General features: G+C 43.5%; 2 protein-coding genes and 1 long non-coding RNA gene across 3 annotated transcripts; 1 reads left to right on the top strand and 2 right to left on the bottom strand.

Annotated features, from left to right (window-relative positions):
• Positions 1-41,523: 41,523 nt before the first annotated feature.
• On the bottom strand, positions 41,524-42,383 carry LOC148774443 (transmembrane protein 60). Its single transcript, XM_088830252.1, has one exon. It carries the CDS (start codon positions 42,136-42,138, stop codon positions 41,737-41,739), a length of 402 nt encoding a protein of 133 aa, XP_088686378.1. The 5' UTR covers positions 42,139-42,383; the 3' UTR covers positions 41,524-41,736.
• Positions 42,384-49,366: 6,983 nt separating this feature from the next.
• Positions 49,367-107,537, top strand: LOC148774442 (uncharacterized). The gene is made up of 3 exons (XR_016035967.1): positions 49,367-49,520; positions 60,865-60,963; positions 107,232-107,537. It is a non-coding gene; the product is annotated as an uncharacterized LOC148774442 (long non-coding RNA).
• Positions 101,331-260,671, bottom strand: ADAMTS18 (ADAM metallopeptidase with thrombospondin type 1 motif 18). Its single transcript, XM_088830827.1, has 23 exons — positions 260,582-260,671; positions 260,398-260,488; positions 257,189-257,505; positions 179,414-179,696; positions 176,674-176,867; positions 176,332-176,415; positions 174,531-174,690; positions 173,837-173,942; positions 171,626-171,763; positions 169,259-169,412; positions 159,449-159,544; positions 156,147-156,295; positions 148,340-148,512; positions 145,258-145,388; positions 144,021-144,144; positions 141,751-141,995; positions 123,824-123,965; positions 121,243-121,369; positions 117,334-117,538; positions 115,591-115,776; positions 111,080-111,292; positions 106,355-106,502; positions 101,331-103,208 (listed from the first exon to the last, which is right to left on the bottom strand). The coding sequence occupies exons 1-23, from the start codon at positions 260,669-260,671 to the stop codon at positions 103,093-103,095; spliced, it is 3,672 nt and encodes a 1,223-aa protein (XP_088686953.1). The 3' UTR covers positions 101,331-103,092.
• Between the last annotated feature and the right edge of the window lie 7,706 nt (positions 260,672-268,377).

Here is a 268,377-nt window from a genome sequence, read left to right as displayed (position 1 = left end):
TGCTCAGGAGGCTGGCCTCAGGGACCCAGTTGCTACTTACCAAGCACGTATGGGTTTAATAAGAATTTGGTGAACATCTGCTTGTGCTCCAGGCACTGCTGTAGGCCCTGGAGTTTAAATAGCAGGTGGGGGAAGATCTCAGTGAGGAAGTGGGCCAGATGAGGGAGGGTGCCCTGGGCAGCAGGGTTGGGTGGGCACAGGCTGAGTGTGTGGGGGGAGTGGGGGAGGGTAGCTGAGTTTGTTTGAGGAGCATCTGGAGGAGGCCAGTGTAGTGAGGCAGAGGGAGGTGAAGAGGGATGGGAATTAATGTCAGAGAATCCCTGGGGAGCCAGTTCAGATGGCTCTTGACTCTCTAGTCTGTTCTGAGCACAACACCTGTCACAGCAAATGTCAGTAAATGCTGGCGATCACTTTTGACAATGATGAGTCATTATATCCCAGTCCACCTATGTCACACAAATGGGGACAGCCTGGGTAGTCCGCTGACATCCCTTTCCTCCTAAGATTCAAATCCTGACTCCCAGTCACTGAGTGACCTCAGGCAAAGTGTTTAATGTCTATGAAACTCAGTTACCATATTTGCAAACTGGTGACACGAAGTGCACAGAACTTATTATAAACCTGGTCAACTCCTCCTTCCAAAATCTCCTCAGAACACTTAGCTAAGTGAAACTGCCCCTCATATGAATACAGTGCGATACAGAAGGAGATGGTTGGCACGTGGGACTTTCTCTCTCAGATTGAACTCTGAAAGTGGAGACTCATTCGACCCAATTGGAGGAAACTCATATCTCAAAAGGCACAGAGAAAAATGCAAGTTCCACCACAAACGGCTTTTGTTTGCTAAGTTCAGAGGTTTTACAAATATCTGCAAGGTTTTTGAGATGAATATGGAATGTTTGCTGCTGATAAGTCGCTTCAGTCGTGTCCGACTCTGTGACCCCATAGATGGCAGTCCACCAGGCTCCTCTGTCCCTGGGATTCTCCAGGCAAGAACACTGGAGTGGGTTGCATTTCCTTCTCCAAAGCATGCATGCATGCTAAGTTGTTTCAGTCGTGTCCGACTCTGTGACCCCATAGACAGCAGCCCACCAGGCTCCTCTGTCCACGGGATTCTCTAGGCAAGGATACTGGGGTGGGTTGCCATTTCCGTCTCCCAGGGAATATTTGGTAAAAAAGAGTAGGTAGGCTTTGAATTGTTTCTGGAGCCACACGTCTGATGTTGTGAAGATTTATAAGAAAAGTACAGTTTTTAATTCCTCAAAGGGTTGGGCCCACCTCTACATTATCCTCAGTGTGCTCCTTTATATCAGGGAGAAGATTTTTAACTACGATGGAAGTCAGAAGATTCCCTTGTCCTAGGTTTAGAGCTATGTGTCTTGGGAATGTTTTAGTAACCCCTTCCACGAAGGCTTGAGAAGGGTTTTCCCTGCTTTGGGTACATGGTTTCATTTTAGCTTAAAGGAGAAAGCCTTGGGGAAAAAACTCACGTCAGGCTCTGAATATCGGCTTCCAACTTGGTCAAATTCTGACCATTCTTTAAAAAGAATTCTCTCAAATACCTTGTCAGGTTTCAGCTGAGACAAAGAGTACAAATTCTTGGCAGTATTGCACAGTTGCTTGGATGTGTAGGCCTGGAAAATTTCCCACCTTCTTCCCTTCTAGGTTCTTTGACTGGCCTAATAATTAAATTGATGTGAGAAAGCAATAGGAGAAACAAATTTATGGAGCCCCATAAAGATATGAAAGCTTAAAAGACAGCCAGGTAACAACATCCTATGTCACACCGGAGCTGAGGAGAGGGGTAGGGGTCTGATGATACAAAGGGGAGGAAGGTAATTCATAGGAAAGCAGAGGAGATGTTGCAGAAACAAAGACTGCCTGGTTAGCACATACGTTTCTTAGGTAAAACTGAAACCACACACCTCAGACGCAGCCAAAACTCTGATTAGGTCTTGAACCGCAGGCTAGGACTCAAACCCACTGTCTTTCCATTGAAACCCCACACCGGTCTTAAGACAAGCTCGGGTTCTTCATGTCTCATCACAGAAAGAATTCAGGGAGAGGCAAAGTGATAGATGAGAAATGAATTTACTTAGATACACATTCCACAGACTGAATGTAGTCTATCTCAAAGGTCGCGAGTGGCCCCGAAATACTTGGTGGTTAGTTTCTGTGGCCTGGTAATTTCATAGGCTTTAATAAGTGGGAGGACTATTCCAACAATCTGGGAGAAGGGATGGGGATTTCCAGGAATTGGGCCACCACTCTGGCTTTGGGACCTGTGGCTGTATCATTCAGCATATGCTAATATTTACAATGAACATATAATGAGATGCAAAGTCCACTCAAAGTCACATCTTCCACCGTCCTCACCAGCTTTGTCATTCTTTTGAAAGTTGTGCCCAGCCCCTTCCCTCCTGTTTCAAAATGCTATCTATGATAATACTTTTCTTTCTGGTACAGGCCTTCTTTCCAGTGTAAATTAGGCAGTTGAAGGGAAGGTAAAGAGCTTTTCCTGAATCTACTGAGTTCTTGGTTGCCTTTAGCTAAAAAAATAATCCTCATGTGTAACTGGCATATTTTGGGGTGGCAAAATCCACTCCCCTTCAGCTGCAAGAGATATTCCTAAGGAGAGTGCAAAAGATACTACCCTCCCAAGAACCAAATCATTCCCAAAACACAGCCAAGAGATAGATATAGATAGTTGCCTTGAAAGCTGGCAACAATCAGTAGAACTTTAGTTGCCACTGGTGTTTCTTTCTGCGTTTCTACCCTGCATTTCTTTCTGGTCACATCTTGGGGCCCCCAGCTTGATTGTTCCAAAGCTAAGGTCTCAGGACACAAAATCAGACAAACAAGAAAAGCAAAAGCTATTCTGGGAGAGAAAGATTCAACAACCAATGGGTACTAACAAAATGAAGAATAAAAATCACGATCATTTCAATAGAGACAGAAAAAGCATTTGACGAATTTCAACATACATTTATGATAATTCTCAATAGAGTGGGTATAGATTGAATGTACCTCAATATAGTAAAGTCCATATATGACAAGACAACAGCTAAAATTATACTCAGTGGTAAAAAGCTGAAACCTTTTCCTTTAGATCAGGAACAAGACAAGAATGCCCACTCTAGGCACTTTTATTCAACACAGTATTGAAAATCTTGGCTAGAACAATTAGTCAGGAAGAAGAAATAAAAAGCAATGAAATTGGAAAGGAAGAGGTAAAACTATTGTGGATAACATGGTTTTGTATATGGAAAACCCTAAAGACTCTACCAGAAAACCGTTAGAACTAATACACATATTTAGTAAAGTTGCAGGGTTAATAAAAATCAATGTACAAAACCTGTTGTGTTCTTAAATACTATCAACACACTATTAGAGAAATCAAGAAAATAATCTTGTTTATAATTGCATCAGAAAGAAGAAAGTGCATAGGAATAGATTTAACCAAGGCAGGTGGCGAAAGATCCATGCACCGAGAACTGTGAGACACTGATGAAAGAAACTGGAGAAGACACAAATGGACTGGGAAAAAATACTGTGAGAATGTCCATGTCACCCAAAACGATCTACAGATTCAATGCGATCCTCGCTGAAATCTCAGTGCATTTTCACAGAAATATTTAGAACACATAATACTAAAATCTGTGTGGAACCACAAAATATCCTGAATATTGAGATATTGAGCCACAGCAGTATTGGGAAAGAGGAACGATGCTGGACGCATCATACTTTCTGATTTCAAACTGTATTACAGAGCTATAGTAATCATGGCACTGGCATAAAAACAGACCCATAGATCAGTGAAACGGAATAAAGAGCTCAGAGATGGACCCAAGCATATATAGTCAATTTATGACAAGAATATACAGTGGGGAAGGGACAGTCTCTTTAGTAAATTGTGTTAGGAAAACTGGACCACTGTTTCTTACCATACAGAAAAGCTAACTCAACATGGATTAGAGATTTGAATGCAATCCCAGAAACAGTGAAGCTCCTAGCAGACAACATGGGCAGTAAGGTGTTTGACATTGCTCTGTGATGTTTTTTGGATCTGACTCCAAAGGCAGTGACAACCAAAACCCCGACAAACATAAATGAATGCAACTTCATTAAGCCAAGGAACTTGTGCACAGTGAAGGAAACCACCTACAAAGTAAAAAGGCAACCTGCTGAATGGGAGGAGACACTCGGAAACTACATATCCAGTAAGGGGTTAGTATCCAAAATAGACAGAGCTCATAGAATGCAATAACAATCCAACTAAAAAACGGACAGAACGTCTGAACAGACATTTTTTTCAAAGCCATTCACATGGCCAACAGCCACATGAAATGACGCTCAACATTACGAATCACTGCTGCTGCTGCTAAGTCGCTTCAGTCGTGTCCAACTCTGTGTCACCCCATAGACAGTAGCCCACCAGGCTCCCCCGTCCCTGGGATTCTCCAGGCAAGAACACTGGAGTGGGTTCCCATTTCCTTCTCCAAGGCATAAAAGTGAAGTCGCTCAGTCATGTCCGACTCACTAGGAATATATAAATCAAAAACACAATGCGCTATGATCTCACAACTGTCAGAATGGCTATCATAAAAGGAAAAGAAGTATTGGTGAGAATGTAAATTTGTGCAGCCACTGTGGAAACAGTATGGAGCGTCGTAAAAAAAAGTTAAAAATAGAACTACCTTATGATCCAGCAACTCCACCTCCGGGTATTTATCTGAAGAAAATGAAACCCTGACTAGAAAGGATATCTGCACCCGTATGTTCACTGCAGTGTTACTCACAATACCCACGATGTGGGAACAACCCGAGTGTCCAGATCATCAGGCATTAGATCCTGGAGGTTGGGGACCCCTACCCTAGAGAAAGAGTGAGCCAAGGACTCACTGTAAAGAGTAGAAGAAAAATTCCTCTTCCTTCTCTCCAGAACCTGCAGAAGGGAACTTGGGAAAATTAGCAGAAGCCACCAAAGGGTGGAAATTGTTACCAGGGTCAGCTTTCCCAGGCCTCTATCTGTGGTGCCTAGGCGAGAGAGGGAGGTAAAATTTTACATTGCCCTTTTCTTTGCAAACTCAGAGTCTTATTAATTTGGTTCTGGGGATCAACTGTGAATGGATAGAAATAAAGTGCACAATAAATGTAATTTGATTGAATCATCCCCAAACCATCCCCCTCCTCCCGCATCAGTGGAAAAACTGTCTTCCACGAAACCAATCCCTGGTGCCAGAAAGATTGGGGACCGCTGCTTTAGGGCATCTTGTAAATGGATAAGCTTACCTAAGTTAAAAAGTTCCCCACTGATTATTGACAGGTTTAACCTGCTATTTCAGCTGTAAAACACAATTGTATTGACCTGAAACCTCAGCCCCACTTTAAGTCAGATCCACTCTGATGCCAGACACTTTCCTTCCTGCTTGTTAGAGCAGGCAGTCTCCAGCAGGTTTCCTGACCCAGAGCAGAAAAAGAAACGCTCAGATGGCCTGGAAGCTCAAGAAGCAAAAGCTGGGGATTCAGGACCAAGTGGACTCGCCCAGCACCTCCAGGGACAGCGAGAGAATAGCAGGTACCCGCCCTGGTTGCTATGGGCTCCTAGCGGCTGTCAGGGGAGTGGAGTCTATTTGGGGCATTGTAAAACCTTTAGAGTTTGAGCAAAAATTGATTTGAATCAGGCAGTATCTAGTCAAGTAGGTGGAAAGACTTGCCTAGAAAATCCCATGGATGGAGGACCGTGGTAGGCTGCAGTCTGTGGGGTTGCTATGGGTCAGACACGACTGAGCGACTTCACTTTCACTTTTCACTTTCACACATTGGAGAAAGAAATGGCAACCCACTCCAGTGTTCTTGCCTGGAGAATCCCAGGGATGGGGGAGCCTGGTGGGCTTCTGTCTGTGGGGTCACACAGAGTCGGACACAACTGAACTGACTTAGCAGCAGCAGCAGCAGCAGCAGGTGGAAAGAAACTCTGAGAAGCTGTACAAAATGAAAGACAGAAGGGAGCGGGAATAGGGAAGTTTCATTAGTCAAAAAAAGCGGTTGGTTATTGCACAATTATTTCCTTTAGGGCAGCGGTCCCCAGCCTTTTTGGCACCGGGAACTGGTTTTGTGGAAGACGGTTTTCCCATGGATGGTGGGGAGGGGCGTTGGTGGTTCAGGCGGTAATGCCAGCAATGGAAAGCTGATCACCTCCCATTGGGTGGCCCAGTTCCTAACAAGACCATGGACTGGTACTGGCCCAGGGGCTGGGGACCCCTGGTTTAGAGGCTAGGGCCAGTCAGGCAGATGCCCTGACTGGTGCTGGTCAGGGGTTTTCTGGTGGATTTACTGAAGATGCCGTCCCTGGGAAAGCTGAAGCAGTCTCGGTTTGGTGACGTGGGACTTAGGATAAGTGACTGTTCTGGGCCTGATGGCTTGTTTTTATCAAAGGCTCGGGGCATTGTTTATATCTTTGTTTGTTGAAAACGTGAGGTGGAGGTGACACTCCGGGCTTTGAAATGGCAGATGCAAGTTTGGTTTCCATGTCCTCTTTGTGTGCGTGGGTTCCTAGTGTTTCTGCAGACCTTGCGAGAAATACAGCTGGTTGGTTTTTGCTTTATGTCTGCACCTGAAGTCAGTTCTTGTTACCCGTCAATACCGAAAATACTGCTTTCAGTTAAAAAGAAGCTCAAAACAACTGTTGTAACTCTTTCTGTTGAAAGAAGCCGCAAAGATTCACATCTTCCTGGGCGCATAAAAGCATCTTGCTAGAAGGCTGGGCTCCACTGCGAGTGAGAGCCTCTCATTTCCTCAGAAAATTTAGGAGTAGCTTCTGAATAAATATGGTGGGCAGCAGATGTATGTCATAAAAATGAATTTTAATTCTCATGTTCTGGCTAAGGCAGCAGTGCCTGGGTGCCAACTCTAGGTGCGAGCTAACTCCCTGTTGCAGAACCCTAGATGGCTTTGTTTTTTATACACTTGCTTAATGTGTTAGTGAAATAAATAGAAGGAAAGAAAAAAAGAGGAAAGGGGAGGGGGAGAAGAAGGAGTAGGGAGAGGGAAGGAAGGATGGAAGACCCTGAGTTCTCGTTTCCTAAGAAAGGATTATTCAGTAACAGTGAACTTGCTAGACAGACCATGAGGCGGTTGTGTATTTCTCACCATCTCAGACCCCATCCTGTGTCTAGGTGTAATGAAGTCTTCAGGGGGACATGGAAGAAGTTACAAAACCAAAGCAGGGTCAGAGAGGGACCTCCATCCTGGATTCTGAGCTAGGAAAGGAGCTGTGTGTTATTAGACACTCAGGTGAATTTGAGGAAGAGCAGAGGTCAGTAAGGATAACTTCAGAACTTCTACCACTTGTAATTTTTTAGAGCACTTCTTAACACTATAGACTTTATAAATATATATATATATATGATCTCATTAAACTCTCAGAGTAATAGTGTAAATAAAAGAGGTACATGTGGCACCCACAGTGAGGTTCCCCTTGTAGTAGGGAGAATTCTAGCCGGAGCCAATGATCCAAGGCTGCATGGAATCCATCCTTCTGATTGGGGCCGGGGCCTGTAACCACAGAGACGCACGTGGGGCAGGGCCTTCTCGGGTGGGGAGGTGTAGAAGGTGGCCCAGATGGTCCCAGGGAGGGTGAGTATCCCTGAGCCTCTCAGCTGAGTGCCTGGAAGGCACTGGGTGCTTCCGGGTGAAAGACGTTCAGATCCTGAGAGGGGTTCAGCATTGTTAGGGTTCACAAGGGGCTCATCAGTTCAGTTCAGTTCAGTCGCTCAGTCGTGTCCGACTCTTTGCAACCCCATGAATCACAGCACGTCAGGCCTCCCTGTCCATCACCAACTCCCGGAGTTCACTCAAACTCATGTCCATCGAGTCGGTGATGCCATCCAGCCATCTCATTCTGTTGTCCCCTTCTCCTTCTGCCCCCAACCCCTCCCAGCATCAGAGTCTTTCCCAGTGAGTCAGCTAAGGGGCTCATAGCTATAGTAACAATATGGCCCATTGTGGCGACCCGACAAACAAGGAATGAAGTCACAGCGGCCACCTGGCCCTGGTGGGCATCCTGTTTCTTCTTTAAGGCGATATCCTGTCTTTCTCTGCTGGTGCCAGTTTCTCGAGACTGTGTGACCACCCGACCGTGAGACCCCTTCGACTGTGTGACCATAAGACCCCAGCTGCGGGCTAAAGATAAACTGAGGCCCCCTCCCTCCGGGGCACAATTCCCCATCGATAGAGTATAAGAAGGGTTGGCTGTAAAAGTAGAGTGCTGGTTTCTCTCTAAAGCCAGTCACTTTCTCTCTTTCTTCCTGTAATAAATCTTTCTCTGGCTGACTGCCTGCCTTGCTCACTTTTTCTCTGCGCTCGCCTTCTGATTCTGGTGCTGAAACCCGGGAGGGAAGACCCACCGCGGCTAGAGGGACTCCTCTCCTGAGCCCAACTTCGGTGGGTCCCTCCCTTGGACCTCCCGAGAAAGAGGGTGGAACCCCAGCGGGACTCTCCAGTTGCCTTGCTGGATTGACGTCCACACACCGGCTCTCATTTCATGGGCTGCTCTCTCGGATCCTCTTTCTCCTCTGCTTTTTGAAGCCCTAGTACTAGGCGGAGGGTACCCTCGGCCCTTGGGCCCTGGTCTCACTTTGAACTAGGGGACGCCCATTTCACGGTGGACCCTGTCGGTGTCCGAGAAGGCCGTGAGAGCAGGGATGCTTTTTCTCTCGGGCCTTTCTCATTTTTTCACTCATCCTTGATTGCCCTCTCTCCCTATTCGACTAGAATGGGAAATTCTCAGTCCCAACCTACGAAATCTACCCTTTTAGGCTGCCGTCTCCAAAACGTAAAAACCTTGGGTTTTCAAGGAGAAATAAGGCCAGAGCAACTCACTCATTACTCTAACACAGTCTGGCCACAACATCGACTGGATATGAGATCCCAGTGGCCAGAAAACAGAGCCCCCGATTAGAGTGCTTTACGCAAGCTCAATAACTCCTGCCGCCACAATGGCGAGGGGTCAGAGGTCCCTTCGGTTCAGGCCTTCTTTGCTCTTGGCTCTCTGGCCCTCTTTCTGTACTTGGTGTTCTATCTCAGATAGTTTCAGCCCATTCTGGGCCACATCCCCCTACTTCTAAGTCTCCTGATGTCTTTTGACCCCTCTGACCACAGTGCACCTCCAATCTCCTCTAATTCTATCCTAGCAGACCCGGACCCACACCTCCACCTTGCATTCCGTCCTGCCTTCCCCCACCAGCTACTAGCTACTACCAAGTCTCAAGTTCTCATCCGACCTCCCTAAACCCCCTCCTCATACCATGCTGCAAACGGCCTTAAAGAAACAGTACCCTGAATCCCTCCCCACTCCCCTCCTTCCCTTAGTGGTGGCTGGTACAGAGGCATTGTTCGGGTACATGTCCCATTCTCCCTCTCCAATTTATTTCAAATCGAAAAACGTCTTGGCTGTCTTTCCTCTGACCCTGACACTTCTTTAAAAGAATTTAAATACCTCACCCAGTCTTATGACTTGACCTGTCATGATATTTACATTATACTCTCCTCTGCCCTCCTCCCAGAAGAAGAAGGAGTCTGGCAAGCCGCTCAGGCTCATGTCGATGAAATACATCAAAATGATGATACTAAGCCTGTAGGCTCGACTGCGTTTCCCAGGGACGACCGTAATTGGGACTACCAGGACGAACAACCCGTAATCACATGGTGACTTGCCTTATTGCAGGCCTCCAGAAAGCAGGACATAAAGCTGTTAACTTTGATAAACTCAGAGAAATAACTCAAAGACCAGACAAAAATCCAGCACAATTTCTAGCTACATTAACAGAAGCCCTACAAAAATATACAAAATTAGATCCAACTTCAACAAAGGGTCCTATTGTCCTTAATACCCATTTTACTTCCCAGTCATCCCCAGACATTCAAAAAAAGCTAAAAAAGGCAGCGGAAGGCCCTCAAACCTCTTAATGAGATCTTTTAAATTTGGCTTTTAAAGTTTTCAATAACCGGGAGGAACAGGCAAAACTAGAAAAGGCTCAGAGAGATAAATATCATCTCTTAGCCACTGCCCTGCACAGCTCCAAACCTCAATCTTCTGGGAGAGAAAAGAAATCATCTAGGCCCTGTTATAAGTGTGGTAAAGAAAGGCACTGGGCCCTTTCGGGTCCATGTCCTTACTGTGGCATAAAGGGACATTGGCAGGTAGACTGCCCTAATCCCCCTCTAGGGATCTGGACATTTCCTCCTGGTCCCGAGGTGGAGTCCTCAGACCCAGCTCTGCCCAGACCCCTCAGACTCGCCGGTGAAGATTGAAGGTGCCCAGGGCCCCAGGCCCCAACTCTCATCACCTCTGTGGAGCCCAGGGTAACTCTCAGAGTGGCAGGTAAGCCGATCTCTTTGCTTATCGACACGGCTACCTATTCTGCCATGCCTGCTTATTCCAGAAAAACTGAGTCTCTCAGATCTCTGTGGTGGGGGTTGATGGTTTGGTGTCTACACCACAAATTACTGAGCCTATGCCTTGCACACTTCAGAAGACCCCATTCTCTCATTCTATCCTCACACTCCCAGGATGCCCCACTCCAATCCTTGGAAGGGAACTGCTCTCCAAATTCAAGGCTTTCCTCTCTATTCCAAATATTTCTCCTGGCCTGGCCTGGCTACTGCTTCTCAAACCTACTATATCCTTGCCGCACCCCCCCCCCCGACCCCGCACCATTACCCTCCTCCTCTGTAAGCTGTATAATCTGGGAAACCAATCACCCCTCTATCGCCTCCCACTATATTGCCATTTATATTCATCTAAAAGACTCAACAAAGTTTCCCAATCAACCTTGATACCCTATTTCCCAGATACATCCACAGGGGTTAAAACCCATCATCTCTAAGCTGCTGCATCAGAGTCTCTTGTGTCCTACTCACTCTCCTTATAATACGCCTATCCTACCTGTTAAAAAGCCAAATGACTCCGACAGCCTGGCTCAAGACTTGAGACTTATTCATGCTGCTGTCGTCCCCATTCACCCAGGAGTCCCCAGTCCCTATACCCTTCTTTTCCCTTCTACTACCTATTTCAGCCTCCTGGACCTCAAGGATGCATCTTTGACCATCCCTTTACACCCAGACTCTCAAGATCTTTTTGCTTTTACCTGGGCAGATTCAGACCCTCATCTCTCCCAACAGTTAACATGTTGTGTCCTTCCCCAAGGATTTCGTGATGGTCCCTATTTCTTTGGCCAAGCCCTGGCCTCAGACTTAACCTCCCTCAATCTTGCCCCAAGCTCTATCCTCCAATATGCAGACGATCTCCTCCTTTGTAGCCCATCACCCTTACACTCGCAGTGACATACAATACAACTCAACTTCCTAGTTGATCAGGGCTACTGAGTATCTCCTATTAAGGTTCACCTTTCCCTTTTTGAGGTCACCTCCAACACCTATGTGTTGGAGTTCTCCTGATACCAACAAAGAGACATATATCTACTGATAGAAAGTCCCTTATCTGCCCTACCACTCCCTATATCAAAAACAGAAATTCTGTCCATTTGGGGCTTGGCTGGGTATCTACCCCTCTGGATCCCCAGTTTTGCCCTCCTGGCACAACTCCTACACCAGGCTACCCAGGGGATTTTTGGAGCCTCTTGAGCCTAAGTCAAACATTCAATCAGCCTTTAATGCTCTAAAACAAGCTATCTTCTTGGCCCCAGCTTTAACACTGCCTGATCTCTCTGGCTCTTTTATACTCTATACTACTGAAAGACATAAAACTGCCCTAGGAGTCTTAGGACAGGTGTGGGACCCTTCCTTTGCTCCCACTGCTTATCTGTCAAAACAACTGGATACCACCACCCAGGGATGGCCAGCCTGCCTGCGTGCTCTGCCCGCAGCTGCGCTTCTCGCTCAAGAAAGCAAAAACCTTACTTTGGAGATACCCAAGGCCATTCGCTCACCACTGACCTTAAGGATTTACTCTCACATGAGACCATGGCTCTTCTGTCACCTTCCTGTATCCAACTAATCCACGTCACCCTCCTAGAATCTCCCGAGTTCTCTTTTGAACGCTGCCCTACTCTTAACCCCGGCACCCTCATCCCTAATTCTTCTGAGCCTCCAGCTCACACTTGTAACGAGACATTAGAAAGACTTGATACCTCATTCCTTCCATATCTCCTCAGACCATTTAAACAGCCCTGATCTTACTTGGTATATTAATGGTAGCTCCTATACAACCCCCAAAGGAGAAAGAGTAGCTGGGTATGCAATTGTGACACTGAGGTTATTAAATCTCAGCCTCTCCCCACGGGAACCTCCTCCCAAAAGGCAGAACTCATTGCACTAACCAGGGCACTTAACCTTGCAGCTAACAAATGAGCAAATATATACACTGACTCTAAATATACCTTTCACACCATACACTCACATGCAGCCATCCAGAAAGAACACGGGCTCCTTTCTACAAAAGGACCCCCCATAACTAAAGCCCAACTTATACTTCAACTCCTAAAGGTAGCCAATATGCCAACCAAAGCCAGCATCATACATTGTTGAGGTCACCAAGTGGCATCAGACCTCATCTCACCGGGTAACAATGCTGCTGATGGGGAGGCAAAGCAAGCCTCACTCCGAACACCTGCCCATCAGCTCACAACAATCCCTAACAAAAATCCCCTTTATCACCCTGAGGAAAAGACAGTTATTACAAGAGGGAGCCCAACTTCAAGGAGACTGGTTGCAAAAGCAAGGCCGCTTTATCCATCCCCAATCCCAGACTATACACATTCTTACATTCATCGCACTTTACATATAGGCCCTAAACCTCTCTACTGCCTTTTAAGACCTCCCATCACTTATCCTAACCTCCCTTCACTCCTACAGCAAATCACTCACTACTGTGTGTTCCTCCTTCTCACCCCAGGGAGTGCTAAGCCCATTCCCACGTTCCCCACACATCAGGCGTGAGGTCACATACCGGGAAAAGACTGGCAAATTAACTTCACTCACATGCCTCCTACACATAAAATAAAACTCATACTAAAGGTATCACTAAAGTGGATACCTTCTGGGGTGGGTTGAAGCTTTTCCTACAAGGTCAGAAACTGCCTCAGAGGTAACACTGTTCTTATTCGAGAAATCATCCCTTGCTTTGGCCTCCCGCTTTCTCTCCAACCTGATAACGACCGGCTTTTGTCTCACAAATCACTCAACAGGTAGCCTAATCTCTTGGCATAACCTGTAAACTACATATTCCTCATAGATTTCAATCCTCAGGAAAGGTAGACAAGGCAAATTCTATTCTCACAATGCAACTGACTGAACTTTCTCTTGAACTACAAAAAACATGGACTGAACAGCTTCCCGTGGCTTTGGCTCACATTAGGGCCACTCCATGGGCTCTGTTTCTTAGTCCTTTTGAGCTCATGTATGGACGCCCTTTTCTCTTAGGTCAATTTCCTACTACAAGTCCCTTAATGGGAGGTTGTCTCCCCTCCCTTAGCCTTATTAGACACCTCATGAGACAACATGCAGATTGCTGTCTCCCAAAGCCTCCTCAAACAAATCCTGCTGACTTGACACTCATACCTGGGGATCGAGTTTTACTTCAGACCTTACATCTTAAAGATTTACAGCCTTGGTGGACCAGCCCCTTTGAGGTCATCTTAACCACACCGGCAGCCCCTAAATTGGCAGGTCATTCTTGGTTTCATATCTCCAGGTTAAGGCAGGCCTCAGGAGACTCTCCATTTCCACCAAAATTACTCCCCACTCGGACGTCTCTCGCTACTCCAGCACCACCCTGGGCCCCACCAGGCTCCAACTGGATCGAATCCCTGAAGAAGCGGAACAGCCAAAAATAACCAATATTGATAAGTAAAAGGGACGATCAGATGTATTGGTTACTGGTTGGACTGGGACTGTTTACTTACCTTGTTTGGAATAGGACTTTATATTGTATCCCCCTTGAGTGGACTCCTGTTAAGAAGTTCCTCTTTTATTCCATTTATTTATTTATGGTTTCCATCCTTTGGGGTCTTCTTTTACTGTAAATTTAAATGAACTCATTGCCTACTTTTCTACATGTAATATTACAAAGCCTCAATTTTTCACAAAATCTCATAATCACTGATCTTTCCACACCTCTTGATTACTGACCTATGGTTACAGGGAGACTTAATAGACTTTACACCTGTCCAAATCTATTTTCACACCTGAGTCCTTATCCTCATTTATTCCCTTTAAATGTGAGCCACCACATCATGGTACTGATCTCATCCTCTTTTCTTCTATACATCCATCATGCCCTACCTAATTCTCACTCTACCCCAGATTTAACTTACCTTTTTGAAACTTAACCTACTGTTTACTCAATACTCAAGCCCAGCCCTGTCTAGAGACTGTTGGATCTGTTTGTCCATCTCCTTGCCTGGTGGATCGATCAGCCCTAACTGTCTCCACAGATCAGTGGAGCCATGTAAACACTTCCCTCTTCCACACCTACAGGGGAGAACCCCTCTTTTTGTCCTATATGTGCTATTTATATTCACGAGATCAGATCAACAATCCTGATATAATGTTGTTCCTTCTTGCTGACCTCAATTCCATCCATATCAAACCGGCTATGGGAGGACCTCCTACTTCTGATGTCTGCTTACAGCGAAAGGCTCCCTTCTGTTTTTCTAGACACAATTAATAACTCACAGCCACATCTAAGCTCTATACCATCATACCTCTGTAATCACACCTCACATCTTTCCTTCGGGTTGCGCTATTTGCTGTGTCTCGGGAGCTATAGGACACTCTATTGCTTCCTCAGGAAGGTTTCCTTCGGCCTCTGAAGACACCAGCCTCCTCGTAGGAGCCACACGACCTGGCTCCTTGTTGGTTTGGGGGTCAGCTAACAAATACCAGAAAGACTCTTATTTGCTATTCATTCTAGTTGCTGCCTCCTTACTCCTGGACTATTTTTCTTATGTGGAACCACCACATACTTATGTCTTCCCACTAACTGGACTGGGACATGCACCCTCGTATATCTAGCCCCAGATATCTCTGTTGCTCCTAACAACCATACCCTCCCTATTGCACAAATCCACAACCCACCCAAATGAGCAATTCAATTCATTCCCTTATTGATAAGCTTAGAAATAGCAGCAGGGATTTGAACAGGGACTGCAGGACTCATGACCTCTTTAAACTACTCTCTGTGGTGCTGGAGAAGACTCTTGAGAGTCCCTTTGACTGCAAGGAGATCCAACCAGTCCATCCTAAAGGAGATCAGTCCTGAATATTCACTGGAAGGACTGATGTTGAAGCTGAAACTCTAACATTTTGGCCACCTGATGCAAAGAGCTAAGACCCTGATCCTGGGAAAGATTTAGGGCAGGAGGAGAAGGGGACGATAGAGGATGAGATGGTTGGATGGCATCACCGACTCAATGGACATGAGTTTGAGTAAACTCTGGGAGTTGGTGATGGACAGGGGAGGCCTGGTGTGCTGCGACTCATGGGGTCTCAAAGAGTCGGACACGACTGAGCAACTGAACTGAACTGAGTCTCTCTAAGGATCTTACTGAAAGCCTAGAAGTAGCTGCCAGCCTTATCACTCTCCAGGGCCAACTAGATTCCCTGGCCGCTGAGGTCCTTCAAAACAGAAGAGGATTAGACCTTCTCACAGCAGAAAAAGGAGCCCTGTGTCTTTTTCTAGAGGAAGCCTGCTGTTTCTACACCAATAAATTGTGTGTTGTAAAGGAGGCAGCAAAGAATCTGACAAATAGGGCCTCAAGAATACGTCAACATCTCAGTAATTCATGGGAAAACTGGTTAAGCAATTGGGATTGGATGCCATGGGTCCTACCTTTACTGGGCTCCCTTCTCATATTAACCCTCATTCTGACTTTCGGCCCCTGTCTAATGCATCTGTTTTCAAAGCTTCTCCAGGATTACCTACGAGTCTTCACCTGTTCATGAGCTACTTCTGACTTGCTCCAATTATCAAAAGCTTTGAGCCCACTCAGACTTCCCTTAACCCACATTCCAGCCTTTGCTTATCTTACCTCATGATATCACCCCAAACTAGCGTGAAGCAGATACAGATGACTGACCTTTGGCCCTTAGCCTATATCAAAAAGGCTGAAATGTTAGGGTTCACGAGGGGCTCATAACTATAGTAAAAATATGGCCCATTGCTACGACCCAACAAACAAGGGATGAAGTCACAGCGGCCACCTGGCCCTGGTGGGCATCCTGTTTCTTCTTTTAGGCGATATCCTGTTTTTCTCTGCTGGTGCCAGTTTCTCAAGACTATGTGACCACCCGATCGTGAGACCCCTTTGACTATGTGACCACAAGACCCCAGCTGCAGGCTAAAGATAAACTGAGGCCCACTCTCTCCAGGGCACAATTCCCCATCAATAGGGTATAAGAAGGGTTGGCTGTAAAAGCAGATGGCTGGTTTCTCTCTAAAGCCAGTCATTTTCTTTCTTCCTGTAATAAATCTTTCTCTGCCTGACTGCCTGCCTTACTCTCTTTTTCTCTGCACTTGCCTTACCAGCACAGTGGGTCGTCTTCATCCCTGGCTTAGAAGCTCAAGGGGCCATGATGACAAGGAAGGAAGCTGCTTCCATACCCTGGGGGTGACAGCCAGTGAGGAGGCCTCTTGGTTTCATTTGCATTGTTAAATGCTTTCCATCAGGTTCAGAAACATTTGCAAAAGTCACACTGGTAAATACTTAAGGCTTTGCAGTCACCTATAGTCTGCCTCTGGCACGTTTTCTTTCTTGCTTTCATGCTTTTGTTCTCCCTCCCTCGTTTCCTTCCTTCCATACTTTAAAATGTAGAAGAAAAAAAAAATCACTCTTAAAGATTGAACCAAAACAGGTTCTGGGTGGTTTGCTAGCTCCTGGTCTTAAATAATCAGTAGAACAATAAGTTTAGGCCTGAATTGGTGTTTGCCATTTTTCCTATCAGGCTTCCCTGATAGCTCAGTTGGTAAAGAATCCGCCTGCAATGCAGGATACCTGGGTTCAATCCCTGGGTTGGGAAGATCCCCTGGAGAAGGGAAAGGATACCCACTCCAGTATTCTGGCCTGGAGAATTCCATGGACTGTATAGTTCATGGGGTCACAAAGAGTCGGACATGACTGAGTGACTTTCACTTTCATGTGTCGTAGTGTTAACAATCCACTGTGGTTGATTTCAAGCTCCGATGTGAATGCTCTTCACTGTCAGAAAGGCCTGCAGAAGCATGAAGAAGGCCTGCAGAAGCATGATGTGTCCCACGCAGAGACACTACGAGTAAATAACCACAAAACAGGGCTGACACTGGCATGTGGTGCTGTAAACAGGAAGGGGGTTTCTGAGCATCTGTTGCCCTTGTCTTTAATGTGATTCGGAATATCTAATTTAATTTTTAACAAAGGCTGGGTTTAACAACCAGCTCCTGTAATTCCTGAGAAGTCGACAACTGGCTCTCCCGGGCTGGTTCTGCCCACCCCCAGCACAGCACTGCTCATGCCCTTGGGGGTGAGAGGTCTGTGTCCCCTCCGGTCACTGGGATGTGACCCCCCAGTGGGATCATGGGCCTCCTTTCACGTGGAGGATGTGGCTGTGTCCTCACTGGTGGGAGATCGAGGCGGAGCCTGAGCTCTGTGACGTGGGTGGGTCAGGCGTGGTGCCTCTGGAGTCTCCCACAGGCACGGGGGAGTCACTCCTCCCTTGCTTGCTCTTCTGTTTAGAGTTCTGTTATGACAGTCGTCTCTGTGTTCTAACTGAATGTAGAATTCCCTGAGTGAGGAAACCGGTGCTCAGATAAAACGACTTCCCTGACATCACAGGGCCGAACATCTCTGACTCAGCATCGAAACCGCATGTTGAACGCCAAGTCCACTGGGGTTTCCATGACATCCTGTTGCAGCTGAAGTCAGTCAGTCACTAGTCTGTTCAGGCCCCCGGCTGGGGATTGAGCAGACCCACGGCTGCTCTGGACGGACTGACTGCAGCCTTGTCTTTGGAAATGCTTCACCAGTGAGAGGTGTGGTCTGGAGAAGGCGCCCGTGAAGGGTGAGAGCAGGGCCCTGCCTGGGCCGTCAGGGGGACGGAGGTGGCCGGGGCGCCTCCTGCATCTGAGACTATTGAGCACAAATGCAGGACTCGTTCCTGCGCTGCAGCTACAGACATTGCAGACCTAGAGAGGGGAAGGGGTCTAGGATCTGATACTTGCAGCCCCACATGGATCAGCTTTGATGTCCACTTATCAGCGTGCTTCAGGACCGCTTCTAATCATGGTCATCTTGCAAGACCCTAGGTGCCCCGGGACCTGATTCATTCACAGCTCAGACTGACGCATAGACATGCTCTGTGAGAAATCATTGTCCTTTTAAAAAGAACACATAATAAAATATTAATGTCAGTATTTTCCTATGCAGTTAAACAGTCAAAAACTTTGTGATTTCTCATTTAGCATGGCTTTTCCTTGAGTAAATGTTCTTTCCCTATTGTGGGACTATGTTTATTCATGAAAGGTAATAGTAATCTTTCCCTTCAAAATAACTTTTCTCAGCCATTAAAAATGTCTTATGTCCTCTTATTTTGTCTTGGACATCTTAAATTAATCCTTAATCTCAGGGCTTCCCAGGTGGTTCAATAGTAAGGAATCCACCTGCCAATGCAGGAGACACAGGAGATGTGTGTTCAGTCCCTGGGTGAGGAAGCTCCCCTGGAGGAGGTAATGGCAACCCACTCCAGTATTCTTGCCTGGGAATTTCCAGGAAAAGAGGAGCCTGGTGGACTACAGTCCATGGGGTCGCAAAGAGTCGGACACAACTGAGCCCCTGTACTAACCTCGGGGTAGATGAATTTAATTTTCACTGTTACTTCTCTAAGCTCACACCAGCTACAGGCAATTGGTTTGAGGATTCCCTTTATTAAGTATTGTGACTGTATTCTGCTTGTATATTGCAGTAGCACACACTCAGGGGCACTGCAGCTTTCTGTTTCCCCTTTTGGAAGAGTTTACTGTCTTCAGGATGTCTTACCGTGTTGTCAGTTTTCCCAGGTTAAACGTGTGTGGGTCACGTTTCTCTTGCCTTCGCTGCGTCTTGGCCCTTGGCTCCTTATTTATGAGAGCGTCCCAACCTTTACCGCCCCCTCCACCCCATGGCCCCGCCCCATCATCTAACAGCATAGGTGCTCTTGTCCTCCTCCTGTCCCTCAGCGTGAGTGCTGGCATCTGGAAGGACCCCCATGTCACCGCTGGTGGAGACACAGAAGTTCCAGCAGCCCCCCTGCCCGCCCCCACAATGGAGCCCCTGAGGCTGATTGCTCCCGTCACTTCTGGGCACGAATGCAGGGCTGTGGTCCAGAGTGTGCCATGTGGCTTCACCTGGGAACGTCTCAAATGCTCGGGGGACCCCAGCTGGCACTGAGGAGTCAGGTCCTACTGGGCCAGACTTGACCAGTGAGACAAGAGATGACTGGGAGCTGGGGGTCCGTGGCCCCTCTTTGTCCTCTGATGCTGGACACAGTCCAGAGGTGGCTGCTGCCTGGGCCACCAGCAGTGTCTCTTTGTGAAGCAGTGGCCTCTGAGTAATTCAAGACTTGCTCTCTGCTTCCAGACATTCCCTGCCTCTCTCCTCCCTCCCCTCACTTTTTCACCCAGGGAATTACATCTCCTTTAATTACATTAAAACCTTAGCTTTATCTTAAATTTTTTTTTTTATTCTTGAGCCTTCGTTTGTGTATTATAAGGCATCTGAGCAAAGACAACAGAGGGTCATTGGCAAATAATCTCTCAGTTTTCCTTGTGAACATGGTACAAATGAAAAATAAGTCCACCCTTGTGTGATTACAGTTCAATTCGTTGCATGTTGGCATTGTTGATAGGTTGGAATGCACATGGAAGAGCAGAAATAACAATTCAGTGGTTCTTGCCAAGGCCTCAGAGACCCTGCCACATACGGTCCCTTGCTACCTCCTGGACTCACTTTTCAGCCTCTCTTCCTCTGTCCACTCAGCTCCAGTTTTCTCCTCAAGGGTGGCAATACTTGTGCCTCAGTGCCTTTGCTCTTGCTCTTCCCACTTCTTTCTTGATGACTAATGACTTCTGTGTCAGCTTTAACCCTTACGTATGTCATATGTTTGGTCTTACTATAAAGAACACTGTTTTTATGTTTAATTTTGATGTCATAGGTATGTGGGTTTATTTCTGGGCTCTGTTCTGTTCATTTAACCTGTGTTTGTGTTTTTACCAGTACTGTACTGTTTTGGTTATTTATAGTATAGTCTAAAAGTCAGGGCACCTGATTCTCCCAGTTCAGTAGTTCTTTTCCCAAGATTGTTTTGTCTATTCAGGCTCTGTTGTGTTTCTTTACACACTTTAAAATTATTCAATCTGTATCTGTGAAAAATGCCCTTGGTATTTTGATAGGGATTGCTTTGAATCTGTAAATTGCCTTAGGTAGTATTGTTAGTTCCTAGAGACAAAGAAATATAACTTATTTCAGTATATTGATATTGTATCAACTTTGCAAACAGTTTTTAGAGATTTTTGTGTGTGTGTATTTTGTAGAATTCTCTATGTAGAGGTGAATTTGAGATAACGTGTATTGTGCTATTTTGGGTGCAATGTTCTATAATTGTCAAAGTGATTGATAATGTTGCTTTTACATTTTTCTGATTTTCTGTGTACTTGCATGCTTGGAGCTGGTGTTGTGGCCAGGGGCAGCGGCTTAGAGGAGCTGCCCGACATCCAAGTGGCGGCGGCTGCGCGGAGGAGGGCCGAGAGGAGCTACTCCACGTTCAAGGTCAGGAGGGGCGGCCGTGAGGAGCTACCCCTCGTCCAAGGTAAGGTGCAGTGGCTGCGCTTTGCTGGAGCAGCCGTGAAGAGATGCCCCACGACCAAGGTAAGAGAAACCAAATAAGATGGTAGGTATTGCAAGAGGGCATCAGAGGGCAGACACACTGAAATCATAATCACAGAAAACTAGTTGATCTGATCACATGGACCACAGCCTTGTCTAACTCAATGAAACTAGGCCATGCCGTGTGAGGCCACCCAAGACAGGCGGGTCATGGTGGAGAGGTCTGACAGAATGTGGTCCACTGGAGAAGGGAATGGCAAACCACTTCAGTATTCTTGCCTTGAGAACCCCATGAACAGTATCAAAAGGCAAAATGATAGGATACTGAATGAGGAATTCCCCAGGTCGGTAGGTGCCCAGTATGCTGCTGGAGATCAGTGGAGAAATAACTCCAGAAAGAATGAAGAGATGGAGCCAAAGCAAAAACAGTATGTGACTGGTGATAGAAGCAAGGTCCGATGCTGTAAAGAGCAATATTGAATAGGAACCTGGAATGTTAGGTCCATGAATCAAGGCAAATTGGAAGTGGTCAAACAGGAGATGGCAAGAGTGAATGTAGACATTCTAGGAATCAGTGAACTAAAATGGACTGGAATGGGTGAATTTAACTCAGATGACTGTTGTATCTACTACTGTGGGCAAAAATTCCTTAGAAGAAATGGAGTAGCCATCATGGTCAACAGAAGAGTCTGAAATGCAGTACTTGGATGCAATCTCAAAAATGACAGAATGATCTCTGTTCGTTTCCAAGGCAAACCATTCAATATTACAGTAATCCAAGTCTATGCCCCAACCGGTAACGCTGAAGAAGCCGAAGGTGAACGGTTCTATGAAGCCCTACAAGACCTTTTAGAACTAACACCCCCCAAAAGATGTCCCTTTCTACTGAGAAAGGATTGTTTAAATATTTGACTATAATTTGAGTTTGTTTCCTTTGTGGTTCTTTTTGTGCATTTTCAAGGTCTTTTATCAAGTGAATAAAGATTTAGGGTTATATACTCTTTGTGAGTTTTTCATTATGACTGCTTTTTGATTACAAAATGACCCTCTTTGTTCCTGGTGTATTGTTTTCTCTAAGACTTACATTGTCTGATATCTTTTTCTGTACTTTTAATTTCAAATTATCTCTGTCTTTATATTTACTGTGAGCTTCTTGTAGGCACCCTACAGGTGAATGTTGATTCTTTGTCCAGTTGCCTAGTCTGTCTTAAATAGCATGTTCAGACTGTCTCCATTTAGTGTGATTATTTTTATGGCTGGGTTTATTTTATTTTTTTTTTAAGGGTGGAAATGTGTTTATTTGAGGCAATGAAGCAGCAGGAGTGTTGGGTGGAGGGAGAGGGTGGGCGGCTGTGGGATCTGGGGCGGGAGCAGATTCCTGGGTCAGTAGCCTAGACCTGAGAACAGGGGAAGCCGTGTCTCCCCAAAGGCCACCCTCTAAGTGAGTGAAATGACATGTGCAGAGATACCAAGGATCGGGGCTCTGTACTGGCGCTTGGGGCTCCAGACATGCTTCTGACCCCCACCCCTCCCCCAAACACACTCACACATGCCTAGCTGGGCGCATGGACCTGTCCACACAGCACATCTTCTGCACTTGGGGGCAGGGAGGGCCTGGGATTAGGAGCCCCTCCCAGCATATCCCTGGGACTCGGTTCTGACTCCCGGACCCTCAGGCTCCTTTCCCAGGTTGTCCCGGCAAGGCTGACCTGGAGGTGAGGGGAGCTGGCAGGGGTGGGTACAGGGGGCCAGGCCTGCCTGTGCTGACCCAGGGCCGAGAAGCTGGGACTAGCAAGGTGAGGAGTCAGAGGCGGCGGCTCTGAGATCTGCTTCGGTCTGGGCTTTCCTTCCTTCCTGAGCTTAGGGAGCCTGGGCTGGGCAGTCAGGGTCCGAACCACAGCAGAGCCGCCAGCAGGCTGAACACGGGGGCACTGGCCCATGGCCCGCTGTGTGCCCCGCTGATGTTGCACAGGAAGCTCTGGCAACAGGACATGTTTCCCTCTTTTTGTAATTTTTCTTCTTGTAATCTCTTTTTGCAATTTCTCTTGGAAATGGCGTATTTCTTTATTCCTGGTTATCTTTATTAGTCACATGGTTTGTTTTGTTATTTTAAGGGTTGTTTAGGGTAAATAATCCTAAACAAATCCTAAAAAATGATGCTGTGAAAGTGCTGCACTCAATATGCTACCAAATTTGGAAAACTCAGCAGTGGCCACAGGACTGGAAAAGATCAGTTTTCATTCCAATCCCTAAGAAAGGCAATGCCAGAGAATGCTCAAACTACTGCACAGTTGCCCTCATCTCACACGCTAGCAAAGTAATGCTCAAAATTCTCCAAGCCAGGCTTCAACAATACGTTAACCGTGAACTTCCAGATGTTCAAGCTGGTTTTAGAAAAAACAGGGGAACCAGAGATTAAATTGCCAACATCTGCTGGATCATCGAAAAAGCAAGAGAGTTCCAGAAAAACATCTATTTCTGCTTTATTGACTATGCCAAAGCCTGTAACTGTGTGGATCACAATAAACTGTGGAAAATTCTGAAAGAGATGGGAACACCAGACCACCTGACCTGCCTCTTGAGAAACCTGTATGCTGGTCAGGAAGCAACAGTTAGAACTGGACATGGAACAACGGACTGTTTCCAAATAGGAAAAGGAGTACATCAAAGCTGTATATTGTCACCCTGCTTATTTAACTTATATGCAGAGTACATCATGAGAAATGCTGGGCTGGATGAAGCACAAGCTGGAATCAAGATTGCTAGGAGAAATGTCAATAACCTCAGATATGCAGATGACACCACCCTTATGGCAGAAAGTGAAGAAGAACTAAAGAGCCTCTTTATGAAAGTGAAAGAGGAGAGTGAAAAAGTTGGCTTAAAGCCCAACATTCAGAAAACTAAGATCATGGCATCTGGTCCCATCACTTCATGGCAAATAGATGGAGAAACAGTGGAAACAGTGGCAGGCTTTATTTTCTTGAGCTCCAAAATCACTGCAGATGGTGACTGCAGCCACAAAATTAAAAGACACTTACTCCTTGGAAGAAAAATTATGACTAACCTAGACAACATGTTAAAAGGCAGAGACGTTACTTTGCCAACAAAGGTCTGTCTAGTCAAGGCTATGGTTTTTCCAGTGGTCATGTATAGATGTGAGAATTGGACTATAAATAAAGCTGAGTGGCGAAGAACTGATGCTTTTGAACTGTGGTGTTGGAGAAGACTCTTGAGAGTCCCTTGGACGGCAAGGAGATCCAACCAGTCCATCCTAAAGGACATCAGTCCTGAATCTTCATTGGAAGGACTGATGCTGAAGCTGAAACTCCAATACTTTGGCTACCTGATGCGAATAACTGACTCACTGGGAAAGACCCTGATGCTGGGAAAGATTGAAGGCAGGAGGAGAAGGGAGAGAGGATGAGATGATTGGATGGCATCACCTACTCAATGGACATGAGTTTGAGTAAACTCTGGGAGTTGCTGATGGACAGGGAGGCCTGGTGTGCTGCAGTCCATGGGGTCGCAAAGAGTTGGACATGACTGAGTGATTGAACTGAACTGGGGTAAATAATAAAGCTTTTCAAGTTATCTCTATCCAAGTGATATTATACTTCTTTGCATAACAGATGGTTATACTGGAGTTCTACCATTTTAGAGATAAAGAAAGCTGAAATTCCAGTGAAGTGATGTGACTTGTCTGTGGCTAGAAACCTCAGTTAGGGACTAAAATAGGAATTCTAGTTTACTGACTTCAGACTCAGTTCAACACTAGGGTAAGTGTCAGTGCATTTTCTTTGGAGAATACCAAGTCACCACAGTTACAAATTATACTTACAAGTACCAATGTGGAAAATTTGGGAATTATTCTTTATTAGGAAAATACATGTTTTAAACATCCAGTAGAAAAGCCCTAACATTTCCCTTCAGACCACTTGGATAGGTGTCGCACAGAACCACTAAGTAAATATTTAGAGATATAATAAGCCAGCTTTTAGTTGAGACCCTGGAGCAGAATTTGGTTCCCTTTGGCTCTTCACATTAGTCACTCTGGGTGAGTGATTCACATCCCATAAGTCATGTCGTGACTGTGACCAGGAGGGTTGTCTGAAATTGTATTTACTCATCTTATTCTCTGTGCCGGGACTGAGGAATATCTGAGACTGTCATCCCGACAGGTACCTCTCTCTAGGCCTGGTTATGTAAAAACTGAATTTCTTGCATTTGTAACATTAGAATTACACAGTTCATCTGTAAATATATTTGATTTGGGAAGATCAGATTTTATGTTCCATTGAGCCTCAAAGGAACAAAGGAAGAGTCTATCAATAATATAAATGAGGCTTCCCTTGTGGCTCAGATGGTTAAGGATCCTCCTACAATGAGGGAAACCTGGGTTTGATCTCTGGGTTGGGAAGATCCCCTGGAGGGGGGGCATGTAACCCATTCCAGTATTCTTGCCTGGAAAATCCTCATGAACAGAGGAGCCTGGCAGGCTATAGTCAGTGGGGTCACAAAGAGTTGGACACGGCTAAGCAACTAAACACCAGCAATAATATGAATATGTTAATGTTACTTTTAAACACAAGTGTGACATAAACAAGAACCAATATTTACTAAAATTCAAAATAAATTTCTGGATTCCCACAATTATCTCAGATATGTTTTCTTTAGTATAATTATATTTATGGGCAGCTTTATTCCAAGTGTTATATACTTACACAAGATTCAAATGAAGTGCTCTTCTGGTATTTAGACACCATTATTTTCTGTTACTATTTATGAGCTCTAAATAGCAGATACTTACTTTTTGAACCTAGAAGACAGGTCATAAATGTAATCAGCTGTTAGAACTAGTCTGATTTCTGCTTTTTCTATGGTTGAAGAAATAAAAAGTAGAATTCTTAGGCTGAAACAAAGTTTATCAGACTAGGAATTTATGTAGGTGTATGTGTGTGAGTTGGTGATGGATAGGGAGACCTGTCGTGCTGTGATTCATCGGGTCGCAAGGAGTCGGACACGACTGAGTGACTGAACTGAACTGAATGTGTGTGTGTGTGCGTATGTACGTACATGTATGTATTAATTCATTTTCCGGAACTTGTTTTTTAAAGAATATCAGTGATGCCAAAATGCCTGGATCTCGTTCATTTAAGAATGTTATTGATATATTTCTTATATATATATGTCTATATGTTTCTTAAAGTAAAACTTTTAGACTAACATTTACATAACCAGAAGAATTCTTAGTCTTAGTAAGGCATTTGACGACCCCCACTCAGCTTCTGCAGAAGTTCACACTGTACTGGAGGCAAGAAAGAGGAATAACCAGGGTCCAGTGGTTTCCCAAGCTCACAGCAGCAGCTGTGTGTGCACAGGCGGGTGATCATCTCAAACATAGGCCTCTGAGGACAACGGACAAAAGGGTTTCTGTGCTGGGGGTGTGAGAGCAGAGAGTGGAGAGGTGAACAGTGAAAATGAGAGGACTGAAAAACAGAAGGCACTTAGCCTGTTCTAGTCACTCATGTACAGCTGTGCCACTTCCAGACCCAATGCAGCTCTTTTCAGGCTTTCCCATATGGTTTAATAAAAACAAGTTTCTCAGCATTCTGCAGTGCAGTCATCTATCGGAAGAGATGTTTAGTTGGCAGTTTCACTCTCTCATTTCTTTAAAAGAGACATGTTCTTAGTTCTCCTTTCATCTCAGTTAGTTTTATTTCCTACTCTCTACCACCCTAGACTCGATGATGGCAGGTTATTGCCCTGAATGTCCACTGCACATGACCATGATGCGTCCCATCCTGGACATGGCTTGACTTCGTCTCCTAAAAGGTGCTTGAGACAGGCTGATCACTGGGGTGAATAATAACACAAAAATTCTGTAAAGCTGAATTAAATGGTTTACTCATGAGAATCAAGACTGTAGGATGAAGTTTTGTAAAGGATTAGGATAAAAAGATTGGGTTTGATTAATGAGATTTTCATTTATTTATTTGGAAATATTTCTGAATGCCCTCCTAGTCCCAGGCACTGTATTATGCTTGGTAAATTGAAAAAAAATAATGACACTGTCCTTGGAACTCAAAATTTAATCTGGGAGGGAATCAGTAAACAAGTGGACAAATAAAAATTTAAATTCTTTAAGAACAGCAAGGAGAGATAAGAAAGACTTCCTCAGTGATCAATGCAAAGAAATAGAGGAAAACAACAGAATAGGAAAAACAAGAGACCTCTTCAAGAAAATTAGAGATTCCAAGGGAACATTTCATGCAAAGATGGGCTCGATAAAGGACAGAAATGGTATGGACCTAACAGAAGCAGAAGATATTAAGAAGAGGTGGCAGGAATACACAGAAGAACTGTACAAAAAAGATGTTCACGACCAAGATAGTCACGATAATGTGATCACTGACCTAGAGCCAGACATCTTGGAATGTGAAGTCAAGTGGGCCTTAGAAAGCGTCACTACGAACAAAGCTAGTGGAGGTGATGGAATTCCAGTTGAGCTATTTCAAATCTTGAAAGATGATGCTGTGAAAGTGCTGCACTCAATATGCCAGCAGATTTGGAAAACTCAGCAGTGGCCACAGGACTGGAAAAGGTCAGTCTTCATTCCAATCCCAAAGAAAGGCAATGCCAAAGAATGCTCAAACTACCACACAATTGCACTCATCTCACACGCTAGTAAAGTCATGCTCAAAATTCTCCAAGCCAGGCTTCAGCAATATGTGAATCGTGAACTCCCAGATGTTCAAGCAGTTTTAGAAAAGGCAGAGGCACCAGAGATCAAATTGCCAACATCCGCTGGATCATGGAGAAAGCAAGAGAGTTTCAGAAAAGCATCTATTTCTGCTTCATTGACTATGACAAAGCCTTTGACTGTGTCGATCACAATAAACTGTGGAACATTCTGAAAGAGATGGGAATTCCAGACCACCTGACCTGCCTCTTGAGAAACCTGTATGCAAGTCACGAAGCAACTGTTAGAACTGGACATGGAACAACAGACTGGTTCCAAATAGGAAAAGGTGTACGTCAAGGTTGTATATTGTCACCTTGCTTATTTACCTTATATGCAGAGTACATCATGAGGAACGCTGGGCTGGAAGAAGCACAAGCTGGAATCAAGATTGCTGGGAGAAATATCAATAACCTCAGATATGCAGATGACACTACCCTTATGGCAGAAAGTGAAGAGGAACTCAAAAGCCTCTTGATGAAAGTGAAAGAGGAGAGTGAAAAGGTTGGCTTGAAGCTCAACATTCAGAAAACAAAGATCATGGCATCTGGTCCCATCACTTCATGGGAAATAGATGGAAAAACAGTGGAAACAGTGTCAGACTTTGTTTTTTTGGGCTCCAAAATCACTGCAGATGGTGATTGCAGCCATGAAATTAAAAGACGCTTGCTCCTTGGAAGGAAAGTTATGACCAACCTTGATAGTATATTAAAAAGCAGAGACATTACTTTGCCAACAAAGGTCCGTCTAGTCAAGGCAATGGTTTTTCCCGTGGTCATGTATGGATGTGAGATTTGGACTGTGAAGAAAGCTGATCGCCGAAGAATCGATGCTTTTGAACTGTGGTGTTGGAGAAGACTCTTGAGAGTCCCTTGGACTGCAAGGAGATCCAACCAGTCCATTCTAAAGGAGATCAATCCTGGATGTTCATTGGAGGGACTGATGCTAAAGCTGAAACTGCAATGCTTTGGGCACCTCATGCGACGAGTTGACTCACTGGAAAAGACTCTGATGCTGGGAAAGGTTGGGGGCGGGAGGAGAAGGGGACGACAGAGAATGAGATGGCTGGATGGCATCGCCGACTCTGTGGACATGAGTTTGAGTGTACTCCGGGAGTTGGTGATGGACAGGGAGGCCTGGCGTGCTGTGATTCATGGGGTCGCGGAGAGTCAGACACGACTGAGCGACTGAACTGAACTGAATACAATTATATTTGACATTTGCTATGACAGAGAATAGTTTGACTCCTATTCAGAAGTCCCTCAAGAATTAGTATTTAAACCAAGACTCAGTGATAGATATCCCTGGTGGTTCAGTGGTAAAGAATCCACCTGCCCATGCAGGAGGTCTAGCTTTGCTCTCTGGGTTGGAAAGATCCCCTGGAGAAGGAAATGGCAGCCCACTCCAGTATTCTTGCCTGGAAAATCCCATGGATAGAGGAGCCTGGCAGTCTACAGTCAATGGGGTCTCAAAGAGTTGGACATGACAGTGACTAAACAACAACAGTTGACCAGTCCACCCTGTGAAATTTGGTGACGTCATTTTGAAGAAATGAAGTAACATGAGCAGAAGTCTGAAGATGGGTAAAACTGAGCATATTTGAGAAAGGGCAAAGGGGGCCAATGTGCTGGGGAGAAGGCAGAACTGAAGTCAGGGAAAATGTACTTGAGTTGACCAATCATTTCATTTGTGTATTGGGTTTTCCATAACGTCTATGGAAAAACCCAAACGAACTTTTTGGCCAATCCAGTAGTTCAGGTTACTTCAGTTCGGTTCAGTTCAGTCGCTCAGTCGTGTCCAACTCTCCACGACCCCATGAATCACAGCATGCCAGGCCTCCCTATCCATCACCAACTCCCGGAGTTCACTCAAACTCATGTCCACAGAGTCGGTGATGCCATCCAGCCATCTCATTCTTGGTCGTCACCTTCTCCTCCCGCCCCCAACCTTTCCCAGCATCAGAGTCTTTTCCAGTGAGTCAACTCGTCGCATGAGATGGCCAAAGTATTGGAGTTTCAGCTTTAGCATCAGTCCTTCCAATGAACACCCAGGATCGATCTCCCTTAGAATGTACTGGTTGGATCTCCTTGCGGTACAAGGGACTCTCAAGAGTCTTCTCCAACACCACGGTTCAAAAGCATCAATTTTTTGGCGATCAGCTTTCTTCACAGTCCAACTCTCACATCCATACATGACCACGGGAAAAACCATAGCCTTGACTAGACGGACCTTTGTTGGCAAAGTAATGTCTCTGCTTTTTCATATATTATCAAGGCTGGTCATAACTTTCCTTCCAAGGAGTAAGCGTCTTTTAATTTCATGGCTGCATTCAGCATCTGCAGTGATTTTGGAGCCCAAAAAAATAAAGTCTGACACTGTTTCCATTGTTTCCCCATCTATTTCCCATGAAGTGATGGGACCAGATGCCATGATCTTTGTTTTCTGAATGTTGAGCTTCAAGCCAACCTTTTCACTCTCCTCTTTCACTTTCATCAAGAGGCTTTTGAGTTCCTCTTCACTTTCTGCCATAAGGGTAGTGTCACTGCATATCCGAGATTATTGATATTTCTCCCAGCAATCTTAAATTCCAGCTTGTGTTTCTTCCAGCCCAGCGTTCCTCATGATGTACTCTGCATATAAGGTAAATAAGCAAGGTGACAATATACAGCCTTGACGTACTCCTTTTCCTATTTGGAACCAGTTGGTTGTCCCATGTACAGTTCTGACTGTTGCTTCCTGACCTGCATACAGGTTTCTCAAGAGGCAGGTCAGGTGGTCTGGGATTCCCATCTCTTTCAGAATGTTCCACAGTTTATTGTGATCCACACAGTCAAAGGCTTTGGCATAGTCAATGAAGCAGAAAGAGATGTTTTTCTGAAACTCTCTTGCTTTCTCCATGATCCAGCGGATGTTGGCAATTTGATCTCTGGTGCCTCTGCCTTTTCTAAAACCTGCTTGAACATCTGGGAGTTCACGATTCACATATTGCTGAAGCCTGGCTTGGAGAATTTTGAGCATGACTTTACTAGCGTGTGAGATGAGTGCAATTGTGTGGTAGTTTGAGCATTCTTTGGCATTGCCTTTCTTTGGGATTGGAATGAAGACTGACCTTTTCCAGTCCTGTGGCCACTGCTGAGTTTTCCAAATTTGCTGGCATATTGAGTGCAGCACTTTCACAGCATCATCTTTCAAGATTTGAAATAGCTCAACTGGAATTCCATCACCTCCACTAGCTTTGTTCGTAGTGATGCTTTCTAAGGTCCACTTGACTTCACATTCCAAGATGTCTGGCTCTAGGTCAGTGATCACGGTATCGTGACTATCTTGCACGTGAAGATCTTTTTTGTACAGTTCTTCTGTGTATTCCTGCCACCTCTTCTTAATATCTTCTGCTTCTGTTAGGTCCCTACCATCTCTGTCCTTTATCGAGCCCATCTTTGCATGAAATGTTCCCTTGGAATCTCTAATTTTCCTGAAGCGCTCTCTTGTTTTTCCTATTCTGTTGTTTCCCTCTATTTCTTTACATTGATCACTGAGGAAGGCTTTCTTATCTCTCCTTGCTATTCTTTGGAACTCGGCCCCGGAGGCGCAGACGTGAGAGACGCCGGCCCTGGCGGCGCAGACGCAAGAGACGCCGGCCCCGGCGCAACTGACCAGGCAAAGACGTGCAGCCAAGAGGAGATACCCCACGCCTGAGGCCAGGGCCAGCGGCCGAGAGGAGTTGTCCCACATCCAACAGGGGGTGGCTGCGCGGGCGCAGGAGGGCCAAGAGGATCTACTCCACATTCAAGGTCAGGAGGGGCGGTCTTGAGGAGATACCCCTCATCCAAGGTAAGGTACAGCGGCTGCACTTTGCTGGAGCGGCTGTGAAGAGATTTTCAACCACCAAGGTAAGAGAAATCCAAATAAGACGGTAGGTACTGGGAGGGGGCATCAGAGGGCAGACACACTGAAATCATAATCACAGGAAACTAGTTGATCTGATCACATGGACCACAGCCGAACGTGGTCCACTGGAGAAGGGAATGGAAAACCACTTCAGTATACTTGCCTTGAGAACCCCATGAACAATATCAAAGGGCAAAATGATAGGATACTGAATGAGGAATTCCCCAGGTCGGTAGGTGCCCAGTATGCTACTGGAGATCAGTGGAGAAGTAACTCTAGAAGGAATAAAGGGATGGAGCAAAAGCAAAACCAATACCCAGTTGTGGATGTGACCGATGATAGAAGCAAGGTCCGGTGCTGTAAAGAGCAATATTGCATAGGAACCTGAAATGTTAGGTCCATGAATCAAGGCAAATTGGAAGTGGTCAAACAGGAGATGGCAAGAGTGAATGTAGACATTCTAGGAATCAGTGAATTAAAATGGACTGGAATGGGTGAATTTAACTCAGATGACCATTATATCTACTACTGTGGGCAGGAATCCCTTAGAAGAAATGGAGTGGCCATCATGGTCAACAGAAGAGTCTGAAATGCAGTACTTGAATGCAATCTTAAAAACAACAGAATGATTTCTGTTCGTTTCCAAGGCAAACCATTCAATATTACAGTAATCCAGGCCTATGCCCCAACCAGTAATGCTGAAGAAGCCGAAGTTGAACGGTTCTATGAAGACCTACAAGACCTTTTAGAACTAACACCCAAAAAAGATGTGCTTTTCATTATAGGGGACTGGAATGCAAAAGTAGGAAGTCAAGAAACACCTGGAGTAACAGGCAAATTTGGCCTTGGAGCACGGAATGAAGCAGGGCAAAGGCTAATAGAGTTTTGTCAAGAGAACGCACTGGTCATAGCAAACACCCTCTTCCAACAACACAAGAGAAGACGCTACACATGGACATCACCAGATGGTCAACACCGAAATCAGATTGATTATATTCTTTGCAGCCAAAGATGGAGAAGCTGTATACAGTTAGCAAAAACAAGACCAGGAGCTGACTGTGGCTCAGATCATGAACTCCTTATTGCCAAATTCAGACTTAAATTGAAGAAAGTAGGGAAAACCACTGGACTATTCAGGTATCACCTAAATCAAATCCCTTATGATTATATAGTGGAAGTGAGGAATAGATTTAAGGGACTAGATCTGATAGATAGAGTGCCTGATGAACTCTGGACGGAGGTTCGTGACATTGTACAGGAGACAGGGACCAAGACCATCCCCATGGAAAAACATGCAAAAAAGCAAAATGGCTGTCTGAGGAGGCCTTACAAATAGCTGTGAAAAGAAGAGAAGCGAAAAGCAAAGGAGAAAAGGAAAGATAAAAGCATCTGAATGCAGAGTTCCAAAGAATAGCAAGGAGAGATAAGAAAGCCTTTCTCAGGTTACTTGCTGCTGCTGCTGCTAAGTCACTTCAGTCGTGTCCAACTCTGTGCGACCCCATAGACGGAAGCCCACCAGGCTCCCCGGTCCCTGGGATTCTCCAGGCAAGAACACTGGAGTGGGTTGCCATTTCCTTCTCCAATGTGTGAAAGTGAAAAGTGAAAGTGAAGCCGCTCAGTCGTGTCCGACCCTTAGCGACCCCACGGACTGCAGCCTACCAGGCTCCTCCATCCATAGGATTTTCTAGGCAATAGTACTGGAGTGGCTTGCCATTGCCTTCTCTGTCTCAGGTTACTTAGGACCTCGTAAATCATATTAAGGTGTTCAGAGTTTAGATAAAAACAGTTCAATATTTTAGTTCCATTTCTTCTTTACTAATTGGTATTCTGTTAATTAGTATAAATTCTTGAACAAACATAAATTATTTAAGAATATATTAACTACTTTATACCTACTTTAATCCTGAAAACAAATGATCTGAGATCATCCAATAGAAAAGTATAGGTATTGGGATAGGCTGACGTGCTGGAAGAAATTATAATGACTTTAAAATGATATAGACATAGACTAAGGATAGGCGGTAGAAGCAGATTTAGAACCCAATTCATGTTTAATCTTTAACACAATTCTCTCAAGCATCAATGGACTGAAAAATGAATCCTGGATGTACTGATGTATCACGATAAAATGTGACAAAATGTGTTATATGACAAAGAGAATTCAGGAATGGATAATGTAATGGAGATGGAACAGTTTTCTAGTTTGGATGTCTATACTTCCTAAAGAAGATGGAAATGAGTGGAAACTTAAAATATCGTAAAGGCTGTAACCCACTTATGTGTCAATACTGTTGAAATTAAGAGCTGGGCCAAAACTCTCTGCCATTATGTGAAGCATCTTCCTTACATCAGTAGTTGGGAAAAGCAGGAAGGACAGGTCAGTCTTGTGTACAGAGCTGTCATCTAAAGCGTTTTTTCTGTAATATTTTGTCTGCCCTACTTTCAACCTCAAAATGTATTTTTTCTGTCTTTGAGTTGCCTTTTCATGTCTTCCAGGCCCTTGGGCCCTCCGGCTTTTGAGTTCTTTGGACAGGGTGCTGTCTAATAAATCCTTCAAACAGTAATTCACCATTAAAAAAATAATTGCTAGAATACCTGCCATGCAGGACATATAATAAGATACTGCTCTTTCTCTCCAAATGATGAAACTGGATCAGTAGAAATATTTACATTAGTAACCAAATGCAGGAAAAGAGTTGTTGGTGCTAGAGAAATTAAAAACATCGGAGGAGGGAATTCAGAAGAGAAAGTGACAACATTTAGTTGGGAGGGAGGATGAATACAATTACGGTTGGGAGGGAGGTTGAATACAATTACGGAGGCGGCAGAAGCTGAAATGATACTTTGAAGAGTGGCGTTACCGCGCAGGTTGGGAAACGGCTCCTGGTGAAAGAGAGGTGCGCGTGCGCAATTCCTGAAACCCGTGTGATGCCGCCAACTGATGTTTTGGTCAAAGGTCTGTGTTTCCCAGCTTGATCACTTACTTTGGCTCATCCTATTGGCTTGGCCAAAAGGTTCATTTGAGTTATCCCATAACATCTTATGGAAACTTACTGGCCAATCCAAAACTTAGTACCAAATGACTATTGGTTACTATCAGAAATAAACCTATCTAGTAAGATAAAAGTATGTATTCAGATAAGGCTCATTTGTGTTCGTTTTACTGTGGGAGTCACAGTAAAACACCCTTGCGTAGTTCACTCCACGTTGCACCAGGGTTGGTCTCCGGGACAAACATGATGCAGAAGAGAGGATGGAAAGCAGCTTCTGAGATGAGGTTATGAGATACTGCTGCTTCTGGCCTGGATGTTTTCTTGCTCCCTCTTGGGTTGCTCACTCAAGGAAAAGCCAGCTGTCGTGTGATGAGTAGCCCTGTGGAGGGGCCTGCTAGTGAGGACTTGAGGCCTCCAGGCAGCAGGCGATGCTGAAACCCCAGGGAAGCCTTGGGAAGAGCAGGGCCTGGTCGCCATCTTGATGGTGACTGCATGGGAGTTAATACATCTGGTGGCTCAGATGGTAAAGAATCCGCCTGTAATGCAGGAAACCTGGGTTCAATCCCTGGGTTAGGAAGATTCCCCTGGAGAAGGCAATGGGAACCCATGCCATTATTCTTGCCCAGAGAATTCCATGGACAGAGGAGCCTGGCTGGCTACAGTCCATGAGGTCCCAAAGAGCTGGACACAACTGAGCGACTCACACTTTCACTTTGTTTCTTTCCATGGGAGACCCTGAGCCAGAGCCAGCTGAAGTGCTTCTGATTCTCAGCTTCAGGAAATGTTAGTGAATGGTGTTAAACTATTAGTGAATGGTTTTAATGACTTCCCTCCTGGCTCAGTCCGTAAAGATTGCGCCTGCAATGCAGAAGACCTGGGTCCCATCCCTGGATCAGGAAATCCTCTCAAGAAGTAATCCGGCTTCCCTGGTGACTCAAATGGTAAAGAATCTTCCTGCAATGCAGGAGACCCGCGTTTGATCCTTGGATTGGGAAGATGCCCTGGAGAAGGGAATGGCTACACATTCCAGTATTCTTGCTGGAGAATTCCATGGACAGAGGAGCCTGGCGGGCTACAGTCCTTGGGCTTGCAGAGTCAGACACTACTGAGCCAGTTCCACTTTACACTTTAAGCAGCTGAGTTTGAAGGTAATTTGGTTAAGCATGAATAGGCAGCTAATAAAATTCCCACCACATAGAATAATATCTAATATATATGAAAGATTTTCAATAAAGGAGACTTAATATATTTATAAATAAATGGAGTGTTACTTACTTTTTATACCAGGGACTTTAAAAATTAAACAAATATATAAGCCTTTATGTAGAACTCAAATTAGGGTTTTTTATGTTTCAGCTGATTTTTAAAATTAATTTTTATTGCTATATGGTTGCATTACAGTGTGTATTAGTTTCTACTGTTAAGCAAATTGAATCAGCTATGCATATTCATATATCTGCTCTTTTTTGGATTTATTTCCCATTTTGGTCACTACAGAGACCTGAGTAGTGTTCTCTGTGCTATAAAGTATGTTCTCCTTTGTTGTCTATTTTCTACATATTTTCAACAGTGTATACATGGCAATCCCAATCTCCCAATTCTTGTCTCCTGTCTGCCTTGATATCCATGTTTATTTTCCATGTTTTTGTCTTTATTTGCAGATAAGTTCATTTATACCATTTTCCTAGAGCCCGCATTTATATGATCTTTGTTTTTTCTGACTCATATCACTCTGTATGACAGTCTCTAGCTCCATCCACAGCTCTGCAGATGACCCAATTTCTTTTTATGGCTGAATAATAATCCATTATATATATGTGCCACATCCTGTTTAGCCATTCCTCTGTTTAGGAATGGTTGCTTCCATGTCCATGTCCTGGCTATTGTTAAGTAATGCTGCAGTGAACATTGGGGTGTATGTGTCTTTTTGAATTCTGGTTTTCTCTTGGTATATGTCCATTAGTGGGGTTGCTAGGTTATATGGTAGTTCTAGTTTTAATTTTTTAAGGCACCTCTATACTGTTCTTCAAAGTAACTGTGTCTATTTACATTCCCACCAACAGTGTAGAAGGGTTCCCTTTTCTCCAAACCCTGTCTGGTATTCCCCACAAACCCTACTCATTTTTTGTAGATTTTTTGATGACAGCCATTCTGGCTGGTGTGAGGTGATGCCTTATTATAGTTTTGATCTGAATTTGTCTAATAGTGATGTTGAGCATCTTTTCATGTGTTTGGCCATCAGTATGTCTTCTTTGAGAAATGCCTATTAATCTTCCACCCATTTTTTTGATTTAATTTTTTTTTTCTTTTTTTTTTTTTGGATATTGAGCTGCATGAGCTGTTTGTTTATTTGGAGTTTTGTCTGTTGCTTCATTTGCAAATATTTTCTCCATTTACAAGGGTTGTCTTTTCATCTTGTTTATGGTTTCTTTTGCTGTGCAGAAGCTTTCAAGTTTAATTAGGTCCCGTTTGTTTATTTTTGTTTTTATTTTCATTACCTGGGTCAGGAAGATCCCCTGAAGTAGGAAGAATTGACAACCCACTCCAGTATTCTTGCCTGGAAAATTCCATGGACAGAGGAACCTGGCAGGCTACAGTCCATGGGGTTGCAAAGAGTAAGACAAGACTGAACATGCATGCACACACAAAAAGATCTTGTTGTGATTTATGTCAGAGTGTCTTTGCCTGTATGTTTTGCTTAAGTTTTATAGTGTCTGATCTTTCATTTAGGTCTTTAATCAGTTTTGAGTTTATTTTTGTGTATGGTGTTAGAGTGTGTTTTTTAATTTTATTCTTTTACTTGTATTTGTCCAGTTTTCCCAGCACCACTTATTGAAGAGACGTTTTTTTCTCCATTGATTGTTCTTGCCTCCGTTGTCATTGATGAGGTGACCATACGTGCTTTGGTTTATCTCTAGGTTTTCTATCCTGTTTCTTTGATCTGTGTTTCTGTTTTTATGCCAATATCATACTGTCTTGTTTATTATAGTTTTGTAGTTTAGCCCGAAGTCAAGGAGCTTGATTGCTCCATTCAGCTCTGTTTTTCTTTCTGAAGATTGCTTTTACTATTCTGGGTCTTTTGTGTTTCCATACAAATAGTATAACGTTTTGTTCAAATTCTGTGAAAAGTGCCATTGGTAATTTGATAGGGATTGCATTGACTCTGTAGATGGCCATGGGTAATGTAGTCATTTTCACAATACTGATTCTTCCCATCCAAGAATATGGTATATCTCTCTGCTTGATTTATCAGTAGTTTATAGTTTTCTGTGTACAAGTTTTTTCCTGCCTTAGATAGATTTATTCGTAGGTATTTTATTCTTTTTGTTGCTATGGTAAATGGGATATTTGTGTACCATTTTGTATCCTGCAGCTTTACTAAATCCATTGATTAGCTACAGCAATTTTCTGGTGGCATCTTTAGGATTTTCTATATATCATAGGAGGTTTAAAGAATTTTAAAATATGAATTTGGCATCATTCACTCATCTCACACACTAGTAAAGTAATGCTCAAAATTCTCCAAGCCTGGCTTCAGCAATACGTGAACCGTGAACTTCCAGATGTTCAAACTGGTTTTAGAAGAAGCAGAGGAACCAGAGATCAAATTGCCAACATCCGCTGGATCATGGAAAAAACAAGAGAGTTCCAGAAAAACATCTATTTCTGCTTTATGGACTAAGCCAAAGCCTTTGACTCTGTGGATCAAATAGACTGTGGAAAATTCTGAAAGAGACGGAAATACCAGACCACCTGACCTGCCTCTTGAGAAACCTGTATGCAGGTCAGGAAGCAACAGTTAGAACTGGATATGGAAAAACAGACTGGTTCCAAATAGGAAAAGGAGTATGTCAAGGCTGTATATTGTCACCCTGCTTATTTAACTTCTGTGCAGAGTACATCATGAGAAACGCTGGGCTGGAAGAAGCACAAGCTGGAATCAAGACTGCCAGGAGAAATATTAATAACCTCAGATATGCAGATGACACCACCCTTATGACAGAAAGTGAAGAGGAACTCAAAAGCCTCTTGATGAAAGTGAAAGAGGAGAGTGAAAAAGTTGGCTTGAAGCTCAACATTCAGAAAACAAAGATCATGGCATCTGGTCCCATCATTTCAGAGGAAGTAGATGGGGAAACAATGGAAACAGTGTCAGACTTTATTTTTCTGGGCTCCAAAATCACTGCAGATGCTGATTGCAGCCATGAAATTAAAAGACGCTTACTCCTTGGAAGGAAAGTTATGACCAACCTAGATAGCATATTATAAAGCAGAGACATTACTTTGCCAACAAAGGTCCGTCTAGTCAAGGCTATGGTTTTTCCCGTGGTCATGTATGGATGTGAGAGTTGGACTGTGAAGAAAGCTGAGCGCTGAAGAATTGATGCTTTTGAACTGTGGTGTTGGAGAAGACTCTTGAGAGTCCCTTGGACTGCAAGAAGATCCAACCAGTCCATTCTAAAGGAGATCAGTCCTGGGTGTTCATTGGAAGGACTGATGCTAAAGCTGAAACTCCAATACTTTGGCTACCTCATGTGAAGAGTTGACTCATTGGAAAAGACTCTGATGTTGGGAGGGATTGGGGGCAGGAGGAGAAGGTGACGACAGGATGAGATGGCTGGATGGTATCACCGACTCGATGCATATGAGTTTGGGTGAACTCTGGGAGTTGGTGATGGACAGGGAGGCCTGGCATACTGCGATTCATGGGGCCCGAAAGAGTCGGGCACGACTGAGCAAGTGAACTGAACTGAGTACACTAGTTACTTACTAGAAGTAAGTCCCTGACATTTAAATATCAATGTTGGCTGCAGGTTAAGATTTCATTTTGGCAGTTGGCTCCATTTTATATAAAGGCTATGATTTTTGTTTGTTTTATTCTCCAGAAACAAACAAATTAGGAAAAACAGGTCACAGGAGTATTGATTTTTTTAAAGCAAAGCTCCTACATAAACATGTAAAAATAGGAAACTTAACTTTTAAAAAGCTCTCTCTAAAGTGTTCTTTATATTCAAAAGCTGCTTGTTATAAGGATATATAGGATTACAGTGGATAAGTATTGAAGAACCCTTTAATTTTTTTAAGGTATTATTTTCTTTTTTTTAATTATTTATTTTAATTGGAGGCTAATTACATTATTGTATTGTTTTTGCCATACCTTGACATGAATCTGCCCCGGGTGTACATGTGTTCCCCATCTTGAACCTCCCTCCCACCTCCCTCCCCATCCCATCCCTCTGGTTCATCACAGTACACCAGCCCCGAGCATCCTGTATCATACATCGAACCTGGACTGGCGATTCATTTCACATATGATAATATACATGTTTCAATGCCATTCTCCCAAATCATCCCACCCTCGCCCTCTCCCACAGAGTCCAAAAGACTGTTTTATACACCTGTGTCTCTTTTGCTGTCTCGTATACAGGGTTATCATTATCATCTTTCTAAATTCCATATATATGCGTTAGTATAGTGTATTGGTGTTTTTCTTTCTGGCTTACTTCACTCTGTATAATAGAGTCCAGTTTCATCCACCTCATTAGAACGGATTCAAACATATTCTTTTTAATTGCTGAGTAATACTCCATTGTGTATATGTACCACAGCTTTCTTATCCATTCGTCTGCAGTTGGACATCTAGGTTGCTTCCATGTCCTGGCTATTATAAAGAGTGCTGCGATGAACATTGGAGTACATGCATCTCTTTCAATTCTGGTTTCCTCGGTGTGTATGCCCAGGAGTGGGATTGCTGGGTCATATGGCAGTTCTAGTTCCAGTTTTCTGAGGAATCTCCACACTGTTCTCCATAGTGGCTGTACTAGTTTGTATTCCCACCAACAGTGTAAGAGGGTTCCCTTTTCCCCACCAGTTCAAGGCTCACAGTGAAGCTGAGGAGAAAATACAGAAATGTCCCATATAACTCCCACCCTCCCTGCATAGCATCCCCCGTAGTCAGCACCCCTCCGAGGATGGCTCATTTGTCATAACTGATGAGCTGCATGACATCATCGTTGTTTAAAGTGTACAGTTTGCGTTAGAGTCCATTCTGGTGTTGTGCATTCTGTGGATTTGGACAAATGTATGAAGATGTGTCCATCACCATGGTAACATGTAGAGTGTTTTCACTGCCCCGAGAATTTTCTGTGCTCTGCCTGTTCATTCTTCCCCAGTGCTCAACCCCTGCCCGTCACTGTTTGTTTTTTTTTTTTTTTTTTTTACAGTTCATAACTTTTATAAATAAAATAAATTAAATGTACAGTGAATAAGTTCTCTGAAATATTTCAATATTTCTGCAGGTTTAGTAACATCGTAAAATACATTTCAACTAAAATTCACAAATCTAAAAACCTGTTAGGCATTTTTAGGCGTTTTAAGATGGAAATGAAGACCAATGTTACATCGTAATATGCCAATTACAAATAGTACTTCAAATAGCAAATACTACAGTTTGTCCCAAACTTTAAAAACTATTCATGAACTCAACACTGAACTATTGATGGCTATGAGAATTGTTTCCTAGCCTTTTTGAAAATTTCAACCCATTTACGTTTAAGGTAATTATTGATAAGTACGATCCCGTAGTCATTTTCTTTATTGCTTTGGGTTCAAGTTTATACACTCTTTCTGTGTATCCTGTCTAGAGAAGATCCTTTAGCATTTGTTGGAGAGCTGGTTTGGTGATGCTGAATTCCCTCAGCTTTTGCTTGTCTGTAAAGCTTTTGATTTCTCCTTCATATTTGAATGAGATCCTTGCTGGGTATAGTAATCTGGGCTGTAGGGTATTTTCTTTCATCACTTTAAGTATCTCTTGCCACTCCCTTCTGGCCTGAAGAGTTTCTGTTGAAAGATCAGCTGTTATCCTTATGGGAATCCCCTTATGTGTTATTTGCTGCTTTTCCCTTGCTGCTTTTAATATTTGTTCTTTGTGTTTGATCTTTGTTAATTTGATTAATATGTGTCTTGGAGTATTTCACCTTGGGTTTATCCTGTTGGGGACTCTCTGGGTTTCTTGGACTTGGGTGATTATTTCTTTTTTTTTTTTTTTTTAAGATCCAAAACAAACTTTATTCATATAGAACAATAAGGGTATTAATAAGTTTTGGGTCAATTAGAAGTCACCAAGACTATTTTAATGGAAGCAGTATAAAATTACATTTGGTACTTTTCTCAGTTCTCTGGCATTCTTCAAGCTTGCAAAGATTCAGTACACTTTAATAGCTTGCTGAACAGCAATAAAATGAGCTGATGTCCTTAGAAGTCAGTCTCTCACAAAAAAGACGTTATATCCAAGCTCTATCAAAGCCCCAGCCAGTAAGGCCCATAAAGGAATGAAGACATAGGACAGATTCATGGTAGTAAACTGTTCCAGTTTAGCACAGAGTGCAAGACAGAAGGCTAATTTAAGTAACATTGCAATGAGGTACCAGGCTTTTTTTTTAATATTGTGTGATCCATGTCGAGGGTCAAAGCCAGACTTACATCGCCCAGCCATTTTCACAATCAGCATGACAAGAAGGATAGTATCAAATATCCAGACTGGAATAAATATGAGGAACCAGTTCCAAGGTGCCTTCTCATCCAGTTTCAACACCAACATGATCAAGAAGAGTAATGTGAAAAGCCAGGTGAGTAGTACTCTCTGAGCCAAGGACATTCTCATTTAAACAATTTAAAGAAGCTGTTGCAGGGTCGGAAAAAGGAAAATATACCCCGGCAGTTCCGCTGTCTGGAGAGCGGAGAGGGGCTCGAAGATCAGGAAATTCGCCAGTTTGGCTCCTTGGCCTTTTCCACACTTCTTCCCCCATTAAATCCAGAAGCCATCACATGACAGTCAAGAAAAACGGACCTCAATTTCGCCTCTTCAAACGACCACAGTACAGGGTCTCTTGGGTCTACCTCAAAGCCGCGCCCACATCCGGGGCCCGGGTGATTATTTCTTTCCCCATTTTAGGGAAGTTTTCAACTATTATCTCCTCAAGTATTCTCTCACGGTCTTTCTTTTTGTCTTCTTCTTCTGGGACTCCTATGATTCGAATGTTGGAGCATTTAACATTGTCCCAGAGGTATTTAATATTGTCCTCATTTCTTTTAATTCGTTTTTCTTTTTTCCTCTCTGTTTCATTTATTTCTACAATTCTATCTTCTAGTTCGCTTATCCTGTCTTCTGCCTCTGTTATTCTACTGTTTGTTCCCTCCAGAGTGTTTCTGATTTCATCTATTGCATTATTCATTGTATATTGACTCTTTTTTATTTCTTCTAAGTCCTTATTAAATCTTTCTTCCATCTTCTCAATCCTTTTCTCCAGGTTATTTATCTGTAACTCCATTTTGCTTTCAAGATTTTGAATCATTTTCACCATCAAAATTTGAAATTCTTTATCAGGTAAATTCCCTATATCTTCTTCTTTTGTTTGTGTTGGTGGGCAATTATCTTGTTCCTTTACTTGCTGGGTATTTCTCTGCCTCTTCATCTTGCTTATATTGCTTTGCTTGGGGTGGCCTTTCCCTCTTCTTGCAGTTTGTGGAGTTCTCTTTATTACGTAGTTTCTTCGCTGTGTGTGGGGTTGGACGGGTGACTTGTCCGGGTTCCCTGGTTAGGGAAGCATGTGTCGGTGTTCTGGTGGGTGGAGCTGGATTTCTTCTCTCTCCTTTAGAAGACAATGGGCTGCTTTTCTGGGAGCCTGATGTCCTCTGCCAGTATTCAGAAGTTGTTTTGTGGACTTTACTCCGCGTTCAAATGTTCTTTTGATGAATTTGTGGGGGAGAAAGTGGTCTTGCCATCTTATCCCTCCGCCATCTTGTTCCTTCCTCCCCAGAACACTGGATTCTTATATTCCACTTGGTCGTGGAGTATCTCTTCCCAGCTGCTCCAGCAAGGTGCAGCCGCTGTACCTTACCTTAGACGAGGGGTGTCTCCTCAAGGCCGCGCCTCCTGCTTTGAATGTGGATCAGCTTCTCTCGGCCCTCCGGTGCCCAAGCAGCCACCGCCTCCTGAACGTGGTACAGCTCCTCTCGGCCACCGCCCTAACCCTGGGCGCGGGGTAGCTCCTCTCAGCCACGATTCTGCACGTGGTCGGTTCCGCCGGAGCCGGGCGTCTCCCGCGTCTGCGCCTGCGCCGCCAGAGCCGGGCGTCGTTCGTCACTGAGTTTTATACCGTCTCCATAGTTGCGCCTTTTCCAGAACGCCATGTAATGGGAATCACATAGTAACTAAGTCTTTTCATATCAGCTTCTTTCACTAAGAAATATGCATTTAAGATTCCTCCATGTCAGATAGATATGAAGAATATCATGTTCAATGAACATGTCAGAAAAGATGAATATTAGTACTGTATAAGATCACTTATATGTGGGATCTAAAAAATAATACAAATGCATCCATATACAAGACAGAAACAGACTCACAGACATGGGAAACAAATTTAAGGTTACCAGAGGGTAGAGGGAGATGAGGAGGGACAAATTAGGACTGTGGGATTAACAGATGGAAACTACTATATATAAAATAAACAATAAGAATCTACTATAGCACAGGGAATTATATCCAATATCTTTAATACCTATAATAGAATGTAATCTGCAAAAAAAATCACTGTGCTGTCTTTACATCTGAAACTAATGCAATACTGTAAATCAGTTATAATTCAATTAGAAAGATTTTTCCATGTCTTTGCATAGCTTGATAGCTCATTTCTTTTTAGTGCTGAATAGTAGTTCATGGAGAAGGAAATGGCAACCCACTCCAGTGTTCTTGCCTGGAGAATCCCAGGGACGGGGGAGCCTGGTGGGCTTCCATCTATGGGGTCACACAGAGTCGGACATGACTGAAGTGACTTAGCAGCAGTAGCAGTAGTTCATTGCTTATTTATCCACTATTAAAGGATGTCTTTTGGGTGGGAGGAGATGGGGACGACAGAGAATGAGATGGCTGGATGGCATCACCGACTCGATGGACATGAGTTTGAGTGAACTCCGGGAGTTGGTGATGGACAGGGAGGCCTGGCGTGCTGTGATTCATGGGGTCGCAAAGAGTCTGACATGACTGAGCGACTGAACTGAACTGAACTGAACTCAAGGATGTCTTAGTTACTTCCAAGTTGATGCAATTATGGATGAAGTTGTTTTAAACATCCATGTGAACAGTTTTGAGTGAACATATGTTTTTACTTCCTTCGGGAAAATATCAAGAAGTGTGATTGTTGGATCATATTTTAAGAGTATGTTTAGTTTTTTATTTAATTTTTATCATATATTGGAATATAGTTGGTTTACAATACTGTATTACTTTTAGGTGTACAGCAAGGTGATTTAGTTATGCATATACATATATCCATTCTTTCAGTTTCTTTTTCCCACATAGGTTATTATTGAATACTGAGTAGAGTTCTCTGTGATATACAGTAGGTCCTGTTGGTTATTTATTTTATATATAGTAATGTATATATGTAAATCCCAAGCTCCTAATTTATCTCTCCTTTCCCCTTTGGTAACCTAGTTTGGTTTCTAAGTCTGTGAGTCTATTTCTGTTTTAAATAAGTTCATTTGTATCAGGTTTTTTTAGAGTCCATATATAAGTGGTATCATATGATATTTGTCTTTCTCTGTATGACTTATTTCACTCAGTATGCCAGTCTCGAGGTTCGTCCATGTTGCTGCAAATGGCATTCTTTGTATGGCTGAGTAATATTCTATTGTATATATCTACCACATCTTCTTTATCCATCCCTCTGTAGATAGATATTTAGGTTGCTTCCACATCTTGGCTACTGTAAATAGTGCTGCAATGTACACTGGAGTGCCTGTATCTTTTTGAAGTATGGTTTTCTCCAGATAAATGCCCAGGAGTGGGATTAATGGATCATTTGGTAGTTCTATGTTTTTTAAAGGAAGTTCCATACTGTCCGTAGTGGTTGTACCAATTTATATTCCCACCAACAGTATAGGAGGGTTCCCTTTTTTCCACATCCTCTTCCTCATTTATTGTTAGTAAACTTTGTTATCTTTCTCCTTTTTTTTGTTAGTAGACTTTTTGATGATGGCATTCTGACTGGTGTTAAGCGGTATCTCACTGTAGTTTTGATTTGCATTTCTCTAATATTTAGTGATGTTGAGCATCTTCTCACGTGCGTCTTGGCCATCTGTATGTCTTCTCTGGAGAAATGTCTAGGTCTTCCCAGTTTTTGACTGTTTTTTTTAGTGTTTTTTTGATATTGAGCTGCTTAAGCTCTTTGTATAGTTTGGAGATTAATTCTCTGTCCACCGCTTTGTTTGCAAATATTTTCTTCCATTCTGAGCGTTGTCTTTCGTTGTTTTTGGTTTCCTTTGCTATGCAAAAGCTTTCAAGTTTAATTAGGTCCCATTTATTTTTGTATTTATTTTCATTATGCTAGGAGGTGTGTTAAAAATGATCTAGCTGTCAAAGAATATTTTTTTAATTTATGTCAAAAAATGTTCTTCCTATGTTTTCCTCTTAAGAATTTTATAGTGTCTTTTGTCTTACATCTAAGACTTTAATCCATTTTGAGTTTATTTCTGTGTATGGTGTTAGAGGGTATGTTGTAACATCATCAGTGCTTTGGTTTCTCTCTGGGTTTTTCACCCCATTCCATTGATCTGTGTTTCTGCTTTTGTGCCAGTATTATACTGTCTTGTTTGTGTAGCTTTGTCGTGCAGCCTGAAGTTGTTGAGCCTGATTCCTCCATATCCATTTTTCTTTCCCAAGATTGCTTCGGCTATTTGAGATCTTTTGTATTTCTATATGAATTGTAAAGTTTTTTGTTCTAATTCTGTGGAAAATGCCACTGGTAAATGGATAAGGACTGCATTGACTCTGTAGATTGCTTTGGGTTGTATGAGTCATTTTTAGGGTACTGATTCCTCCCATCCAAGAACATGGTATATCTTCATCTGTTTGTGTCATCTTTGATTTCTTTCGTTAATGTTTTACAGTTTTCTGAGTACAGATTTTTTGCCTCCTTAGGTTTATTTGTAGTTTGTGTGTTTTTTTTTCAAATGGTAAATGGTCTTTTTTCCTTAATTTCTCTGTGATCTTTTGTTTTTAGTGTGTAGGAATGTAAGAGATTTCTGTGTATTGACTTTGTATCCTACAAGTTTACAAAATTCTGATTAGTTTCTGGTGAAACTAATAAGATTCTAAGTTTCCTGGTGACATCTTTAGGATTTTCTGTGTATAGTATCATGTCATCTTCAAACAGTGACAGTTTCACTTCTTTTCCAATTAGTATTCCTTTGATTTCTTTTTCTTCCCTGAGTGCCATGGCTAGGACTTCCAAAACTTTGTTGATTAATAGTGATGAGAGTGGATATACTTATCTTGTTCCTTATATTAGAGGAAATGCTTTCAGTTTTTTGCCATTGAGAGTGATGGGTTTTTCATATATGGGCTTTATATATTCAACTAGGTTCCTCTCTGCCCACTTTCTGGAGAGTTCTTTTTTGAAATTGTAAAGGGGGTTGAATTTTGTGAAAAGCTTTTTGGCATTACTGAGATGCTATGGTTTTTATTTTTGAATTAGTTAAAATTGTGCATGACATTGACTTTGTAGATATTGAAGAATATTGGTATCCCTGGGATAAATCTGTCTTGATTATGGTGTATGATCCTTTTAATGTGTTGTTGGATTCTAGTTGCTAGTATTTTGCTGAGGATTTTTTGTGTCTATGTTTATCAGTGATATTGGCCTGTAAATTTTTTTTTTTATATCTTTGTCTGGTTTTGGTATCAGGATGATGGTGGCCTCATAGAATGAGTGTGGGAGTGTTTCTCCCTATGCAATTTTTTTGGAAGAGTTTGAAAAGGATGGGTGTTAGTGATTCTCTAAATGTTTGATAGAATTCACATGTGAAACCGTCTGTTCCTTGACCTTTGTTTGTTGGAAGACTTTTAATTACAGCTTCAATTTGATTGTGATTGGCTTGTTTACATTTTCTAATTCTTCCTGATTCAGTCTTGAAAATTATCTTTCTAAGAATTTGTCTCTTTCAGGCTGTCTATTGTCATATATTTGCTTGTAGTAGTCGCTTATGAGCCTTTGTATTTCTGCATTGTCAGCTGTAATTTCTCCTTTTTCACTTCTAATTTTATTGATTTCAGTCATCTCCCTTTTGTTTTTTCCTTAATTATTCTGGCTAAAAGTTTATCAATTCTGTTTATCTTCTCAAAAAAACAACTTTTATTTATCTTTGCTGTTTGCTTCATTTCAGTTTCAATGATTTCTGCTCTGATCTTTATTTCTTTCCTTCAACTAACTTTGTTCCTTTAGTTGGTAGCTTTAGGTGTGAGGTTCAGTTCAGTTTCAGTTCAGTCGCTCAGTCGTGTCCGACTCTTAGCGACCCCATGAACCACAACACAAAAGGCCTCCCTGTCCATCACCAACTCCCGGAGTTCACTCAAACTCATGTCCATCGAGTCAGTGATGCCATCCAGCCATCTCATTCTCTGTCGTCCCCGTCTCCTCCTACCCCCAGTCGCTCCCAGCATCAAAGTCTTTTCCAGTGAGTCAACTCGTCTCATGAGGTGGCCAAAGTATTGGAGTTTCAGCTTTAGCATAAGTCCCTCCAATGAACACCCAGGATTGATCTCCTTTAGAATGGACTGGTTGGATCTCCTTGCAGTCCAAGGGACTCTCAAGGGTCTTCTCCAGCACCACAGTTCAAAAGCATCAATTCTTCGGCGATCAGCTTTCTTCACAGTCCAACTCTCACATCCATACAAGGTGTGAGGTTAGATTTTTAAATCTGTTTTAGATTATTTATTTGGCTGCACTGGGTCTTCGTTGTGGCATACGGAATCCTTGGTCTTTAGTTGTGGCATGAAGGGTCTTTGTGTGTGTGTTTACAGTTTTTTCCCTTTCAGTTTTCTAATCTCATAGCATTGTGGTTGGCAAAGATGCCTGATATGATTTGAATTTTCCTGATTTTTCCAAGGCTTGATTTGTGACCCAAGATGTGATCTCTACTGGAGAATGTTCCATGTGCACTTGAAGAAAGTGTATTGTGCTGCTTTCAGGTGGCATGTCCTCTAAATGTCAATTAAATCTAACTGGTCTATTGTGTCAGTTAAAGCTTGTGTTTTCTTCTTTATTTTCTTTCCAGATGGTCTGTCCATTGGTGGAAGTGAGGCATTAAGTTCCCTATTACTGTGTTACTGTTGATTTCCCCTTTTATGGTTAGCAATTCCCTTATGTATCAGGTGCATAAATATTTATAATTGTTACATCTTCTTCTTGGACTGATCCCTTGATCGTTGTATAGTGTCCATCCTTATCTCTTAATAACAGTTTTTTTAAAGTCTATTTTATCTGATGTGAGTATTTGCTATGCCTTTTTATATTGATATTTATTTATTTACTTATTTGGTTGTGCCAAGTCTCATTTGTGGCATGCAGGATCTTTAGTTGCAACATGTGGGATCTAGTTCCCTGACCAGGGGTTGAACCCAAGCCCCATATATTGGAGTGTGGAGTCTTAGCCACTAGACCAGCAGGAAAGTCCTAGAAAATATTTTTGAAAACAGATAAACAGAAAGCAAATGAAATAGAAATTGTTTTTTAAGAGGAAGAATAAAGACAGAAATACTATGACATAGGAGAATTTTGAGAAAATAATCAGTGAACAAAACATATTTAGGTCCCTGACTTATGCTCTGATGAGATTACAAAGTGTGATGTATTGATGAAGGAAGCATATTGCTTCCCCAGATACCCCATAATGACAGAAGCATGGACTGTGGGCAACAGTGCGAACTGTTGGACCTCATAGAAAGAACAGCCTTTGACAGTGACAAGGTCACATGTTGAGCTTTGATAGGTTAGTATAATGTGTTAGCCACTCTGTCATGTCTCTTTGCAACCTCATGGACTGTAGCCCACCAGGATCCTCTGTTCATGGGATTTTCCAGGCAAGGATACTGGAGTGGGTTGCCATTTCTTCTCCAGGGGATCTTCCCAACCCAGGGATTGAACCTGGATCTCCTGCATTGCAAGCAGATTCTTTACCATTTGAGCCACCAGAGAAGCCCAGGTTAGTATAATAATATCATATATTTTTGACTAGGAGGAGAGTAAGAAAAAAATTCTTCTAGACAGGAAAACTGGATGACCAAGGGTGGGAAAATGAGAACGTATATTGGGGCATATTTCTAGAATTTAAAACATTAAAATAATTGCAGCAGTGAAGGCAGAACAGAGGAGGAAATCTCTGTGCCTTTCTCTCCTCTTGAAGTCAACATCACGACCCTACTCTCCTGAAACCATTTTCATACCAAGTAGGTTCATTTGCTTTAATTGTAGAGATGACTGAATAGCTGAGGTAAGTACACACTTCCTAACTGAGTGAAACCAAATCTGGAAGTTCTTCTCATCCTTCCAGGACATTTTATTTTAGTGAGCTATATGGTTCATCTGGCTGCTAAATATCCAGGTAGGGTTTATATTTGCACTTATCAGAGTGCTTACCATAGACCACTTCAGTTCAGTTCAGTTCAGTTCAGTCGCTCAGTCGTGTCCGACTCTTAGCACAGCAAAAATCTTAGTAAGTAATGTTAAGAGTCCTGGGGCTGAGGTTGTGGGAGGGGATTTAGGAGGAAATGGCTGAATGGGTGGCTCATTCTTAGTGGGAGCAGGATGGGCATTTTGAGCACGACTGGGAAGCACACACAGGAGTCCAGGTTGTGTGTATTTTATCACTTTGTCTCGAGGAGTCACTGGAAGTGCTCTTGAGCAGTGCTGTGGTCATGATTGGAACCACTCTTTGAAAAATTCAGCTGAATAGCTCAATAGGAGATTGAAGGAGAAAAAATATGTTGGAATCTAATCTAATAGTTTAGGAGTAATCAGAGGCCTACCCCAGGCAGCAGGAATAGAAAGAAAGAGATGTCAACAGAACATTAGGGTGTTGCTTCAGGGGCTCCGAAGAGCTTCTGTGCCATAGTCCTTCATGTCTCAGTGCAGAAAGAATTCAATGAGAGGCCAAGTGGTGGATAAGAAGGGATTTATCAGAATAGGACACTTGCGAGGCTTACGAGCAAGCCGGTAAGAAATGCTAGGCCCTGAGCTCTTACTGGGGCTACACTTGTATAATCAAAGGAAAAGTGGAGAGGGGGAGGAGAACCTCTTTGTCTTTCTTGAGTCGATGTCAAGCTTCCATTATAAGCTCCTCCTCCAGGTTGAGCAGGGGAGTTTTCTTGTCCTGACATGGTCCAGCAAGGTCCACAGATTATTGTTTTTTTATATGTGCAGTGAGCATGTCCTAGGGATAATGAACTTACCAAACTCACTGGGCAGGATGTGGGTCTCATGCCACCATTGTTTGGGGACATGTCTTGTGCTTCTGTAGCATGGTTTTGTTGCTAAGCAAGCTTGCTTGGTTTTGTGATTAAGCCAACCTGCTCTCTTGAGTAATCATTAACTTATAGGGGTTTCCCACATTTTTTCTACTTACAGTTTCCTAGTGGGATTAAGTATGTAATCTGCTGCGTCCCATTTGTCTGTCCCTGTCACTGATACTGAGATCTAAAGAACAAGGGGCAGAAGTTCAATTCTAATTCCTCAAGATGCTCTGAAGTATGAAAACCGTCATTCCGTTCCTTTGATGGATTAATTTATTTGGCTGTGTCGGGTCTTAGTTGTGGCATGGGGGAATCTTTCGTTGTGCACAGACTCTAGTTGTGGCACAGGCTCACTAGTTGTACTTAGTTGCTCCTAAGCATGTGGGATCTTAGTTCCCTGGCCAGGGATCATACCCACATCCCCTGCATTGCAAAGCAGACTCTTAACCACTGGACCATAAGGAGATCTCGGTTGTGTTCCTTTGCTTGTTGACTTCCCAAAGTAATGTCTTATTACTCTCTCTGGATGGAAGGCATGTTGAGTTGGTTGTTCGTGTCCTGCCGTTGGTCTGGTGGAGCTTTCCCAGCACCTGATCCCTGTCCATGTTAGGGAGATGGTGGCACACACAGAGGGAGATGTTGAAGTTCTGCTCGGACCACCTGGGCTCAGATCTTTGCCTTCCCACCTGTTCCTGCAAGTTCTTTGCTGACCCTCCCTGCTCCCCACTGATTCGGATGTTAGCAGGACTGTGAGTGCAGTGTGGCCTCTGTGGGGATTAAGGGATTTCCATGATGCACTGAGAACAGTATCTGACCCACAGGAAGTATTAATGCTCACTCACTGGTGTGCAAACTTCTCAAGGCACATGATTCCTAAATGGATCATCACATTTTGTAAACAAACCAAGGTATGTGTGTCCTGCTTGATAGGGTCTGCCCATGTGTATCACATTCTTAAATATTGGGCTCACAGTTATTTTTACAAAGGAACCTATTTAAACTTATTTTCTTAAGAACAAAATTGGTATGCATTGCCCCTTTTCAGTGAACAAAATAGAAGATTCACTTTTGAACTGTCTTTTGAGTAAAAGGAAAATTGCCACACAAAGGAACTATAATTTTAAGTGATAGAATACATTCTGGAATTTACAATAGATGGCAGACATGTTCTTGCTCTTTCTGAAGGTGTGAAATTTGTATTTAATTGCTTTGTTCTCAATTTTAAAGAGCAAAGAGTTCATAAGTAATGTGCTCAAGTGGCAGTTTGCAAAGGCTCTAAATCCTCCCAACATAGTTCATATTGCCAAAGATGTAATTCTTCTGAATATTGATTATTCCCATGAATTTTAAAATGTTTTAAAATACCCTACAGACACTAAACAGATGAAAATGATCTCTGAAATTTCCTTTTTCGGTGAGAAGGCTCCTATCTTTGGCTTCCTATGACATGTGCATCCTTTATCTAGACATATTTTTTTTAAATATAGGGTTTTATAAAGAAATGTAAATTGTGAAATTACTACATCTTAACTGTAAGTAATCAGTACATTTAAAAAATTTTTGGGTTGCACACTATGTGTGTGTGTATATGTTATCATGTATGCATGTGTATACACATTTAAGAGAGAGTATTTTCTTCCTATCTGGCAGCTATTTGTTCATTGGAAATGTCGAGCATTATGTGACAACATGATCTACTTAGCATCTGAAATTCTTCTGGATTACGAATTTCACCAACCATTAAAAAACACTCACATGTGTGTTTAGTACTCTGTTGTCATTCAGGTAATGATCCAATAAACATACACCATTTTGGGCCCCTTCCTATAACTGAAATCCAGCCTCTGTACCAAATTGAATCTTGGAGACAGTTTTTGGTGAAGGAGAAAAGAAGAGCATTGCTTCATTGCCTGACACAAGGGGCCATATTGCGGTCAGTCAGTCAGTTCAGTCGCTCAGTTGTGTCTGATCCCATAGACTGCAGCTTGAGATTCCAGGCTCCTGTCCTTCACCAGTTCCTGGAGCTTGCTCAAACTCATGTCCATCGAGTTGGTGATGCCATCCAACCATCTCATCCTCTGCCGTCCCCTTCTCTTCCCTCAATCTTTCCCAGCATGAGGGTCTTTTCAAAGGAGTCAATCTCTTCACATCAGGTGGCCAAAGTATTGGAGTTTCAGCTTCAGCATCAGTCCTTCCAATGAAATTCAGGACTAATTTCCTTCAGGAAACAGAACTGATTTCCTTTGACTGGTTGGATCTCCTTGCAGTCCAAGGGACTCTCAAGAGTCTTCTCCAACACCACAGTTCAAAAGCATCAATTCTATAACTCTCCATTTGTTATAAACTGGTATATATAATTTAACCAGAACCAAAAGAAAATTAGTATTGTGTGAATTCTGAAGCTCTTTCAACATGTTGCAGGAATAATGTGGACTTAGAGTACATCATGAGGAACGCTGGGCTGGAAGAAGCACAAGCTGGAGTCAAGATTGCTGGGAGAAATATCAATAACCTCAGATATGCAGATGACACTACCCTTATGGCAGAAAGTGAAGAGGAACTCAAAAGCCTCTTGATGAAAGTGAAAGAGGAGAGTGAAAAGGTTGGTTTGAAGCTCAACATTCAGAAAACAAAGATCATGGCATCTGGTCCCATCACTTCATGGGAAATAGATGGAAAAACAGTGGAAACAGTGTCAGACTTTGTTTTTTTGGGCTCCAAAATCACTGCAGATGGTGATTGCAGCCATGAAATTAAAAGACGCTTGCTCCTTGGAAGGAAAGTTATGACCAACCTTGATAGTATATTAAAAAGCAGAGACATTACTTTGCCAACCAAGGTCCGTCTAGTCAAGGCAATGGTTTTTCCCGTGGTCATGTATGGTTGTGAGAGTTGGACTGTGAAGAAGGCTGATCGCCGAAGAATCGATGCTTTTGAACTGTGGTGTTGGAGAAGACTCTTGAGAGTCCCTTATACTGCAGGGAGATCCAACCAGTCCATTCTAAAGGAGATCAATCCTGGATGTTCATTGGAGGGACTGATGCTAAAGCTGAAACTGCAATGCTTTGGCCACCTCATGCGACGAGTTGACTCACTGGAAAAGACTCTGATGCTGGGAAAGGTTGGGGGCGGGAGGAGAAGGGGACGACGGAGAATGAGATGGCTGGATGGCATCACCGACTCTGTGGACATGAGTTTGAGTGAACTCCGGGAGTTGGTGATGGACAGGGAGGCCTGGCGTGCTGTGATTCATGGGGTCGCGGAGAGTCGGACACGACTGAGCGACTGAACTGAACTGAACTGAACTGAATCTTGAGTTTTACACATTCATAGGTAAATGGTCTGTATCTCGTGCCTCTGTTGGTTTTCTGTGAGCTGTAGTTTCTGGGAAGTGAGCAGCTCTCATTCCTGTAACTCTTGTAATCCAGTCATTCGTGTGCCTCCTTCATGAGGATTCAGTGCGACTGTGGTGCTGTTATCCCTCTGATAGGAACTCTAACTCGGTGTAAAGCCCCAAAGGTCTGTTACTTATTTTTATTTTATATTGTACTATATTTCATTTACAGTGTTGTGTTTGTTTCAGGTGTATAGCAAAGTGATACAGTCATATATATATATGTGAATTAACAAAAGCAGTTCCCGTCTTTTGTTGGGGTGCTCATGGTTTATAACATAAATGGCATTAGTTTGAGAGAGGGATAACTTAGGTGTGGCATTGGGTTTTTTTCTTTTTGCAGCCTGAGGCAGTTGTGAAATAACTTAATGGAGCTTTTTACAACTGTGTATTCTGTAGTATTTTTTCATTTGATGAAATTTTGACTGTTAATGTTTTTGGCATTGTGCTTTGTACCATTTATTAAATAAAAATTAGTTAAAAAGCATTAATTCTTTGGTGCTCAGCTTTCTTTTTCATCCAACTCTCACATCCATACATGCCTACTGGAAAAAACATAGCTTTAACTAGATGGACCTTTGTTGGTAAAGTAATGTCGCTGCTTTTTATCATGCTGTCTAGGTTGGTCATAGCTTTTCTTCCAAGGAGCAAGTGTCTTTTAATTTCATGGTTTCAATCACCATCTGCAGTGATTTTGGAACCCAAGAAAATAAAATCTGTCACTGTTTCCATTGTTTCCCCATCTATTTGGCATGAAGTGATGGGACCAGATGCCATGATCTTAGTTTTCTAAATGTTGAGCTTTAAGCCAACTGTTTCACTCTCCTCTTTCATTTTCATAAAGAGGCTCTTTAGTTCTTCTTCACTTTCTGCCATAAGGGTGGTGTCATCTGCATAACGGAGGTTATTGATATTTTTCCCGGCAATCTTGATTCCAACTTGTGCTTCATTCAGCCCGGCATTTTGCATGATGTACTCTGCATATAATTTAAATAAGCAGGGTGACAATATACAGCCTTGATGTACTCCTTTCCCAATTTGAAACCAGTCTGTTGTTCCATGTCTGGTTCTAACTGTTTCTTCTTGACCTGCATACAGATTTCTCAGGAGGCAAGTCAGGCATCTCTTTAAGAATTTTCCACAGTTTGTTGTGGTCCACACAGTCAAAGGCTTTGGCATAGTCAATAAAGTAGAAATAGATGTTTTTGTGGAACTCTTTTGCTTTTTTGATGATCCAATGGATGTTGTCAATTTGATCTCTGGTTCCTCTGCCTTTTCTAAATCCAGCTTGATCATCTGGAAGTTCATGGTTCACATACTGTTGAAGCCTGTCTTGGAGGATTTTGAGCATTACTTTGCTAGCATGTAAGATGAGTGCAATTGTGAGGTAGCTTGAACAGTCTTTGGCATTGCCTTTCTTTGGGATTGGAATGAAAACTGACCTTTTCCAGTCCTGTGGCCACTGCTGAGTTTTCCAAATTTGCTGGCATATTGAGGGAAGCACTTTCACAGCATCATCTTTTAGGATTTGAAATAATTCAACTGGAATTTCATCACCTCCACTAGCTTTGTTTGTAGTGATGCTTTCTAAGGCCCACTTGATTTCACATTCCAGGATGTCTGGCTCTAGGTGAGTGATCACACGATTGTGTTTATCCTGGTCATGAAGATCTTTTTTGTACAGTTCTTCTGTGTATTCTTGCTACCTCTTCTTAATATCTTCTGCTTCTGTTAGGTCCCTACCATTTCTGTCCTTTATTGAGCCCATCTTCACATGAAATGTTCCCTTGGTGTCTCTAATTTTCTTGAAGAGATCTCTAGTCTTTCCCATTCTATTGTTTTCCTCTATTTCTTTGCATTGATCGCTGAGGAAGTCTTTCTTATCTCTCCTTGCTATTCTTTGGAAGTTTGCATTCAAATGGGTATATCTTTTCTTTTCTCCTTTGCCTTTTGCTTCTCTTCTTTTCACAGCTATTTGTGAGGCCTCTTCAAACAGCCATCTTGCTTTTTGCATTTCTTTTTCTTGGGGATGGTCTTGATCACTGCCTCCTGTAAAATGTCACGAACCTCCATCCATAGTTCTTCAGGCACTCTGTGTATCAGATATAAACCCTTGAATCTATTTGTCACTTCCACTGTAAGGGATTTGATTTAGGTCATACCTGAATGGTCTAGTGGTTTTCCCTACTTTCTTATTGGGGTAGCATCCTCAAAACTGTGTGTCCTGCCCTAAAGAGGCTAGTGAGGAGTTTGATAGTAATGGTTGAAGGAGGAGCGTGTGATCAACCTGTGGACATTCTTTTGAGTGGTTGGTGGTGAGGCAGTGGGAGTCAGCATCATCAACCTTCTGGTTCCAGCTGGTCTGCTGTGGGCAGCATATGGTTAACATCTCCCACCTGGTGGGGATTTTAATATCTGCAAAACAGCTCAAAGGTACTGTGATGTATATCCCATCCCTTGAGGGGCAGCCCGTACCTGCCCCAAGGCTGCACTCTTGTTTCTTGACTCTCCTTTGTTTCTGTATTCCCTCTCTTCCTTGATTAGCAACTGTTTGAATCTGACCTTTGGAACTCTGGGAAGGTCAAGGAGGCTGAATCCTTTTATCTGCAAATTAGAACTGGGAGACACAGAAAGGATCTGTACCAGGGAGGGCCCCACAGGGCCTTGCTCCATTTCAGTTCCCTTTATTTAACTTTTAGTAAACCTTGATAGAATGAAAGTATCATATTTAATGCTGAAAATTCTAAACACATGCATGTTTTAATTAAATCAACAAACTTAAACTAGCTTTTATTTACTGAATATCATCCTGGATCATGTGAACTTCTGAAATATTTGGGTTAGTTTTATATTTCTGAGCATATATTTGACTTACACAAACACGTTTTTGTCTTTCAGACAATTAAATTGACCTACTTACAAATTAATTTTAGTAATACCATTCAGAGGTACAAAAATCATACATTTTATAACATACATACAGAAACCAACAGATGAAAACAGATATTTTATAGATTTTGTCTTAAAATTGTAACCATGAGACAGGTACAGTAATGCAAAATCCACTTCTTTATTTTTTAAAAAGTTGATTCTAAATTGGTTCTGGCAAAGAGAATGAGTTAAGGTTATCTGCTCAGATGGCTAAATCTTCTTACTAGTATATGTGGAACAGAAACTTTATTTTTCACTTTCTTAATTTCCAAATAGCCTCCTCCCACTTATTCCTCTTTCTACTTAGAATTACCTTCCTGAAGTTTGCATTTCAAAGAGATGGCCTAGATCAGAATACTTGGAGAAAATTGGTAGACCTTTTCCAACTCTAAGGGGCATGGAGTAGTAATACAATTCTTCAAAGAAGGACTTTTCCTCCCTAAGGCCAGAATTTTTACAATATCTACAAGACTTTGGGGCAGACAGAAGAGCCTGGGGTGCTGCTGTCCATGGGTTCACAAAGAGTTGGACAAGATTTAGGGACTGAACTACAACAACAAGCCTTTGAGATTAATAGGGAGGTTGGCAGATGGTGGCGCTAGTGGTAGAGAACCCACCTGTCAAGGCAGGAGACATAAGAGATGCTGGTTTGATCCCTGAGTTGGGAAGATCCCCCAGGGAATGCCATGGCAACCCGCTCCAGTATTCTTGGCTGGAGAATCCCATGGACAGAGGAGTCTGGAGGGCTACAGTCCATAGGGTCACTAAGAGTTGGTCATGGCTGAAGTGACTTAGCACCACACACACACAACAGGATAGATGGGCATTGAATTGCTTTCAGGGCTGCATTTCTTTTACTTTAAAGACTCAGTCTTTAAGACAAGGACAGTTGTTTTTAATTCCTCAAAGAACATGGAGGACTTCAAAAGCTCCCTCTCCTTCCCATGCTAACTACTTCAAGTTGCTTCTTTATATCAAGCAGAAGATCTTCAACTAAAATGGAAATCAAAAGATTGCCATGTTCTAGATTTAAAGTTTTTTCTTTGAAATGCTTTCCCTCCCCCTTTCATACAGTTAGCTTAGGAGAGAAAACTTGAAAAAATTTCCTATCAGGCTCTCCTGACGATTTTCCCAGGATCATGTCTGCAGGCTCCAGAGTGAGTGGAGTTTAAAGTAGAAGATAACTCTGATATCTTCTAGAATTTGACAAAGTTTTCCATTAATTTTAATTTTAGTTTCCCCTCTGCCAGCAGTTTACCGGAGGATCCCCTGGTGTTCCATCATCTCTGAACAGCCCATATGGAGTTCTCCCGTAAGGGTAGATAGGAGCTTGTCTGTAAGGCCACTAGCTTGGTGGACCTTTTTTAATGTTCTCGTAGTTTCTTCAAAGTGTAAAAGATTTTCAGGGAGAAGATTCATGGACTGAATATTCAGGTAAAGGAGACTAGAGGAGTATAATAGGAGTCCTGTAAATCTGAGTCTTTTGTTTGAAGTACCTCTTCTGTCTTCAGTTTTTTATTGGCATTTGCAATGAACCTTTCAATGAAACTACTTTGGAATATTGAAGGCTTTTGCATGCCAATTAAAATAGGTATCTTATGCTATTTGTTTGATTCAGGAGCCCTTACCTTTCAAGTGCACTTTTAAAATTGTCAACTTAAAAATATTCACAACCTAAAGGAAAGTTACGACCAACCTAGACAGCATATTGAAAAGCAGAGATATTACTTTGTCAACAAAGGTTCGTCTAGTCAAGGCTATGGTTTTCCAGTAGTCATGTATGGATATGAGAGTTGGACTAAAAAGAAAGCTGAGCATTGAAGAATTGATGCTTTTGAACTGTGGTGTTGGAGAAGACTCTTGAGAGCCCCTTGGACAGCAAGGAGATCCAATCAGTCCATCCTAAAGGAAATCAGTCCTGAATATTCACTGGAAGCTGAAAGTCCAATACTTTGGCCACCTGATGTGAAGAGCTGACTCATTTGAAAAGACCCTGATGCTGGGAAAGATTGAAGGCAGGAGGAGAAGGAGACGACAGAGGATGAGATGGCTGGATGGCATCACCGACTCGATGGACATGAGTTTGAGTGAACTCCGGGAGTTGGTGATGGACAGGGAGGCCTGACATGCTGTGATTCATGGGGTCGCAAAGAGTCGGACACGACTGAGCGACTGAACTGAACTGAAGCTTCTAGGGCCACAGTTCTTAGATATAAAAGAAGCAATTTTGCCAGATGATGCCCTGCTCAGTTCTTTGAAACTTGAGGATTCTGTTTCTGTAGCTAAGTCTTAAGTCTCTCCTAAGACAAATCGTTATCCAAGAGGGATGTGCCACTGAGCTGGGGATTGTTTGGTGTTTTACACTGTAACTCATGGCATGGACGTTTTCATGAGGTTGACCAGTAACCAAGTGTCGATCCATCCTAGCCCATGACTGACTTACTCTAGCATGGGAGTCTTAGAGTCTGGTGGCAGGTGCTACAACAGCTTTTACCTGTTCAATCCATGCCCACCAATTTTGTGACTTTGGCTTCCGGGATTTCTGCTAACAATCCATGTGTTATTCCTGCACCTGCTGTGCCCATGAACAGAAATCAAGAGTATAACCAAGGAAATGGCACTGTGGACCCCAGCAGTAGCCAAGGAGATGGCACTGTGGACTGGTCAAGAGAAGGCCTTAGTGCTCACCACCAGTAGTTTCCAAAGTGGGACTATGGACTGAACCAGCAGAACCCAACAAATGGGAGCTGCGGACCAACCAAAGGCAGGGGACTCAGGTTCTGGGCGGAACGGTTTGCTAGCTCAAGCTGCCCCACTGAGCCCTGGACTAGGACGGTGCCCTAACCCAGGGCTAAGGACTTGTGCTGGATTAGAGCCACCTGTCAGTCTAGACTGACCAGTTAACCCTGGACTGGAAAGCCAGGTAGGTCAGGAGCTCAATATGCAGATAGCTGAGCTCATCTCTAAGAGGAACTTACCCTCAGCCCTTGGAGACAGCAAAAATACAGAAAGCTCAGAAGGTTCACTGGTACCAATGCCTGCATTTCTTGTCCTCAAAGCCATCAGAAGTGTCCAGATCCCATCACTGGCACTATACTGTTTTTAAAAAAATCAGCCAAGTACATTTGAAGATTAGCTTTACTCAATGATTCTTGAGTCAGGTAGCATCTGATCTAGCAGACCAAAAGGAACTTCAAGGAGCTATACAGAATAAAAAACTTTCATAGACAGAAGGCAGTGGGAACGAGAAAGTTCCACAAGACAAAAAAGCAGGTTACTGGAGGGTCACTTTCCTTTGGCTCCCTAACTATTGCCTGTCTGTCAGGATGACCCCTAACAGGCTGCTTTAAGAGTCCATTTCTGGGAGAGCCAAAACTGTAATTAAGTCTCAGTTTGGTGCTGTGGGGCTTAGCATAAACAACTGTGTTTGAGCTTGTCTTGTTGTCACAGTCTTGTGGGTAAAGATCACAATCCAGTTGACTTAATTCTTCCAAGTTCAGCGGTTCAGCTTACACTTGTTGAGTCTCTGCCACATCCCTGGCACATTGTGAGTCATTGGGAAAACAACCGAACATGTATTAGTCACAGGTTCTGCTCTCAAGGAACTTACAGACTCACTGGAGGGAGCAAAGACTTATACAGTCAACAGTAGCAAATGTAAAACGGTACACCCCTGTGGGGCAGAATGGGTCATTTTTCCTCTTCCCTTCTAGGTTCTTGGCTGAGACACCCCCTGTAATAAAAGATCAACAGGAGAGAAAGAAGAAGTTTAATAACGTGGATGCCTCCTGTATACATGGGAGATAAATTGAGTAAGTCCTGTAAATGGCCCATCACCACCATAGCATCTCCAACTAAAGACAAAGAAGGAGACAAAGATTTTGTCTCTTACAAACGGATAAGATCTACTCAGTTTTCAGAGCATCTCCTGTTGATGATGAAGCTAGGTCTCTGGGTACTGAATCAAATCTTAGAGTGAAAGTAGAAAATAACAGCTTTATTGCTTTGCCAAGCAGAGGGTGACACAACAGACTTGTGCCCTCATAAACTATGTGTCCCAACCTGGCAGGGGCGACTTGGTGAGGAGTTTTATAGTAATGGTTCAAGGGTGGGGTTGCTGATAAACACCAGGGTGTGTGCAGGGCCTGCACTCCTTTAATCTGGCCTCACGTGGTTTCCTGATGAGCTTCTGTGGTTCTTGAGGTTATCAAACTGTGATTTTCTCTGGAATGAGGAGCAGACAGAAAGCCAATAAACAGTAACTCATCCTCAAATGGCAGGCTAATTCATTTGGTGGTTGGAGTGGCCCTCTGTGTTAGCTAACTGGATTTATCCAAAGGGAAGTCAAGTGACCGTCGGTTGTTTTGGAACAAGGCACCTGCTGAGGTCAGGCTTTAACCTCCTCACAGAAAATGGGAGCTAGGGGTGCTCTCTTCCTAAATGGTGACATTTCAAAGGGATGGTTCCTAGGTTCTTGGGAAAGACATTCCTGGGTCACAGAGGTGGTAAGAGTCTTATTTAGTTTTTAGTAAGATATATATGCATTGCAAAGAAACAGAATGGACAAGTTTTCTAAAGTAGATGCTGAAAGAAGAGGCAAGTGAAGTCTTCTTTCTTATTTTCAACAGGAAGAACTGAGCCTCTTAATTATTTTTTTATAATGACTTTCATGTTTATTGTCTGGAAGGATTAAGAAATAAAAGCAACTATTAAAAATTGGCTTCTGGAGGCTGATGCAGCCCAGAGAAAGCTGCTTGCTCCAACAACGCAGGAAGGCTGTGTTCTCTTCGAGAAGCCCTTGAGTGTTATTGTCGGGAGCGTTTACCGAGAAAGTTTACAGTCCAAGCTGAACTGCGACTGTGACTGGAATTCTGCCCAGACGTTTGCTCTGACACGGCCGGAGCTGCGCATTGACTCATAAGCTGTGGTGTCAACCTAGATTTTTTTAAATTGCAGTCATTCCCGAGTCATATGTCTTCTCCAAGGCAGGAAAGGCCTAGAGGGAATAGTAACCGCATCTGTCTCCACCTTCAAGACTCATACATTATTGACGGTGCCTTCCTGACGGGGAACATCTGGATGAATGTGGACAACTAGGCATCGAGCTAGATTCGCAGGTACTTCCCTGTAGGTCTGACTTTCCTTTAACCGAGTCCTCCATGTGCAGACATATGATTGGCTGTTGTCTTGAGTGACACACCCAGCTTCAGGCTCTCATGTGTGGAGCTGCCAGGTCTCTTTCTATCAGCTCTGTGGGTCACCATGGGCTTAGTTATCTGGGAGATGAGCAAATACCCATCTCTTCTATTAGAGCCTCTGATTTTTAATGCATATTTTCCCTTTCATCAATCACTTCATTTTTGTCCACTTTTTCCTCCAGTGTAGGAAAAAGGGAGGGATACAAATCAGCATCTATAAACCACTTGCCCACCAAGTTTGAGAACTAGTGTATTACCGCAAGGAAGAACTTCTGAATCCTTGTTCTTCATGTTATTTTTGTGCTAGAATTAATCATGATAATAATGATAGTGATATTAATAATGATGGCAACCTTTTAAGGCAGAACATTTCAAGTCCCAACCTGGAATCCTCAAAACTAAAAATGTGACCTAGGAAAAGTTATTTTCCTAATTTCTGATTGCCTCAGCTATAAATTGAGATAGTGGTTTGAATAAAGTTCTTGTAAGGATGAGGTAGTGTCAGTTTACCTCCCTCACTTGTGAAGGGGATCAATATTTCATGCAGGTAGATATGCAGTCTTTGTATTAATGGGAATGATAAGCATTTCCATATTGCAGCTGTGAATGCTAAACACATTGGTTAGAATGTAATACATTTATGTCTTACATTTTGGGTAGCTCTTTTATTTTTGATTTTTAATTGAAGTTTAGTGATGTACAATATTGTGTAAGTTTCAGGTGTATAGCACCTGAATATATATATATATATATATATATATATATATATATATATATATATATTTAAAATATATTTCAGGTTGTTTTCCCTTATAGGTCAGAATATAATATTCTTTATTCATGGCTGAGGTCAGTGTTTCACCAACATGTGGGACTTATATTACCTGTGATCTGTGTGGCCCAGGTGACCCATTTAATAACACTGAATCACAGGATGGGGATGTTATTCCTTGCTTAAAAGTGTTCAGAAGTTAAATACATTTAAAAAAAAAAAACTCTTACTTTGGTTTAAAATGTCCAAAATACATCTCTGAAATGTCTAATGCTCCCCTCTCCTTTGATCAAGCCTTTGAAAGCAACTACATTTTTCTAGAACTTAGTATTTATGTCAGTTCAGTTCAGTCACTCAGTCGTGTCTGACTCTTTGCGACACCATGAATCACAGCACGCCAGGCCTCCCTGTCCATCACCAACTCCTGGAGTTCACTCAAACTCATGTCTATTGAGTCGGTGATGCCATCCAGCCATCTCATTCTCTGTCGTCCCCTTCTCCTCCCACCCCCAACCTTTCCCAGCATCAGAGTCTTATCCAGTGAGTCAACTCGTCGCATGAGGTGCCAAAGTATTGCAGTTTCAGCTTCAGTATCAGTCCTTCCAATGAACACCCAGGATTGATCTCCTTTAGAATGGACTGGTTGGATCTCCTTGCAGTCCAAGGGACTCTCAAGAGTCTTTTCCAACACCACAGTTCAAAAGCATCAATTCTTCGGCGATCAGCTTTCTTCACAGTCCAACTCTCACATCCATACATGACCACTGGAAAAACCATAGCCTTGACTAGATGGACCTTGGTTGGCAAAGTAATGTCTCTGCTTTTTAATATACTATCAAGGTTGGTCATAACTTTCTTTCCAAGTAGTAAGCGTCTTTTAATTTCATGGCTGCAATCAGCATCTGCAGTGATTTTGGAGCCCAAAAAAATAAAGTCCGACACTGTTTCCACTGTTTTTCCATCTATTTCCCATGAAATATTTGTTTAGTTTTCCCCTATTTATTTTTGTATTTGGTTTCTAAGGACAAATAGTGCTAGGTTTTCATTCATGATAGTAATAAAAAAAAAGAGGTTCTTTTAAAGAACGTTTGGGCTTCAAATTATAGTTTGAAGTATATTTAAGATATATACATCAAAGTATATTTAAGTAAAAAAATGAATTTAAAGAAATATTTAAAATAAAATGAGCAGGTGCTACACTCATTTTTATGAGTTATGACCCATGAAGCCATGCCTGAAAATCAATATTTTCCATAATTCAGGGATGGGAAACAGAAACCACAGCCTTAACTTACAATCACAGAGGAAGATGAGTAGATGGGAACTCTGAAAACAGAACCCAGAATCAACCCCATTGTGGCATAATTGTGAATAATTTATATTCTGGCGGAAAGACCAGAGCCAGAATATAGAAAATTCAGTAGAAGTGCCTATGAAAGAGATCTAGATTGCATAATAAAGTTTATTAACCCTTTGAAACCAAACTTTTGCTTCTTGAAACACATTGATACAACTCTGGTGTACAGAAAATGAGATCGTGCTTATGCAGGTTTAGCCCTGCTCAGGGTATTTTCTAAAATTCTGATAAACTCAGTTGGAGATGTTATTAACAAATAGCAAAATTAAGCACATCCAAATAAGAAGAAGAAGTATGATAAAGATTTGAAATCTTTATCATGAGAGTTGAGACTGAAGATCTTAAGAAAATTTACTCTGATGAACATGAAATGGAAATCCTCTTTGTACTTCTCAACACGTGATACATGAAAAAGGAACCAGCTAGGCAAATGAGACCTTGATAACAAATCATGTCCAACAGTGGTAAAGAACCCACTTGTCAATGCAGGAGCTGTAAGAGATGCGGCTTTGATCCCTGGGTTGGGAAGATCCCCTGGAGGAGGGCATGACAAACCACTCCAGTATTCTTGCCTGGAGAATCCCAAGGACAGAGGAGCCTGGCAGCCTACAATCCATAGGGTTGCACAGAGTCAGACACAACTGAGGCAACTTAGCACCACCACACCAGTGTCCAGCAGTAGCATCAGCATACACCTTGGGTAGTGAGAGCTTCGTCCTCAGAGGTAATGAAACAGGTTAGGCAGTAGCAGATGAGTTTGCAGTCACAGATGTGTGCAATTGGGGGATGTTAAGGTAAAATGCCTGTTTGGGATATGTTGTGTTGAGGGTGGGGGTTAGAAAGGGAGTTTTTAAGTGAAAAAGATCAGGTATGTTACAAGTTACCAACCAGTATTTTGGATCACCTGTTTTAGTGTGTGAAGAATGTTTCAAATTTACTTTTACACATGTTCAGTTCAGTTCAGTTCAGTTCAGTCGCTCAGTCGTGTCCGACTCTCCGCGACCCCATGAATCACAGCACGCCAGGCCTCCCTGTCCATCACCAACTCCCGGAGTTCACTCAAACTCATCACAGAGTCTGTGATGCCATCCAGCCATCTCATTCTCCGTCGTCCCCTTCTCCTCCCGCCCCCAGCCTTTCCCAGCATCAGAGTCTTTTCCAGTGAGTCAACTCGTCGCATGAGGTGCCCAAAGTATTGGAGTTTCAGCTTTAGCATCAGTCCCTCCAATGAACATCCAGGATTGATCTCCTTTAGAATGGACTGGTTGGATCTCCTTGCAGTCCAAGGGACTCTCAAGAGTCTTCTCCAACACCACAGTTCAAAAGCATCCATTCTTCGGCGATCAGCTTTCTTCGCAGTCCAACTCTCACATCCATACATGACCACGGGAAAAACCATTGCCTTGACTAGACGGACCTTGGTTGGCAAAGTAACATCTCTGCTTTTTAATATACTATCAAGGTTGGTCATAACTTTCCTTCCAAGGAGCAAGCGTCTTTTAATTTCATGGCTGCAATCAGCATCTGCAGTGATTTTGGAGCCCAAAAAAATAAAGTCTGACACTGTTTCCACTGTTTTTCCATCTATTTCCCATGAAGTGATGGGACCAGATGCCATGATCTTTGTTTTCTGAATGTTGAGCTTCAAGCCAACCTTGTCACTCTCCTCTTTCACTTTCATCAAGAGGCTTTTGAGTTCCTCTTCACTTTCTGCCATAAGGGTAGTGTCATCTGCATATCTGAGGTTATTGATATTTCTCCTGGCAGTCTTGATTCCAGCTTGTGCTTCTTCCAGCCCAGCGTTCCTCATGATGTACTCTGCATATAAGTTAAATAAGCAAGGTGACAATATACAGCCTTGATGTACACCTTTTCCTATTTGGAACCAGTCTGTTGTTCCATGTACAGTTCTAACTGTTGCTTCCTGACCTGCATACAGGTTTCTCAAGAGGCAGGTCAGATGTAGACCCCTTAATTCCCACCCCCAACAGCAACAACAGAATATTCACATAACATCAATGCTTCAGAATCATGCCTCTTATACAGGGCCTTCAAAGATCAGTAGAAAAGCTAAGAGCACCAGCCAGTTTGCAAAGTGAAAGGCCAGAGGTTTGGGAAGGGGTAGGTCAACAAAGGTCCGTCTAGTCAAGGCTATGGTTTTTCCCGTGGTCATGTATGGATGTGCAAGTTGGACTGTGAAGAAAGCTGAGCGCCGAAGAATTGATGCTTTTGAACTGTGGTGCTAGAGAAGGCTCTTGAGAGTCCCTTGGACTGCAAGAAGATCCAACTAGTCCATCCTAAAAGAGATCAGTCCTGAATATTCACTGGAAGGACTGATGCTAGAGCTAAAACTCCAATACTTTGGCCACCTGACGCAAAGAACTGACTCATTGGAAAAGCCCCTGATGCTGGGAAACAGTGAAGGCAGGAGGAGAAGGGGATGACAGAGGATGAGATGGTTGGATGACATCACCAACTCAATGGATATGAGCTTGGGTGAACTCCGGGAGTTGGTGATGGACAGGGAGGCCTGGCTTGCTGTGGTTCATGGGGTCACAAAGAGTCGGACATGACTGAGTGACTGAACTGAACTGAGATGGGCCCAGAGTATGTTTGGAGGTGGTTGTGGGCTCTCAACAGCCAGCTTGCTTTTCCTTTGTGTTTTCATGCCTTCCAAAAGTCGACTTAGGGGCTTGAGACGCAACAGGCCCAGCCCTTGCACTGGTGGCTTCCAGCCTGACTTTGAAAATTCGAGAGTTGCAAAGTGTGATTTTAACCAGCAGATGACAGCATCTGCCTAGAGATGCACTACCCTGCGGTGCCCGCAGGCATTTAAGGAGCACTAGGAGGCGCTGCGTCCTCACCTCTGGTCAGAGACTGGGCTGGTTCAGCGCATCTTCCGCAAGTCTCTACCCGCCTTTCTTTCCCCCCTTACACCTGTTCACAAAGAGGGTTCTGCGGCTGTCTGCTCAGGAGTGACTATCACACACACACAATTTCCAACAGGGCCAGTGAGCTACCAAATCTGATTGTTTGGAGAGAGCTGGCTTGTCTTCTTTTACACTTCGGCAATCACAGGAAGTTCTACATTAAACACCTGTTTCAGTGGTAGGATTTATTAGATTCCAAGGTCAATCAGGAAACCACATGGGCAGGAATTGCACCCCAGTAGGAAATAACAGTGAATAAGGAGCTAGACTCACCAGTGCTGCCATGCTGTGAAGGTGTATACGTCTGAAACGTCATTTAATACCTACAGTTTAATTCTGTGAGAGAAGTAACTATGTCCCCACTGTAAACCTTGGGGAGCTGATTCTCAGTTACTTCTTAATTCTCAGTTGTTTTTTAGTTACTTCTGCATTGTCATAAGCTTCCTAGTGGTGGAAAAGAGATTAAACCCCAAATTTATCTGATGGCAAACACTCTGTTCTTTCTGCAGCCTCTTTCTACTGTTTCCCCCTGAAACACAGGCATGACAAAAAATATTCAGTTCCCTGAAAGGAATTTAGTATCACTTCATTTGTTTTCCCTTTTCCAAATAGAATGCAGGTGAATTAAACAAAGCCTTCTGCCAAGTGCTAAATAGAAACTTTTCTACCAGAGGCATGTTCTTGTTCAATGGAACGTAATATAGAATTCTGCTTCACTTGAATTCACAGGAACGTTGCAAAATATGCAATTTTCTGTGATCATAGTAGCATCTGAAAAGCCCAATTACCAAACAAATGGTAAAACGGGGTTAAATGAAAATTGCTCTACTGGTGTCATCAAATGTTAATCAGTGAAATCAACGCCATGCTTTCAAGTCAAGGTGAGATGTGAATGAACCCTCATCCAAACGTCTTTTTCACACAGGCTGCTGAACATGGCAGAGCTGTGGTAATCTCCCCGGTGCATCCATCCAGTAAATCAGTAGGGGCCTAACCTGGCATTGAGAAAAGAATAAGCATCTAAGGGACTTCCCCGGTGGTCCAGTGATTAGGACACCGCACCTCCACTGCAGGGGGCACAGGTTTGACCCCTGGTGGGGGAATTAACGTCCTGCATACCTTTGAGTGGCATAAGGTTCTAAACAACAGATGTGATTTTCTTCTGTTCTGCCTTGGTCAAACCACTCCTGGTGGCGCTAAGTTCTTGTTGCAACATTTTGGCAAGAGGGAGAAAGTCAAGGGAGGAGAGATGGGGTGGTCAGGTACTACCCTGGCCGAGACCTTTGCAGGGCTCTCAACTGTTTCATAGTCTGTGGGCTGGAGAAAAGATGGTTAAAGAGAGCAGAGAACCCATATTCAAGTATGCACACATGCGGGGGATGTTGGGGGCTCGAGCTCTCAGTGATCACAGGTAAGCCTGTAAACAGCAGACAGACATAGAGGCAGAATGTGTTCCATTTAAAGAAAAACCTTATCACACGGACCACTGTCCTACAGTGGAATGTGTGGCTTCGGTAAACGCCTGATGAGCTGACGAGACACACAAGCAGAAAATCCCACGCTTGGCACGTGCTAAACCAAAGCTGACAGTGCAATAGTGGCTGAGACAGGCTCTGTGCTTGCCTTGTAGAGCCTTTAGTCGGATGGGCAAACAGGCACTGCAGCCTTAGGGTGTGAAATGTACTCAGCAGGATGCCGAGGAGCCCAACAGAGAAGCACCTGACCCCGTCTCAAGGGAGCTGGAAAGAATCCCCACAGAAGTGTTGTCTAATTAGAGACCTGAGTAGCAAATAGGAGTTGGATAAAGAGAGTGGGAGAGAGAAACTTCCTATGGAAGTAACCCACCTTCCCCAAACGAAGTTTCCTGTGACTTACTGTAGGTATGTGAACCTTTCTAAAACACCAAGAAAAAAATATTTTGTTTATTATCTACTGCTGCCTAATAAACTACTGTAAAATGTTGTGTCTTGAAACCATGACTATTTCTTTTTTTTTTCCTTAAACTTTTAATTTTATATTCGGTTTTAGCTGATTAACAATGTTGTGATAGTTTCAGGTGAACAGTAAAGGGACTCAGCCATACAAATACATGTGTCCATTCTCCCCCAAACCCCCTCATCCAGGCTGCCACACAACACTGAGCAGAGTTCCCTGTGCTGTGCAGTAGGACCTGCTGGTTATCCATTTTATATATAGCACTGTGTACATGCCCATCCCAAACTCCCTAACCTTTCCCCCATTCTTCCCACTAGCAACCATAAGCTGGTTCTCAAAGTCTCTTTCTGCTTTGTAAGTTCACTGGTATCATTTCTTTTCAGATTCCACATAAAAGGGATGTCATACGATACTTCTTCTCTGTCTGACTTCCGTTATTCAGTGTGGCACTCTCTAGGTTCATCCATGTTGCTGCGGATGATGTTATTTCATTCTTTCTAATGTATAAGGAATCGTCCCTTGGATATATGTAGCACATCTTCTTCATCCACTTCTCTGTCGAGGGACATTTAGCTTTCTTCCATGTCCTGGCTACTGGAAACAGTGCTGCAATGAATATTGGGGTGCATGCATCTGTTTGGATTGTGTTTTTCTCTGACTATATGTCCAGGGGTGGGCTTGCAGTGTCATATGGTAGCTCTGTTTCTAGTTTTTTAAGGAACCTCCATACTGTTCTCTATAGTGGCTGTACTAATCCGCATTTCCACCAACAGTGCAGGAGGGTTCCCTTCTCTCTACACCCTCTCCAGGATTTGTGGTTTATGGATTTTTTGATGATATCCTTGTGAGGTGATATCTCATTGTCATTTTGATTTGGATTTCCCTAACAATTAGCAACGTTTAAACATCTGGCGGGCTGCCATCTATGGGGTCGCACAGAGTCGGACACGACTGACGTGACTTAGCAGCAGCAGCAGCAGCAAACATCTTTTCATGTGCCTACTGGCCATCTGTATGTCTTCTTTGAATAAATATCTGTGCAGGTCTTCTGCCTCTTTCTTCTGTGGGAAACCCCGAGTATTTGCTCGCTCATGTTTCTGCAGTCTGGGCTGGGCTCAGCTGGGTGGTTCCCCTCGTGTCTTGTCTGGGATCCCTCCTGGGGCTCTGTCACTCGCTGGCTCAGGTGGGGTGGGTGGGCCACATGGTAGTTGATGTTAGCATTCTCTGGGCATACTTTGGATCTCCTCAACATGGATTTACAACTTCCAGTAGGAAAGACTCCTTTTTTTTTTTTTGCTATGGTGAGCTCAGGCCAGCATTTCCAGAGACCAAGAGAGGACATTGCAAGGCATCTTGAGAACTGGGTGGCAGAATTCATACAGCATCACTTCCACCACATCCTATTGTGCAAAGCAAATTTGAGACTAAAGAATGAGGAAATAGAATCCTACTTTTGATGCGAAGCATTGCAAGATACTGTGACCATGCTTTCCCACTGACCACTAACATGCTGGGCAGACCCAAAGTAGAGTCAGTTAAAAGTGAGTCCAGAAAGATGAAGTTTGAGCTCAGTCTTTAAGGATAAGATTCTATTAAGCAGAGCAGAGGTGAGCAGTGCATGGCAGGGAGGGGTTGGAGCGCATGCCTGGACTGTCTGGAGGAGTTCACAGGATGGGGTGCCAGAGTCGGGGGGCCACTGTGGGGAAGGCGCCACAGGAGGGGAGCATCCTCAGGTCTCTGCAATGCCCCACAATGCACTGGGAAGCCTGTGGCATGGTCCATCCATATCCACCCTATTTGGAGAAGCATCAGATCGTGAAGGACTTTGTATGATCCAGTTAGGAGCTCAGCAAGGTAACGTTTTCACTGGGACATTTAGACCATAAGGCTTCTTTGGGTTTCCCTAGTGACTCAGCTGGTGAAGAATATGCCTGCCATGCAGGAAACCCCAGTTCAATTCCCTGGGTTGGGAACATCTCCTGGAGAAGGGATAGGATACACACTCCAGTATTCATGGGTTTTCCTGGTGGTTCAGAAGGTAAAGGGTCTGCCTGCCATGTGGGAGACCTGGGTTCGACCCCTGGGTTGGGAAGATCCCCTGGAGGAGGGCATGGCAACCCACTCTAGTATTTTTGCCTGGAGAATCCCATGGACAGGAGCCTGGCGGGATGCAGTCTATGGGGTCGGATGCAGTGCCGGACACGACTGAGCGACTAAGCCCAAGTGTGAAGCAACCTCAGAATCGTTTCATTCATTTGTTCAGAACCGTAATTACCGGTACTAGCTGTGTCTCCTAGTTCAGTTGTGTCTTTGACTTCTGCTTCCTTGTTTTGGTCATGTTATTTCGCCTAAAGTGGAGGACAGATGCTCTTTTCTTAGCTAGCTGCAAAAGCTCCGTCTGGCCTCCCCATGGATGCTGACTCCGAGGACTGTTTTGAAAGCACATGGACTTTAGCTCATGAAGAGAGAAGCCGTCTAAAGCAACACACACCTACTTGTAGCCGTTTCTCCACAGGATCTGCCCCGCCGCCGCCACTTTTCTTTAATCGTTGGGGAGAAAGCATTGCTGAACGAGCAGCGAGACAGGGAGAACTGACTAGCAAGCAGCCTTTTTAGCAAAGCCAAGAGAGAGGTGACTCAGATCACCGAAGGTCATACGATAGCTAAATGATCTAAACCGCTGGCAGTGGATTGCAAACAATTTTCTCACAGTTTTGGTTGTACTGTGAGCAGGAACAAAAGCATGGTTTAAAATTAAAGCGCAAGCTCTCTGTTTTGAGCGAATCCTTCTGTCATTTGGAGGTGCGCTGGCAACCAGTTAGCCTTTATGCTCAGAAAGTCTTGTGAAAATCAAGCAGCGATACGTTCTAGAAGCAATGGCAGGCACAACAAACGTCTTCCACTTCCTACACATCTGCCTTTGTTCTTTCCAATCTGAAGGTGCATCCTTCGAAACGGAAACCAAGACTCCAGCCTAAACCAGGACTCCAGACTTTCTTAACACTTATCAGTTGGAATTTATGTTGTTCGGTCAACCTTCAGGCTGGCAAAAACTTTTCCTTTGTTTTGCTTTGGGGAGAAACAGAGGCTCTTAGAGGTGGCAGGAATAAAAACTTGATGATTCAAGGCATTTTGTGTTGGATTAGCTAGACTCTATAAAGTAACGTGCCCTGGGCCCCGGGTTGCCTATGTTTTGCTAAGATAGGAAGGATTCCCTCAGGGACAGACAGGCCTGGGGTTAATTATGCTGCAGGGTGAATTCATCCTAAATCTTGTTTTTTCTTTCTTTTTTAACCAACAAAGACAAATTGCCTCATACGTTTTAAAAGGCCCTAAAAAAATTAGGTGAGTAAATCTAACATCCAGCCAACACATGAACCCAGAGTCAGCGCATGGCAGCCTGCCAGCGAGAGTCCTCGGAGTAGGTCTGTGTAGACGGGGGTGAGAAGAGGCAGTCATCGCTGGGCATACCGCTCACGTGAACTTTCACATCCCCGTATCTGCGCTGCAGTCACGCAGAGGGGGGTTGTACGTCACCTCGTGTGTAAGCCATGAAATTGTGGGCATCGGGATCACAGATGCAAAAGGGCTTGGGTCTTGGCAGTAGTAGAGACGCAGACGTAAAGAAGAGACCTGTGGACACACTGCGGGGAAGGAAAGGGCGGGAAATTGAGTAGCTTGGAAACATACACATTACTGTATGTAAAATAGACAGTCAGTGGGAATTACTGTATGATGCAGAAAGTTCAGCCTGGTGCTCTGTGACGACCTAGAGGGCTGGGATGGGGTGGGAGGGAGGCTCAGCAGGGAGGGGACACGTGTAACCTTATGACTGATTCACGCTGATGTGTGGCAGAAACCAATACAACGTTGTAAAGCAATTATCCTCCAGTTAGAAATAAATAAATAAAAAGAGCCTGGGTCTTGCAGTCACACAGCTCCGAGCCCCAGTGCCGTTTCCACCAGTCTTTTGCTGCAAGCTTGACACTGAGCAGATTTTAAAATCTCTCTGATCCTCAGTCTCCTCATCTTTATAACATAATGGAGATAATAATACCGACCTCCCAGGCTTGTGCTAGCAAAACATCATTCACCTTACACACTCAGACACAACACATGCAACTCAAAGGTGTTTCCTCTGTCCAATGGTTGATAAGCAGTGGATCCTGGGATCAAACTGTTTGCATTCAAACTCTAGATCTGCTGTCTACCAAAGGCCATAAATTGAAGAACTGGTTTAACTTTTCTGTGCTACGTTTTCTTATCTGGAAATGTGGGTGATTATAACAGCTGTCCCAGTGGTTTGCTGTGTCGCCTAAAGCCCTTAATGGTAGGGAGAGGCTGTAATCAGCACTTAGGTGATGCAGATGATAGTAGCGATCATCGCTCAGATGATCTGTCCAGGGTCACACAGCGTGTAAGGTCCAGAGCCTGGGTCCAATCGCAGGAATTCTAGCTTTAGCTGCAAGGTTTTGCTAATGTGAGACAGGAGCACAGAATTAAGGGCAAGGAAGGGAAACAATTTGAAATCCCACGGGATGAGGTTTCTGTGGTGGTAGAAAAGACTTGAGCAACTTTCAAGAGACAGTGGAAGTGTGGGAGGGCTGGGCTAATGCCTTCCTTATGGGCAGGATGGGACCTCTCGGGCTTTGATTGGGAGGCTCAGAAATGAGGTCATCCGGCAAGACCTCCGTCACCTCTGTAGTCTGTGCACAAACTGTTGTTGGTCGTGGACTGAGTCGTGGAGCTCTTGGATCTGGGGTGTGATCTTTGGCTCAAGGTTGGGAGAGGGGTCTCTGCAACGGTCAGAGGGAAACCGTCACTGCTTTATTTTTCCTCCCTTTGTCCCTATGACTTCCTCTTGTGGAAAAGTATCTGGGGGTGGTCATTTATAGCTGCAGTGAGAAAGCACCTTACCCTGAGTCACTCAGCCCCTCACTCACTCTCTCTGGGCTGCTACTCATGTGTTAGTCGCTCTTTGCGGCCCCTGGACTGTAGCCCACCAGGCTCCTCTGTCCATGCAATTCTCCCGGTAAAGATGCTGGGTTGCCATTTCCTTCTCCAGGGGACCTTCCCGACCCAGGGATTGAACTCCGGTCGCTTGCTTTGCAAGCAGATTCTTAGCTATTTAAGCCACCAGGGAGCCCTCTGCCTGAAGTCAAATGGCCAATAGAGTATGTTTCAATGTCGTTACCCGTAAAACTGGTAGTAAGAGTACTTACCCTTTAAGACCATGTTCAAGACCATCCATATAAGATAATGTAGATAAAACATTTAGCTCTTATTGATTAGTCGTTGACTTTCTACTAATTTTTAAATATATATATTTATTGGTGTGGATCATTTTAAAAATCTTCATTGAATTAGCTACAAAATTGCTTCTGTTTTGTGTTTTGGTTTTTTGGCCACAAGGCATGTGGGAGCTTAACTCCTCAACCAGGGGCCTGCACCTCCTGCTTTGGAAGGTAAAGTCTTAGCCTCTAGACCACCAGGGAAGTTCCAGCTTACTACTCAGTGAAAACCCTGCTAGAAATGCATTAGGGACACAGCAGCAAGAACAGACTTGGTCTCTCTGGTTATCGTCTGAAAGTTCAGGTTTGAGTCCCGACTCTATCTATGGTTGTTGCTGTTAAGTTGCTAAGTTGTGTCTGACTCTTTGTGACCAAGAACTGTGGCACACCAGGCCTCCCTGTCCTTCACTATCTCCCAGAGTTTACTCAAATTCATATCCATTGAGTCAGTGATGCCATCCAACCATCCTCCGTCATCCCTTTGCCTCCCGCCCTCAATCTTTTTCAGCATCAGGGTCTTTTCCAATGAGTTGACTCTTGGCATCAGGTGGCCAAAGTATTGGAGTTTCAGCTTCAGCATGAGTCCTTCCAATGAATATTCAGAACTTATTTCCTTCAGGATTGACTGGTTGGATCTCCTTGTAGTCCAAGGGATTCTCAAGAGTCTTCTCTGGCACCACAGTTGGAAAGCATCAATTCTTTAGTGCTCAGCCTTCTTTATGGTCTAACTCTCATATCTGTACATGACTACTGGAAAAACCATAGCTTTGACTAGATGGACTTTTGTCAGCAAAGTGATGTGTCTGCTTTTTAATACACTGTCTAGGTTTATCATACAACCTTGATGTACTCCTTTTCCTATTTGGAGCCAGTCTGTTGTTCCATGTACAGTTCTGACTGTTGCTTCCTGACCTGCATACAGGTTTCTCAAGAGGCAGGTCAGGTGGTCTGGTATTCCCATCTCTTTCAGAACTTTCCACAGTTTCTTGTGATCCACACAGTCAAACGCTTTGGCATAGTCAATGAAGCAGAAATAGATGGTTTTCTGGAACTCTCTTGCTTTCTCCATGATCCAGCGGATGTTAGCAATTTGATCTCTGGTGCCTCTGCCTTTTCTAAAACCTGCTTGAACATCTGGGAGTTCACGGTTCACATATTGCTGAAGCCTGGCTTGGAGAATTTTGAGCATGACTTTACTAGCGTGTGAGATGAGTGCAACTGTGCAGTAGTTTGAGCATTCTTTGGCATTGCCTTTCTTAGGGATTGGAATGAAAACTGACCTTTTCCAGTCCTGTGGCCACTGCTGAGTTTTCCAAATTTGCTGGCATATTGAGGGAAGCACTTTCATAGCATCATCTTTCAAGATTTGAAATAGCTCAACTGGAATTCCATCACCTCCACTAGCTTTGTTCGTAGTGATGCTTTCTAAGGCCCACTTGACTTCACATTCCAAGATGTCTGGCTCTAGGTCAAGATGTCTGGTTCCAAATTGGAAAAGGATTATGTCAAGGTTGTATATTGTCACCCTGCTTATTTAACTTATATGCAGAGTACATCATGAGGAACGCTGGGCTGGAAGAAGCACAAGCTGGAATCAAGATTGCCAGGAGAAATATCAATAACCTCAGATATGCAGATGACACCACCCTTATGGCAGAAAGTGAAGAGGAACTCAAAAGTCTCTTGATGAAAGTGAAAGAGGAGAGTGAAAAGGTTGGCTTGAAGCTCAACATTCAGAAAATGAAGATCATGGTATCTGGTCCCATCACTTCATGGGAAATAGAAGGGGAAACAGTGGAAACAGTGCCAGACTTTATTTTTTTGGGCTCCAAAATCACTGCAGATGCTGATTGCAGCCATGAAATTAAAAGACGCTTACTCCTTGGAAGGAAAGTTATGACCAACCTTGATAGTATATTAAAAAGCAGAGACATTACTTTGCCAACCAAGGTCTGTCTAGTCAAGGCTATGGTTTTTCCCGTGGTCATGTATGGATGTGAGAGTTGGATTGTGAAGAAAGCTGAGCGCCGAAGAATTGATGCTTTTTAACTGTGGTGTTGGAGAAGACTCTTGAGAGTCCCTTGGACTGCAAGGAGATCCAACCAGTCTATTCTAAAGGAGATCAGTCCTGGGTGTTCATTGGAAGGACTGATGCTAAAGCTGAAACTGCAATACTTTGGCCACCTCATGCAGCAAGTTGACTCACTGGAAAAGACTCTGATGCTGGGAAAGGTTGGGGGTGGGAGGAGACGGGGACGACAGAGAATGAGATGGCTGGATGACATCACCGACTCGATGGACATTAGTCTGAGTGAACTCCGGGAGTTGGTGATGGACAGGGAGGCCTGGCGTGCTGTGGTTCATGGGGTCGCGGAAAGTTGGACGCGACTGAGCGACTGCACTGAGCTGAGGTTTGTCGTGGCTTTTCTTCCAAGGAGCAAGTATCCTTTAATTTCGTGGCTGCAGTCACTATCCTCATTGATTTTGAAGCCCAAGAAATAAAGTCTGTCGCTGTTTCTGTCTTTCCCCATCTATTTGCTATGAAGTGATGGGATAAGATGCCATGATCTTAGTTTTTAGAATGTTGAGTTTTAAGCCAGCTTTTTCACTCTCCTCTTTCACTTTCATCAAGAGGCTCTTTAGTTCCTCTTTGCTTTCCGCCATCAGAGTTGTATCACCAGCCTCTCTGAGGTTATTGATATTTCTCTCGGCAATCTTGATTCAAGCTTGTGCTTCTGACTAGTGTGCCCTGTTCCAAGTCATTTTTCTTATCTGCTTTTTTTTCTCATCTGTAAAATTAGGATATTGGAAAAGGTCAACATTGAAAGGTTATTTTCTAAGAAACATTAGTCTCATGAGGTTGTCCTTAGAATGAAAAGGGGTTTGGTGGACATATAAGATTGAGGAGGTTTATTTTAAAACTTTTTATTATGTATTGGGGTGTAGCTGATTAACATTGTTATGATAGTTTCAGGTGAACAGTGAAGGGACTCAGCCATTCATATTTATGTATCTTTTCTCCCACATTTGGGGCAGTGTGTACCCCAAATGAAATCATCAGTACACACTGCCATAGTAAAGCCCCTGAAGTGAAGGAGTCCTGTAATAAAGAATCCTGTCAGACTGGAAGTAAACTAAGGTTCCCCCAAGCCACTTGATCACAGGACCCCTCTATATAAAAGCAGATCACTTTCCTGTGGATTATTTTGGGACATACTGAACTGGGTAATGTCCTAAGAGCCTTATCAACTTTGACCATCTCTTCCCTCTGCCAGCATCACCTACATCTGGTGTCTGTTTCTTGAGTTTCAGCATCAGGTACAAGGGTGATGCTCTCCTTGTTGCTAGAGGTCTCATCTGTCAATCCCAAACCATGTGGCATGGATGACTGACAGGTCTATATTCACACACAGCTGCACAGGTAAAATACACACCCATCAGTGCATGTACAAAGACGACGAAAATATGAAAAATCTAAAAATGTGTTTCACAGCGTTCTATTGCTGCCAGAACTGTTTGGTTTTTATTTAAGAAAAAATTCTTTGCACTGTTCCTGGGGCAGTCTTTTCTTTTGAATTGTGTCCAGTTTTCTTACCCACATGGAAGGAAAAGCTGGGACCTGGGAGTCTTTCACTGCTTTCTGAGTAGCTGAGACCAGACCAATGATGGTTTGGAAACCAGAAGGCTCAGATTCCAATTCTACCATGCCATGAACTGGACCTTGCTTTGGAGCAAGTCACCTGTCCAGTCAAAGCTGGCTTCTCTCTGTTTACAAGATGGAGGGACCTGAGCTTGATTGGTCCATGTGTTCTTGCATGAGATGGGGTTTCTTCTAGAGAAATGCCATCTGAAGGGGTCCAGTTTGTCCCGTCTGATCCTGTGTGGATTGCAATAACCTCCCTGCACCAATAAGGAATAGCAGGGAATAGGAGCAGCTCAAGTCCCTCTGGCCCTGCTATTTGTTTTTTATTTTAGAGTTTTTATTGAAGAATAGCTGATTCACAATATTGTGTTAGCTTCAGGTGTACAGCAAGGTGAATCAGTTATAAGGTACATGCTGTGTGCTCTGTCACTCGGTCGTGTCTGACTCTTTGTGACCCCATGGACTGTAGCCCATCAGGCTCCTCGGTCCATGGGATTTTTCTGGCAAGAATACTGAAGTGGGTTGTCATGCCCTCCTCCAGGGGATCTTCCCGACCCAGCTATGGGACCTGCGTCTCCTGTGTCTCCTGCATTGCAGGCAGATTCTTTACCACTGAGCCATCAGGGATGCCCAGTGGATATAGATCCACTTTTTAAAAGATTTTTTTCCCACGTAGGTCATTCCTTCAGCTCTTTGAAAAGGGGCTTTACGTCAGCCGCCTTGTGTCAATGCCGGTGTGATGTCATCTTCATTCTTCGGGAAAATGTCCTTTCTGTTAGGACAGCCTGTGTCCACTAGATCAATGGCCCAGATGGTAGTAGGGTTTTGGGTGGTTCTTCTGCTTTTTTATATTTTAACAAAAGAAATCCTAATGCAAACCCTAATTTAAGTTATGGGAAGGATTTTGTTTAATCCACAAAAGCAATGAGAACCAGACCGGGGCCTGAAGGAGGGCAGACACAAAGGCTTAGGTTAAGGCAGGAGGATCAGCTTCAGTTCTGAGGTTAAAGACTGCTCTCTCTTTTGTGGCTCGGGCAGGCTCTTGACATCACTTAGGCATAATTGACTTGGGGGGAACTGAATCCTGTTAATGTGCACACTGGCTTCTGTTTCCCCTAAACTGTGCTTTCAAACAGTGAGCTCAAATTCTCTGAACTACAGCACCCCAGAAAAGGCCTGAAGTGTTGATTCTGAGGTTGATTGGTTGACACACTGGAAAACAGACCCCGATGCTGGGAAAGATGGAAGGCAGGAGAAGGGGGCAGCAGAGGGTGAGATGGCTGGATGGCATCACCGACTCCATGGACATGAATCTGAGCAAACGCCTGGAAATGGCGGAGGATAGGGGAGCCTGGCGTGCTGCAGTCCATGGGGTCGCAAGGAGCCAGACACGACTGAGCCACTGGACAACAACAACTCTGTCCCTCCTCCTGCACCACTGGCCGTCAGCTAACAAAGCCCTGGGTGGGGCTTGTCTGGATCACCGTAGTAACTTCCAGTTGGGGGGGGGTCTTCATGCACTTGCCGGTGGAGGAACATCAAAGATCTGGGCTGCCTCTGGGTGACTTCACCACCCAGGGACCGTGGACCAGACCCTTAACCCCTCCTGGCCCTGCTCACCGTCCGTACAGAACCCCTGCCGTGAGCCCCCCATGGATGGGACAGCTCTGCTGGGGTCTCCGTCTCCTCCCCCATTGCTCTGTAATACCCGTGGAGCCTCGTGACTTTGTCTCACTCCGCCGTGCTCTCTGGCGTCTGGGAGATGTGGCAAGAACCTCCCCGTCTTCTGACAACATCCTTCCTCTCTTGCTTCCTGAAATGTACTCTTCCTTTCAGGCTCACATCAGGTATTTTTACCCTAGGTAGTTTTTCTTGATGTTCCAGGCTAGATTTCCATTCTCTGTGTCCCCCTTGGACACCCCGTATTTACATCTCTCATAGCACTTAGGAAACCCCAAGTTTCCACCCCCAAGATGCCCACCGGCCCATGATTTTTCTGCAATCATTTCCAGGATTCATTCTCCTTAGGATACTTAATGTTAGTCTATGAAATGGCACCCCACTCCAGTATTCTTGCCTGGAAAATCCCACGGGCAGGGGAGCCTGGCGGGCTACAGTCCATGGGATCGCAAAGAGTTGGACACGACTGAGCTCTCGCATATGCATATTATAGTTGGTGAATGGATGTGAAGAATGCATCTTGTTTTTTATATTTTTATTGTATTTTTTAACCCTAAAAACATTTTGTATTGGGGTAGAGCCGATGAACAATGTTGTGAGAGCTGCAGGGGAACAGTGAAGGGACTCAGTTGTAAAATAAGAATACATCTTCTTTTTATACACCAGTGGTGGAGAAGTTCTTTCTAGTGAGTGAAGGAAAACGTCTTGGTCTCTCACGAGCCAGGATAATTTACATATTCTACTTCATTTCACCTCTTCACTCTGATGATGTATATGGTAATAATGTAATGTTTTGGTTTTATTATTATTGGAGGAGTTGGTGATGGACAGGGAGGCCTGGCATGCTGTGATTCATGGGGTCGCGGAGAGTTGGACACGACTGAGCAACTGAACTGAACTGAACTGAACTGCTTCACAATCTTGTGTTAGTTTCTGCTGTACAACAAGAGAGTCGGCAACATGTGCGCCCATCTCCTTTCCCCACCAGCCCTCCCCGAGAGGTGTCCAGCGAGCACCGAGCTCGGCTCCCTGTGCTGCACTGCAGGCGCCCACCAGCGATCCATTTCACACATGCTGGTGCAGACAGGTCAGACCTGATCTCCCAGCTGTGCAATCTGAAAGAGGGAAAAATGGAGTCCCGGAGAGTTTAGCTGATGCTGTTAGTTGGATCCTTTGGGAAGGAGACACTGAGATGGAATGAGTAGTGCAAGTGGGTTTTTTTTTTTTGTGTGTGTGTTTATGTGTATGGTCTGGGGTGGTGCAGGGGCTTTGACGAAGTATGGGCAAATTCACCAGGGAGCCACAGAGCAATGCCTGCCCGTTAGGGATGTCCCACGTTGAGCAGAAACGGTCCTCCCCCAGCCTCCCCGCCGTGCTCAGAGGCTGATGTGAGGAACGAGGGTCATCCCGCTGAACGTTCTCTCGCATCTGTCTCCCGCTATGTTGAATCCAGATGTCCGAACAAAGCCACAGTCTGAAACTGGGTCATTCTGACTTTAAAGTCCATTTTTTTTTTTTACTACACTATACTTCTGAAATTTAAGGGGCCTCTTATTACATATCCTAAAACAAAGTTTCAAAAATCTATTGGTTGACTAACATCCACACAATACCAGGAACAAACATGACACTCGAGTTTAAGCGCCCGCATAAAACAAGAGACAGGGTGACCTGCTTGTTCACAGTCTTGCTTCCACTGCTTTGTCTCTTCTGTCTTAAAACTGTGTCTTGGCAGGACCTACAGGGATCGTATAATACACTGAGTGGTTAAAAGTTATTAAAACTCCAGATGATTGAACTTACTGGTTGAGCAACTGTGTGGACATCCAAAGCACTTAGCAGGCTTCTATTGGTGGCCAAGTGCTGCAACCCTGGGTGGGAAAGGCAGGGGACTGAACGAAAGCTGGGATGCTTCTCATGCTCCACCCACCAGGGCTTGTCCGAGCCAAGTCCTGATTAACCATGACCTCATCTTCATCACAGGCATCCCGGGACTGCAGCCTTCCCGCTGACTCTTTGCAGGCCCACAAGGGCCACCAGAGTGAGGGGCACTTGAGCCGTTACAACGTGAGCTCTCAGGAGCACTCAGAAAACCACACTTTGATTCAAAGCCTCATCTTTCAATCCAGTGCTTCAAAACAGCTGCAGAGTTAGATGTGGACTTAGAGTGAAATGGGTTCAGCTTTCCCTCAGAGGGTTCTGTTGCTCGGTCTGGGGAAGTCAGGTCTAGAAAGGGTAGGCATGTCAAAGTCCCCATCACTCTGCTTCTCAGACCCCAACCTAGAGTCACTGAGTCTCTCTGGGGTCGGAGGCCATTACTTTTATTACTGATCTGTTTCAACTCATCTCAAGCTTCCCAGGTGGCACTAGTGGTAAAGAACCCACATGCCAATGCAGGAGACATAAGAGATGTGGGTTCCATCCCTGGATCAGGAAGATCCCCTGGAAGAGAGCATGGCAACCCACTCCAGAATGCTTGCCTGGAGAATCCCCAGGGACAGAGGAGCCCAGCAGACTACAGTCCATAGGGTCGCAAAGAGTCAGACATGACTGACTGACTTAGCATGAACACACACAGAAGAACGAGCAGGCTAACGGCAGGTGCTAGAGTCTTGAACACCATCCAAGTCTACCCTGATCTTAAGAGTTCTAGTCCCCAGGACACCAGTTGTTCAGTGGGAGAGACAAGCCTAAATCCCAGCCCAGTAGTCCACTAGAATTGGACTCTTCAAATAGGGAGTCAGAGCTCTTCAAAACAACATGTTGGCAGCTGACTCAACTGGTGGTGAGCTTCCCATCACTGGAGGTAATAAAACAGAAATAAGGAGGTTGTCAACAAAGTAGGCTATAGATAAGAGTTGTGAAGAGGGAAGGAGGTGGGGATCTGTAAGTTCATTTGCAACTCCTCTGGAAGTCAAACTCTCGTAAAGGTAGACACAGACAATCCAGTAGGAAAAAATCATGGCAATAGTTCAAGGCTAATATCATATTTGCTATCACCTTTCTTCAGTTCATGCTCTGGCGCCTAGGCATTTCTTTTTTCTTTTTATCATCTTTTGGTTACACTGCACAGCATGTGGGATCTTAGTTCCTTAACCAGGGATGGAACCCACGTGCCCTGCATTGGAAGTGCAGTCTTTATGGCTCAGTTGGTAAAGAATCTGCCTGCAATGAGGGAGATCTGGGTTCAACCCCTGGGTTGGAAAGATCCCCTGGAGGAGGGCATGGCAACCCACTCCAGTGTTCTTGCTTGGAGAATCCCATGGACAGAGGGGCCTGGCGGGCTGCAGTCCACAGAGTCATAAAGAGTCGGACACGACTGAGCAGGTAAGCAGAATGGTTTCAGGTATACAGAAAAGTGATTCAGTTACGCATACACATATATCCACTCTTCTTAAGATTCTTTTCCCATTACAGAGTATTGAGTAGAGTTCTCTCTGCTATACAGTAGACATTTATTTATTTACTTCCAGCTGTGCTGGGTCTTCACTGCTACACAAACTTTCCTCTAGTTGCGGTGCATGGGCTTCTCATTGCGGTGGCTCTCGTGCTGTGGAACACGGGCTTAGCTGCCTGAGGCATGTAAGATCTTCCCAGAGCAGGGGTCGAACTGCTGTCCCTTGCTTTGCAAGGGTGACTCTTAACCACTGGGCCACCAGGGAAGTCCCTAGGCATTTACTTTCTAACTCACAAATCCAGTTGCATCACTTCATTGCTAAAATCAACAATAGTTCCCTCTTAAATTTCCCTGTGGTCCACCCCAACTATAAAATCTTTCCAATCAGATCATCCCCTTCACTTTTGGACTCCATCCCTCACCATTCCCCATCTTATCTTAGAACATGACATAAACTTGGATACCACCTAAATCAACTATCTATTACAGAGAAGCAAATTCCAAATACAGTGACTCTCAGCAATAAACATGTTCTATCTCATAGGAATTCAGAAGTGGTCAGCAGTGTGGTTCTGGTTTGAGATCTCTCATGAGGTTGCAGGAAAGAGGTCAGGCTGTCTTAGTAATCTGAAGGCTGGGCTGGGGATTCAGCCTCCCAGATGGCTCACTCACATGGTTTGGGTTATTAACAGGAAGCCTCAGTCTCTTCATGGCATCTTCTCTATGGGCTACTTGAGCATCCTTACAACATGGTTACAGACTTCCCTCAGAGTGGGATCTCCAGGAGGGACCAAGAGAGGCGAGACTATATAGTTCACATGGTCTTGGAAACAGGGCTTCCGTGGTGACTCAGCAGCGAAGAACCTGCCTGCTGATTGAGGAGATGGAGGTTTGAACCCAGGGTTGGGAAGATCCCCTGGAGAAGGAAATGGCAACCCACTCTAGTATTCTTGCCTGGAGAACCCCATGGACAGAGGAATCTGGTGATTTACAGTCCATGGGGTTGCAAAAGAGTTGGACGTGACTTAGCCATTAAACAATAACAACAAGCCTTGGAAACACACATCATTTTGGCAATAATTTATATTGCCAAAGACACAGATTGCCTTTTCTCGGTGGAGAGGGAGCTGTAGAAGGCATGAACACCAGGTGGCAGGGCACTGGGGGCTTTGCTGGAGGTGCTTCCGTGCTCAGAGCTCTGAAACACTATCCTTTCAGCTTACTTCCTTTGCCTCCTCTCCACCTATTTCTCTTCCAGCCATCCTTCTGGAAATATCTCAGATCTCATCACCTTCGTGGACTCTCTTCTGAATCAGTTAAACAAAACCCCAAATTTTTCTTCTTTGTTTTCCCATAACTCTTATGAAAAGATGCATTTTATTGTAAAGTATTGTTTTATCTCTCCACCAAGAGATATATAAAAGATAGAGCCAAAAGGTATGTAAAAGAAAGGGCCATTTTTTATCTAGTGCTTCTAATACTGAGTTATATTTTGGCAAGTAATGGATATTTATGGAATATGTCAATGAATTAGTAGTGTTTTCTTCATCTTATCATCTCTAACTTACTTTTGGAGGCCAAAATTAATACTAATGAAGGAAAGTACAAAGTAGCACCTAATACCCAGTAAAAGGCACCAAGTATTGTTTTTAAAATGTAAACCCTAACCCTAAGTGAAAGTCGCTCCATCAAGTCCGACTCTTTGTGACCCCATGAACTACATACTCCATGGAATTCTCCAGGTGAAAATACTGGAGTGGGTAGCCTTTCCCTTCTCAAGGGGATCTTCCCAACCCAGGGATTGAACCCAGGTCTCCCACATTGCAGGCGGATTCTTTACCAGCTGAGCCACAAGGGAAGCCCAAACCTAAGTGTAGTTTTTATAGGAGACAACTTTCTATAGGGAAAAGTTGAGGTAAAATGAAAATTAACTGTTAGAGCCTTCTAAGTTACAGTGTCCAAGTTTGTCCTTTGCATATGGGAAAAGCTGAGGCCAGATTTTTCGTGGCAGGAACTAGAGAAGAGCGTTAACCAACCTTGATAAAAGAGAATTAAATCAGTTGAGTAGATTTGGTTTTTATCCCTTCATTCTTTTCATATCCAAAATCTCTAATTTCATCTCCATGCTGCTGCTGCTGCTAAGTCACTTCAGTCGTGTCCGACTCTGTGCGACCCCACAGACGGCAGCCCATCAGGCTCCCCCATCCCTGGGATTCTCCAGGCAAGAACACTGGAGTGGGTTGCCATTTCCTTCTCCAATGTGTGAAAGTGAAAAGTGAAAGTGAAGTCACTCAGTTGTGTCCGACTCTCAGCGACCCCATGGACTGCAGCCTACCAGGCTCCTCCATTCATGGGATTTTCCAGGCAAGAGTACTGGAGTGGGGTGCCATTGCCTTCTCCATTAATCCCCATAAGTTATCCTTAAAGAAGAGAAACATAGAGTGAATTAAACCGAATAAGTCAAAAGGGACAGGCAAAACAGACATGAACTCCAAAACATTAAGAGAAGCCTGAAGGGTTTGGTGCCCACTTTAGAGAAAAGCCCTTAAAAAAAGAGAGAGAAAAAATCTTGGCGTTGTCCTCATTTGCCTCTCCCTTGAGCCTCAGTGTTCTCTGTTCTCAATGCAAAATCCTAACTTCCAGAGAGGGGTGGTTTTTCTCTGGAGAAAGAAAAATAAGTGCAATGGCAGAGGCTTGCTAAATAAGTACTGAAGATCCGTATTCAACAATATAACTGACTTTTTGAAGTTGGGCATCAAGGGAATTGGAAAGAGGACAGAGAGAGAATATTACCTTCTCAGACTCAATCCTAAATTGAAGCTGTATTTTCCCCCTCATTTATGTCCCTGTCTCATTCCTCTGTGGTGGTCACCATCCAAGAGTGGTTTCAATAGTTCTCATTGTCAAAAGAGTTTTTTGCCAATATTGATGGGAGCTTTCAGATGTTCCCGGGTGAGGAGAAGGGAAGTAGGTATTTGTGGAGCCAGCGAGCTCTAGTGCCCTGTGATATCAAATGGACAAAGGGTGTGTAGGCAGGGCACTTGCTGCTAGCTTCCTAGCCACAGTGACACACCTCGGAAAAGGCTTTGACGTTGCTTTCCAACGAGCTCCCCGGGGACTTCTTTCTCCCATCCTCATTGTGTCTCGCGTCACCACAGCAACTAACTCAGTGCAGATGTTTCCAATCTTTGCTTGTTGAACCCACCCGGGGCAGATAAATAAATTTCTTCACCAGTTGCACTTTCAGGCCACTTACACAATAGGCTGAAGTCATTCTTAGATTTTCAGTGAGAATGGAAACCATTGTAAAATTAGGGAAGATTCAAGGGATTTGAAGAGCCCTTAAATGACTCATCTACAGTGTTGTTGGAATTGGATCAATGGTTCCAAGTCCCACCAAATATAAAAGTAATCTGGGGAACTTGCAGCTCTATCCCAAATCGGTGGAATCAGAATCTCTGGAGGGGAGGCATGGGCATAACCTTTTTTACATTCTCTCCATCTTACTGCAATGTATATCCAGGGTTGGGAATCATAAGAGCTAATGAATCCTGGGTTCCAGAGGGTATGAAAATAAGTTCATGGCAGTTCTATTTCCAGTTTTTTAAGGAATCTCCACTCTGTTCTCCATAGTGGCTGTACTAGTTTGCATTCCCACTAACAGTGTAAGAGGGTTCCCTTTTCTCCACACCCTCTCCAGCATTTATTGCATGTAGACTTTTGGATAGCAGCCATTCTGACTGGTGTGTAATGGTATCTCATTGTGGTTTTGATTTGCATTTCTCTGATTATGAGGGATGTTGAGCATTTTTTCATGTGTTTGTTAGCCATCTGTATGTCTTCTTTGGAGAAATGTCTGTTTAGTTCTTTGGCCTATTTTTTGATTGGGTCATTTATTTTTCTGGAATTGAGCTGTAGGAGCTGCTTGTATATTTGTTTTGTTTTTTTATTGGAGGTTAGTTACTTTACAATAATATATTGGTTGGTTTTGCCATACATTGACATGAATCCGCCCCGGGTGTACATGTGGGATTCCTTAAAAAACTGGAAACAGAACTGCCATACGACCCAGCAATCACACTCCTGGGTATATACACCGAGGAAACCAGAATTGAAAGAAGCACATGTACTCCAATGTTCATTGCAACACTGTTTATAACAGTGAGGACATGGAAGCAACCTAGATGTCCATCTGCAGACGAATGGATAAGAAAGCTTTGGTACACATACACAATGGAGTATTATTCAGCCATCAAAAAGAATGCATTTGAATCAGTTCTAATGAGGTGGATGAAACTGGAGCCTATTATACAGAGAGAAGTAAGCCAGAAAGAAAAACACCAATACAGTATACTAACGCATATATATGGAATTTAGAAATATGATAACGATAACTCTGTATACGAGACAGCAAAAGAGACACAGCTGTATAGAACAGTCTTTTGGACTCTGTGGGAGAGGGTGAGGGTGGGATGGTTTGGGAGAATGGCATTGAAACATGTATATTATCATATGTGAAATGAATCGCCAGTCCAGGTTCGATGCATGAGACAGGATGCTTGGGGCTGGTGCACTGGGATGAACCAGAGGGATGGGATGGGGAGGGAGGTGAGAGGGGGGTTCAAGATGGGGAACACATCTATACCTGGGGCAGATTCATGTCAGTGTATGACAAAACCAACCAATATAATATTATAATTAGCCTCCAATAAAAAAATTTAAAAAAATAAAAAAATAAAGCACATTAAAAAAAAAAAGAAAAGAAGTTCATGGAGAGAATTAATGCAGAGTAAAATCTAAACCCTAGACTTTCTGGCTTCCAATGTGGTCTTCCTTTCAATGCACTATTGTAATATACTTAGTAATTAATGCATTTGTTAATGTCTGTTTAATTCAGGGAATTGAGACAGTAAATATTAACTCTTTCTTAAAGTAGTGAAACTCAGGGCTTCAGAATCCTCAGTCACTAGAATATTGGATTTCATTACTTATAGTTGAGAATTGGGCTGAATTTATCATTTTTTCAGAGTCAGCAGAGCACTTAGGAAGCATGTTGGACTGCAAGTCAGGTAAACCAGTTTCTAGTGTTGGTCTCGCTATTCTCTGGTTGTTCAGTGACAATTGCTCCATGTGTAGATGTATTTTTGATGTTTTTGTGTGGGGAGGTGAACTCTGTGTCCACCAACTTTGCCACCTTTGTCTCTTTTCACCAGGTCAAATTTGTTGTGTTTCTCTACTGTCAACAAACTATCTGAAAAAGAAATTTTAAAAAGCAATTCTATTCACAATACTATCAAAAGCAATAAAATACTTCAGTCAGGTCAGTTCAGTTCTATCTGAACTCTTTGCAACCCCATGGAGTGCAGCACCCCAGGCCTTTCTGTCCATCACCAACTCCAAGAGCTTATCCAAACTCTTGTCCATTGAGTTGGTGATGCCATCCAGCCGTCTCATGCTCTTTTGTCCCCTTCGCTTCCTGCCTTCAGTCTTTCCCAGCATCAGGGTCTTTTCTAATGACTCAGTTCTTCACATCAGGTGGCCAAAGTATCGGAGCTTCAGCTTCAATATCAGTCCTTCCAATGAACACCCAGGACTGATCTCCTTTAGGATGGATTGGTTGGATCTCCCTGCAGTCCAAGGGACTCTCAAGAGCCTTCTCCAACACCACAGTTCAAAAGAATCAATTCTTCAGCATTCAGCTTTCCTTATAGCGCAACTCTCACACCCATACATGACCACTGGAAAAACCATAGCTTTGACTAGATGGACCTTTTTTGGCAAAGCAATGTCTCTTTAATGGCTTTTTAATATGCTGTCTAGGTTGGTCATAACTTTTCTTCCAAGGAGCAAGTGCCTTTTAATCATGGCTGCAGTCACCATCTGCAGTGATTTTGGAGCCCCCTAAAATGAAGTCTGTCACTGTTTCCACTGTTTCCCCATCTATTGCTATGAAGTGATGGGACTAGATGCCACGATCTTAGTTTTCCGAATGCTGAGTTTTAAGCCAACTTTTTCACTCTCCTCTTTCACCTTCATCAAGAGGCTTTTTAGTTCTTCACTTTCTGCCATAAGGGTGGTGTCATCTGCATATCTGAGGTTATTGATATTTCTCCTGGGAATCTTTATTCCAGCTTGTGCTTCATCCAGTCCAGCATTTCTCATGATGTACTCTGCATATAAGTTAAATAAGCAGGGTGACATACTTCTTTCACAATTTGGAACCAGTCTGTTGTTCCATGTCCAGTTCTAACTGTTGCTTCTTGCCCTGCATACAGTGATCAAGACTATCCCCAAGAAAAAGAAATGCAAAAAGGCAAAATGGTTGTCTGAGGAGGTCTTACAAATATCTGTGAAAAGAAGAGAAGCAACAGGCAAAGCAGAAAAGGAAAGATATACCCATTTGAAGGCAGAGTTCCAAAGAATACCAAGGAATGATAAGAAAGCCTTCCTCAGTGATCAATGCAAAGAAATAGAGGAAAACAATAGAATGGGAAAGACTAGAAGATCTCTTCAAGAAAATTAGAGATACCAAGGGAACTTTTCATGCAAAGATGGGCTCGATAAAGGACAGAAATGGTATGGACCTAACAGAAGCAGAAGATATTAAGAAGAGGTGGGAAGAATACACAGAAGAACTGTACAAAAAAGATCTTTACAGCCCAGATAATCACAATGGTGTGATCACCATCCTAAAGCCAGACATCCTGGAATGTGAAGTCAAGTGGGCCTTAGGAAGCATCACTATGAACAAAGCCAGTGGAGGTGAATAAAATACTTAGGAATAAATTAAACCAAGGATGTAAAAGACCTGTGTATTGAAAACTATAAGACATTGATCAAAGAAATTGAAGATACAAATAGAAAGATATCCCATGTTCATGGATTAGAAGAACTGATATTGTTAAACATGTTTATGCTACACAGAGTAATCTATGGATTCATTGCAATCCCTATTCAAACTCCAATGGCATGCTTTCCCCTACAGAAATAGAAAAAAAATTTAATATTCATATGGAACCAAAACCCCCCAAAGAGTCAAACCAATCTTGAGAAAAAAAGCACAAAGCTGGAGTCATCAGTTTCTGACTTTAAAGTATATCACAAACTATAGTCATCTCAATTGGTTCATGTTCAAGTTTGTTGCTTCTTCCTTTTGCATTCTCAGATTTGCTCAAAGCCCCCCTAGTAAATTGCTTTTCGTTTTGGTTAATGGACTTTTAAAATTCCAGAATTTGATTCTTTTTTGGTAATTTCTATATCTTTATTGACATTCTTTATTTGGAAATTGTTCTCTAAACCATCACTCTTATGGTTTTCTTTAGTTCTTTAGGCATAATCTTCTTTGATTTTTAATAATATTTGAAATAGCCAATTTAAAGCTTCTGTTTACTAAAGTGAATATCTGAGTTTCTTCACAGAAGGGAAAGAAAGGAAAAGAAAAGAAACTTAATCCTTTGCTATTAGCTTCTTCGTGCTTGTCTCTCCTTGACAATGTGCCTGTTTATGTTTACTCTCAAGATTATCAGGCAATTGATTTTCCTATTTCATCCAAAATTTGTCTGATTGAGAGTTAGTCTTGAGGAGACATATCATCATCTTATAAGTGGAAACCATAGGCCAATTTTGAAACAAATCTTATTATTTGCTTGTTGTTTTTCTTTTTAAAAAAAAAACACTCCTCTCTTTTCTTCCCAGGTGGCGCTAGTGGTAAAGAGCCCACCTGCCAGTGGTCGAGACATGAGAAGCAGGTTCGATCCCTGGGTCAGGAAGATCCCCTGGAGGAGGGCATGGCAACCCACTCCAGTATCCTTGCCTGCAGAATCCCATGGACAGAGGAGCCTGGCGGGCTACAGTCCATGGGGTCGCAAGGAGTCAGACACGACTGAAGTGATTTAGCACACATGCACCTCTCTTTCCTAAGTGGAAAGATTTGTATTACCTGAGACAGACTTGTATTCTAAACCCAAGTAATATCATGTTTTGCTCTGTGACCTTAAGAGAATTATTTACCTTTATCGAACCTCAATTTCCTCATCCTTAAAAGGGAGGAAGTGATAATAAGGGATTTGCTCTGAGAATTAAAGGAGAGAATGCAGATACAGAGCCTAGGACAATATCTGGCACATGGTTGGGGCTTGGTAATTATCAACCCACTTTTCCCTGTGCAGCAGTAAAGGCTTTGGAAAGGAACTGAGCTGGTTGGTGATGATTATCTGGCTACTGCATTTGAAGGCTGTAAAACCAACATCTGAATTATCTGAGTTGATAAGATTAACTCGATCACTGCTAAATCTCCCTGCCACTTGGTACCAGGGAAACTGAGACACCTAACTCCTGAACACCATCTTCCAAAAAGCAGGTTTTCACAGGGTAACTCTGAGAGATGCTTTGTGCTTGGAAACAATACCCAGAGTGTGCCTTCCAGACCGACAGTACGGTAAAGGAACACATTAATCTGCCCCCAAATCCTATTTCATGTCTTCCGGACCTTGCAGAGGGGAGATGGGTGGAAACAATTGATCCATTGAGAATCGCAGGCTCACTTCCAACTCAGCTCTCTACCTGGGTGAGTGGATTTGGATGGGGAACAAGTGCTTTGGCCTCAGCCAAAGGTGGTTTCCTGCTCCTTGGCTAAGGCTAGCCACGGTTCAGTGACAAGATCTCGTTAGCAAGGCTGCCGCTGGAAAAGACGTTAGCAGTGCCCACCCGGTCAGGATTTAATTAATAATCACACAGGAACCAACGTCCTCCCACTCTGGGAGAAGGAGGAGTTGGGCAGCCGGCCATCCGCGGGCTGCCAGCTCACAGCATGTGAGGGCCTCAGCTGTGCAATTGTGCCAGGAGGAGGGCAGCTGAGGGTCAAACGACCCTGGGCCTCATGGAATCTCAGTCATGAATAAACGTGGTTCTCAGGTTGTTGCCTGGAGAGCTTCAAAAACCATAAACTTGTCTTTACCCTTCAAATCTCCTTTGCTCTGGCGAGAGCATCTGTTGCCTTCTTTATACTGATTGTCTTCTTTTTTTAAAAATTTTACTGAAATATAGTTGATTTATAATGTGTTAATTTCTGCTGTAAAGCAAAGTGATTCAGATACATACATATATATACTATTCTTTTTAAAAATACTCCTTTCCATAATGGTTTATCACAGAATACTGAATATAGTTCCCTGTGCTATACAGTTGCTGTTTAGTCGCTAAGTCATGTCTGATTCTTTGCGACCCCATGGACTGCATAGCCAGCTCGGCTCCTCTGTCCATGGGGTCCTCCTGGCAAGGATACTGGAGTGGGTTGCCATGTCTTCTTTTTCTTGATTGTCATTGGTTTAGGTACCAACTTGTTGAGTATTATGGTCCAGGCACTCCCATTTGTACTGCGGGAGTATTGAGGGCACAATACTTAACTGAGCATTCAAACAATTTTCATTGCTATAGTTACTCCTGATTAGGTCTGTCACCAATGAATGAATGACATATGGGTTGAGAGTCTGTGCAGGGTTGAATTGGGGAGTAAATTTCCAGTGGTTTTCTGTACTTGCAGGAAAGGTGAGTGCAGGTTGTGAGAGCATGATCTTAAAAGCAAGAATGCAGGTGCTGGCTCTGGGAATAAAATCCCACCACAGACTGGTGTGGAAGAAACAACTCAGGATCTCAAGCACATGGCTAGAACACCATGTAGTCCCTGCTGCAGCTCTATGCCTCTTTTGCTGAGCACTCATCCTGGCTGTAATTTTTTGGGTTGGTCTGTGGGATGCCTTGGTTAATAGCTGTCCTCATCCACGAATATAAACCTAAAGAGAGCAGAACTCTGTTTCTCTTCAACCTTGCAGGATCCAGCGCAAGTGGTGCCGACTTTCATTGAATACATGATTCAATGCCTATTCCTAGATATTAAAGTGAAGGCACAAAAGAAATCAAGTGATGTTTCCAGTAAGCAGATGGGTACTCAGAGGGAATTTAAGGTTTGAATTTTAGGTGTGTGTGAATGCAACTTCTTCGCTCTTAGTCAACATAAGGGTGTCCTTGTGAATATAATGCCTTTGTACAAAATCTCTGTGAGCCTTGGTTCTTATGAAAAACTAGAAGAGTTAATAACAATTATCTTACATTGTTGTTTTAAGATTCAGATAACTATAGAAATTGAGATTAATATATGGAAAATACCGAGCACACCCCTTGTATGTAGCAGCTGTGCATTAATGTTAGTTATCATCATCATCACCGCTTCATCGTTGCCTCTCCCTGCTGTTCCCACTTGATCATCTTATTACATTGTTGTTTTTGGTTTTCCAAGTAGGTCCTAGGAAAATTTTATGAAAATAAGCAAAACATTTCCCTTTCATCAATCACTCTTAACACATTATGGATCACAGACGTATTATGGTTACAGGCATTAACCTCTGCAAAAATCTTCCAGTCAGTAATGTGTTAAAACATTTTAAAAGATCTGTTTCATGGAAAGCACGATATGAAAGAATATTGTGTCCATAATACCCTCCCTCGGGTATACCACTTTTTCTCTTTTAATGTGTGGGATAGAAGGGAGTAACATTAAATTCTTTTTTTTTCTTCCTTCCACTCTCTCCAACTCCAGCCATATCATAATTTCGGGGGGAATGGCTAGCAGTGCCAGATGCAGCCATGCCGGCCAGACTCTTAAAGATTGAATGAGTGAGGCAAAATGCCATGGGCAGTTTCCATTTCCCTGTTTCTACAACCAGACTTCAGAACCTTAAAAAAAATATTTACTTATTTGGCTGCACCGGGTCTTAGTTGCTGCATGTGGGATCTAGTTCCCTGACCAGGGATTGAACCCAGGCCCCTGCATTCGGAGCATGGAGTCTCAGCCAGGGGACCACCAGGGAAGTCCCAGATTTCAGAACTTCAACAATGCTTCCCATCTTACTTTTGTCCAGTAGAAACAGGCTAGCTCCTGACAGGTCCTTATCCTTGAGTGACATCCCAATAAAAATGAAGGGCTGACTTCCAGTCTACTTAATTTCCTCCCACAATCCAAGCAGGGACAGGGGGGTTTAACTATGGTTACTTCAGTTCCATGTTTATCAACAGGTCAAACACTCTTTCAGCATATATGTCCATTTTAAACATACTGATTCATGATATTTCTTGGGTCCAAACATGCTTATGATCTGTGTTCTAAATATTGATACTGTGAATGTTTCTCCTTTTGGAAAGAGTATAGGGAATCCATTTAGAAAATGTTTAAAATAAACATTAACATTGAGCTTATCCTTTTATCTCAGTCATCAAGGTAAACAATCACAAAAAAAAAACCCTTTAGAAACAATCTGATTTAGTTCTCTTTTTCTGGCTCCACAGAGTTCTCAGTCATAGATTATTTCAATTCTATAGTAAAAGTCCTATTGAATTTTCTGAATCCCTAAAAAAAAAAAAAAAAGTACAAACCTAGACTACAAGGGTGAAGAAGCAAGAGACTATGTCTGTCCTGTTCCCCCATATATTATCCACTCAAGGAATGGTAGGTAAAGACAATACCACATAAACAAGACAGAAAAATCCCCTACCCTCATGGACCTTCCATTCTAACTGTATCTTCAGTACCAAGGACAGTGGCTGAAAATTCCTGTTCTCTGGTTGAGTGAAATAGCAGATGCGTGAATGAAGTTGCCCCTTGTGTAAACAAAATTTGTTTGGGGCACTCTTGAACCAGGTAAATGGGGGTGTGAACAGTATAGGAACAGTTAGTGCTACATCGCAAAATTCCTAGGTGATCATAAGTGTAACCAAAGACAGTCCTCAATTCAAGAATATCATTATTCAGATTTTTATATCTCAACGAAGAGGTATAATCTATATACCATAAAATCCACCCATTTAAAGTGTCCTATATATTTTAGTGTATTTATAATACAAAGTTTTGTCACCTTCATCACCCTTCCTAATTTATGGCTCAAAGCAAAGTCCCTGAAGATAGCAGCCTTTGGGAAGGAAAGGGGTCAGATATTTTGAAGAACTGGATCTTTCATGAGGTTAGCTTTGCCCTGTGTAGAGAAAGTATGACAGCATTTTTATGCTTCTTATGGCCCCAGAGTATTTCTTGTGAGGAAGGGGAACTTAAGTTAATATCATATGAACTTGGCAGTGCTTCTTGTTAGGTTTCTATTTGAAACACTACTCATTAGAATTACTTCTTCCCAGGTGGCGCAAATGGTAAAGAACCCACCTGCCAATGCAAGCAACATAAGCGACGCGGGTTCCATCCCCAAGTGGGGAAGATCCCCTGGAGGAGGGCCTGGCAACCCACTCCATTATTTTTGCCTGGAGAATCCCCTGGACAGAGGAGCCTGGTGGGCTACAGTCCATGGGGTCACAGAGATTCAGACACAGCTGAAGCGACTTATCACAGCAGAGCACTCATTAAAATTCTCTGATGTTTCCAGAGCAATTTTCGATAAAAGCATTTGCTTATCAAGTGAAAAATCAAATATAATATCTGACTTTACACTTGGACTTGCCACTAACTCACTGGGTAATTTTAGGAAAGGCCCTGAACTATTTGGGCCTCAGTCTCTACATTTGTGAGGGAGAGAGAATGAAATGATAACTACCTTCTCTTCCAGGTCATAACTTTTATACATTTATTTGAAAGCAGAGTACTCTGCTTAATTATAATTGGGGGATTTTATTATTTTAGAAGGATCCCCCCCCGCCACATTCACATGATCCTGATTTGCATTATGTGATACTGGCAACAATACAGGGAAAACAAGCATTTTCAAAGGTTGAGTGGGGTGAATGTAAATGTGAAGAAGTTTTTTAAAAAATCTTAGGACTCTGACTTTGGACTATCGCCCGATTGTTTCATGAATGAACGTCTCATGTTTTTTAAGAATCAGTGCCTTTGGGTAAAGAACAGGATCTGTTCCCATGCTCAGACCTTGAAATACAGTAAATGTTCAATAAATGCTTGTTGAAGAATGAATATATTTTAGATAACAAAGATGCAGGAAATAATGTTAGTTTAGGCAGAGCAAACTATATAAGAGGGTCCATATGATTGTATGTTAGAGACAGTGTGACCACAAATGCTAACTCCCACGACAGTGTCGAAAGTTTACCTCCTCACCAGACTTCTCTGCTTGTAATAAAAGCTCTGCATCATGTGGGCATAACAAAGGTATTTACTCAATACAATTATTCTTTACCTGCTTTAAAAAATGCCGATATATAAACAGACATTCATTTTAAATATCTGGAACTAATTTTAAAAACCCTTAATAAAATTAGTCATTCAACCAGAGAAATCAGAGGCGCAGAACAGCACAAACCATGGAATTAACCTGCTTATTCTCTAGCATAGCCCCAAAGCATCTTCTGGCAGGTCTTCCCTATATTACAAAAAATGTTTCTTTTGTCTTCTGTTGGACAAAGCTGAAGCTTCTCCTATTTTCACTCAGTTGAGTCAGCCAGTGGATTTCTGGCAAACTATCAGGAAGTGACAGTTGGCCTAATTCATAAAAATGATTGATTTACCTTCTGGTACCTAATGACCGGGCAGGAAATAGGAGGGAAGGCTTTCTTCTGCCTTGACTCTGGCTCTCAGGAGTGCCACTGTCTCCACGCACTGTGCATTTCTTCACTCACACACAAGAAGCAGCCCTGGGAGTGATTGCCAAAAGACACTTTCCATTGGGGATTCAATGGCTTCTCTCTTTCAGGCACCCTCCCACCCATTTTTGAGAAAATAAACGACAGTACCCTAGCTCTTGCATAATGGGTGCTTGGCTGATAGAAATGGCCGATTTCCCTCAATCCTCTTGTTCCATTGCCCTCTGAACCCCTCTGTAGCCTACTGACATGCTCGGGAACGGGAAGAGAGAAGAGGTGAGTGAGGACCTTGTCCCTTCCTGTAAATCCTTTTCTTTCTTTCTTCCTTTTTCTCTTTCTCTGTGCTGGGTCTTAGTCGAGTCATATGAACTCTTACTTGTGGCATGCTAACTCTGAGTTGTGGGCTTCCCTGGTGGCTCAGATGGTAAAGATTCTGCCTGCAGTGCAGAAGACCTGGGATCAATCCTGGGTTGGGAAGATCCCCTGCAGAAGGGAACAGCTACCCACTCCAGTATTCTGGCCTGGAGAATTCCATGAACAGAGGAGACTGGTGGGCTACAATCCATGAGGTCGCAGAGTTGGACACGACTGAGTGACACACACACACACACAACACTCATGTCAGATCTAGTTCCCTGACCAGGGATCGAACCCGTGGCCCCTGGATTGGGAGTGCAGAGTCTTAGCTACTGCATCATCAGGGAAGTCCCCCAAGGTATCTTTTCTTGACCCAGCATTTACCAACACAAGAGTTTCCCAGTTGAAACATACACTCTGAGAATACACCAGAGCCCTTCATTCTCAGCTGATTGTGGGCCACACACTGCAGAGTTGCAGTGGAGGGTGTGGTGCCAGGGGCCTCCTTTGCCTGCACGGGGCAGATGGACCCAGGGCACCTCTTTATTTGCCAAGACTTAAACTAGCTCTTCCTTGAAGAAACTTGAATGCCTTTAAAAATGTAAATTTCCAGGTCTTACCCCAGGTTACTTAAATTTCTGGAAAGAGGCCTGGGAAGTTTCTGTGTAAAACACATCCTTAATTGACGGTAACATAGCTAATTATTTAGAAATTCTTGTCCTGAGACTCACTTCTAGACACAACTTGACTTTCAAAGGAAGTGAGGCAGGGGAGAGTGGACCCTCTTTCCAAGAAGTAGGAGACACTAGGCCCTGTGGTATATGAAATGGAAGTCTGCAAGAATGGGAGGCTTCCTAGACCTTCTGCCAAGCGCTGGGGGTTGGGCTGCTCCATCCTTCCTCTGCTCCAGCCACATGAAAGGATAGGAGGGGTCAGACAGAGAAACGTGTCTGGGCCTTGTCTCCACCGGAACAGCTCCTGGCCCCGGTTCATCTTCAAAGGCCATCTCCCCCAGGGCTCTGATCAGTAACAGAGAAAGGGCCACTCTTTGTTCTGCATACCACGTTTAGCAAGTCTGCTAGCCGAGAGGATGGAGGAGTCGGAGTACCAGGTGTTTAGAGGAGTGCTTTCCGACCCGGGGTATGGGCGCTGCAGTGCTAACACTTGGTAATGTCAGCTGATGTCCTAACCTGTTTGGGGCAGAGGGAGCCTAAATCGGGAGGCCAAGCTGACAGAAGAAAAGAGAACTGGAAATAAACCGGGCTGCTGGGGAGAAATGAACTACAGGATTTCCTTTTCCTAGACCTTGATGCCTCTTTCTCATCCCAGTTAGCGTGCTGGGAACAATTCTTGAACATCATTCATTTGTTCCACCAATCAACAATTGCATAAATTACTAATTATGAACTCAACTGTCCCTTATGAAACAGAGATTAGGAAAACAGAAATACTTTGCAAGTATCTCATCATAATGTTCAAAGAGGATGCTGGTTTTGTGCACGGTATTTTTTTGGGCACCAGAATCACGGGATTGGGGGCAGGAGGGGACGGAGACGACAGAGAATGAGATGGCTGGATGGCATCACCGACTCGATGGACATGAGTTTGAGTGAACTCCAGGAGTTGGTGATGGACAGGGAGGCCTGGCGTGCTGTGATTCATGGGGTCGCAAAGAGTCGGACACGACTGAGCGACTGAACTGAACTGAAGGCCTTTACTGTTGCTTTGCAGAAACTAATAACTGGATACATTTAGAAAAATGCATTCTGGATATTGCTACTGATGGTCTCTCTGGGCATAAAAACTTGTTGAACAATTCTAAATGTCTATCACATAGGTACAATCAAATGGGTATAATTTGTCTTTTCTATGTACAAATATGAATTGGTATTCAAGGCCAAAATAATCTTTTTGACACAGAATTTTATCTTAAGCTTAGTGATGCTAAACCGAATATTCCGGAGGAATTAGTTGCAGTTCACTTACTGAGAAATGTTTCTTAGCTATGAATTCTGTGAAGCAGTTATAGTGACTATATTTTATTTTTAATTAAAATTAAATGTGAATGCTATTAAGTGGGCTTTTATTTGCCTTCTATTTATGGGAAATAATATAGATTTTCCATTTACAGGAATTATAAAAAGTTTACTTTTTAAACTGTATTTTCTTTAATTCACATCATTTTAAGTTAAGTAGATAGAGTTAAATTAAAAAAATAATTTAGTAGAGGTGTTTTGGGTTTCCAGGGAAATTCAGGATTATAGTAAATGGATGACAGTAGTTCAAGAATCAATTTATTCTTGGTCCCTTCTGGAGGGGGAAGGTACAGCCACCCAGGTTGTACTGATGACGTCACTTCAGATGTTCCGAGCCTCAGCATCAGTGGTGACCACTGAGGACTTAAGATCTTACTTCAGGAAAGGTAAGGTGAGGCAGATGAAACATGGAATCTGCATACAGATTTTTACAGGTTCTAAAATAAACCCATGTGGGACATAAGTAAGTGGCCTCTCCTTCATCGCATTTAGCATTCATGGGTTCTGTGCTGTTAATTCTATAAACTGTCTCCTGCGTGATACACACTGCTGTGAGATCAGCCTTCCCACGGCTGACATACAGAATCCACACCCAGACCACCGTTCCTCTCTCTCTCCATCCTAACAGACTTCGCGTTGCAGGCTTCCATTCTCAGGTCCTGTGCCCAGGAAACACTACCGCCCCACAGAGAAATGGTTATTAGAGAAGAACAGCGATCATCTTTGTGTGTCCTTTATTGAGAAGGCAGGCTAGAGGGGGCGTATTGCTTCCATCCTCAACTCCCCACCTCGGGTCATCCCCACTCTGCCCAGAATTCTTCTGCCCAGAATTGCTGGATCATTTTTTGTCACACCCTCTTCATGTGTGTCTTCATGTGGGGTCATAATAATATTCTAAGGCTCAGATGGCCTTCTCTGTCTTTAACGAATCGCCAGTCCAGGTTCGATGCATGATACAGGATGCTCGGGGCTGGTGCACTCGGATGACCCAGAGGGATGGGATGGGGAGGGAGGTGAGAGGGGGGTTCAAGATGGGGAACACATGTACACCCAGGGCAGATTCATGTCAATGTATGGCAAAACCAATACAATATTGTAAAGTAATTAACCTCCAATTAAAATTAAAAAAAATAAAAATAAAAAATATAAAGGACACCATCCTGTGGTTGTTCCTGACTCCTTCCACTCCTGATGTGGGGATTAAATGAGATAACATGGCTGCTTTTATTAATAATATGACCAAAAGGAAGAAAGTAGGAAGGTACCTTTTTTGCCATCTATTCTACTTTTCATTATTAACAATAATTTTTATGTTTGCAAAATAGCGATCATTCACTTTAAAATCCTCTTAAATATATTTTTAAAATATGCATGCATTATATATATATAAAATCTCAGATATGCAGGAAAAAATAGTTAATTCAGGTCATTTGGACTTACTTTGCCGAGAGAGTTTTTTATTTCCCTCTGATCTGAAGATTTGAAATTTAGAAAACTTGAATAACTTACTTTTTAATTTATTAGGTTTTTTCCCTTTCTTTGCTCTTTTCCGTCCCCCTTTCTTTCTGCAAAAAGATTTTCAAGTAGGGGGAGAAAAGATAGAAAACCCACTACGTTTATGGTTTATCTAACTTGGATGATTTCCATAAATAAATGATTACATGACTAGTAAGAGTAGAAAAAAATAATTTAGTCTTTCCATGAGATGGTAAATGCCATGTGTTTCATCCCAGTGTTTAACGGTTTCTAATTTCCTCAAGCACAAACAAGAAAAATGATTAAAGTCTTCCCTCAGACCTTTCCTCAGCTTTTTGAGAAATTATTGAGATTCTTAATCAACATTTATACACCTAGATCACCTTGGTAATGACCAGCTTCTTGCTAACTTATTCAAGAACAAGTTTCAAAGGCAAAGAAACAGAACACTTTATTATAAAACTTATAAAATAATTAAATATTACACATATATTTTGACTTTTCTCTATAACCCATGTTTATTTATTCAACACTTTTCCTCAGAATTAATTCACTTCCTCAAAGAAGCAAGTGAGAACACATAAGAATAGGCTATTAATAAATTAATTTTCCATAAAATAATAAAATGATAATTATATAAAGAAACAAGTTGACGTTTTTTTCAGAGGGCAAGAGGGTAGTGATATGGAGCCCTATGTTTATTTTTACGATAAAATGGCCACTATTCTAGGCCAAGTCCAGGAGACAGAATATTCTAATCATTATTTCTCTGAGATTTGAGAATGTATGATTTTAATTAGAATGGAATAAAGGAGGCTCTAAATTTAACAAACCACTGTCTGGTTGGTTATGCTGAGCGGGCAAATCCGTTTGAACTGAGACTTTTAAAAGCAGTAAAATAGGGTTTCATTCATCAAAGACGTTGAGAAACAGAGTAGAATTATATAAATATGCCCTTTATAACCACATCTCAAAACATTACAGAAGGACACCGTCTTGTCAGTTACTTTAGTTTTGGCAAAATGGTGTGGTGTTTCCTATGGAGGACAATTTTAAGCTCATTAGTGCCTACCAACAGCTGGCTTCTGAAGACTGAAAATATCATCTGAAAGATTATGAAGCACTCTCGTTCGTTAAAGTTCTTAGAATATTATGATTAATATTCACATAGCGAGAAGATGGATGGATTTCTCAATTGCCACTGTGACTTTTCCCTTGTTAACCAAATCCTAGGGCAAATTTAAACATGTCAGTTGCTAGCCACCCACAAGTGGCTTCTAATTTTCCAAGCACCTTTGATAATGCACGGGGAGCATCATGAATGACTTTTTCCCGTCCTTCCAAACAGGACTATTTTGCTCTTTGTCCCCTCTTAGGTTTCTGCCAGAAATGCACATGCTGATTCCCAAAGAGCAGACCTGAGGCTCTCGAGTACTTGTTTGGCTAGCACCAAAAATGATGAGGTTGACAGGTGTAGGGCAACAAGGTTTTGTGGTTAGTTTTTTTCTTTTTCTTTTTTTCCAGAGTGTGAATTCCAATTAAGTGGAGATCTTAAGTTGTCCACGTTGCCCTGTTTTCAGAATATTCCTCAGAATACTTTTCAAGTTGTGAATTTTAGTCTTGGAGACTCTCTATATAAGCAGAATATACTTTAAACGAAATAAGAAACACCACCACACACACACACACACACACACACACGCACACCAGAGAAACAGGACATGAAGCTTGCTAGTCCAGCAGCAAGCACCATCGTGAGCACCATTCGGCGTTTGTACAACTCCTGGTCCAGGGTGTCCACAGTTCCGGTCAAACTCTGAGCAACAGTTAGGCAGCGTGTCCCATCCACATCGGATTACTCCAAGTCTCAGTCTGTGACTTGAAGTCTGAAAGAACATTTCCAAAACCCACCCTCTGAGGTTCCCTGGGGTGGGGTCTGTCCCCAGAGTTCACAAGCATCTCACTAGGTCAAAATTCAAACCTGTTCTCTCTCATGGTAAGCCATCACCTCCTTCCTGTAACAGCGCAAAGCAAAGCCGGTCTGTTTTTGTTCTATGCTTTCGTGAGTCCAATTTGTCATCGCTTCCCATTTTCAAGTGCTTCCGAGTACCGTATGCATTAGGGAAATGAATAAGAAGGCTGTTCTCAAGCAGCCCCTCCAACACAGCGGTCGGCTTACACCGGGTTTGCAGTGTTCAGCTTTCGATGGAAAGGGGGCAGGTCTCTCCAGAGGTTGCGAGGTAAGACCCTGGCCCTGCCAGGAGGGGAGGGTGTTGAGATCAGCTCTTCCTGGTACATGACTTGCAGCACTGCTTGCCGTAGAATTTGTGGTTGCAGACGCCGTGCTGAGGAACAAGATGACACCAGCCAAAAAAGTCTACACAGGATGGATCCTCTAAGGTGAGAAGAAACGTTCAGCACATTAGGACAGGTTCTTAGCCTTTTCCTTACGGTGAGGGCCTACAGACAGAGACTTGGGGTCGACTTGCCTATGGCCCCGCGGGGTTCTTACACGAGACATGAGGACTTTGTGGGGGAAAAAGCAGGATGAAGGCACCCAGAGGCACCGTGAAAGTGGAAGTGTTACTCGCTGAGCAGGGTCTGACTCTGCGAGCCCATGGACTGTAGCCCCCGGGGCTCCTAAGGCACTGTAGCCACTAACAAAATGTAAACAGGTGAGGGTTACTGGATTGCAAGTGGATGTTTAAAAAAAAGAAAAAAGTCATCTCCAGCCTGAGCTTAACGTCTGATCCTCCTAAATAAGCTGGAAACTTCTGTTGTGCCTCCAAGGCATGTCCCCTAAAAACGACCTCCCCGAGGATGTTGTTAAACCCCCGGTTCTGTTTCACAAGGTCTGGGGTGAGGACTCAGATTTTTTTTTTATTGCTAACAAACACCCCAGGGTTGCTGCCACTACTCTAGGCTCGTTACTTTGGGGAGCAACGAACCTGATATAGTGGGGGCTCTACACCTAGGTTGAAGGCCCAGCTGCGATATTCTGCGCAGGTTTAAACCAAATCTCATGGCCAGTTTGTGAAAACATGAACTGAAGTCAGCACCAGTCATTTTAGACTTCCTTCCTTGTGCAGGATAACAGGTGTGGTTATCTACTGGAAGCAGAACACGGGGCATCAGAGGCTTTTACCCCAAAGGCCCTTAGGAGTTATAGAACTCACACGGAGTTGTACACGCAATTTTCTTTCTGTAAGCATAAATGTGTGTTTTAGGAGTTAGGGCTCAGTCCTTTGACTGGATTTGCAAGGATTTTTTTTGACTTTAGAACTATTTAGGGTCCAGCCCTATACAGGAGTAAATGCTGTCATTCAGAGCTGGAATTTCCTCCTCTATGCAGCCTTAAAGTCACCCTCAAGTCCCTGCAAACCGCACACCACCCTCGGGCACCCAGTCACATCCCTCCTGAATCCACCCTTCACGACTCGCCTCTGAGCCTCCGGACATGGCTTGCAAGGCTCTTCCTTTTCTGCTGCTCCCAATTTGTATCTGATCTTCCTATGAACTGCTGACGGCTCCTTCCTTAAGCCTTGGTTCTTCCTCCTAAAGCTCCCTTTCACACACACACTTCACTCCTCCCACCCCCAGGGGAGCCTCGTAATCCTTCTGAGACTGGCGCTCACCCCTGGCACATCCCTGCCCCTAACCCTCCCCCTGGATCCTGTTCACCTGGAGTCAGAGGTACGGTCTCTACAGTGACTCCCAGGGATCCGGTCCCCTGCCTCATCCTTTCGTTTCCCTGAAGCCTCTGCTCAGAGGTGCCAGCTCGGTTCTGCCTTCTCTGACCTCCCTATGAGAACGGCAAGCCCCGTGGCCCCCAGGAAGGACTGCCTCCCCCTGCTTTGCTTCCCTATGTCCGATTTACTGGCATTTATCACGTCACATGTTTACCTAAGCCCCGCCTCCTCTCCAGAGCGCGGCAGCCTCGAGCAGACATTTGACTGACTTTCACTGCTCTGTTGCCAACACCTGCCACAGAGTGGCTGCTTAAGAAGTACTTGTTGAAAAAAATAAATTCCCTCCACCTCATGGCCAAAACAACCAGTTCAAGCCACACTGAGTCTCCTCTTGGGTAGAAGGATGAGATGGAGTTGTTCTTTTCTTTCCTACTAGTAAGTCCTGGTTATATTCTGAAGGTGGAGTCTAGAGGATTAGCTGACAGGTGGGTAAAGAGTGTGAGAGAAAAAGGAGAATCAAGCATGACTACGGGATTTTGACCTGGGCATCTAGAAGAGCGGGGTCGTGTTTACTGAGATGGGGGCGGGGTGGAGGTAGGCACCAGGAGACTGGTTCAGGATGTATCAACAGAGATACAAGCGTGACACGAGAGGAAGACTTTGCCTATGTGTCTATATGGATATAATCTTCAAGTTATTTTTCAATATAGTGTCTTATACCCCAGTCTATTAGCATGTACCCTAATCAGTTAGAATGTACATCTGGATCAGCTTCTATTTAGATTGTAGAGATGATCCTATTGATGCAGTGGGAATACTGGAGGATACAAAACATGGGCCTAACGGCACTATTGCCACTTACCCCTCCTGAGATAAGCGTGGAATTTCAATATCTAGCTTCTGCTGGAAGTGAGATGTAAGTCAGGAATCAGACGTGAGGTGTCATAGGATGCTATCAGAGTAAGTATGGCATTGGGTTATAGTTGTAATAATGGTTACTAATAGCTGATTATTGAGTGTAATAGAGGATGAGGTGGCTGGATGGCATCACCGACTCGATGGCCGTGAGTTTGAGTGGACTCCGGGAGTTGGTGATGGATAGGGAGGCCTGGCGTGCTACAGTCCATGGGGTCGCAAAGAGTCAGACACGACTGAGTGACTGAACTGAATAGTTGATTATTTGAGCTTCTGTTATGAGTCTGGTATTTTGTTTACACTATTAAGGACAACCCCAGAGCAAGCTTCACATCCTACATGCAAACAATTGACAAGTATCATTGGCTGGATCTCACCATATACATCCAGCGGCTCCCACCACCACCCCCTCGTGGGACATCGTCCCCTCACTGGGTGCGGGACCTGCCTCCTGCAGACAGGAGACAAGCCCCCATTCTGTTCTAGGCCCCCTCCTCAGTGTGACTTCCGGGGATCCTCCTGTGCCCTGGGGGTGGGAGAACCGGGAGGAAGCCCCACCTGAGTAAAATGAGAGACCCCGTGTTTGGCCAGGAAGAAACGCCTGGGCTTGTGCCCTGCATGTCTGCCTTCTTATTTTACTCCTCCTGATACGAGGAGACCTGCCTCAGGCAGGAGGCCTGCGACAAGGCCCTCTTGTGGGAAGCCCTCCCCAGAGCCTCCCTCGCACCAGTCCTGCACACCAGCTAGGGCTCACCACCATCAGGGGCTGCCCTGGATGTGTGTGCCTTGCACACCTCTCAGGAGGGCTCCTCACGTCAACTCATGTGAGTGGCACCCCCTAGAGTTTGGGCAGGAGCTGCAGAACGGAATACAGCAGGTGCTGGACAATTACTCCAGAGAGGAGGAAAACCGACTTGCGCGTGGCAGGGTCCTTTACCTGTCTTGGCGGGAGCTGGACAGAAGTTGGTGTTACAGGCCCGCAGCACTGGAGGCTTCTGCCGCAGCAGACAACTCGAGGAAGGCCGGCCCTGCTGGACACAGTGGACAGAGCGCGTCTGCAGCCCTCCGCCACAGGTCACAGTGCACTGCAGGAGAGGGAGGCAGGAAACGGTCAGGAACGGGCCCTTCCCGATGTCACCGACAGCAGAGAAAGAAATCTCCATGCCTCGTGACATTGCCAAGGTGCCTGTCGATGAATCAGGGACTGTCCAGAGCTGGGCACATGAATCCACTCTCCTAACATGTTTTGGGAGCTGTTTGATCTGATTAGAAGGCTCTGAAGCAAATGCCATCTGCTTCCCCCAAGACCCTGTGTCTCCCAGTCAAGTAACTCAGGAAGAAGAGAGGTTCCAGGCATACAGAAGCTGCCACAGGAATGCAGAAGCGAATACAGACACATCCAGCCAGGTCATCATAGTATTTAAAGAATTCCAGGCAACCTCTGCAGATGCAAGAGTGGAGGGGATGGTTCAGAACTTGGACAGCCAAAGAAATATAACGTTCTGAGACAGCTTAGGAATTATGTCCTCCCTGCCCAGCCAAATTCTGAGATAGCGTGGTGGAAATTGTGTTTTGGAGAAGTCAATTATCTCACTGTCCAACTGAAAGTAAAAAAAAAAAAAAAGACTAAAAAGGACTGTCCAGTAATTTTTTTCCAGGCATACACACAAAGATATTTCCTAACAAAAGAGCAAATAAGAAAATATTATCAGAGAAAAGATAGCCCTTTAAATTAATCTTTACATGTATTTTGCTGTAAAAAAAAGTTCACTACCAGTTCATTATCCTTATTATTTTTTCCTATTTTATTGTAGATAGGTGAGGACAAGCTTGGGACACGTGGGACAAGCATCACTATGCAGAGTGGCTTCTGAGAGGAAAAACTACGCTGCGGTAAGAAGAGTGTGAGGTTTGGATTTGGCCCTAAATTCAAAGACAGCGGCGTCCCTGTTACCAAATCGTCTCAGTCAGAAGACGGCTATTTCTGTGAAGAACAAGACAGTAACTATTTTGTTAACTGAGGTATCGTTGATGTACAATATTATGTTAGTTTCAGGTATACAATAGTGATTCAAAATTTGTACAGATTATATTCCATTTATGGTTATTATAAAATATTGGCTAATCCCTTGTTTTTGTAGCTTATTATATATATATATATATACATATACACATATATAATCATATATACTAATTTGTACCTCTTAATGCCTCTCCCCCTCCAGTAATCCGTGGTTTGTTGGCTACATTTTTTCTATTCCACGCAAGTGATAAACAGTATTTTATTTTCTCTGACTAATTTCACTAGGCGTAATACCCTCCTGGTCCACTGATGTTGTTGCAAATGACAAAATTTCATTCTTTCTTATGGTTGAGTTCTTCATCCACTCATCTGTTGATGGGCACTTAGTCTGCTTCCGTATCTTGGTTATTGTAAACAATGCTGCTATGAACGTTGGGGTGCGTGTGTCTTTTTTAATTAGTGCTTTCATTTTCTCTGGATACATAACACCTAGGAGTCGAACCACTGGGTCATAAGGTTGTTTCAGTTTTAGATTTTTGGGGAACGTCCATACTGTTTTGCACAGAGTACCAGTTTACACCCTCACCAACAGTATACAGAGGTTGGCTTTTCTCCACATCCTCACCAACATTTGTTCTTTGTGTTCTTTGTGACGATAACCATACTGAGCAGTGTCAGGTGATATTTCCCTGTGGTTGTGATTTGCATTTCTCTGATGATTAGCAAGGCTGAGCATCTTTTTGTGTACTTTTTGGCCATCTGCATCTCATTGGAAAAAATGCTTATTCAATTCTTCTGCCCGTCTCCCTTTTGATTGGGTTGTTTTGTTTTTTGACATTGAGTTGTTTATATGTTTTGGATATTATCCCCTTATTTTTCACAAACATTTGCAAATATTTTCTCCTAGTCAGTAGGTTGTCATTTCACTTTGTCCATTTGCTGTGAACAAGTCTTTAAGTTTAGTTAGACACCCTTTATTTAGTTTTGCTCTAGTTTCTCTTGCCAGAGGAGGCAGATCCAAAGAAAATATTGCTCCACTTTATGTCCACGGATGTTCTATGTTTTCTTCTAGGAGTTTTATCGTTTCTGGTCTGACAGTTCAGTCTTTAATCCATTTTGAGTTTATATGGTATGAGAAAATGCACTCATTTCTTTCCTTTACGTGCTGTGGTACGGCTTCCCCAGTGCCACTAACCGCAGATACTATTTTCTCCACTGTATACTTCTGCCTCCTCTGTGGGAGATTAATCGTCCCTAAGTGCATGGCTTTAATTGTGGTGGGGTCAGGGTCAAGGAGATGTCGCCTCCTGATGCACACAGCCAGGTCCAGGAGTGAGTGCCAGCCCTGGGGCAGGCAAGGCAGGGTTCTGGGGTCTGGCAGCAGAGCCCAGAGTGGGTGGCTGGCCCTGGAGGTGGCGGTCAGGGGGCTGTTTTCTGACACAGCCACTGCAGGGTCCAGCATGTCTCGGAGCTTATGTGGGGCTGGATCCCTGGGCGGCAGGCAGCCAAGGTGCCCCAGAACTGCTGTGGGCTGCTGGTGGGGCCGTGGTTGTCCTGAGGCTGGGGTCCATCTGCTGGTAGGCAGGCTGGGTCCTGCTGTGGAAGGCTGGGGTCCCTCCGCTGGTGGGAGAGGCTGGGTCTGTGGCTACAGCATGCTCACTGGGAGGCTGGGCTTGGCCTGGGGACTCCGGGCTAACAAGCTGGAGCGGGGATTACAGAATGGTGCTTGCAGCACCAGTGTCCTTGCGGTAGGACTGTCCCCCAGAGAGTCTGATGCCACTGTTTCTGCCCCAGGGTGTGTTTCCAGCTGACGTCTTCTCCAGAAGACTCTGCAGGATCGGCAGTAGGTCTGCCCCAGGCACCTTTCTCAGCGTTGCTTTGCCCGAGAGCTCAAAGCACATCCTGTAAGAGCGGTGTGTCTGTTTCCCACAGCGCTCTAGGACGCCTGAACATGAGCTCCACTGGCCTGCAAGCCCAAACCTTCTGAGGGCTTGTCTTCCTCGTGCAGACCCCCTGCTCCTGGGGGACAAGCTCTGCACATGTGATTTTTCTCTGAAATGTGCCCTGCAACTTTGTCTCTCCCACCCATCTCATCGTGGTTCCTTCTTATATCTTTAGTTGTAGAAGCGCTTTTCTGGTGAATGTGTTAGTCACTCAGTCACGTCTGACTCTTTGCAAGCCCACAGACTGTAGCCTGCCAGGCTCCCCTGTCCATGGGATTCTCCAGGCAAGAGTACTGGAGTGGGCGCCACGCCCTCCTCCAGGGGCCTTGTGTCTCCCGCGTGGCGGGCAGAGTCTTTACCGTCTGAGCCGCCAGGGCAGGTTCTGGTCGTCGTCGTCGACTGCTGTTCTGTAAACAGCCATTATTTCAGTGTGCCGCAAACCCTACTCTGCTGTGTGGGCAACTCTCTTCTCACAACAGTAAGTATTTTCGGCTTTATGGGCTGTATGACCTTTGTTGTAATTACTCACCTCTGCACTAAAGCAGCCATGGACAACACACACAAATGAGGATGGCTGTTGTCTAATGAAAGTTTATCCACAAAAACAGGCAGCAGTAGGGGGAGAAGATTTGCCACTGGTAATTATTTGCTTACACCTGATCTAAATAATGCTGCACGAATCAATTTCCAAGTCTGTTAAATGAGTAAAATAATGGTAGAAAATTTAAAAAGAAATCCAATTTCATGGTGAGGCTGGCAGTACCTCTCAAGCCACATTTGTTTTTTCCGAAGAGCTATGTAACACCTGTTAGCTATAACAATGCAAGGACCAACCAAACCATAGCTTTGGATTCCTGAGGACATGTGGTTCTCTCAGACTCAGCATCACAAACCAATCCCAGTTCATAAGCATCAAACCGACGCATCTAAAGCTTCTTCCAATCTTCTGAGGAAAAGGACACCTGCAACATCTGAATTTAAAAGTCGTGTGTCCTTGGCTGATCTTGGCCTCGGAGCTTCACCAGCCACATCCACAAAACAAGGACAATTATACCCACAAATAAGGCCACTTCCCCAGTGGCTCAGCTGCCAAGAATCCGCCTGCAGTCCGTGAGACACAAGAGACGCGTGTTCCATCCCCAGGTCAAAAAGATCCCCTGGAGAAGGAAATGGCAAACCCACTCCAGTATTCTTGCCTGAAAAAGCCCTTGAACAGAGGAGCCTGGTGGGCTACAGTTCATGGGGTCATAGAGCACGACTGAGCGACTAAGCACACAACATCACCTCCAGGATGAAGGGAGGAGATAAGACATGTGGACAGTATGTAACACAGGGCACAGAAATGGTTTGACCAATGCTAGCCATTATTGATATTACTCAGAAACACGAGAACCCGGTGAGTCAAGACTCTTGAGCAGCATTTCTAAAACACAGAAGACTCTAGTGGTGGTTTTAATAGCAGCAACATTAGCAGTACCTTGGGACTCACTGCTTTGTATTATTCACTGAAAAAAAAAAAAAGAAAAAGCCTAACTCTGCACAATATTATCATCTCAGTTTTGCAGATGTGAAAATGGAAGCTCACCAATGCTGGAACCTGCCCAGGGACTCAGGTTGTTCAGACAGGTCCCTAACAGCAGCAGTTGTAAACGGAATCTTGCTTAACTTTAACAACCCCCAATCTCTGCGTGCTCACCTGTTGCCATGGTGACGAATACCACCCAGCAGCCAGACTGTACACTGGACGGGCTGGACACGCCCCCCGGTTGCAGGTTTCCTCCAAGTCCAGGTTTGGTTTCTTAATATTGCGGCACCTTCGCTCAGGGAAAGTTATCAGCTTGCCTTGGAAGGCCTTCTCGCTGCATTTCATCTCCCTCTTCCTCACTCCCAGACCACAGCTCACAGAACACTGGGGGCCAAGAAAGGAGGCGTCAGGGTGCGGGCTCCACCGTCCACATGTTATCAGAGGGACGGGACTCGGCAGGTAGGCCACAGCCCACCAGGCTCCTGAAGGCAGGGCCTCAAGTCCTGCATGCTACAGAGGCCAGAGGATTGGAGTCACTTTCCCAAGGTCACAGCATGGCTCAGCACCACAAAATAAAGTCAGGCCCTGCCATGACACGGCACACAAGGTGAGCGAGACAGAGCCCCAGAGAAAGACGAGACCGGCAGAGGAGGAGGTCAGGGTCACTGTGTGGTGGTCAGATGTCCAGGGCAGGAGGCAGGGCACAGGGATTGGGCTTAAGGCAGTTCAGGGGAAGAACCACAGATAACAAGAAACTGTCCTTCATCTTTACCTGCCTCTCTCTTCAGCTCGGATATACACTGAAGCTGCGTTATGGCAGGAAAAACAAAAAGAGGATGGAGGCTGATGAGATAGGTCTGAGAAAACCTGTTTTGTTTTTTTTTATGTGACTGAATGCTACTGAAATATTTCCCTACTTCCACTATACAGATTTTCCTTTTCAAAAACTTTTAACTTTGTATTGGGGTACAGCTGATAAACAATGTTGTGACAGTTTCAGGTGAACAGCAAAGGAACTCAGCCATATGAATACACGTATCCATATGTATACATGTATCCCAAACTCCGCTCCCATCCAGGCTGCCCCGTAACACCGAGCAGAGTTCCCTGCGCTCTACAGTAGTAGGTCCTTGTTGGTCATCCATTCGCAGTACAGCAGTGTGTACAGGTCGGTCCCAAACCCCCTCACTATCACTTCTCCCTAGGAACCCCTAAGGTCATTCTCTAAGTCCGTGAGTCTATTTCGTAAGTTCATTTGTCTTTAGATTCCACATAGAAGGGATGTCACAGGATATTCTTCTCTGACTTACTTCACTCATCACGACAGTCTCTAGGTTCATCCATGTGGCTGCAAATGGCATTAGAGAAAACCCATTTTTAACTATTTTAAATGGTATTATGGGATACTGTACAGGGCTTTGATGAACTGCATAAAGCAGTAAGAAATGACATCAGCATAACCATCATCAGTCATGAAGGCTAGGGATCAGATCAAGATGGCAGGACGTGGTGCTCCCCTTCTCTCCCGAAGACATCAAAACTAGAGTTACATGGAGAACGAGTTCACAGAGCATCTAGCAAATGCTGGCAGAAGACCTCAGACCTCCGAAAGGGTAAGAAAATCTGCACAAAACCAGGTAGGACAAAAGGGGAAGAAAAAAAAGAGGAACTGGGCCAGGACCTGGGGAGGGCGCTGCGAAAGGGGAAGCTTTCTGTACCCCGGGAAGCCCCCCACCGGCAGGGAGGTCACCCAGGACCCAGGCGCACTCTGAAGGAGGGGGCAGCACACAGGGTGTAGAGGGCAGAGCGGAGAGAGACCACCCGGCACTGCCGGCCTCAGACGCTCCCCTGCGGGGCTGGGCAGGCCCTGAGGCTCGGCTCCCGAGGCAAACCTGGGGGAGGGCCAGGGCTGGTGGTGGGCTGATGGGTAAGTGGACCGCAACCAAGGGAGGATGGAAGAAGTGTGCCTCACCGCCTGCCTTCCACCGGAGAGGCGAGGCACCACCGCGGCCAGGCGCAGAAGGCTGCCATCAGACCATCCTTCCCTGCCCCTGTGTTCTCAGGCCACAAAGTCCTAGGATCCTCTACCCACAAGGCTACCATTTCAAATGGAAGGAGATAAAGAATTTCTCAGACAAGCAAAAGCTAAAAGGATACAGCAATACTAACCCTCTCATAAAGGAAATTCTGAAAGGTCTTCTCTAAACAGAAAAGCAGTAAGAAGATACAGGAAAGAGGAAATCACAAACGGAAAGTAAATCCACCTGAATTAGCCAGTATACAGAACAAAAGGAAAAAACTATCTGTGAGATCAGCAACACACACAACGAGCAACAAAGGATACACAAGAAAATGGAAAACAAGGGACATCAAAATCATAAAAGGTGGAAAGGAGAGGAAGAAGATGATTTTTTTTTTATGTGTTTGAGCCTCTATGACTACCTGTCTAAAGCAAGCAGATACAGGGAGGGGTTAACATACTTGAAAAACAGGGCAACCACAAATCAAAACCATAGTATAATTCACAGAAACCAAAAAGAACACAAGCGTAAACTAAAAGGAAATCATTAAACCACCAGACAAAGGAAAGGAAGAAAGAATGGATAAAGCAGATGTGGTCCATCTATATAATGGAATACAACCCAGCCATAAAAAAGAATGAAATCATGCCACTGGTGGCAACATGGATGAACACAGAGATCACCCTACTAAGTGAAGTTAGTCAGAAAGACAGAAGCAACCACCATACATTATCATTTATATGTGAGATCTAAAATATGGCACAAAAGAATTCTACGAAACAGAAACTGACTCACAGACACAGACTTGTGGTTGCCAAAAGGAAGGGGGAGGAAGAGGGATGGACTGAGAGTTTGGGGTTCACAGATGCAACCTATTACATTTAGAATGGATAAACAAGGGCCTACTGTATACAGCACAGAAAACTAGATCCAGTCTCCCAGGATAAACATAATGGAGAACATAGAAAAGAGTGTGTACGTGTTTATAACTGAGTCACTGCACTGTACAGCAGAACTTAGCGCACCATTGTAAATTAACTATACTTCAATAAGAATAAAGAAAGAAGGATAACACCGAGCTTCGTACTTGCAGCAGCTCTGTGAGGGAGCTGCAAGTGTTGGCCCCACCGTGCAGACGAGGAAAGGGAGGTTTAGCCCGAGGTCGGATCTGGAGTCATCACTGAAGGCTGCCTGTGAGTGGGCTGCCTCTGACTCAAGCCCAAGCCTTGAGCCATTTGGTTATAACGTTTCTTAAAGAAACTGAGTGGGGAGGGGAGAGACAGGCGCCCTGCTCTGCACCAAGCCACACGGAAGGGAAGCTGCTGGGACAGCGGCCCCTCCTCCACCGGACCCCGCCCCCAGTCCCCACCGTGACCTTTTTCTTCCTCGGCCTCTGTCCTGCTCACTAGACTGTGGACTCCTTAAGAGCAGAGACCTCGCCTTAGGGGTTACTGATGCCTACTTCCAGTTTGATCTCTGCTCAGTTTCCTCTGCCTGAGAACTCAAGTAAGTGTCCCAAGCTAGGAGTCTAGGAGGCATCTTCAAGACTTCCCTCTCCCTGCCCAACAGATGCCTGAAGGTGCCCACCGGCCTCTTTAAGAACTCTCAGCAAAGACAAACACTGTATATTAACGCATATATATGGAATCTAGAAAGATGGTACTGACCATCCTACGTGCAGGGCAGCAAAGGAGACACAGACGTAAAGAACAGACTTTTGGACTCGGTGGGAGGAGAGGGTGGGATGATTTGAGAGAACAGCACTGAAATGTAAATATCACCACATGTAAAAAAGATGACCAGTGCGAGTTCGACGGATGACACAGGGTACCCAAAGCTGGTGCTGTGACAACCTGGAGGCATAGGGTGGGCAGGGAGGCGGAAAGGGGTTTCAGGATGGAAGTGACACATGTAACCGATGGCAAATTCATACTGATGTATGGCAAAAACCATCACAATACTGTAATTATCCTCCAAAGAAGGAAAGAAAGAAAGAAAGGCTCTCGAGGACGCTGCTTTCCTCCATCCCTGAAACATTTCATCTTTCGTTTGCATCCCTGCAATATCCATGTGGGAGCCTTTCCTGGCTCTGGGCTTGGGATCCTCTCTCTGAAATGAAACCCTGATTGTTCCACTGCTTTATTTAAATTTTTAATTAGCTCCCCCAATGTTAACAGGATATATTTCTAGTCTGCCACCCCACAGGACCACGATCTGTGCCTGAGAAGCTTCCAGCATCTACCCATCCCAATTCATTCCTCCTGTGTCCTACTCTCCCAGCTCTGCCCATACAGGGGGCACCCTCTGTCTGAACAGCCCCAACTCCATCTTTGCCGGATTTCTGCTCATCCCTCAGGCTCACACTCCCTGGGAAATCTCTTCTGCCAAGCTTAAGCTCTCTGAGGCAATCACAGACCCCATCACAGCACTCCGCTCGCCATACCTGTATTTTTATACACACTCTTTCTGCAGTTTAGTACCTCAACCGACCAGGCATTGCCTCATCACTGAGATGCGTGTTTTACAATCGGGATTTCATGGAGAAATCAGTAGGGAGGGATGAACAGTAAGTAGCTACCTGGTATATGTGTGCAAGCCTCCGGATGCTGGTAGATGAGCTGAGCATTTCAGAAACCCCCAGGAGTGCATCTGACCTCCTACCTCACTCCACGAAGAGATGAGCCACTGGAGCCGGCTGTTCTTGGGACAGCGTCCGAGCACGCAGCCCTCCTGCGAGTCCGGCCTCGGGGCGCCGGCGCACGCGCTCTCGGGCACGGCCTCTGCCCCCGCAGCGCGTCTACACGCGACTTCTCGCTTCCGCACTCCTCGCCCACAGGTCTTAGAACACTCGAGATTAAAAATGAAAAAGCCATTAGATGCCTGTCTCCAGTGACCGTGTTGCAGGTGAATGCTTGGAAAAGCATTGATGCAGGGTTTACAAAGCTATTTTTAAGCACCAGGACCAAACGGCCAGTAAAATTCCTGTAGTCAGCAGAAGAAATCTTTCCTCCATCCAGAGACTCTGAGTCCAGATTAGCATCTCCTTCAACAATCTGAACACTCAGGGGCTGCTGTGTTGTCCCAGGTCTGAAGACAGGTTTTAGTCTTCATGGAGAAGAGAGGGTTTCTGTGTATAGCACACATGATAACAACCTGGAAAACGGTCCAAGGCCTATTTGTTGGGACTGTGTCTCTCTCTGGCACAAAGCAGAGTCGGTCTGGGCATTTGGCTAAAGAGGATTTTCAGTGATTCAGACAAGGGCAATCATAGAAGTATAATATGTCTGACAGCGACGGCCACAGACTATGGCGCTCATAAACTGGGTTGGGGGTGTCCAGCCCTTGCTCTACTGTCTGTCTTGTCCTCTGCTGTCTCTAGGCTGGGCACTGTGCTAACTCTCAGGGAAAATTAAGTCAACACTCAGCAAATGTTTGGGAATAACTTTGCATGGCCAGCTAATGCTCTTCTATTCCTACCATCTTGACCTTCATAAGACCTGTGAAATAAGGAAGGCAGCAAATTATTCCCTGGTTTTCAGATTTGTGGTTCAAAAGTCTTCTAAGTGATCTCAACAGCTTTTGAACCACAGCTCTGAAAGCCAGGACAGAAGTGATCTCATGGGGTGGTTAGAGGGTCATGTGATAAAGGCTCTGGTATATACTCAAGTGTATCATCATGCTGCTGCTGCTGCTGCTGCTAAGTCGCATCAGTCCAGTCATGTCTGACTCTGTGTGACCCCATAGACGGCAGCCCAGCAGGCTGCTCTGTCCCTGGGATTCTCCAGGCAAGAATACTGCAGAAGGCATTAAATGAATGTTCTCTGTTGTGGTTGGCCAAGTCTGATAATGTCAGCATCCTGTCTCCCTCTCCCTTACAAATATGAAGGATGAGACTTCCCAGTGGTCCTCTTGCTATTATCCCATTTTAAAGGGAAGGCGTCTGAGAGTCATGTGATAAGTCAGCCACCTGTCAAGTTGCAGAGATGAGCAAATATGTCTGATGTCAGACGATGGCTCTGCACCACGGAACGTCACTCATTCATGGTGCTAACATCTAGGTGGTTAATTCTTATTCAATAGAATTCTTTTTTATATTTGTGACTTTCTTTTTCCAGAATGGTAAAATTTTTCATCTGCTTCTGAAATGGTTTCAAGGGCCATGGTCTCTAATGGCAGGTGGGTCCTTTACCACTAGCACCACCTATCTGGTAGCATGACCATCACCAAAAAGGCTAAAAATCACAAAAAATGCTAATTAAAATGCCCATTCACATGACTGGGTGTGATTCCCATGAAGGTGCAAACAGCTGAGATCCTCTGGGGAAAGCAGAGACACCACCTGTATTTTCATCACCTTGTTTTTCCACGAGGAATGGGACTCACGACTCCAGTAATACCGCTTACCTGAGACCAGGGCCCAGGGCTCCATTCTGGAGGGCAGGCATGGCTGTTGCAGGTTTGAACCTGAGTGGGCGTGCTCACTGGGCAGAGAGAGTGCAGGACCGCCTCCTCCTTCTGGAAGGGCTTCTTCTGGACGCATTGCACCTTCCGGCTCTGCTGGCCTCCCGCACATGACCTGCTGCAGGCGCTCCACTCGCCCGGCTTCCAGCTTTCAGGGAGAGACGGGATTACTTCCAGGGAAGCTAAGACGCTGCATCATCTATGTCAAAGCAGTTACTGTGAGAGATTAGCCACCTGCTGGAAGCCTTTGCTCCACTGCAGAACCAACAACCAATAACTGATTCTTCTTCTATAGATTTGCAAGCCTACAAGGTCTATTACCCCATAGTTCTGGGGAAAAATACATTCCTGCCATCTACAGGTGAAGAAGTGCATGCTGTTTGGAACTCTGAGTGATTCAGTATAATTTACTGGGATCTTAAACCCTGTGCCAGAGACTCTCCCATGCATTAGGGTTGGAAAAAATGAATGAAGCAGGCTCTTCCCATGAAATTGCCTGTGGAAGTGGTGGCTGTGTGAACACATCAAGGCAATACTTTCTGATCATTTCTACAATAGCAGTTAATACAAGTATAATAACGAGACTATTGACACAATCGATGAAGAAGGGAGAGGCGCGTGTGTGTGCGTGCGTGCTCACACATGCAAAAGAGAGACACATTGAGAGAGGGTCTCTCAAAGAATGTTTCTAAGTAGGCCGTTCCCCCAACCTCTTTTTCTGGTTAGTCTTAAACTCTACAGTTGGGTTGGAGGTATAACCTCAAGTTCCTTATTTCAAGATTTTGAGCTCACTTTTTTCACAGCTGTTGTATCTGAGACTTGGTATACACTAAAGAGTGATCATCTGAAACCGTGAATCCTTTTCAACAACCACCTTGGATTTGTCTGATTCGAAGGCCTAGCATTAAAAAGATCCACCAGATGGTGACACATTTCAAAGCAGCAGAGACCAAAAACTGTTCACAAATGTTCTACGTATTATTTGAAGACATAAAACATCACGAAGATCAAATATGTTTTTGTTATACCTCTGCATTACTGCATTTGCCTAGTCCTGCGATTTTTGCTCTGGCTCCCCCACCCCCAAGCCTGAGTTGTGGGGTTAAACACCTTTCTGTTGGTCTAGAGAAGTTCCCATACAAGTTCTAGGATTACAAGTATTCTAAAACATTGTATAATCCATGTTATCTAATTTAGTGAAAGAAAGGTGATAACAAATGGTTCCTTATATTTGTACAACATTATATCTTCCAGTAAGAGGCAAAGAAATCTATTATCATGAGATTATTGGTTTTAACATTTGCCTATATGGGGGGTCCATCTAGTCAAGGCTATGGTTTTTCCCATGGTCATGTATGGATGTGAGAGTTGGACTGTGAAGAAAGCTGATCGCCGAAGAATTGATGCTTTTGAACTGTGGTGCTGGAGAAGACTCTTGAGAGTCCCTTGGACTGCAAGGAAATCCAACCAGTCCATTGTAAAGGAGATCAATCCTGGGTGTTCATTGGAGGGACTGATGCTAAAGCTGAAACTCCAATACTTTGGGCACCACATGCGACAAGTTGACTCACTGGAAAAGAGTCTGATGTTGGGAGGGATTGGGGGCGGGAGGAGACGGGGATGACAGAGAATGAGATGGCTGGATGGCATCACTGACTCGATGGACATGAGTTTGAGTGAACTTCGGGAGTTGGTGATGGACAGGGAGGTCTGGCGTGCTGTGGTTCATGGGGTCGCAAAGAGTCGGACACGACTGAGTGACTGAACTGACTGACTGACTGATACGGGTGGCATTTTTGTCTGCCAAATTCAAGTTTCTTTCCTTACGTGGCAAATATGATGAATTTGGAAAAGAACCAGAAAGAGCACAGCACACTTTTTTGTGGCCCGCTTGGTTCTCCACATCGGGCCCCAGGCTCACTCTCCATTTCAGGATCTTAGTTTCCCCAGCCAGGGATCAAACTGTGATGCCTGCTGCCGTGGGAGCATGGAGTCCTGACCCCTGGGCCACCAGCAGTGTTTTTTACCACTTTTTTCACACGTGTCGTTCTTAGAGTCTGTATCTCACGGCATCTCAGTCATCTGTTTGCACATCCACCTCTTCCAGTAGGTGGTGGGCTCACTGACGGGGGAACGACTAATACTCATCTCCGTCTTCCAGTCCTGGACTGAGGACCTGGCCTGCTCTCAGGGCATATCGCATGGTTGTTACAGGGAAAATAATGGGCTTAGATCAGATGGACGCCTCTGTCCCTAGAATTCTAATGGTCTCAGGCCTGATACTTAGTATGTCCCTGCTGAAGAACAGTCCCTAAAAGATCCCATTACTCAACAGGAAATAAGTAAGAGGTGGCAAAAAGGGAAACACAGTGAAAGAGCTTGTCCATTCCACCACTCCAGCTCTGTAGTCACTGCAGGGGAAGCTCTGCTTTCAAATAGCCAGAGAACTTTGTCACTGCACAGAATACTGTTTCAGTTAGTACATGGGGTCATCAGGGAAGTTCTAGGAGTTAAGCATGACCAATGCTCTCTCCCTCTTCATGGATGTACGTACGAACGGGGTCCCTGTCTTTGCCTGGGCTTCCCTTGTGGCTCAGCTGGTAAAGAATCCACCTGCAATGCGGGAGACCTGGGTTCGATCCCTGGGTTGGGAAGATCCCCTGGAGAAGGGAACAGCTACCCACTACAGTATTCTGGCCTGGAGAATTCCATGGACTGTATAGTCCATGGGGCTGGTCAACAATGGTGGAAAGGAGGCTTTAAATAAGAAGACAGCAGCTTGCCATTCAAGTGTTTTGACAATCCCTACATGTATGTAAACATACACAAACCCATCTAAAGGACAGACTATTCCACAAGGGTCGATAACACTGGTTATTAGGGCCACTGGATATGTTTAGAGCCAGACATTTCTTGGCGAAAGAGATAAATCCACAGAAGCCCCTCAAATTTCTTTCTCCTTTTTGTGTTCAGGATACAGCTGGTTCCAAATTCCAAGAGAAAACCCGAGTTGACAGTTGGGCATAGGGTATTGGTGGGTAGCTGAAGCCCCAAACAATTATGACATACACTCTTTACAAGGAAAAATAGATTGCACGATATAATTGCATCACCACAAAGCAAACACTGCTTATTAAGATGATCAGAAAGATCAGTGAGTGCAGCACTGCTTTAAAGGAAGCTCTGTCAACTCTATATAAATACATTTGGCAGAAGATAAATCAAACCAGAAGAGACTCCATTTGGCTTGGGGACATTACTTAAAATTAGTGTTCAAACAATAACGTGGCTAAAATCAATCCCATTGCAAACCCACTGAGATCCCCACAGAGTGTCTGCATCAAAAACGGGGTTACCACTCGGTCTGCAGTCCTGTCTTCTGACTTTCTGTCTTGCTACTGTGTAATTTGGATGTGAGGTTTCACGGGTTGCACAGTAATATGATTTTTAAATTCTTGGACGACTCTCTAAAAGTTGAGTGCACAACCGCAGGGAAATTTAGCTACTATAGGTTTCTGTGTTATTTAAATATCTGTTTGATTTAGTTCAGAGAAGAGGGGTCTCTAAAGGTTAAAAAAGATGCTTTTATGCCTTTTTTTTTTTTTAACCCCAGGATTACACTGGCATAGACAGGGTCTGAGCGTCTAAAGTAAATTTGTGTTTTTCAAGTTACATATTTTAATGCCAACTATCATCTCTTTCTTCTGTTGACTTTTTAGGGGGTGAGGGTTATTCTTTCTATCTTTGAATCACTTTTGATCAGAGGCATTGACAGTGGCTTCAGTCATCTCATATCAACAATAAAGCACACACGTACAAGTGCAACCAGAGAGACATTCCCAGATGACTTACTAGGCAGGGCAGGAGAAGGCATTGCACATTTTGGGTTCAGTTGCTGGCCTGGCTCTTGCATTGCAGAATGAGGAATTGACTTGAGTGTTTTGATCTCGTAAGCAAACGGCCTTGACACTTATGTAACCTAGTAAGACATCAAAAGTTACCAAGCGAAAACTACAGATAACCAATGCCATTTAGTTTCCAAGTTTAGCTTCCCATGTACCAGGGTTCTGATGTTTTACTGAAGACAGAATCCAAATATTGTGTGAAAACACTTTATTTGAAAACATCTACAACACATGCGAATCCCACTTCTATCTCCACCTCCCCCAAAATAACTGCTTACATAGTTTAATATTTTTAACATGCAGCTTCTTAGTTTTCAAGACCACCATGGATTCTAGAATCATACTGTGATAAAAACGACCTTTTGAAAACAGGGCAGCTGTATAGGGAAATGTCACACAAGCTTTAATTTACATTGCACATATCTAATGAAAAATGCTCTTCAAAGAACAATCATGGGTGAATTAACTGTGGAAACTCTAAGATTCTGCATTTTCATGAAGCACTTTTACTTCCATAAGACTGTTGTGCATATATAAATGGAAACTTGCACTCACTGACTATGTATTCATACCTGTTCATTACGACTCTGTTTTTTGTTTTCTGTCTGTTCACCCTACTGCCTGGCTTTCAATGTTCGTTTTAGGACCTCTCATCGGAGGTGTACAGTTTTCGATGAGTAACTGTATTTGACAGCTCCCCATAAAGGGAGCCTGCTTCCTCTTTTAATTGTTTTTATTCACATGGACTTTTCTTTAAAATGGAATCTGAGCAACAATGAAAAGCCACTCTTGCTAGAATGATTAGGTTGAAGTGGGTTTATATTCAGGAAAAGGAAAGTGAAGTCGCTCAGTCATGTCCAACTCTTTCCAACCCCATGGACTGTAACCTACCAGGCTCTTCTGTCCAAGGGATTTTCCAGGCAGGAGCACTGGAGTGGGTTGCCATTTCCTACTCCATTATGTTCCGGAGGAACTGATCAAAACATCTGGACTCTCTACAGTTAAGAGTTTGCTTCTGGAGAATATTCATTTGGACTCCTCTTACGCCTTAGACACACCATGGCCTGTGAGTCACATGAAGGGGCTGCTAATTCAAGGCAAGGGAGAATCCCACAATGCATTTGTCCAACGTCATCCCTTTGGTTGTATTTATTCCCTGTAAATGGAATATGGACTCTCTCTACTTTCCAAGAAAGTCTGCATTCCCTGGATACCACAAAATTACTGAAAATGATCTTAAAGACCATTCAGTGTATGAACAACTGATTACGCTCAAACACTACAAGAAAAAGAGCATAGACATGGCTAAAGCAGGGTTTCTGTTCCTTAAAAAAAGATCAAGTGATATGTGTGGTGTGTGTCTGAGTATATAAAATACATGCATTTTTTACATTGGCTTGAGAAAAAGAATAGAATGATATAGACCCAAATACTGACGTTGGCTACTGCTGATTAAAGGATCATGGGAGATTATTTCCTTCTTTATAGCATATTGCTTTAAAATGTGTATTAATAAAAAATATTCCTGTTTATTACTAATTACTAAAATATTAATCATTTATATATTAAATATATTTATATAATATGCATATGAAAATATATTTATAAATGTAATAAATATATAAAATTATTCTATCTTTTTTAAAAAAGAAGTATTCCTCCTATTTTGTTAACTAGCATGGGCAGCTAAAGACCAGACCTCAGAGACAAGAATTTCTTAATTTTCTCCACTTCTGCTCTCTCTGGTCCCAAGATGCCCCGCTTTGCCCAGCAGAAAGGACATGGTAGGAACCCCTGCTGTCACCAGGCGCTCTGAGCATGAGAAAGTAAGGGACCAATCTTCACGCTTTGGTTTCATGTCAGGACTTATTCACGGACTTTCACCTTCTTCCCAAAGGGGCAAGCGTGACAGAGACTGACTTACCAACAAATAGGTGATACTCTGAGGTCGAAATAGGACGCCTCCCTTCTGCTCACTGAGGGGATGGCTGGGACTCCTCCCTCCTTACAAAGGTCATTTCTCACACTGAACCCACTTGCCTGCAGAGATTCTGTTGACATCACCCCTGGGGGGATAGACTATACTGCCTTCATGTGTTAGCTCGCGGCCTTAAGCCTGCCTGGCGTGTGTTCTCACTGTCTATCGCCTACCTTCTCTAAATCCCCCTGGAAAGTTGACAACAACAGAAACAACAGAAAGAAAGAAAACTGTTGGCAGATACCAATCCTCATATTTATAATAAAGGGACACTATTTTTTATATTTTTCTCCCCTGGAAGTTTCAGATGCATCATTTTCGAGTCCTGGTTATAGTTGACTTGAGATTTGCTTGAGTTGATTCCTTTCTATTAATACATAGGAAAATCCCCAAAGACTACAAATAATATTTGATTTTTTCCCTCTAAATAGTGACAGTTCTTATAAAGATAGCTCTTTTGTTGCTTATTTCAACCAGACAATTGAAAGAGGTCTGGAGTGGGAGAGCCTGTTTTAAGAGAAGACGTGGAAGACGGAATTGGGAAACCTACCTCCCCCACAGGAGACAGAGCAATCTGTCTGCACTGTGCTCCAGGCGTAGCTGTGTCTTTTTGAGGCTGGCAGAGTTCCATTCGTGATCTTGGGAAGTGCATACTTCCAAGCTATTCCTGGGTTTTTGCCTTGCATGAGAATCTGGACAGTATAAGATACAAATCAGAGATCAAGACGCAGGTCAGACCCTGGAATTCCAGAAAACTCAGTGAACGTTTTAAAGATATTTCTACAACATTTTGGAATCAAGATTGCTGGGAGAAATATTAATAACGTCAGATAAGCAGATGACACCACCCTTAGGGCAGAAAGCAAAGAAGAACTAAAGAGCCTCTTGATGAAAGTGAAAGAGGAAAGTGAAAAAGTTGGCTTAAAACTCAACATTCAGAAAACTAAGATCATGACATCTGGTCCCATCACTTCATGGCAAGTAGATGGGGAAACAATGGAAACAGTGACAGACTTTATTTTTGGGGGCTCCAAAATCACTGCAGATGGTGACTGCAGCCATGAAATTAAAAGAATCTTGCTCCTTGGAAGAAAAGCTATGACCAACCTAGACAGCATATTAAAAAGCAGAGACATTACTTTGCCAACAGAGGTCCGTCTAGTCAAAGCTATGGTTTTTCCAGTAGTCATGTATGGATGTGAGAGTTGGACAATAAAGAAAGCTGAACATCGAATAATTGATGGTTTTGAACTGTGGTGTTGGAGAAGACTCTTGAGAGTCTCTTGGACTGCAAGGAGATCCAACCAGTCCATTCTAAAGGAAATCAGTCCTGAATAGTCATTGGAAGGACTGATGCTGAAGCTGAAACTCCAATGCTTTGACCACCTGATGCAAAGAACTGACTCATTGGAAAAGACCCTGATGCTGGGAAAGATTGAAGGTGGGAGGAGAAGGGGACAACAGAGGATAAGATGGTTGGATGACATCACTGACTCGATGGACATGAGTTTGAGTAAGCTCTGGGAGTTGGTGATGGACAGGGAGGCCTGGCATGCTGCAGTCTATGGGGTCACAGAGTTGGACATGAACTGAACTGAACGACATTTTGATCTCAGAGCTGGTTTGTGTCATTGTTCCCAAGTACATTTTATGCTGATTGGAAGTCTGCCCGTGACACTTTAAAACGTGTAGCTCCAGATAGTCAAAGCTGTGATGTGGAAAGCTAGTAGGGGAACAATACATTTGCTATAAGCCCATGACCCAGGTTTGATCATTGATCTGGATAAACCCGATTAAGACAGCAAGAAAATAGATCTTCACATTATGTTGAAGGGAGGTCAGACTATGAAGTTTTAATCTTCACATTAAACTTGAAAGCCTAGCATGGTTCTCACACACACTGGTACCCCACAAATAATCAAAGTGTTATTCGTTCAGTCATGTCTGACTCTTTGAGACCGCATGGACTGTAAGCCCACCAGGCTCCTCTGTCCATGGGGTTTTCCAGGCAAGAATACTAGAGTGGGTAACCAACCCTTTCTCCAGGGTATCTTCCCAGCCCAGGGATTGAACCTGGGTTTCCTGCACTGCAGGTAGATTCTTTATCATCTGAGCCACCAGGGGTTGAAACTCAATCTACATATATAAGTTTTTATGATTTATTCCATCCCACAACTTATAACGCATCTCCAGGATACCAGCAGCTGTTAGGCACAAAAGAGGAACACATGAAACCTTAGAATAAATACCCCACTTAGAATCACCTATCACCAACTCCAGAATCCAGGCAGATTTCCAATAGGACTTCCAAAGAGAATTTGCCCAAGAGTATATGTCTGTTAACTGTACTAGATGAGCAGATAAGACAGAAAGAAACATGATCAGAAGTAGGGGTTGGTACTGGAATGGATTTGACCTCAAAGGGGCAAGGAGCTTGGATAAATCTGATCCTAACAGGTGTGGCCACTAAAAAAGCCATCATTATAGGCACTTTGTCAGACACTCGGTTGGGCTTTTGTGCTGCATTCTCTCAAAAGAGTCCTCTAACAACTCTGGAATGTAGCTAATTTTTCACAGGAAAAATAAAAAAAAATACCCTGAGAAGAAAGAAGTTGTACAAGATCACACAACTGGTGACTGGCAAATGAGCTTAAAATAGAACTTAGACACTCCAACAAAATGTGCCTACAGACTGCAAGATATCACCTTGTTTTGTATTTACTTTTCATTGACGTATAGTAGAGTTACAATGTTGTATTAGTTTCAGATGGACAGCAAAGTGATTTAGCCATACACACACAATACACACACACACACATACAGATCTATAACTCTCTCTGTATATATATATATATATATATATATATATATATATACATATTCTTTTTCAGATTCTTTTCCATTATAGGTTATTATAAGATACTGGATACAGTTTCTGGTGCCATAAGTAGGTCCTTTTTATTTATTTTATATATAGTAGTGTGTATCTATTAATCCCAAACTCTCAACTTATCCCTCCCCCCTTTCCCTTTGGTAACCATAAATTTGTTCTCGGTGTCTGGAGATCACTTCCTTTTTGGTGTGGGCAAACACATTATTGGCCTCCTTTGCTGACTCTCTCTTTTCCTAACTATGTCTCTTTTTTTCCTTCAAATTCAAAGCATGGGTAAAAATAGCTGGTTCTCTCCCATCCCATGAATCTTGCGGAAAATCTGTTACCACCAGAGCTGGGCATTCATGCCCCCAAAGCAAAGCAGATTTCCAGTTAAAAATAGGAACCCCTGGCTCTATCTCTGTCTGGTGGGATCCAACCTCAATTAAAGCTGGGTGAGTGGCAGCGGTTCAAGGACCTCCATTGTGCCAGACCACTCCTTGGGCTGCTACGACATGGCTTCCACTTTACTATCAGCTTAAATGTCTCCAGAAGTATCATGGCTTACTCTGATCATTCTATGGTGTAGTCATCCTTTGTCAGCCAACAAAACAAAATCTTGGTGCCTCCCAGAAGAAAACAAACAGTTAATAGATGGGTCTTTGTTTCCTTCACCCCAATCCAAAGTAGAAACCAAACAAAACACAACAGGTAATACCATTAAAATTGACAAATGCCAAATTCTCATTAGTCACCAAGGAAAACCTTCTCAAAATCAAGGTCTTAGGAGGATGCCAGCAGGTGTTAGGCACAAAAGAAGCACACATAAAACCTTAGAATAAATACCCCACTTAGAATCACCTATCACTAATTCCAGAACCCAATACAGTGGAGTTGCATCACACACACATCTCAGACAGACATTTCAAGTCCAGGTGCTCTAGGTAGAGAAATCCGCTCACTTATCTCCACTTTCTAGGACCACCCATTCCCTGCCGCATTCAAACTGGTTCCTGGCTTCCACTCCCATAGGGGAAAGGGATCCCCAATAGAAATGCAAAGAAAATGAAAAATAACAAATGTATTACTATTACAGTTTTATAGCCAATGGCCTATAGGACATACAGTTTATATTTTGTTGGTTGGACATGTTAATACATTCATTGAATGCACAAATGAATATGATACTCAACTTTAAAACAAACAAATCAGGAACTTCCCTGGTGGTCGAGTGGTTAAGAATCTGCCTTGCAATACAAGGAACACAGGTTCGATTCGTGGTTGGGGAACTAAAATCCCACATGCCTCAGAGCAACCCAGTCCTCACGCCACAACTTCTAAAGGCCACACATCCCAACTAGAGTCCCTGTGCTGCACGAAAGGTCCCGGGTGCCACAACCAAGACCCGAGGCAGCCAACTAAATAGATAAATATTAAAAAAAACAAAACAAAACACCCCAAATCCAGTGGCTCACAGCATCATTATAATGTCTGTGCATCTGGAAGGTCAGGCTTCCCGGGCATAGTGGTAAAGAATCTGCCTGCCAAGCAGGAGACTCGGGTTCCATCTCTCACTGGGGAAGATCCTCCCTTAGAGAAGGAAATGGTAATCCACTCCATCTCATGGACAGAAGAGCCTGACGGGCTACAGTCCATAGGGTTGCAAAGAGTCAGACATGACTGAGCGACTAAACAACAATCTGGAAAGTCACAGGAGAACTGTATGTATAATCACGTAGGCTAAAAGACAATATTTGTATAAACCAGCAGAAAGCTGACTGTAGATTTTAACATCAGCTCATAAAGGCTTCTTAAAGTAATTATTTAAACAAATAAATGCCCAGATTAAATACATAAAAGATGAGTATTTGCCACTCACATTATTTGCTTCTTAATGATAATTAAAGCATTCTCTGCCCTTTTCTTTATCCTGTATGAGGAACAGAGTAACCAAGAATGAAATACACAGCAGTCATCTTACCTTTTACTGTCTTATGCCTGTACCAGCCAGTCCTTTAGAATCAGACTATCTGTCTGGCTAAAACAATCTCTGTTAGTCTGTCCTTCACCCCGTTCTAAAAAAAAACTAGACTTTGTTTTTAAAAAGTCAATTCCACCCTCAGGAATGGCTACATAATTTGTGTGTGTGTATGTGTGTGTGTGTCGGGGGGGTGCCTAGGGCAAAATGGAAATGAAAGGCCCCTTGTTTAAAAAAGTGATTAGGGATTTCAGGTTGGTGACAACAGAGCATTAAACCAATCACAGGGCAATTCTGAGCCCAAGGTCCCCAGTAACTCTGCGGGGTCCACATTCACGAAGCCACCTCAGCCCAACCTTAAGGTTGAGGTTTTCTCACCTGCATCAGTTTAAGACACAATTAAAAAGGTTCCAAGTTCTAAATGACCCCGTGGTCTGATGCCAGCTTTGACCACTCTTCTCAGATGGAGAATGAATTTGGCAGGTCTGTCTACACCTGAGTGACCACGACCATCACCGTGACCACAGACAGCCTGTCCCACCTGAGGCTCGGAAGCAAAGGGGCCTCGGGACAACGTGCGATAACCACACAGCCCAGATTCTAAGCACCTCTGAAACAGCACGTCATCTGGAAATGCTCATCCCCGTCACTGACATCTATTTTAAAGTATTTTCAGCAGTCCTGTCAAGCGCTGTAAGTAACTTTCTTCAGCACTAGTGGAGAACATGGAGACCCCCCAGGTCCTGCGGACGCCACTCCCCAACACCGCTGCCCGTTCCCCCCCCCCCTCACCAACGGCAGCATCACGGCACACCATCCCAACGTGGCCCAAAGAGCCATGTGGCCTGGCTGTGAAGTGCACACATTTGGAAAGATCGCCAGCAATTCAGTCTACTTAACTGGACTCAGGCCAGAGAATTTTCCAGCCAACTGGCATTGAGTCTCTTAATTTATAGCTGGCAAGCAACCTCCTTAAATGCTTCCAGGTCCACAGTAGAACTATTTAATGTCTACCTTGAACACACGAACCACCTGACTTCAGACACAACACTCCAGCAGCTCTGACCACAGGGTGCGGAGTGATAAAATTTACAGTTTAAGCTGGAAAACCACAGACAGGGCTGGACTCGACCAGTTCCCCTCTGAAGGAGGGCATGCGGGTTCTGCTTGGGGTGCTCACGGGTTAAAATAAAGGACACACTGAGTAATCTTGGGTAAATGGCTCGCTTGTACTCCCACTTTTATTTTTTAATATGCAAACTATAAAATGCCTTCAACCAGCTTCATCTTTGTTTCATTATTGAAGGCCTATGTTTTTCTTTTAAAGAAGTTGTCCTAATCCTATGAAATTAAAAGATGCTTGCTCCTTGGAAGAAAAGCTGTGACAAACCTAGACAACATATTAAAAAGCAGAGACATCACTTTGCTGACAAAGGTCCATCTAGTCAAAGCTATGGTTTTTCCAGTAGTCATGTATGGATGTGAGAGTTGGATCATCAAGAAGGCTGAGTGCCTAAGAATTGATGCTTTCAAACCATGGTGCTGGAGAAGACTGTTGAGAGACACTTGTACTGCAAGGAGATCCAACCCATCAATTCTAAAGGAAATAAATTCTGAATATTCATTGGAAGGACTGATGCTGAAGCTGAAGCTCCATTACTTTGGCCACCTGATGGAAAGAGCCGACTCACTGGAAAAGACCCCAATGCTGGGAAATATCGAGGGCAGGAGGAGAAGGGGACGACAGAGGATGAGATGGTTGGATGGCATCACCGACTTGATGGACATGAGAGTTTGAGAAAACTCCAGGAGACAGTGAAACTCCTGGTGTGCTACAGTCCATGGGGTCGCAAACAGTTGGACATGACTTAGTGACTGAACAACAAACCCTCCCATGGAAACTAAAGAGCTACAGTTAGGTTCTAAAGACCAGTTTTTTATTTAGTACAGGCTTGGAAGCTTGTTTCTCATCTTCAATAATGTAATAATGTACCTGATAGCTTTAAAAAATAATAATAGCCATACTTACGGTGTTTATGCCAGGCAAAGCATTGTACAGCATTATCTCTTTTACAGTTAATAATGACATCATGAGGAAGGCACAGTGCTATTAATACCCTAGTCTTGTAGATGAACGCAGCTAGTAAGTAGAAATCGGAGGAGGCAATGGCACCCCACTCCAGAACTCTTTCCTGGAAAATCCCACGGATGGAGGAGCCTGGTGGGCTGTAGTCCATGGGGTCACACAGTCAGACACGACTGAAGTGACTTAGCAGCAGCAGCAGCAGTAAGTAGCAACACGGGGAATTCAAGTTCCTGATAACTGCATGACTCACAAACTTGACCTCTTAACTTTCAGAACACTGCACCTCCAGCTCTGAAATGTCATGTCTAGGATTCTAATTTAAAATTCTCAAGACTGGAGGAACCCTGAAAAGATATCGTCACTGGGATCCAATAACATGCTCTAACATATACATTGTGCTATCGGTTCCAATCTGAAAATGTCCCTTCTTGAACATGCTAATACCTGATTTAAGGATTTGTGATTTTTAATCTCCTCAATCCATTTGCCCCTTCATTTACAGAAATGTTTGTTTTAAATACCGTTTTAACGGTTGAAATTCAACCCACTTTACAGATCGACCCCTTCCAACAAAGGCTGGATTTCGCAGTACCTTACATGTTGACCAAGTCAGAGGAGGAATCGTTTTTGTGGTGTGAGTTCATGATTCTGTTTGATCCTGTGATTTTCTGGGAAGCCTCATGATGTGAAAAATCAGCCAGTTGTCCCCAGCTTCTTGTTTGCTTCAAAGCCTGAAGACATGAGCAGGTATCATGTCTGGGACTGGGTGTGAGTGAGTCGGATTTGACAGGATGCAGCACCGCAAAGACCCGACTGGGGCCTTGGAAGTCCATCTACAAGGCGGCTTCAAAGGTGTGGGCTGACACATTGAACCTCGACTACCATTCTAATTCAACTCATCCACATTCCTAGCAGTTTAGGGGAGAGAAAGAGAATGCTCCGACCTGTCACAGAAGTATTTGCCGTGAATTAACTGGAGGCCCACACTTCAAACAGCAAACGGCAACCTGGAGAGAAGTGATGCGGCATCTCGGGAGCACATCTGACTCGTCCTCCGGAGCCTGGGGTTCCGCGTCATCTGGTCTCAATTAGTCCTCCGCAGGTTCTCTTCTGTGAGCCGTGTCTTCACTCCATCCCTGCTCCTTGGCTAATCTCTCTCCCTGACACTGATTCTATCCTGAGGCACATCTTTGCTCATCTCAGGCCCTGCCCCGTGGGGGAAGGGATGCAGACAGCAGGGTCATGAGGATGGGGCTAGATGAGAAGGGACGTCCCTGACTGTGATGCTACCACACCATCAACTCAGTGATCAATGTGCCCGTCCACCTGGTCTCCCCCCAACCCACCCATCATCGCCTTTGGCCAAAGAGTGGAGGAAGTTGTTTATGATAGTAATTTTCTTAAGACGTCTTTTTCTGCCTTGAAACTGGCCTGTGGTTAACCTATTTCTCACTTGCTGTCGTTACAAACGCTGCTGTAGGGGTCAGCGGCACTCTCCCTTGGTACATGATTAATTGGGAATGGGCTTTCAAAGAGTTAAACACTGCCTTCTGGTGTCTTAACAGAGAGGGGAATAAAAAACCCTTAACGTGAAGGAGAGCTTTTATTTTCAAGCCTTTTTTTTTTCCTAAAAAAAATGGAATGCTGTAAAAACACAGATGATCATATTTCAGTCTTAGACTAGTAACCTGTGTTATCATGTCAGCCTAAATCACTGTTTATCAGACGGGGATGAAGTTACTTTATAATGAAACACTCATGGTGAATTTCCTCAGCTACCCTCCAACTTCACGACAGCTTGATGGAGAATATGACTCATTCGCTGCTGTGTGTACTTGTGTGTGACTGCACGTGAGAGGGAAACAGAGACAGAGAAACAGAATAAAGGGGAGGAAGAAACAAAGGGAGAGGCAGCTAGGAGGGCAGAGAGAGGGCAGAGGGGAGGCAGCGGCAGGGTTGGGGGAGAGGGCTCACACGCAACAGCTAACAAACAGCTGATCTCAGTCACTTCTACAGAACGTCATCATCTCTAAGTAGACACCTTCACTAATCATAAAAAAAAAAGAGAAATTTTGTTTTTAATTCTCATTGCCCTTTAAAATTATATACTAAATGGACCTCTTGCAATGTACTTAAACAAAGGACAAAATTACTGACTTTATGTTACCTATATCTCAATCTCAAAGTGGAAAAACATTAAGTTGTCAGCCATACTCCAAACGCCCAGCACATATATATATATATAATATATACATACATACACACAGATATATATACACACATATATACATATATATATGTATATATATAATTTGTGTACATATGTATATATGGGCTTCCCTAGTGACTCAGATGGTAAAGAATCTGCCTGCAATGCAGGAGATCTGGGTTCAATCACTGAGTCAAGAAGATCCCCTGGAGAAGGGAATGGCAACCCACTCCACTATTCTTGCCTAGAGAATCCCATGGACAGAGGAGCCTGGTGGGCTACAGTCTGAGGGGTTGCAAAGAGTCAGACATGACTAAGCAACTAACACTTTCACTTTTCACATATATATGTATACACATACACACACACTTCAGAGTAAATGATTATTTTTCAACAAAGGGAGGTGTAAATTCCAACTCTGAACTTCGGTTTTCACATTTCTACCATGTCAGAAATGGTAAGGACCTAACAGAAGCAGAAGATATTAAGAAGAGGTAGCAAGAATATGGGGTCACACAGAGTCGGACACGACTGAAGTGACTTAGCAGCAGCAGCAGCAAGAATACACAGGAGAACTATACAAAAAAGATCTTCATGACCCAGATAATCACGATGGTGTGATCACTCACTTAGAGCTAGACATCCTGGAATGTGAAGTCAAGTGGGCCTTAGAAAGCATCACTATGAACAAAGCTAGTGGAGGTGATGGAATTCTAGGTGAGCTACTTCAAATCCTGAAAGATGATGCTGTGAAAGTGCTGCACTCAATATGCCAGCAAATTTGGAAAACAGCAGTGGCCACAGGACTGGGAAAGGTCAGTTTTCATTCCAATCCCAAAGAAAGGCAATGCCAAAGAATGCTCAAACTACCTCACAACTGCACTCATCTTACATGCTAGCAAAGTAATGCTCAAAATTCTCCAAGCCAGGCTTCAACAGTATGTGAACTGTGAACTTCCAGATATTCAAGCTGGATTTAGAAAAGGCAGAGAAACCAGGGATCAAATTGCCAACATCTGTTGGATCATCGAAAAAGCAAGAGACTGTGTGGATCACAACAAACTGTGGAAAATTCTTAAAGAGATGGGAATAGCAGACCACCTGATGTGCCTCCTGAGAAATCTGTATGCAGATCAGGAAGCAACAGTTAGAACTGGACATGGAACAACAGATGGGTTTCAAATCAAGAAAGGAGTATGTCAAGGCTGTATATTGTCACCCTGCTTATTTAACTGATATGCAGAGTACATCATGAGAAACGCTGGACTGGATGAAGCACAAGCTGGAATCAAGACTGCCGGGAGAAATATCAATAACTTCAGATATGCAGATGACACCACCCTTATGGCAGAAGTGAAGAACTAAAGAGCCTCTTCATGAACGTGAAATAGGAGAGTGAAAAAGTTGGCTTAAAACTCAGCATTCAGAAAACTAAGATCATGGCATCCAGTCCCATCACTTCATGGGAAATAGATGGGTAACAGTGGAAACAGTGACAGACTTTATTTCTGGGGGCTCCAAAATCACTGTAGATGGTGACTGCAGCCATGAAATTAAAAGACGCTTGCTCCTTGGAAGAAAAGTTATGACCAACCTACACAGCATATTAAAAAGCAGAAACATTACTTTGCCAACAAAGGTCTGTCTAGTCAAAGCTATGGTTTTCCCAGTAGTCATGTATGGATGTGAGAGCTGGACTATAAAGAAATCTGAGCTTCGAAGAATTGATGCTTTTGAATTGTGGTGTTGGACTGCAAGGAGATCCAACCAGTCCATGCTAAAGGAAATAAGTCCTGAATATTCATTGGAAGGACTGATGTTGAAACTGAAACTCCAATACTTTGGCCACCTGATATGAAGAAATGACTCATTGGAAAAAAACCCTGATGCTGGGAAAGACTGAAGATGGGAAAAGAAGAGGACGACAGAGGATGAGATAGTTGGATGGCATCACCGACTCAATGGAAATGAGTTTGAGTAAACTCTAGGAGTTTGTAAGGGACAGGGGGGCCTGGAGTGCTGCAGTCCATGGGGTTGTGAAGAGTGGGACATGACTGAGCGACTGAACTGAACTGAACTGAACCACTTCAAAATTTAATTCCTTATGTAAGACACACACACACAGCATTTAGCTATGTGGGGTGCACAAGTAACAGAGATTCAGCTTTTCTTGTGTTCTCAAACCCAGTCAAATAAATACAGTAGGTCCATATATAATATACTGAAAACTACTGAAATATAAGCTGACTTTTCTGTCTTTGAGATGACTAATGAGTGCACTAGTTCAATAAGAAATTCCTTAGACTCTATGCCAGACTCATGCTGTGGGGGATAAGCTGACATACAGAAAGACGTGGAAATTATCTAGTTTATAATAACTGTGTCTGTAGTGATCTCAGAAAGTGTATAGTTGCCAAATCAATATTGATTTCTTTCTGATCTGGGGTGTGCATGTGTATGAGCTGTTTTCCCCTGGCTGAGGCATAAATAGGATACAGGATCATGAAAATGAACTCTGTTTCTCAAAGTCATTTACATGTAATACATGTATATTTGTACTTTGAAATAAAAATTTGATTGATGGACTTAAATAATGCCTAAAATATTTAAGAACTCAGACAATCATATAAATCCTTAATTTCCCTTAGGAATTTCCTCTTGGCCACTGAGGAAATAAAGGAGGCCAGCACAGTCTAAACTGATGTCTACCTATTGCAAATGCTGGACCCTGTGGGATCCAGGTTCCAAGGAGAATGAAGATTCTTTCCAAGAGACCATCTGAAAATGGGGCAGGCACGTGACTCAATGACAAAAGTGAAAGTCTGTTTTCCATTTAAACTGAGCTTCTCTATGAAGGCATTCCATAAAGTTCTGACATATAAAGATAACCAGAAGCAGAGGACACTTCTATTTGATGTCAGGCCACGCACTCATTTCTTGGGGTTCACTGACAGCAGTCAGTCTTTCCCAGGACTACATTACTCCTGCTGTGTACCAGGAAACACCCAGAAATAAGTGAAAAGATCTAGTTAATCCCCCACCCTGAAAGGGCAAGTTGCTGTTCCCCCAGATCAAGGTGAGTCAACTGTGAGCTAACTAGTCAACAAGTTCTTATGCGTAAATTATTCACTTTGAGAAAGGCAAACCTTTTAGAAAGCAGATTGATTCCTCAAATGCAACTGAGGAGATCAAATTTCAATACTTTGAATGCATTTCATCGTACTTAACTTTTAATGGTACAGTTCTAAGACTAGTCCTAAAAGATGAGGAAATCCAGTGGATTTTAAAATGTGTACTGCAGCAGCATTTCAGAGAACTTCAGATTATGATGGTGGTTTGGGACAGAAATAGGGAGGAGAGGCTGGCCCTGTCACTCTTGACTTGGGTCGGAGAAAGTCACCTGTCACTTGATTTATTTGTTGTCTCCACTGATGATTTTTCAACTTGGAAAGAAGATTCTACTCTTTAAATTAATGAATGAATTTTCTCATCAGATGTCATTCATTCACTATATATATATATATATTTTTTGAGTGCCTATGATGTTCTAGATACTATGCTGACTATGGAAGCTACAAAGATCTCTCAGCAATAGAGGTGGTTAGAAGTGCTTCAGGATAGTGCTACAGGACAGAGCAGAGGATATTAGTTTAGCCTAGGGAAATTATTTCCCAAATTTTCATAAACTATCATCAGACAGTTTAAGTGCCTCATGCAGAGTGACACAGTAGTATCAGAGGGACCTGTATCACCAACAGTTTAAAGAGGTGCTTCCTGTCCAAACTCATGTTGCTTCAAAAAGAATGGTATCCACATACCAAAACTCATTCTTTACATTCCTTAAAGACCTGCGACTATAATGCTTTGGCGACATATTCAGTTCAGTTCAGTCGCTTGATCGTGTCCAACTCTTCGTGACCCCATGGACTGTAGCACACCAGGCCTCCCTGTCCATGACCAACTCACAGCGTTTACTCAAAGTCATGTCCATTGCGTCTGTGATGTCATCTAGCCATCTAATCTTCTGTCGTCTCCTTCTCCTCCTGCCTTCAATCTTTCCCAGCATCAGGGTCTTTTCCAATGAGTTAGCTCTTCGCATCATGTGGCCAAAGTATTGGAGTTTCAGCTTCAGCATCAGTCCTTCCAATGAATATTCAGGACTGATTTCCTTTGGGATGGACTGGTTGGATCTTCTTGCAGTCCAAGGGACTCTCAAGAGTCTTTGTCAACACCATAGTTCAAAAGCATCAATTCTTCAGCGCTCAGCTTTCTTTATGGTCCAACTCTCACATCCACACATGACCACTGGAAAAACCATAGCTTTGACTAGACATTATTTATGTCTTAACCATTTATGTATCTCCAAAGTCTATATATGGCTGGGCAGTGAATGGGCACTCAACAGAAAGTTTAGTTTTTTGTTTTGTTTTTAAGCCAGACATCAAGAGGAAATAAACAGAGGAATATTGCTTTGAAGGTAGCTACCTAAATCAACACATGCCAAGGTAGTTGAAGATAGGAGTTAGCTAAGGTATTGGGAGGCTCTGATTAACATAAATGAATGAGATATAAAGAGGGACCTTATCCTTACACTATCATCTTCTTGTTTTTTGGCAAACACACCCTTCTGCTGAATTTTACACTGTAGTAAGAGCTTAGTGATGGACAGGGAGGCCTGGCGTGCTGTGATTCATGGGGTCGCGGAGAGTCGGACACGACTGAGCGACTGAACTGAGCTGAACTAAGAGCTTAGTGAACATGCAGTCATTTTAAGAGGCCAAGAGAGAAAGTGCTTTCTTTCACAGACTTGTACTTTCTGGGGGTAGAACAGCATTTTCCATTTTGTTAGGTTCCCACACTTCGATTTCAGCATCCTATGGGATTGTAAAACACATTCAGCATTTCATATTGGAGTGAACATATTTTTGGCTCCAGAAGTATTCATTTTGATTCAATTTGTAGTTGCATGGAAAGGCATATGAACTTTAACTTCCTTTCTTTAAAGAAGATGGCCGTGGATGGATGACTTGGATACTGATATATAGTCTAGTTTTAGAAAATGTAATTTATTGCTTATTGTGATTTTTCAGTTTTTAGAATCACTATGTTCTATCAGTTTTGGAGAGGCATGAGCGTGTGATAAAAACTGACCTGAAATTTGACCATATTCTTCTGAGAGCAATAATATACAATTTAAATATTAAAGTCATTAACCCAAATTCTTTAAAAAGATAAAATAGATATAATACTAGGCTACTGAGTTGGATTTTTAAAAAACAGTTGCCAGTTTTGAATGAAACCATGCCTCCTTTAAAAAATACAAGCAAGTCATGACCAATTAATCATACAAGTCTCCCTGTGGATTATTTTCGGACAAGTCACATTCCAAGGACATCAACTGGATCTTTCATTGAATCTATAAGCAGAATGTGTACATAAAGCTATTATAAAAACAATAGCTAAACAAATGTGACCTTACTGCATTGTGGTGAAACTACAATTTTGTATTAATAGAGATCTTACTGTAGTTTTAATCGCATTTATATAGTAATGAAATTCTAGAAAACCATACATACTCAGTTGAATCTGGGAAAAACTTTGTTTCTATAATTGTATTAGATCTATCCACTTTCTTCCCTTACATTTTGATTTCCCCCCGCACCCAAGGATCTGTCTGTATTTGCAAGGACAATCCAGCTGTTTTTGTTGGTTTGTTTTTTAGCCATGCCTTGAGGCTTCCAGGATCTTAGTTCCCCAACCAGGGATTGAACCTGGGCTCTCAGCAGTGAGAACAAGGAATTCTAACCACTGGATGACCAGGGAATTCTATGTATTTGCAAGGAGATAGATAATGTACTGATTTTGTAGAACTCCATCACCAATGAAGATCATTCTTTTCATTTCTCAAAAATAGCCACTAATCATTAGGAAAATGTTTAGACCCGGTGAACGGTCCAAAGATTTAGTTTTAACCAGCATTAAATAACATAGATAAATGAGATAAGAAGGGACGCTTACATTAAGCAAACCACAAATAAAAATTCTCAGCTTGAGGCTGGCATAGTGTTCAGTGACAATGTGTCCATTACCTGTTTATTTGATCAACACAGACAATGACAGGGGACATTCAGGCTCTAAAGAGGAAAGTCAGAAGGAGCTCTGTGATTCTGCTTTGCACTTTCCATCACTTCTTGTCTCATTCTTTGTTGTGGTTTTCCTGAAGATAACATATGTTTAACAGCAAACCTTAAATTACAGACAGAACTGTGAAACCTACCAGAAGGGCTTTGTAATTATGAAGAAAATTGGACAGAGAAACAACAAAAAATGGTTGCTTGTCATTAAGCAGGAAAACACGTGTTTCTCATGAGGAATCACTTGGACTTGGTTCCGGTCGCTGGTGGCAGAAGCTGTGAGAGGTACCCACCTTCTGATTCAGTAATTTTCTAGCCACAGAACTTGGTTTGTATACACTTGCTTAGAGATGGATCAAAGGCCTCATGGTAAAACTTAGGAAGCCATGTTGCTCTAAAATTGATTCCTTTCAAGCTAAATATATCTCTAAAGAAAATATACCTTTTCTAAAGAAAAGACATTTGCTACTCAGATGCTTGATAGAAAAGAAAACAAACAAATTCATCTAAAAAATTACGACTGAAAAACAAGTCTCAAAATCTTTAACCAAAAAGTTCAATTCCTATGCCTTCCATGTAATTACAGGCTGATTTCAGGGGCTGGATTCATTGTTGAGCTCCAAACTACCCTAAGATAAAACCAATTTGATTTGGGGTTCCTAATTTCATCTTCTGAAATAAAAGACCTGACAGCTCTATGTCAAAAATAACAAAAAACCCTATCAAAAAAAGGAGAGATCTAAAGAGACATTTCTCCAAAGAAAACATACAGATCATCAAAAAGCACAAGAAAAAATGCTCAACATTCAATTATCAGAGAAATGCAAACCAAAAGTACAATGAGGTATCACATTATACCAGTCAGAAAGGCCATCACCAAAAAGTCATAAAAAAATAAACTCTGGAGAGAGAGTGGAGAAATGAGAATGCCCCTACACTGTTGGTGGGAATGTAAACTGGAAAAACCACTGTGGAGAACAGAATGGAGTTCACTCCATTAGAAACAGAGCTACCGTATGACGCAGCAGTCCCACTCCCGGGCATTTATCTGGAGAAAACTGTTACTTCAAAAAGGAACATGCACCCCAACCTTCCCTGCAGCACTATTTACAATAGCCAAGGCACGAAACAATCTAAATGTCCCCTGACAGAGGAATGGTACATATAAACAATGGAATATTAGTCATAAAAAAAGAATGAAATAATGCCATTTGCAGCACCAGCACCATGGATTGACCAAGAGATGATCATATAAGTGAGGCAGGTCAGGCTGAGAAAGGCAAATATCATATGGTGTCACTTATATGTGGAGCCTTTAAAAAATGATGTGAATGAACTTATTTACATAACAGGAACAGATTTACAGATTTAGAGAATGAACTTACAGTCATGAAGCGGGGAATGTGGTGGGGACGGTTGATCTGTATGTTTGGGAGTTTGGGATTAACATGTACATACTGCTATATTTAAAATATTCATAGATAACCAATAAGGACCTACTGTATAGCACAGGGGCTTCCCTGATAGCTCAGCTGGTAAAGAATCTGCCTGCATTGCAGGAAATCCTGGTTTGATTCCTGGGTTGGGAGGATCCCCTGGAGAAGGGATCGGCTACCCACTCCAGTATTCTTGGGCTTCCCTTGTGTCTCAGCTGGTAAAGAAAATGATAGCACAGGGAACTCTACTTAATACTCTGTAATAACCTAAATGGGAACAGAATCCAAAAAAACAACAATAGATACATGTATATGTATAACTGAATCGCTTTGCTGTACACCTCAAATTAACACATTGATAATCAACTATATTCCAATATAAAGTAAAGAAATTAAAAACGCATCACATAGCAAAAGCAATAAAAATAAGATAAAAATAAAATAGGTCCTTCCAAGGAGGGGGGCAAAAAAAAGTTACATGTAGTCATACTTTTAAACTTTTAATTCATCTTTCTGAGTAAATGTTTGATTAGTACCTTAAATAATAATAATAGTAATAGTTGAATTAGACTTGTTTCTTTGATTTGAAAAGAGCAGAGCAATATGACTAGCCTGAAAGCAGATATCATACTCATAGATGGAAAAGATTTGGACTCCAATTCAACTCTGCTTTTTTCCTAGCTATGTGAGCTAGGCAAATCTTTTAACATTTCTTCATCACACTTCATTGCTTATTTTTCTGGCAAGTCAGTGAGGCAGGGTTTCTGTCCCAGTTTTGCAAGTGAGAGACTGAAGCTGACTGTGACTAATGGGAGGGCTTGGTTACCTAAGTCTCTGGTACACGGTGGCCACAGGGACTTCTACACAACTCCAGACAACTACATGCCCCTGAAAGCACACGACTGGCCCCGTTTTATAAACTGGAGGAAGAAAACCCCAAGATCTGACAAGACCAAATACAAAGTCTCCCTGACAATTCTGTCACAGAGTCATTCGCAGATATGGTGGCTGTTTTCACTCTCCTTGTCATTATCCATTTATTTTTTTCTCTTCTCACCTCTAAAGAAAATGGCAGCCAAAAAAGTGAGTTGGCTTGCTTTAAAACTGTCTTGCTGATGCTTCAGTTGTGTCCGACTCTGTGTGACCCCATAGACGGCAGCCCACCAGGCTCCTCTGTCCCTGGGATTCTCCAGGCAAGAATACTGGAGTGGGTTGCCATTTCCTTCTCCAAAGCATGCATGCATGCTAAGTCACTTCAGTCGTGTCCGACTCTGTGAGACCCCATAGACGGCAGCCCACCAGGCTCCTCTGTCCATAGGGTTCTCCAGGCAAGAATACTGGAGTGGGTTGCCATTTTCTTCTCCAAAACTGTCTAACCATCAAGCAAGTGTTCTTTCCACTATGTCACTCTGCCTCTGAGGCTGGTAGATCTACGTAATGAATAGCTATGAACACACTATCCAAACAGCAGATGCAGACAAACTGGAATCATGTAAAAAATGATCCCTGGGATATTCCTCAGCAAACTGAACAGCCAAATGGACTGGTAGAAGGCTGGCATCTAAATGTGAAAGTTAGCATATTCTCCTGGGGACCCCCTGGATCCCTCTTCCCCCAAATGAAGAGGCTGTCTTTGGCCTCCGAGCTTTGGCCTGTTAGGAAACCGGTGTGGACTAGTGGCTCTTTAAGCTAGCTTAAATGGGGGTCATCACTAGACACGCAGCAAGAGGCAGTGAGAGCCGAATAAAGAGAAGGGGCTTACTTCAAAGACCAGCGTCTCATTGATGGGGCCGGGGGCAGACAGGCATTCAGGGCGGTTGAAGGCACGCTGGTACTCAAACACAGTCCCCGCAAAGGCGAACTCCCCTGGCCAGTCGACGCTCCAGCCCCCTGTGAGGTAATACTTGTGACCAAGGCTTCGGACGGCAAGGTAGCTGGAGGATACCTGCAGCTCCTGGACCTCGATGCTGCGGGCGCCCGCTGGGATGGTGACCACTGGATAATACTCTGTGGAGAGAGCAGAACATTTTTGTCATCCACGTCACACACGGGAGACCCCGTCAGAGAGACGTAGTGGCTCTCCTTACAGAGTGGGGCTCACTTCTACTCTTACGCAGTGAAAACACTTGGTTATTTCATTTTTCAAGTGGTAGGAACACCTGAGAAAGAAAATAATGTACTTTCCCCAAGCACATGCATGTGGACAGAAAACTCGCTTCTCTTTTCCTGAACGACAAAGGCCATGAAACTCAAAGATGCTTTTTATTTTTAATTGATCTGGAAAAAAACTTGGAGCCACCTAGTCTCAACTGTGGTGTGCAGAAGACAGGGCTCAAAGCTCAATTCTACTCAAGACGGTGAGATAACTGCTTCAAGTATGTGTCTTATGTTTTAGGTGTGGACCATCTAAGTTCCATAATGCAGGGACTTCCTTGGTGGTCCAGTGGCTAAGACTCTGCACTCCCCATGCAGGGGGCCCAAGTTTGATCCCTGGTCAGGGAACTAGGTCTCACATGCCACAACTAAGACCTGTACAACAAAATAAATAAATACATATATTTTTAAAAAGTTCCACAATACATTCTTTGTTTAACAAATGCAGGTGACACAGCATATTGAAATTGCTCAGCAGACAGGCGTTTGTTGAACACAACTCTGGATGTATGTATTGCTAAAACCACTCATCCTCTTTTGCTCTTGCATAAGTAACAGTACATGAACTGACAAATTCCAGATGTTCAAGACAGATTTAGAAAACGTAGAGGAACCAGAGATCAAATTGCCAACATCTGCTGGATCATAGAAAAAGCAAGAGAATTCCAGAAAAACATCTGCTTCATTGACTACGCTAAAGCCTTTGACTGTGTGAATCACAACAAACTGCGGAAAATTCTTAAAGAGATGGGAATACCAGACCACCTGACCTGCCTCCTGAGAAATTTATATGCAGGTCAAGAAGCTACAGTTAGAACTGGACATAGAACAATGGACTAGTTCAAAATTGGGAAAGGAGTACATCAAGGCTGTACATTGTCATCCTGCTTATTTAACTTATATGCAGAGTACATAATGCAAAATGCTGGTCTGGATGAAGCACAAGCTGGAATCAAGACTGCTGGGAGAAATATCAATAACCTCAGGTATGCAGATGACACCACCCTTATGGTAGAAAGTGAAGAGGTACTAAAGAGCTTCTTAATGAAGGTGAAAGAGGAGAGTGAAAATATTAGCTTAAAACTCAATATTCAAAAAACAAAGATCATGGCATCCAGTCCCATCACTTCATGGTAAATAGATGGGAAAAAATGGAAACAGTGACAGATTTTATTTTCTTGGGTTCCAAAATCACTGTAGACAGTGACTGAAGATATGAAATTAAAAGACACTTGCTCCTTGGAAGAAAAGCTATGACCAACCTAGACAGCATATTAAAAAGCAGAGACATTACTTTGCCAACAAAGGTCCGTCTAGTCAAAGCAATGGTTTTTCCAGTAGTCATGTATGGATGTGAGAGTTGGACTATAAAGCTGAGCGCTAAAGAATTGATTCTTTTAAACTGTGGTGTTGGAGAAGACTCTTGACTGCAAGGAGATCAAACCAGTCCATCCTAAAGGAAATCAGTACTGAATATTCACTGGAAGGACTGATGCTGAAGCTCCAATACTTTGGCCACCTGATGTGAGGAACTGACTCATTAGAAAAGACCCTGATGCTGGGAAAGATTGAAGGCCGGAGGAGAAGGGGACAACAGAGGATGAGATAGTTGGATGGAATCATTTACTCAATGGATATGAGTTTGAGCAATCTCCAGGAGATGGTGAAGGATAGGGAAGCCTGGTGTGCTGCAGTTCATGGTGTCAAGAGTCAGACAGGACTGAGAGACTGAACAATAACAAAGCATCAAAAGCCATCATCTTCTACGTGTCATATGAGCTAGTGAAAAGATGGATCATATTTAGCGAGTCTCAAATTCATTCGGCAGCAAAGGACACATCCCACCACTCATAGCACCGAATCTGTAGCATTTCTTACCATTTGCTTTGTGCTGGTTGAGGTATAGGCCTTTATAAAACTTGCAAGTTGAGTTATCACCTTTGCAAACACCACAGGCATCTGAAACGGCTTTAGAGCCAAGTTCATGATCACATCCCACTGGCTGTGACCGAAAAAAAAAAAAAAGAGTGATAAAATCAAACATTTGAGAAGCCACTGGCTTAGAATAACCAAAAGGTATACACGGTTTTCCGTATTTACTGAATATTAGGAAGGTGGTGCAGCTTTATGACTAAGAGCAGAGTCTCAAGTTTGACTAGGGATTCAAATCCTTCCTCTGCCATTACTGGACATATGATTAGGGAAGTCACAAAACTTCTCTAAGGCTTAGAGCCTTCATCTGTAAAACTGGAATGAAAGGCCACTATTGCTGTTAATGGGAGGGGAATTTATTCAGGTCAGTTCTACCAGTGAAACATAAAAATGCTGGGAACCCCCCCACCCCATACCAACCCAAGGAACTCACACTCCCTTAAAAGATCACGGAGCTCACAATCAAATTGAAAAGAGAAAGTAGTTACCAGAAGAAAAAGAAAAACTAACCCAAAATAAACAAATGCTATTTCTAAGCACATTTACAAGATTCTAAGCATGTACTGATGCTAAAGCTGAAACTGCAATACTTTGGCCACCTCATGCGATGAGTTGACTCACTGGAAAAGACTCTGATGCTGGGAAGGGTTGGGGGCGGGAGGAGAAGGGGACGACCGAGAATGAGATGGCTGGATGGCATCACCGACTCTGTGGACATGAGTTTGAGTGAACTCCGGGAGTTGGTTATGGACAGGGAGGCCTGGCGTGCTGTGATTCATGGGGTCGCGGAGAGTCGGACACGACTGAGCGACTGAACTGAACTGAAACTGAACTGAAGCATGTCCTGCATATACTTAGTGAACACGCAAGAGAAGTCTCCTGATACTGTCATCTCCATTCTTATTTAACTTTTACAACTTTCATCTAAAGGAGGATATATAAGCACCTCTGTATGTGGAAAGGGAGTGAAAGAGAAACTCAAAACACAGGACAGGGGTCATGCAGAAAGTGAGCGGGGACTTGGAAATAAAAACTCACGTCCAACTTGAAAATGCTACCCTTTTCCCTTCACCACCTGCTTTACCCAGACATAAGAATCTCCCGCAACACTTCTCACGCCACGTATTTAATAGGAGGCAGCACAAGCATGACCACATGTTCCAAAGCAGAAATGTTCTCTTACTTCACAGATCCCATCAATGCAAACGTCGTTCTTGTTTGGGGAACAAGGAGTCCCGTCTTTCACCTTGCTGGACATGGCAAAAAAGAATTCAAAGTTCTCAGCCTTGCAGTACAGTTTACATCGGTCTTCCTCTAGAAGCAAAGAGATCAAACGAGGTCACAGTCAAGAGGAAACCCTATGACAATGACGGGATTACCGAAAAGATGAGTTAAATTTATTTAGAAAGCTACTATGAACAAGGTGGGAAATGTTACCGCTTTCCATGTGGGTGTGTGTGCACACGTGTGCCTGAGGGCAGGTGTGTGTGACTTTTAAAAACATGAATTCCTTTTAGTAATCCATATAATACTTTAACATTAATACATGAGAACTTTATTTTCCTAATCCTAAGAGCCACAATACAAGTGATTGGTGGCTTGTGTCCCTACCCTCCTTGGATAGTAAATATTTAAGACTTTACAGACCCTGAGGTCAGCTATTAATAGCATGTAAATGAAGGAGCATTGGTGTGTCACAATAAAACAGTATTTAAAAAGACGGGTCAGGGACTTCCCTGGTGGTCCAGTGGTTGAGACTTTGCCTTCTAGTGCAGGGGGTATGGGTTCATTCCCTGGTTGGGGAGCTAAAATCACATGTGCCTTGGGGCCAAAAAAAATCAAGTCATAAAGCAGAAGCAGTATTTTAACAAACTCAGTAAAGACTTTAAAAGTGGTCCACTTTAAAAAAAAAAATGCTTTAAAAAAGGGTCAGATTTGGCCCATAGGTCATAATTTTCTGATTGTGATTTAGGATAGGCACAATGATTTTAGACATTTATTCAGTCTGTTAAGAGGGAAAATTTTAGGCACTTTGGAAAAAAGGCATATGGTCAATAATGTTTACAAAACATATAGAATAGAACCAAATCATGAAAAGGCAGAGGAAGTAAACAAACTAAACAATAAGACTAAAACAATGTTAGGTCTCTGAGAAGTTTTTGGTATCACACGCAAAAATAAAGTATTATCTTTAGAGAGCTCTTGTTATCAGAAAGGCGTTATTGCGCCAATTTCTCCCATAGAAAGAGTTCTTTCTGGCCAGGAATTCCACATAACACTGCTCACACGAGACTTGATGTGGGCTATGTTGTGTGAAATCCTTGACAACAGCTTTACAACAAACATGTAAACAGTTCGCAAATGGATGCATTTCACAAAACCACTCAATAAAAGACAAAGTCAAAAACATGAGAGAAGGGAAATTACTATGGCCCAAATATGCAGCCATATGGATGGATTCCATTTTTTTTCTCACCTAGGAATTTTTTCTAATAACATTTTTATTTCATGAGTCCTACTCAGTGCATGTGAGATTAGGGAGCTAGAAAACTTATATACACTCTCTTTTCTCCATCATTCCCAAGAATTAACAAGTTCTAGAAAGGTCAGTGTTTCCACACAGGTTACTGAGAAAGTTTAGGAACTAGTCTATTAGAAACACAGAAATTGGGGTTGGGGATAAATTAATTTAATAAATTAAATTTGGGATTAACAGATATGCACTACTATATATAAAATAGATAAACAGCAAGGTCCTACTGTATAGCATAGACAGCTATACTCAATATCTTGCAATAACCTATAAGGGGAAACAATCTGAAAAAGAATATATACATACATATAACTGAATCATTTTTCTGTACACTTAAAACTAACAGACATTATAAATCAACTATACATCAGTTTAAAAAAAACAAAGGAATACAGAAGAAAAAGCTAATCACTGTAAGACAAAGACTGTCCAGATTTATGAAAAAAGTCTTTCCCTGATTCTTCCCAAGCAGCAGGAATGTCACAGACCTTCAAATCATGGTCTGTCTTCTCTGATTTTAAGTATCAAACAGAGAAGAGCAAAAGATGAGAAAGTCTTAACTTTTGTGTCTCCTGCGGTAGGATGTGAGACCCTAAGGCTGGGGTCTCTGTTTTATTCAATGTACTCATCTCTGCACGGAGCAGAGAGTCTCCCAGGAGTGAGTCCTCAACCAGTGTCTGCTGAATGAATGAATGAAATGGCAAGTTCCCTACCTAGTAAAGCTGCAATAATATTAGTGACACAAATTTGAAACCAGAAAATATTTTGTAACATTTGCTGATGTTGAGCAAAGTTGTAGTATCACCTCTGATTTGTAGAAGCTACTTAATACTTGTTATAATGCGTTCTGATAACTGATGAGGTCAGTTTCTTTTTGGTTATTGATAAAATAGGTTCACTTTGAGCTTTTGTACAGAAGAAGCCCTCTGTCTTATTTCCAATCAATTATCATTAAATCTGGTCTCTTCCCATTCTGCATATGTCTGACTGGGATTCACATTTATGCTTTTCCAAGGGAGGGTAGGTGAGTTTTGATAAAGCGAGTGAATGGAAAAAAATTGATAGGAAACAAACAGAATGGTCTCAGCCTATTTTGCACAGAATTATTCTGTTTCTATAACAGAAAGTACATTAAATCTGGTACTTATACACATGGTAACTAAATTTTGATGTTGAGCCAAAAATCTAAACAAATCAATGTAAAAGTTCAAATACAAGCTATTACTTTGCTCTAGTAAGTACCAAGAATTTAATATAGAGATATTTCTTGTTCATGATGTATGTGTGTGCGTGTGTGTGTATACACTCTGAAAATAGGTCTTCCCATGCCTGTTATAATCTACCATGTCAGTTACTGAGTATGGTGTCTCCACGGGGCATATATTGTTTCATGAGTTTTTGCTCTGGACAATTCATACCAATTGCAATTAACATCCTTGGGAGACTTAATTGCTGAAATGTCAAAAGTAAGTTTAGAAACATAAGTACATTCCAAACACATGACCTCCTCAACTTATACATGTGGGAGTCAAGGGATGTCTTGTGAAAAAAAAAAAAGGGGAAAAATAAACAAACCCACAAAACTGAATGCAAACCTGGGCCAGGATGGGCCTGGGTAATGAAAGGCAAACACTGAAACTCTTATACAGGCAGCAATTTTTTCTGTGCTATTCATTCACTTTACTGTTCACATGGAGATAAATTTGTTTGAGGTTCATAGAGACCAAATTACCTTCCACTTTCATATAGGGTTTCCACTGGTAGAACCATCCACGGAAAGGTTTGCTGTTATACTCTGCACACTGCTGGGCTCGGAAATCCAAGCTGTTTTCATCACAAGGGTTAATATTGCACAGCTGATAGACACGGCCAGAGCCAGGACAGAACTTGCCGCCATACTGAGGCCTGAAAAGAAAATCAAAGCTCTTTAAATACTGGCAAGCAAAAGGCTCACTATTAGTCACAGGCAATATTATAGGGCGGGACCATCTTTACGATCATGGTCACAGTGTGTGCAGTGGGAACAGTCTATTACAGCAGTGGAAATATGTGGCCCACAACCCTTCCTGGACCCATGGCAGACATAACTAATCAATCAACAACTTTTCTTTTTCTCTGCTTTCTTTTCTCTACATGGCGCTAGGATAGATACAACCACTGTTCATCAATTGCCATGTTAGATGAAATGTATTTGCCACCTCTGAATCCAATTTGTACATTCTGCTGACTTCCATAAAGACTGATGGAGGCATATTCTTGACGCTCATCCTATTACCTCATGCGTTAGGGAGATCTGTAAACACACCTAAATGTTCTTGTTCAGTGTACTACACATGCAAACACACACGCCCTATCCGTTGGCACCAAAGCTCTTCCAGGGCAGATCCAGCCTCCTCCCCAGCTTGACTCCTGTCTCTGACCCCTCTCCTCTTCCTACAGTTGGCAGAGCAGCTGCTGCGATGTCGACGGTCCATCAGGACACTGAGCACATCACTTGCCATACTTCCCAATCTAGCTTTGTCAGACTCATACGTGCTTTATTCCCAGGATTCTAAACTCAGGGGTGGGGGGAACATGCCCTTGTTTGTATCTGCATAATTACTTTTTAACATTGCAGGTGGCCTTCTCCTTTCCTGCCAAGCACAATGGGAAATGGGTTTCCATAGTAGGGAATCCCATTAGAACATAAATAATTATGACATAATGGCAAACTCTCTAAGATCTTGCTAGGGAGACTGCAAAAACCAGAAAGCAAAATAAAAAGGAGTGTCAACCCCACCGAAAAAAGTTACCAATAATGTCTTCTCCAGCATACTCCAGGCCCAAAGAAATTGCTTCTTTTCATTCTCATGAAATGGATAAAAACCATCTATAGATCATCTCATACAAAAGCTCAATACAAACATGTAACATAGAAGAAGGATCCAAGTTAATAAATATATGTGACTAAAATTCCTTGTCTCTTTAGGAAGCACAGGAATGCTATAAAACACCTCTGGATTTGCTTCAGCACATTTGATCAAATCCTCCTATACAAAAATGGATTCAACAGAACCAGGAAGTGTCACATCACCAGAATGAGATTTCTAAGCTATTTCAAAACACTCTGGAACAACTACTAAAACATTCACCAGTCATTGTGCTAGATCAAATCCCCCAAGAGTTCTTAAAGCATTATCCAAAAAAGTATTTAGAAAAATCTTAAAGTGCCACATGAGAGCCTTCCTCTATTCCTGGTCATCTTTACAAGTTGTGTGTAATTAAAATTGTCTCAGCATAAGCCTTCCTAGTCTGAGATTTTACAAATAAGCTTCATTTAGCCTATGCAAATCAACACAGTGAAAGAGGATCCAGCCTCCTCCCCAGCTTGGCTCCCGCTCTGAGCCCTCTCCTCTCCCTACATCTGGCAGGGCGCCTCCTGGGATGCAGACGGCCCATTAGGACACTGAGCACATCACTTGCCATACTTTCCAATCTAGCTTTGTCAGACTCATACGTGCTTTATTCCCATACGTGAATTCATACATATGTGAATTCTTCAATTCAGAAAGTGTAACATGGAAAGGACCTCTAAACTCGTACAGGGACTTCCCTGGTGGTCCAGTGGTTAAGAATCTGCCTGCCGATGCAGGGGGTGTGGGTTGGATCCCTGGTCAGGGAACGAAGATCCCACATGTGTGGGGCAACCAAGCCCATAACTACCAAGCCTGTGTACCACAGCTAAGATCTCGCGTGCCACAGCTAAGGCCCAGGGTCGGCAAATAAAAAACCAGCAAAAAGCCTCACATAGCCATCCCCTCAGTGTACAGATGAAGTGAAAGATGGCCGAGAGAGCTTCTCAGATGTGATGAGTGGAGGTCACATGGCTAGAAAGAGCCAGAGCAGAGCTCCACCTCACACCTTTGGGCTCCCCAGGATGCGGGTCCTACTCGGCTGTGCCTGCACGGAACTGAGGTTGGCAGGCAGGGCCAGGCATGGGAAGACAAAGAGGGAGACGGAGATGCCCAGCGTTTCGGAGGCGGGCTGTGGACAGCGGAGCAGATCTGAAGGGAAGCACACTCTGCTCCTTGCCAGCTTTTCTGCAGGCAATTTCAGTTAGCCTCCTAGTGTGTCAAGTGAGGATGGCTGTGATGATTACCTGAGAGACTGCCGGTAAAACGTTTTGGGCAGGGGACAAACCAATTGTAACTATTTTAAAGTGCTTTCTACTTTTAAAGACTGGCAAGAATTTGGACTTTGCCATCAAATCTTCAAATACAGATACATTTTTTCTGCAACTTGGAACATGAGTATTAGGATAAATTAACAGAAAATTCTACCATGATATCCCTTGGTAAAATGAGTTCTTTATGATTAAAAACAAAACCCCCCCAAATATCTAGGTGCATGATTTTGTCTTTATATTAGACTACTATGAAGTATATCCATATTTGCTTCTGCATAATTTAGTCAGTCCTGACCGCAAATGGTTATATTGTTGGTGAATGGCTGATCATTACAATCAGCTGGGAAGCTGTTTTTAAGAAGTATCTATATATGTAACTCTCCCTCCAAATATACACATACACACATATATATTTATATATATTTACATATGTGTAGATATATACATACATATTATATATGTACAAATACATGTTTACATATGTATTATGTGGTTACATGTGTAAATATAAATATAAAACACATACTTAGTGACTGAACAACAATGTGTGTATATATATATATGTGTGTATACACAATATATTACATGTATATATATGCATGTGTATGTATATACAATCACACATATGTAAGTATACACAGACATAGATATCCACACACATATAAATATTCCTGGACTTCTTCAAAGACTTTCTCAATAAAAATACATGATGAGGAGTATCAAGAAATCAGTGTTTTTTTAAAGCACAGTTGGTGATTCTGATAATCAGGTGAGTCTGGAATTTACTGGTTGGAAAATGGGCCAGAGATATGATTCAATGAGTCTTCTGTTCAGTTCAGTTCAGTTCAGTCGCTCAGTCGTGTCCGACTCCTTGGACTCATATTTTAGGAGAGTTCAAGAATGTTCTAGAGAGTTCCATAATTCCTTCCCTGGTAGCTCAGCTGGTAAAGAATCTGCCTGCAATGCAGGAGACATGGGTTTGATTCCTGGGTCAGGAAGATCCCCTGGAGAAGAGATAGGCTACTCACTTCAGTATTCATGGGCTTCCCTGGTGGCTCAGATGGTAAAGAATCCACCTGCAATGTGGGATACCTGGGTTGGATCCCTGGGTTGGGGAGATCCCCTGGAGGAGGGCATGGCAAGCCCATTCCAGTATTCTGGCCTGGAGAATCCCATGGACAGAGAAGCCTGGGGGGCTACAGTCCATGGAGTGCAAAGAGTTAGACACAACTGAGCGACTAAGCACACACAGAATGCTTTAGCAAGTTTACTTATCATGATTTGAATTGTTCCACTGAATGAGATGGCTGGATGGCATCACCGACTCTGTGGACATGAGTTTGAGTGAGCTCCGGGAGTTGGTGATGGACAGGGAGGCCTGGCGTGCTGTGATTCATGGGGTCGCGGAGAGTCGGACACGACTGAGCGACTGAACTGAACTGAACTGAATTTTCATTATTCATTTTCTTGAACAGAGTGTATAGGAATTTCAGTAGGCTCTCTTCCAGGGAACCAGAAAAAAATGTTCTCAGTGAGGATGAAGACAGTGGGATCTTGGTTCGACTCCCCACGTCCAGCACGGTGACCTGAACAAGGGCTGCCGCTCTGAATGGGACCCTCCGTCTTCACTGGCTGCTGCTGCTGCTGCTAAGTCACTTCAGTCGTGTCCGACTCTGTGTGACCTCATAGATGGAAGCCCACCAGGCTCCCCCCGTCCCTGGGATTCTCCAGGCAAGAACACTGGAGTGGGTTGCCATTTCCTTCTCCAATGTGTGAAAGGGAAAAGTGAAAGTGAAGTCGCTCAGTCGTGTCCGACCCTTAGCGACCCCACAGACTGCAGCCTACCAGGCTCCTCCATCCATGGGATTTTCCAGGCAAGAATACTGGAGTGGCTTGCCATTGCCTTCTCCGCTTCACTGGCTACCCACTTGCAAAATCACCAGACGGAACAACAGATTTCAGCTTATGCATCTGTTCTACCCTGATTGACAGTAAATGCCTGGAAAAGTCTTTTGAGAAGGTTCCTGAGGCAGAGCAGAGATCAGCAAAACACAGGGGCTTTGATGAATGGGTCTGTCACAGACATGGGACAGAGACCAAGGGCCATATGTGCTGGGTCCGGCCATTCCAGAACCAGATAACCTTTCAGTCTTTTTGAAACTGAAAAGTTTGATAAATCCATGAATCAACCAGAAATAATTCATTTTTTATGAAACAAAATATGCTCTGGGAAAACCATCATTATGTGAAATAAAAAGCTCACATTGCTTTTCACATGAAAAAATGAAACTACTCAAGCTGAGTGATCTGAACAGACCAAATGTTTCAATTGAATCAAGAAAGAAATCAGTAACTTGAAAGAGGATAAAACCAGCTTTACGACGACAACATGAACTAAGAATGGAGAACTGATTCAACTGTTTCGAAACAGCCAATCATTTACTTGCTTTGTGACTTTGTGCATAATTAACTAAAATCCTGATTAGCCTCAATCTTGTCTGAGATGATAAAACTGCACCAAACTGAACCACTCGAATGATTAATTCTTGTATTAGGTGTTTCTAAAATTACAGTATGCTATTTCCAAGAACAATGTCTTGCTATAATGAGAGCTCTCAATCCCACAGATATGAGAGAGGCTTTAATTTAAATCTCAGGGGCATCATTCATGCACTTCACCAGCAGAGCTATTGAATTAGGTAATCTCGTTCATTCTTGGGAAAATATCGAGATTGTAAAATGTTGCGATGTACGAAAACCAGACCCATGAAATATGCTGCAAAAATGAAAAGTAATAGAATGATTCTAACAATTCTATCCAAGACACGGGCTGTACTCAGTGCACGTGGAGGGTGGTTTTAATAACTGGTCTAAACTGTAAACGCATCACAAGCCTTCCTTTCATTATAGTCGGTTACCGGGTCTGATTAGGGCAGGACGGCTTAACCGGGGATGACTGTGCCCCCTCAGGGTACTGTGACGTCTGGAGATATTTTCACTGCCATGACTTGGAAGTTGAGCAGGGAAGGGGAGTCATCTTACTAGCATGGAGTGGGTAGAGCTCAGGACTGTTACTAAATACATTGCCATGTACAGGACAAACCTTCACAACAAAAAAATTTTCAACCTAAAATGTTAAGAGTGCCAAAGCTTAGAGATCCTACATCAGCCTCTGAGATATTACAAATGCCACCTAACAAACCCTAGTCCAAGAACCTCCAAACCCTCCCTTATATTAGGGAACAAACCGGCCTCTTGATCCAGCTCAGATGCTGACTCAGACTATATGTCTTTTCAAAAATTTCCCTTTGCTGTAGTTTCATTATTTATTTACATTCTCAACCTACCAAACATCAGTGCTTACAATGTGCCAGGCACTTTATAAATACCAGCTCAGATGAGGTAGATCCTGTCATTATCTCACTTTTTACAAAAGAGGGACGTAGGGCAGGGCAGGGAGAGTCAGTCATCCAAGGCCACTCAGCTAGGCAGGAGTGGACTAGGAGGCAAACTCAGGTACTGGGCTTAAGAGCCTCTGTTCTCAACATCCATACCAAGTCATGCTGGAAAATTAAACCCACTGTTTTCCAAGGTCCCATCACTTTCTTCTCACTCCATCACCTCTCAAGTCTAATTTCATCAAGAAGCCCTCTCCCCATTGCTTCTGAGGACTGACCCTTTGTTAGCTGTGTTCCTGGTGAGTTTAGGACATGTATGTGTTTGTGCCCAATCATGTCCAACTCTTTGCGACCCCATGGATTGTAGCCCACCAGGTTCCTCTGTCCATAGGATTCTCAAGGCAAGAATACTGGAGTGGGTTGCCATTTCCTCCTCCAGGGGATCTTCCCAACCAATGGACTGAACCTAGGTTTCTTATGTCTCCTGCATTGGCAGGTAGGTTCTTTACCACTAGTGCCACCTGGGAAGCCCACATGTTTAGGATGAAGATAGTTAAAAACCACATGGACCTCAGAACCTTTTGCTGAATGTCCCCTGGATACTCCCCAGTGTGCCAGAAACTCTACAGACACAATTTCTAATCACCTCAAACCATCTGAAGTGTGTGTTGTCATCTCCCATCTTATATGTCAACACAGCCTCCAAGTTCAAGCGACCTTCCCAGAGTGACACCATTAATACGTGACAGACCCAGAATTTGGAGTCAGATCTTTCGGTTTCCAAGTCCTGAGCTCTTTAGACAGCATGCTGCCCATCAGGAAACATACATCTCACATACGTTGCACGCGGGAATTAGGGCCGATGAAAGTATCATGAAACCGCCTTCACTGCACAGAGACAGACAGCTCAGAATCGCAAGGCCACCAGATCAGAGGGCTCCCACACGCCAGTTTCACCCCAGAGGTATTTGATGAGTCCTCCTAGCCTTTTACTTTTCTAAAGAAAATTGAATGTGTGGTCGATATTTTACAAATTGGGAAATTTCACACAGCATTTTTTTCAGATTTCTGGTTTCTCTTTAAAAGTCAGGCATATCTGTCAACACGTGTAGACGTACATTCCTGAGGGGCAAAAATCCGCACGCTGTCTCCAGGTCATCAGTTTCTCACACACACACGTGCACTCGCACACACATGTGCACTTGCATACCGTCCACCAGCCAAGCTTCTATGATCTACAGTATCCCAGGCACGCAGCTCTAATTTAGATGCCCAAAGGAATCCACTCCATTACTGGAGTCTGTGATCAGCAGAGCCACACAAAGAATAAACTCCTTTGCCCTTTACAGGTTTCTGCCCAACACACCTCCCCCAGTGCATTTGTTGTTGTTTAGTTGATAAGCTGTGTCCAACTCTTTTGTGACCCCATGGACTATAGCCCTCGGGTGGCTCAGTGGGTAAAGAATCCATCTACAATGCAGGAGACACAAGAGACATGGGTTCGATCCCTGGGTTGGGACGATCCCCTGGAATAGGAAATGGCAACCCACTCCAGTGTCCTTGCTGGAGAATCCCATGGACAGGGAAGCCTGGCAGGCCATAGTCCATGGGGCTGCAAAGAGTTGGACACGACTGAGCGACTAAGCAGCAGGGACTGTAGCCCAACAGGCTCCTCTGTCCATGGGATTCTCCAGGCAGGAATACTGGAGTGGGTTGCTATTTCCTCCTCCAGGGGATCTCCCCAACCCAGGGACCGAACTCGAGTCTCCTGCATGGGCAAGTGGGTTCTTTACCACTGAGCCACCAGGGAAGTGCATACAGTATTTATATACAAACAGTAAAACCCTCGTTGATTGCTATTAACCAGAAAGAAAACTACCCTTAAAAACAGGCATAAGCAAGACAAACAAATAGGCAAGATGGAACAGGTTGAAAGTTCGTGTCTTACAAACACGGACTTTCTGTCAGAGGCTTACTTGGGGTTGTTGCAATGTCTCTCCTGATACCTGACGCCTCCGCCACACGTTCGGGAACACTCTGACCACTTCGACCAGGTGGACCACTGGCCGTGGACAGGCCGGGGCCCCAGCTCCCCCAGTTTGACACATTGGCCTTGCCGACACCACTGTGAAAACAATGTGTGACATTCAGAGACTAGCTGGGAAAGCAGGCGGAGATTAGACACCTGCGGGACAACGGGAAAAACCCGTCTGGTGGGAAACGGGAGGCTGCAGATGCTCTCAAGGCATTGCTAGCCACACCTGCCAGTACCCCGTGGTCACCGCGTACATTCTGAAAGGCTGACATCTATGGGAAAGGGCGTCTGTCACCAGCGGGCTGAGTAGGACAGGCTTTGCGAGCCGTCCAGGTGACATGTGCAGATAAGGGTCCACCCAAGAGCCCGGGGAGGCAGTGCAGACGTGACCATGGAGGCTCCCTTGACATTTGCAAATGATGGGGGCACAGAAAACCCCGGGCTCATGCCTTCCAAGGGAATCAGTTTTTCAGACAGGAACACAGAATTGATCATGATGATTATCGCATCAGATAGACAGGTATAATTACGCATACATTTTTATTCCAAACCATCCCCGTAAGAACACTTCTGATGAAATGGAGTAGCTTTCAGGCCACACAAATTGTGCTTCTAGGTAACACCCTTTGCCCTTCTGTCTGTATGAAAGGTCCGGCTGATGACTTTGGGCAGAGTGTCCTTTCCGAGCTAGCTCTGGGTCTCTTCTGGGCTGGTGATCTGCTGCTGTTTTCTGGGACGATCTTTCCGTCTGCATTCTCCTTTGTCCTCCAGTCCAGTTATGCGGGTTCCTTCTGTCCTTGGAGGCCCCCAAGGAGTGGTTTTCTTCCCCCTGCAGTGCTTTTATTATGAGCAAGTTCTGCATGACTTAGCATGACTGCACACTTGCCTAAAAGCCACTGCAATGAGATCCAAAGAGTGGGGGTTTGGATCGTGCCAGGTTCTACCAAAGGGGTTTGGTTACTGAATTAAGGGAAGGGGGTTTTCACTTTCAAACCTCTACTTTTCCCCTGTGACACCCTTGGCTTCGTGGCTGTTTACTGTTTGCGAGGCTTGATTGCAAGTATATTGTGACGAGGTCAAGAGAGGACTTCCTCTCAATTCCTTGCCACGCTGATGAGCTTCCCCAGTTTTCTTTCCCCAGATTCATTGCCTTGTCAGAGTTTGCACGAAATCATACAGCATGCCTCAGAACTTTGAAGGGGAGACGATGGGTCATTTGAGGATTTTGTCAACCATAAGCATGAATCCGAACCCTCCCCACCAGGAATATGATTTTCCTGGGCTAAGCTCAGTGATTGTGACAAAATAACAACAGCCAACAAGAATAACAGAAGCAGCTACAGTTTATGAAGTTGCTTATAGGTCCACAAGGTTGCCACAGAGGCTGGGGGAAACTTGATACACAGTGACTAACACAACTCTCACAAAGCATATAGCAGTGAAAAACTGAGTGAGAGAAATTTAGCAAAGAGATACTAACTAATAACTGGGGTTCAACTCGGTAGCCTAAGCTCTAATGGCAGAAAGTGAGGAGGAAGGAAAGAGCCTCTTGATGAGCATGAAGGAAGTAAGTGGAAAAGCTGGTTTAAAACTCAACATTCAAAAAACTAAGATCATGGCATCCAGTCCCATCACTTCATGGCAAACAAATACATGGGGGAAAAATGGAAGCAGTGACAGATTTTATTTTCTTGGGCTCCAAAATCACTGTGGACAGTGACTACAGCCATGAAATTAAAAGCCCACTTGCTCCTTGGAAGGAGTTATGACAAACCTAGACAGCATAATAAAAAGCAGAGACATCACTCTGCTGACAAAGGCCCATATAGTGAAAGCTATGGTTTTTCCTGTAGTCATGTACTGATGTGAGAGTCGGGCCATAAGAAGGCTGAGTGCCAAAGAATTAATGCTTTTGAATTATGGTGCTAGAAGAGTCCCTTGGAGAGCAAGGAGCTCAAACCAGCCAATCCTAAAGGAAATAAACTCTGAATATTCACTGGAAGGACTGATGATGAAGCTCCAATACTTTGGTCACTTGATGGAAAGAGCTAGCTCAATGGAAAAGTCCCTGATGCTGGGAAAGATTGAGGACAGGAAGAGAAGGGGATGACAGAGGATGAGATGGTTGGATGGAATCACCGACTCAATGGACATGAGTTTGAGCAAGCTCCGGGAGATGGTGAAGGACAGAGAGGCCTGGTGTGCTGCAGTCCGTGGGGTCGCAAAGAGTTGGACCCAACTTAGTGACTGAACAACAACTATTACAGCATTTAGGTATTTCTAATCGAGTTGACTCACTGGAAAAGAGTCTGATGCTGGGAAGGACTGGGGGCGGGAGGAGACGGGGACGACAGAGAATGAGATGGCTGGATGGCATCACCGACTCGGTGGACATGAGTTTGAATGAATTCCAGGAGTTGGTGATGGACAGGGAGGCCTGGTGTGCTGTGATTCACGGGGTCGCAAAGAGTCAGACATGACTGAGCGACTGAACTGAACTGAACTGAATCTAAGAGAATTTGCTATACGGGACAGAATGCCGCTATCGGGCATGTCAGAAGCTCAGTGATGGCCCTGGGAGGGAAGTCTCAAATGTGCTGTATGGAGGGACAGTCCTTTCTTTGTTACTAAAGGAAATACCTGCTTCCTGAGCCTTGTCTGTACTGAATCAAGTTTAAAAAGCAGTTGAGGGATACCCCCGGTGATCCAGTGGTTAAGAATCCACCTTGAAATGCAGGTGGCATGGGATCAATCCTTGACTGGGGAACTAAGAGCCCACATACCGTGGAGCAACTAAGCCCATGTGTTGCAACTATTTTGTCTGAACACTACCGCTAGAGAGCCTGTGCGCTGCAAAGGAAGAGCCCACATGACCCAAAGAGGGTTCTGTGTGCCATGGCTAAGAGCTGACGTAGCCAAATAAATAAATAGAAATTGTTAAAACAGCAAACAGACAATGAAACCCTCCAGCTCACTGAAGGAGAAACACTTGAGCCCAAGCCTCCATCTATAAATGGAAAACAAAGACAGAAGGAAAACACCCTTCTTAAAAAAAATGGAGCCAACTCGGTTATGTTAGCATTGAGTTTTAGAAGAGCTGCTAAAGAATAGCTAGTAAATTTAAAGCAAAGTCAGAAAATAGATGCAGCCAAAGCATTCCATTTTGAGATCATGGTACAAATAGTTTGGGTCCACCATGTTGTTAAGTCTCTAGAACTAAAAACTAGCAAGTATGCAGTTTACCATACTCAAGCCACAGACGGTCCCCTCCGCGGCGGGCATGAACTTGGTCTCACACCTGTGGCCCACTCGGTGGCACCAGAGGGATTTGCAAATGTCCTGAAAGGAAAGAAGGGTCTGGTGAGTGTGATGACACAATAAAAATGAAAACGTCCAAAGCTGTTCACACCGTATTCTGTTTTGAAGTGGCTGAAATGGGATGTTATCTGGAAAGGCGAGGCAAGTGAAGCTAGCGGTGGCAAAGTAACTAGTAAAACATCCTAGCAAATGGATAAGCGGGAAATTTCTACATTATCTGTATATGCGTAAGTGTTTAGTAATGACTAGGAGACAGAGCTTTTAGATTTCTTCCATGAAACCAGTTCCTGGTGCCCAAAAGACTGGGGGCCATTGCCTTATATCAGCTCATTTAGATGAGGGAACTAAGTAAGATACTGACACTTTCAAGCTGTCAAGTCACCAAACTGGTAAATGGCAAAGTGGCCGGATTCCAGAGTCTGGGTCCTTGACCACCACACTGGATCTGCATTTACCACCAATGGATGTCAAAAAGCTCTGTACTTAGAGACTTTTAACTAGGAGATTCGGCATCTAATCATGATCACCATCACCAGTATTATCACCACCATCATCAAAGTAGAATAGATCAAGACTGGATTAATTCAACTCTGATTCAAAGTCTTGCCCTGCATTTCCCAGGTTGCATGACCTATGGACAAGCCATAGAAGAGCTTTAAACAGCAGTTTCCTCATCTATGAATAAGTGATAAAATCAGCATTTGCCTCAGAAGGGTTATTCCCAAGGATAAAAGTGTAATCACCATTGCCTTCTTGACCTTTATAACTTTCAAGGATTTGGACAACTTCATTCTTACACCAGACCTATGAAATAAATTAACTCTCAAGCTAATTTATTTGGTTGAGAAGGAAATGGCAGAAGATGGGAGAAGGACATGGCAACCTACTCCAGTATTCTTGCCTGGGAAATCCCATGGACCGAGGAGCCTGGCGGGCTAATGAGGTGACAGAGTTGGACACGACTGAGTGACTAAACAACAACAAGCTGGATTGTACTAGGCAGAATGATGCCCTCCCTACACCCAAATAACCACGTCATAGTTCCAGGAACCTGAGACTGTCCTAGGTGATATAGCAAAGGAGAATTAAAGTTGCAAATAAAATTGATGGTGCTAATCCATTGCCTTTGAGATGGAGACAGTCTCAGATTTTCCAGATGGACCCCAGGTCATCACAAGGGTCCAAAGAGGGTGCCAGAAGAGAACTAGAAAGACGGCACTGTGGGGAGGACTCAGGGAGGTGTTGCTGGCTTTTGACGGGGGAGGAGGAGGCCATGAATCAAGAGATACAATCTGCTTTGGGAGGCTGGAGAAGGCAAGAAAAATGCCTGTTCTTCTAGAGTTTCCAGAAGGAGTACAACCTCACCAACTCTTGACTTTAGACCAGTGTGATGCATTTCAGAGGTCTACCTCCAGAACTGCAAGAAAATACATTTGAACTGTTTTAACTCAATCAGTTCATGGAAACTTATTACAGCAGCCATACTGTCATTAACATCATTTAGTGGTGGGCACTAGTCCTTTATATTGGGACCCCCAAGCCCCAGGCCATGGACCAGTACAGGCTTGTTAAGAACCGGGATGCACAGCAGGAGGTGAGCTGCGGGTGAGTGAGAGAAGCCTCATCTGTGTTTACAGCTGCTCCCTTCGCATGCTCATTACGGCTTGATCTCTGCCTCCCGCCAGGTCAGTGGCGACATTAGATTCTCACAGGAGCACAATAAATGCAATGTGCTTGAATCTCCTGAAACTACTCCCTTGCCATTGCCCTGCTTCATGGAAAGATTGTCTTCCATGAAACCAGTTCCTGGTGCTCAAAAGACTGGGGGCCATTGCCTTATATCAGCTCATTTAGATGAGAGAACTAAGTAAGATACTGACACTTTCAAGCTGTCAAGTCACCAAACTGGTAAGTGGCAAAGTGGCCGGATTCCAGAGTCTGGGTCCTTGACCACCACACTGGATCTGCATTTACCACCAACGGATGTCAAAAAGCTCTCAACTTCTCTACCCCTTGACTGTCTATTTATAAAGTAAAGTGACTGAACCAGATTCCTTCCAGTTCAAAAGGTAAACTTGCTTTTCAGAATGACATCATAAACAGAAGGTCAAAATCACGAATCACCAGAGTCATTGTGTTTCATTTGCCACATTCTATTGACCAAGGTCCATTTTGGGGAAAACATTAACAAGGGAAGAAACAATATGACTTTTATAGTCGCTTGTTGGACCCCTGAAAATTCAGTGAACCAGGCACCCAGTTCTCCAAGTATTCCAGTTAACAGAGATTCCACGGTTAAGAAATCTTTCACAACAAACGTGTTCCATTAAACTGAGAAAACACAGGAAAATGGGAGGTACAGGCGGTGAGACTTGTCTTGTGGGTTGTATAACGTGTCTCTTAAAAAGAGAAGGGAAGGACCTCTTGATCCCTGGGTTGAGAAGATCTCCTGGAGGAGGGCATGGCAACCCACTCCAGTATTCTTGCCTGAAGAATCCCATGGGCAGAGGAGCCTGGCAGGCTACAGTCTGTGGGGTCACAAAGAGTCGGACATGACGGAAGTGATTTAGCACGCTTGCACAAAGTATTTCCAAATCTCAACACAGCTCGTAAGACACAACACGGAAACGTTTCCCATGGAAGAGGACCTGTCACTGACATTAGTAGAAAGCGTAAGCCAGCCTTCCAAACAGATGAATGAAGTTCACCATCTCCGTGCGTTCCCATCTGGGTCACCCTAGAGCCAAGAGGGACAAATTAAGGTGGAAAAAACCCGTCTCTATCAAAATGGAGGGATGGGAGGGCATCACAGAAACAAAGCTGCAGCGAGAAAGGCTTTCAGAATTAAACTGCTTTCTCTCTTATAGCCCAGGTCAAGCCATAACCCACACCCAGAGCCAGTGTGGCAGCCACCAAAATGGCCCCAGAGAGGACCAAAGCAATGGAGGCCCCATTCCATGGCCAACGCCAAGCCACAGGGCTGAGGAAAAGGGGCAGCTGGAGGAGACCAAAAAAATCAAGCAAAACACAGAAACACAGGGATTCCAGAGTGAAATGCGACAGGCTGTGCGAACGTGTTATTTCTTTTGTGGTGGAGCACAGAAGTCAAGTGTAATTATAGCCAACGACGCACTCTGACGACCCCAGAGCCTTCGGAGCAGGCTTCCTCTCAAAGGAAACAGAAATCAGAGTTTGCACTTTTTTTTCTCTTGTTCTTACCTCTTTTTATTTTTTCAGCCTATTCGTCTAACTTTTCCTTATCTATAATTCCTTAGACTTAAGTCATAATTTAAGAGAAAAAGAAAATAACCATGGAGACCCCAAAGGTCTCAGGTTGCCTGGATGTGATTTTTAAGGAGAGTATCAGCACTGTCCGTTGTTCTGTCCAGTCCCTGGGTGCCCACCTTCTCCTACTGTTTCTAATGACTGGATGCCCCTTTAAGGGAAGTATGAGATGCACAAAGGTTAAAGGTCTCTGCCAATCCAACTTCATCAAGCATCTCAAATTTAACACAACCAAAACACAGTTCCCCAGCTGTCCCCCAAATCTGTTCCATGTTCAGCAGCTCACTTATGACACCCCCATCCTATTAGCTGCACAAGCCCCAAACCCCAGAGTCATCTTTGGCTCCTCTCTTTCTCCAAGAGAAGCCACTCCTGCTTCCTTGAGGAGCGATGAGAAAGAGATGGAGGTAAAATCTTCCACGTTCTAAAAATGGCAGTGCTAGCAATGTGTCGACTTTGATCAGACTTCCCTGGTAGTCCAGGGGTTAAGATTTCACGCTCCCAATACAAAGGACACAGGTTCGATCCCTGTTCAGGGAACTAAAATCCCACATGCTGTGTGCAACAGCCACAAGATATATGTGGACTTTGATTACCATTGTAAATCAAATAAATAATTATTTAGTATCTGTTAATACGTCAGGTACATGCCAGGCATTGCAGACATTATCTATTGAGGCAAGAGATATACATAGACAGTTAAAATATTAGTATCACAAGTCTATGAAGGTGACATAAAGGGTAAAAATAGAGCTCAGGGAAAGTGGAGTTTAAGTTTCCTTGGGGGAAAAAAGGAGTTAATATCTGAGCTGAATCTTTAACAATAATAATAAAAAATGAGAGATATTTGTCCTCATGGCCACGCAGCATTTCAGGATGGAAAGCACACAAAGACTTATGGACCTCCAAGCAGGAAATGTCTGAAAAACTTACAAGACCATCAATATATTTGGAATCTAAGTCTGTGGGAGAGTTGCTAGAAGTTGAAATGTGATGTAGTATATTTAGTAGATCACAAAGTAGCTATGATTTAGATACTAGAAAGTTTCTCTTTATTCCTCCCAATGTCAAATTCTTTTAAAAATAAATTTTACTGGGGGTATAACTGACATACCACTTCATGGCAAATAGATGGGGAAACAATGGAAACAGTGGCAGACTTTATTTTCTTGGATCCCCAAATCACTGCAGATGGTGACTGCAGTCATGAAATTAAAAGACACTTGCTCCTTGGAAGAAAAGCTATGACCAACCTAGACAGCATATTAAAAAGAAGAGATTACTTTGCCAACAAAGGTCTGTCTAGTCAAAGCTACAGGTTTTCCCGTGGTCATGTATGGATGTGAGAGTTGGACTATAAAGAAAGCTGAGCACCAAAGAATTGATGCTTTTGAACTGTGGTGCTGGAGAAGACTCTTGAGAGTCCCTTGGACTGCAAGGAGATCAAACCAGTCAATCTTAAGGGAAATAAATCCTGAATATTCATTAGAAGGACTGATGCTGAAGCTCCAATACTTTGGCCACCTGATGTGAAGAGCTAACTCACCAGAAAAGATCCTGATGGTAGGAAAGACTGAAGGCAGGAAGAGAAGGGGACGACAGAGGATGAGATGGTTGGATGGCATCACTGACTCAATGGACATGAGTTTGAGCAAGCTCCAGGAGATGGTGAAGGACAGGGATGGCTGGTGTGCTGCAGTCCATGGGGTCGCAAAGAGTTGGACAGGACTGAGTGACTGAACAACAACAACAAAATAACTGACATATGGGATTCCCAGGTGGAGCTAGTGATAAGGAATCTGCCTGCCAATACAGGAGACACAGAGACGTGGGTTCAGTCCCTGGGTCGGGAAGATCCCCTGGAGAAGGAAATCGCAACCCACTCCAGTATTCTTGCCTGGAGAATTCCACGGATAGAAGAGCCTGGCAGGCTACAGTCCAGGGTGTCACAGTCAGACCCGACTGAGCACACATACAACACAATGATTTGATATTTGTATATCAAATCTTCCGGCCTCTCCAGACACCCCTTCTTCTGTGCTTTCTTCAATTTCTGCAGTCTTTTAGTCTAGAACTTCCACATCCCTCGGCACCACTTCCTAAGAAACATCATCACACTGAGATGCTATCTTTCAAAAATATGGTTTGGTTCCAGAGAAAGATCTGTAAGTTCAGGATAGTTGCTTAAACCCTGTACATCTGACAAATGCTTCTTGAATATATGATCCTCAAGTAATGACAGTCATTTTTTGTTTGTTTGTTTTGGCTGCATAGTGTGGCTTTCAGGATCTTAGTTCCCCAGTCAAGGATTGAATCCACACCCTTGACAGTGAAAGTGAAGAGCTCTAACCATTGGCCCACCAAAGAGTTCCCAATAGTCATTTTAGAAGCTCACTTTATATTTCTAAGGAAAATCAAAGTCATTACCAATTGTGCATTTGTTGCATATTTAGTGCTGCATATATGATTAGCAAAGGAGTAAGCTAGCAATACCTTTAAGAAAGGAATGACAAGAGACAAAGTTAGCAGATAAACTTTTTCCAAGAAAAGAATGACTACTTTTTCTGCCAAAAGCCTCACCTTAGTTAGAAGCAATTGTGAATTTGTTAATTTATACATATGATAGACTAGTGTTTGCCAAATTAAGATCCATGCTCCATGGAGAATATACCAAAAAAATGTGGATGGTGTGTGCACAAGTTTTTCTAATAGTTATGCACTTAAATTGTATTAGAAACACACATAATCCCATATCAAACCAATGATTTGGGGGTTATTATTTCTCAGGACTGGACTTATGGTTTTTTTCAAGTGAGGTGATTCATAAAAAAGCAACAAGTGAGTCATCATACAGAGATATGGCACAACTAATAAAAGTAGTTCTTAAGGACTGAATGTTCATGCTGAAGTTTAGAAAACACTGGTATTAGCAAATGAGGAGGCAGCACCCTGCTCATCAGTATAGGTGAAGAGATTTGTTGAACCTCTACCATTTAAAAGCTGTGTGGCTTTGGGCAAACGGAATTCTCTGAGCCCCAGTTAAAAAGTACGTGATAATTCTCCCTTCAAAAGGCTTTTGTGAAGGTTGAGGAAAAGTGAACTATGTCTCTAAGCGGAACGCCAGGTGTGGAGCAGAGGCTTGCTTAGCAACTGCTACAGGTTGATGAGCGGTGGTGGCGCTGCTGAGGGTGGGAACGGTGGTAGAGAAAAGGAAGAGATTGGAGAGAGGAGGAGAGGGAACAGACACAGAGATGGGAAAATAAATCTCCATAATTTCCAGGTCTCCAGACACCTAGGATTTCCACTTTTCTCTTTGGATACTAGGAAGCAACCAACTTAAAAATGATCCTACTTTTTAGTGACGTTGAGATGGTCAGTGGTGTGGTTGCTGACCAATTAGAAGAATATTTCTCCCATTTCTGCCTCCTGGACTTTTGCTTTTTCCCATGTATCTTTTTCATAAAAAGATAAGTCTTCCTTTTTTTAATTTTAAGTTTTATATTGGTGTATAGTTAAACACCCTGATTCAATTCCTGGGTCAGGAAGATCAGCTGGAGAAGGGATACGCTACCCACTCCAGTATTCTTGGGTTTCCTTGGTGGCTCAGCTGGTAAAGAATTCACCTGCAATGCAGGAGACCAGGGTTGGATCCTTGGGTTGGGAAGACCCCCTAAAGAAGGGAACTCCAGCATTCTGGCCTGGAGAACTGCATGGACAGAGGTGCATTCCATGGACTGTATAGTCCATGGGGACACAAAGAGTTGGACACGACTTTCACTTTCACAGTTGATTAACAATGTTGTATTAGTTTCAGGTGTGCAGCAAAGATGAACGGATAAAGAAGACGTGGTATATGTATACATAATGAAACATTCAGTTCAGTTCAGATCAGTCGCTCAGGCGTGTCCGACTCTGCACGACCCCATGAATCACAGCACGCCAGGCCTCCCTGTCCATCACCAACTCCCAGAGTTCACTCAAACTCACGTCCATCGAGTCGGTGATGCCATCCAGCCATCTCATTCTCTGTCGTCCCCTTCTCCTCCCGCCCCCAATCCGTCCCAGCATCAGAGTCTTTTCCAGTGAGTCAACTCGTCGCATGAGGTGGCCAAAGTATTGGAGTTTCAGCTTTAGCATCATTCCTTCCAATGAACACCCAGGATTGATCTCCTTTAGAATGGACTGGTTGGATCTCCTTGCAGTCCAAGGGACTCTCAAGAGTCTTCTCCAGCACCACAGTTCAAAAGCATCAATTCTTCGGCGATCAGCTTTCTTCACAGTCCAACTCTCACATCTATACATGACCACGGGAAAAACCATAGCCTTGACTAGATGGACCTTGGTTGGCAAAGTAATGTCTCTGCTTTTTAATATGCTATCTAGGTTGGTCATAACTTTCCTTCCAAGGAGTAAGCGTCTTTTAATTTCCTGGCCGCATCAGCATCTGCAGTGATTTTGGAGCCCAAAAAAATAAACTCTGACACTGCTTCCACTGTTTCCCCATCTATTTGCCATGAAGTGATGGGACCAGATGCCATGATCTTCATTTTCTGAATGTTGAGCTTCAAGCCAAACTTTTCACTCTCCTCTTTCACTTTCATCAAGAGGCCTTTGAGTTCCTCTTCACTTTCTGCCAAAAGGGTGGTGTCATCTGCATATCTGAGGGTATTGATATTTCTCCCAGCAATCTTGATTCCAGCTTGTGCTTCCTCCAGCCCAGAGTTCCTCATGATGTACTCTGCATATAAATTAAATAAGCAGGGTGACAATATACAACCTTGACGCACTCCTTTTCCTATTTGGAACCAGTCTGTTGTTTCATGTCCAGTTCTGACTGTTGCTTCCTGACCTGCATACAGGTTTCTCAAGGGGCAGGTCAGGTGGTCTGGTATTCCCATCTCTTTCAGAATTTTCCACAGTTTCTTGTGATCCACACAGTCAAAGGCTTTGGCATAGTCAATGAAGCAGAAATAGATGTTTTTCTGGAACTCTCTCGCTTTCTCCATAATCCAGCGGATGTTGGCAATTTGATCTCTGGTTCCTCTGCCTTTTCTAAAACCTGCTTGAACATCTGGAAGTTCACGGTTCACATACTGCTGAAGCCTGGCTTGGAGAATTTTGAGCATGACTTTACTAGCGTGTGAGATGAGTGCAATTGTGCGGTAGTTTGAGCATTCTTTGGCATTGCCTTTCTTTGGGACTGGAATGAAGACTGACCTTTTCCAGTCCTGTGGCCACTGCTGAGTTTTCCAAATTTGCTGGCATATTGAGTGCAGCACTTTATTACTCAGTCATAAAAAAGGAGTGAAATAGTACCATTTGCAGCGACACAGATGGACCTAGAGATTATCATGTGCTGTGCTGGGCTTAGTCGCTAAGTCGTGTCTGACTCTTTGTGATCCCATGGACTGTAGCCCACCAGGATCCTCTGTCCGTGGGGATTCTCCAGGAAAGCGTACTAGAGTGGATTGCCATTTCCTACTCCAGGGGATCTTTCTGACCCAGGGATCAAACCCATGTCTCTTGGGTCTCCAGCATTTGGTAGGCAGATTCTTTAACACTGTACCACCTGGGAAGTTTATCACACTAAGTGAAGTAAGCCAGAGAAAGACAAATATCATATGATATCACTTAGATGCAGAATCTAAAAAAAAAATGATACAAACTTATTTACAAAATAGGTAGTGTTCCTTGAAAGACAGATTTCACACAAAAATCTTGTTAAAATTACTCAAGATACACCTTGAATTTTTACATACCAAAAGAAGTTACCCGCCAAAAATTGTTTTCATATTACTGTAAAAGGTATATGTACGCATTCTGAAGGGGTGATGATCTTATATGAATTACATTAAAGGCGAGGGTAGGATGATTTAAGAGAATAACATTGAAACATGTATATTACCACACATAAAACAGATGACCAGCGCAAGTTCTGTGCATGAAGCAAGGCACCCAAAGCTGGTGCTCTGGGACAAGCCAGAGGGATAGGGTAGGGAGGGAGGTGGGAGAAGGGGTTCAGGATGGGGGACACATGTATACCTGTGGCTGATTTATGTTGATGTATGGTCAAAACCATCACGATATTGTAAAGTAATTATCATTTCCAATTAATTAATTTAAAAAATAAGAGTATGAAACACAACGAAATGAACAAAAACCGTTACGAGCATTAGGTGAAAGCCATTGTATCTAGATTTACTACTTGTGATAAAATCGTCTACAGAGGAGGAATTTGGTATTTAAACCAGGCATGGTCTACGGGGGATAAGTCTGGATAATTCATTGACAGTAAAATTGCCACTTAATTATCACGCCAAACAAATGACATTTCAGAGGTAACCCAGACGCTAACCCTTGGCCTTAGCAAACCAAACGTTTATACTTCTGTTAGGTACACAGACACACCATAGAATCTTAATGTAAGTTTGAAATCACAAGCAAACATACCTTCACAAAACCAAGGCTGCATAACTTGGCTTTGGCTCCAAATTGCCACTTGCACTGTGTGTCAGCATCGTAAATCTGTCCTGGTAGTTTGTCTGGATATTTATACTGTCCTGTTTGCTTGGGCTCATCCACCAGACACCCAGCCTGAGGTGTGCTGCAATAATACGTCCTCATTAGTTACCATGTTTATCTGTGATCTAGCCACACAGAACACTATACTTCTGAATGCATTCATGCAAAGAAAAATGTAACATGGCAAAGAAATAGGCATGTGCTTAAAATTAAGAGTGAGTCTTGTTCTGTCTAAGAAAATGAAATTTATAGGCCCACAAAGTGTTTACATGGGACTAGAAGTTATAGCTATCTGATTGGTTAAGCTTGACCTGCGAGGAGAGGGGAAAAGTAAACTTTCCCCAACAGTCTCATTCAACAATATTCAACAAATTTTTACTTAGTGCCTGCTCTGTGGTGAGTACTAAAGTCATAAAATAAACTAGGGACAATTACCTGTCTCCACAAAGTTGAAAGTCATGCTATTTTTTTTTTTAAACAGATAATGGGGTGTGCTCAAAGATGTATTTTACCTCCAGTAATCTTTATGAGCAACAAATGAATAAGGTTTTTGAAAGAAATCAGGAGAAAGGATACAATGGGAACAAAACAGAACAATCTCCCTGAGGTATACTGAACTGGGATGTGCTGGAAAAAAACACAGTCCAAATGGGATGGTTCTTCATGCACCTTATCTCCACTTACTTAAATAATTAAACTAGGGTATCAGTGAAAGATAAAACATCATGGTGGTTACACATGACTTTGGAGTCAGACGGATGGGGGTCCTAGTCAAACAAGCCAATATGACCAACTCCTACGTATCTGATTATTAACATAATCTGACTTCTGTAAGAGTTGTTCACAGATCAAGCAAGACAAAGTAACACGGTCAACACAGCACAGGAAGCATTCAAAGTTAGCTTTTGTTATTCTTACTGTTGTCATCAGCCAAAAGAATTTAACTATATTTTATTCATGACATTCAATTTATAGTAAGAAATTCAATTTATACTAAGTTGACCTTGATTTATCATATTTATTGATTTAATTCTCACATGAAATAGGAAAGGTAACTTTAGGCCCCAGACCACAAATCGAAAACTAGTAAGAAAATCTCCTATGTGACAAAGTCACATAGCAAAGCTTTTCCAATATTTCATTGTCCTTTGGGGCATCATTTGGCTTGACATCCTTCTACTGAATCATCCTTGCCTGTGTGTATGGCTAATTCTGTAAACATCTGCAAATGATACGTAGAGGTACAGGTTAAAGAAAAAGTATTAAGAAAATTAATTCCCAAAGAAACTTGGTTAGTTTCTCTAATACCTGGTCAGGAGGAGATGCCTTCAGAACCTGAGTGTTCTTGTGAGTCAACAGAGATTAACAAGGTATATCTACACACATATAAAACAAGATACATACATACATGTCTAATGCCTCTGCTGCTGCTGCTAAGTCACTTCAGTCGTGTCTGACTCTGTGTGACCCCACAGACGGAAGCCCACCAGGCTCCCCTGCCCCTGGGATTCTCCAGGCAAGAACACTGGAGTGGGTTGCCGTTAATGCCTCTAGTGTAGCATAATGTCCAAATGGTTAAATACGTATTATATTTAATAAAATCAAAGGAAACTTCAAAGAGTTTCAAGTTAGTGTCCATCATTTAATACGAATCAAACAGTGCTACCTTCCTAACTCCCATTTTACTAATAAAATAAATCTAGGAGTTCTGAGTTACTGAAGGAATTTTATATAGCTATCATGCCCTTTGGATGTCTTTTGGACACCGAGTTGACTCCTGGCCATTTCAAACAAAACAGCCAATCACCACAATGCTCCATTCATTGTAAAAACAAACATTCTATTTTAGTACTTTTAATACTCTTATGACCAAGTTGATTGACTAGATTAAAATTATCAGTCACAATAAAAAGATAACATACCCAGCAACCTCTGGATGTCTTAGAGGAGACGGTTCTAAGCAGAGATTTTGGAGTCGTAACAGATCTAAGTGTGTCTTTTGTCCTCAACGCACCAGCTGTAGAACCTTCAATAACACTATTAGCCACCCTAAGACTCAATTTCCTCAACTCTAAAACGAGGGTAATAATAGGGCTGATGTGAGGACTCACTGGGGCATTGAGTGGAGAACATGTGGCACAGTATTAGGCCCTCCGTGTATTCTTTCAGCAACAGTCATGACAATATCACCATCGTCATCAACCCACCAAGTATCTGTTTCCATGTCTACTGAGCACCGCTCACGGCCCCTTCTCCAAACCTGGGAACTCCCTTGGCCCTGGCCTGTCTTCTTACCTGAGGAATTTCTTGAGGTACTGCCGGCTGCATGAGGACCATGAAAACACACCGTTGTTTCCGGTTAGCGTGGGTGACATGATATTGCCTTCCGTTTTCCTGCAGGGGTTGCCTTCTCCATCATGAACCATGCCGAAACTGAAACAGAAGGAAGACAGAAAGGCTTCCCTGAACCCCTTTTCCAAACTATAAGCAGAGGATGAAAAAGATGTACTGAGAATCAGGGAGCCCAAGTGAGGGACAGAGTTACGGAAACTGTAAGAAAAGAGAGTTGGACCATAAAGAAGACTGAACGCTGAAGAAGTGATGCTTTCAAACTCTGGTGCTGGAGAAGACTTTTGAGAGTCCCTTGGACAGCAGGGAGCTCAAACCAGTCCATCCTAAAGGAAATCAACCCTGAATATTCATTGGAAGGACTGATGCTAAAGCTGAAGCTCCAGTACTTTGGCCACCTGAAGCGAAGAGCCTACTCACTGGAAAAGACCCAGATGCTGGGAAAGATTAAAGGCACAAGGAGAAGCAGCTGACAGAGGATGAGATGATTGGATGGCATCACCAACTCAATGGACATGAGTTTGAGCAACCTCCAGGAGATTAGTGAAGGACAGGGAAGCCTGATGTGCTACAGTCCATGGGGTTGCAAAGAGCTGGATATGACTGAACAACAACGATTCTCTTGAGACTCTCATCTACAAACCAGCCATTTCCCCATCATTCCTCTCAATTTATCACACTAGTAACAGCAGGATGGCTGTATACTGTGAGCTGATCAGTCAGGGCCCCAGGGATTTAAAAAAATTTTTTAAATTAATTTTTACTGGTTGCTTCACAACACTGTTAGTATTTACTGTATAGCAAACTGAATCAGCTATCTGTATACACATATCCCCTCTTTTTTAGATTTCCTTCCCTTTTGGGTCACCACAGAGCCCTGAGTAGAGGTCCCTGTGCTGTACAGCAGGCTCCCTAGTTATCTACTTTATCCACAGTGGTGTGTATATATCTATTCAGTCTCCCAGTTCATCCCACTGCCTCTTCCCCCTTGGGGTCCATACATTTGTTCTCTCCATCATCTATGTCTCTATTTCAGCTTTGCAAAAAATAAGGTCTATGCTACTTTTCTAGATTCAGCATACATGTGTTAATACATGGTATTAGAGGTGACGGATCCACACATAGGTATTTATTAACCTCAACATACACTCAGGGGAAGCATTTTCCCAAGCTCCACTTTGCCCAATTCAGTTCTTCATTGTACCTAACCAAGAAGCTAAGGGGTTTGTTTGGGAGACAGTCTTTCTAAATTTATTTTTGAAAGTCAAAAGCAGAGGGAAATTTACTTATAAAGCACCAAAACAAAGAGTAAGAGTCACAGAAATGGGGATACGGTGGGGAGAGATCAAAGCCATTCCTCTCAGAGGAAAAGGTCATTAAACCAGCACCTTAGTGTAGTTTTCCAGACATAAGAAAACCAGGTCTGAATTGCATTTTGAACTTAAAATTTTTTAAATTTTCTAACTTTGACAGCCTATCAGAAGGTAATACGCATTTTCTTTGGTACATGTCAAAAGTTTTATCAAAATTTTATGACTTGTCTTCTTCATAATTTAACTATTAGGCCATGTTAATTACAGTCTCAGCAACAACAACAAAGTCCATTTACACACACAATGGAATACTAAGTAGCTATCAAATGTTGTTCAACGAGAGCCTTGACAATGACTGGCCTTTGGGCCCTTCTTACAGTTCAGTGTGATCTTCCCTCGTAGCTCAGCTGGTAAAGAATCTCCCTGCAATGCAGGAGACCCCAGTTTGATTCCTGGGTTGGGAAGATCCCCTGGAGAAGAGATAGGCTACCCACTCCAGTATTCATGGGCTTCCCTGGTGGCTCAGACGGTAAAGAATCTGCCTGCAATGTGGCAGACCTGGGTTTGGAAGATCCCCTGGAGAAGGGAACAGCTACCCACTCCAGTATTCTGGCCTGGAGAACTGCAAGCACAGAGGAGCCCAGCGGGCTACAGTCTATGGGGTCTTAAAGAGTCGGACATGACTGAGCAACTTCCACAAATGAAAAAAAGAGTCAAGTACTATCGTAAAGCTTGTATAAGATGTGTTCAATTTATTCCACCCAGATTGATAATAATCATTAGAGCAATGCCAATGAACCACCCAACTGGCTTTCATAAAGCGGTGCATCGAGGGCTCACTTACTTGTGCCCTGACTCGTGAGCAATGGTGAAGGCCAGGCCAAGCCCTGTGTCCTCATTGATGGTACAGCTTCGGTACTTGCTGCACATCCCACTGATGGGAGCGAACCCTGTTGAGAGAGCAATTTCAAATCCAAAGGAAACACTCCTGATCATTTTGGATGTCCAAATGCTGTGCACACTTTTATTTATTTATTTATTTTGCAGTAAAATGCTTAAGGTACATGGCTCTCTGTCCTCTCTAAATAGATAAGAGTAAACTTAACACTTTGTTTCTTTCTAAAGATACATTCAGCTGAGTCCTTCAAAGCTCAAATAACTTTTTAAAAGAAGCATGCTACTTAGGGGCACAGTTGAATGCCACAGAGACTAGGCAGGCTCTTTTCAGCTATCCAGCTCTGCACTCAAGATGCTTTGGGAATAACCTACAACTTGCATAAACAATAGTCGATCTCATGCCTGCAGGATCATCACAAAGTTTAATAAAGAAAAAACACAACAAGAATAAAGTAAAGAGGCCCCCGTTCCACACTGTTCAGTTAAACAGAACAATATTCAGAGAGGGTACAATGAAGATAGCCCACAATTTAAAGATTGTCTCCTTATAAAGAATCCCAAGAACCACTCACCCAACAGAAAGTTTCCAGCCTGTGTTTTTAGCTGACATGCGTGTGCATGAGCATGTGTTCATATCATACCTAGCGTGTCACACGGTTCATTCTTCCAGGAACAGATATCAAATCCCGTGAGTAAGATAGCATGGTCATGCCTCTTGCCATTCTTTCCAACGAGGGCAGACTGCCACTGACAGAAACTGTTCAGAGACTGGTCTGCATGATGGTTGATCAGTAATCCTCCCTACGGGAAACCCGCACAGATCACAGTGTGAATGTGTGACAGACGTGAGAAGCTGGCGCCACTCCATTTGTACAGGCAAACACAGAAGCATCACATTTCTGGGATAAGGGTCAACAGGGGAAAACACTTGAGCTAAGGTTGGACATAATTGGTGTTTAAAACTGTTTCAGGTAAATGTTCACAATATTGGAAGTAACTACAGAATTTTGGTAGTGTGCTTTGTGACCATTTGTATTTCTATAACAAATAAATTGGCATCAGTTAGAAACACCACCATCTTTATAGAACTGTTACAACTTTTACAACGTAATTATTACTTAGTGGGGTAAAGTTCAGTGGATCCTTCAGTTGAGCATGAGGACAGAACTGATCATGGCTTGCTTACTCCTATGTCAAAATTTCCAGGAAAGGGCTCAGCACACCACAGGTTACAGTCCATCAATCAATAAACTGAAAGCTCACTGAATGGATGAAGAAACAAATAATTACAATATTCTAAAGGGTAATGGCAACCCAGTCCAGTATTCTTGCCTGGAGAACCCCATGGACGGAGGGGCCTGGTAGGCTACAGTACACAGGGTCACAAAGAGTCAGACACGACTGAGCGACTTCACTGTCACTTTCACTTTCAAAGGGTAAGCAAGGATCTACTCTTAAAATATTTTTTTAATCAGATTTCTCCTAAGAACTATTAACTTGGGTCAAGTTGAGAGTTTTTAGACAAAACCCTTAATTATCAGTGAATTAGGATGCTGCTAACTTTGAGTCCTTGGGAACAGTATAAGTGGTGAATTAGAAGTATTTCCCAAACAACATACACCTTTTCTTCTATTCTAAAATTCTAAGAATAATTTGATACATTGTTAAACTCTGGAGCCCTAGAGACCTGGCAGTTATATTCATTTTTGCCTCATCTCTGACTCTCTGTTTTGTCCATTCATTACTGGGTTTACAGATGAAGAGGAAAAGCCTTAGGGGACTTAAAAAATAGTCAGATTGGTAATGCCCACCTCAGAAAATACACTTGTAACATCAAAACACTGCAAAGCAGGAGGTACTGTACAAGTTAACACTTGATGATATGTTCTGCTTGCATCTCCCTGAAACTAAGTCAAGGGCAGTTAAATGTCCCTTGTTTATTTTCTGTAGTACCTAAGGTGGTGCTGGGACACAGTAAGCTTTATACCAGAATTTTCGGATGACTTATTTTCAGTGTATTTTCAAAATATCCTTTTGTAATTACCTGGAATCTCCAAGTTGCCAAATCCAGCTAACATTTAAATCTCCTCCCAAATGCACTTTCCTTGTGAAGCCTATATAATATTTTATAATATCTATGTTCTACCTTTTGTATTCCTTTTACTTTTCGTAGTCATATTACATAAGCACTTTTATTCATATTTGATAGCACTGTATATCTACACATACATTGTATGTTTATATATAAATTATCATTTTGTGATGTTTTAGTATTCAAATACACAACCCTATTGGATTGTACTATCCTTGAGGGTAATTTGAAATTTTCAAAGTTGAATTTCTAATGACAATGCCATGGGGTGGCAACACAGTAGGTGTTCGCTAAGTGTATCCTGAATGGCAGAATGAATGAAGAGAAAAGAAATGAAGTGTGGCACCTACAGGTTCTTGTTCCAGAAGAATGAGGCTAACCACAACAATGTTTATATCACTTCCAATGGTCCCATCTTTAAAGAGGCTGGAAACCTGTTGAAACCAATTGAAATCAGAGAAAAGTGAAAAAAAAAAATTAAATTTCTAAAACTGCAAGGGAAGATCAATAAGACATATTTATGAGCGAGTATGCATTGATTTGATCAAATATATTTATGTAGGAAGCCAATTTCCTTACAACGTCATTTTTTCAATACATGGTTGCATCTGCTGTTGAACTCACACACGGGAATTCCGTGGTTTTGAGCTGTCTCAGGGAGGCAGAGGGCTGGGGTCCTGACTGTCTCCTACCATGTTCATGACCGTGAGAATGTATGTGGTGACATTGGCCTTGCCGTGCTTCTCCACCATCTTCTTGTCTGCTACCACAAGGGTTTCCACGTTGAGGCCCTTTTGTGACTTGCCAGCTGACCTTCTGGGTCGTCCCGAGCTCCCATATTCATCAAACCTGAGATAGGTGTCCTCTGTGGGAGGCTTAGGGGCATCTACAAGGAACAGAAGAGCATTTGGAAGGGCTGTCAGCAGGGGAGACAGACAGACATCTAAAGAAGGGGAGAAGGGAGACCAAGTAACTAGTACTTCACTCATCTCCTGACAAATGATGCCACTGTACCTGTTCTGGGACTTTGGACCTAATTTGTGCTCAGGAGAGACTCTTTCAGTAGAAGGTACAATGGATGGACAGACAAATGGATTGAGCAACTCAAAAGTGCTCTCCAAAGAGTCAAAGAAAAGAAGCTACAATTCTAGCTGGAAGAGTAGGTCAAGAAAAATCAGTATTGTGGGAAGAATCTTTAAAAACCTAAAATGCTCATTTTATTTTATTGCTTAGAAACTGCAGACACAGACATTTTCCTTTGCTTCTGAATTCATTATCACACTTTGTATTGCTGTTGTTCTTGTTCAGTCGCTAAGTCATGTCTGACTCTTGGCAACTCCATAGGTTACAGCAGGCCAGGCTTCCCTGTTCTTCACTATCTCCCAGAATTTGCTGTGTCATGTCCATTGAGTTGGTGATACTATCCAACCATCTCATCCACTGCCGCCCCTTCTCCTTTTTTTCTATATACAGTTTGTACATTATTTTCTAACTAAAGTTTACAAATATGTATCCTGTAGAATGCCACCCACATTCTTGTTTCATCAACACAAACTTTAATATAGTACAAAATAAGTGGTCAATAGGACTCTTTGACCCAATATTAATTTAGTTGCTGTGGAAACAGAATAGTCAGAAGTGATATTTAAAATTCTATTAAATGCTTTGTAATAGATAAGGTGCAGGCATGGATACTGGCCATAGTGTCTGAGCAGAGACCTCAAAGTACCTGTTAGATTAGGCACCATTCCTTTAGTTAACAGACAGTGACAGATTCAAGGGCCGCTGGGAAGGAAACACGCATTTGGAAAGCTCAGGACTGTATGTACTATAGATCCATTTATTACTGTGACAACTGGTACAGTCATTATAGTGAAGTCAGCTCTCCACAGAGAAAAATGAAATGATCCAATCATTTAGAGCTCAGTTTAAAACTTCAATTGGCCATTTTGATAAATGACTCTGAGTTTCAGCTTCCTCATCCGTGAAATGAGTATAATATCTAATCATAAAGCTGCTTTAAAGATTAGCTTTTATAGTTCATATCAAGTATGTGTCATTGCCACTATGAATATCATCACTATCCTTAATACCACTAGTATTACAAATTCACACCAAAAAAGGATATTCCTTAAAAAAGGATATTTCAGTAATACCAAATCCCTGAAATCAATTAAAGTGCTAGACACTGTCTTTCATGACCGCTAGTGATCACCCACTTCCTCTGCTCCTGGGTACCACCCAGCTGCCCTCTCCAACTATGTAGTCACACACTGCTCATGGCTCCTGAGACTTTGAAATGTGGCTGGTGCCACTGAAGGAATGGGATTTTTAATTTTTATTAATTTTATTTTATATTTAAAAGACAGTATTTGATTCAGCTATTGAAAAAACTTTACATATGGAACAATTTGACTGTGTAAGTCTACTTTTCACCTTTAAGTTTTATAAAATCTAGATACAGATTAAGCATTTCTGGTGAGAATTTATTGTCTGATTTGGAATTGTTCTCTAAGTGTAAAATAAATGGATTTCTAAAATTTAATATGAAAAAAGAATATAAAATACATTATTTAAATTGGTACTTCACTGGTTATATTGATGACATACTGAGATGATATTTTGCATATATTGGCTTAAATAAAATATATCATTCATGCTAATTTACCTATTTAAGCATTTTTTAATGTGGCTATTAGAAAATTTAAAATTACATATGGGGCTGATGTTATATTTCTGTCGGACACTGCTGGTATGGAAAATGCAGATGGTTGTGCCCAGGTCACAAGCCAAGTCCAAGGCTTCCCTATGTTCCATCGCCACCTCCAATCAGGTGCCAATATTCTCATTAACTGGGAAGTCTGTTGAGTTAGTTGCTTAGTCATGCCTGACTCTCTGCAACCCCATGGACTGTAGCCTGCCAGGCTCCTCTGTCCATGGAATTCTCCAGGGAAGAATCCTGGAGTGGGCTGCCAATCCCTTCTCCAGGGGATCTTCCCGACCCAGGGATTGAACCCATGTGTCTTGCATTGCAGGCAGATTCTTCACCATCTGAGCCACCAGGGAAGATTCAAATCTTCAAAAGGAATACCTAACCACATATGAGAATTCACCTCTGATCTCTCTCATCATTTGGAAGACTAGGTCCTTTTCTCATACAGAAAAGATACAGAAATTAAAATAATATTGGGACATACAATTAAAAAGATATTAAAAGAGGGAAAAAAATCTTTCCAGTTTAACTGAAAAAAAAAAAAAAGATCACCTAGTTTTTGTCTGACAGGTGATTTCTGGCTCATCTCCAAGATTAACTTCGGTGGGGGCTGAGTGTAGCCCAGTTTTAACCTGCAAAGTCAGCACACCCAGTGATGCTTGGGAAAACCCGTCGCGGGCCCAGAGAGGAAGAGAACGAGAAAAGGCTTCCTTACATACATTTCTTGCGTCGTCCACAAAAATGCTGCTTTCGCAACCTTCCATGATGCTGTTCTCTCTCTGGACTCCAAGAAGTGTGGGGCGTGTGACTCGGGGGGTGACCCGCAGGGTTCCGGCCGGAGCTCAGGTAGCCATGGCAACGCTGGACCTTCTCCTCCGCCGTCCTTTTGTACAGCACGTGAGGATGGTGGCCTGCGGGGGAGCTGTAGTTGTGTTCCTGGGCCAGGAGTTGAGGTAATGGCGAGATGAGGAATTCATTTCTTCGTGTTCTTATGAGGCCTGACTAAAAAGCCAAACACGAAGGAAACATTAGGGATTCCTTGCATCCCTGTTTTGCGTGTGGAGGTTTTCAGCAACTTCTTGTGTGCAGGCACCACCCTACAAACTGGGCACGGGCCATGTCATTTTATCTGCACCATGAGTAGCTGCAACTGTTATTACCCCCATTTCACAGGTGAGAAAACCGAGGCTAAGAGAGAAGTACGAAAGCTAGTATTGGTACCTAGAATTCTCTACTTAGTGGGGCAGTGCTGTAAACTTCTATTCTAGGCAGCTAATCTCCACGTTTGGGACTGAAGGGCTGAGTCATGTGACATTCTGGGATTCTCCACACCTAGGACAGGGCAGATGCCATAGTCAACACTGGACACAGTGGTGTATTTAAAAACAGCCCCACCCTCCAAGAGCTTATGGTATAGACAGTAAAAACAAAGACATTCCATCTTGACTTCATAAGTGCTCAATAAACGAACTAGCAAGGATGGGAGACAGAGGAGTGAGTGAGTCTTGGTTATCTTCAAGGGAGGGTCTGGGGAATCCGAAGGGTTACACCAACATGGGCAGACAGGTGAGCTAAATCAGGAAGAAAGAGGAGACCGGGACAGCCCGTCCAATCACAAGGCCACTTTCAAGTTCACGGCACAATATGTCTTTGTACCCAAAATTTCAGACACAATACACCCCTGCCTTTCCCCCGACATGCGTCGTACTCTCTCTTCTCTGCACTCATTCAGAATTTCCCTGATCCCCTGGCACTGCTACAAAAAGTGTGGTCTATGGACCAGCAGCTTCAGCCTCACCAGCAATCTGGTTAGAAATGTGGACTCTCAGGTCTCTCCCCAGGCCTGCTGACTCAGAATTTATTTAGATGCCTGGGTGATTTGTCTGCCCATTAACACTTGAGAAGCACTGACATAGGCCAGCAGGGCTTCCCAGGTGGCACTAGTGGTAAAGAACCCCCCTGCCAATGCAGGAGACATAAGAGACGTGGGTTTGATCCCTGGGTCAGGAAGATCCCCTGGAGGAGGGCATGGCAACCCACTCCAGTATTCTTGCCTGGAGAATCCCATGGACAGAGGAGTCTGGTGGGCTACAGTCCTTGGGGGTCACAAAGAGTCAGACACGACTGAAGTGACTTAGCACGTATGCACACATGCATAACACAGGCCAGGAGCTCTTCAGTTCTGTTGAATGTAGGCATGCCTGCAGATCTTAAATATGTACAGACACACACATACAGGGTCACTCACTCCCAGGTGGAATTCCATCCTACCAAAGAGTGAATCTCTTGTGATTCACGCATCAGAATGTTTTAAACTGCCTCAATGGTTATCCCAACATACAAACAAGTTTATGACCTAGGTCCTACCTTTCTCAGGTGCAAAACAGAAACTTTCCTTCCCAGACCACCTAATAAGGGGAGATAAAGTAACCACTGCAGAAACCCTTTACGCATTTTCAGTCCCAGTTTAGATGGTTGACGATGATGAGTGATTGAATCAACCCACATTCACTGAGCGCCAGCAAGGTGCTATAAGGGCTAACACGCACCTGTGCAGGAAATGCACACACACGCAGAGCATGAGGCCTACTGGGGAGCCAGACACGTAAATATTCAAGTATGTAAGGGGGTGCTGGGGTGAGGGCAGGTTACCAAGGGAACAGAGAGAGGTGTGGGGGGCATCACCAGGGGTGTCCCCAGGCCTTACTGTAACCCTCTGTTAGGATTCAGTTTCTCCCTCGTAAAAGGAGCCCCAAGCTTATGTGTGATCCTGATTTTCCTTTCAGTTTAGGAGTCTGCTGCCTTCTTAAAGACTGTCTCATGGGGACTTCCTGCTGGTCCAGTGGCTAAGTCTGTACTTCCACTGCAGGGGGCACAGGGGCTCAATCCCCGGTCAGAGACTAAGATCCCACCTGCCATACATTGCTGCCAAAAAAAAAAAAAAATCCCCAAACAAAACAAAACACCCCACCAACAAACAAAGAACAAAGACAGCCTTATGGTCTGTAGTGCCAGCATGACGCTTTCCTTTGTTCAGCAGGCACATACTGAGTATCTAACTATCTAACTCACAGCCCAGATCCAGGCCTTGGCACAAAGAGAAGAGGCAGCAAGTCAGGAAACAGTCCACATTCATGCTCTCATGGAGATGATGGGACAATTAATCGGCAACAAACTCAAATGTTGAGGAGGTAAAATCTCATGACCCCAGAAACCCTGCCCACCCACTTCACTCAGGCTGGATCTCAGCGCAGCTTGCCCTCTCTGCCCAGCCCAGTGCCAAGCTGCAGACACACTCATCCCTCGTTTGGGCACTCTATCACGTCTTCCAAATTCCCCTCGTCTTCTCCACTACGGCCCCCCGACACCGGTCAGCATCCTCAGCCAAGAGCATCAGCTCACCTCACACATGCTGACATCCATCTCAGACCTGGTTCCCTTTCCCTGGGCCACAGAACCCTCCGTCATTCTGCCCCCTCTGGAGCCTGGCAGCTGAATCTGCCCTCATCTCCTTCCTACCGTTCTGAACAGGACACTTCTGTGACTTCTTGAATCAACAAATTCTTTCACCTGAAGGGGTGAAAGCAGCATTTGCCACCCCCAAATGCACCTTCTGGGCATAAGAATTAGCCTGAGCTGGTTAAACAGCAGACACCAGAGGAGCTCTGGGCAGCCAGCAGATGGGAGCCTTTCTGAGAGCAATTCCCTTCAAAGGGAAATCTCCATGTGTCGGGCCAGGGGTGGGGGCTCCCTCTTCTACCAGGAAGGAGAGGTTGACTGCAACTCCAGAAACTTTTATCTACTGAGAATGTTCCGCTTTAAATGTGTGTAACAACCATACCCTTACTTACTGGGCTTTGCCTGACAGGCTCATGTAACTGCCCCGTTCTTTCTTTGGTCTTTAGGTATTTAAGGGGGGTGGTTTCAGTCTTCTGGGGGAATTATTCAGCTTTCCTGGGTCTCTTCCATATACACAGGAGGTGTGTGAAGTGAAGTGTTGTTTGCTCAGTCGTGTCTGACGCTTTACAACCCATGGACTGCAGCCCACCAGACTCCTCTGTCCATAGGATTCCCCAGGCAAATACTGGAGTGGGTTGCCATGCCCTTCTCCAGGGGTTCTTCCTGACCCAGGGATCAAACCTGGGTCTCCTGCATTGCAGGCAGATTCTTTACTGTCTGAGCCACCAGGGAAGCCTATATACATGTTATTAAACATCTGCTTTTTTCCTGTTAATCTGTCCTTTATTACACTGAGGGCAGGGGGAGGGGGTTGTTGGTCACAGCCAAGAACCTAGAGGGGTAAAGGGAAAATTCTTTTCGTTGTCTACACACTCTTAACCAATTTTGCACATCCTTTTCCTTTGCCCTGCTACCTTCTTCCCCCAGAGACTCCCTGGTGTAGCCTTCTGGTGCTTTTTGCTTTTGTCTCAGATTAAACAACATCTTCCCAGAGAGACAGGAGTCAGCACCCTATTGAAAACTACCCTTCCCCACTTCCAGCTACCGTTTATGTGCTGTGCATCCATCTTCAATGAAGGAAACAAAGAAGATGCAACCTTCCTATCACCTCTGACAGGCTTTTAACATCCACATTGTAAATGGGCATCCCTGACATACGCCACACATCATCAGTCAATAAATAAATGGCTATCAGCCCACAGACACGTGTGGAATAAGTGAACAAGTGAACTGAAAAATCTCAGAATGGAGTGGCTGCTGTAGCTGGGCATGCCGACATCCACCTCCCTTTCCAGTCAGGGAAACCAGAGCTAGGAAGTGACGTGCTCAAATTCATAAACACCATGAACTCCTTCTCTATTACAGATGTTGTAAGCAGACTGATTACAGGTTTCCCAGAGAAAGAGAACCGGGCGTGGCTTTCTTGATATAAGAGAAGCCATTTTGGCCTAAGGCATTTTGTGACCTAAGCCCAGTCACCACGCTTGCCCTTGAACAGGTCTTGGTAGTCAATGATCTTACAGAAACAAAGAAATGCAGGCAGTCAGCCAATAGTACAGTGACAAGTTCAGTTCAGTCGCTCAGTCGTGTCCGACTCTCCGCGACCCCATGAATCACAGCACGCCAGGCCTCCCTGTCCATCACCAACTCCCGGAGTACACTCAAACTCATGTCCACAGAGTCGGTGATGCCATCCAGCCATCTCATTCTCTGTCGTCCCCTTCTCCTCCCGCCCCCAACCTTTCCCAGCATCAGAGTCTTTTCCAGTGAGTCAACTCGTCGCATGAGGTGGCCAAAGTATTGGAGTTTCAGCTTTAGCATCAGTCCCTCCAATGAACATCCAGGATTGATCTCCTTTAGAATGGACTGGTTGGATATCCTTGCAGTATAAGGGACTCTCAAGAGTCTTCTCCAACACCACAGTTCAAAAGCATCGATTCTTCGGCGATCAGCTTTCTTCACAGTCCAACTCTCACATCCATACATGACCACGGGAAAAACCATTGCCTTGACTAGACGGACCTTGGTCGGCAAAGTAATGTCTCTGCTTTTTAATATACTATCAAGGTTGGTCATAACTTTCCTTCCAAGGAGCAAGCGTCTTTTAATTTCATGGCTGCAATCAGCATCTGCAGTGATTTTGGAGCCCAAAAAAACAAAGTCTGACACTCTTTCCACTGTTTTTCCATCTATTTCCCATGAAGTGATGGGACCAGATGCCATGATCTTTGTTTTCTGAATGTTGAGCTTCAAGCCAACCTTTTCACTCTCCTCTTTCACTTTCATCAAGAGGCTTTTGAGTTCCTCTTCACTTTCTGCCATAAGGGTAGTGTCATCTGCATATCTGAGGTTATTGATATTTCTCCCAGCAATCTTGATTCCAGCTTGTGCTTCTTCCAGCCCAGCGTTCCTCATGATGTACTCTGCATATAAGTTAAATAAGCAAGGTGACAATATACAACCTTGACGCACTCCTTTTCCTATTTGGAACCAGTCTGTTGTTCCATGACCGGTTCTAACTGTTGCTTCCTGACCTGCATACAGGTTTCTCAAGAGGCAGGTCAGGTGGTCTGGGATTCCCATCTCTTTCAGAATGTTCCACAGTTTATTGTGATCCACACAGTCAAAGGCTTTGGCATAGTCAATGAAGCAGAAATAGATGTTTTTCTGAAACTCTCTTGCTTTCTCCATGATCCAGCGGATGTTGGCTATTTGATCTCTGGTGCCTCTGCCTTTTCTAAAACCTGCTTGAACATCTGGGAGTTCACGGTTTACATACTGCTGAAGCCTGGCTTGGAGAATTTTGAGCATGACTTTACTAGCGTGTGAGATGAGTGCAATTGTGCGGTAGTTTGAGCATTCTTTGGCATTGCCTTTCTTTGGGATTGGAATGAAGACTGACCTCTTCCAGTCCTGTGGCCACTGCTGAGTTTTCCAAATCTGCTGGCATATTGAGTGCAGCACTTTCACAGCATCATCTTTCAAGACTTGAAATAGCTCAACTGGAATTCCATCACCACCACTAGCTTTGTTCGTAGTGATGCTTTCTAAGGCCCACTTGACTTCACATTCCAAGATGTCTGGCTCTAGGTCAGTGATCACATTATCGTGACTATCTTGGTCGTGAAGATCTTTTTTGTACAGTTCTTCTGTGTATTCCTGCCACCTCTTCTTAATATCTTCTGCTTCTGTTAGGTCCATACCATTTCTGTCCTTTATCGAGCCCATCTTTGCATGAAAAGTTCCCTTGGAATCTCTAATTTTCTTGAAGAGGTCTCTTGTTTTTCCTATTCTGTTGTTTTCCTCTATTTCTTTGCATTGATCACTGAGGAAGGCTTTCTTATCTCTCCTTGCTATTCTTTGGAACTCTGCATTCAGATGCTTATATCTTTCCTTTTCTCCTTTGCTTTTCGCCTCTCTTCTTTTTACAGCTATTTGCAAGGCCTCCTCAGACAGCCATTTCGCTCTTTTGCATTTCTTTTCCATGGGGATGGTCTTGGTCCCTGTCTCCTGTACAATGTCACGAACCTCCGTCCAGAGTTCATCAGGCACTCTATCAATCAGATCTAGTCCCTTAAATCTATTTCTCACTTCCACTGCATAATCATAAGGGATTTGATTGAGGTCATATCTGAATGGTCTAGTGGTTTTCCCTACTTTCTTCAATTTAAGTCTGAACTTCGCAATAAGGAGTTCATGATCTGAGCCACAGTCAGCTCCTGGTCTTGTTTTCGCTAATTGTATACAGCTTCTCCATCTTTGGTTGCAAAGAATATAATCAATCTGATTTCGGTGTTGACCATCTGGTGATGTCCATGTGTAGAGTCTTCTCTTGTGTTGTTGGAAGAGGGTGTTTGCTATGACCAGTGCATTCTCTTGACAAAACTCTATTAGCCTTTGCCCTGCTTCATTCCGTGCTCCAAGGCCAAATTTGCCAGTTACTCCAGGTGTTTCTTGACTTCCTACTTTTGCATTCCAGTCCCCTATAATGAAAAGGACATCTTTTTTGGGTGTTAGTTCTAAAAGGTCTTGTAGGTCTTCATAGAACCGATTAACTTCGGCTTCTTCAGCATTACTGGTTGGGGCATAGGCCTGGATTACTGTAATATTGAATGGTTTGCCTTGGAAACGAACAGAAATCATCCTGTCATTTTTAAGATTGCATCCAAGTACTGCATTTCGGACTCTTTTGTTTACCATGATGGCTACTCCATTTCTTCTAAGGGATTCCTGCCCACAGTAGTAGATATAATGGTCATCCGAGTTAAATTCACCCATTCCAGTCCATTTTAGTTCACTGATTCCTAGAATGTCGACATTCACTCTTGCCATCTCCTGTTTGACCACTTCCAATTTGCCTTGATTCATGGACCTAACATTCCAGGTTCCTATGCAATATTGCTCTTTACAGCACCGGACCTTGTTTCTATCATTGGTCACATCCACAACTGGGTATTGGTTTTGCTTTTGCAGGGTCTTAGTTCCTCCCCAAGGGATATGTATAATTCTTATCTTTGAGGTCTATGGGATTGAAGGACCCCACCCAGGAGCAGGATGGAATGATGATGTTGAACCTCTTGACTTCAATCAACTAAAGCATGGATCTTTGCCTCAGTTCTATACTGAATTCCTCTCTGCCTAAGCTCCCTCATGAATATGCATGTACCATTAGCTTCAAATTCTCCAGTTTTGCTGTTCAGGGAAAGATCCCTGCGGAGAAGGCAATGGCACCCCACTCCAGTACTCCTGCCTGGAAAATCCTATGGATGGAGGAGCCTGGTAGGCTGCAGCCCATGGGGTTGTACAGAGTTGGACATAACTGAAGCAACTTAGCAGTAGCAGCAGCAGAAAGATCCCTGATGCTTTGGGAAAGATCCTTAGTGTGCTCCTTACTTGGTGCAAGTAATAATAAATCCTTCCTTCTACACATCTTCTCCCAGAGTGGCTAGGAGTATTGGCTCGATACCACCAAGAGGCAAAACCAGTTTCGGGGGAACAGTGTGAAGCCAGGAGCCCCCCCGCCCCCCCTGCCCCCAACCCCTGCCTTCCATTACCCTTATTTAAACCTCAAGGCCACCTATGGGGCTCTCAGCTGGAAGCCCAGGTAGAATTCAGGCCCTGTTCCCAAGCAGGGCCCTTGCATCTAAGCCCTGGTGCCCAGGGCCCTCACTTCTCCAAGCTGCGTGAAGACAAAGGACCCAATTTACAGTCCCCAGAGGACAGAGTGAACAGTTAAAAGGGGAAAAAATAGTGAACTATCCATGAAGGCCCTCCAGCCTTACTAACTTCCTGACTTGGCTCAACGTGTATCAAAGGCTTAAGCCACTCAACTGCCTTAACTGGAGGAACCGGTTTGGAAGCTTTCTCTTTACTCCTTATTTCTTGAGAACTGTAGGCATCTCAAATGCAGTGACTTCTGCACTAAGAAAGCAATTAAAAAAAAAAAGTGGCCTCTCATATTGGGACCAACACATGAGGCCCAAACAGCCCTCCATATTTAATCCGGTTTTGGGCGACAAGGACAAAATTCCAGAATGATTCTTTATAACAAAACAAGGATTTTACAGAGCTGCATGTTAAGGAAGAAAAATATTCCTTTTTGGGAGTTTCAGTTCAGTTCAGTTCAGTCGCTCAGTCGTGTCCGACTCTCTGCGACCCCATGAATCACAGCACGCCAGGCCTTCCTGTCCATCACCAACTCCCAGAGTCCACTCAAACTCATGTCCACAGAGTCGGTGATGCCATCCAGCCATCTCATTCTGTTTTAGTCTGATGGAAAATAATGGAGTCTAACCAAAAATATTTTTTATGTTTTAAAACATAAACCTCTAAGAGGAGCCACCTATTTAACTATAGAATGTGTGAAGCATTTTGAGTGACTGAACTTGCGATGTTTTTGACAAAATGTGGCCTGGAAGACAAGACCTCTGGTCCCAACAGGCTTCCAATTAAATGGGCAAAGCAGGGGTGAAACAAGGGAAGATCATGAGCAAACATTCCGTTGTGTCAAGTGTGGAGGAAAAAAAGCAGGGTTCTATGAGTGAAAGTCGCTCAGTGCGACCCTTTGCAACCCCATGGACTAGACAGTTCATGGAATTCTCCAGGCCAGAGGACTGGAATGCGTAGCCTTTCCCTTCCCCATGGGATCTTCCCAACCCAGGGATCTAACTCGGGTCTCCTGCATTGCAGGTGGATTCTTTCCCAGCTGAGTGACAAAGGAAGCCCATGATTCTATGAGAGAGATAAGATCAAAGAGTGAGGGGAGAGGAGAGACTGATTTTGGAAGCTTTAAAACAATTTTTAAATTGAAATACAGTTGATTTACAATGTTTTGGGTGCAGAGCAAAGTGACTCAGTAATATACATATGCATACACACGCACGCACACACACACATATATATGCACATATGCATGTGTGTGTGTTCAGTTGCTCAGTCATGTCCAACACTTTGTGACCCTATGGACTGTAGCCTGCCAGACTCCTCTGTCTATGGAATTTCCCAGGCAAGAATCCTGCAGTGGGCGTTCAGTCCTTGGAGAAGGTATGGCAACCCACTCCAGTACTTTTGCCTGGAGAATCCCGTGGACAGAGGAGCCTGGCAGACTACAGTCCATAGGGTCACAAAGAGTCAGACAGGACTGAAGTGAAAGCATGTCCCTAAGTAAATGTAAACATAAAGAAATAGAGTCATGGCTTTTAAAAATAAAATTAGAGACTTGAGAGTATACGCTGCTATATGGGGAATAGAAAAACAGACTCCAGGTGAAAAGCCGTGGAACTATTTCTGGTCCCATGGCCAGAGATGAGTCAAAGTCTGATGACACTATGCTGAGAGCATATGGACTCTAATAACTTCCTCAGTTCTCTATAAAGTGCGTCATTCTAAGAAACTGAAATAGAATTTCTGCCATCTGTATCTACACACGCAGAGCTGGTTTAACAGACAACTGGGACAGGCCCTCACATGTGGACACACATTTTGAAAAAACAATGTGTTCAGGATTCCACATTACTGTCAAAGGGGGGAAAAAAATATCCTCTACTTTGGGACAAAAAAACCCCAAAATAGTTATGTCAACAAAAATCTAGCATTTCTCATCCATTCATTGATATTAATAAGAACATCAGCAGGACTCCAATACAAATACAATGTGGAAGGGGATTTATGCTTTCCAGATTCATATACACAGCAATCTTTCTTCAAAAAGCTGTAAAGCCCAGTCCATCAACATTTAATCATATGTCATCAATACCCTCACATTGCTCACAGCCTGGTGACAGGGGGGTATGAAGCTAACAAGAGCCACGACATACAGTATTTTCAACCGCGTGATGGTTAAGTGCCCTTTCCAGCTTTTATCTCCTGAGGAAGTTTACACACCTCTCAAGAATAAACCTCTCATTTCCCAAGTCCCAGATTTGTAAAAGGAGAGTAATAGCATACCCCTTAGCAGGTTTTTAGAGAATTTTTTAAAGTGCTAAAAGCAGTGCCTGGCACGGAAAACACTCAAAGTGTGTTTACTGTTATAATGATTATATTTGATCAGATGAGGGAAGAGAGCCTTTTTCTCAGAATGTATTATAACTGGCCCCTTCAATTGGACCTGCAGTTCTGGGAAGTGGTATCAGGGTTCTGTTACTGATAAAAACAATGAAAGGACGCCATGCACACATGCTCAAAAACGCGCTCAGTTTGAGTAAGTAGCCGCGACCTGTGTTTCAACATTTATAAATTAACCCAAGTGGCTTAATCATGATCAGTAGATACTCTCCCCGCCACCCCATCTTCCTTTCTGGCCCCATCTGGAGGACATTTCACTGTTCCCTGCGTACCAGACACTCTGCTAAGCATTCTGCCTGCCAAACCTCATGGGACTCTGGCCGCAGTTCTTCTGACGGCGCCTCGCCTCTCGGTGCCCCAGGCCCGTCTGAGTACCCAGCCTTTCCTCAGTCTTAAACACTCTCCCTGTGTGCTGTTGTTTACTTGCTTCAGTCGTGTCCAACTCTCTGCAACTCTGTGGGCTGTAGGCCGCCAAGCTGCTCTGTCCACGGGGTTTTCCAGGACTGGAAAAGAGTACTGGACTGGGTCGCCATGTGCTCCTCCAGGGGATCTGCATGACCCACGGATTGAAGCCATGTCTCCTGCATTGGCAGGAGGCTTTATTTACCACAGAGCCACCAAGGAAGCCCACATATCCTATTAGGAGTCAGGAAAAGTTCCAGAAACACTGAACTGAAATTTACTAAGAGAGTACAACTTAAACGTTCACACACACACACAGGTAAAGGGACGAACATATAAACTTACTGGGGGGAACAGCTATGGCACAGTTATGGATGTCAGGGTATGTATTGCTCCTTCGCATCTTTGGGAGAGGTATACACAGATTAATAAGGGAAAGAAACCATATCTTCCCAGCCCTTCGGACAGCTAATTGTGCTCAGTCACTCAGTCATGTCTGATTCTTTGTGACACTTTGGACTATAGTCTCCAGGCTCCTCCATCGCTGGGATTTTTCAGGCAAAAATACTGGACTGGGTTGCCACTTCCTCCTCCATGGGATCTTCCTAACCCAGGAATCAATCCCACGTCTCCTTCATCTCCTGCACTGCAGGCAGATTCTTTTCCCCTGAGCCAGTGGGCAAACCTATACCTTGACAACCAACGGGAAGGACAGATGACAAAGCCGCATGGCCCTTATAAGCAGCGCGGTCATGAAGATCAGGGCAGGAGCCATCTGACAGCCTTGCATCACGGCATCCTCTGTTCCGGCCTGCCCTCAAGAATCAGATCATTTCAAAGGAAGCTTAAGGAAGGATGCCATTTGGCAAGCATGTGACTGCTGTAACGGCTGTTGGGTAATGGTGAGGGTTCAAGTGGAGAGAGCTGGCATGCCTGGGTTTCATAGAAACCAGACTTGCTGCAAACGTCACATGGGACCATTCGACCAGACCTTCCCCCACATCACCAGAGGCTTTGGCGCTGTGTCTGTTAGAAACAGTCCTCCTCCTTCACACATCACGTCAGCATCCTCTGGAAGATGGGGGAGGAGAATAGGCTAAATGTCTGGGAGGAGATGCTCAGAACTAACATCCAAGTTGTGTTTTTAATGGCAATTTCAGAATCCAAATCTGTGTTCCCAAGCTCAATACTCCATCTTCTTCGAACAGCACCCTACTGACATGCACATTTCTGTTGCATTCACAATCCTCACAACGTTGACCTCAGAGCTCCAGCTCAGTCCCGTTTCACCCCAGGTGGAGAATTAAAGCAGTGGTCTCCTATTTCACCTCTCTGTTGGCAATCCCTACCCTATTCTACTCTGAAAACACTTTTCTCAAGCATCAGTTTGAAGGGGTTCACATTCAAGCTGTGTTATCACAAGATAAGTGCCAAACAAGGAATGTGGGATTCACACCACTTTAGTCTAGCCCACGCTAAAGACTAAAGATGGACGGGTCATGGTGGAAAGCTCTGACAAAATGTGGTCCACTGGAGAAGGGAATGCCAAACCACTTCAGTATTCTTGCCTTGAGAGCCCCATGAACAATATGAAAAGGCAAAACAATAGGACACTGAGAGATGAACTCCCCAGGTCGGTAGGTGCCTGATATGCTACTGGAGATCAGTGGAGAAATAACTCCAGAGAGAATGAAGAGATGGAGTCAAAGCAAAAACAACACCCAGTTGTGGATGTAACTGGTGATGGAAGCAAGGCCTGATCCTGTAAAGAGCAATATTGCATAGGAACCTGGAATGTTAGGTCCATGAATCAAGGCAAATTGGAAGTGGTCAAATAGGAGATGGCAAGAGTGGATGTCGACATTCTAGGAATCAGCAAACTAAAATGAACTGGAATGGGTGAATTTAACTCAGAGGACCACTAAATCTACTACTGTGGGCAAGAATCCCTTAGAAGAAATGGAGTAGCGATCATAGTCAACAAAGGAGTCCGAAATGCAGTACTTGGATGCAATCTCAAAAATGACAGAATATCTCTGTTCATTTCTAAGGCAAACCATTCAATATCATGGTTATCCAAGTCTATGCCCTGACCAGTAATGCTGAAGAAGTTGAACGGTTCTATGAATACCTAAAAACCTTCTAGAACTAACACCCAAAAAAGATGTCCTTTTCATTACAGGGGACTGGAATGCAAAAGTGGGAGGTCAAGAGATACCTGGAGTAACAGGCAAATTTGGCCTTGGAGTACAGAATGAAGCAGGGCAAAGGCTAATAGAGTTTTGCCACAAGAACACACTGGTCAAGGCAAACACCCTCTTCCAACAACACAAAAGACTCTACACATGGACATTACCAGATGGTCAACACCAAAATCAGATTGATTATATTCTTTGCAGCCAAAGATGGAGATGCTCTATACAGTCAGCAAAAACAAGATTGGGAGCTGACTATGGCTCAAATCATGAATTTCTTATTGCCAAATTCAGAATTAAATTAAAGAAAGAAAGGAAAACCACTAGACCATTCAGGTATGACCTAAATCAAACAAACCCCTTACAATTATTCAGTGGAAGTGAGAAACAGATTCAAGGGATTAGATCTGATAGACAGAGTACGTGAAGAACTATGGACAGAGGTTCCTCACATTGTACAGGAGGCAGTGATCAAGACCATCCCAAAGAAAAAGAAATACGAAAAGGCAAAATGGTTGCCTGAGGAGGCCTTACAAATAGCTGAGAAAAGAAGAGGAGTGAAAGGCAAAGAAGAAAGGAAATTATACCCATTAGAATGCAGAGTTCCAAAGAATAGCAAGAAGAGACAAGAAAGCCTTCCTCAGTGATCGGTGCAAAGAAATAGAGGAAAACAATAGAATGGGAAAGTCTAGAGATCTCTTCAAGAGAATTAGAGATACCAAGGGAACATTGCGTGCAAATATGGGCTCAATAAAGGACAGAAGTGTTATGGACCTAATAGAAGCAGAAGATATTAAGAAGAGGTGGCAAGAATACACAGAAGAACTGTACAAAAAGATCTTCATGACCCAGATAATCACGATGGTGCGATCATTCACCTAGAGCCGGACATCCTGGAATGAGAGGTCAAGTGGGCCTTATGAACAAAGCTAGTGGAGGTGATGGAATTCCAGTTAAGCTATTTCAAATAAAAGATGATGCTGTGAAAGTGCTGCACTCAATATGCCAACAGATTTGGAAAACTCAGCAGTGGCCACAGGACTGGAAAAGGTCAGTTTTCATCCCAATCCCAAAGAAATGCAATGCCAAAGAATGTTCAAACAGTTGCACTAATCTCAAACACTAGCAAGGTAATGCTCAAAATTCTCCAAGCCGGGCTTCAACAGTATGTGAACCAAGAAATTCCAGCTGTTCAGGATGGATTTAGAAAAAGCAGAGGAACCAGAGATCAAATTGCCAACAACCACTGGATCATTGAAAAAGCGAGAGTTCCAAAAAAACATCTACTTCTGCTTTACTTACTATGCCAAAGCCTTTGACTGTGTGGACCACAACAAACTGTGGAAAATTCTTGAAGAGATGGGAATACCAGACCACCTGACCTGCCTCATGAGAAATCTGTATGCAGATCAAGAAGCAACAGTTAGAACTGGACATGGAACAACAGACTGGTTCCAAATAGGAAAAGGAGTGCGTCAAGGCTGTATATCGTCACCCTACTTATTTAACTTATATGCAGAGTACATCATGAGAAACGCTGGGCTGGATGAAGCACAAGCTGGAATCAAGATTGCCTGCAGAAATATTAATAACCTCAGATACCACACTTATGGCAGAAAGCGAAGAAGAACTAAAGAGCCTCTTGATAAAAGTGAAAGAGGAGAGTGAAAAAGTTGACTTAAAACGAGGTGGGAGGGGGGTTCAAGATGGGGAACACATGTACACCCGGGGTGGATTCATGTCAATGTATGGCAAAACAAAAACAATATTGTAAAGTAATTAGCCTCAAATTAAATAAATTAAAAATAATAATAAAAAAATTAAAAAAATAAAGTGGGGAAAAAAAATCTCAGAAAACTAAGATCATGGCATCTGGTCCCATAACTTCATGGCAAATAGACGGGGAAACAACAGAAACAGTGATAGACTTTACTTTCTTGGGCTCCAAAATCACTGCAGATGGTGACTTCAGCCATGAAATTAAAAGAGCCTGCTCCTTGGAAGAAAAGTTATGACCAACCTAGACAGCATATTAAACAGCAGAGACACTACTTTGCCAAGAAAGGTCCGTCTAGTCAAAGCTATGGTTTTTCCAGTAGTCATGTATGGATGTGAGAGTTGGACCATAAAAAAAACTGAGCACTGAAGAATTAATGCTTTTCAATTGTGGTGTTTGAGAGTCCCTTGGACTGCAAGGAGATGCAACCAGTCCGTCCTAAAGGAAATCAGTCCTGAATATTCATTGGAAGGACGGATCTGAAGCTGAAACTCCAATACTCTGGCCACCTGATGTGAAGAATTGACTCATTAGAAAAGACCCTGATGCTGGGAAAGATTGAAGGCAGGAGGAGAAGGGGAAGACAGAGGATGAGATGGTCGGATGGCATCACCGACTCAATGGACATGAGTTTGAGTAAGCTCCAGGAGTTGGTGATGGACAGGGAAGCCTGGCGTGCTGCAGTCCATGGAGCTGCGAAGAGTCGGACACGACTGAGCGACTGAACTGAACCGAACTGTAAAGCCATCCCTCGGTAGCCTGTCTAGTCATCTGCCTCCCTCTTCTACTGAACTGCAGGTACAATGACTCCACTGCTAGTCCACTGACAAGACAGCAAACCCTTCCCAGTCCCGTGGTGACTGCTGTCTGGTTTGTTTGTTTCAAATGATCTCTTCTCTGTTACTTCACTTTATTTAGTGTTTTCTGCCTAAGGGTGATCTCTTCAAACTATTCTATAAAAACAAAGCAAACCTTGTCATTTTTCATTTCAGTTTCATTTTTTTGTACAGTCCTGATCCCTACTTGATGGTCTATTGTGTAGCTGTTTGTGTATCTGTTTATTGTCTGTTATTCTTATTAGCTTCCTAAAGCCTAGGTCTTGTCTCTTGCTAATTTTCATGTGACCAGTGTTTACCACACAATTGTAAAAGTGAAAGTGTTAGTCACTCAATCATGTCTGATTCTTTGTGAACCCACCGACTATAGCCCACCAGGCTCCTCTGTCCATGGGATTCTCCAGGCAAGAATACTGGAGTAAGTTGCCATTTCCTTCCTCAGCAGATCTTCCTGACCCAGGGATCAAACCAGGGTCTCCCACACTGCAGGCAGATTCTTTACCGTCTGAGCCACCAGTGCTCAGTAAATACTGGCCAAAAAGTTCATTTGGTTTTCCAGTCCAATGTTACCAACACTCTGAATGAACTTTTTGGACAAGCCAATGGTGGCGTTAGTGGTATAGAACCCACCTGCCAATGCAGGAGACGTAAGAGACACAGGTTCTATTCCTCGGTCAGGAAAATCCTCTGGAGGAGGAAATGGCAACCTGCTCCTGTATTTTTGCCTGGAGAATTTCACTGACAGAGGAGCCTGGTGGGCTACAGTCCATGAGACAGCAAAAAGTGGGACAAGACTGAGTACACACACACAATATGGAATTGTGGAATTAAGTAATGAGCTAGAAACAAGGCAACATGCTTGGTACTATGAGAGACAAAAACAAAAATAAGCAAGACACCGATGACTGCACTCAAGGATGCTGCTATAACAGGAGACAAATATGTCACCAATTAACTAGATGTGTCCTTTTCCTTATTTACCTTCTGGCTTGCCTCTCAAATATTCTTCTCCACATCCTGCAATGAATGAGATAACACAGAAAATTCTGTGGGAATAGAAAGTCTGGGGACACCACCTCTGAGGATAATATTCCAACTCTTGTATTGGACAGTGAGGGATGGTTGAAGATTCTGAAGGAAAAAGCTCTAAGGACTGATCTGTGGAATAGAAAACTGGTTGGACCCAAGGTGTCAGGACTCTTGGCCTCCTGTAGCAGCAAAGGATAAACTCACTTGACCCTTTGTATTCTGCCTGGCGTTATTGTGAAATATCCCAAAAATTTAGACAAGAAAAGAAAATTACATAATGAGCCCACATTAGCTGACATCTATCTAGTTTGCCAATTCTTGTTATACACCATCTTTGGCTTTGGATTTCTTTTTCATTTTTTAAAGAGCCTAAATATTATAGCTAGAGGTATTCTGGTATTGAAACCTAAACTCTCAGGATCAATTAGGATGAATATTTTCATATAAGGTTAGTATCCCAGGCTATCAAAATTCTAATTCCTCACTATCTGAAAATAATGAATATATTATTGGTAACTTTTGCTATCTCAATTATCACTATCCAAATTTATTTGGTTTCTGAGTTTGGAGAGAAATGCATTTATGTGGTGGTGGTGGTTTAGTCACTAAGTCATGGCCGACTCCTGCGACACCATGAATTGTAGCTTGCCAGGCTCCTCTGTCCATGGGATTCTCCAGGCAAGAATACTGGAGTGGGTTGCCATTTCCTTTCCCAGGGGATCTTCCTGACCCAGGAATCAAACCGAGGTCTCCTGCATGGCAGGTAGATTCTTTACCAACTGAGCTATGAGGGAAGCCCAATGTATTTATGCAGCTGGTGTTTAATACATGTTTGCTGTAAAACAGTGATTCTCCTACAAGGAACACTTAACAGGGGTCTCATGACTCAGCTGGAGCTGTATAAATAGTATCCACTGTATTGCAAGACAGCAGAGCAACCATTTCTGGAATAAGTGATGCTCTTCCATTCCCAAGGCTGCTGCCTGTTGATGCACAGCATCAGGAAGACACATGTTTTTACTTGTTTCTGTAGTGGTGATCGTTAATGTCAAGCTCTCTGCCCCACCTTTCCTTGCCTCCCTTGGAACTGACAGCATCCATTTGTTACAAAGACAGCTGGAGCTGGAAGCCATGCCAGTAACCAGCTGTTAGCAACAGTGATGAAGTCTGCCACGTGGCAGCATCCCATTGGACAGCTGCACAGAACAGCCGGATGATTGACAGGACTTCCCAAGTTCTCCTGGAGGTGGGGTGTAAGAGCCAGGGATGGACACCATATTGGAAATGCCTGGCCCCAATTTTCCTCCACTATTTATCTTCTCCTTTCCCTCCTCACCGCCTACCTTAAGGTAAAACCAAGGAAAATAATCACAGGATTACGGGATGTTGGCGATCGTGTACTTCATCCCCCTGGATTTACAGGGAAAGGAAATGAGATGGAGGGAGAATCAAGGGAGTACCCCAAATCTCACCACTTACGAGCAGCACGTTGTTCTGCTTCTCGTCACCTTTACGAAGAGATGAGACTTGATGACTTAAGGGCCCTTCCACATCTGAAAGTCTATTATTTTGATCAGTTGGTATGACATGCAGGGGACTTCCCTGGTGGCTCAGCAGTAAAGGATGAGCCTGCCAGTGCAGGAGACGTGTGTTTGAACCCTGAGTTGGGAAGATCCCCTGGAGAAGGAAATGGCAAAGATCCCCTGGAGAAGGAAATGGCGACCCACTCCAGTACTCTTCCCTGGGAAATCCCAGGGACAGAGAAGCCTGGCAGGATACAGTCCACAGGGTCACAAAGGTGTCGGACATGACTGAGCAACTAAACAACATGAGTGACATGCAGGCACCTTACTGTCATGCCAGACACAATTTCTGCGTGAGATCGTATAAGCTGGCCTGAGGGACTGGCACACACATAAGAATAAACGGGTTTACTGAGAGTAGTAGTAGTTTAGTCGCTAAGTCGTGTCCAACTCTTGCGACCGCATGGACTGTAGCCCAGCAGGCTCCTCTGTCCATGGGATTCTCCAGGCAAGAATACTGGAGTGGATTGCCATTTCCTTATCCAGGGGATCTTCCCGACCCAGGAATTGAACCCGGGTCTCCTGCATTACAGGCAGATTCTTACCAACTGAGCTATGAGGGAAGCCCATTTACTGATGGTGCTGCCTAATATCAGGGCCCATTCACAGCCCTGAGATCCGATTTTCAACCTGGCTGAAACACCCAGCTTAAAGATGCAGACACCTGTACCCAACTTAGCCCTTCTAGAGTCTAAATTTCTAGAGTTTGAAAAGCAATCTTCTAGAACACTTTTCCAGTTTATTACAGTCTCCACCATGCCCACTGTCCCATGTATCTCATGACACCAATAGTCTGGCTCCTGTGGGCATCTGGCTTTGTGACCTCTGCCCTAATTCAATTTACACTCAACGTGCAGCTTATGTAAAGAGTCATGTCTTGATTTCCAAGGCGCTTCTTTTTCCTTCTTTCATATCTGCCCAATCCCCTCCATTCCGTTCCGTTCCGTCGCTCAGTCGTGTCCGACTCTTTGCGACCCCGTGGACTGTAGCCTACCAGGCTTCTCCGTCCATGGGATTCTCCAGGCAAGAATACTGGAGTGGGTTACCGTTTCCTTCTCCAGGGGATCTTCCTGACCCAGGAATCGAACCCGGGTCTCCCGCATTGGAGGCAGACGCTTTAACCTCTGAGCCACCAGGGAAGCCCGACCAATCCCCTAGCACAATGCTAACTCCCCATACCTGTCACATATAAGCTTATTAAGGAAAACACTTGCTTATAAAGAGTCTGTGAGTGAAAGTCGCTCAGTCGTGTCCGACTCTTTGCGACCACATGGTCTATACAGTCCATGTAATTCTCCAGGCCAGAATCCTGGAGTGGGTAGCCTTTCCCTTCTCCAGGGGATCTTCCCAAGCCAGGGATTGAACCCAGGTCTCCCGCATTGCAGGCGGATTCTTTACCAGCTGAGCCGCAAGGGAAACCCCAAAAAGAGTCTATATCGAGGAGAAAAGAAAAAGACCTGGGACTCTGAGTCTGGTCTGGTTACAGAGTTCTGAGTCTTTCCTGTTACAGACACTTCATCTGTAACCCTGGACCATCTGCACTGGTACCTTAGTCTTAGTCTCCTCATCTGTAAAATAAGAACACCGCAGAATTCTATTTTTCAGCATTGCCTGGGATGACTTAGAAAACACCTGGAGGGCACACTGCGTGGTGACAGATGTCTGTGAAGAGATCCACGCACAGTCCCTGATCATCTGAGGCAGGCAGGTAAACACAGCTTTCTCAGAAAACTGGAGTAGAAGCCTCGTTTATTTACCCTGTGAGGTCTGGGAGTTTGCAAATACTTGGTGCCTTCATGCAGAAACAAACTACAGAAGCCGGCAACTGGGTAAACATTTCTGCTCCGTGAACCTAACTTGCCTTCCATAGCATCCAAATTCCTACTCTAAACACATGCTGGGGGTGGAGGAGGGAGCCTGGGGCAAAAATAGCAAAGGACTGTTTGCCTTCAATTAAATGAATACCCTCCATCCAGATTCAGCTTCAGAGAGACATAAACAAGACAGAATGGAAAGCAAACACATTTGCTGTTAGCTCATTAATATAGCCCGGGGATTAACCGAGTGTGTGACGTGATTCCCAAGCTTTCCTCACGCTCTTGCAGATTCCCTTGGCTCACCCAACCATCATGCAACTTCTCTTCCTGTTACAAGCACAAGAGTGGCAGGAAGACAGGAAGTGGTTTTCTTGCCAAAGGTTGGGTCAGTTCCATCTACTGGAGTCACAGATTAGTCTGTCATGGGGCAAGGATCAGTTTACAAAGTTATTCAAATTGTCAGATGGCACAGGCCACCCTTGAACTAAGATAAGCTGTATTTCAATAAACCAAGTATGTACAGGCTTCCAGATACCTGATCAAAACAGGTAACTAGGCTAGCCGATGCAAACTATTATGTATAGAATGGATAAACAGTGCTATACAGTCCTACTGTATAGCACAGGGAACTATATTCAATATCCTGTGATTAAACCATAGTGGAAAAAAACATGAAAAAGAATGTATATGTATGCCTAACTGAATCACTTCTCTGCATCAGTTCAGTTCAGTTGCTCAGTTGTGTCCGACTCTGCAACCCCATGAATCACAGCACGCCAGGCCTCCCTGTCCATCACCAACTCCCAGAGTTCACTCAAACTCATGTCCATCGAGTCGGTGATGCCATCCAGCCATCTCATTCTCTGTCGTCCCTGTCTCTTTCCACCCCCAATCCCTCCTAGCATCAGACTCTTTTCCAGTGAGTCAACTCGTCGCATGAGGTGGCCAAAGTATTGCAGTTTCAGCTTTAGCATCAGTCCTTTCAATGAACACCCAGGATTGATCTCCTTGCAGTCCAAGGGACTCTCAAGAGTCTTCTCCAGCACCACAGTTCAAAAGCATCAATTCTTCAGTAATCAGCTTTCTTCACAGTCCAACTCTCACATCCATACATGACCACGGGAAAAACCATAGCCTTGACTAGATGGACCTTCGTTGGCAAAGTAATGTCTCTACTTTTTAATATGCTATCTAGGTTGGTCATAACTTTCCTTCCAAGGAGCAAGCGTCTTTTAATTTCATGGCTGCAATCAGCATCTGCAGTGATTTTGGAGCCCAAAAAAATAAAGTCTGACACTGTTTCCACTGTTTCCCCATCTATTTCCCATGAAGTAATGGGACCAGATGCCATGATCTTTGTTTTCTGAATGTTGAGCTTCAAGCCAACCTTTTCACTCTCCTCTTTCACTTTCATCAAGAGGCTTTTGAGTTCCTCTTCACTGTCTGCCATAAGGGTGGTGTCATCTGCATATCTGAGGTTATTGATATTTCTCCCGGCAATCTTGATTCCAGTTTGTGCTACATTCACCCCAGCATTCCTCATGATGTACTCTGCATATAAGTTAAATAAGCAGGGTGACAACATACAGCCTTGACGTACTCCTTTTCCTATTTAGCAGAAATGAACACAACAATGTCATTCAACTACGTGTGCAGGTTGAGTCACTTTAGTCGTGTCTGACTCTATGTGACTCTATGTATGGACTGTAGCCAGGCAGACTCCTTTGTCTCAGTTTCCCGAGGACAAATGAAGGATACAGACTTGCTCTGAACATCAAAGACAACAACATAGGGAAACCATTTAGGACAGTGGCTCACACACAGCGAGTGCCTGGCTGGCTCATTTCAGGTGCCGCTTCACTGCCTGAAAGTCCTGGGCTTCCCAGTGGGCTGGTTGTTTGCCTTTCCCACTAGCATGGGGGGCAGCAAAGTAGAGGGACCTTGTATGTTCTTGTCCTGGTTTTCATTCCCTAAGCTTCCCAGCACCAAGTATCTGATGGATAAAAGCAAGCTAGGTGTCCACCAACAGGTGAATGGACTGAGACAGTGTGGTACACATGTGTACTCGACAAACTAGTGACCATAACAAAAGAGCAGACTCACAGACATCGAGGACACATTAGTGCTCACCTGTAGGGAGAGGGCGTCCCTAGTGGCTCAGACAGTAAAGAATCCGCCTGTGATGCGGGAGACCTGGGTTCGATCCCTGGGTTGGGAAGATCCCCTGAAGGGAATGGCAGCCCACTCCAGTATTCTGGCCTGGAGAATTCCAAGGACTGTATAGTCCATGGGGTTGCAAAGAGTCACACAATTGAGCAACCTGCACTTTCACTTTCAGTAGGGAAAATAAAGGAGAGAAGAAATATAGGGATTTAGAGGTATAAACTGTGAGGTACAAAATAAACTACAAGGATATGTTGTATAATACAGGGAATATAGCCAACATTTTATAACAACCATAAACAAAATATAACCTTTATACTGTATATCTATAACATATAATACTGGACAGCAACCTTACTTCAATAAACCAAGAGCATCGTTGTCCATATGGCAGATTATGTGTTCACTGAATGAATAACGTCCAAATGATGCTTTTGCAGCACCCACTAATGAAGCTGGCAGCAGTCAACTGAGCAGTCGTTAGGTGGGGAGCCTGGGATGTGACTCGGCGATAAATAAAAACAAGCGTATCCCAAACTCTGTATTAGCTAGTTCCACAAAACGTGTATGAGATTATAGCCTATGAGGAGCTGGGCTTTACTGTGCCACTTTTGTTAAGAGGTCGCAGGGTGGGGTCTGGATAACTCCCCACAGTACAGCATGTGACGGTCAGATGAAGTCATGCAGCAAATACTGAGTATTTACAATGGGTGAGATGCTGACCAAGGCCCTGGGGTAAGGAATGAAACAGTTCTGGCCTCTGACTCAGGTGCTCTTCACCAGGGAGACCAACAGCTAACAAGACACCCCAAGACAGTCTCCTTCTCCTCACCGGCTATTTCCCAAGGAGCTTGGAAACCACTGCGGGTGGGGGGGTGGGGGGTGGGCACCAACAAATTCTTAAGAGAGACTTCTAAGAAGGGATTTCTAAGCTTAGCCTTTAATCTTGTCGGAGACCAGATGAACAAGGTGGGGGTGGGAGGTGGGGTGGATATCCAGGTGAGGGAGCAAAGGTAAAAAGAGAGAGAGGGAAGAGAGACGTTCGTTTGCCTGCAGCTATTTGACAGGTCATGCATAAAACCGTCCTGTGCTTCGGCATGCCTATGCTTTTGGAAGTGGAAAGGGGCAGACTGTTTCAAGTCCCCAAATAGGAAAAAGCTGGCGGACATGTGATTCCAAACAAAAATAACATGATCAAGAAAACTTACATTCAGTTGACACAGAGAAAGCCAGAATTTTACAACTTGCAAAGGGAAAATGTTATTCGGCTCATTAAAGCGAAGGTCTGTGAGCTTTATCCTGAGGAAAAAATGGAGATTAATCGGGGACTTAATCCTGGGGGGAGTTAATGTGGCTGCAATGTGGAGGGTGGATGGAAACGAAGATAGGAATGGAGACAAGGAAACCCAGCAGAGGGTACTGTCTGGGGTTTTGCAAGAGAAAACGGCAACAGAAATGAAGTCATGGTGGTAAAGACGGCATAGAGCAGACAAGTTAACAAGGAGAACAAAAAAGAACATGGACTTGCCAAGGTTTAATAACTGGGAATGGGTAGTTAAGGAAAGTACTCGTTTCTCTTTCACAGGCAACTGGGTAGATCAGCGGTATAAGGAGCCTTTGATCTCAAGTAAGAGTCATTCAGCCCTGCTAACTTCCTACAGACAACCCCTAAAACCCGTCAAATCTATACTGTTCAATATGAGGACCACGGGTCACATGTGGCTATTTACAAGGTGGACCACCCTTAAAGTCTTTACTGAATTTGTTACAATATTGTTTCTGCTTTATGTTTTTGGTTTTTTGGCCTCAAGGCATGTGGAATCCTAGCTCCCCAACCAGGGATCGAACCAGCACGCCCCGCATTAGAAGGGGAAGTCCTAACCACTGGCCCACCAGGGAAGCCCCAGCTATTTAAATTGAACTCATTAACATGAAATAGAAGCACAGTTCGTCAGTCCCTCCAACCACACTCTAAGTGCTCACTGATCACACGCAGAAGCGGCTACCGTCTTGGACAGCACAGGAAGATGTTGGACACACCACGCCACCATCCTTACGTTAGTTTATCCAATGAATTTTCCTTAATCCTACAATTTATATTTTGTTTTCCTTTTTAATCTAAAGGATGTCAAGCTACTTCTAAAGACAAGAATCTCTATCTACCTACCTGCATAAATTAAATGCCACTGCATAAGTGCATTTGGAAGAGAATGGTGGCAGAATTAGACAGCGACCCACAGAGAAGACTAGCATAGGCTTGCTCCAAACAAGTTGGGAACTGTAACATCAAATAACAAGTCATTCTTTGGGTGTTCCTGATAAAGAACCAATAGCCAAGGGAAGGGAGAAGAGCGGGATCCAACAAGATTTTGTCAGTATCCCTTTTAACACCTGCAAAGAGCCTTATGGACAACCTGCTGGGGTTAGAAATAACACGAGTTACAGCATCTAAAAACAGTAACAAAAACTACGACAACTATATTTGATTGCAAGTTGAACAGAAAGTAAAGATACTGTTTTCCTCATGCAGAGGGACAGCCAAAGGGACCCAGGACTGCATTTCAGATCAGCTGACAGCTCAACCCTCTTGGGCTTCCAAAGAGCCTCACAAAGAGATCAGTCCACATCACTGGAAAAAGTGGCGTGGGGAACTGGACAAAGGTGGCTTGGCTTTGAAAAATGTAAATTCACACTGCTGTGAACTAAGAAAACAGTTCCACCGACTACCTACGTTCATGGAGACTTTACTACCAGGAAAGTAGTCCCTTCTACGTGAAGGATACTCAGTCATGCTACAGTGCATGCACACATGCTAAGTCGGCTCTTTGTGACCCTACGGACCATAGCCTGCCATGGGATTCTCCAGGCAAGAATACTGGAGTGGGTTGCACGCCATGCTCCAGGGGATCTTCCTGACCCAGGGATCGAACCCACCTCTCTTGCATCTCCTGCAATGGCAGGCAGGTTCTTTACCACTAGTGCCACCAGGGAAGCCCATCGTGGAACAGGAAATCAAACAAAACTAAAGAGAAGCTTTTGGTTGAATCGCTGATCACATACCAAATGCCAGGCACAACTGGTAGTGTTATGGGAAAGGAGACAATCGAGGTCAAAACTCAAATGTTTTCTACTCAGAACACTTGGGTGGTTCCTGTTCAGCTCAGAGCCAAGGTCAAGGTACTCATTATAGCCTAAGTGGGGGTGTCATGTTAATTTCTCGATTTTCATGATCTGAACTCACCCATTCTTCTTTGACTTCATTTCCTAATGCTTGTCCTTCACTAACTGACCACCTGCCACTATACTGGCCTGATGGCGGACCCTGAAATACACGAAGTATAATGTTCCTGTCTAGGGCCTTTGTAAATCCTGTTTATTCTGCTAAAAACGCTCTTCCCAACTTGGCGTACACCCTCATTTCCTTCCTGCTCACCTCAATGTCAGCAAGACCTTCCCTGACCCCCATGAACGAACTTCCTTCCCCACCCCTTCCCCACGCCCATCCCTCACCTTTACTTTCCTTCCTAACACTTGACCTGCTGCTAGATTATCAATGCATTCGCTTAGGGTCCATTTCCTCCCACTAGAGTTTAGGCTCCAGCGGGGAGAAATCAGCACTGGGAAAGCCCTTAGGCATAATAGGACCATTCCAGAGAAATGCCATGGACGGCACGAGACAAAGACCCGAGGAACACACACACGCGTGGCGTGTCACTGCCACTGCTGCTACAAGTACCAAGGCCAGCAGAAGTTCTTTTTATATGGATGAAGCACTTATCACAATGCACTGGGCAGGGTGCCAAGCTGCGTAATCTCATTTACTTCTCCTAATAGCACTCTTGGGTGGGAAGAATACCATTAATGTTTTGTAGATGAGAAAGCTGAGCCTTAGAAAAAGTTTAGCCACTTGCCCAGGGCCACCCAGCTGGTGGGGGAAGGCAGGCTTTTCACTAGCCGTTGGACCCCCAAGCTCGAGCACTAAACCACAACAATCTAGAACTTTCTACCACACTCCGTCCAAGTTTTACACGGAATCAGCGAGTTTTTAATCTCTAGACATCCCCAGTGGGTAAATAAAGCTCCTGCCACTTGACAGCAAGAGAAGCCAAGAGGTTAATCGACATACTGTGTTTGTCATAAAGAGAAATTTGAAATATCAGCAGAAAAAAAAACCCCGTATCAATATGGCTTCAAACTGCTGCAAATTAAAAACAGATCACCGCCTTTCTACAAAAATATGACTACACTTCAGCATAAAGTCATTTAAAAATAACTATTTCCAGACGCCATATGGATTATGGACCAGTTTCACATGATTAGTGTAATTTTTGAAGGAAGTTGTTATCAGAACCGCAGGGTTGAAAAATCATTTTCGACTAAAACCGCAGGAACTGTTCAAAGGGAAAAGTCTTAATGGGAAAACAAATGTTGAAGGTAAGGAAACAGGTGGAGAGAAAGCCTGCAAAGTGCAAGTTCTAAATTCCAGTGCTCAGGGGAAAGCTGGATTCTGAGAAAGCGTGTCAGAAGCGGGGACTGGTTTATTTTGTAAACCAAAGTCAAAGACCAGGTGAATCCGAAAACCATTATTGTGTTCAGAGAGTTCATATTAAAGGACACCTCAGCTTTGCTTGCTAAGCCTGTGCCGATCTTCACTGCTTTTAAAATGCTCACGTTATGCCAAATCTAATACTATTATATCCATCAGCAGAGAAAAGAAGAAAAAGTCATTTTCAAATCTGTTTTGGGCTTGCAAAAGAAGAAAACGTATCTGCGTGGAAAGGAGGAGCTCTGCACTTATCTATTCTGACATACTGTTGCTGCTTAGTCACCAAGTCGTGTCCGACTCTCTTATGACCCCATGGACTGTAGCCCACCAGGCTTCTCTGTCCATGTGATCCCCCAGGCAAGAATACTGGAGAGGGTTGCCATTTCCTTCTCCAGGGGATCTTCCCGACCCAGGGACTGAACACAATCCTCCTGCATTGACAGGAGGATTCTTTACTGCTGAGTCACCAGGGAAGACGTATTCCTGCATAAGTGAAATATAAATATATACATAGATAAACAAAGAGATATAAAGATATACGAAGGACGACAAAATCCTCATTTTTCCAATTTACCCTACCTAAATACAAGTATAAAAACATGCCAGAGTTCCCAAATCCTGTGGCTAGAATATTACTGTATCATAGGGTCTCTTCTCTGTCATCATTTTAATCAACACCATCACCCAGCAGATTTCATTCACAGAAATGCACAAGTATCTCTATTCCAAAGAGCACCCTTTTGTTTGACAAGCTAAATGAAATCATCATTATGAGACATACAGGCCTTGAAGAATTTGGAGTCATTAGTTTATCGATATTAATTGAGTCCAAGAAACTCAGTAAGTTTGTGACTGCACAGAATACGAGAAGAAAACAGAGCTCATTTATTTATTGGGTCACACTGTGGAATCTCAGTTCCTCGAACAGGGATCGAACCGATGTCCCCTGCAGAGGAAGCCCAGAGTCCTAACCACTGGACTGCCAGGGAAGTCCCAACAGAGCTTTATTTAAAAAAAAAAATCCCCAGGAAATTCTGATATTGAAGGCAGAGGAAGTTACATACTGCTGATATAGAATAAGTCGCCCACGCTAAACTCAGAAAGACGTCACACTATCCAGATGCATGGGTCGTCTGGGAAACTCAAGGAAGCCAGCCACACTGGGCCACCTTCCTGAGAAGCTAGAGATGACAAGGAGCTGCCTCTTTAACTGAGACCCCTGCCCCTCTGTGCCTCGGTCTCCCCTGAGGCTCCTCCGTGCCCTGGTGCACCAAGCTTGCTTTATTTATTTGTGCCTCCTGCCTGGGCCCAGGATTTGCACTGGGGACACCTGATATACAGAATGATAAGGGTAGGAGACTGGGAAGAAAGGGTCAAAAGAAGAGCAGGAAACCCAGGGGAGGGGTGTTACTAGCATTTAGTGGGAGGAGGCCAGGGATGCAGCTAAATGCCCTACAGTACCAGCCCCACTCCCCACGGCAACATCTAACCTGGACTAAGACAGGACGCAGAGGCTGAGAGCCCGAGCGCTAATCAGCGCCTTAAAACTATGTCGGAAAAAACCACTATGTCTAAAACACGTTTCCCATGTCTCAGGCAGATTTGAAAACTCTTTTTTTCCTTCTTTACTGGTGGAAATAATAGTATTAGATTTGGAATAAAGTACCTTAAAAAGCAACGTATATTGGCACATGTTGAGTCGACAGTCACATACTCCAGGGCAATGGAGGGTTTCCAGAAGGTCATGGTCAAAACTGCTAAACATTTTGGAAAGGCTGGATAATCTCAGGGCTGAGAGGAATGTGCCGGCTTTAGCAACAGGGAGGATGTGATTGCTTTGGTCATAAGTTGTTTTTATTTTTTTTAGTTTAATATAGTTGATTTACAATGTTGTGTCAATTTCTTCTGTACAGCAAAGTGACTCGGTTTTATATATATATATATATATAAACGATAAGTATTTAGTTTTAGATAAATATATAGTATCATATACACACACACACGGATATATTCTTTTCTATATCTTTCCCATTACGGTCCCTGAGCTATACAGTAGGACTTTGTTGCTTATCCACATATATGTAATAGTTTGCCTCTGCAAATCCCAAACCCCCTTCCCTCCCTTCCCTATCCCTCACCCCCTTGGCAACCACAAGTCTGTTCTCTATGTCTGTTTCTGTCTTGTAGATATGTTGATTTGTATCATATTTTATATTCCACATATAAGTGATACCATTTGGTATTTGTCTTTCTCTTTCTGATTTACTTCACTTAGTATGATCAGCTCTACTTCCATCCTTGTTGCTGTAACTGGCATCACTTCACTCTTTTTTGTGACTGAGTAGTATTCCATTGTATATACACACCACGTCTTCTTTACCTATTCAGCTGCCGATGCACGTTTAGGTTGCTTCCGTGTCTTGGCTACTGTAAATAGTGCTGCAATGAACACTGTGGTGCATGCATCTTTTCAAATTCAATTATTAATTTAATTTAATTTTAGCTCATTTATAATGCTGAGTACAGCAAAGTGAATCACTTATATGTGTATGTATTATATATGTATCATTATATACATATTCCTTTTCATATTCTTTCCCATCATTTGTTTATTACAGGATATTGAATATAGTTCCCTGTGCTATACAGTAGATCCTTGCTGTTTATCTGTTTAATATATAGCAGTGCCACAGTCTTGAGAGTCCCTTAGACTGCAAGGAGATCCAACCAGTCCATTCTAAAGGAGATCAGTCCTGGGTGTTCATTGAAAGGACTGATGCTAAAGCTGAAACTCCAATACTTTGGCCACCTCATGCAAAGAGTTGACTCACTGGAAAAGACTCTGATGCTGGGAGGGACTGGGGGCAGGAGGAGAAGGGGATGACAGAGAATGAGATGGCTGGATGGTATCACCGATTCAATGGATGTGAGTTTGAGTGAACTCTGGGAGTTGGTGATGGACAGGGAGGCCTGGTGTGCTGTGATTCATGGGGTCGCAAAGAGTTGGACACGACTGAGCGACTGAACTGAACTGAGTGCCACAACAGTTTTAAGGCACTGACCTAGATCTTAGGTTCTCAGCCTCTGCCTTATTGATATTTTGGACCAGGTGAAACTTGTTGGGAAATGTGCTGTGCTCTAAGATGCTGAGTCCCACCCTAGCCTCAGCCCACTAGATACTAATGGTAACCCCTTCCCCAGATGGGACAACCCAAAATGTCTGTGTGTGTGTGTTAGTTGCTCAGTTGTGTCTGACTTTTTGCAACCCCATGGAGTGTAGCCTGCCAGGCTCCTCTGTCCATGAAATTCTCTAGGCAAGAATATTGGAGTGGGTGGCCATTTCCTTCTCCAGAGAAGCTTCCTGACTCAGGCATCCTACATCTGCAGGTAGATTCTGTACCATCTGAGCCACCAGGAAATCCCCAAATGTCTCTAGATACTGTCAAATGTCTCCTGGGGGACAATTTTGCCCATGGTTGAAAACAGATGGAAGTGAGTTAAGGAGTAGAAATTCAAGCCTGAAGAGGAGGATTGAAAATATGTATCTAGAAGTTTGGATCTGATAAAGAAAAGGCAGGCATAGAGCGACAGGCACAGGGAGACGAGGGGTGTACAGAATGACTGCTTATTTATGTACAGATGCAAAGACAGCAGTGACAGGAACCTGAGCAGAGCCATCAGTGTTCTGACCTGCCTGGTGTCCCTTTATCTGGGCCAGAAGCCACACCTCTTCGGGGGCAAATGCCTTCCAAACCCTGCCATTCCATGTGGTTCATGTGCCAGGTGGCCCCACCACTCACTTTGGGAGCTGCCACTTTCCTTGGGTCCTGAGATGAACCCATCTTGATCCTGGCTGTGGACAGAGCCCAGGGCACGGGGCTGGATCTTGTGGGAAAGAGGCTGTCTCTAGTCGGAGATCATTAAACTGGCAGGAAGTGAGGCCAGGACTGTTCTGGCCAAACTTAGGGGGGTCCAAGCAAGAGGGCAACGTGGAAGGAAGTGGACCCAAAAGGCAGAGAGAAACCAAGTCTGATGACACTCTTTAGCACGGGAATCCTGCAGAACCTCAAACCAGACACTCCTTTGTTCACTCAAATCAGGGCAGTCAAGCTTCTCGCTCTTGGAAGCTGCAGGAAAGTTCTAAAATTTTCAACTTTTTTTTTCTCTTAAAAAAACACAAAAACCAAACAAACTAAGTGGTATCTGTTGTCTCTTCTCACTCTAAATAAGGTGTTATGACCCTGGAGAGTTAGTTAATTTCTCTGACCTTCGGTTGCTTCAATTATCAAATGGGAAAGCTGACACTGCAGCTTTTACAGAGTTATCCTGGGCTGTAAGTAAGTTAACGTTGCCAGACACCACGCACAATGCCCAGGTGATACCAATGCTCAGTACGGAATACATGCCAATAGGTACTATGCAGCATTCAACCATGACTTAACTACTACTAACCCTGGCTTCCCTGGTGGCTCAGAGGTTAAAGCGTCTGCCCCCCAATGCGGGAGACCCGGGTTCAATCCCTGGGGGAAGATCCCCTGGAGAAGGAAACGGTAACCCACTCCAGTATTCTTGCCTGGAGAATCCCACGGATGGAGAAGCCTGGTAGGGTCCACGGGGTCGCAAAGAGTCGGACATGACTGAGTGACAGAACGGAACCCTGGATGGGCTTCCCTGATTGCTCAGTTGGTAGAGAATCTGCCTGCAATGCAGGAGACCCTGGTTCAATTCCTGGGTCAGGAATATCCACTGGAGAAGGGATAGGCTACCCACTCCAGTATTCTTGGGCTTCCCTTATGGCTCAGTTGGTAAAGAATCCGCCTGCAATGTGGGAAACCTGGGTTTGATCCTTGGGTTGGGAAGATCCCCTGGAGAAGGGAAAGGCTACCCACTCCAGTATTCTGACCTGGAGAATTCCACGCACTGTATAGTCCATGGGGTCACAAAGAGATAGACACGACTGAGTGACTTTCACTTTCACTTCAACCTTGAATATTCACTGGAAGGACTGACGCTGAAGCTCCAATACTTTGGCCATCTGATGCCAGAGCCTACTCACCAGAAAAGACTCAAAAGCTGGGAAAGATTGAAGGCAGGAGAAGAAGGGAGTGACAGAAGATGAGATGGTTGGATGGCATCACCAACGCAATGGACATGAGTGTGAGCAAACTCTGGGAGATGGTGAAGGACAGGGAAGCTTGGCGTGCTGCAGTGCATGGGGTCATGAAGAGCTGAACACGACTTGGGGACTGAACAACAACAAAGGCACAACAATGCAAGATAATCAGAGCTACCATGTTGACTGTGTTTCAGGTGTCAATTCCAGAGCTGCACTTAAAGCAATTCACCAGTCCTTCAAAGCAGGTGATAATATTAACTCTGCTTACAGATGTGGACACTGAGGCCCAGGGCATTTCAGTCATTTGCCACCACATAGTGGAACTTGAGTTTGTACCTGGTTTGACTCCGGACCCAGTATAACTGTGTTATACTGATCCCATCAGACTCTAGAATTCACAAGTTCTGTCTCCTTCTAGAACAGTCAGAAAAAAATAGGTAGAAAAGAACTTTAGTTATTTAATGAGATGTTCAGTTTCTTAAGTTTTCTGTTATAGCACAAAGTATGACCCAACACTTGCTTCCCACCCAAAAAGAAGGCTCTTGCACGGGAAGGTGCCTGCCCTCCTCGTCTGATCACACTGGTCCTTTTCCTGGAGGCAGCCATAGGGACCAACAGGGTTCATTACCCCGACAGTCCAGAGAACCCCTTTCTAAAGACTTATTCTAGCAGAAAAGAGGCTCTCCTAGGTCCTGCAAACCCCTGGGTGTAGCTTGAAGCATTCAAGCATGGGGTGCAGAGAACAGAGCCCACTTTTGAGTGCTGGCTGAGGTTCCTAATGGGGCTTTAAATTCTGAGAGTAAATTTTAAGTTCCAGATTTAAGCAGAATGTAAACAATGTTAAAAAGCAACCTTAAGTGGGAGAGTGTTTACATGCCTTCTTATCTTCTTGATATACGAACCTGCATATGAGCAACATGGGTAATTAACCTAAAGACTGGAGAGAAAATACATTTTTATGAAACAAAGAAATGAAGGCTGGATTAGCACTCCTGGTTCCCCCAAAACAGAGTTTGAACTTTCCAGTTCATATTCTTACAAAATCATCCCAACTCTCTGCAGTTTTAAGAGATGCCTGGCTCAAGACCAAGGGCTCTAGCCATGGATGAATGCCCCGAATTCTTTACCTCTGAAGCTGGCTTCCTCCTGGGAAATGTCCCAGGATATAAAAAAAAAAAAAACATAGTCTCAATCAAACACAAATGAAGCAGTCACTGGGCAGGAGTCACATGGTGATATATTAGTCATTATTTTTATCATAATTACTATAAATTATAACAAATCTAATACCTTAACTGCTTCTTATGTGCCAAGCACTGTTTAAAACTCTCTACAAGCATTAACTCCACCTCACATTCAATATAACTATGAGATAGATAATAATAATCATCAGCTTTATAGTTAAGACAAATGATGCACAAAGAAGCTAAGCGATTTGGACAAAATCACAGTGATAAAGAGAGGAAAAGTAGAGGAATTTATCGCTAAGAGGTGTTGACACCATTAAGAGGCAGAATGGCAGATACAAGTCTAGAGAGATTTTATTATCCTTGGGCTAAAATCTGACATTATTGGGGATAATAATGCAAGCACTTATTGAGTATGTTTCCTTTGACTCACCTCATTTAACCCACATAATATCTAGACGGAAGGAATATGTTATCCATATTTGGAGGTGGGCTGTGAGGAATTGAAGATTTAAGCCATTCTTCCAATGTCACAATTCTGTTAACTAGCAGAGACAAGATTTGAACTTAAGATTGCCTAAAGTCAGAGTCTGTGCTTTAAACCCACTACATCACACTACGTATGACATATGAGGAAATGGACTGGAGGTCTTGGGGACCCATAGGTGTTAGAAGTCAACATTTCTTTTGCTTCTGGGCATCTGGATACCTGGAACACAGCCTTTTGCCATCTGGGCAGGTCCTCTGAACAATGTCTAAACGGTCTTCATGTCTCAGCCAGTTTATTTTCTATTACAGGACACAGTCATTGTTTCATTCAAAATATATGTGTGGGTACTTGTATATGCCAGATAATACGAGCAAAACAGACAGAGTCCTGCCTCACAGTTCTCGAGGTCAAGTAGAAGAGAGAAACAATAACCAAAGCATCACACAAAGAAGAATCTACTAATTACAAATGGAGACCAGAATCTTGGAAGGAAGAGACATGGAGGTGTGAAGGTATAAAACAAAGGGACTTGAACAGGTCTAGTTTGGAGAGAAGGCTTTCCTAAGAGTCTGACCTGGAAAGGAGGAGGTCTGGAGAAGAACTGGGGTTAGATTTGCAGCCAGTTCTTCAGATGATGGTTCTTGTGCCTTGAAAGTCTTGGCCTCTAAGACTGTGCCTCCTTGTGGGACAAAGAGGAGGAAGTAGTGGATCAAAGGGCTAGGAAGGAATGAATCAAGAACCTGAATTGAGTTCTGCATCACTGCAAAAACCATCATAAAGCTCTGTAAGACAACGGATGCCTGTGACCAGGGAGAAGGAGGTGCTTCTGAGGACCAAGAAGAGAAATTTGGAGGTTAACATTACCTCCATTAACATCAGGGTCACAAAATATCAGGTTTCAGAGAAAACAGATTTTGAGCGTGAACCTCAATTTCACCTCACTATATTATCAAATGGATCCAGGGCTTCTAAGTTAATAACAGAACCAGTAACAGCAACATAATTATAAGAAGAGAAGAAACAAAGCCACAGAAAATGTACAGTAAACTCCAAGGCTAATGATTGTTTAAAAATCAATTTGGGAAACAATAGTAATCATGCTTTGACTCTCAAATACATGTAGATGGGGCAGTTAAGAATGCTGGAGTTTCCTGTTTGTTCTGTTTGTGTAATGAAAAGCTATAAACCCTCAAAGCTCAATTCAGGTCATTCTGTCCACCTACTTTTCTATATATTTCTTACCCAGTTCATTCTGTGATCCTTTGCATCTAATGTGACTGATTCTATGCCAGGTTCTAAGACTGCAAAGATTATAATCTGGCCTTTTTCCTCAAAGGGTTATCTATCAGGGAGTAAACAGGTAATTGCCATGCAGCATGGTGACCAACGTAAGCCCTAAAAGCACAAAGCTTGAGTCCTTAACTCAGCACAGGAGCATCAGAGATTTCATGATGAAAAGGATGTCTGAACAAAACCTTAATGAAAGACAACACCAGAGCCTCCAGAAAAACATTTTTAAACACGGCTGTTAATTGCCTGAGCCCTGGGTGAGGAAAAAATTCCAACTGATTTTGGGCAGATCTGACTAAAACTGAAGTTGAAATCCAGACACAGGGAATGCAAAAGAGAGACTTAATTTAAGACTTTGTCTTGAAGCAGCATTTGGCCACCCCCGTGCTGAGACTGGGAGAGAGAATCTGGGCATTCCAATGGTGTGTTGACAGCTAAGTGGACCGAAATTCATGTCCAGACAAGCAGCTCTTGGAAAAAGGTATCCACAAATTTTCAGTCCTGAATGAAAATCAAACTGAAATAATGGAATTCTTTTCAATATCTTGAGCACCTCTCCATTCCACTTGGGAGACCATCTTGCAATGCCCAACCCATCGTCCAATGCAGCCCCAGTTCCAATCATCAATAGAACAGATCCATTTCAATGCTCTCAATGAGCAGACAGGTGTCAAGTTCACTTAACATTGATGTATACTGCTTAGGAAATGAACACTTCCAGTGTGTTATTAACAAGAAGCCAGTATTACTCCTATGATGGTTATTCCTCTGCCTCAATAGTTGAGAGGCTTTAAGTGGTTAAGTCCTTACATTAGGCAACTAAGGCTGCCATAACAAAATAACCAACTGAGTTGCTGTGACAACAGAAATTTATCTTCTCACAATTTTGGATGCTGGAAGTTTCCAGTCAAGATGTCAGCCAGTTCAGGTCCTGGTGAGAGTTCTCCCACTGGCTTGAAGACAACCGCTTTCTGCTTGGTCCTCATATGGTAGAGAAAGAGCTCTGATGTCTCTTCCTCTTTGTATTAAGGCAACATTTCTATCAGATTAGGGTCCCACTCTTATGACTTCATTCAATCTTCATTACTTACTGTCTCCAAACATAATCACTTATAGGGTTAGACCTCCAACATATGGATCCTGGGATGCAGGGAGACACAAACATTCAGTTTCTAATGCCTAATGCTTCATTTCTTCTTTTGTAAGAAACTTAGACCAAGAAAAACACTCTAAATTGCTAGCTATATATAGAAGTAATTTGGATAAGGAAATGAAATGTCCCACTGTCTTATTAAGTATAACTCTTCATTAAAAAAACTCTTCATTTTTTTCATTAAAAAAAAAAAAACAGCACTGCATACCAAATAATTATACCTCTTTACAGTACTTGTGTGGCTTCTTTGTCTCTCAGTTCCTCATAAAACCAGCCACAAAATAGGTATCAGGTAGAAATTTATGTTGGCTAGTCCGAGGAACCTGGTAGGCTGCAGTCCATGGGGTCGCTAAGGGTCGGACACGACTGAGCGACTTCACTTTCACTTTTCACTTTCACACATTGGAGAAGGAAATGGCAACCCACTCCAGTGTTCTTGCCTGGAGAATCCCAGGGAGGGGGGAGCCTGGTGGGCTTCTGTCTATGGGGTCACACAGAGTCGGACACGACTGAAGTGACGCAGCAGCAGCAGCAGTTGTCCTCAATAATTCAACAGAAAAGCAGTAAAGACATAAATTGAGTTAATCTTGTAGTAGACCATCATTTCCATTAAGAACAACTAGAAAACCATTTGAAGATGTCTTCAGTTCAGTTGCTCAGTCATATCCAACTCTTTGCGACCCCAAGGACTGCAGCACACCAGGCCTCCCTGTCCATCATCAACTCCCAGAGTTGACTCAAACTCATGTCTATTGACTCAGTGATGTCATCCAACCATCTCATCCTCTGTCGACCTTTCTCCTCCCACCTTCAATCTTCCCCAGCATCAGGGTCTTTTCAAATGAGTCAGTTGCTCACATCAGGTGGCCAAAGTACTGGAGTTTCAGCTTCAGCATCAGTCCTTCCAATGAATATTCAGAACTGATTTCCTTTAGGATGGACTTGTTGGATCTCCTTGCAATCCAAGGGACTCTCAAGAGTCTTCTGCAACACTACATTTCAAAAGCATCAATTCTTTGGTGCTCAGCTTTTTTTATAGTCCAACTGTCACATCCATACATGACTACTGGAAAAACCATAGCTTTGACTAGACGGACCTTTGTGGGCAAAGTGATCTCTCTGCTTTTTAATATGCTGTTTAGGTTGGTCATAACTTTTCTTCCAAGGAGCAAGTGTCTTAATTTCATGGCTGAAGTCACCATCTGCAGTAATTTTGGAGCCCCCTAAAATAAAGTCTGTCACTGTTTCCATTGTTTCCCCATCTATTTGCCATGAAGTGATGGAAGCAGATGCCATGAATGTTTTCTGAATGCTGAGTTTTAAGCCAACCTTTTCACTCTCCTCTTTCACTTTCATGAAGAGGCTCTTTAGTTCTTCTTTGCTTTTTGCCATAAGTGTGGTGGTATCTGCATATCTGAGGTTATTGATATTTCTTCCGGCAGTCTTGACTCCAGTTTGTGCTTCATCCAGTCCAACATTTCTCATGATGTACTCCGCGTATAAGTTAAATAAGCAGGGTGACAATATACAGCCTTCATGTATTCCTTTCCTGATTTGGAACCAGTCTGTTGTTCCATGTCCAGTTCTAACTGTTGTTCCTTGACCTGCGTACAGATTTCTCAAGAGGCAAGTCAGGTGGTCTGGTATTCCCATCTCTTTCAGAATTTTCCAGTTTGTTGTGATCCACACAGTCAAAGGCTTTCACATAGTCAATAAAGCAGAAGTAGATGTTTATCTGGAACTCTCACTTTTTTGATGATCCAACGGATGTTGGCAGTTTGATCTCTGGTTCCTCTGCCTTTTCTAAATCCAGTTTGAATAACTGGAAGTTCATGGTTCATGTACTGTTGAAGTCTGACTTGCAGAATTTTGAGCACTACTTTGCTACCGTATGAGATGAATGAAATTGTGTGGTAGTTTGAGCATTCCTTGGCATTGCCTTTCTTTGGGATTGGAATGAAAACTGACCTTTTCCAGTCCTATGTTTTCCAAATCTGCTAGCATGTTGACTGCAAGCAGTTTCACAGCATCATCTTTTAGGATTTGAAATAGCTCAACTGGAATTCCATCATCTCCACAAGCTCTGTTTTTAGTGATGCTTCCTAAGGCCCACGTGACTTCTCATTCCAGGATGTCTGGCTCTAGGTGAGTGATCACACCATCGTGGTTATCTGGGTCATGAAGATCTTTTCTGTACAGTTCTTCTGTGTATTCTTGCCACCTCTTCTTAATCTCTTCTGCTTCTGTTAGATCCATACTACTTCTGTCCTTTATCGAGCCTATCTTTGCATGGAATGTTCCCTTGGTATCTCTAATTTTCTTGAAGAGATCTCTTGTCTTTCCCATTCTACTGTTTTCCTCTATTTCTTTGCATTGATCACTGAGGAAGGCTTTCTTATCTCTCCTTGCTCTTCTTTGGAACTCTGCATTCAAATGGGTATATCTTTCCTTTTCTCCTTTGCCTTTTATTTCTCTTCTTTTCTCAGCTATTTGTAAGACCTCCTCAGACAGCCATTTTGCCTTTTTGCCTTTCTTTTTCTTGGTCTTGATCCATGCCTCCTGTACAATTTCACTAATCTCCATCCATAGTTCATCAGGCACTGTATCAGATATACCTCCTTGAATCTATTTGTCGCTTCCACTGTGTAATCATAAGGGATTTGATTTAGGTCATACCTGAATGGTCTAGTGGTTTTCCCTACTGTCTTCAATTTACGTCTGAATTTGGCAATAAGGAGTTCACGATCTGAGCCACAGTCAGCTCCCTGTCTTATTTTTGCCTACTGTATAAGGCTTCTCCATCTTTGTCTGAAAAGAACATAATCAATCTGATTTTGGTATTTACAATCTGGTAATGTCAGAACTGTACATGGAACAACAGACTGGTTCCAAATAGGAAAAGGAGTGTGTCAAGGCTATATATTGTCACCTTGCTTATTTAACTTATATGCAGAGTACATCATGAGGAACGCTGGGCTGGAAGAAGCACAAGCTGGAATCAAGATTGTTGGGAAAAATATCAATAATCTCAGATATGCTGATGACACTACCCTTATGGCAGGAAGTGAAGAGGAACTCAAAAGCCTCTTGATGAAAGTGAAAGAGGAGAGTGAAAAGGTTGGCTTGAAGCTCAACATTCAGAAAACTAAGATCATGGCATCTGGTCCCATCACTTAATGGGAAATAGATGGAAAAACAGTGAAAACAGTGTCAGACTTTATTTTTTTGGGGTCCAAAATCACTGCAGATGCTGATTGCAGCCATGAAATTAGAAGATGCTTACTCCTTGGAAGGAAAGTTATGACCAACCTTGATAATATATTAAAAAGCAGAGACATTACTTTACCAACAAAGGTCTGTCTAGTCAAGGCTATGGTTTTTCCCGTGGTCATGTATGGATGTGAGAGTTGGACTGAGAAGAAAGCTGATCACTGAAGAATTGATGCTTTTGAACTGTGGTGTTGGAGAAGACTGTTGAGAGTCCCTTGTACTTCAAGGAGATCCAACCAGTCCATTCTAGAGGAGATTGATCCTGGGTGTTCATTGGAAGGACTGATGCTAAAGCTGAAACTGCAATACTTTGGCCACCTCATGCGACGAGTTGACTCACTGGAAAAGACTCTGATGCTGGGAAAGGTTGGGCGCGGGAGAAGAAGGGGACGACCGAGAATGAGATGGCTGGATGGCATCACCGACTCTGTGGACATGAGTTTGAGTGAACTCCGGGAGTTAGTGATGGAGAGGGAGGCCTGGCGTGCTGTGATTCATGGGGTCGCGGAGAGTCGGACACGACTGAGCGACTGAACTGACTGAATGTCCATGTGTAGACTCTTGTCTTGTTTTGTTGGAAGAGGGTTTTTGCTATGACCAGTGTGTTCTCTTGGCAAAACTCTATTAGCCTTTGACCTGCTTCATTCTGTACTCCAAGGCCAAATTTGCCTGTTACTCCAGGTGTTTCCTGACTTCCTACTTTTGCATTCCAGTCCCCTATAATGAAAGGGACATATTTTTTGGGTGTTCTAAAAAGTCTTGTAGGTCCTCATAGAACCGTTCAACTTCAGCTTCTTCAGCATTACTGGTTAGGGCATATACTTATATCACCATGATATTGAATGGCTTGCCTTGGAAATGAACAGAGATCATTCTATTGTTCTTGAGATTGCATGACGCCGGCCCCGGCGGCGCAGACGCCAGAGACGCCGGCCCCAGCACAACAGACCACGCAAAGAGGCGCGGCTGTGAGGAGCTACCCCACGCCTGAGGCTAGGGCCAGCAGCCAAGAGGAGCTACCACATGTCCAATAGGCGGTGTCTGCACGGGCGCAGGAGAGCCGAGAGGAGCTACTCCACATTCAAGGTCAGGAGGGGCGGCCTTGAGGAGACACCCCTCATCCAAGGTAAGGTGCAGGGGCTGCGCTTTCTTGGAGCAGCTGTGAAGAGATATCCCACACCCAAGGTAAGAGAAACCCAAATAAGACGGTAGGTATTGCGAGGGGGCATCAGGGCAGACACACTGAAATCATAATCACAGGAAACTAGTCGATCTGATCACATGGACCACAGCCGAATGTGGTCCACTGGAGAAGGGAATGGCAAACCACTTCAATATACTTGCCTTGAGAAACCCATGAACAGTATCAAAGGGCAAAATGATAGGATACCGAATGAGGAATTCCCCAGGTTGGTAGGTGCCCAGTATGCTAATGGAGATCAGTGGAGAAACAACGCTAGAAGGAATGAAGGGATGGAGCAAAAGCAAAACCAATACCCAGTTGTTGATGTGACTGGTGATAGAAGCAAGGTCCGGTGCTGTAAAGAGCAATATTGCATAGGAACCTGGAATGTTAGGTCGATGAATCAAGGCAAAATGGAAGTGGTCAAACAGGAGATGGCAAGAGTAAACATAGACATTCTAGGAATCAGTGAACTAAAATGGACTGGAATGGGTGAATTTACTCAGATGACCATTATATCTGCTACTGTGGGCAGGAATCCCTTAGAAGAAATGGAGTAGCTATCATGGTCAACAAAAGAGTCCGAAATGCAGTACTTGGATGCAATCTTAAAAACGACAGAATGATCTCTGTTCGTTTCCAAGGCAAACCATTAAGTATTACAGTAATCCAGGCCTATGCCCCAACCAGTATCGCTGAAGAAGCCGAAGTTGAACAGTTCTATGAAGACCTACAAGACCTTTCAGAACTAACACCCAAAAAAGATGTCCTTTTCATTATAGGGGACTGGAATGCAAAAGTAGGAAGTCAAGAAACACCTGGAGTAACAGGCAAATTTGGCCTTGGAGCATTGAATGAAGCATGGCAAAGGCTAATAGAGTTTTGTCAAGAGAACACACTGGTCATAGCAAACACCTTCTTCCAACAACAAAAGAGAAGACTCAACACATGGACATCACTAGATGGTCAGCACTGAAATCAGATTGATTATATTCTTTGCAGCCAAAGATGGAGAAGCTCTATACAGTTAGCAAAAACAAGACCAGGAGCTGACTGTGGTTCAGATCATGAACTCCTTATTGCCAAATTCAGACTGAAATTGAAGAAATTAGGGAAAACCACTAAACCATTCTGATATGACCTAAATCAAATCCCTTATGATTATACAGTGGAAGTGAGAAATAGATTTAAGGGACTAGATCTGATAGACAGAGTGCCTGATGAACTCTGGACAGAGGTTCATGACATTGTACAGGAGACAGGGACCAAGACCATCCCCATGGAAAAGAAATGCAAAAAAGCAAAATGGCTGTCTGAGGAGGCCTTACAAATAGCTGTGAAAAGAAGAGAAGTGAAAAGCAAAGGAGAAAAGGAAAGATATAAGCATCTGAATGCAGAGTTCCAAAGAATAGCAAGGAGAGATAAGAAAGCCTTCTTCAGTAATCAATGCAAAGAAATAGAGGAAAACAACAGAATAGGAAAAACAAGAGACCTCTTCAAGAAAATTAGAGATTCCAAGGGAACATTTCATGCAAAGATGGGCTCGATAAAGGACAGAAATGGTATGGACCTAACAGAAGCAGAAGATATTAAGAAGAGGTGGCAAGAATACACAGAAGAACTGTACAAAAAAGATCTTCACAACCAAGATATTCATGACAATGTGATCACTGACCTAGAGCCAGACATCTTGGAATGTGAAGTCAAATGGGCCTTAGAAAGCATCACTATGAACAAAGCTAGTGGAGGTGATGGAATTCCAGGTGAGCTATTTCAAATCTTGAAAGATGATGCTGTGAAAGTGCTGCACTCAATATGCCAGCAAATTTGGAGAACTCGGCAGTGGCCACAGGACTGGAAAAGGTCAGTTTTCATTCCAATCCCAAAGAAAGGCAATGCCAAAGAATGCTCAAACTACCACACAATTGCACTCATCTCACACGCTAGTAAAGTCATGCTCAAAATTCTCCAAGCCAGGCTTCAGCAATATGTGAACCGTGAACTTCCAGATGTTCAAGCAAGTTTTAGAAAGGCAGAGGCACCAGAGATCAAATTGCCAACATCCGCTGGATCATGGAGAAAGCAAGAGAGTTCCAGAAAAACATCTATTTCTGCTTCATTGACTATACCAAAGCCTTTGACTGTGTGGATCACAATAAACTATGGAACATTCCGAAAGAGATGGGAATACCAGACCACCTGACCTGCCTCTTGAGAAACCTGTATGCAGGTCAGGAAGCAACAGTCAGAACTGTACATGGAACAACGGACTGGTTCCAAATAGGAAAAGGAGTACGTCAAGACTGTATATTGTCACCTTGCTTATTTAACTTATATGCAGAGTACATCATGAGGAACGCTGGGCTGGAAGAAGCACAAGCTGGAATCAAGATTGCTGGGAGAAATATCAATAACCTCAGATATGCAGATGACACTACCCTTATGGCAGAAAGTGAAGAGGAACTAAAGCCTCTTGATGAAAGTGAAAGAGGAGAGTGAAAAGGTTGGCTTGAAGCTCAACATTCAGAAAACAAAGATCATGGCATCTGGTCCCATCACTTCATGGGAAATAGATGGGGAAACATTGGAAACAGTGTTAGACTTTATTTTTGGGGGCTCCAAAATCACTGCAGATGCTGATTGCAGCCAGGAAATTAAAAGACGCTTACTCCTTGGAAGGAAAGTTATGACCAACCTTGATAGTATATTAAAAAGCAGAGACATTACTTTGCCAACAAAGGTCCATCTAGTCAAGGCTATGGTTTTTCCCGTGGTCATGTATGGATGTGAGAGTTGGACTGAGAAGAAAGCTGATCACCGAAGAATTGATGCTTTTGAACTGTGGTGTTGGAGAAGACTCTTGAGAGTCCCTTGGACTGCAAGGTGATCCAACCAGTCCATTATAAAGGAGATCAATCCTGGGTATTCGTTGGAAGGACTGATGTTAAAGCTGAAACTGCAATACTTTGGCCACCTCATGCGACGAGTTGACTCACTGGAAAAGACTTTGATGCTAGGAAAGGTTGGGAGTGGGAGGAGAAGGGGACGACAGAGAATGAGATGGCTGGATGGCATCACCGATTCTGTGGACATGAGTTTGAGTGAACTCCGGGAGTTGGTGATGGACAGGGAGGCCTGGTGTGCTGTGATTCATGGGGAAGCGGAGAGTCGGACACGACTGAGCGACTGAACTGAACTGAACTGAATTTTGGACTCTTTTGTTGACTATGACGGCTACTCCCTTTCTTCTATGGGATTCCTGCCCATAGTAGTAGATACAATGGTCATCTGAGTTAAATTCACCCAGTCCAGTCCATTTTAGTTCACTGATTCTTAAAATGTCAGTGTTTACTCTTGCCATATCCTGTTTGACCACTTCCAATTTGCCTTGATTCATGGACATAACATTCCAGGTTCCTATGAAATATTGCCCTTACAGCATCGGACTTTACTTCTGTCACCAGTCACATCCACAGCTGGTTGTTGTTTTTGCTTTGGCTCCGACTCTTCATTCTTTCTGGGGTTATTTCTACACTGATCTCCAGTAGCATATCAGGCACCTACCGACCTGGGGAGTTCATCTTTCAGTGTCCTATCGTTTTGCCTTTTCATACTGTTCATGGGGTTCTCTAGGCAAGAATGTTGAAGTGGTTTGCCATTCCCTTCTCCAGTGGACCACATTTTGTCAGACCTCTCCACCATGACCTCTTGGGTGGCCCCACACAGCAAGGCTCATAACTTCATTGAGTTAGACAAGGCTGTGGTCCATGTGATCAGATTGGTTAGTTTTCTGTGATTGTGGTTTTCAGTCTGTCTGCCCTCTGATGGAGAAGGATAAGAGGCTTATGGAAGCTTCCTGATGGGAGAGAATGACTGAATGGGAAACTGGCTACCTCCCCTTAAAATCTATTTGAAGATATTACATAACTATAAAGATACTCAGAATCAAAAAGGCAAATATTCCAGAGGGAAGGAAAAGACTGTTAAATGATCTCAGCATCCTACGTTATTTTCCCCTCAAAACATTCAATGAATAGGCTAAAAACACAAAAGCAACTGGTAAGAGACAAAAACCATAGCCCAGTTTTCTGTGGCTTCATGAAAGGAGGAGAACCAAAACTTGTGTTTGGAGCTATAAACATATCTAGGACCTGCAGGGTCAAGACCCCATAGAGAAGAAGAGCACAAAGAAGACAGCGCAATGGCCTGAAATGCTCATCTCTTTGAGGGATTTGCTGTGTCATAAATGGTGATGATTGAGAGAAACCAAAGAGAAAGTAACAACTCAAAGTTTGAAGGAGCTAAACCAAGGTCTTGGTAGTTTCGTGGAGAGGCAAAAAGAAGACTGAGCAGATTAACCACCATAGAGGATGAAAACTAGTGAAAACGTCCAGTCTTCAGTTGAGCACCTGGAGGTTTGTCTCCTAGGTACAGGGGAAAACTGGAAGTACAGCTGACTTTAAAAGACTGCAGTCCAGCCTCAAAACAGTACCCTCCCCTAACTGTTTCAAGGAGTTAAAGGTTCATCTAGCGTCATTTCTCATGTGTAACATTCACTATTTACTTAAAATCATAAGGCATAAGAAGCAGGACCAAAGAGGGGAAAACCCCCAAAACCAGAAAGAGGTCCACAGGTGAGGTAATACTGGTGTTTTTAGCCACAGACATTAAAGAACTGCAGATAACGTGTTCAAAAAAATAAGCATCAAGTGAGAAAATTTCACTAGAAAACAAAAATTCACTTTAAAAATCAAATTTGAGACGTTATGATTAAAATTAAGAACTCAGATGTGTTTTAAAAAGATTCAGACACAGCTGAAAGGAGGATTAACATTTTGGAAAACAGGCAAATAGAAAATGTTTAATATACATGTTATAAGTATATTTTAATGAAAATATATATGTAATATATATGCAACTGAAGCCTCAGAAGAGGAGGTGAGACAATAAGTCAGATGAAACATGTGAAAAGATAACGATCAGAAACTTTTCAAAGCTGAACATGACTTCAAACCACATATCAAGATGCATTATAGGTCCCAAGAGTTTAAACAAAAAAGAAAAAAGTATCCAGGCACATGATAGTAATACTGCTGCACACTAAAGGTATAAGAAATATTTTAAACAGCTAAAATTAAGACAATAAGACATATTACCTTTAAAAAAGCAACAGAAAGAAAGTAGTTGACTTGATAGAAACAACAGAAACCAGGGGATAATGGATTAACATCTTTAAAGAGCTGAAGAAAAATACTGGCCACCCTAGAATTCTAAATCCACTGGAAACAAAATTCAAAAATCAAACACATTTCCAGACAAATCAACACTGAGAGAATTATTTGTCACCATCAGATGTATACCAAAATAAATATTAATGCAATTTCTTCAAGCATACTATAGAGGAATGAACACACACACTTACAACACAAATGCACACACACACACACACATTTATTCCCAGATGGAAGAATGGAAATAAGAGAGAATGAATAATGAAGTGAAACGGGTACACGAGGGCAAATCTAAATGAATATTAATGCTGCAAGCAATAATGATAATACCTTATTGGGTATAAAGTATATATAAAATTAAAATACTCCATAATAACCTAGCAAAGGGCACATGGATTTCAAGCATTCTAAGTTTACTACAATATACTAGAAGTGCTAAAGTTGTTCATTTATGTTAGGCTCTAACAAATCAAAGATATATGTTGAAATCTCTAGGATAATACCATAAGAATTAAAAATATTCACATCTAATAAGCTGATAAAGGGAAAATAGAACAGTAGAGATAAAAATAATGATTAATCCAAAATAAGGTGAGAAAGAAGAAAAACCAAAGCAGAGAAAGTGGGACAATATGAAAACAAATAACTAGTAACAAAATATCAGAATGAATTTTAAAAACTTTATTATGTGCTGTTTATAAATGATTCATCTTTGAATAAAAGATACAAATTTCTAGTTATAAAATAAATGTTATGTGCAATGACATGTACAGCATAGAGAATATAGCCAATAATATTAAATAACAGTATGGTGACATGTGGTAACTAGATTTATCATAGTGGTCATTTTGTAAAGTATAAAAATATCAAGTTACTATGTTATAAACCTGAAGCTAATATAATATTGTAATCCAATTATACTTCAATTAAAAATTAATTAATAAATTAATACCTCACCTCAAAAATAAGGACAAAAATATGTAGAAAGTGAAAGGATGGAACAGTTATACCACAAAAACATCAAACAAAATAAAACTGCTGCTGTACTAATAAAAATTAGACTAAGGCAAGAAGCATTCCTTATAGATAAAAAGAGACATTTTATATTTTAAAACAGCTTAACTGATCAGGAAAAGATAAAAATTTAAATCTGTATTAGCCCATAACAGAAATTCAAAATAAAGCAACTTTTGCGAAACTAACAAAAACAAACAACTTCACAGCCACAATGAGAGACGTTAATATATATCTCTCAAAAACTGACAGGTCAGGTAACCAGAAAAATCACTAATGACAGAAATGATCTGATTAGCAGGCTAATATGAAAGTGAAAGTGATAGTCACTCAGTCATGTCCAACTCTTTGCAACTCCATGGTCCATACAGTCCATGGGATTCTCCAGGCCAGAATACTGCAGTGGGTAGCCCTCCCCTCCTCCAGGGGATCTTCCCAACCCAGGGATTGAACCCAGGTCTCCCACACTGCAGGCAGATTCTTTACCAGTTGAGCCACAAGGGAAGCCGAAGAATACTGGAGTGGGTAGCCTATCCCTTCTCCAGCGGATCTTCCCGATCCAAGAATTGAACTGGGGTCTCCTGCATTGCAGGTAATTCTTTACCAACTAAGCTATGAGGGAAGCCATGGTTAATATACTTGACAGAATTGGTATATAAAACACTGTACACATAATAAATGAATTCACATTCATTCCAAATACATAGGGAATAGTTATCTTGAAGCCCAAAAATGACCACATCCTAGACCACAAAGCAAGATTCAATAAATTTCAAAGAGTGGAAAAGTGAATGGATATTCTAAAAATCACTGTGAAATTAAACTAGCAATCAAAAGCAAAAAGAACTTGAATACCTCCAAATGTCTGCAATTAATCAATTCATTTCTAAATTACCCTTGAGTTAAAAATTATATCCAAAGGGTATATCCAAAATAATATAAAATATTTTTAATAAATGTCAATAAAGATTTAATATATTAAAATCTGTGATGTATAGATAAAGTAATATTTATATTTAATGTTTAGTTTAAAAAGCATATATTAGATTAGTTTTAAAAGCATAAATTAGAAAAGGAAAAGGGTACAAAGCAATGACCTAAGATTCCCCATTACAAAAAAAATAGCGAATTAAACCCAAGGAAAGTAGTAGCAATTTTTTTTCAATTCATTTTATGAAAACAGCCTAACTTCATTACCCAAGGATGTAATAAGAAAAGTTACAAACTAATTTTTCTCACAAACATCCATAAGAAAATTAAACAAATACTTTGAGATCATATTCAGCAATGATTGAAAGTGATAGTACATCATGGCCAAGTTCAGTTTATTTCAGGAAAGCAAGGTTGACTTAATACTTGAAGAAATCAGTATGTATAATTAAAAAAAGATTAATATGATCTCAAAAGATGCTAAAATTTTTAAAAAATAAAATTCAGTTCAGTTCAGTTGCTCAGTCGTGTCCAACTCTTTGCGACCCCATGAATCACAGCACGCCAGGCCTCCCTGTCCATCACCAACTCCCAGAGTTCACTCAAACTCATGTCCATCGAGTCAGTGATGCCATCCAGCCATCTCATTCTCTGTCGTCCCCTTCTCCTCCTGCCCCCAATCCCTCCCAGCATCAGACTCTTTTCCAGTGAGTCAACTCGTCGCATGAGGTAGCTAAAGTATTGGAGTTTCAGCTTTAGCATCAGTCCTTCCAAAATAAAATTAGCAAACTACAAATAAAAGAACATTATCAATCTGATGAAGTATATGGACAAAGAAACCTACAGCTAACATCATGCTGGTGAAAGAGTAAAAATATTACCCCCTCAAGATCAGGACTGAAACAAAGATGCTTAATATTATCACTTCTATATCATTCATAAGGTCCTTGATTTTGCAAAAGGCAAATAATAATAAACTAATAACAATAATAATAAATTCAAAAAGATAGGGAGAAACTGTCAAAGACATGATTTCATATAAAGAAGTAAAAAATTATAAGTAAACTTCTAAAATTGAGAAGTGAAGGATTTCCAGACAAAACTCTATATGCAAACATCAATTTCACTTCTACTTATCAATAGCAAAAGTTTAGAAAATGAAATAAGTGCAAATATTCCATTTTAGGCAGTATTGAAAATATCAATCAACAAAAATAATCTAACAACCTCTATAATAAAAATTACAAACCATTACTGAAAGAACTTAAAGAGTTAAACAAATAAGTTACACCGTATTTATGCATTGAAAAATAACTTTGTCAACATTAACCTATAAAGCAACATAATCCAAGTAAATATCCCAGCGGCATTCTAATGGGAATTGGCAAACGGATCCTAAAATGCATATAAAGATGCAAACAATCCAACACAGAGAAGCCAGTCTTGAAGGATAAAGATGTAGGACTTAACTACTATTGATAGATATCAAGACAAGTTAAAGAGCTATAATAACTAATCAAGTGTGGTATTAGAAAAAGACTTTTAAAAATGGAATAAAACAGAGAAGGAACAGACCAGCACATACACTATCATGTGACTCATAAGAAAGATCCCATTTCCACACAGTACACTTAAAAGAATCATCTTTGACATGAGCAGTGCTTGCTGATATCTCCAACTGGGAAGGAAAGGTATCTTGTCCCACCCCTCATACCATTCACAAAAACAAATTCCAAGTAGAGTAGAGACTAAGTGTGAAGGTAAATAAACCTTCTAGAATTTTACATTGGAAAACATCTTTATAATCTTGGGCGTAGGAAAGGGGTCTAATATAGCATGCCAAAGAAGGATCAGTTGGGAGACATTCAAATTAAGAATGTTGAAACTAGAGCCTATTATACAAAGTGAAGTAAGCCAGAAAGAAAAACACCAATACAATATACTAACGCATATATATGGAATTTAGAAAGATGCAAATGATAACCCTGTATACGAGACAGTAAAAGAGACACAGATGTATAGAACAGTCTTGGGGACTCTGTGGGAGAGGGTGAGGGTGGGATGGTTTGGGAGAATGGCATTGAAACATGTATATTATCATATGTGAAACGAATCGCCAGTTCAGGGTCAATGCACGTTACAGGATGCTTGGAGCTGGTGTGCGGGGATGACCCAGAGGGAGGATAAGGGGAGGAGGGAGGTGGGAGGGGGGTTCGGGAGGGGGAACTCATGTACACCCGGGGTGGATTCATGTCAATGTATGGCAAAACCAACCAATATAATATTGTAAAATAATTAGCCTCCAATAAAAATAAAAATTAAAAAAATATATTTTTATATACATGCTACAATTCCATTATCATCAGTGACCAGTCCAGGTTCGACGCATACATTTTCCTCTGTTCATTTCTTTGCATTTGTGCTTTTTTAATAAAATTCTTTTTTAGAAATAAAAAAAAAAAAAGAATAAAAAAAGTATAACACATCTAAAAAATATATATATATATATTTTTGCCAAAAAAAAAGAATGTTATTTGTCAAAAGAAACCATTAATGGGATGAAAAGATGAGCCAGAAAGGTGGAGGAAATAAATTTATCCAAGAGATCCCATCTCCAGATAAACCAATAGAAAAATGGCAAAAAGAAAAAAACCAACCCCAATGGAGATATTTGATAAAAGGATATCTAAAGGTCTAAGGAAATGCAAAATTGAAGTATGATATACTCCACACACTCCAGATTTGTTCAAATGAGAAAAGACAGGAAAACAAAAACAAACACCAAATGCTGGCAAAGATGAGGAACAGGGAAACACACATACAGCTCGTGGGAATAACGTCAATCGGTAGGCCTTCTTCAAAAACGGACAATTTCCAATGATGCTGAATTTGCACCTACCATGTATTATGACCCAGAAATTCCGTTTTTCTAGATGTATAGCAGAAATGACTACATGTTTAAACCATAAGACCTACAAAAGAATTCTGACAGCAGCATTACTTGTATAGCCCCAAACCAGAAACAGCCCAAATGCCCATCAACGATAAAGTGTGGCAATTAATAAAATGGCATCACATATTGGAGCAAGGCAAGTGAATAACTGACAGCTGTGCACAACCAGACGGGTGGCTCTCACCACAGACTGCTGAACAAAAGGAGGCCAGTCAACTAAGAACATTCCATGGAGTGTGTTTAAACAAGGTTCAAAATCAGGGAAAAGGAATCTTCTGTGACAGAAATCATGATAACGATAGTGCTTGACGAGTGAGGCAGTTAGGTACCGAGGGGACAGATTGGGCTTCAGGGGTGCTGGTCACCCTCTAAATTCCATTTATTTAATAGCTGACAGCTACACGAGTGTCCACTTTCCAAAATTTAACTAAACTACAAATTCATGATTCCTATTTCTGCTGTTCCCCCCGCCCCCGCCGCTCTTTGTGTTTTTTTTTCTATACAGCAAAACATGGAAATATTCTCTCAAGGAGAGACTAGGTATGCAGGATTTCAGAATCACCTTATAAACGGAATGGCAATATTTTAGTAAAAAGCTACATGGCCTGAAGCCCTGTTCCTACTGACACAGACAACAGCAGAAAGCAGAGATAAGAACCACATTAGAGTCAAAAGAAGCATTTAACAGGGGGCTGACTTAACTCTGCAGAGAGTAACACAAAACTGTTCTTACCTAAGCTGATATGACAGGATAAATAGCCCCACAGACACTCTGCCCTCAGTAGCTGACTCAACAGCCGAGGCTGACAGATTTACAATGGAGACCTGAATCCTCAGATCAAAAACTGTGTGCTCTGTTTGGGGCTTGATGACCTACAATATACACTGAAACCCTTAAATCAACACGTTTATGGCATTTACGGCAAAGCACTCCGACGGGTCTTGCTTGGTCAAACAAGCCTTGTCTTGAATCTGAGCTCAGCTAAAAGCTGGGCTATGAAAGGCAAGCATTTGCCAACAGGAGAAGACGAGCACTCCATTTCTGTTCAGCTGCTTAATGGAAATCTTGCTTGCATAATGGGAGTAAAGAAAAAAATGGCATAAATGTATAGAGATGTACTTAATCTTTCAGACCTCTCATATCAGTGCTAGAAAAGACATTTATCCAGTGACCCCAAAGCTGCTGCTAATGTTGTGCTGGTGGTGCTCGGTCGTGTCTGACTTTTGCAGCTCCATGGACTGTAGCCCACCAGGCTCCTCTGTCCAGGGGATTTCCCAGGCAAGAATACTAGAGTGGGTTGCCATTTCCTTCTCCAGGGATCTTCCTGACCCAGAGATCAAACCGGCATCTCTTGTGTCTGTTGCTTGCCAGGCAGATTTTTATCTCCGTGCCACCTGGGCAGCACCTCTATGAATGTTACCAGAGCACAATTCAGTGTCTGTCTGGGTTGGATCTAAGTGGCACCCACAATACCGCTTTCTTGAGGGACAATGACACACTATATCACAGCCATTAAATATGAGTGCTCTGTAACAGTGGTTTTTAAACCATTCTGACTAAAAGCCATGTCTGAAAAATTAGCTACACACCCCATGCATTTTATAACCTGCCTCAGTGTATGCACACACACATATCCACACTGCAAAATTTTACAAACCACACTTCCTAGATACCAGTAATCTGGTATTGCTTTTTTACGCTAGTTTTATGCTACTCTATAATATTTCCTTTCTCACTAGTGTTTGTTATAATAATTAAATTGATTCATGACCCACTAATTGATCACAACTCTGAAAAAGGTATTTTTTCTAAGAAACCAGAATTTTTTTTTCCAAATTGGTGAGCCAGGCAATGTTTTTCTAAACTAACATATATAACTGACATATAACATTATGTTAGTTTCAGGTATACAACAGAATGATGTGATATACGTATATATTGCAAAATGCTCAGCACAATACATCTGGTTAGTGTCCATCGCCACACGCAGCTACACTTCCTCTCTCGTGATGAGATCTTTTAAGATTTACTCTGGGACTTCCCTGGTGGTCCGGTGGCTAAGACACTGCGCTCCCAATGCATGGGGCCTGGGTTTGATCCCTGGTCAGGGAACTAGATCCCACGTACAGCAACTAAGAATACATACGCTGCAAGTAAAGACCCTGCGGCTGCAACCAAATGATCCTACCTGCTGCAACTAGGACCTGGCACAGGCAAATCAATGGTCTTTTTTTAAAGATTTACTCTGTTAGCAACATTCGAAGACATGATATATATTACTAACTACAGTCAGCCATGCCATATACTCCCATCCCAGGCTATCTTTTTTTTTTCCCATTTCACTGATTCTCAAATGTTGTGAGCATGAGAATTATTGAAACTGTAGATGTCAAGGATTCCAGTCTCAGAGGTTCTAATGCAATAGATCTAAAGTGGGGAATTTGGAATTTTAGACAACCAGTCAATAAAAAAGGAATCATTTTGGTCTGCTCTCATTGTGTATGTTAGGAAGCTTCAAGATATGAGACGAATAGACCTATCTTGTTCATTACAATAGCTGCTACCGGCACGTGTAAAGTAGCTGGTCTGAACTGAACATGCAGTAACTGTAAAATGCAAACTTGAGTTTGAAGACTTGTGTGTAAAATAAAGTATCTCATTAACCATTTTTGTATTGGTTATATTTTGCAATAACATTTTTGATATACTTTATTAAATATAATAGAATATCAACACAAATCTCACCCATTTCTTTTGTTTTCTTTTTAACATGAGTACTAGAAAATTTGAAATGACTCATGTTGATTTGCATTATTTTCTACCAAACAGCGCTGTGCCAGAGCAGAGATGGAATTCCATGCATCAAAAAAAAAGAAAGAAATAGAAGATTTCATGGGGGAGAAAAAACCACTTCTGCTGTCATCATCTCAAAATAAAAAATCCACTGCAGACTAAAATTAGATTCATCAAAATAAATATCTTCAAAGACACAAATGAACGGCATATGAACGCGGAACCATATAATCCATCAATAAGCAGTCCTGGTTTACAACATCATCCCACATGTCATCGTCCCAGCAAATCACTGAAAAGTGGTTTCACAGTGTGAAGTCATCCTCTAAGCCAGCTGCGGAGGCTCTGTCTCCCTCCAACTGCTCACTGACAGGCATTTAATGGGCTCACTTGTACTGGCTGCTTGAAAGCCATGTGAGGTCACTGCTGGCAGACACAGAGAGGTGTGTAGCAACAACACGACTGACAGATAAAGCAGTGAATCAACAAGCTAGATGATGTACCCAACACGCACTGTAAGGAACAAATATTGACAGCTCCAGAGACCGTCAGACTCTGTGCGGTGGGCACTGCACACAATAAACGCTGATCACGAAGTGTGTAAGGCAAGCTGCCCAATGCACTGACCTGTCAGCTACTTCATGCTGAATGCCTGGTTGCCTTAAACTTGTTTTCTCTGGGCGTCTATAAGCTCTTCATAGAAAGTGTCCAGAATCTGTTCATCCCTATCATAGTTAGGACTTTCAGTTCAATGAGAAGAGTTAAATTAGATTAACTGAAAAAAAGGGAAAAAAGGGGGTGGGGAGTTATGGCTCATGGAAGGGCCAACATACTTTCATTTCAGGCATAACTGGACATCAGGGCTGTGATGACCCTATTCTAGGTGACAAGACGGCTGCCACTCCAGAGTTAGAGGGCATCCTCTTTGCTTTCCCCACATGTCCCAGAATTAATTTTATTGGCTCTGATGATGTTAGATGTCCCTGAGCCAGTCATTGCAGTCAAGGACAGCTGATGTTCTGACTGGAAAACAAAGGCACCTCCATCCAATTCCAAGGTGCAGGTGAGAAAGGTTTGTCCCCATGGAAAACTTCAGTGTTCTTACCAAAAGACTGGGGAAAGGGATGCTGGGCAGATACAAAAGTATAGGTGGCCAGTGCCGTTTCTATATCTCTAACATGATATATAAAGGATAAAAAGATATATAGCTTATGAGCATTATCAATGAATGCATACATGCATAATATCTAATTAATGATGCATGTCAGACATGGAAATGATGTACCTATTTCTAAATCACCAGGATATTAAGTACACACATTCATGTAATGAGTGGTCATCGAGTGTTTACTATTTGCCAGAGACTATTCCAGCCACTGGAGACACAGCTGCAGGCTCCTGGAACACAGATTTAAGAGGGGAAGGCAGAAATGCAAGGTAATAAGTCAGTCGGGTAGTGATAAAGAGGAGGAATGAAAATAAAGCAAGGTCAGAGGATAGCACGTGATGGGGTGTCAGGGAGGAGCTTTCTGCAACAATGACCTCTGCACAGAGAACTGAAGTGCCAGGAAGTGATAAAAGCAACTGGGTGAGTGTCTGGGCAAAGAACATACAGAGTGCAGGCACAGGAGTGGCGGCCTCTGAGAATGCTGAAAGGGCCTGGACGTCAGAAGGGCTGGGGTGGAACGGACGATGGGGGAAGAGACTGGCCCTCAGGTCAAGGGTGCCAGATTACACAGGGCCTTGCAGACCATGGTAAGACATTTGGAGTACATCCCACGGGCCATGGAAAGCCATTAGCTGGTGGGGAAAAGGAAGGTGAAATAACCTGGCTACTTGAGAAAAACAGCTTCTAGGAATATGAGCTAAAAGAGCATCAGCAGGATGGAAGTTGCTGCAGGAATCAGAAGACAGAGGCTCAGGTCACAGTGGTGACAATGAAGGTGATAAGTGGCCGGAATTGGGTACTGAATTGATCTGTGGGCAATGACACTTACATGGGCATATGAATAATATCACTGTTGTTTACATTTCCTCACAAACTAGTAGGGTCATTTAAATAGCTTGCTTATCACACTAAAAACAAGTCTCATTCCACTCCTCGGCATACATCCAGAGAAAACCGAAATTCAAAAAGACACCCACCCCCCAGCAATGTTCATTGCAGTGCTATTTACAATAGCCAGAACATGGAAGCAACCTAAATGCCCATCAAAAGAGATGTGGTACATATATACAATGGAATATTACTCAGCCATACAAAGGAACAAAACTGGGTCCTTTGTAGAGACACGGATGTACCTAGGGACTGTCACACAGAGTGAAGTAAGTCAGAGAGAAAAATATGGTATATTAACACAAATACGGGGAGTCTAGAAAAATGGTATAGATTATCTTATCTGGAAAAGACCCTGATACTGGGAAAGATTGAAGGCAGGAGAGGAAGGCGATGACAGAGGATGAGATGGTTGGATGGCATCACCGACTCAAGGGATATGAGTTTGAGCAAGCTCTGGGATTTGGTGATGGACAGGGAAGCCTGGCATGCTGCAGTCCATGGGGTTGCAAAGAGTCGGACATGACTGAGCGACTGAATTGGACTGATCTTATTTGCAAAGTGGAAAGAGACACACAGACGTAGAGAACAAATGTATAGTTACCAAGCGGGAGAGGGAAAGAGGCGAGAAGAACTGGGAGATTGGGACTGACATATGTACAGTATGATCAGTCCAGTTCACTTCAGTTCTCAGTCACGCCCGACTCTTTTTGACCCCACAGACTGCAGCACACCAGGCCTCCCTGTCCATCATCAACTCCGGAAGTTCACTCAAACTCATGTCCATTGAGTCAGTGATGCCATCCAACCATCTCATCCTATGTCATCCCCTTCTCCTCCCATCTTCAATCTTTCCCAGCATCAGGGTCTTTTCCAATGAGCCTGTTCTTCACATCAGGTGGCCAAAGTATCGGAGTTTCAACTTCAGTATCAATCCTTCCAATGAACATTCAGGACTGATTTCCCTTAGGATGGACTGGATGGATCTCCTTGCAGTCCAAGGGACTCTCAAGAGTCTTCTCCAACACCACAGTTCAAAAACATCAATTCTTCAGCACTCAGTTTTCTTTATAGTCCAACTCTCACATCCATACATGACCACTGGAAAAACCACAGCTTTGACTAGATGGACGTTTGTTGGCAAAGTAATGTCTCTGCTTTTTAATATGCTGTCTAGGTTTATCATAACTTTTCTTCCAAGAGCAACGGTCTTTTAATTTCATGGCTGCAGTCACCATCTGCAGTAATTTTGGAGCCCCCTAAAATAAAGTCTGCAGCAGCAGCAGCAAAATAAAGTCTGTCACTGTTTTCATTGTTTCCCCATCTATTTGCCATGAAGTGATGGGACCAGATGCCATGATCTTCGTTTTCTGAATGTTGAGTTTTAAGCCAACTGTTTCACTCTCCTCTTTCACTTTCATCAAGAGGCTTTTTAGTTCTTCTTTGCTTTCTGCAAGTAAGTGTGGTGTCATCTGCATATCTGAGGTTATTGATATTTCTCCCAGCAATCTTGATTCCAGCTTGTGCTTCCTCCAGCCCAGCATTTCTCATGATGTGCTCTGCATATAAGTTAAATAAGCAGGGTGACAACATACAGCCTTGACATACTCCTTTCCCGATTTGGAACCAGTCTGTTGTTCCATGTCCAGTTCTAACTGTTGCTTTTTGACCTGCATAAGATTTCTCAAGAGGCAGGTCAGGTAGTCTGATATTCCCATCTCTTGAAGAATTTTCCACAGTTTGTTGTGATCCACGCAGTCAAAGATTTGGCATAGTCAACAAAGAAGTTTTTTCTGAAACTCTCTCACTATTTTGATGATCCAGAGGATGCTGGCAATTTGATCTCTTATTCCTCTGCCTTTTCTAAAACCTGCTTGAACATCTGTTCATGGTTCATGTACTGTTAAGTCTGGCTTGGAGAATTTTGAGCATTACTTTGCTAGCATGTGACATGAGTGCAATTGTGCGGTAGCTTGAGCTTTCTTTGGGATTGGAATGAAAATTGACCTTTTCCAGTCCTGTGGCCACTGCTGAGTTTTCCAAATTTGCTGGCATATTGAGTGCAACACTTTCACAGCATCATCTTTCAGGATTTGAAATAGCTCAACTGAATTCCATCACCTCCACTAGCTTTGTTCGTAGTGATGCTTCCTAAGGCCCACTTGACTTCACATTCCAAGATGTCTGGCTCAAGGTGAGTGATCACACCATCGTGGTTATTTGGGTCATGAAGATCTTTTTTGTACAGTTCTTCTGTGTATTCTTGCCACCTCTTCTTAATATCTCTGCTTCTGTTAGGTCCATACCATTTCTGTCCTTTATCGAGCCCATCTTTGCACGAAATGTTCCCTTGGTATCTCTAATTTTCTTGAAGAGATCTCTTGTCTTTCCCATTCTATTGTTTTCCTCTATTTCTTTGCACTGATCACTGAGGAAGGCTTTCTTATCTCTCCTTGCTATTCTTTGGAACTCTGCATTCAAATGGGTATATCTTTCCTTTTCTCCTTTGCGTTTTATTTCTCTTCTTTTCTCAGCTATTTATAAGGCCTCCTCAGACAACCATTTTGCCTTTTTGAACTTCTTTTTCTTGGGGATGGTCTTGATCACTGCCTCCTATACAATGTCACGCACCTCTGTCCATAGTTCTTCAGGGACTCTATCAGATATAATTCCTTGAATCTATTTGTCACTTCCACTGTATAATCATAAGGGATCTGATTTAGGTCATATCTGAATGGTCTAGTGGTTTTCCCTACTTCCTTCAATTTAAGTCTGAATTTGGCAATAAGGAGTTCATGATCTGAGCCACAGTCAGCTCCCAGTCTTGTTTTTGCTAACTGTATAGAGCTTCTCCATCTTTGGCTGCAAAGAATATAATCAATCTGATTTCAGTGTTGACCATCTGGTGATGTCCATGTGTAGAGTCTTCTCTTGTGTTGTTGGAAGAGGGTGTTTGCTATGACCAGTGTGTTCTCTTGGCAAAACTCTATTAGCTTTTGCCCTGCTTCATTCTGTACTCCAAGGCCAAATTTGCCTGTTACTCCAGGTATTTCTTGATTTCCTATGAAAACCTATAAGACCTTCTAGACCTAACACCCCAAAAAGATGTCCTTTTCATAATAGGGTACTGGAATGCAAAAGTAGGAAGTCAAGAGATACACTATGATACTGTGTATAAAACAGATAACTAATGAGAACCTACTGTATAGCTCAGGGAACTCTACTCAATGTTCTGTGCTGATCTAAATGGGAAGGAAATTCAAGGAAGAGGAAATATATGTATATATGTGACTGATTCATTTTGCCATACAGCAGAAACTAACACAGCATTGTAAAGCAACTATACTCTAATTTAAAAGAAAAATAAGTCTTACCTTATTTGTATTCTCATGGTTGTTTAAACACACCTTAGCAATTACATTAACTTTGTTACCCTGTCCTTATGTGTCTATATATCCCTGCCACCAATCCTCCCCACATTGACAACAGAATATTCTAGGATTAAAGATCTACATTATCATTTTTGTATTTTCATAACCTACGATAAGACTTAGACACACAAAACATTGATTTGGAATAAATGTTTTGGGTCACAAGGATGGGCAGATGGGTGGAAAAGAGGAGGGAATAGAAAGAGAGAAGAAATGCTAGCAATTCATTACTGAGAGCTAAGAATATAGGCCCCAAAGTGACCTGGACTTCGCTTACCTGGTATATTTATAAAGAGACTGAGTAATTTACAGAATGCTGCAAATTATATAGGACCATTGTACTATTCACTATTAGATGAAGGGTCTATTCAAAGAAGGGATAATAGAAATAGGTTCAATGATCAGGTAAGCTGGTAAATCTATGCGTATGAGAAACGTAGGCTCCTTACCTAGTATTCCAATTAAAACAGAGCTCTAGAGCACTGGCTTTGAGTGCCCTTTTTCATGTATCAAACTTTCACTGGTCATCTATTTTACATATGGTAATATACATGTTTCAATGGTATTTTCTCAGATCATCCCACCCTTGCCTTCTCCCACAGAGTCCAAAAGTCTGGTCTTTACATCTGTGTTGCTTTTAATGTATGGAATATGCCAAAAACCACCACCATATTGTAAAGTTATTATCCTCCAATTAAAATTAATTAATTAATTTTAAAAAAAGAGCTCCAAACCTCCCAGAGTACCTTGCTTCTCCAAGTACTAAGACATTAATAATAAATCACCCAATTCTGTGCAGGTGATAGAAAGATCAAATATACCTTTACAAGTTTCACAGATTGAATGTTGTTGCTCAGTCACTAAGCCATGTCCAGCTCTTTGCAAACCCATGAACTGCAGCACACCAGGCTTCCCTGTCCTTCACCATCTCCCGGAGTTTGCTCAAACTCCGGTCCACTGAGTCAGTGATGCCATCCAACCATATCATCCTCTGTTGCCCCTTCTCCTTTTGCCCGCAATCTTTCCCAGCATCATAGTTGAACACACAGTCACAAAACACAGAGAACATTTCCACTTCATCCCCCAGAAATGTCCACTGCCCCCAACCCTATAGATCAAGAGAACGTGTAGGGTATTTAACTTCTGTCTAAGCTCAGCTGCTAATTCAGAAACAGAATCCATATTTCTAACCTACATCCTTCATGGGTAGGTTCCCTCCTATAATCACTGCAGATGCTGATTGCAGCCAGGAAATTAAAAGACGCTTACTCCTTGGAAGGAAAGTTATGACCAATCTAGATAGCATATTAAAAAGCAGAGACATTACTTTGCCAACCAAGGTCCATCTAGTCAAGGCTATGGTTTTTCCCGTGGTCATGTATGGATGTGAGAGTTGGACTGTGAAGAAAGCTGATCGCCGAAGAATTGATGCTTTTGAACTGTGGTGCTGGAGAAGACTCTTGAGAGTCCCTTGGACTGCAAGGAGATCCAACCAGTCCATTCTAAAGGAGATCAATCCTGGGTGTTCATTGGAAGGACTGATGCTAAAGCTGAAACTCCAATACTTTGGCCACCTCATGCGACGAGCTGACTCACTGGAAAAGAGTCTGATGCTAGGAGGGATTGGGGGTGAGAGGAGAAGGGGACGACAGAGAATGAGATGGCTGGATGGCATCACTGACTCGATGGACATGAGTTTGAGTGAACTCCGGGAGTTGGTGATGGACACGGAGGCCTGGCATGCTGTGGTTCATGGGGTCGCAGAGAGTCAGACACGACTGAGCGACTGAACTGAACTGAACTCCCTCCTATATAAGAATGCAAGAGTCAATATTCTTATAAAGATATCTTTGTGCCAACAGAGGTCCAGCTATTTTCAGCAGGGTAGGCTGGCATTCTGTGAAATTCAAAAGGAAATACACATTTAAAAATGTATTTCCAGACAGTTTTTCTGCCTTCAGTCAATTCACTTTCCAGCCCCCATATACCATTCATCTTGGTCTCCCTAGCTAAATTCCTCCAAAGTAGGTGAAGTACCTAATATCATTATTCTTTATGGCATTGAGATTAACAAGTATATCCTGAAAAAAATAGACTCACATAAATGCATTCTGTTAAAGAGGCCAGTTTGTGATAGTTTTGTATCACTGGTTCTCCCTGGTGTCCCCAGGGAGTACTTGGCCAAGTCTGGAAACAGTTCTGGACACAGCCAGCGGGCTACTACCGACATCTCATGGGTAGAGGTCTGGGACGCTTCCGGGAACCCTACAATGCCCAGGACCGCCCCTCCCCACCCCTGCAGTCAGCCCCAGGGGTCCACCCACACCGTCAACAGTGCCCCGAGAAGCCCTGGGCCAAATATCACAATTTACTGCACAACTGTGAACAGTGAATATCGAAGGACTCTTGCTGCTTCTCCTCAACCCCACTATCCCACCTGCTCCACGAGGAGCTGATGGATAATCTGACACCCAGATTCTGCAATGGGAAGGGACTCACCACGTGTTCACACCAGCTGCAGAGGAAGCCCTCTAGATGTTTTCTGCCTTTGTTTTTCCTTTCTTTTTTTTTTTACTGTTCTAGAAGAAATTACCACATATTTAGCAGCTTAAAAATAATCCCAATTTCTTAGCTCATAGTTCTGCAAATCAGAAGTCTGGGCACAGTGTGACTGGGTTCTAGGCTCAGGGCTCCTGCCTGAGCCAGGCTGCATTCCTTCCTCTGGGAAAGAGTCCACTTTCAAGTTCATTCAGGTGGTTGGCAGCATTCAGTCCCTTCTGTTTGTATGACTGAGGCCTCGTTTCCTGGCTGGTCATCAGCTAGACGCCACGTGGTCCACTCCGCCTCCAAAACCAGCCATGGAGGGATTTTTTATGTGTCAAATCCCTCTAGCTATGCTGCTCTCTGACTTTCCTGACTCTGTGTGATCACAGGATAGCTTACATCTACCTGGACAATATCCCCATTGTAAGGTCAAGTGACTTGGTGTCTTCAATACACCTGCAAAATCGCCTCCCAGCAGCACCTAAATTAGCACCAGTGAGCAAATCACTGGAGGGTGTGCACACAGCAGGGGCTGGGAAGCTTGGGGCCCCACTTAGAACTCTATCTCCCACAGGTTTTACACTTTATCATTATCTCATTTAATTCTTACAGTAACCCTTTTCAAACAGGAGTAAAGGGGACAGGGAACAATCTCTACAAGAATGACACAGCCCCTGAGGATAAAACATAACCTGGTTAGAACCAGCGAGGGCCAAGATGGTGGAAGATTCGACTTCCTGTGGAGCCTGAGCCTCATCATGGGCTCATTGTAATATACTAGCATGAGCTAAACAACACACCCGCCAGCCCCATGACAGCTCCCAGGCCAACCATAAAAGACCAAAAAATGGGCACTGACCCAACTATTTAAGGGAAATCTCTGCCCCTTTCTCCAGACAGTTGGAACAACCCTCCCACCCATTAGCCTATGAACTTACCCAGCTCATAAATACTAACCACTCTGTATCCCGGGGCCTCTCGTCTTCTGGGATGGCCCACATGCTGTCTGTGGAGTGTGTCTCCCAGGGCCGCTCACACCTTTTGAGATGGTCTACATTTTATCTATGAGGTATCTCTCTAAATAAATCCACTTCTTACCTATCACTTTGTCTCTCACTGAATTCTCCAATGAGAGAAAGAACCCAAGCTTCATTAAGTCCTAAAGCCAGGTGTGTGACCTCAATGAAAAGACAGTGGGTTCAAGTCCCAACCCCTGGGTTCAAGTCTGAACCTGAGGTGTACAGTTTCACTTTGAAGCTGTCATTGTTTTTTTCATCTCTGCTTTACAGACAGAGAAACTAGATTCTCAGATAATTTGATGATGTCCCAAAACTGGGTGAAGGATACACGGGGACTCTCTACTATCTTTGCAACTGCTCATGAATCTAAAATTATTTCAAAACAAAGTGTATTTATAAAGGATAATTTCACCAAGATCACATTAACTCTCAAGTGAAAGAGATAAACTTCTCAAATCCCATGCATTTTAACATACCATCCTGTCTTCTTAAACGACTGCGCAAAGCATTTCTAAGGTGATAGCATCTCTAATGCCTCTGGGGACATTTATCTAGAGCAGGGGTCCTCAAACTTGACTGCACATTAGAATCAACTGGGGAGTCTTTGAAAAACTGGGGAGTATTTTAAAAACATAGGTATCTGGCCCCCATTCGCAGCCATTCTGCTTTCAGTTGGATCTAGGCATTTGTAGTTTTTAAAGCTCTATATGCTAAGACTCATTGATCTTGATATTATTTTAACACAAATGACAGTGTTAAATCTATACCATTAAACAGAAATTAGTATTTGCTTCATACATGAGTAAAGGATCTTTTAAAAGGGACTGGAATTCATCTTACTTCAATGCCTTTTACTGGAAAACAATGACTGTGAAACCCCGAGATAAGACTAAGCCTTAGGGAAATACATTAGCGTATTTAAAGAGTGAGAATGCATTTCAGCAATATTTCCTTTTGGCCGCATCTCTGTGCTGCCTAAAATAGGTCTAAACTCGACAATCGAGGGGGAAATAAAAACTGTGTGCCTTATTCATCCACAGAGAAATTCATCTGAGGCAACTCTTCATTCGCCTCCTGCAAGTGACAGAGTAAAATACGAAAGGAGGTTGAACTGTGAAGTCACAGAATGAACCCACAGACACTGCAACGGCACAGCGCTGTGGGAGAACTCCGTAAATCGTCAGAGAGATAATCTCCTTTGACGAGCTTATCTCAATCCCTTTCAAGTGCTGGTTCTAAAGAAGGGTGTGCGCATAGCTGACTTCTAGTAAATTAGTGATGTGCACTTTATAATGTATACTGGAAAGCATGCCCCCTTGACTTGCGGTGGTAATAAGGGCAGATAAGATATTCCAAAGCTCAGTGGCATGAATAAGCAATCAAAAGAATTCAGCTGAACTTGAAATCCTCCCATACATCAAAGGCATCCCTTCAGGAGAGGTAAGCATGTAGTCCAGACAGAACACGCTCACCAGACTTGCATTATGGTATTTGAGTGAACGTGGCCCTATAATTGGATAGGAAAACCGTGGGAACCGACTTCCACGGGAATGACTTGATCTAATCGAGGAGGGACTCCTGGGTTTGTGGACAGAGATGTGTAGGAAGTCCAGGCAAACATTTTGGGGCCTGAGAGCCTTCATGTGCACTGTTAACATTAGTTCTGTTTATACTTGGACTTCAAGAATTAATCAGTACCATTTTCTCTTGAGTTGTTTACTGTTGACGGTGGGAAGAAACCATGCAGTTTTACCAGCATGCATGCTCTGCTGGAAAGAACTGGTTTTCTACGTGACTGTCTTACGCTCATGGAAGACAAAATGAAATGAGTTCTCAGTAACCCTGCCTGTTATACAACCAAGATGAGAGTGGTATTGGGTGGATAATGTCAATAGCAGTAAGTCCATCTCTGGCCATAGCTAATATCCCGCCTGTGTTTGGCATCCCAGCTTTTCACAAGGTGGGTCTTTCTGTCTCTCTCATACAACTAAGACCCATATATAAGCACACTTTTTTAGCAACAGCAAACAAACTAGAAACAAACATATTAATTATAAGGGTGTGATTAACTATACAGGAATTAAAAAAATAACAAGGAAGGAACTTCAAGACACACATTATTTTTAGGCACTCTTTCTTCATCAAAAAAATAAACAACTTCAGAAGAAGTATGGACTAACACAATGTGTGTATATTTTAAGGCCACACACAACAGAAAGAATCAACTCTGGTTTCAAAACGAGCTTCAAACTGACAGGTAACTGTGAAGCCCTTGGCTTGCTGTGCATCCCAGACCGCCTTCTATCCACTGATTCACGTGCCAATATATAATCCAAAATCTGACTTAGTTTTGCTTGGACACAGAGGGTTTGAGTGGGGCCCCCTGAGGCTTACGGACAGGTGAGAGCGCAAATAAAGCCCAGAGCCCCATACGCTTGTTCCCACGTATGACGTCAGTTACAACCGTGGAGTCACTGCAAGTCACGTGTGACATCAGGCACCCAGGGCAGTGTCTGAATCACATCTGGAATTCGGGGGTCCTGCACGTGGAAGTGCAACAAGCAGGAGGAGAAAGAGCCAAAAGGCTGACAGAAGGAGGACGGTGATGATGGGATTTGGTAGCTTGGGTCCAGCCTTGCTGGAAGCTAGTCATCCCAGTACAGGTGGGGAGGGGAAGAGGCCGGCGGAGGAAGGGGGTCGGCGGTGGGCAGAAGGGGTGATGGGGGAGAAACAGGGAGGCAGAGAAATGGACAGACAGGCAGGAGGAGGAATGAGAAAGACTGCTCCAGAGCCAAAAATACACATTTCCTTATGCCTAACTGAGTTCAAGATGGGCTTTTTGTACTTGCCACTAAAGTGTTACATGATACAGAAACAAGAACCCTCTGCACATTTGGATTCACCCCAGCGACCACTGCCTGCCCCCTCGAGCACACACACAGGCTCACGCTAGACAGAACACCAATGACCACACTTGGAAGGTGTGATGTGTTCCAAGAGCAAAAGCAATTCCCAGAGGATGTCCCACTAGCCTTCCATTTCCTGCAGGCAAGCTCCTTTGCAGACTCCTTTAGGACAATGATTCACAGTCCCTGGTGCCCCCGGAACAATCTGTGAAGCTTTTCTTGCATTTAAGTGGACACCCAGACTCTACCCAGGACTTACTGGATTTTCAGAGGTGGAGCATAAATATATGTAGGGTTTCTTTTTTCCTCCTAAAGTGCCCAGGTCTTTCTGAAGTACATGAAGTAAACTGCCGCTTCAGACTTTGAATAGCAATATGCCAACTGATAGTTAAAAGTCATAAAGGTCTCGGGCTTCATCTTAGCTGAATCTTCTACTCCACGGCTCCAGTTTTTAAAAATTCGATATGTGCTCAATCAACATAAACTGCTATTATTATCTAGGCTAAAACTTCCTTACCTGTGGGTGGTCTGGAGGACTGGCACTAGCCAATTCTGCTACTAATAATACCAATTACTACTTTATATTATCACCACTACCCGTGTTATTACTGTGTGCCGGCCACTGTTTCGAGCATTGTACACAGAGCATTATTTCTTTTGATTAAGCATCCATAACCCCCTGAGGAAGGAACTACCATTATCCTCATTTTGCCAGTGAAAAATCAAGCCCGGAGAGGGTAAATAATTTGACCTGGGTCACCCAGAAAAGGCCAGCACCGGGGTTTCGAAGTCTGAGCTCAAAGCCATTCCCCACTGCCCTGATTTATCGTATGTGCCTTGATCCCAATCTTATTGATTTCTTAGCTCCTTCCTCTTTGATTCTTTATCTTCCTCTCATTTTCTGATTTTATGTCTTCATCACTGATCAAGTGGTGGCTACCTTCCCCCATAAAATCCCCAGGATTCCCACCAGTATGACAGCCAACATCTAAGGGCTCATTTCCTGTTCTAAGGAGCCTGAAAATGCTCCAGGCCAGGAGTTTCAAGGCCCATTTCCTTCCTAGATCCTCTTCTAGACCAAAGTCAAGAATCTTCAAGGAACTACTATGTGACCCAGCAATTCTACTCCTGGGTCTATATCCGAAAGAAAAACACTAGTGCAAAAAGATACATGCACCCCAATGTTTACAGCAGCACTATTTACAAATGCCAAGATGTGGAAGCAATCAAAGTGTCCATCAGAGATGCCTGGATAAAGAAGATGCGTGTGTATGCATGTGTGTATGCATCCATATAAACACACAATGCAATGCTTTTCAAAAAGAATGAAAGTTTGCTGCTTGCAGCAACATGGATGAACTTAGAGGGTATTATGGTCAGTGAAGTAAGTGAGACAAAGAAAGACAAATACTGTATGATATCACACAGGGAATCTGAAAAATGCAAGAAACTAGTGAATATCCAAACAGAAGCAGGCTCACAGATACAGGGAACAAGCTAGTGGTTGTCAGTAGTGGGTGCAATAATGGGGAAGGGGCATGAGGGAAGGGGGAGCCTGGTGGGCTTCCGTCTATGGGGTCACACAGAGTCGGACACGACTGAAGTGACTTAGCAGCAGCAGCTGCAAGGATATAGTGCATAACACAGGGAATGGAGCCATAGAGCCCTTTAACATTGTGAATCACTGTCTTATACACCTGTAACTTTAGAAGATCGTTCACCAGTGTGTGTGTGTCAGTCGCTCAGTTCTGTCTGACTCTTCGCGATACCACGGACTGTAGCCTGCCAGGCTCCCATGAAGACAAAGGGAGTAGACAGCCATCAACAAGCCAAGGACAGAGGCCTCAAGAAAAATCAACCCTGTTGACACCTTGATCTCAGATTTTCACCATCCAAAATTTCTTATGCCCCTCAGTCTGTGGTTGTTTGCTATGGTAGCCCGTGTTGTTTAGTCTCTAAGTCGTGTCCAACTCTTTTGCAGCCCCATGGACTGTAGCCCACCAGGCTCCTCTGTCCATAGGATTCTCAAGGCCAGAATACTGGAGTGGGTTGCCTCTCCCTTCTCCAGGGGATCTTCCCGATCCAGGGATTGAACCCAGATCTCTCACATTGCAGGCAGATTCTTCACCATCTGAGCCACAGGGAAGTCCCGCTGTATACCAACTACAACTCAATTAAAAAAGCAACCTACAAATAAAAGAAGAGTAACTGAGGAAGGAATTCATCATATATCATCACAATCCTGAGAGAGAGAGAGAGTCACCACTGCCCACTTTACAGATGAGAAAACTGAGGTGCAGCACCCAAGATTCACAGCTCTGGTGCTTGGGAGACTGATGCTTAGCAGCCATGCTTTAACAGGCTGAGCACACAGGGAGGAAGGATCAGCCTTTTGCCTTCCCATGAGAGCACCCTTCAAATCAGCCTGGGGATCCTGCTCTCTGGCAAGAACCTTGGCAATTAAAAAAAAGGACACTGGCTGGCATTTTTCAAAAAGTGTTGTTCTAAGCAAACTTATCATCTTCACAAACCATGTCTGAAGAGGGCCTATAGAAAAGAGACCAAAAAAAAAAAATATTTTTACCATTGATGAAACAAGTCAAAATCTAAGAAAACATCTCTGACTTGGGTCAGTCTGTGTTCAAAAACTTGTAAATAGAACCCAGACTAATCCTTAATTTCACGTGATGCTCTCAAGTGACTAAAAAGTTCCAAGGCGGTGTGTGTCAGGCAGCAAACCTCTGCTGGTTAACGAGGCCTCCCAAAGCAGAAGAGTCTCTGCTTTCTTTCTGCCTGTCTGGACTAAGGTCATTTAACTTCAGCCCTTTGATGAATGGAAATCAGTTTTCTAAAGACTACCGGGCAGCAAGCAACCAGCAACAGCAACTCAATGGCGGAGCTTTCTGAGTCATAAAACACTTCTGAAAAAGAGCGAGATCAAAGTGTCCCCACTGAAATCCAACTGCTTCCAGAGCTCCTTGCAGGGACCCAGGCTCTCCAAAGAATTGTCCCTTCAGTCATAGTACAAAAAGACCACCACCAGGAAGGACACAATGGGGACAAGAGGGCAGCCAGCCATGGAGGAGAAACGCCGCTTACGGTTTAATGACTGGGGACAAAGCAACAAGAAATGAAAACCAAGCGACAAAATCGCAACCAAGGCTGGAGGGACCTTATGGTACCCACTCCACTCCGAGCCCCTGACGTGACGCTGAGGCTGGAGCCTAACCCGAGACTGGACAGAAGACGCCAGAGGAACAGAGCAGCTCTCTACCATTCTTGCCAGCCAGGCCCGCTGCAGAGGGGATGAATCAGAAGTAAGGAATACATTTGGGTGGAAATGCAACACAGGTAGCATCTTTGCATGCCTCTTCCCTGGGTCTTCATGTTGTGAATGGAGCTGAGTCTCCAGACTTCTCAATCAAGAGGTGCATTTTCCCAACTGGTGGGCATAGTAACTGGATTCATCAGGTACTATTAAAGTGCAAATCATCTTCGATCTAATGATTACTCTTCCATGGTGAAGCTTGGAACCCTGGCTAGTTGTTGATGCAAGTGTGGCTTAAAAGGAAGGTGAGCAGGGAAGTCATCAAGTTCATCAAAATTCGACCTCTTGGAGCTGCACCATGCACATGAGTGCATTAAAAGGTAAGAAATGTATAAGAGCAAGGACGTTTACTTAAAGTTTCCCGAACCTTATGGGAATATATGGCCATGAAACCACTCATGGGGTCATTAAACCCTTTTATGCCTCAACACCTCTTAAGAGTCAGAAATCAATACATAATATCACAGTATCTCTTTTAGGAATCATTGCTTTGGTGATTTTCTTGCCACTGTTAGTGGCTTAGTCCTGTCTGACTTTTTGTGACCCCATGGACTGCAACCAGCCAGGCTCCTCTGTCCATGGACTTCTCCAGGCAAGAATAATGGAGTAGGTTGCCATTCCCTTCTCCAGGGGATCTACCTGACCCAGTGTCTCCTGCATTACAGGCACATTCTTTACCATCTGAGTTACCAGAGAAGTCTACTAGACTATGAAGAGAGGTTTCCTGAAAAACAGGTTCCATGATCAAATTAGTTAGGGAAACTTTTAAACAGAGAACCATGAACTTCCAGATGTTCAAGCAGGTTTTAGAAAAGGCAGAGGCACCAGAGGCACCAAATTGCCAACATCCACTGGATTATGGAGAAAGCAAGAGAGTTCCAGAAAAACATCTATTTCTGCTTCATTGACTATGCCAAAGCCTTTGACTGTGTGGATCACAATAAACTGTGGAAAATTCTGAAAGAGATGGGAATACCAGACCACCTGACCTGCCTCTTGAGAAACCTGTATGCAGGTCAGGAAGCAACTGTTAGAACTGGACATGGAACAACAGACTGGTTCCAAATGGAAAAGGAGTGCGTCAAAGTTGTATATTGTCACCCTGTTTATTTAACTTATATGCAGAGTACATCATGAGGAACGCTGGGCTGGAAGAAGCACAAGCTGGAATCAAGACTGCCGGGAGAAATATCAATAACCTCAGATATGCAGATGACACCACCCTTATGGCGGAAAGTGAAGAGGAACTCAAAAGCCTCTTGATGAAAGTGAAAGAGGAGAGTGAAAAGGTTGGCTTAAAGCTCAACATTCAGAAAACGAAGATCATGGCATCTGGTCCCATCACTTCATGGCAAAGAGATGGGGAAACAGTGGAAACAGTGTCAGACTTTATTTTTTTGGGGTCCAAAATCACTGCAGATGCTGACTGTAGCCAGGAAATTAAAAGACGCTTACTCCTTGGAAGGAAAGCTATGACCAACCTAGATAGCATATTAAAAAGCAGAGACATTACTTTGCCAACCAAGGTCCGTCTAGTCAAGGCTATGGTTTTTCCCGTGGTCATGTACGGATGTGAGAGTTGGACTGTGAAGAAGGCTGATCACCGAAGAATTGATGCTTTTGAACTGTGGTGCTGGAGAAGACTCTTGAGAGTCCCTTGGACTGCAAGGAGATCCAACCAGTCTATTCTAAAGGAGATCAGTCCTGGGTGTTCATTGGAAGGACTGATGCTAAAGCTGAAACTCCAATACTTTGGCCACCTCATGGGATGAGTTGACTCACTGGAAAAGACTCTGATGCTGGGAAGGATTGGGAGCAGGAGGAGAAGGGGACGACAGAGAGTGAGATGGCTGGATGGCATCACCGACTTGATGGACATGAATTTGAGTGAACTCTGGGAGTTGGTGATGGACAGGGAGGCCTGGCGTGCTGTGATTTATGGGGTCGCAAAGAGTTGGACACGACTGAGCGACTGAACTGAACTGAACTAAGGCAAAACATAGGGCGTTTCTGAGTTGTTAACATGCCAATCTAAAACCATACTCCATGAACTGTTTGTTTCAGGACTCTGTTGAATAATAGCTTAAATCAAAATCAAATAGCAATTTCTGGATCTCACATCTCCACTCCATTCCTCCATTGGAATGAAATACTATGAAGCAGAATACAGCATCTACCTTTTCTCCCCCTGTGACATGTAGGGTCTTAGTTCCCTGACCAGGGATCAAACCCATGACCTCTGCAGGGGAACCATGGAGTCTCAACCACTGGACCATCAGGAAAGTTCCTACAGCATTCCCTTTGCTTGCAGCTTTCTCCACCCTGTGCTCCAAACAGTGCCTGACATAACGGAAGTTCATCAGTAATTGAATGACATAATCTTTCCAGTCAGTTCTCCAAATATGACATTTCTACTAAGTTTCAGAAACAGGCTCACTCTGTCAGACCAACAGCAAATGTAAAAACAATTTGCCTACATGTTCAATGTCTTAACCCAATGGTTCTCTCATGTTAGTATGTATTAGAATCATTCGGAAAATTAAAACCACATATTCCTGGGCCCAGTGTTGTTGACCTTCTGTTGTACGTAAAGACATTGAAATTTTCAATACCTCAAGTGAAGCTGGGGCTTCCCTGGTGGCTTAATGGTAAAGAATCTGCCTGCAATGCAAGAGAGGCAGAAGACATGGGTTTGAGTCCTGGGTCGGGAAGATCCCCTGGAGGAGGAAATGGCAACTCACTGCAGTATTCTTGCCTGGGAAATTTCATGGACAGAAGAGCCTGGTAGGCTACAGTCCACAGGGTTGCAAAGAGCAAGACACAACTGAGTACACACGCGTGCAAGTGAAGCTAATGTAGCTGTTCACACTCTGAAAATTGTCTTCCTGAAAAAAGAGCACAAAAGTTCCACTCTTGGGGGCAGATGCATATCTTCGATCTCCTCATATGCAGGAAGAAAGACACTGGTTTCTCCTACCATCCCAGAAAACAAAACTGAGAAATACAGATGAAAGTCATAAGAAGGTAGGTTGTATGTAGTTCAACATTAAGATGAAGGGTCTCCTGACAATGCATGGGCTTCCTGGATGTGACAAGCATTTCATCCACGTGGTACTCAGGGGAAGCTGGGCATAGTGTAAAGTATGCGCATGGCAGAGAGTGATTAGATCCAGTTCGTCTGCAACCCTGAGATTCTGGGACCCAGTTTTGCAAACTCAGATAATGTTCACAGTCTGTAGGGCCACCAGGTGTAGGGGGAGGTTGTGGGCTGGAGAGAGTTAGATCCTGCTGAAATGCAAAATTTAAAAAACCACCACCTCCAGAAATAATGGTAGACAGGATTCACAAATAGAAGTTTGCAACTCCTGTTTGATGGGTTTTTCCAAGTAAATAAGAATTGATACTTTCGAATTGCGGTGCTGGAGAAGACTCTTGAGAGTCTCTTGGACAGCAAGGAGATTAAACCAGTCAACCCTAAAGGAAATCAACCCTGAATATTCATTGGAAGGACTGATGGCGAAGCTCCAATACTTTGGCCACTTGATGCAAAGAGCCGACTCATTGGAAAAGACCCTGACGCCGGGAAAGATTGAAGGTGGGAGGGGAATGGGGCATCAGAGGATGAGATGGTTGGATGGCATCATGGACTCAATGGACATGAGTTTGAGCAAACTCTGGAAGATAGTGAAGGACAGGGAGGTCTGGTGTGCTGCAGTTCATGAGGTCACAAGGAGTTGGACATGACAGCAACTGAGCAACAACAGCAAACCACCTACATAACTTCTGAATAAAATGAGATCTATCATGGGGGAAATGGCAACCCACTCCAGTACCCTTGCCTGGAAAATTCCACGCATGGAGGAACCTCGTAGGCTACCGTCCATGGGGTCTCAAAGAGTCTGACATGACTGAGCGACTTCACTATCATGGGGGGTAGGTACATTTTAAGAGAATATTTTGAACAGAATTTAATTGTGAATTATTAAACTCCCTGCTTGAGAAATCCTAACTGGAGTAGGTATACATGCATATATATTCATATATATTTCACTGTTAAAACCCTTGGGCTTCCCTGGTGGCTCAGTAGTAAAGAATCCGCCTGCCAATGCAGGTTCAATCCTTGGGCTGGGAAGATCCTCTGGAGGAAGAAATGGCAATTCACTCCAGTATTCTTGCCAGGAAAATTCTATGGGCAGAGGAGCCTCATGGGCTACAGTCCGTGGGGTCGCACAAGAGTTGGACAGGACTGAGAGAATGTGCATGCATGCACACACACACACTTTAACCCTTCCACCCTTTCCAAGCCACTCGCAGGATTTCCCAGCCATCAAGAGAAGGGTTAGCTTTCCTGTCAGTATTCTGGTATCTAAAGGTGACGTCTTACTTTTTTAATGCACACTGATGCAGACTTGGAGGACCTTGAAAGTCATTCTGTTGCCAGTTGTCCAGCCCCACTCTTGGTGGAACTCTGATGTAGACATTTCAGGGGGAAGAAGAGTCATCTCTCTGTCTCCTTAGTGAATTGACTCCTCAGTCGGAGCTTCAAGTCATCTCCCAGTGCTCATTATTGCCCCCCAACAGTGGTTCATATGCAGATCAGCACTGTTAGAGCTGCACAGCCATGCTATCAAAGATAAGTGAGCAAAGGTGCTTTTGCTCAGAATTCTTGCTTCTATTCACAAAGAAAGGGAAAAGCACCACAATTTGGACTGAAGACACTTGTAGAAATGCCCCACTTTCAAAGGCTTGCTTTACACCACTTTGCTTTTACAAAAGATGTTAAAAAACAAAAACAAAAAACCCAAAGCAAAAATGGCGATGAGTGTTCATCTGTTGGTTTTCCAGTGAGCCCTTACAGAGGCAGCACTCATCCCCAGCAGGGGAAGTGGCACCACCAATGCCCCTCCAGGGAACTGCACTCAGCACCTGTGCATCAAGCTACTGTAGCTCTGAACTGTGTCTGTGAGCTGTTGTGCTCCATGCCAGTTTATTCTGTGCACTCACTGCCAAGATGTGTGCTAAGGTGACTGCTTCTTTGCTTTTGTCAGTTTGGCTCACAGAAGGCTTCATAGGAAGACTCTACTTTCAGATAACAGAGAAAACTTATATACTATTGCTTGTCCATTTATGATGTATTAATAAAGCATAAAAGAGGGTATAGAAGTGGCCAGTAGGCATAAGAAAGGATTCAACTTCATTAACCGCCAGAACAATTCAAGCGCAACCCATAATGTGGTACTGCCTCACATCCATCAATGGTAGTGTCTAAAATGGAAGAGAGAGATAACAGCAAGTGTTGATAAGGATCTGAAGCAACTGGAACTCTCACACACTGCTGATGGCAGTGTCAATTAGTTCAACCACTCTGAAAAGCTGTTTGGCAGAATCGAGCAAAGGAGAACATATCTATTTACCCTATGACCCGGAAACTTCAGTCTTTGGTATGTGTCTGTAAGCTTACCAAAAGGTAGAGACAACAATGTTCGGTAGTACTTCTCAGGACAGCCCCAAAGTGGAAACAATTTCAACAGCCACTAACAATTAGAAATGATGTAGAATATTCATACAGAGGAATATTGTATGACCCTCTCTCAAGTAAAATTGTTTTAAATAGGTGAAATCAAGCTACGTTACAAATTAGGGTAGTGGTTACTTCTGGTGGGCAGTGACTGGAAGGAGATGAGGGATGAGGAGTGGTCTTTCCAGGCACTGGTAATGTCCTATTTGATCTGGCTGTTGGTTACAGGGATGTGAACTTTGTGAAAATTCATTAGGCTGTACACCATGATTTTTGCACTTTTCTGTATATACACTATACTTCAATAGAAGTTACAAAAATTAATACAGAGCAGTGTCTCAGCTTTTTCATTTGGGGTTTTATCCTCTTCCCTGTTTTATTTTTCTTTTTGTTTGATTAAGGATCGCTGTATGGGTTTATATTTTGCAGTCCTTCGCTGGGACATGGGGAGGTATGTGATGCAAGAGAGATAAGCTTGATACCTTCCCCACCCCATACCTAGTGGGCCCTGATGGGATGGCAGTAGTCTTAGAAATCATTTCACATGGTTTAGGAGAGGAAACCGAGGCCTAAAGAAGTAAAGTTAATTAAGTATATGTGGCTGGTTTGTTGAAAAACAGAAACAGAATGTGAATTTTGTGGTTTCAAATTATACTGGCCTTATAAAAAAAGAATGAAATAATGCCACTTGCAGCAACATGGATGGACCTAGAAATGATCATATTACGTGAAGTAAGTCAGGAGGAGAAAGGCAAATATCATATGATATCACTTACATGTGGAATCTAAAATGATACAAACAAACTAATTTCCCAGACTCACAGACTTGGAAAACAAATTTATGATCACCATAGTAGAAAGGTCGGGGGGTGGGGTGGGGATAAATTAGGAGTTGGGATTAACATGTATATACTACTATGTATAAAACAGATAACCAACAAGAACCTACTGTATTACACGGGCAACTCTACTCAATATTCTGTGATAACATATATGGGAAAAAAATCTGAAAAAGAATGGGTTATACATATACATATAACTCAATCACTTTTCTGTACACCTGAAATACAACATTGTAAATCAAGCTGTAGTCCAAGGGGGCAACAGAGGATGAGATGGTTGGATGGCATCACTGACTCGATGAACATGAGTCTGAGCAAGCTCCGGGAGTTGATGATGGACAGGGAAGCCTGGCGTGCTGCAGTCCATGGGGTCACAAAGAGTTGGAGATGACTGAGTGACTGAACTGAACACATAAAAATTGAATTAAAAAATAAAAACAAACAAAAATCAGATTGGTATGCAAAGGAAAAAATGTATGGGCTTCCCAGGTAGTGCAGTGGTAAAGATTAGGAGTTTGTGATTAACATATATACCCTTCTATGCATAAAATAGATAATCAAAAAGGACCTACTGTATAGCATAGGTAACTCTATCTATTCTGTGATAACCTATATGGAAAAAAAAATCTGAAAAAGAATGTGTATGTATGTGTGTATTATATATTTATGTGAGTTTATATATTATATATTATGCGTGTATTATATATGTATGTGAGTTTATATATTATATATAAACTCAATCACTTTGCTATACACCTGAAACTGACACAAACTATTGCCCAATATAAAATAAAAATCAAATTGAAAACATAAAAACAAACAAAATCAGACTGGCATGAAAAAAAATGTATATTGGCCTTATACACAGGCAGATGTGGTTGCCAGTGACTTATTTTACTTCCATCCCAAAGGACCTACTGTATAGCACAGGCAACTCTACTCAATATTCTGTGATAACCTATATGGGAAAAAAAATCTGAAAAAGAATATGTACGTATGTCTGTGTGTGTGTGTGTGTGTGTAAAACACTCAATCACTTTGTTATACACCTGAAACTGACACATTGGTAAATCAAACTATAGTCCAATATAAAATAAAAATCAAATTGAAAACATAAAAACAAAATCAAACTGGCATGAAAAGAAAAACTGTATATTGGCCTTATACACAGGCAGATGTGGTTGCCAATGACTTCTCTCCCTTACATCCCAAAGATGAAACTGTGTAGTCTGCCTCATTCTACATATGAAGTAGCTCTTTGTTCCCTGTTCTAAAGTGAATCTCCTTCTTAGGAGAAACAACCCAGCATCTATGAATATGCGATCAGATGATCAGGGTCAGATTTCCAGTCACTCAGAGAGAGTGGAATCCTGAGCTCATCCAAAGTGAGGAGATTAAGTGCCTTCTGAGAACTGCTGTAGCTCTTTGCATGTAGAAGTCACGTCACCCCCACAGCCCTGCAGTGTGAACCCTCTTGCTATTCCCACTGCAGAGATAAAGACACTAAGACACGGGGAGGTTCATAGCTTGCCCAAGGCCCTTCTAGTAAGGGCTAGTGTGAAAATGACCTTGGACAGACTGCTCCTAACCGCTGGGTTATATGGAATGGGTGGTGTAAGCCACTGTGATGGAGGGCCTAACCTTCTGAAGATGTCAGGATACTGAAACAGAAGAAAGGAGGATGCTCGCAAAAGGTCAGGAGACTCATCACCACCAAACCAACGAACCAACCAGCACAAGACACATTCACAGGTGTGGGTGCTGCCTGTTTGTGTGTAAGCAGGCTGGAATATGTAGGGCACCAGTAAGTCACAGTTCATTTAAACAGATGCAGCTTAGCTGAGAACCGTCAAATCTTTGCTTCACTCTATAAAGACCATACCAAATCATTGCAACTCTGGTTTGATGAACCATTTTAGTTATGTGTCAGGCCACAACATGAAGTTACGTAATAAAGTTTCAGCTAGCCAAAAATATGGAAGTCCTCATTCACCAGCACCTAAGCCCCACCCTCTTGCTCGGTCAGAGTGTATCATGTCTATTATTAACTACATCCTGAATTGAGCTTTCCTCCCATTTTCCTTCTAGCCACACCAGAGCGAGACAACTGTGTGTCTCAATACACACACACACTGTTCTGTCAATTACAGACACTTCCCAACTGCAACACAAGATGGCATCAACCCAGATCGCCATTTACTGATGCACAGATGCCTAAAGCCTGAGACAAGTATCATTTATACTAATATTACGGGTCTCGAGCTCAACAGTGAGGATTACACAGGAGGCAATGACGCTTGTTCCGAATGCTTTTAAATGCCCTGCCTTCCTGGATGTCACACTTCACCCCACCAGCCCCCAAACACACCACATCACATTTGAAAAGGATGTCTTACTTGAGCAGGATGACACTAACGGATTAGTGGAAAGAAAACAAGAGGCCTCCCTTCCACAGGGAAGGTCAGGCTTCTCAGGGCTGCGAATGTACTCCTGCGTTAAATAACAGTTTCCCCCATGCCAGAGCACTGTAGAGGCACCAGCTTGCTAGATTTATATAAAGCCTGGTCTCTCAAGACCTTCCAAAGAGAACGGCATCCATCAGATTAATTCCTCAGGGATCGTCTGGAACCGTGGAGAATGAAGAGACCCAAACCAATAAACAGCAAAAGAACGTTCTTAAATGGTAATTGAAGTTCTATTAGATTTTCTTTTTCTGGGAGCAGCTTAGATTAATTCAGCTGAGAAGATTCTACATATCAGAGCTGACAGTGTGAATATGCAGAGCTGGCTGCAAGAGCGCTTGGTATTATAGACATCTGTTCATTCCAGTTACACAAAACGCAGGCGAGAGGGAGTCGGGGGTGCTTACCAAGCCGGCGCACGTAGACACAGCGACGGAGGACGAGCTGTCGTTTCTGATAAATCCCTGATAGAAACATCTCGGCACCGCGGGTTCCCGAGTCTCTGAGGCACCATCTTTCCCAAGTACCTGGACAATAAAGTGACTGCTCAAGATCGCCGAGGGCTTAAGTTCTAAGTGTAGTTCCTGTCCAAATGCTGAAAATCGGTAATGCAGGGAGCTGCTGGCACTCTGCGCCGACCGCTTTTTCCTGCCGTTGTGCAAAATGTCGTGGGAAATATATGACCCGCCCGAGTCCACTTCTACTGGCGTGACAAAGACGTAATCTGCAATGGGAAAGGTTTGGCTGTCAGCACCCGAGCCCAGGACCCCCTGGGGGGCCCCTTTCCCACAGGCTGGCAGTGAGCAATGCACAGCTGAAAGATATTTGTCTCCACTGCCATGCACCTAGATGATATATCACTCAGAGCAGCTCATGACAGGGAGAATTTTGTGATCTTGACAATTAGCTCTGCCACAGTCATTCCTCCAGAAACTAAAAGTCAAGCACTGTCTTGCTGAACGTCAAGAATGTTCGTGGAAAATGCCACGACTTTCACGGTCTGCAGAGAGAGGTGGACTTTTTACATATCCGTCATGGAGTCATCCACACATCAAAGTCGACTTGGAGGAGACAATATTATAACCATGGAGCCACAAAGTCAAAGAAAGGAACTTTTCCCCAAGATGATACCTCTGTTTAAACTACATTGGGAGCATTGGGGGAGGAGGGGCGGTGGCCGGGGGGTGGGGGTGGGGTGGAAATGGACAGAGCTTAAATTTCAAATATAACTCATGGTGCTGAGTAACTTGAGAGGAAATCTCAGGTAATTAACAAGTAACTGCTGTTTTATGCTTCCAATATTAATTATACGTGATAATAAAACTCCAGCACTCATATCACTGAATGTTTTACAGCAAGCTTTCCCTGGGACAATTCCATTTAATTGTAAGCATAAAATAGAGTGGATACATAAAAATGCCTCAGAACTGTCAGAACTTCCTTCTACAGTCTGATGTTGAAAACTGCTCAGACATGTTGGTGGGGGCGTGTCAGATCAGGGGACACCTGGAAAGACGTGTTTAAAAATACCTTCCCCATTGCTCCCTAGAGCAGCACTAATTGCTGCTTGTCCCGGAGAGCAGAAGTTAAACAACAATTTGCTGCTTGAAAAAAACGAGGCCAGCACACTGTTTTCTATCACAGGACATTGAAACTGAAAAGTATCGTCCACAAAGTGACTTGGAATATGCCCTCTGCACATTAAAAAACACTCTGTGTTTCCACTTTCTAGGCACAGAATGGGAAACTAATTTGGATAGTGTTTAGAAAGATTCCAAATAACTAAGAGGCATGTTTGAGTCACTTGGGTCCTTGGTTACTGGAGAAGGAAAAGCAAGAGGAATTTCCCTTTTCCTAAAATAGTCAACAACTGAAAAAGAAAGAAAGACAGAAAGCTAAAGAATGAACAATGGGTGATATTCTATTTGATCCTACATTTGAATTAAAAGAAAAAACCCAGATGGCAATTTTCAACGGTGTTCCTCTGTATATGAATCATCTGAGCCTCAAACTGCTTGAGAAACTCATTCTTACAACGTTCTTGCCATCCTTCCCACTTTTTCTTCACTTCTTTAACTGGAAATACTATCTAATTGACACGCGTATTAAAAAGCAGTTGAAAAAAATGTTTTTCTCTTAACCTTAAAAAAAAATGAGCAGCACACATACCACTTCTCTTAGAAACCTCTACTGTGCTGTTTTCCATGTACAAGGCTTTTTGATGAGACACAGCAAGAAAACACCCCCTCCCTCCCCCAGGCGAAAACCTAATTGTCAAAATCACACATGTTCCAGACAATCTCTCCACTACGTTGCTTCTTACCTCCTTGTGCAAAGCCACCTGAAGCTCTGCCTGTTCGTAGCTGGGAGAACATGAAGGAGCCTTATCCAGCCAGCCTTCCTCGAATCAGCCTGCAAAGCCCCCTACCCAGACACCTGCTGCTGGTTTGTTTGCAAAGGGAGGATGAACCAGTGGGTTGATGGTAATATTCAGTGCCTCGTGGGAAGAGGGGCACTCAGAGCCCCTGCAGTGAGTGATCTGATTAATCAGCCCAAGGGCTGCCTAACATGAGGTGCTTACAGGTGGCGACTGGAATGGAGGGGATCTCAAGCCATTTGGCCCTGATGGAACAATGAGGGGTTGTTTTAGAAACTGCAGCCAGCTTTTCTGGTTGGACAAATGGTGAATTTCTCAAGGGCAAATTCCTGGCTCTCCTGGGTCCCCTCACTCACCCACTCTTGGGTGGCATGGCCCTTTCCATGACTCTGCCATCCTCTCCTCCCCAAAAGGAGGAGATAAAGCCGCCGCAAGGCTGAAAAAGTGATAGAACCCCAGCTGGACATCAAGGTCTTGCTGTAGAAACCTTGGGTCAGGAATTAGTTGTTCTCCAGCAGCTGATGGGAACAATGGAAACAAGGATTTTCCTTCCAGGTGCCAGGGAGAAGTTAATAAATAACAGAAGTAAAGCGTGTTCTGGATGTTTGCAGACAGGAAACCTCAGAAGAAGTACCCCCTCCCCCACCCCTCGCCCCTCAGAGAAGCTACCTGCTTTCCTCTGGTGATCTCTGGGAATCAATGATACAACAGAAAAGAAAAGGGAGGAAGAAGATGGGAAACGGATAAAAGGAACGGGAGTGGAGAGGTGGGGCCGGGACGGTGGGGCAGGGACGGTGGGGCCGGGACGGTGGGGGAGAGAGGAGTTGCAGGGGTGAAGATGGAGGAGGAAGGGGGACGTGTTCTTTCTCGAAAGAAGAAGGAAATGAAGAAAGTGCCTTTTGATATCAGCCACCTGGTCAATGTCCATTCACTTTCTAATTTCTCACCGCAGCACATTTTTTTTTTTTAAACCACCCGTCTGTGAACGAGGGAAAAGGGAGAAAGGACTGTTTTCTCCTTTATGCGACTTCCAGCTTGAGGCCCTGATTCCCATGATAAATCCAAAGTCCTGGCCACATCCCCCCTCTCCAAACAGGACCGGTGTGTCCAGGACACGCGCACACCTGCCACGTGGGGCAGAGGCGGGGAGTTCTTCTACCTTGTCTCTCTTTGGAAGGAAAGAAGGGACACAGTGCCTGGAAAAGCTCTTCTGGGGGCGAGGAGGGGGCGAATACGAACCGTGGTTTAATCCGCTGCCGTCCCCGCCGCGGCTGTCACTGGCTAAGGCTGCGGCGACCGACGCGCAGCAGAGGCAGCACAGCTGGAGCGCCTGCAAAGGAGAAGGTGACCCGGCGCGTGAGGGCGCGGCGGGGCCGCCGTCCCGGGCCCCCCGCCGGCGGCGCGCCCCTAGCCCGGCACCTGCCTTAGCCACGCGCCCGCGCGCCGCCGGCCCCCACGGCGGGCCCGAGCGGGCGGCGGGGAGGGCGCACGCGAGCAGGAGGGCGCACTCCATGGTCAGGGGCGGGCGCGGCGGCCGCGGGCGGCGCGCATTCTCCCCGCCGCCCCGGAGCGCGGCGCTCCAGGTGCGGCGCCAGGTGGGAGCCGCCGTCGCCGCTCACATCGCGGGCCGGGCGCCTCGGGACCCCCCGGCTCCGGCTCCCGCGCGCCCGCCCGCCTGCCGGTGCTGGCTCGCGCCGCGGCGCCTGCTCCTCCCGGGGGCGCCCCGGTGCCGGGGCGGGCGCGCGCCTCGGAGCGCAGACGGCCGGGGCGCTGTGTCCGCGCCCGCCCTGCGGTCCGCGCGTCGCTCTGGGTCGGGGTGAGCGTCTGAGGCTCCCGGGGCCAGCAGCGCCAGCTGGCTCCCCCGGCGCGCCGGAGCCGAGCGCCCGCCTCTCCACCGCACGGTGATTGGCGACCAGCCGCTCCCGGGCCCGTCCGAGCCCCTGGGCTGGTGCGAGGGCGTGGGATTCCCCGCTCCCGCTCCGAGGGAGGGGGCGCAGGGGGAGGGGAGGCTGCGGGGGAGGGAGCGGGAGGAGGGACCGGCCGCTCAGGGAGGGAGGGGAGCGCCCTGGGCCAGGCTGGGAAAGCGTCACCGGAGCGCGAGGACCGACGAGCCGAGCGCGGGGAGGGGGCCGTTCAGGTGAGGGGCGCCACTCCTCCGGCTGCCTGTGCAGACGTCTCTTTTGCAAGTCTCCTGGCCAGACAGCCCAGGTACCGAGCGTTCTCAGAGCCTCCAAAGGGCCAGGGACCCTCCTCTGCTTCATCTCGCTTCCCGCGGGCCCTCTCCTTGCACAGGTGAGGCTTACTAACCCCTTGATGGGGACGAGGAACTGCCCGGCTAGGTGCACGAAGGCCTCGCTCACTCAGCGAGTAGTCCCGGTAACTCGCACATCTCCGGCGGCCTGGAGGGCTGCAAGCAAGAGCCTCGTAAAGGCTGCGGCGTGTGAAAACCCAGGCTGGCCGGCGGTGGCCTCGCCTCTACCAGTGACCGCGTTTCCAGCTCCTCAACGTGGCCCCGGACCCCACAGCCTCCGAAGTGAGACGCTGCCTTCACCATGGACGTGCAGCCCCGTCTGCGCTGTGCCTGTCCTGTACTCACCACACTTATCTGATCTTTTGATCCCCACTGTTGGCAGGGATAACAAAATATATCCTCCTCACGGGCTAATGGAAAAGACCCTCAAGGGGTAACGCAACCATCGAGAACGAAAATGATCACAGAGACCCTACAGGAGAAGAATGGGCCCCTCAATTAGAAAGAAGGCTCGCAGAATCTAATGTAGTTACGGGATGGGAGAGACCTAAAACTGTGTGTGTGGCTGTAAGATGCCTGTGAGGAGCTGACATTTCAAGTAAGACCAAAGATCAGTTTTATAAAGAAACAGAGGAGTGCTGTCTTGCGTGTCATTTCCCCGAGTAGGAAATGTACCTGCCATGGCTTGCCAGGTGGCGCTAGTGGTAAAGAACTAGCCTGCCAATGCTGGAGACGTAAGAGACCAGGGTTCCATCCCTTGGTCAGGAAGAACCCCTGGAGGCAGAAATGGCAACCCACTCCAGTATTCTTGCCTGGAGAAGCCCCATGGATAGAGGAGACTGGTGTCCTACAGTCCATGGGGTTGGGTTGCAAAGACTCGGACAGGACGGCAGCAGCTTAACACACAGCACCTGCCTTGATGGAAGGCTCACAGGCCAGATGCAGAAACAGTAGACTGTAAGATCAATAGGACCTTGTTGGCCTGGGGGTGGCGGGGTGATGCACACAGGAAACTTAGATTTAAGAGCAGTGTGTGTGTATCTCTGTGTGTATGTTTTCAGAGTCCTGAAATGCATCAGTAAAAATCTAAACCTGGGGCTAGAAAAGCGGAGAAAGTGATATACCTTCTGCAGGGGGTGGGGTTGGGGACACTTTGGAAAGGGCTTCCCAGGTGGCTCAGTGGTAAAAAAAAAAACCCATCTGCCAATGCAGGAGACACAGGTTCGATTCCTGGGTCGGAGAGATCTCCCAGAGGAGGAAATGGCAACCCATTCCAGTATTCTTGCCTGAGAAATCCTATGGACAGAGGAGCTTGGCAGGATACAGTCTATTGGTTGCAAAGAATCAAACATGACTGAGCAGTGAGACAAATCCAGGTTAAACAAATCACTTGGGTTTCACAACAATTTGTTAAAGATCTTGTGGCCTCCATTTTATAATCTGCAAAACAGGAGTAAGCATTAATACAGCCAAAGGCTTTCCCAAGGATTCAGTTCTGTTCAGTCGCTCAGTTGTGTCCAACTCTCTGCGACCCCATGGACTGCAGGATTCCAGACTTCCCTGTCCATCACCAACTCCTGGAGCTTGCTCAGACTCCGTCAAGTCGGTGATGCCATCCAACCATCTCATCCTCTGATGTCCCCTTCTCCTCCTGCCTTCAATCTTTCCAAGCATCAGGGGTCTTTTCCAATGAGTCAGTTCTTCACATCAGGTGGCCAAAGTGTGGCCGCATTGGGTGGCCAATGCCAAGGATTAAGTGCATGTTTTTTCCTGAGCCCTTTCTAAGTGAGCTTTAAAAATAAGATCAGGGAATTCCCTGGCAGTTCAGTGGTTATGGCAACCCACTCCAGTATTCTTGCCTGGAGAATTCCATGAACAGAGGAGCTTGGCAGGCTACAGTCCATGAACTCGCAAAATGTGGAACATGACTGAGTGACTAACACTTTCACTTTCTTTCATTTCCACTGATTAAGACTCCACGCTACCCAATTTAATGTCCATGGACAGAGGAATGGATAAAGAGGATGTGGCACATATATGCAATGAAATATTACTCAGCCATTTAAAAGAAGGAAATAATACCACTTGCAGAAAATTGGGTGGACCTAGAGAGTGTGATACTGAGTGAAGTTAAGTCAGACTGAGAAGGAGAAATATCATATGACATCCCTTATATGTGGGATCTAAAAAGAAGTGATATAAATGAACTTACCTACCAAACAGAAACAGACAGGCTTCAAGAACAAGCTTATGGTTGCTGGGCTACAGATGGGAGGAAGGGATAGTTAGGGAGTTTGGGATGGACATGTACACAATGTTATATTTAAAATGGATAACCAACAACATCATACTGTACAGCACACAGAACTGTGCTCAGTGTTATGTGACAGCCTGGATGGGAGGGGAATTTGGGGGAGAATGGATACATGTGTGGCTGAGTCCCTTTGCTGTTCACCTATCATAACATTGTTTCTTAATCAACTATACCCCAATACAAAATAAAAAGTTAAAAAAAGACTCCGTGCTTTCATCGTAGGGGGTGCAGTTTCCATCCCTTGTCAGGAAATGAACATCCTACATCCCAGTGCAGCACAACTAAAAAAATAAAAATAACAGTTTAAAAAAAAATAATAGATGATACTCTATATTCCTGTTACTTCATCCATCCCATGTCAAACTGGAACATGCATGAAAATCACCCCTGATGCTGGCTGGAAATGCAGATGCCTGGGGCACCAGCCATGGACATCTGATTGGGTAGACTCGGCTTTGGGTCCACATATGCATTTGCAGCCAGCAGGTGCACGTGATTCTGACAGAGGTGACTTCAATGCTTCTAAAAGTTGGAGGGGTATGTGTGTGTCCACACTCAGCCCAGTAAAACCATGTCCCTCATCAGCATTTCTCCAGTGAGACATCTTTGTGTGAAGTCATACACACCCCCTTTGGTCTTGCTCTTTTGCAGCCAAGAATAGAAGTTCTTTTCCATGGTCAGGGCTTGAGTCTCAGAGAACACTTTTTACCTCTGCTCCTCACCCGTAGCATCTTTGACCTTGGGGGCTGTCCCACACATTGTAGGATATTGGGCAGCACCCGTGGCCTCTACTCACTAGATGCCAGTAGCACTCCCACACTTATGACAAAGCGTCTGTGCGTTTGCAGGAGACTGGGCCCACGTTCTCCTATAGGGCCAATACACAGACACTGCAAAGCCAGCACTTCCGCGATGAGTTTCTATAGTCTAGGAATTAGCCCTGCAATATGTATAAATTGCCTCTAGATGGTGACAGAGAGTCAGGAGCTCATGGTCCTTTCAGTTCTGAAGAGCAAAGGAGCATTTAACTTCTATGCTGAGTATGTCATGTGAAATGCTGGCTGGGTGAAGCTCAAGCTGCAGTCAAGATTGCTGGGATAAATATCAATAACCTCAGATATGCAGAGGACACCACCCTTATGGCAGAAAGTGAAGGGGAACTAAAGAACCTCTTGATGGGAGAAGGAACAAGATGGCAGAGGAATAGGTCGGCGAGACCACTCTCTCCCCTACCAATTCATCAAAAGACCATTTGAACGTGGAGTATAGTCCACAAAACAACTTCTGAATGCTGGCAGAGGACATCAGGCACCCAGAAAAGCAGCCTATTGTCTTCGAAAGGAGGTAGGAAAAAACATAAAAGATAAAAAAAGAGACAAAAGAGGTAAGGACGGAGCTCCATCCTGGGAAGGGAGTCTTTAAAAAGAGAGAAGTGTCCAAACACCAGGAAACACTCTCACTGGCGAATCTGTGGCTAGCCTTGGAAACTCAGAGGGCCACATAACCGGGAGGAAAAAGAAAGAAATAATTAAAACCCACAGATTATCCGCCAAATGGTAACTCCCAGCGGAGAAGCAGTGCAGACGCCTGCATATGCCATTAGCAAGCGGGGGCTGGGCAGGGAGGAGCCGGCTGAACTGCGTAGAGAGAGGACTGGGCTTGAATGCCACGAGAACAATCTGAGAACTAACTGGAGATAGCAAAGCAGACTGGGATAGTTTCCCCACGAAAAGGTGGAAAGCTCTAACCTAAGGCTCCGCCAGCCCCACTCACAGAACAAAGGGCTGAGCAGAGCGGGCCGGCTGCGGTCGGCCCATGCCCCATCCCCCACCGAGACAGGCAGGGAGGTCAGCCAGAGCCGGAGGGGCAACCGCGGCCCCAGAAAGGCTTCCGATACAAACTGCGGGCAGGCTTGTTGCTAATCAAGAATTCTTGGGCTCGGGCCGGTAAATATCCACCTGAGAAGGTGCGCTGGTTGTACACCCAGAAAACTGAGTGGCAGGGACTGGGGAGGCAATAAGTTGCAGCGACCGCACTCACCAAACACCTGGTCACCTGAGCTGCTTGGACTGGGGAAGGTACAAAATGCAGACCCAGCCAAGTCTGCACCATTGTGGAGCAGCCGAGAAACTGAACTTGAGCTGCTCAGACCTGGGAAGTGCATACAATCCAGCGCCGGCCTCGGACAGTTCCAGGCAGAGCAACCTAAAGCCTGTGCAGTGTAGACTGGGACAACACACGCGCTGTGAGTGGGGGCAAACCCAGTGTGGCTGAGACGCTGTGAGCACTCCCCACAGATGCCAGAGATATTTGTCTGCTGCGTTCCTCCCTTCCCAGAACAGGACTGAACAACTGAGCCTTAAAAAGTGTCCACCACCACCCCCTAGTATCAGGGCGGAAATTAGACACTGAAGAGACCAGCAAACAGAAGCTAAAACAGAGGGAACCACGTTGGAAATGACAGATAGAGAAGTCTAGAGGCTACTCCAAGAATAAGACCAAAAATCAGAGGCAAGAGGCTTAAGCCCGAATCCTGAGAACACCAGAGAACTCCTGACTTCAGGGAACATTAATCGATAGGAGCTCATTAAACGCCTCCATACCTACACTAAAACCAAGCACCACCCAAGGGTCAACAAGTTTCAGAGCAAGACATACCATGCAAATTCTCCAGCAACACAGGAAAATAGCCCTGAGCTTCAATATACAGGCTGCCCAAAGTCACTCCAAACCCACTGACATCTCATAACTCATTACTGGACACTTCATTGCACTCCAGAAAGAAGAAATCCAGCTCCACCCACCAGAACACCGACACAAGCTTCCCTAACCAGGGAACCTTGACAAGTCACCCGTCCAACCCCATACACAGTGAAGAAACTACATAATAAAGAGAACTACACAAACAGCCAGAAGAGGGAAAGACCACCCCAAGCAAAGCAATATAAGCAAGATGAAGAGGCAGAGAAATACCCAGCAAGTAAAGGAACAGGATAAATGCCCACCAACACAAACGAAAGAGGAAGATATAGGGAATCTACCTGATAAAGAATTTCGAATTTTGATGGTGAAAATGATTCAAAATCTTGAAAGCAAAATGGAGTTACAGATAAATAACCTGGAGAAAAGCATTGAGAAGATGGAAGAAAGGTTTAATAAGGACTTAGATGAAATAAAAAAGAGTCAATATACAATGAATAATGCAATAGATGAGATCAGAAACACTCTGGAGGGAACAAACAGTAGAATAACAGAGGCAAAAGACAGGATAAGCGAGCTAGAAGATAGAATTGTAGAAATAAATGAAACAGATAGGAAAAAAGAAAAACGAATTAATAGAAATGAGGACAATATTAGAAACCTCTGGGACAATGTTAAACGCTCCAACATTCGAATCATAGGAGTCCCAGAAGAAGAAGACAAAAAGAAAGACCACGAGAGAATACTTGAGGAGATAATAGTTGAAAACTTCCCTAAAATGGGGAAAGAAATAATCACCCAAGTCCAAGAAACCCAGAGAGTCCCCAACAGGATAAACCCAAGGCGAAACACTCCAAGACACATATTAATCAAATTAACAAAGATCAAACACAAAGAACAAATATTAAAAGCAGCAAATAACACACAAGGGGATTCCCATAAGGATAACAGCTGATCTTTCAACAGAAACTCTTCAGGCCAGGAGGGAATGGCAAGACATACTTAAAGTGATGAAAGAAAATAACCTACAGCCCAGATTACTGTACCCAGCAAGGATCTCTTTTAAATATGAAGGAGAAATCAAAAGCTTTACAGACAAGCAAAAGCTGAGGGAATTCAGCATCACCAAACCAGCTCTCCAACAAATGCTAAAGGATCTTCTCTAGACAGGAAACACAGAAAGGGTGTATAAACTTGAAACCAAAGCAATAAAGAAAATGGCAACAGGATCATACTTATCAATAATCACCTTAAACGTAAATGGGTTGAATGCCCCAACCAAAAGACAAAGACTGGCTGAATGGATACAAAAGCAAGACCCCCATATATGCTGTCTACAAGAGACCCACCTCAAATCGAGGGACACATACAGACTGAAAGTGAAGGGCTGGAAAAAGATATTCCATGCAAATAGAGATCAAAAGAAAGCAGGAATAGCAATACGCATATCAGACAAAATAGACTTTAAGACAAAGGCTGTGAAAAGAGACAAAGAAGGAAACTACATAATGATCAAAGGATCAATCCAAGATGAAGATATAACAATTATAAATATTTATGCACCCAACATAGGAGCACCGCAATATGTAAGACAATTACTAACAAGTATGAAAGGGGAAATTAACAACAATGAAATAATAGTGGGAGACTTTAATACCCCACTTACATCTATGGATGTAAATGATACAATAGACCAGTTAGACCTAATAGATCTCTATAGGACATTTCACCCCAAAACAATGAATTTCACCTTTTTCTCAAGTGCACACGGAACCTTTTCCAGGATAGATCACATCCTGGGCCATAAATCTAGCCTTGGTAAATTAAAAAAAATTGAAATCATTCCAAGCATCTTTTCTGACCACAACGCAGTAAGATTAGGTCTCAATTACCGGAGAAAAACCATTAAAAATGCCAACATATGGAGGCTGAACAATACACTGCTAAATAATGA

This window comes from Moschus berezovskii, chromosome 22 (assembly GCF_049115385.1).
Source record: "Moschus berezovskii isolate FMDL1 chromosome 22, NW_MosBer_1.0, whole genome shotgun sequence".
Lineage (NCBI taxonomy): Eukaryota > Metazoa > Chordata > Mammalia > Artiodactyla > Moschidae > Moschus > Moschus berezovskii.
This window is presented reverse-complemented; position numbering and strand designations above follow the sequence as displayed.

What these genes read in the sequence shown, in the direction of transcription:
- LOC148774443 (XM_088830252.1), bottom strand. Translation starts at nt 42,138, where the DNA reads ATGAGAATGTCCTTGGCTCAGAGAGTACTACTCACCTGGCTTTTCACA.
- ADAMTS18 (XM_088830827.1), bottom strand. Translation starts at nt 260,671, where the DNA reads ATGGAGTGCGCCCTCCTGCTCGCGTGCGCCCTCCCCGCCGCCCGCTCG. An exon ending in CGCGCGGGCGCGTGGCTAAG is followed by an intron (nt 260,489 to 260,581) that starts GCAGGTGCCGGG and finishes TCTCCTTTGCAG; the next exon opens with GCGCTCCAGCTGTGCTGCCT. An exon ending in GCATTGATGGGATCTGTGAA is followed by an intron (nt 144,145 to 145,257) that starts GTAAGAGAACAT and finishes TTTCGGTCACAG; the next exon opens with CCAGTGGGATGTGATCATGA.